The sequence below is a fragment of the Epinephelus fuscoguttatus genome, linkage group LG4 (assembly GCF_011397635.1).
Source record: "Epinephelus fuscoguttatus linkage group LG4, E.fuscoguttatus.final_Chr_v1".
NCBI classification, from domain to species: Eukaryota; Metazoa; Chordata; class Actinopteri; order Perciformes; family Serranidae; genus Epinephelus; species Epinephelus fuscoguttatus.
Genome location: NC_064755.1, coordinates 33167119 through 33453721, shown reverse-complemented (window position 1 = coordinate 33453721; position 286603 = coordinate 33167119). Strand labels below are relative to the sequence as shown.

Here is a 286603-nt window from a genome sequence, read left to right as displayed (position 1 = left end):
TTATTGTTTTTAATTTACGTACTTTACTTTGTTACTGCTAAATGCAAACGGCAAACAGTTTCTACTCCAGCTGCTTCACAGTAAAAATATTCAACTGACCAAACACAACGGTGGCTTTTACTGTCAAGGATTAAAAATGTGTCTACAAAACAAGACAATGGTCATTTTTGTCCTTTTCTCATCAGCATATCATTTTAATTGTTGCAAGAGAAACGTAACAAGAGCAAGCAGCCACAATGAGCTGTTAGATGAAGAGCTGCAGGCTGCACACCTCCAACTCCTCAGCAAGGTAACAACATTCACTGCTGCCCTGTTGTTGTTGTTGTTGTTGTTGAGAGGCAAATGGCTCATCATATCGCTGTGGCATTTATTCTAGATGGACTTCTTTATTAAAACAATGTGGATTTGGTTCGGCTGAGCTATAACCTGATTCACCAGTTGCTCTTATTTCTGACAAAGTGGCTGCTTAAACATTGCTGTAGTATCAAACCAGGCTTGTTGTTACCATGGTAACCACAAGTGTCGTCAGATCAACCAGGACCGAAACTTTCCCCCCCCCAATTATCAATGTTTTCCTAAATCTTTAAAAAGTTTCTACACAACCTGAGCCTTTATCTATACTCTCAGGAAGTTGATATAACAGCTTTTTACATTTAATTGAATTTAAACATTTATTTATGATACGTTTTATGTTAATTGCCTGTCTACATGACTTTAAAAAAAGATCTTTACCATCTAAATAAACGCACAGATTTGAGTTCATTTCTCTGAAGTCCAGCTCAAACATTTTTGAGCTCCAACTGTCATCATGACAATAGCATATACTGTACATAGGAATTCACAGAGGTGGGACCAGGTCAGCGTTTTTTAAGTCACAAATAAGTCTCAAGCCCAAATCAAGACAGGCAAGTCCCAAATCAAGTCCCACGTCCTAAACTTTGAGTTTCGTCACAGTGCACTCTTCATCACATGTATGTCATTTTAAGAACAGAGTAATAATACATTAAATCTACAAAAATCATGAATGCTTTTTACAATCTGTATTTAAATTTTAAAGGTCTAGTGTGCAGGTTTTATTGGCATCTAGTAGTGACGTTGCAGAACTGAAGCTTCTTCTGTGTGCCACAGTGGAAGACTATGGTGGCTGATGTGAAAACGTGAATGGCTTCATCTAGAGCCAGTGTTTGGTTTGTCTGTTCTGGGCTACTACAGAAACAACATGGTTGACTCTGTGAAAGGGGACCTGATCCATATATAGATATAAACAGGAAAACAATTCTAATAGACCCTTTTAGGGCCGACGTCACAATGCTGTCATTTTATTAGCTGGAGGCAAACCACGACTCTCTACCACAGGGCTGTAGGCTACATAGGAGTCTTAAAATGTCATCTTGTTGTGTTATTGGGAGCCAGAGTAGAAGGAGTCATGGCTCAAAACATAAATTTCACCACATACCAGCCGCCACTGTCCGTCAACAAAAACAAAGACAACTATGGTTAAATGTGATAAGATGAAAGGACTGGACAGAGGCCATCATCAAAAATGCTCACATGTGCAGCGCACACTTCATATCAGGTTAGGGAAAAAAATTTCCTGTTGTAGGGATGAATAATGTTATGTGTATTAAGAGTGAGAGCACACGGGTCGGCCAGTCTGGTCCCGTTGGTCAGTGTTTACTTATTCAAGTAATACACACGGTCTTGGAGAGTGAGTGACCCGATATGGTGTGTTCGTAAATTCAGTCTGGCCATCTACACTAAAATGAGAGCCTTGTTGGTTGAAGAAACCGAGCGTTATATTTTTTACGTGAAATAACAAACAGTTAAACTAATCACACATTCACTCCACTGCTCCATCTCAACAGACAGAGTGGTCAGAGAGCGCTCTGCTACTCCAAGAGTGTGGTGCTCTGGATAACTGAGAGGTACATTCAGACAGTGCTCCAAATTTACGAACGGTCCAGTTTGTGCCAGTAGTATTTCTGAATGCACCACTCTTATTATCATCCTCCAGTGTCTAAAACAAGACAACATAGCTTTCTAGCTAGCGCTAGCTAATGTCTGTGGAGAATTGTTTTGCCTCCAGCTAAGCCCCGCCCACCAAAAAACGTCATACCGTGTGCTAACAGTAAAAGAGCCTTTTTTCAGGTGATTATAGACTAATGAAGACATAGTTATGAATATTATATTCCATCTCTGCTAATATATCCCTCTTAATCTGACACACTGGACCTTTCAAACAAGTTTGAAGCTGTTGCGTCTCCATCTGTAATTTTTTAACCTGCACGCTTTGCATTCTGAAATGTTTTGTTAACCACCACATAGTTTTTGTACACACAAGAAATTACTTTTGATATAATTTTTGCCAACTGGTGCCGAGTAACGTAACATTAGTTCTTCATGGTTCTCTCCTGGAACATAACTGGATGCTGTCTTATTGGTTCAAACAAAGTGAATCTGGGAAATTAAGTATCGACTTTTTGGGTATGAAAAGTGTTAATGTTAGTTGTTTCAAGAAATGAAGTGATTTGTGACATGTCTGAAATAACATAGCCTACTTTTTAATCTTTAGGCTTGGGGTAAGGTATTCTATTTGTTCAGGATATGAGATATCACTGTTTATGATTTCTGCCTCCATGAACCCCAAAACAATGGAGGTGAATGGGAGTTTGTTTCTCGTGGTCACAGCACTGAAAAATTAAAATATGAAAATTCTGTCTTTTCAGTGTACAATGTTATATTTATCACACATTATCCAAAGAAGTTGATGTGAACATTTTTATAGTACTATTGACACTGACATCATTTTCAAATGTAATTTTTCAATGTTGTTTACGACATAAACACAACTCCATTTACCGTCATTGTATTGGGGTGGAGGCAGAATTGGAGACAAATATCAGGTTCTCTTATCAAACCCAACCAAAACTCACTAAACTAGATGAATAAAATAATAGAAAATCAACTTGACTGAATGCGAATGGCGTGACATCTCGGCAAGATAATTGCAAAGCTACAGACCACTGCTCGAGATGAACAAAAAACATCAGATGATTTTTAGCGAGACATGGCTGGCATTTCCAGGGGCAATTGTGCCACTAAAAGTGGGTTGTTTTGAGAAAGACATCACAGCATTTCCAGCAAGATAGTGTCACTTCAATTGTTTATTTTTTTCTTTTTAAGCAAGACACTGATGGCATTTTCAGCAGCAGTTGTGCAGCGAAAAGTGGGTGTGTTTTAGTGAGACATCAGTGTCGCTTGCAGGGACAATTGTGCCAGCAAAAGTGGGTTGTTTTCAGCAAGACATCGCATAAACGCTCACGTTCACAACTCAGGACATTTCAGAGTCACTAATTAACCTGCATGTCTTTGGACTGTGGGAGGAAGCTGGAGAACCCACAGAAAACCTGAGCTGACATGGGGAGAACATGCTTGCTTTCAACGACTGAAAACAGGTGCAAATCTGAACAAAACCCTTAAATGTGAGCTGATTAACAAAAAGAATAGTATGAACACAGCGTACAGCCCATCAAGGAATAATTTGGTGATTTACAGGTTAAACAATTTATAGAAGTCTACATCCCATATAACACTTGTTAAATGTCAGTATTACAATGTGAAGCAAACACATTTAGCACAGTCTTCTAACCTGCAAATCACCAAATTGATGCCTCCTGGAAATCTGTAACTACAATCCTAAAAGTGACTCTTCTAATGTGTTGTCTTCTAGTTTGTTCCTCGCTTGACGTCACGTATTAATTAATATAATTCACATCTTAGTGTCTTAAAATTCAACTCCAGCCAATGCAGCTCTTTGCATGTCGGGCCACAATAACTTAAAAAATAACTTTTAAGCAATACTGCAGAAATACAGTATATTCATCAACAAATATTATCCGATGTAACCAAACTCCAGTGTCTGTTCACATGCTGAAACAGTCGAAATAAGAGTCATTTGATCAAACAGCAAAGCTGTGTAAGAAACGTCTACTGTATCTGTTTTGACATCATCAGGCTCAGTTATCTGCAGACAATGCAAAGACAATGTAGGGATGGACTGCAGATGTACACACAAACACAGACACACACACAAATACATTGTGTCATATTAGAAATGTGAACTTGGGTGCGCATGACAGAAAGTCTATTTGACTGCAATGACTGACGAACACAAAGACAGAATCAAAGGAATAAGATTGTGTGGATGAATGGAAGTATGTTCTACATCATGTGTGTGTCCGTGTGTGTGTGTGTGAGATCTCGTGTGCAGGCCTACAGTTCAGGCGTATAAAACATTGCTCAGCTAAAAATAAATAAAGGGCTCGGGAGAGGAGCGAAAAGCATTGTGCGCTGTGAGTCACGACCAGGAGTGGTGGTGACGATACACTCCCCCCCCTACCGCACACACATACACACACACACTCACAATCACACCTTCTCCTCCCCATTCGAATGCTGACAGGGAGAGTACTGGTTCTCAACACCAAGAGATCAAGACCTCCAGAAACTCCAAAAAACTCACCTCAACACGCACACACACACACACACACACACACACACACACACACACACAACATAAAGCCGAGAAGGAAGCAGACTATAATATCCAGTCACATGACAAATAGTGAGCCAAAAAATATATATTTTAGACAACTGAATTTACAGAAAAGCATTCCTGTCTGTGTTTTCTCCAGAGAGTTTCTGATTAAAGTAAATCTCACACCACTTTTATGCCCTTAACACAATTTATGACATAATTTTTTACATTATACAGATACATATACCAGGCAAAAAGGAATTGATAAACCGAAGTTATTTTTGTGTGTCCTACAAATTTTGGTGGGTTTATTCTCCACAACATCACCGTGTTCTTCCTGTTTTTTAGACACAGACTTGACTCATGCCAAAAATTAATTGAAAATACAAATTATATTACTCCTACAAAAGGATGAGTCATATTCAGTGGGTCAAATGCAAGACGATGTATGCTTTCAAACTTTACAGAATTATTTGGCTATATGGCAATTCACTGTGTTATCAATGAAGAGATATTCTACCACATTTTTTTAAGTAATTATTCTGTTTTTAATTCAACTTGTCTGTACTGCCAGTCAACACCAGTTAAAGGTCCAGTGTGCAGGATTTAGAATGATGTAGTGACAGAAATGGAATATAATAAAATAAGTTTGTTTTCTTTAGTGTGTCAACACCTGAAAATAAGAATCCTTGTGTTTTCGTTATCTTAGAATGAGCCGTTTATATCTACATAGGGAGCAGGTTTTCATCTGCGGAGATCGCCATGTTGCACTGCCATGTTTCTACAGCAGCCCAAAACGGACAAACTAGACACTGCCCCTAGATAAGGCCATTTGCATTTTCACATCAGCCACCGTATTGTGCAGCCCCTCCAAATTAAGCATCATCAAAAAAACACAGATTTTTTTAACGTGAAACTGCTTTATTCAGTGTTCTTACCGGTTTAAATCACCTGGCTTGTTTGTTTTTTGGAGAGGAAGAGACCTCTGTGGATAATTCAGCTCCTGGTAAAAACCTCCTGCACTATAAACACTGAAGGAATTCTAATTGGGAGAAGTTTCAGCTGGTTACAATCTGCAATCCTCACTGCTAGATGCCTCTAAATCTCCCTAAATCTTACACATTAGACCTTTAATGAATGCTCTTACATTAACAGATGGACATGTGTAACAACATCACATGAAAAGGAACAAACAGCTTAAAAAGATTGTGTTCAATAGACAAGACCACCTGGGAGAAATTAACTGAATGCGTCACTTATTTATATGGCTGTCATGTGATAATCTCAGCGATAGTTTAGGTCTGGACAAGAATGACTGTTTAAGGTTTAGCAACTAAAACACTTTGGTTAAGGATACGATAACAATTTAGTCTTGACTGCAAAAGGAAAATGCTGGAAATAAATATGAAAATGTTTTGGGGATGTAAATGGACAGCCCAAACACCAGAGGAAAATGTACATTGTACGTTTCTGTACACCACAGATATGTTACATTTGTACGTCTTTTTCACTGGCCACTTTTACACTGCCTCTTCAAAGCGGGAATTTCACACTGTTATGCCACTTTGCTGTTCTGTATGAAAGGTACAAAGATAGAGGTGTCGCGCCTTTAAGGCGGCATCGGAGGTAGTAACAGTGCCTAAATGATGTCTGTATAAAGGCCCAGACACACCAAACCAACTTCAGATAACTAGCAGCGACAAAAGCCCCCTGTTGCATCACCTCACGTCGCCTGTGTCTCCATAAAGTTTGCACATGAACACACAGCAAAGACTTCAAACAATGGCCAACCAGCATGTGTATTCTGCGCTTGCGTGAGAGGAAATAACTCTCAACACCAACAGACAGTGTTCATCTGTAATCGTTGTGATGCTAGTTGGCCAGTAAGCACATTAACAACACAATCCAGTGTTAACAGAACGAAGCATATTCACCATGCACCAGGAAACAATAACACAAACCATCACAAAATATTTCTGCTAAAGAGCTCAATGGCCAAAGAAAAATAGTCTTACTGTATGTAACAAATTTGTTTTGGTCTCACTCCCTCTTGACTTTAGCTCTTTGTTTACTTTCCTCACTCCCATTTCTTTTCTCGTGCACTGAGCTGAACTGCCAATCAGAGTGATTTCATTCACTGACAGGCTCTGCAGTCGCCGATGCTGATTCAACATGTTGAACCAGCAGAAAAAAGGCAGACTAGCCCTGATAAGGGCCAACAGTATTGGACACACTGCAACGATAAGGACAGCAGATGCTCACAAATGGTGCAACATTAGCTAATGGTCAACTATTGGTTTGATGTGTCAGGGCCTTTAAAGGGACAGCCGGCAGGACAGGATAATTGGCGGCACCAGTGTGACATTTTAAAGACATGCTTTGCGTGCTGACCAACTGTGGGAGATTTAAAAAGCAACTGATAGCAGTTAGCAGCTGAAAACAACTGCAAATTAGGAAAACAATGAGGTCCAGTAGCTCCTTACTCTCCGAACAGAGGACGAGATCAGCCGCCATACTACAGGGATGGTAAATAATTGATATTGCCATGTTATGCTATTGTTCTTGTCCAGAAAGTGCTATTTCATGTGAAAGTATGCTACATGTCATACTAGAAGCTGATGCTGTTGTGTAATACCCATCATGCCTGTTTTGCCTCCACAATGCCGGTATGCTGTCTAAAATCACACAGTGGAGCAGTATAATGCTGCCGTTGTTTGGTTCTGTGTAAAAATACAAAGGCAACATAAAGAAGGGACTTCATAGCGGCCCTATGGTGAGATGCCTGTATATAAAGGGCAACGCAGTGTTTAAGCCATGGAACCTGGGTGTTATTAACCGACACATTGCAGCGTTTCCTAGTGGCGTTTGAGCCACCAAACCTGAGTGTTTTTCACCAGCTGGTCACTGCTTTTCCAGCAGCTTTAGTGCCACCAAACATGGTTTAAAGCCACATTTTAACCCCAACGTTGTAATGTTTCGCCCTAGAGAAAATAATGTACAAATTAAAACATATCCATGGTTTGCAGAAATATACAGTTCAAACATTTTTCTGGCAGCAATTGAGTTGAAATTGAATCTGGCAACCTGACTGGCAGAATAAATGTTGGCAATGTACGTTTCTGCAAACCATGGATATGATACATCTGTACCTTTCATATGTTGCAGTTATGTTTAAATTTGACCTGTCTTTATGTTTCAATTTTCATTTGTATGTTGTGACAACACTGTAGTTTATGTGTGGTTAGGCTTAGGTCCAGAAAACACTTGGTTGGGGTTAGAAAAACAACATGTTTGGGCTAAAATACTGTAGCTCAGTTTGACTGCTACAAACACAGCTGGACACCACTTTTTTTTGGTCTAGAACAGTGGTCTGCTGCTTAACAGCCAACTTACCCAGGCCACCATCCCCTCCTCCTGATGCAAAACTCAGCTCATATACAGCCTGTAATCTGAACTACTTCATACATATCTGTGGTGTGAAGAAACGTACAATACCAACATTTTATTTTGGCAAATGAGCTGAATCTAGACCCTCTATGTCCCTTACTTACTTTCCACAAAGTGCAACAGAGTTTTTTAAGGTTTGGGGCATTTGTGTATTTCTTAAACATATTGGGAGGAAAAGCAGGTGATGTTGTTTTGTTCTCTGGAGAAAAAAAAAAAGAAAACTCGTCAGTTATCTTGACTGACTAAAATCTCAATTCAGACCAGGTTTGGGTAATGTCAGACTCATGAAAAATGTCAAGCTCTGTGACTAAAACCCTCCACTCCAGAGCTTGTCCTCCTCCAGTTTTTTTTCAAAGTACTCATTCTCTGATTTAATAGGGAAATACCACTTACATGAAGAACTCATTTATTACTCGGTTATTGCTGTGCTCTTGGACAGATCAATCTATATTTGTCAGCATGCACATCTCAAAGCAGAAAGTAGAAATAAAACACCAGCTAGATCTGGGCTTTTTACTCATTCTTAAAAAAAAATCCATCCTTTTTGAGTCACGTATGGTCATTTCTGCTTGTGTGTAAATATTTTCAGTGCGTCAGTTTTGTAAGACCAGTTGAGACGAGTCTCCGTCTTCTGCAGTTTATGTCGTCAAAATTAAACCAAATGAAGCTTATTGAAAGTTCAACCAGGCAGACTCTCTTCACACTCTCATTTCATTCACGAATCTCTCTGCCTCACTTCAGCTTCTACACTATTAGCTGACTATGGGCATCACTCTAAATTAATCCAGTCAGATTTTACCACGATCTTCCTAGGCCAATCAGATCGTTGGGGTCAAATTTGAAACTGTTCTGCTGCTGTCAGTTGTCATTTCAGGACAAACCAACATGACCCACCTCCACCCCATTCACCCCCAGTCTTCATCACATTCACTGCACCATCCTGCTCCTCATCCCATCATCCTCATCCTTCGGCCATCCCTCTCCTCAACTCTACCACCAGTGTCTAGACTCCATCAGGGGGCATTTCCGAAACTAACCATGGCATCTCCACCCCCTAAATATACATGTCCAATGAGTTCTAATCGCCAAAGAACTTTTCGCTATTCAACTTCATTGTACAATATGGAATGAATTACTTTTCATTCTAAAAAATTAAGTTTCTCCTCAATGAACTTAAGAAAGATGCCTCCACCAGCTATGAATGCTTCATCTGTAACAAACATGGGTTAAATTTCGATCAAACATGAAACACAAACTTCTCCTTTAGAATATCTGTAGACATCAAGATCTGTCAAATTCAATATAGCACTGAATACAAAGCAAATACAGTGACTTTTACACCAACATAGAAAACTTGTTTCCTTCTCAAAGTTGCCAGTTTTCACTAGATTTTGCTCAAACGAATAATTGAATTCAAATAAATTCAGTAACATACTGAATTTAATTAGTTAAACTGAATGAATTTCGCGTTACTAGTGCTGACTAGACGACATTAGCACCCCATCTAATTCAAAGGACAAAAACCTGCTGAGTGGCAGATTTTGAGTCCAACAGCTCGGTGAGCGAGCCATTCAGCAGTAAGTCCAGGTGTGATGCATTCAGAACTGTCACAGCCCCAACACACAAAGCCAACCTCATAAAAGCTCTGCCAACAAATCCCAATGAAACGCCTCTCATTACTCCATTAATTTCTAAAAAAATTTGATCTCAAACCGACCAAAAAGACAACAACCAACAGACCACTGTCATGCACTTATGTTCAGCACCTGTGTGACCAAATCTAGTCAGTAGTTTTTGTTCTCAAGGCAAAAACAATGGGGAGAAGGCAACGTAAAGACTAACTAGGCAACTATTATCATTCACTTGTAAACCAGTTTTAAAGTTTAGAGTTCTATTCAATAATCAGATTGTATATGGATTTAGTGTTTGTCTGTACACAACTCTCAACATGGAAGTCGCTGAGCCAGCAACTAGCAGCTACAGGTGCTAAGAGCATGAACAGCGCTAACAAAAACAACAGTGCTGATATAGCTAATGGGGTTAACTGGAGAGGAACTGGAGGGTTAGCCATATGCTTCCGCTACACCCCTGTCCTGATAAAAATGTTAGCCTTGTATGTTTTGCAAACCATGGATTCATTACATTTGCACGTTAAATGTAGCAGCTACATTAAGACTTTGCATTTCAACAGTGCTGTGGTTAATGTGTAGTTATGTTTAGGCACAAAAACCACTTGGTTATGGTTGGCGTGTCCCAGTGATCCTGGGAGCTGTGTTGTCTGCTGCTAATAGCCCCCGGTAGCGCCTCCCAAGGCAAAGTGGTCTCAGGGGAGGGGCCAGACTAAGAACAATTCACGAAGACTTAAATGATTCGGCATATTCGCACCGGGATGGACCCTCACCTTTTCCAGAGTTGCCCAGATTGAGAGGCGCCGAGTGTGTGTAGGGATACTTACTAGTCCCCAACTGAGCAATGCTGCATTAGAGCTTTCCCCAGGAACAAGAGGGTCACTTTGATGTGACTGCAAGCCACTAAAAGGTCTCTCACTGTTGTTTGTAGATACACACCAAACAATAGTTCGGAGCACCCAGCCTTCTTGGAGTCTCTGGGTGGTGTCCTGGAAAGAGAGCTGAATGGGGACTCCATAGTTCTTTTGGGGGAACTCAACACTCAGATGGGCAACGATGGAGAAACCTGGAAGGGGGTGACTGGGAAGAACGGCCTGACTGACTTGAACCCAAGTGGTGTTTTGAAGCCTCAATCATGGAGGTGGCAGCTAAGAGCTGTGGCCAGAAGTTCGTCAGTGCCTGACATGGTGGCAACCTGGTGGAAACCAGCAGCGAAGGAGGCCATCACGCTGAAGAAGGAGGCCTTTCTGGCTTCATTGGCCCAGGAGTTTCCTGAAGCAGCAGATTAGTACAGTTTGGCCAACAGGGCTGCAGCTGTGGAGGTTGCTAAAGCAAAAACCCAGGTATGGGATAAATTTGGGGAGGCTATGGAGAAGGATTTTCAGTTGGCCTCAAGGAAGTTCTGGCAAACCGTTAGACGCCTCAGGAAGGTCAAGCAAGGCTTGTCTCAGGCTGTGCTCAGCAGGGGAGGAGAATTGCTAACCCAGACAGGGGATTTTGCTGAGCAGTGGAAGGAGCACTTTGAGGAACTTCTGAACCTGGCCATCAATTCCTCTGTGGAGCAGGCAGGGTTCAAAGACTCAGGGGAACTCTCAACCACATCCCTGGCAGAGGTTGCTAAGGCAAGGCACCAGGTGGGGATGAGATTCACCCTGAGAGGCTGAAGGCTGAAGGCCTTTTCAGTGCTCCATTGGGGGTTGGGTACAGTGCCTGTAGAGTGGCAGACCAGGGTGGTGGTTGCCACTTTCAAAAAAGGGAATGGAAGAATGGAAAGTGAGATGAACAGGAGTGGCATCTGCAACGATGCAGGCCCAGCACCAGACCATTGTGATGAAGAGGGAGCTGAGACGGAAGGCAATGCTTTTGATTTACCGGTCCACCTATATCCCAACCCTCACCTATGGTCATGAGCTCTGGGTAGTGACTGAAAGAATGAGATTGCAGCTACAAGAAGCCGAAATGAATTTCCTCCATGGGGTGTCTGGGCTCAGCCTTAGAGACAGGGTAAGGAGCTCGGACATCTGGAGGGAGCTCGGAATGGAATCGCTGCTCCTTTGCATCAAAAGGGGTCAGTTCAGGTGGTTCGGGCATCTGATCAGGATGCCTCCTGGATGCCTCCTGTTAGAGGTGTTCCAGGCACATCCAACTGGCAGGAGGCCCCAGGACAGACCCAGGACATGCTGGAGGGATTTCATATCTCATCTGGCCTGAGAACACCTTGGAGTCTCCCAGGAGGAGCTGGAAGGCGTCACTGGGGATAGGAATGTCTGGAGTACTTTCCCACTTAGCAAGCAACATCTGTGGACGTCCCTTGCTGCCCCCACAATCTGCCCCCAGATGAGCAGATGAAAATGGATGGATGGATGGTGGGACCACCCCAGCAGGAAAAACCGTAACAAGTTGCTAAATAACACCCACACTGGGGGACTAAAAAGCAGTTGGAAAAAGAGCTACAGGTCACTAAAAATCACTCACATATGAGGGTAAAGACACAGTTGGTAAAAAAGCCACAGGTCATTTAAAAAAAAAAACACACAATCAGGGGCTAAAAACCCACTGGAAAAAGACGCACAAGTCACAGAAAATGACCCATGTTTAGTGGCAAAAAACTGCTACAAAAAAAGCCACAGGTCACTAAAGATCATCCACGTGTGGGGACTAAAAGTGCACTGAAAGAAGAGCAACGGGTCAGTAAAAACACCTGCGTATGCCGCCGAAAAAAACACTAAAAAAGAGCCACAGGTCGCTAAAAATCACCTGCATATGTGGACAAAGAAGCTATTGATAAAGAAGCCACAGGTCACGTAAAATCACCAATGCTCAAGAGCTAAAAAGCCACTGGAAAAAAGCCATGTGACATTAAAAAACATCTATGTTTAGTATCTAAAAACCCACGAGAAAAACATCTGACAGGTTGCTAAATAACACGCACATTTAGTAGCAAAAACCTGCTGGAAAAAGAGCTACAGCTCGCAAAAAATCACCCACGTTTCGGGGCTAAAAATCCACAGGAAATACAGCGATGACTCACTAAAAAAACAACCAGTTTTGTTCTTTGAAACAGTGGCCGGCACACCATCCACCATCCTCTCTACATCCCAGTGACAAAGTCAGCTTATATACGACGTCACTTTAGTCGTACAATGCAAACATTTTCTTCTGGCAACTGGGCGATATTAGCAGTAACCGTACAGTATAAGCGCAGTATGAGTGCAGCACAGAGCAGCAGTGATTGGTTTGGACTCACACATACTAACATGCACAGGAAGCCGAACCAGCTACCACAACATAAAACAGAGAAGCTCAGATTACAACATACACAGAAGCAGTGTGACAGAGCTCCTTTAAACAGTACCACTGTACGCTTGGAGTATTTTAAGTGCAAGTGTAATTTCCACAAATAGGTTACTTAATATAATGCAGTACAATACAACACCACCCCTGAACCTGGCCCTAAAAATTACCCCCGAGTTAAATCAGCAGCTCTCTAACACAATGAGAATAAAACATTATGAACTTAACAAAGGTGTCGTTTGTTGCAGTGGTGTTGAATTAGAATTCAGTACATTGCACAGGTGTTGCTTTTATTGTGTCCAACCCCTACACATTATTATCACATCAGAAAAATTGATTGTAATACCATATAGGAAGATGGTTAATAGAGGACGAATTAATATAAGATTATATAAAATTTCCAACACTGTCTCCCAGAAATAAAGTTCTGATTTTACTTACTTATTTTGGTACAAGTGTGTTACCTTTGGCAGACAAGAAGTCAGACTGTGCACCAACATATATGTGGATAAGAGGGCTGATGAATGTATTGTCTTTAGAAAGGTTAGGCTTCAAATATTTGTCAAAATTTGTAGCCCTGTACTCGAGTATCTCAAGGGTAGTGAATTGTAATGGTCTAACTGAGCAGCAGTGTACCCTCTATCCCTGTGTGTATGTATTATGTTTTACTAGTAATGTTGAACTCCTAGGACTATTTTTTTTTTGTTTTTCTACCTGTGAAGATATTTGTGACAGAGTTGTTAAAATGATGTACAGAGCATTTGTTTTATACTGAAGATCCTAAAATAAAGGTTAAAAAAAATCTCATGTCCATAGAAGACGTTATACAGTCAGCATTTTGTTCCCTACAAAATATTTTTTTTGTTTTTGCAAATTAGTTATATATATGTGTAATTTCTAGGAGTCAGGGTTTGAAAATTTCTCCAGAACACATCAAGGTTTGCACATTTACAGGGACGGGTAGTGACAAGTTGCAAAGTGTGTGTTTTTTAAGGAACCAGTAGGTACTTTTTAGGTTGCATTTTTTTTTAAAATTGTACTTTACTCAAGTATATTTTTTGAGCCAGTAATCTACTTTTTACTGCACTACATTTGCCATTTTTCCTTCATTACAACCAGTCTGCCCTAAATGTGGGGACTGAGTGAAGAGGGAAGAACTTCTGCAGATGCCAAGTCTCCAGCTGCCCAGAAGAAAAGGAAGCACCACCTGTCTTTTGACCACGATACAATGATGACGGAGCAAAACCCAGAACAAGAGGCAGCTTCCAACGACAATTTCTGACCGTATCTGGCCACACCTTTTACACTAAAATCTAGAAGAGACAACAGTTGTATGATGACGTGCTGCTGAGGCAGACAGTACTGTAGGTGAAAATGCAGTCAGCTAGCTAACGTTAGTTACCTTAATTTTTCCATGTGTAATGTTATTTTGATGTCATGATAAGGAAGAGAGGAAGAGATGGAGAGAGAGAGATCATCTCAGCTGTATATATATATATATATATACTTAAATGGAAAGTAACTTGTACTTTGTGTAATTTGTGAAACAGCTACTTTTTACTTTTACTTGAGTAGGTTTCTCAAACAATAATTTTTACTTTTACTTGAGTCATTATTTATAGGAATGATTGTACTTTTACTCGAGTAGATTACAGATTTCCAATACTTTACCCATCCCTGCACATTTATAAGATACTTTATTGTCTCTGTAGGCAAATCTGCCTCACAGCAGTCACTGTATCTGACACCAACGTATATTAACAGATAAACAAATGTCCTGTACATTTGCTGCATACATTCTAACTAACAAAATACACAGCCTGCCACGATGGCAAATTGCTTGGACCTAAAATATATGCATGTGTGGGGGGTTTAAACTTATTTTGAAGCTTTTAGCTAACAATATAAGCTTCGATTCTAATGATTATTCGATGCATCACTACGATCAGGTTAAAGTGGATCATTTTGAGAGGGAGGAGCCGTTTTATATAGTTTTATAGTTTTATATCCATGATACATACAGTTACTACATTTGGATATCAGGATAGCTATTAAGACTTTGCCTTAAATTCAAACTCTTTTGATGTGATTAAAAAAAAAGTAATCAGTGTGTATCCATATCTGCATCAATGCTAGAGAATGTAACTGTTCAATGTTATATGGTGCAATTATTTTTGTATTTTTTTTAAAGCTATACACACATACACGAGTCAAGTTTTGGGGTGACGTGGAGGAAAAAGTCCTCGCTAAGTGTTCTAACAGCAGCAATGTTTCTGGCTTCTTCTGAAGCACGACTGACTGTGCTCACAAGTGGGAGGCCAGTGAGGGATCATGTTCTTGCTGCTGCACTAGTGACAAAATGAAAATGATTACTTCCTTAATGTTAGGGGACCTTCGTCATCATGGTAACCATAATGAAAACATGGTGAAAGGGTGGGAACGATTGTCATCATGCTTAAAAAAAGGTTGAGTGACGGTTGGAAACAGAAATAAAGAAAGCTAGAGTGCTTCATCACCTGAACGTGTTGTTTTGGAGTACTTGCTGAAACAGCTGATGCTGTTGTTCTTCTTGGGAGGACATTTTCTATATAACAACAAGAACCTTCGCATAAGTTACACCCTGCTGGTGAACCTTTGTCCTGTGAGAAGATGTTTCAGAGCACAGCCAAATTGCCAGGGAAAAAAAATGTTGGCATTGTATGGTTTTGCAAACTAAGAACACACCACATTTGCACATTATTATGTCGTGGATACGTTAAAACTTTACATTTCAACAATACTGTGGTTAACGTGTGGTTATGTTCAAGCACAAAAATCACTCGACTAGGAAAAGATTTTGTTTCAGCTAAAATACACAGTCTGGAGGGCACAATCACTGCTGGAAAAGCAACAGTGTTTTGGTAAAAAAAAAACCCAATTACTTTTTGTGGCACTAAACATCAATATTTAGGGGCTAAGAAGAGGCAGGAAAAACAGCGATGAGTCTCTGAAAGACACCTACTCTCGGGGGCTGAAGAGTTGCTGGAAAAACAGCCAGTTTTGTTTGTTGGTCTCAAACAGAGGTTTGCAGCTTGACAGGTGTCTCGTCTAAGTGTCATGCCATCCACCATTCCCTCCACCTCCCAGTGACAAAGTCAGCTCATTTACTACGTCACTTTAGAAACTTTGATATGATACACATGAAACGTACAATTGTAATGTATTAGTGATTTACATAAATGTAAAAAGCCAACATTTTCTTCTGGTGACTGGGCTGCAGAACAGACATACTGTAGTCTATGCTCAGACCAAGAGTAAAAGTTTGCAGCAAGGATAGCAGTGTGAGGGGAAGTGGCCCAGCAGTTGGCTGAAAAGCGGGGAAGTAGGGATTCTTTTCATTAGATGCAATTTATTATGTTCAAACAGATCCTCAACAGGTAATAACAAATGTGAAGTGCATGTTGTCATTTAAGTGTCAAATCCAGAACCAGACAAATCTCACAAAAATGGTTTAATCTCTTAAGACAAAACAACAAGGAAAAACTTGGTGTCACAAACAGAGCAAAAAGCCGCTTCTGGGATCACAATCACAAGCATTGTCTAGAGTGGCCACGATCAGCTCCAGCGGTGTATTCCATCTGCAGTGCTATGATTGGCTAGTAGACTACCTTTTGCTTCGCTGTCAGAGAATCCCTATCGTGCGTGTGAATGTTAATTTTTTTATAGCTAAATTCAGTAAAAGTAGCATGAAGTGTGCCGTCTACTGTAACGGAGTGGAAGTACATATATTTTATCGCAAATGTATCTAAGCAAAAATTAAAGTAGTCTGCAGAATAACTACTCTTAAAGGTACAATTCATGAAAAAAAATTACTCAAGTACATGTTACAAAGAATGCAACACATTACTACCCACCACCGGCAGCAATGTATGTAGGACTGACTCAAAAGAAACTACAGTAATCATGCTCATTGTAACAAAGGAACGTGTCATTCAGGGCAGCAGGGTGGCACGATCATGTGTTTTTAATGGTTCTTGGAGAATAATGGAGCTCTATGGCACAGAGGAAGAAGATGAATCAGGCTTTAGCTCCCCCGGACAGCTCAGTCGCCAGAATAAAACGTTGGCATCGTACATTTCTGCAAACCATGGATATGTTACAAGTGTTTATTTCGTGTGTTTCAAGTCATCATTAAACATTCAGATTACATATTTATGTATATTTCTCATGAAGGTAAAACGGCTGCCATGCAACAGACTAGAAGAGACCAACAAACAACAAAAGCAGGTGTATGTACGAAGGAGATGTTGGGACAGTTCCAGCTGTGTTAGTAGCAATCACACAGGGTATTTTTAGCCAAAACATGATGTGTCCCTAACCCTAACCAAGTGATTTTTGTGCTTAGACATAACCACACGTTAACCACGGTGTTGTCACAACATAAAACTGAAAATTGGAGCATATCTGCCACATGTCAAAAGCACAAATTTAACACATGAAACATTCAAATGTAAGATATACATGGTTGCAGAAATGTACAATGCCAACATTTATCCTGGTGACCGGGTTAACGCAACACTTGTTTGTACGATCAAGTCATTGTTGGTTTTCGTCTTGTCACTGTAGTTGTTAACAGTGAGAAAAATGTAGAATTTCGCCAGCTTCATCCTTTAAAATCACATTTTAAGCACTTACAAAAAAACTGAAAACATGCGTGTTTTGTGTTAAAGCCCAACATAACCCAGTCTCACTCCCAACTCGTCAAATACTGTACTGACACTTAGTCAGTGGCCCTCAGCATCAGATACTGACACAGGCACCATTTAGTGGTAGTATGAGACGCATTTTCGATGCACTGAGGAACTACCAGTATAGAGTGAGAAACTCCACATAGGGTGGGTTGGTCAAACAAACTCTAGACTTTCATCTGGAAGCCTGCTGTTCGTGTCCCGTGTGAAACCAAAGTCAATCGAGAAATTTTAATCACTACATTTTGTGCTAGTATGTGTAGCATGTAACGCTAGTGACATATGTCACATGACATTACATTATGTTAGTGACAAACATATTTATTTTAAACAAGCGGCAGCCTCTGGGGCTGAAAAATGACGCCATTGCAGAATTACCAAAAACTGCAGTAATTTGAACAGCCTCTTGAGGCTGACTCTAGAGGCCAAATGTCCATCTTTACAGCAGAAATAAACATGTTTACAGCCTGGTACAGAAAGACATTTTGATCTTGATAGCTAATTTCTTTGTTTATGACAACTGTACGGGGGGGGGAGTTTTATAGAACTCACCCATTTACATTTCATTAAGTCTTAAAGTTATACATAATTAAATGCGGGGACACCTTGGGTGACAAGTGTTTGGTCTGTGGATCTGATCCACCTCTCGCAGCTCCACAGCTCCATCTTTTCGTCCAAATATGGTCACTGCGTGCTCCCAAAACCAAAGTGGCGACAACCAAATTGCTAAACTCGGGTTTTAAAACAGCAGTCCACAAACCAATAGGTGACGTCACTGTGACTACGTCCATTATTTTATGCGTCTACTATTTAAACCTGAACCACTCAGGTTGTTCTCACAAACTGTTTGTATGTTTTCCTACGAAAAGTAATGCACCCAAATTCATAAATATATGTATTTTTGAAAGGCTGCAATCAGGTGACCAGTGCCTAGTGATGGGAGTAAACAAGGAAGCAGCCCTGAGCGGTCTTATAAGTAGGCAGGATGACGTGGTGGATGAGTCACAAAAACCTGGACTTTTACCCGTGACTTTCCCCCGGAGCCACGTTTTCGGGACGGTGTGGACTTTGAGTGAACTTTGAATCATTTTAAGGTATGTACTCACCATGTTTCTATTCCTAAACCTATTCCTATCCCTAGAACAGTTCGTATGATATCCTATGAATTAGCACCCTACGAATGAAGTTACATGCTTATCAAACAGTTACGTATTTAACGTAAAGTTATGGAGGCTAGGTTTAGGAATAGAAACATGGTGAGGACGTACCTTAAAATGACTCAATGTTCACTCAAAGTCCACATGGTTCCAAACACGTGACTCCAGGAGAAAGTCAGGGGTAAAAGTCTGTGTTTATGTGACTACGATTGAAGCATGTAACTTCATTCGTAGGGTGCTAATTCATAGGATATCATATGAACTGTTCTATGAGAATGCATTGAACCATGTGCTTTTGTTGCCTAAACGTAAGGAAGTTAACCTAAAAATGAAGTTTTCTATCTATGTTCTAAGTTTATTTGGAAAAGAGACTGTACACATTTAACAAGTGGAAACTGTACACCCTCCTGGAATTTATTTTTAGAAAGACAATGCATGATATTACCCTAAATTGACACGCCATCCCTGAGAATCCAAAACTGACGCAGCAGGGGTACTTAGAGTGTCGTATTCTGATGTGTGGGACTTCTAACAGGTCATCGGTCTTCGACGAGTTGGGAGAGAGAATGTGTTGCCCCATACTGTCTTACACACTGAGAACAAAATGGAAGGTGGAATGTAATGGAGGGCATCGTTATGACCCACCTACACACACCTACAATGCCTGTCTCCCTCTATAGCACAAAAACCAAATGCAAATAAATCAAACAACCTCGACCATTAACACACACGAACAATTAATGCTCAAAGGTGACATTAACTTCAATCCAGTTATAGAGACTAGTCTAACATGAGTTAGACACAATTTTGAAGATGAGTGTGGGCAAATCCCTCGCTAAGAAAAAAAAGTCATGAAAAAAACAAAAAACAAAATGAGGTAAAAATGGTCCATGATTGTCATTTGTATGTATATCTTAAATTGTCTATTGGTGACATTGGTCACTTTATTCCAGATGATACATTTAAGGAATAAGTCAACCATGTGAATTCTGGCTGCATCCACATGTGGTCTTCAACAGACTACAGATTGACGTTACTGAGCAAAAACAAATAGCTGCAGCTCTCCATGGGATAATCTGCAAAGATACATGCATAAATAAATATTGTCTATTTTTGATGACAAGTTTTAATGCAGCACATGCTGTATGTGAACGTGTGTGTGTGTGTGTGTGTGTGTGTGTGTGTATGTGTGTGTGTGTGTTGTGTCGATAGAATCCAGGTTTGCCTTTTTGTAGCCTACGTCTTCAAAGCCCCTTGGTCTCAGTTTTTACCATGACGTCATCTCCCCAAATATAGCTTTGCACTGGTAGCTCATTTTTAGGAAAACAAGATTGTCCGTGGATATTTAGGAACATGCCGTGATTTATCATACACAGGTGGGGTGACGTCAGGACAGGAGTGCTCTCTTTACAGACTTCATGATACATATAATGGTATAAAAAAAGTCCCATCACATTGTAATTGACAGTAATTATATGACAGTATATTTAGAGCTGTAGATCACATCATGAGTGATTACGGATACTTATGATTAGATTATGGGGAAATCCTCCAGCACAGTGTTACTGTATTTTGACCTGGAATCAGTTTGTTAGCAACATTTAAAATGTCCAAGTTCAAACAGCCAAACTAAGTATATTCTTCCACAACACTATGTGATGATTTGATGACTGTTAAGTGATGCCACGGTTTTACCCTGACATCAGTAGCTTGAATGGTAACATAGAAAATACACACCAAACTATTCCTACTCTTTGATGATATACCATTTTGCATCTTTACTTGAATCATTGTGATTTGGTGTCACACACCACGTCATATCACGTTTGAAGACGTGCAATTAAGTGATACAAGTACAGTCACCACAGCTGAATACGACACCACACTAGAAGCAAATAATTTCTATAACACACCAAACAGCTCATGGCCCAAATTACGTTAGTGTGTTAAAAAATTACAAAGCACACACGAGCTGGTTTTCACAAGAGAATTGTTTTTTACAGAAAGAAAATTTTCCTTATTCATATAATTGGTGCAAATGTGAGAACTGTGAGGACTCAGTCTGGTCAGTTTTTTTGTACAGTTAAAGGGTTAGTTTACCCAAATTTCAAACATTTTTTCTGCCACCACCCGACCCCTGCTGTAAAATTACATCTACAAATTTATCAGCAACATATCTTACTAGAGTCAGTGTCCATGTTACTCTGGATAATAAACAGACCTTGTTGTCTGTAAACAGTTTTTATTTTATTGTCCCAAAGACAACTGCTGACAGTGTGTATAGTGGATTATCCTGATAAGTGAGGACACTGGAAATATATTTTTTCAACACTGTGAGCAACACAAACACAATGCCATTTACCTCAATTGTTTTGGGTTGGAGGCGAGCAATAGCAGAGATTTGTATCTCAAAACCTGGTCGATAAAAACTAAATATTGGCATGGCTACAGAGGGAGTGGAAATCACCAGAGGCCCAACGTCACGATATTATCGCGATACTTACGTCACGATACAATATTATTGTGATTTTAAATGTGTTACGATATGCTTGCGATAACATATATTGCAATATATTGAGATTTATTACCATTTTTGAACTGAAAATTATGTCTTTGTCAGCATTTGCTTTATCTGATACAATTTTCACTCTGTTCGTCTCACTTCATCTATTTTTATTGCAGCAAAATGTATCGAGTGGACTGAAAAAGCAGCTGATTTCATTGTTCTTGCAAGCCAATTTGTATTTCTAATATTAATAATTTACTTAACAAAAAACTGATACTTGGCATCCATGTATCGATGCGATATAGCTCAGCAAAAATATTGCAACACCATGCTGTATCAGTTCCCCCCCACCCCTATGCTACAGCACATACCATTGGGGTACATGAGAAAATACATTTTTGGTAATTTGGTGGACGTTACCCTTTAAATCAATCTAAGACAACCTGATTTAACCCAAAATAATTTACACTGACGTAAGCCATGATCATTTTGAACACAGAGAAATGACCTAAACCCACTGCTGCTGCTGTTATGGTTGCAGTTTTATACTTACAGCAGGATATGTATTCAAAATACAAATCTGTAGTACTTAACAAAAAGCAATGCTTTACTAACCTACTTCAAAAATACCACTACTGCAAATTTTTTTTTATAGGATTCTAGGTGGTGTTTTAAGTCACACACTCATACACACATGCTAAAACATCTATAGCATCCATTTTGTTGCTTCTGTTGCAAGAGAATATGGTTAGAAGGACGGGCTTGTGAGGAGCACCTGAAGGCACCATCTAATGGGGACGCAAAATAGCTGCCATGACATGTATCCAAAAGTATCCAAAGACAGCAGCTCACTGACCTCCCCAATTAACACAACTTATACACATCAGCAAAATCATATTTGCCATAAATGTCTCACTCTTTCATAAACCTACAGTACAAATTGATCATTACTGCAATAATAAAACCTACTGCACAGAAACAGAGATGGACGTTGTGTTTTGTTACAATACAGACATTTTGGCCTCAACTGCTGCACCAGGTCACGACGCGCTTCCCCTCTGCTCGTGCTGATAACTACAGCGTTATTACAAGGGCAAGTAAATCTAAGGTGACGTCGAGGTGTTGCCTGAACTGTCGGCGATATGATGACTCACACTGGGAGGTGACATAGCAGGTATTTGGGAGGAGACTTCACTGCTGCTGGTGCCAAAAAAACACAAAGAAAGTAGACACAGTGGATGTTACACTCAGGCACAGCCTACACGCACGCTCACACCTGCTCAAACAGCATCAATTCATATTTATAATCACTGGGTAACTTTGGCCATCGCATAGTTACATCCAACACCGACGCTAAATACAGAAATACAGCTGCAGTGTGAACGGTGCACCAACAACACAAGTATCTCCCAAGTTAAACCAGATTTTAGACTTCACAGGCGTGTGCACGGGTTTCTCCCACACTATCCAAAATTATAATATCATATATCTACTCATATGATCCGTGAGAAAGTTATGTTTGAGATGCAGGACAACAGCAAAGCACGATTCCGGATGACAAAACGTGCAAAATGTCACCGAGGTCATCTCATATAACACAGCACTAACTAAAATCCTGATTAGGAAAAATATACTGACATGGCAGGACCTGCGTAATACCAGGCAAACTATCAAGTCACTAACGCACACTCCAAGACCCTCCTATGGATATATCAGGAATATTACAAGGCTTTTATTATTCAGGTATAAAATTCACAGACTGCTACTTTTACGCATCATTTTCAGACGTGTTTGACGACACACTGAGAGTCTCAAACCATCATGAGAACAAAATTACTCCACGTCTCAGACCGTAACTCAACATATAGGCGACACAGCACTTCTTGGCATGTATAATTTAAAGGCCTACAATGAATTGAAATAAGAGAAGGAAAAAGAAGAGAAGGGAATCCAGCAGCAGAAGCCCCTGCGCCGACACAACTCCTGCGCTCAAGCACCGAGCAGTCATAACGAGCCTCACGCAAAATGCAATTTAAAGGGTGATTTGGGTTTGACGTCATCCTCATCCTCTAACACATCTCAGGCCGTGCAATTACCTTTCTCGAATGTGGAAGAGGGGGAGGACAAGGAGGAGGAAGGTCGGTCGGTGTCTCTCCTCTCTTTCTCTCCCTCTCTGCGCGCTCATCGGTGAAAACATCCAAAACGCGGGTCCCCTTTTTTGTTTCCTCCTCCTGCGCACAGCTGGAGGCTCCCACAGCAGCGACAGGGTCCACCCGGGCACGCAAGTCACCTCATCTCCATCTTTTGCTCTTGTTGTCATTGTTCCCTCCTGCAAAACAGAGAGACAGACACGCACGGTGAGATTTCTGTAAAGTGAGTCTGCGGGTAGTGCGTGCGGGCCTACACGGGCAGAACACAGTTGTGGGGATGTGGGGAGAGGTGGGGAAACTTTATGACCTGCAGCCGGCTGATAGCAGATCGCACCACACAGCTACAAACATTAACTATTACAGCAAAGCCCCATTTTTACGCACCAGATTGATACAAATCCATACAGTAAAATCTAACACTCATGTCACCTTTAAGAGGTGCATGAGTAACTTTACCTTCAGTCACACCCTCACTCAGGCAACAAGACAACCAGCCTCACGCACACTGCACAAAACCGTGGCTTTTGTCACACGCACTACGGAGACGGAGGAAAAGAACCAATGCGACTCCACAGGTCAGAGGTCACGGTGTTTCCTTTTATAGAAAATAACGTCAGCTGTCTGTTTTGTCGTTTCCAGTTGTGTTTCCGTCTTGTCTAACTTTATTAAGAGCATGCGCCCAGCTCGAACACGCGCTTCAGGTCATACCTGCTAGAAGGTGTATCTCGGTTGGCCGGAGAGCGACGGATGTGACTACATCCTCATTTCGCAGCCTCGCATGAGCCTCAGCATCTCAGTGCTTTGCTCATGGGCTGGGTCACACGCCCATTTAGGTAATTGCAAAGGATTTTTTTTAACAAGGTGTGTTCGTGATACCTCCCGTTGTTAACTTTTTTCTACTTCTAGGTTTCCTTTTCTGGCGGCTCTACGTCATCGCCAAAAGCCACAGAGATCAGCCATCTAAACGGTTTAATTTTGATTTCAATTACGTCACTTTCTGCTCTCTGACGTGCGCTTTTTTTACGTCCTGGCAATATATTTTCTTGCCAAGCTGCAGGCCTGTAACTTGCAGGTCTTGCAGCCCAAAAGGGGCCTAATATATCATAGTGTACGTCACTTATGAGCAACCCTACACTCCCCCCATCCTCAGACTACACTTAACTACTATTTGTTTCTATATTGGAAACATATTTTAGCATGAATCAAGATTATTGACACTAATGCTCCCCTCAACTGAGACGGGACAGCAGAGAGCAAACTGAGCTCAAAGTTGCATGTGCTTTTCTTCTCGGGTCTAAATTGAATTGCATCTTGTTTTGCTCTTTTTACTCTGTCTTTTGAGAGAGGAAATACTCATCTCTGGCTTTTATTTTCATAGCTGTGATCACTTGGTGTGCACATATCAACTCATAATTCAGCCAGCACTGGAAGCCAGAGTTTTCCGATGTGCTGCAGAACTTTGTGAGCATAAAGATCGAGTCGTTAAGCTTGCAGAAAAATTCAGCTTGTTTTTGTTATGGATCTGGTGGGTCAGGCTGGAAAGGGATGTGGTCGTGTCCGGTTTGTCTGTGTGCTATTTGTAGGGGGAACGTTGACAGGGAACAGTGGTGGGCGATGCTTGAGGTGGATTAACTACTTTTCACAAAACTGGAAGGGAGACACGTGTGCGTTTCAACAATGTGTGTGTGCGTGTGTGTGTTAAAGGGGAGGCTGCGTGGATATTCGCACGGAGGCTACACACACACACACACTCACACACAGATAGAAAGAGTGAGAGTCGTTACACGGTCAGTCTATGAGGCAGCGATTGCAGATGTTCCTTATTCCTCTCCATCTGCCAATCTGGGCTTCTCCCTATGTTAGGATGGCCTTGTTGGGGAATCCCTTGCATATTTGCTTACAGGTGTGTGCGCGTGTGTGTGTGTGTGTGAGAGAGAATGTGAGAGAATGAGTGTGTGTGTGTGTGTGTGTGTGTGTGTGTGTGTGTGTGTGCGTGCGTGCGTGCGTGCATGTGCATGTTTCCCACACTATTTCATGGGAGGGGGTTTGGGGTTCAGTGATGTCCCATGAAAGTGGCACCCCACCCTCCACAAGAGACACACACACACACACACACACACACACACACACACGCACTCACACACACCCTCCACTGTTTTGCCCACGTGCAACTTGTTCATTGCAAGGGTCTCCCCGTGTTTACACTCTGCTCTGCTGGGGGCCACTGTCACTTGTTCAGTGTGGGACTGGGGGGGTGTTTGGGGGTGTGTGTTTGGCTGAAATGACTAAATCTTGCATGGGTCAAAGTTTTGGGTCCGACGAAATGTTTGTTGACATGAGCACCAGGATATTTTTTTTGTTCTGGACCCTGATGCACACAAGAGTTGGAGCAAAACTTGGGTGCGACGTGGCTGCAGAGCTTCGCCACAATTTCTAACAAAGAAGAAAACTGTTGACTAGGAGGGGGGAAAAAATGACACACGTATAAGGGGCTGAAAAGCAACCATGACAAAAACGCTACTGCTGTGGCAATGTGGGAAATAACAAGAGCAAATAAGGACAACAATAAAGCAAAAAGAAAATTCGAGCAGAAAAAAGGAAACAAGCCCTTTAAAAAAAATATAGGTTTTTAAGAATTCCACGAGTGGAGCCGTCTTCCGATGTCGATGTCTCGGCGCGGCGAATGCGCCCTCCGCAAATGCTTTTTGGGGTAAGGGCTTCCCAGATTAATAGTTATGAACAGCAAGCCCAGACCGCAAAAAGATTCGTGAAGGACATTATCTGCTGCTGCTGCCGTCCGACGGAGACTCCGTGACACCCAGGGAGTCTGCTCTCTTTTCGCTTCCGTGAATTTATCTCCCATCCCGGCTTGATTGTATCTCCAGCCATCGGCAACCCGAGGCGAGTGTGTCCCTCCAACACACACACACACACACACACACACACACACACACACACACACACACACACACGGATGGGGATAGGATGGATGGAGAGAAAGAGAGAAAAGAGAAAGAAAAAAGGGGGGTCTCCGGATGCCAAGGCTGCTGCTGCAACTGAGAGCTGTCCAAGGTCCTTTCGCTTTGATTCCCCACTCCTTCTCCAGTTTGAATTCTCCTCTATCTCCCCTCTCCTCCCTCATCCATTCCTTTCTCCTCTCCCCATTCCTCTCTCTCTGTCTCTCCCTCACATTTCGCTCTCCTCTCCTTCTCTTTTCTTTTTTTTTTTTTTTAATAATAATCATCCAAACGCTCGGATGTGCAAAGCCCGTGTGATCACTGGGAGCTGTGCATCGATGCGTTTTGTTGTCAGTGTGCTCGCTCTCTCTCTCTCTCTCTCTGTATTATATTCCCTGGTCCGTGGTTGTGTCTCCGTATAGTGAAGCGCTGGCTCTCTGCAGCCGCTCCAGAGCTCTGGGTGAGGAGAGAGCAAGGCTGTAAACTGCTGGCAATAAATAGAGAGCAGGGAGGGATCTTATTGGAGAAACCAAACCTCGTCATCAACCAATCGGTGTCTCGCTCATATAGGGACCCCCCTTTTTGAAAAAAATAGACAGGGCTAACCAAATTGTGATCTATACCAGAGAAAGTGTATACTTATATGCATTGATGTAGGGATATGAGCATTTGATGCGGCTATTTGTTAGTATGCATTTGCATTTTTTCTTTTTTTTTCTCCTCTCTGTGTTTTTTTTTTTTTTTTTTTTTTTTGCAGGGCGTTTGCGAGGCTGCGAAACTGACCGTCGCTCTTAAATGGGTTGTATCGTTATAAATAAATAAATAAAACTGAATTATAATAGCAATAATAATAAACAAGATTGCAAGGATGAGCTATTTTCATCTGATCACAAATAACGCCCCCCTTTTCCTTTTCTTACGCACGCTACAAGCGACATCACATGATTAGGAAAATGCAAAGATGCCGAGCAAATAAATATATAATAATAAAAAAATAACATGTCGACAAAAGTGTGGGAAGCTTCGCACAGCCCTCCACATCGCATCACAACATCAGCAAGAAGCATCTGAGGCGACTCATGGTCACCTATAGAGTTCACCGGAGGGTACCACTGCAAGAAACGACACGGGGGTCTCCGAACTGCAAATTCAGTCCGGAGCCGCGATGGTTCCGTCATTTACAGCGTTTTTTAAAGGTTGAAACCAAACAGAATGACACAATAACATCACCGCTACGGTAATACTGCAACAGTTTACAGCTTATACAGCAACTTAACAGAAAAAAAACACCAACACATTGCTGAGCATCACATCAAGAGTTAAAGGAGTTAATCACGACCGCACTCATTCTCACACACAATCTTTAATATTTTTTGTGTTTGGTTGTTGTCAAATTTAGCAAAGTAATAATCAAATAAATTAACTTACCTGTTTTTATTTTCTTGCAACAGTTCCATTTGTTTTTTTCAGAAGCCATTGTGATGGGCTATCTCACCCCCCCTCCCTTAAACATCCCTCAACTTCCCCTCCATGCAAGTTACTGTACCGAAGTAGAGGCCGGGTCACGATCTGGATCCGGACCCCCTCTCCTCGTTTCCCCCCTCCCCTTATTTGTACCAGGTTTGATCCCGAACCAAACATACACCCCCCCCCCCTCCTCCTCCTCTCCTCCCTCCATCCCTCCCTCCTCCTCCTCTCTCTCCATCCACACCGCCCCACTATCACTGATGAAAGTCGTCTGCATTCAAGTTGGCTGCCAGCAAGCAGCAGGGCTCACACTAAAAACAAGCTTTGGGGAGAAAGGAGATATTTGGGATTGAAGGGGGAGGGGGGAGGGGGGGTGTTAGGGAGATGGTTAGTGCATACCCAGTGTCTAAAGCCCACCCCAGACCCCCCAAGACCCCACCCTTTTCCCCTCCATGCCCCCTTCCTGGTGTGGGTATTTTTTATTGGGTGGTCTTTTCATTTGCAACCCAGTCAGTCACGATTCTCCCCCACCGTCTGCACTGCACAGCGACTGCCTCTCCTGACGCAGCCAACGCGCACATTACTCACTTTAGCAGTCACGACTCGGGAATCCGTGTTGTTTCCACCGAAATTACACGCTCGGTATTGAATTATTGAGCATGATCTGGCCCCTCGAGTCGGTATTTGCGCGTTTTGACCGACGAAGAATCACAGTTGTTTTTGTGTGTGTTTGGGGAGGTGGAGGAATGTATCGCAGGTGAAGTACAATCGGGATTTTGCATGACAAAGACAGGTGGTCGATGTGGGTTTTTCTCTCTCCTCGTGTCTGTGGCACGGTAGCCTCGTAGCCTGCATTCAAAATACTGGGAAAATTGGCCAAAGTCGTGCACAAACTGGGAACGGGGGCAGTGAGCGCGGCTCTCGTGTCCCAGTCGGGCTGCAGAGCTGTGCAGACGCCTGTAGCCTATTCATCATCTTGCCGGTCCGGGTCGCTAATTCAACACTGATACCTTAATTGAAAGGGTGATTCCTTCAAAACTCTTTCTTGGAGTAGCTATAGACGCGGTAACGGTGACGCTCCCTTCGCCTCCTGCGCACCCTCCTCGTCGCAAAGTTATTGTGATGAGACAACAGCACTGGAGTTAGTTTTTTTTTTTTTGTTGCTACTTTCTTAAACATTTCTACGCGCGCTGCAAACTTCACGTGGCTGCACATCTTCTGTTCATTATAAGGCAACGGCAAAAGTTCACTTCAAAAACAAAAAGGCTGGATTGGTGAAGAAATCTGATGAGTTGGTCAGGCACGGGAGGAAATGACGGGACTGACGTGAGCAGAAGAAGAGCTGATCCAAGTCGGTCCGGCTGCTGCCTCTCTCTCTCTCTCGCTCTCTTTCTCTCTCTCTCTCTTTCTGTCTGCCTGCCTATGGCATCCGATGAGTCCGTTCAAACTACACAGGCGGGAGAAAAAAAATCTCTGTTCTAACATATTTTCGAGCCAAATGTCTCCCCTCAGTTAGCGCAGGCGATTTAAAAGGAGGCGGGGGTTGCTTCAGTATTTCTCCTCCAACGTCGCTTCAGGAAAGAGGATTCGCCCAGAATAGCTGCTGTTGGTTTCCAAACAGGAGTAAATAAAGCTTTTGGCTGCCAGGAACAACACCAGCCACCCCCCTACACACAGACATGCATACAAACACACAGGCAACACCACCAGCAACAGCCCACTACCGCCACTTGGTGTAGTTTCAGCACCATTGCTGCTGGACAGCTCCCGGGTTTCCCCATGCGGTGCGCCTGGTCTCTGCTGCAGCAACAGCTCCTTCACTTCACTTCACTCCCTCCTCATCTCCTCCTCTTCTTCTTCTTCGTGCTCCTCCGCCGCCGCTTCTCTTCTCTGTCAACACGACTCCTCTTAAAAACAAGAATACGGAGGGGAAAAGGCGTCCTTAAGCGTTCATCAGAGAAGGGTTCCCCTCGCTTTCGCGGTTAAGCAGGGAGATGGGAGGGAAAAAAATAAATATGTGATAGAGACTCAACAGCGCCAACAGACAAAGGGAGTTTTTGCACTTGCTTATTTACCAAAAGGGGTGATTCCTACTCTGCAGGAAGGGTTGCTCTATGCCTCGGCTCTACAGTCAAACATGGCTCGTAAAGCATGCCAATAAAATCCATGCCTACGACCGGGAGTTGACTGTTTTTGCGTGCAAGAGGAAAAAATGTGAGAGGGGGGAGGGACAACATACTCGGGATCATGCACTAGCAAATACACAGAAGTACACGGAATTAAACACTGCATGTGCAAGGGTCTCACTCACCGTAGTGCAGCCACGTCCTTGTTCTAAACTGGAGAAAAGAGAAACACAGAAAGGTTGAGATTTTAGTGGAAAGCCGCAACAAGAGTGTGGAAGAAATGCAACAGATTAAGTCCTCCATTTGTTATTATGTAGGCTTACAGTGGCACGTCCAAGTTTGCTCAGGATCGCCTCCCTTTTTATACAAGTGATACCCGTCTGTCTATTTCTGGCGCACGATCAAAACTATGATGCTATTTTTAGGTCACAGTACGAGGAAGGAAAAAAAAACATTCACAAAAGGCATCGCTTAGGAACGTTACGTGAAGTGCATGTAATGTAAATTAATTTTGCCTCTCCAACTCTGCACAAGAGCCCCGATTCCCCTCCGTTGCATCATTGCAGTGATTTTTTTTTTTTTTAGGAACCCAATGTGCCTCCAACAGCACCACCACCACCTCATTCTCATCCTTAAAACACACTACTTTCACCTTCCACAACTAAAATCTAGAACTCGCCGTCGCTGCCAATATCATCGACAATATTTGATGTCTTGTCGCCCTCTTCAGAAGCTTCTCGTCCCAGTGTCACTTCAGCAGCTGAAACTCATGAACGCAAAATAGGTCCAAATACTGATGAAGGCGGATTTACCCGACGCTCCCTGCGGGATTTTCTTTTTTTCTTTTAGTCGACGGAGCACTGTAAAATTTAGTAATTAAGCTTTGCTGACGAGAAGAAGAAAAAAATAATAAATAAAAAGCCATTTTTTTGGTTGAAGGGCTGCGTCAGTTACTAGGCATTGACGTCACGTTTAGATTCTCTCACTTTACAGCCCGTAGAGCCTGATTAAAGACACTGCCGCTCTGTGATCAGCTCTTCGCAAATGTGCCATGGAAAAAACGAGTGACAAAATAGGAAAATATTACAGGTGGATAATGTGGTGTGGACTCGTGGAAACTGCAGCTTTGGAGAAGGTTATCTCCTGGTAAAAACCCTCCTCTAATGCTGGAGCATCTGGGTTTCCATCCAACCCCCTCCTCTCTGCCTCCTCCTTCTCTTGTCTCTATATATCCCCCCACCAAGCGTTGGTGCTGTTTTGGTCTTGGAGAATTTTTATCCCAGCATCCAGTGCATTTGGCGGGCAAAACACTGCATCTCTGAGCCGTAGGAGAGGAAAACACAGCGAGCCGAGCCGCTGCCTTCTCCATCTCCTATATTCACTAGCCGTGCCCACGCACCAGACCCCGTTCACCCACGGAATAGACCCACGGGGACCGCACACTTGTCCATGCAAAAGCGCACAACAAACCTCCCTCCACAGTATGTTCCGTCTCTCACCCCACCTCCCCTTCAATATCTATAACACCTTTACTGTAAGACCCTCTCTCCACATACACATACACATACACATGCAGACATTGCCGTCCATCTGCACTCGTGCCGCGTGGAGATTCACGAGACTTAACGGGATGGGATGGGGTGGGCTGGATAGTATTGGAGGTTTGGAAAAGGAGGTGGTGAGTATCCACTGAGTGGCAGCTACCTAGAAAAGTCGGTTCTGAGAAGGGAAAAGGGCTGCGCCCGTCGCATCGGTTTGTGCTATTTTTATCCCTGCCTGTAGGCCAACTGTATGTCCCTGACTGCTGGCGAGTGCATGTATAGGGACAGACACCCAGCGGATTTAGCATGTCCTCTACACTAAGAAACCAAGCATACGGAATCACAGAAGAGTAAAGAAAACGATAACACGGTCAGTTTTTATGCTCTGGATATTTTGGCATCTGTTACTGTCTGTCGTGGCTCTATTTTGTTTCCACAAAACCAAACACGAAACACGAAAATCAACCCCACACACAATCCACCACCACGAGCCACCCTGCACACACAGAAACACATGTACGCACACACACAATTCCCCGTAGTCCACAATCATTCAATCAAAGAGGGAGCAGTATCAATGGGAGTTGCAGCCGAGGTTCCTCAGTGCAGTGCGCCAAGATCCCCGCGTGGTGTCGACAAACTCGGCCAGAGATCCTCCTTAGTCTACTTCTACACCCCCCACACCTCCCACCGCACCCCCAAAAAAGTATGCACTCCTGACTCCTGCAAGTTGCAAACCGCAGCAGACTTTTTTTTTCTTTTGTGAAGCCTTTGTCCGACTGTATCTCACAGCAATAAGACACAGAACACGACGCAGCTCTCATTGCCACAACTAACTAGTTACAGAGGGTGCTTTCCCCGCTTTAAAACAACCATCGATGCAGTAATATATGGAGAGCTTTAACCACCTACACTCAAACTGCCCTCTTTAGGCTGATGCACATTTTCAGGACACGCATTATGAGGATATATCACGGTGTCAAACTAGTGCAACTCCAGAGGAAATCACGTCTCACTACTTTCTTCTTAAGTACAATTATTTTAGGTGATTCTCAACGTTATTCACCACTATTTATTGCCTTAAACCAACTTTGCCTCCTGTGGCGATACGTGGACGCAGCTTAAATCTGCAGAGGTGCTTTCCATGGTGCTGAACACCTCAGTCTGTCTGTCGTGTCTAACCACCACAGCAGCCCTCCTGCTCCACAAAGCAACTGGTGTAATTTACACAACACACTCCACAGTCACATGAAACTGATGCTGATATTTCAGAGCATGCAGGATTTTCCAGATGCAGTTACATCGGCTGCCATGACCAAGAACATGCAAGTCTGAGGTGGCTTGCAACACGTGTTGACTGACGCAAGTCCGCTGCGCAAAGTTGTTTACAAGTGGAGAACTAAAGGCGCATTACCTCTAAGCTGAGCTTTGTCTATGACAAATATACACGAATGAGGGGCTGTCACGCTCTCTGTCTCTCCAGACACTCACATTTGCTTTAGTGGCACGACAAGGAGGGAACCAGTGTTGCCAAACAGCAAAACATGCCACAGATACTAGGAACATGCAGAAAAATGATATTCCCCCAAACTTTTCTTCTCTCTGTCTCCCTCTTAGCTGTTACTAGGCATCACAGCAGAGCAGGCAGCCTAAAGCAGAGGATCCCCAACACGTGAATACTCCTACGCATTACCGCAGCCCGCTTTCTTTGAGTGTCTGCAAAATCCACTCCGTGTTCCCTATGCACACACAGAACCAAAAGAGCCTTCTTAAATATAGAGGCATTGCTGTGTTAATATCCTAACCTGGTCGCTCCCGGAGGCAGCAACGATTGCAAACACCGGCATGCCCTGCGATGAACCTCAGTAAAGTCGCCTTGGACGTCTCGAGTGCAGCAAATATGAAAGATGGTTAATTAAGAGCTTGAGTTTGATTTCTCCACGAGAATCCACAGACTGATCACTGAGGCGCACACACGCGTCCTCCCTTAACAGACAGACATCCTCACATGAATTAGATCATTGTGTCAAAAAGATGTACTCGGACTAGAAACGGCGGGTAACCTGACTTTGGATGGCGTTCCCCGCCACTACATCTCTGCTCGTGAGAGTGCTATTGCCCTCAACCGCTAATCACCGAGACTCTGAGTCCCAAAATATCTACGCATGGTCTGACTGCAAACTTCCCTTACTAGTACAGAACATTCCGGGTCGGGATTCGCGCCATCTACAAAAGAAAGCACTTACCTTTTTGATTTAGATTTTTGTGTCTCTTTTTAAACTCTTTTTAAAGAAGGACTGTGTGCAGGCTGAGACAGAAAGAGGAGACACAGAGAGGGTGAAAAGCAGGGCAGCCTATACAGCCTCCCCTCCTGCGTCAGGATGGAGAAAGCAGGTCAGTCCGATGTGCGTCGTCTCCCAGTTCTGTCGGAGACTAAAATATTTGGTGCTGCCATTCAGGATTCAGGGAGCCAGCTCAAAAGAAAGGTGGGTCGGATGGGTGGTGGTGGTGATGGTGTTGGGAGGGGTGAAGGGTTTGGGAGTGGAAAGGTGGCGGTGGTGGTTGGAGAGGAGGTGGGGGGAAAGTACACAGATTTACAAATGTGAGCCAGCTGATAGAAAGAGCCCGCCAAATCAGGGGGACTTTACGCAATTGGGGAGGCGCGCCGCACGCTTCACCTCACTGCATAGACACACTCTCCCTTTCTCTCTCTCGCTGTCTGTGCGCGCACGCGTGTGTGCGTGTGTGCATGTGTGTATGTGTGTGTGAATGACTTCCAGACAGAGACGGAAAGCATGAATGGGGCAGGAGAAGCGCGACTGAGAGTCCGCGCTATTATCGGCGCAAACCCGCCGGGATGAGAATTTAAAAAAGGCACCAAGGCAAAAGCAGCTCGCGGGAAGGGGCTGGGAATTCACAAAGAAAGACATAACCAGGAGGAGAGAAGCATTCATGTCACAACACAGGGAAAAGCTTTGGAAAAAAGTGTCTCGACGACGTGCAACCACCTCTCTCCATCTCTGTCTTTGGCTCTCTATCTGTCTCTCCCTCTCTCCCTGGTCCTCTTCTCCAGCAGTGTGCTATTGACCTGCATTGACGTCATTGCGTCATTAGGTTTCCCTTAGAAACACTGACTTTCAAAAATAGTATCAAATTAATTCAGCTGGCAAGGAGAGAGGGGTGGGGCTTATGAGTGTTTGGGGTGAAGGGGGGTGTGGGTGAGGAGTGTGTGTGTGGGGGAATCGTGTTTTATTCTGGGATTTTTTTTAATTTTTTTTTTACCCCCCCCCCCTCAAACAACCCCTTCACATCCTCCCCGCGCCACCATCATTTCCAAACCGACTGGGGTGGAGAGCTGGACCAGACACGTCGATATCTGAAGCCTAAAGACCCACTGCTCAATGTGGATCCCCGCTGGGAACAATGCAAAAATAACTCAAATTCTAATTAAATTTCACATATGCATATTAGTCATTGTTGCCAAAGCAAGTATATAAACACAGAGACTATGAAAAACGAGGGCATAAATAAATCAAACATTGATTCATCTCTCTGTCTCTCCCTCTCTCTCCAGTCTAAAAATATCCTCCAGCCTCCAGCTGACCACGTTGAAAACCTTTTTTCCCCATTTAACCTGCAGGTCTTAGAGCCAAGGGAGCCAGAACACCACGCAGACAGACAGACAGACAGACAGACAGACAGAGAGAGGTGTAATTCTACAGGTTGTTGGGACACTGGGTTCTTTAAGGATTTTCAGTTAGGATAGCAGACCTGTAATGAACCCCAAAAACCCTTTAACCCAAACAGACAAATCAGTAAACAGAACTCAGTGTTCTTTTCGATTAAAACGTGTGTTATCACTGCTGCCTTGGGACACGTTTCACAATTTAACTAGTTAAAGGGACAGTTCACCCCAAAATCAAAAATACATATTTTTCCTCTTACCTATAGTGCTATTTATCAGTCTAGATCATTTTGGTGTGAGTTGCTGAGTGTTGGAGATATCAGCCGTAGAGATGTCTGCCTTCTCTCCAGTATAATGGAACTAGATGGCACTCGGCTTGTGGTGCTTAAAACACCAAAAACATACATTTGGAAAAACTCAGCAGCAATGTCTTTCTCCAGAAATCATGACCTGGTTACTCAAGATAATCCACAGACCTTGTTGTGAGCATCACATAGGAACTATTTTCTGTCTACCAAACCACCCGCCAACAGTGACACCACGCAGAAGGAAGTGTGCATCTACTGTGACGACCCTCTCTGCCCTGCCTGCCTTGTTGTGTTCTCCCTTGCAAGTAGCAGTGGGCGTGGCTGCAGGTAATCAGGGAAGTGGCAGCACCTGAGCTCAGTGAGCTTTTAAAAGCTCTGGCTGCTCACTGCTCTTTCTCTTCTCCTTCCTGAGGCAGCATTTGGTTTTGGGTTTGGTTTTATCTTAGTTTCTGCACCCTACAACATCACATACATACGTTGTTTCACTCATGCCCTCACCTACACCACTGACTTTACTGATTGCAAATACCATGTTTAGTTAGGTTCTTTTTCTTATGTTTATTTTTTAGCAAATAAAATCCTTTAATTGGCTTTCCTTTTGTATGTGTCTCCCTCTTTGTCATGGCCGTGCGGCCTGGTTCGTGACACTACTCATGGATGAGAGGCATGCTCCTTGGCTGACCTGTAACCATAGACTGTATTAAATAATGGATGTAGCTACTGTGAAGTCACCCACTGGTTTGTGGACTCCCATTTTAAAGCCTCATGTTCAGCTTTTCAGACTTTGCCATCTTGTTTTTTTGGAGCCAGAAGGGACCATATCTGGATGAGAGGGTGTAGCTGTGAAGGAGCGAGGGGTGGATCTGACTTGTGACTGTAGTGACAACTCGTGGACAGCCTGTCACTCAAGCAGCCTCACTCTTAAATATGCATAAAATTAGGTGTCATCACATGTCAACATTTGGTCATGGACTTTCCATGTTGAGATACCCAAGGTACCCTGGGTGTGTTGGTTGTTGATGTTCTGGGACACCATGTCAAGTTATGCCTGTTAGGTGCATTGTCTTCTTTTAAAATACACTTCAGTTTTCACAAGAAATGCACAGTTTGCATACAGTCTCTTTCAAAATAAATGCATTACGTTGGTACAACACCGCCATTTTACTTTAAAAAACAAACACGTGGTCACGTTTTGCCAACACTACACACGGTTGGGTTTTGGAAAAAAAGAACAGGGTTTGGTTTTACAATCTTACAGGAAGCGAACACCGGCATCCCGGGTGAAAGTCGGTAGTTTTTGGACCAATCCACCACCGCTCCTGCCCACCCGCACAGACCTTAATTTACACTGTTGTCCTGCTGCATTTCCCCCAATGCCACCGGGTGACGTTAAACAATAATGTTGACCGGCCACTTATCATGCCAGCGTTAAAGGATGGCTTTTATCGTCAGTGTCTGATGCCAGAAGTCACTGGCCAAGCACTGGATTTCAATGACTTCGGAGTGAGACCAGGTTATGCTTCCAGAGCCAGCCCACAGTGGCTGTTCAAAGAACTCCAGTTTTTGCCCCCTCCACCTTGACTTCGTTTTGTAATCCCAGAGGATGCTGCTTAGCTGTAATGTTAGCTAGCTCCGTGTCACTAGGCAAGCTGGCAGTAGAGGCACACTTCCTTCTGCGTGGTGATAGGATTGGTGGGTGTGGTTCAGTTGAAAGAAAATGGCTCCTACATGAAACTGCTCACAACAAGGTCTGTGGATTATCTTGAGTAACCAGGTCATGATTTCTGGAAAGAGACATTGCTGTTGAGTTTTTCCAAATGTATTTTTTGGTTCCTTTGAGCACCACAAGCTGAGTGCCATCTAGTTCCATTATACTGGAGAAATGGCAGGCATCTCTACGGCTGATATCTCCAACACTCTGCAACTCACACCAAAATGATCTAGACTGATAAATAGCACTACAGGTAAGAGGAAAAATATGTATTTTTGATTTTTAGGTGAACTGTCCCTTTAAATAATCTTAGTAGTAAGCATCACACAATTTGCCGCCAGCATGGGAAGTAACACTGAAGCCAAAGTTGAGATTTAATCAGTTCAGGTGTCACTGTGTACAGGTTGAATATACAGGGAGGGGATGGTTTTAGTTTCATGTAATGCAGTGTCTGTCTTCATTGTTAATCTGTATCCTTTATTAAGTTTTATATTTTATAGCTCTGTAAGGCACTTTGAATAGTTCTGGTGTATGAAATGTGTTCTACAATACAGCTGCCTTGCCTTGGAAAGTTGTATTTGTATCTGGAGGAAGCGTTCACAGTCGTGTGTTGGGCTTTGCCTCTGGGAGCTGTCCATGGTGCTGAAATGTCACTACAAGCTAAAAACCCTCAAGATTTTACAGTTAAACTCTCAATTTATTGTCCACATTTTCACCAATTTATCCAGTGTTGTTGTAAAGCACCTTTTTTAAAAACTCTTCAGAAGAGTGGCCTCTATAAAATAGCGTTAGTGCTATTATTTTGACAGGCCTCTGACTCATCTGCAGTCCAGGAAAATATCGTGACTGGTAATTGGTAATGGGCTGATGAAGCAAAGTGGCATCATGCTCGCCAGTATCACTACAGAACTGCAATTCACATGTCTTTTTCACAAGCTATGGGAGATTATATGGAAAATATACACAATGAAAACAACATATCTCTAAATTAGGTGAAATTTTGAAGGGAATTTCCTCCTGACCTCATTTTTAAACTAGAAAAAAAGCAGTTTAAAACCCCTTTGGGTTATCAGGAAATCTCATTGTTGCAAATGCCAATTTACAATTCACGATCTTTGGGGTAAACAGCTAAACAAAAAAAAAAAAAAAAAACACGTAAAAACTATGGATAAATAAATACAGATTTTACAAAAGCTATTTAGTTATCTATTAAATCTAACTTCAACTTTCAAAATTAACTTTATTGTGGATTGCAGTAGAGAAGCTCAGTAGAAAAACTCATTGTCCGCAGTGTCTCAGTATCCATCAAAGTAAACAAAACTGATTTACATTACATAAAGAAATAAATGTACAAGTGTAAATTTATGTTTTTCATAAAGTATGACTTTGATTCTGATTTTTATGTGGACTCTGTCTGGAGGTTATAGTTAACTCACATGCATTACTGTATTTAAAGCTACAATATGTAACTTTTTTGTTTTTTAGCAAATATGACTTAAAGGTGCCATGTGTAAGAATGTGCCCAAAATGGTTACTGCACTCAAATTCAAAATACTGCCGCAAGTTGTGTCCGCCCCCCTTTCGAGCAAGTCCGGCTTCTCTGCTGCTAATGCTGCTGCCGGGATACAGTGGAGGAGGAGCCAGAGCCAGCTGCTAATGCTATGTACCGGGACACTGCTAATGCTGCTTGCCGTGCTGCTAACGTTTGTTTCTCAAAAAAATCAGTCGGGTCGATGACCCACCTGCACATGAGCTACAGTGTATGATTGAAAATGAATAACAGTTGAAAGTATTCGAAATGTCCATCCCCGTCTAGCTATGATGCTAGTTAGCCAACTTTGGCTAAAGCTTATCTGTCGAGGAGAAGAGCAGCCACTTCGACATCCAATTTCAAATTCTTCTCCGCTTTCAACCGTCTCCATCGTTCAAAAGCATCTCCTATATAGACCCCCGCTTTGCCTCAAGTTTTGTCTTGGCGTTTTTGGGAATCATAACAAGATCGTTTGGGTTTAGTCGCACCGTCAGCCATTGTAGCTCAGTCGTAACTACTGGCAACCTGGATGCTGAGACTCTACTGACTGAGTGACTGCGTGACTGGTGGTGGGTGGCGCAACAGGCCAAAACACAAATTCAAAATGTAAACATGATTTGTGTACCTTAAAAAAATGTTTTAAATGCGAATATTCTGGCTGTACTATTGTTGTCGGTGAGATCAGTGTGTTATATTAACATTATTCCTTAGTCTCTGTGACATATTTGGATGATTTTACGACTATTTGCTTTAGATTTCTTACATATAGCTCATTTAAGTTAATTTTTATAACTGTCACTATATCCTGACATTCGTACATGAGGCAGGTAATCTGTGAAAAGATCATGTTCCTCTGCCTCCTCATATAGCCCTCTTCCACCAACATGGAACAGGTTCGGTTCCGGTTCCCAAGCCTAATATTGAACTGCTCTGAACATTGTGACCAAAAATAAATTGGTTCAGAACCAGAAAAGTTGGTCCGCAGCTGGAACCAAGAAACAGCAGGTTTTCCTTGACCTGAGGTGCGACCTGTGATCCTATCAGTGGGCATGTCATATTCTACAGCAGTGGTTCCCAGCTGGTCCAGACATGGGGTCAGGATTTCTCCTTAGTCATTAGTTCAAGGTCCACACAGTTAGCGTATGACACATAGTCAGCGTCATACTTGTGTTTGGACATGTCATGGAGATAGTTCTCTGTATCTGTTAAGTAACTGTACGTTATCCACTCACTCTACAACAATAGCTCTGTGCCGTAAATTTCCTGTACTTAAAAAATAAAGTGTGTTTTTTACAATGCTGACACATTTGCCAGTCACTTGCGGTCCATTCAGAATGGACCTGCGTACTCCGGCTTCCTCCCGCAGTCCAAAGACATGCAGGTTAAGTGGTGAGCATGTCAGCACTATGATAGTCCAGGATGTATCCCGCCTCTCTCCCAATGTTAGCTGGGATAGGCTAAAAGACGTCATGAAGTTTGTGTTGGTTTGGATCATATAGGTTTTTGACTGTGTTATGCAGAGATGAAGTTAAAGTGATGAGAATATATAGAAATAAGACGTCGCGTCGGTAGTGGACCGCACTAGATGTAATTTTGAAAGGACTTGGCCTGCCGTTTTGTTTCTTTTTTCTTTTTTTTTTTTTTTTATTCTCAATAAACCTTGTTCAGCCTTTTCCCTGCCTCATGTGACTACTGTGGATCTCCACAGAAGAAACAGAAATGTGAGCCAAAACCGAGACACCTCACAGACTAAGTAGCCTGGGAACATTGGTATATTGAAACAGCCACTATGAATAGAGTTTCTAACGGCATTTGCAAGTATGGCAAAAAGGACCAATCCGAGCAGAGGAGCTTCTAACGCAGCTAGACATGTCATGTCATGCTATAGCTAGTGGGCGGTGCTTTGGCAGCCAAGTCACAAACTTTCTCATTTTACAGCTAAACAGTACACTAAAATAAGTTTCTGAGAACATTAGAGGTGAGAAATGGGCAATGCAATAACAAATTATTGAATTATATTTGATAAGCGCGGCCTATGGCCTGTGTCCTGCGATTGGCCGAAGTCTCCCGTCATGGGCTACATTTTCTACAGCCTGAAAAGAGAGCCAAGCGAAGGCGCAGAAGTGTTCTCTCAGACCAGTCGAATTACAATATGCTTAAAGTTTATTGTGGGATTTCTGCCCAGTGGCACCAAAATTAAAGAGCCTACCTGAGCTTTAAGTGATCACTGGTTTGATACCCACTGTCAGCCCTTACCTGACGGGTCAATGTGTTGCCATGTAAGAATCTGGAACTCTAGGAACTGTCCAGTCCTGACCTTTGACCTAGTTAAGAAAGCAAAGAACACAATGTCCAAATAAGCATCAGCAAAAAAAAAAAAATAATAATACACTTGCCTGTTGCCAGTTATTTTCCTAAAGAAACAATGTTTTGCAGAGTAATGGGCTGTCGCCTTTATATCCACAATGTATAAGTAAAGCAACATCAGTACTTTGAGTCTTTAATTCAGTATGACTAAGAGACATGTTGTTTTGGAAAATAGCTACCCACACCTTTCTCCAAGACACACATTGTCATTGATGCATGTATGACTACGAAACACACACACACACACACACACACACACACACACACACACACAGTACATACAGTTTTAGCTACTTATTTGGAACCTGCCCACTTGTTTATGAATTTTTAGACTGGCTCCTTTGAAAAGTTGCCCAACCTACTTTAGTCACTGTGTTTTTTTGCGGGAGTGCCGAACGAAACTGTGCTTCTATGTGTGATATATGAGAAAGAAAAGAGTGAAGAAAAGAGAAGGAGAGGGAGGGATAGAGGCAAGCAGAGAGACTGTGACAAAAATACTTCACCATTAGGACTGAATTAGGCCTTATGATTCATCCCCTTCAATTGAGACACACATTTCAAACGCTGTAGGTTGTTCCAGCTCACGTCTGGTAGCCATTTAGCACTACACCTTTCAGGGGTTTTTTTCTGTGAGACTTGTGCACCAAACACACTAAAAAAAAAAAGGGTGTGAGTGTTGTTTGGGAGGAGGAAGTGCAGAGTGTGACCAGCATCAGAGAAGACAGATGCTCGGTCTACGCCCAAATACATGAATGTACCACTAACCTGTTCCGATTACTGCGAGGAAACGGTGGTAGGGTGTCTATTCTGGGTTTGTGGCCCGCTGAAGTGCCGTTGAGGAAGTCCTGGTGCTTCATGGAGGCTCTGTAGCTGCCGCTGACCTCTGACCTCTCTGCGAATGAAGGCAAAAGACGAGTTTTCTCACAGGAATCAATCAGGGAATCACAATAAACGAGTAAATAAGAGTAAATAAGTGTTGCTGCAGATACAAGCTTTGCAGGACTCAGAATTGTGTGATCGCAGTACAAGGCGGGGGACCCACATGGGGAGCAATGTATCATAGAAGACGTCATCAGCACCAATGGAAGTCACGCAGCATTTAGGGGTCAGTGCCAAGGCTGACGACAGAGTTAGAGAGACAGAGAGAGATCCTGGGTGTGACTAAGACACTCCGACCATGGAAAAACAGTGTGCTGTTCTCCTCTCCTCCTCCATAATAACATAAACACACGAGTCAGTCAGCCTGTTTGAGCGGAAATGTTAGTCTTGATAACGAAATGAAAATGTCGCTCCCTCCATACGGCCTATTGAGCTTCAACCCTCCGCCTTTTCCTTTTTTTTCTTTAAGCATGTCAATACAACAATAATACCTTCCAAAACATTTGCCTTGGGTGTATGATGGCCCCCGTCTTTTCCACTTGGATCTCTGCTTGTATGTGTGTGTATGAGTCTGTTGTATACACACAGGTCCTTTTAATTTGTTTGATGTCCCCTCCCATCTGCCTTGTGGCTTTCCATTCCGACTCGTAGGCTGCTTCTTTCTAGGAAACAGTGGGTGTTTTGGTCTGATGTTTACTATTGGGCCCCAGTGGATGAGGGCGAGCATACACACAGAAAAGGAGGGATTCAAGGGACCCTTTGCCGGGGTAATGCTTCACATACTGAGCCATTATAACTGAAAAAAGAAACCTCAGAGAAGGGTGCAATATAACAGCTGTAATGCCATGTCTGTGGATTTTATTTGGTTTGATTTTTGAATTTTATTCAGGCCTAGTTAAATTGTTTCCTTACAAACTAAATAAACTAGTGACCTTCCATTCAGCTACACTTTGGTTTAAATGTTAATTTAAAGGAACATTTAGGGGGACTTAATGGCATCTGCAGATTGCAACCAGCTGACACTTCTCCTGCTTATAATTCCCTCAATGTTCATGGTTGAGGAGGTTTTTACCGGGAGCCGAATTATGCTCGGAGATCTCTTCCTATCTGAAACAAACAGACCAGGTGATTTAAACCGGTAAAAACACTGAATAAAGCAGTTTCACCTTACAAATAAGTGTTTCCCCTATGTTGTTTGGCACATCACAGATTGGCCACTAGCCATTTGCTAATGTGTGCTCAACTTTTTTTTTTTAAACCAGAGGTTCAGGAGGTTTTTACCAGAAGCTGAATTATGAGCAGAGGTCTCTTTCTCTCAAAAACAAACGGACCCGGTGGTTGAAACCAGTAAAAACGCTTAGGCTAATAAAGCAGTTTCACTTTTTCTGACACTCTTGTTGCAGAGGGGCTACTTACTACAGTGGCAAGGCAAAAACTCCAATGGCCCTCTCTAGAGCCAGTGTTTGGTTTGTCTGTTCTGGGCAACTGTAAAAACATGACGGTGCAACATGGGGATCTCCGTGGACGAAGAGCCACTCCCTGTGTACTGTACACGTGGCTCATTCTGATTTAACGATAACAACAACACAATGATTCCTTAAGATTATTCCTTTCATTTACTTTCTGTAACCAATTATCCTATTGGGGGTCCCAAGAGGCTGGAGCCTATCCCAGCTGACATTGGGCGAGAGGTGGGGTACACCCTGGACAGGTCACCAGACTATCACAGGGCTGACACATAGAGACAGACACACTCACATTCACATCTACGGCCAATTTAGAGTCACCAATTAACCTGCATGTCTTTGGACTGTGGGAGGAAGCTGGAGTACCCAGAGAAAACCCACACTGACACGGGGAGAACACGCAAACTCCGCACTGAAGGGCTCCCTCACCCCTAGTTTGAACCAGGAACCCTATATTATATTCAGTTTATGCCAATATATTCCCCTAAATCCTACACACTGAACCAAAATATAAAATAAAACTAAAAAATAACTAAAATAATGCTAAAAGGTTAAATTAGAAAAGAGATGAGCCCTTTAAAAAACCTTTAAAAGTAGTTGAATTGGAGCATTTCATACATTATTACTATCTGAGAAAATTAAAGACTATTTTTTGTCCAATTTGTTTTCTGTCTTAGTTTTATGATAATTCACAAAATAACTCAAACTTAAGCAAAATCAAAGAGAAGCTTAAAAAAGAAAGCTTTTAAGTCTAGAGGAACCATTGCCAGGTTTACTATGTAGGATCATTTTTGTTGAGAGTGTGTACAGAGGGATGGCTGGCCAGGTTTTGTTTGAATTTCAAGCCCAGATTAAGGAACCCTGCGCCCTCTCCTCCCTCCCCTCCCCTCCCCCTATTTATTTTTCCATCTCTCCTGCCTAAATGATGTCAATGGAAGCAGAGCTATAGTGCTATTTATAGAACACCCCCCCCCACACACCACACACACACACACACACACACACACACACACCACCACCACCACCGCTTACATACCCCCTACACCCAACACCAACCATCCTTAGCATCACATGCTTGGTTGCGAGCTCTGCTGCACACAATAAACCACCTCAAGAGAAGAATCCGCATGAATCGAGCCGCTGAATATTTATGAACGGCTTTGTCACATGTGCGCCACGCGCACACGCATGCGCGTACGCCCCCTGTCCCTTCACCCCTCCTCTGCCCCTCTTTAATGTGTGTGTGTGTGTGTGTGTGTGTGTGTGTGTACTGTATGTGTTTGCCCTCCATGCCTGGTTATTGCCCGTGCAGCCGTACTTCCCTCTGCAGGAGAAACAAAAAAACAAAGAAAAAGAAGAAGCCCATTGAGAGGGACAGAAGCGATGCGCGCCCCCTGCCTTCTTATTCCACTTCTGCTGCTGCTGCTACTCTTCATTCACTCATTTCGTGCAGTCATTCATTCATTCATCACTTTCCCACTCACTCATTCACACAAATCCTCCCGTGGAGTCTGTGAATGGGCGCACAAATGGGATGAACGCGGGGAGCCACCTGTTCAGTTAGTGCACTGTTTGCTGCTGTTATTATAGCTTGTTGGGGGGGGGGGGGAGGTACAGTTGGGATCACCATATCAGGCGCGTGTGCGTGCGCGTGTATGTATGGTGGGGGGGCATCTAACAACACGCCAAGTCTCAGGGGACACCAGAGTACACAGTGTTCCCTGGGTATGAGTTTTGGGAGCTCTAGCCTATGCATAGACCAAATAACCCCCCCTCCACGACTCGTTCTGTCTCTTGACATTCACATGCTAGATTACGTAACATAGTTGGGGGGGCTGGAGTTGAAAGCTGGAGGAGTGGTGGTGGAGGGAGGGAGGGAGGGAGGGGGGTGTTTAAAGTGTCCTTCTATCACAAATAAATGCACGGTTTGCTGCACAAGCGTCTTCGATTGAGAAGAACTCATGAGGTCTGTTTTTTTAGACTGCCTTCTATTTCTGAAAAGCGGCCGTGATAAAAATAAACTACACCTCCCCCCCCTCCCCTCCCAAAATCCATCATCCACCCCCATCCACTCTTAGATTTAGAAAAGCTGAATTTCAACCCTTCATCAACGGGATCGTGTAAATATCTGGCGGCTGATGATGCGCTTTATCGCTTTATCGGCAATATGCGTAATGGTGATATTGGGTGTCTACGCGCAAAGACACGTCCAAAAATCAAATTAATCACCGCTTTTTATTTCCTGAATATCTCACTTTAAAGATGATATAAATAATTTTTGCTCTATGTGTGTCTTTTAGTGGCAGAGAGGCTTTAAATCTTTAAATATTTCACATTATTCTTGATTAAAATGCTCATTATTTGTCTCCGCTGGCATCGTTTGGCCATTTTTGCGGTGCGACAGGCGGATTTTTTTTTTCTTAAATAGCCCAAACCAACCCCGGCTTGGTATGCATATAATACACAGCAGCAGATAGAAAGGCTGGTTGGTAATTATAGCGATACTGTGTGCATCCACAGCGGTCACACGTGCAGCAGCCGCTTCCCTGCACTCCTGCTGAAGTTGACATGTTAACACTCACTGGCTGCTATATTTAGCCCAGCCTCACAGTGCTGTTACTATTCCCAGCATTGTACATGAGGGGGCGGACGGTGCGTTTTTTTTTTTTTTTTATTATTATAAAAGGGAAGAAAAAGTTCCCTTTTCACAACTGATTTATTTTTCCGCGTACAGCACGGCCTGCTATCTGCAAATGATACCTCACTGGTTCAGGGACGCTGCAGTTAAAGAGCATCACGATTCATAGAGTGATTGGTGATAAATTATTGCCTGAGCAGAAACAGATGATGATGATGATGATGATGATGATGGGTGCAGAAGTCAGGTCATCAGTGCTTGATGGTGGATAGCTGACCTTGACCTCTGACCTCTGTATGGAGCAACAAGCCAGAAAAAGATTTTCCTCACATTATTATTAAACTCTATATCAATACTTTCTAAATGTCTAACCCTGCTTAAGTGATTGAAACGTGAATTCCCGACTAGGAAAATTCACGTGAACGCCTCATCAAGTCGAAAAACTATAAAAGTCGGCCAGAGTTTTGTGCTGCATTCACGTACTCCTCGGATAGTCCAATTTCAGAGTTGGTTAGTCGTTCTTCTTACAACTCCCGACACGGTGTGTTAATGAGCTTTAAGATGTAAAGTGGAAACAACATGGAAGCTGAAAAGAGATTTGTTGTTTTTTTATTGCTCAGAGCACATAAACACTTTGATATGGTTTACTGCAAAGTGTCCCAAACTTGTTTTTACACCAGTGGCCTGCGTCCCCTCAAAACTACTAAAATATTGCTTTCCCTGACTAATGCTAATAAAATGACTTCTCTTACTAATCTAGGTGACTCCACACTCTTCCTAATACCATATTACAAATTACACCTGAGCAAAAAATGACATGCTATATGAGAACTAATTGAAAGTTTTGCTGCAGTCAAACGGATTTCTTGAGCTCTTGTTTACGACACAAGAGGTCACCTACACAAAGTCATGAACTTGGAGTTCTCAGAAAATTTCCACTCACAAGGTCATAAATACCACAAGAGGGGTGTTCATGTGGCCTCTTCTCCTGAACATTGTAAACATGACCCCATCTGAACACCATAAATTACAATCAACCAAACATTTACTTCCACCCGTCATGTTCCTGCATATATGATGTCAACCCAGCAACTCGTATAGGTCTACCAAAATTCTTGCAGACTTTATAAAGTTGTTGTTTCGACTTAAGGGGACGTTTGCATGAGTTGTCCCAGTCAGTAATTCTTTGTTTCCAATTTTTCTGACACCACATATGTGCAGGGAGATATGTAGGACAATGGCAGAAGTAGGTTAATGTTCACATATTACATGCCAATTTTTTGCTCCCATGTAGGCAAAGCTTTTGATTTACTGGTCCATCTACGTCCCAATCCTCACCTATGGTCGAGAGCTATGCGTATTGACCGAATGAATGAGGTTGCAGATACAAGCAGCCGAAACGAGTTTCCTCAGAAGGGTGACTGGGCTCAGCCTTAGAGATAGAGTGAGGAGCTCAGACATCCAGAAGGAGCTCGGAGTAGAGCCGCTGCTCCTTCGCATCAAAAGGGGTCATTTGAGGTGGTTCGGACATCTGATCAGGACGTCCCATGCAAGGTGTTCCGGGAATGTCCAACTAGCAGGAGGCCCCTGGGTAGACCCAGAACATGCCAGAGGGATTATATATTTCGTCTGGCCTGGGGAAGCCTCGGAATCCCCCAATGGGAGCTGGAAAGTTTTGCTGCAGAGAGGGACATCTGGAATACTTTGCTTGGCCTGCTGCCCCTTGACTCAGCTTTGGATAAGCGTTGAAAATGTACAGTTGGATGTAGACTGATTTGTAATATGGCATTTGGTCATAACCCTTAGTAACTGTCCACATAGTGACGTAGACCCTAGATTTGTTAGAAAAGTTAACCTATGTATTATTAGTAGTTTTATGGGACTGGTGTACTGGTGCAGCAACAAGTGTGGGACCAGTTACTTTGTAGTGTAAAACAGTTATCAGCATGCTTTTAAAATGTTCTGAGCAACAAAATACAACACATCTTCTATGGAGCATGTTGCTTCCACATCATGACTTAAAGTTCATAAACACACAAAAGTCAGACCTCCAAACTCGGGGACCATCCGAGGAGCACATGAATGCAGCACATCTCATCTGGAAACAGTACTATTAAACTCACACCTTATACACCCGAATCTGGTAATAGTACTTTAACGTGTTAATCTGTGCTTCAATCAAATGCTGCTGTCACTCTCATGGAGTTAATTTGTTAAAAAGTTTGTCACGCAAAGCTCCCCTTGGATGTATTATGGGCAAACCCTGTCTCAGTTACACTGCCTGATCCATGTCAAGTGTGATTTCAGCACCAAGGACAGCTCCCATCAGGCCCTCCCACACACAGGTCCAGAGTCATGTAACATAGTGCTCTCTACATATGGTCCATATGTTGTCGTCCTTTCTCCTCTCCTGGCAAATTTTCCTGGACATTGATGGAAAACATCATGAGGTCGAGGACGGATGCAAAGCAAAATTCATAAGAAACTAGAAAAAAGAAAACAGCTTTCACTTTCACCGGACAAAACTTTAAAGGGGAACTACGCCCATTTTCAAAATTCCTACATGTTACATGTCAAACACAGTCAAAAATATTATTTAGCATGAACAACTGTCTTCCAAATACCACAAACTAGACTGCTAAAACTCAAATTTGTGTTGCCATCAAGTATATCATCTAAAACTGCTCCACAGAGAATCGTTGCATCCAAAATCATATACTGTACACTACATACTCCGTATGTGTACTATACTTTTGTGTGAATAAACAGCAGACTAATATGTTTTCTCACTGAGTTTAACACTCGGGGCTTAATTTCTCTTTAGCTGAGGTACTTACTTAAGAGTAGCCTATTGCACAGAGTCCCCTAGAAAGTTTCCTTAGTCTAAGGAAAAAAGTTTAGGCATTCAGTGCATTAAAAGACATTTTACAGCCATCAAATTCTACAGTTTCCATGATAACCATTTGTTTGTTTGCACTTACACTTTTGATACCTAGAGTCTTTTGTCATATGGTTTAACTAACTTAACAGGATTCTTTAAGTACAAGACCAAGCAAAGGAGAAAACCTTAAACACTTAAGTGAACATTTTAAGGAAATCTGGAGAAGACATGTTTTGTGCAGCTGATTTATTCTAGGAAAACCTTAACTCAGACTTAAAGGGAAATCTTAATTTATGGTGATTTGAGCAACCTACTCCTGGTGCACCATCCAATGAAAAACAGCTGAAACGCTAAACAAAGACACAACAGTATCTCCCTACCTTCATACACAATGGTTCTAGACAAAAGAAGACAGGAATGTATGCACACATATAGAGGTAACTTTATGTAGCATTTGGTATAGCTATTTGAGCAGCTCTTATCATGGATCCTACCTCCAAGTCATCTAACTTTACTAATCAAAAATACTCTTTAATGGTACCACTTGTTTTCTAATCCCAGCTGCTTTAATACAATTTGAGTCCCTTTTAAGCCTGTTGTTCCAACAAATGAATAACTTGTTGGGTGGTAAATAGAGCTCAGCTCAAAGTGTGACATATTCTATATATCAGTTAGAGGGGATCAATTGTTTCTCTCAGTCTATACATAAAGATATGCCTATCAATATAGATAATTTATAATCTGGATGATGTTCACACAGACCACAGAGAGACACAAAACAACCACAAGGAGGAGCAAAAGACTACAAAGTGACAAAAATGATCAAAAAAATATATAAAATTAGCTCACAAAGACATAACACTGCCTTAATAAGACCCCAAATTACCTCAAAGAGAACCAAACGACAAGAAAAGACACAAAACAACTACAAAGAGAAACTAAAAGACTACAAAGTGACAAAAATTACCACAAATTTACCTCAAAGGAAATTAAAATTACTATAAAAATACACAAAACAGCCAAAAGACACAAAATTAACCCACAGAGAAACAAAATTACCTTAATAAGACACAAAATTACCTCAAAGAACCCAAAGGACTACAAGAAGACACAGTACAACCACAAGGAGACACAAAACAACCAAAAAAGACACACAATTATCTCAAAGAGACACAAAACAACCATGAGGGAACACAAAATGACCAAGAAGACATAAAATTATCTCAAAGAGGCTCAAAACAACCATGAGGAGACACAAAATGACTACAAAAAGACACAAAACAACCACAAGGAGACATAAAATGACTAAAGAGACACACCATGACCAAACAAAGATATAAAATTATCTCAAAGAGACACAAAATGACCAAAAAAGACACAAAATTAGCTGACAGAGAAACAAAATTACCTCAATAAGACACAAAATTACCTCAAAGAACCCAAACAACTACAAAAAGACACAAAATGACTAAAAAGAGACACAAAATCATCTAAAAGAGAGTCAAAACAACCATGAGGAGACACAAAATGGCCACAAAGACAAATAAAACCATAGAAAGATGCATAATGACTTCAAAGAGACACAAAAACACCATAAAGTCTGTGTCCTGCTCCTATGTCGGAGAGATGGTGGGGCCCTTTGTGTATCTGTGCCCAGGGGCCCATTTCCTCATGTCCAGCCATGTATATAGGAGCTCTCTGATGCACCAGGAGATGACATTTCCCTAGGTATTTTCTTTGAACACCACTAAAAGCAGGGAACTTAAAATGAAGAATTCTGAATTTGACTTTTGCAGTCTGCTCTAAAAGTTGTGATGTAAAATCAAGTCGGTTTATTGTGTCAGAAAAACAGGAACTAGACGTTGAATATACAGCGCTGAATATTCTGCTCTGCAGGATGGCGGTAGTTTGGCATAAAATCACCAAACATATTTGCTTCAATTGTAACTATTAAATCAGCATGTTCGCCAAAGTTATATCACCTCATTCAGAACACAAACCTTGGGTTAATGTTGCTGGCACTGCTTTCTCCAACAGAATAGCAGCACTGAACGCAACACACAACAATAAGTAGAGTAGGCTAACAAGTGAGAACACAATGCACAAACACAGCAGTGTGGCCTGAGCTCAGATAACATTAAGATCATCTCTGAGACTTAAATCACCTCAACATTGGCAACAAGAGCATTAAAATCAAACTGTAGGAGCTTTAACTGTTGTAAATATGCAGGAAATATCCACCTATGCATGCTCAGTGTAGATTTTGCCTCATGTCTGTTGGGGTACAGTATGCAGGCCTGGTTTGATCACCACCACCACCACCCCCTCCCAAAGATTGGTAATAAAGTGAGGAAACCCATTGAGTTCCACCAAGTGCTTCAGGACTATTGATTTACCTTCACTTCTACTCTCACATGGACTCGTACAGTCGCTCCTTCCTTCTCTCTTTCTCTCTCTGAGGGTCGTCTTCGCTTCCTCTCCCGCTGCTGCCGCCCACTCCTCCTCCACCACTTGATTATTTTCAGCTCCGTGTGTGTGTGCGCGCGTGTGTGCAAACGCATGTGCCAGGCATTGGCTTGCTGGCTGCCTTGCTGACTGGCTGGCGGGCTGGTTTGGGAAATACCTGGTCACGATCAATGAGGAAAGGGTTTATCCCGGTTGCATACCGCCCCCTACTGTCCTGAAATGAGAACTTAAGCTTAGACCTTAAACGCACCATGATGCCTGTGCCAAAAGATGTACAGTATCTCTGCACACATAAATAAATAAAAAATACATCATCCGCCTGCAGATCAGTGAGGATGAAAGATCAAATCAGTAATTTAAAATGATTAATGCACTGCATCACAACATATTATGATTATCCACACACAAATATTGCCTCAAAACTCCCCAATTAATGATGCATTTTTGTTGCCTTCTCCCCGCTGCAGCCTCAGTTCATTTCAGCACTGACTGAGCAAAATGCTTGACCAGTAATTGAGAAAAAGGCCCACACACCAGCCTCTTAATCACTAAATATTCTCAAAAAGGAGGAGATGTGATTTTTCTCCTTCTCTGCATCGCTCGCCAGGATCGCACTGTTCCTCCATGCGCCTTAACCCGAGCAGAAATACAAAGAGAGACAAAAAGACATCATGAAAGCTTTAAGTGACTCGTTCGGTTTGGGGATAAAAATAGATCTCGGTTGCTCTGCGAGGAAAACCCTGGTCTGGATCGCCCTCTAGAGGGGAGACTCTGCCAGAGACGAGGGATAATTTATGGATGGACAAGCTGCTGCTTTTCTATTTTCTGCAATAAAAGGTGCTGAATTGGTCAACAGTCTTTTAAAGCAACAGTCGATGCAGGCAGCAATCTATATTTCCTATCAATCTTTAAAGAATAATCAGTTGTATCATTGCAAAGCCACATTTTTATACACTAAGACATGTTTATCCTATTTAAATGTTTCTTATAATGCATTAATTAACTTCATTTAGAGCGATGCACGTCGATTAAACACTGTTAAACCTTGTTGTACATGTGCAAGAGGACGATAAAGATGAGTTTGTGTGGTTTATCCTCATGCACATCCTTAGTTACATTCAGAAAAGCATGCATTTGTTGTTTAAATCACACTGATGCATGAAAATAACATTAATTCTGCACGATACAAGGTCTTGTATTTCGGGCATTACCTCTACAAATAATGCTGCATCTGTACCTTTTCATTAAAACTTTCATATAAACGCTTTGGAGGTTTTTACCCGAGTTAAAACTCTTCACAGTTGCCTCTCTGCAAAACGCTTCCACAGTCGATTCAGAAAATTGAGTTTGAGCGCCCCTCCTCCTCACAAGCATCCACCTACACACACCAGCACACACGTGTCTTCACATGCAGACCTGTAGCACCCACTGAGAGCTCTCTGTGTGTCTGTGTGCGGGTGTCTGCTATCTTTGTGAGAACCACTTTTGGACCTTTTCGAGCACATGTTTTTCATTGCTGCATATGGTTTCGACACAAGATTTGGCTTTGGTGCAAGCATTCGATTGGTTTTAGCCACGACTTGAGATTATGCAGACATTTTTGAGTTATATTAGGATTTGGGCAGGTATAGGGGAGATTTAGTTTAGTTGTAACTTGGATTTTGGGGTAAGACTAGAGTTAAGACTGGGTGAGCAATCTTTCACATTCAATTACTGTGTTTAAGACAGTTAATAATACAAACTACTGCACTTTAAGACAAAATTGGACGTGGGACTACTAACTTAACTTTTTTTAAATTGTAATTTAAGACCAGGTTAAGTACAGATCTATTGAAAATGACAGCAAATACTAAATAATGCAAACTCCAGAATTAGAATTTGATAGAGCTTAATGTTGTACATCTGATGAACAAAACTGTTTAGGAATATCATAAATCAAGATTGTGGCTTAAGAGCAAATTCCTGTCTATAGCACCACCATGTTGGAGAAGATGTGGGGCGATAATGTGGATCGTACTCATGTATTTTGGCTCTGTCTTGAAACTGTATAGTTTATTCTCGTATGGTTATTAAAATTTTGGGTTGTGATAAACCTAGATCATGCATGGTATTGTACTTAGGCAGTATGGCAAGAGGAACTGTGTTAAGAGAAGACAGATACCTTCAGAAAATCTTGTTGGCGGCCTGTAAAATGGCCACCCCGAAGAGATGGTACAAGGCAGAACCATCAACACAAGATGAATGGCTGAAAATTGTGAATGAAGCACACCGATCAGCCAAAACATTCAAACCACTGACAGGTAAAGTGAATAACTTCTATCATTTTGTTTCAATGCATTGTTCTGCTGGGAAACCTTTCGTTCTGGCATTCATGTGGATACCACGTGACATGCTCCACCCACTCAAACAGACCAAGTACCCCCCCTCATGGCAACGCTACTCCCCAACGGCGGAGGCCCCCCAGCAGGATAATGCACCATGCCACACTACATAAACTGTTTAGAAATGGCCTGTGGAGAAGAAGACAAAAAGCTCAAGATGTCAACCTAGAGTCTAAATTTCCCAGGTCCCAATCTGCTCAAGGATTCTTGTTATGTGACTCCAGATGTACCCCTAATCCAAGGTGGGGTCCCCTTGGATTGGACTTGGCTCTGACCTGTTGAGGTATGGACACAGGATCTCTGGGAGTGTCTTGTGGTGCGTTGGTGGCAGATCCATTTAGTCCAGTGGGCTGTGAGGTGGGTTAATGGCATGTGCCACAGATGCTCATTCAGATTGGGATCTGGGGAATTTAAGGCCAGGTTGACACTTTGACGTCTTTGTCACATTCCATGGGTCATTCCTGATCGATGTTTGCAGTGCGGCATGGTGCATTATCCTGCTGGGGGGGCCACTGCCAAAAAAGGGTTAGAAAAAGTAAAGATTGTGGCTTTGGTTGAGTTCAAGTTCACTTTACGTTAATGAGCGTAATGAATGGAAGGCAGTCACAACTATTGTAGCATGAAGTTGTTTGTGTGTAGAAAAATGTGCACAAAGCAAGCGGGAGCCTCCAACACCATCAGTGTGTGTAAAAAATAAAGTGTGTGTTCTCAACATGGCAGCAACTATTTATAGCCCGTTCAATTATTGAGAGCCTGATTCTACTCTTTTCTACTTCAAAGCTGACACACCCACTGCCAGCACCTCAACACACACACACAGGCACACACAGACACACACTCACGCACATGCTCATGCACACTTACTGGGCTGAGGGGAGGGAGGAGAGGGGGAGGCACAGTGTTGATGCAGACATGTAGACAGCCGAGAAGGCACGTTTGCGTATGTGTGTGTATTCTAAATGCGGATGCCAGATTGTGAGCTAAAATTACCCTCTGCTCACTCTGCTTTGGTACGGATATAGGTGAGTACAAATAGAAAGGAAGAGGGAAAAGGAAAGACGGGAGGGTGGAAAGGATAAATGGGATGAATGAGTGGGTGATGGAGTGAATGGATTGTCAGAGGACAGAATGGGAGGAGAAAAGGGAAGTTTGGAGAAGGTTTTGAACATGCAAGTAAAGTTCTGAATTGTGTGGAGTTGCAGCTTAACAACTGATAACTTCTACATAAAACAAGGACAAGAGTTCATACTTCCATACAAGTTTATGATAAAAACTCCAATGAAACATCATTGATTCATACAAAGTAGCATAGTCAGCCAATTCAACTTAAGCTCTAATAAAAAAAGAAAACAAGATTAAATAAAAAAGGTATAAAGAAATGCATTCATCAACATGTTCCAAGCAAGAGGATCTTCATCTTTTCCTACAACAATCCAACAAAAATATTTATCAGTTACAACTTGGCAGTCTTTTGTTCCACAAAAATACACAGAATAATATTTTAAAAATTAAGGGGGGAGAAAACATTTAGATTTACTTAGACTATCGCCTTGGCCAAGAGGATTATGGGGAGAAAATGTTGAAGTCTGAACCCATTGTCTGATATTCTGAGGACAGGAAACCAAACCCCCACCCCTCCAAAAATGACACAAAACTGGATGTGTGAGTTGGAAAGTGAAAAAGACAAGGAGACCAGTTTGAAAAAAAAAAAAAAAAGAGGAGAAGTTGACAAATAGTCCATCTTGGTGCGGAAAAGATCCTGATGTAATGCAGTTCAATGAGCAATATGTACTGTGTGTGTGTGTGTGTGTGTGTGTGTGTGTGTGTGTGTGTGTGTGTGTGTGTGTGAGAGAGAGAGAGAGGCCTCAGTAGATCCGGCCTCGACTCCTGTTGCCTCTGCCTCCGAAGCCTCGTCCTCGGCCGCCCCTGAAGCCACCGCGCTGCTCTGGAGTCAAAGAAGAAACAAACAGGTCAGTGTGGACGGATGCTTCGTGATATGGCTTCAAATTTATAACCCGATGTTTTTAAACGTTGCCTTTTTTTGTACATGCACTCATTTTGTGTTTGATTCCACAATTAGTGTCCAAAGTCCTCCAACACTTACGGAGTGTTGTTAAGAGAAAAGGTGATGCATGACATGCCTCTGTCTCAACTTTATTATAACGTGTTACAGGCATCAAATTCAGAAACTAGCCACTCTTGCCTTTATAACTAAAGGCTAACTAACTAATCAGAATTTAGAGGGAACAGCTCCTATATGACATTTTAATTTCAAGATTCTGCTTCTCACCCTCCATAATCAAGCCCCTTCCTGCCTGTGTGAACTCCTTTATATCTACACACCCTCCCATACTCTTAGATCCTCTTCTGCACTCGAACTCACATCTCCACCTGCCCGCTTGACTACATGGGCTCTAGAGTCTTCAGCTGTTCTGCCCCCCCCACCTCTGGAACTCTCTCCCCCATGACATTAGCAATACTGTCTACGTTTCCACTTTCAAATCCCATCTGAAAACACACCTTTACAAGTTGGCACATTCGGTCTGATTTAATGGAGACACATATATGGTGACGTGCACTAAAGATAACTTTATGATGATGATGATTTTATACCTAGTATTTATAATTAGGTTTTTCGTTTCGTTTTATTATGGATTGGATTTTATGGATATATTTCTGCTTGTTTTTCTAACTGTTTATTGTAAGGTGTCTTTGAGTGCTTTGAAAGGCACCTATATATAAAATGCATTATTATTATTATTATTATTATTATTATTATTATTATTATTATAATAGAGAGCTTCAATTCTGAAATTCCACATCACAGTGTCCTGATGCTGTTAGAGTGACACTCTGATGTGTCGTCTTAACGCTGCTAAGACCGAGGTAGTTATTATCGCCCCTGACTGTCCTGCTTCTAGGGTGGCGAGCTGTATTGGGTCCCTGAATTCAAATATCTGCTCTAACCTGAGAACTCGGGAGTTATTTTTGGCCAGGCCATGCACTTTGATAAACACATTCACATGTTGACCCGTACATGCTTTTTCCACCTTAAAAACATTGCAAAATTGAGATCTGTTGTATCACATGCTGAACTGGAAATGATCATTCACGCCTTTGTGTCATCACATCTGGATTACCGCAACTCTCTTTTCATGTGTCTCAGTAAAACTCATGTAGATCGCCTTCAACTGGTGCAGAATGCCGCTGCCAGGCTGTTCACCAAATCACCCAAAAACTGCCACATTACTCCCATCCTGGCCTCCCTACACTGGCATCCTGTCAGCTTTAGGATCCAGTTAAAATCCTTGTTTTAACATTCAGAGGCCTTCATGATCAGGCACCTGAGTATCTGTCTGACCTGCTGCATGTATATGTTCCTAGTAGGACACTTAGGTCGGCCGATCACGGCCTGTTGGCAGTTCCTTGCACTAGGCTTAGAACTAGAGGTGACCGGGCCTTTGAGTCCATTGCGCCCAGATTTGTGGAACGCCCTCCCACAGAATTTGAGAGCTGCAGCATCGGTTGATATCTTTAAGAAGCATCTTAAAACCTATCTGTATAGGCAGACATTCTTTAACTTGTCTTAAGTGATTTAGTTTTGCAACAACTGTTTAATTTTTGTGTCTCTGTATGTGACCTGTATGTTTGTATTTTAATCCTGTGAAGCACTTTGTGAGTCCTCTCTGTGAGAAGTGCTACACAAATAAATTTTACTTACTTACTTATGTACTGTCATTTTGAGGTCAGACTGCACTTTGGAAATGTATTCTTGACCAAGTTTGACTAATTATTTAAACAACTGAAATTAAATTTTTCGTTGAATAACAATTTGCAGAAAGTTATTTTCTATGTAATATTTATTCATTTTGTTATATTTATTTAGGTATTTATTAGGTATTATCATTTATTTATTACTTACAGTCTGAGAGATTGATGTAGTGAATACATGGTTGTTACACTGACTGGCTGAAAACTTTGTCTTTCAAGGTGTGTATTCCCGCCCACTGAACGTGTTTGGGGCAGCAGTAGGGCCAGACTGATACTGATGAGTGCAAAACAGAATGTTGAGCTCATGTTATCAGGATGGTCTTATCAGGCTAGTAACTGTGCTCTGGTGCTTAACTATGAGGTAGTTACACTATCTCGAAATGAGTTAAAACATAGCTTTGGCATGTCTATACTGCAATTTCTTGTTACTTATTGGCTGACATACTGTATATAGTGACAGTTATATATTGGCTGATTTATCTCTTGGCACGATTTGCCCATTTTTGTTTTTTGAACTTGAAAAACTGAAGTTTCTCATTAATAACTTATTTGTTTTTCCTGTCATCAGTTTTTGTGACAGGACTTCAGATGATAATTGGGAAAAATAGACTGTATACACAAAGGGATGTAACCTATTGACTGGTCAGTTGAAAAATCCTGACCGTGTTCTGTACCATTGTGTGACTGGTAGCAGCATATTGAACTATTCATAGGCAAAGCAATGATTTTAATATTTTTATAGTAGATCATACAGATCAACAATGGACAACATGGTTATGCTGCAGGTGTATTTTTATGTTGTTATTTTTGGCTGAGACTTAAAGCTGGTACTGGAGTCCATTCAACGCCTGGGAATGTAACTGTTGACTACAGCTGCTGTCCTCCACTATGGGACAATTTACAGACTTTTCAGAGCCACCTTTAAACCTAGAAAAGGTTAGTGTTTAAAACTTTTCAGATCTTTCAGGGGAATCTTCTCTTAGTGAGAATTTTGTTTCAACCATCCCTTTCAGCAAGTCCTTACAGACACAGATGTGATTAGAAAATGCAGACTGTAGCTCTAGACTGAATCAAAATTGAGTCAAATAGTTCAATGTGCAGTATAAAATTAAGTTCAAAAAGATGAATATGCTGCATAGCAGTGTCAAATGTAAATAGAAAAAAATAAAAGTGCAACAAGGTGCTCCTCACCATAGGTAAAATTGCCGATGGTGGCACTGTATTTGCCGCTGGGGGGATTATAGATTTGCCGTGCGTCCCTCCGGGGCTGAGGAGAGATCTGTTTCTTTGTGCTGCCACCGGAGCCCATCTCCTCAGCTGACGGGCGCTTGGGCCTAGGGGAAAAAAAAAAAAAAAGGAAAAGTGGATGAAGATCTAATGGGACAACGAGGACACTCAGCTGCTGTGTGTTTGGTTTGTGACTGCTAAATCAGTGGGAGCAGACTTACGCTACTGCTTCTGACTTCTGGACTGGTTTCCAGGACAGAGTGACTGTGCTCTTGAATGATGGAGGGTTGTGGAAGAGATCCTGGAATGAAAACAAAAAATTCAGACACATTTCAAAAATAGAGCTATTGGTTGCAATACAGAGTTTATATTTCATTCCCCTGATTCACTAAGCATGCTTTCAGGCCTAGAGCTGTCTTGCAAAGTTGTATAATTGCCTAGAGTTGGTTCATGTTCTCACGGCAGCATTTAAAAGCAGACCAGATCAAATGGCTTGTGTGAGAAAGCTGCTTTTGATTGATCAGAATTACAATGCAGTAAAAATCCAGGAAGTAAACAAAACGTTGAAGAAGAGTACACTTGCAAGATAAATGTAACGCTTTCTAATGTCACAATGGAGGGACAACTACGCAGGTTGATTTTAGGCTGCTTATCGTGGACTATATTGCGGTGATTGTTCATTGATATGAAAAAAAGTTTCAACATTTAAGGCTTGAAAACACTTTACCTTGATGAGGACGTTGATGTTGTTCGTGATCTTGAGGGCCACCACTTTGATCTTATTCTGAGTAAACAGAGCAGACAAGTTAGTCTGAGATATTTTACAGAGGAACTCAAAACATCTTAAACATCTTGTGTCCAGTTTATGCATTAAGTTTCTGCTTAAGCTAATAAGTAAGTTGACAGCAGTTATTACCTCTTCTGTCTTCAGAGCGTCTCCCGTCTTGCCTTGCAGCGCTACTCGCAGCTGTCTGATGTAAACCTGCAGGCCTCTGGCAAAATACTGTAACCTGTTGAAAAACAGTACATTTAACTATGACAAAATGACCAAGGTGAGCTAAACCATCAAATACTTCATACCTGTTCAAAACCACTCTTTGTTATAAGCTCATTTTAGTTTACTAATTGCACTCTAGGCAGTCCCTCCGGGATTTTGTGGGCTGGTTTTGTGATTGTGCGGCCTGAAATGCCTGACTTCATATCAGCTTTTCCAAAAAAATTCAATGCATGCTTTTATTTATTTATTGCAATATTTTTAGGTGTTTTTTTCTATAATGATAAGATGTTTTTAAGTTTATTTTTCATCATGAGATATAATTTCAGAGCCAATGTTGACCAGAAATAAAACAAATATTTAAAAAAAATCTTTGCTAGGCAAAAGTATTCAGTGTGATATACGTCAGAGCCAGTCAGGAAGATCTAGAAGGCAACAGCAAGGTCCAAGAGGATGAAACAAGCTCACATTACTGTAAAGACAGTAAACAACAGGAGGAATAGGCTACAATACAGATTTAATTTTATCATCAAATAGAGGGAGGTCATCATGCACCTTGTAGCTTCAAAGTTAAGTGAGAAGAGCGCGGGATCCCAACCCGATAGCTTCACCATCGGTTGAGACAGAGACACTGTACGACTCACAACTTCACCATCCTGTGAGGAAACACCAGGTGTGCCTCCATCAGCTTGGCAGCAGTTGTGTCTTTTTATAGTTTGTAAAGTTAAAAAGCTCTAACAGTTACTCAATACAATAATTTGTTTCCAGTGTTGTTAAGTGGTCTATTAAATTTTGTTTTGTGTTTGAAATGATGCGTGTCCTCACTATGCAAGATGTTAAAATTTGCCAGTTCTGTGCTGCAAGTAAGGGTTCCACTCGGGGTTAGCTGTGCGGAGGGGGCCCACGTGTTTGCATTATGGTGCTGCTCATGCGAACACAAAAATGGCTGAACTCAGTCATTAACCACATTGATAAATGTTTGGTAATGTTAGCCATGTGATGCTAACAGCAGTGATCTCATGGAGAATGGATAGAGAACATGGCAAGGAGGGGCTGAGTGAATCAATATGCTGCTCGCAACTCAACTGAAATGAGATGTTACCGATTTCAAATAGTAAAGCTGCAGTGACTGGATAAAATTGTGAGGTGGTGCAGATTTCATGAGGACTGGCTGAATACGCGTGAATTTTTGCAATCGCAACATCGCAAAATCCTGGAGTGGCTGCCTAGGAGGCTTTCTTCAGTGTTAATTTGACTGGCCTAGCAGATGGGTTGGCAGGTTGGGGGGTGTTGATACTCATTCTACCACCTACCAACCCACCAAAGTCCGTTCACCAGATTTGACACTTTAAATTTGCCTACATTTCCAAATATTCAAATCCACATGAACTACTCTTTACATCAATATAAATTAGATCCATGGCACAGCCCTTAAAAAGAAAATACATCTGATTCACCTGTGGTTCATTACATCACTTCCAGTAAACTTCACGAAGAACAATTAGGGCAAAACAGCATCACCGGTCTGTTGTACCCAAATAGTCTCTGGTCTAGCTCAGCTAAAAACACAAAAACACCAAACCTATAACACTAAGCATGTCAGTGCTGTTCACTACCGAGCCTGTTTGTAAATGGTAGCCTGCAGACAATATTATGTTTGCCTCACCTTTTCACTTTACTCTAGCAGTTCAGATTATGTACACTTGACTTTCCTGTTGTTATTACAGCCATGTGAACTAACCACACACGGTGGTGCGTCACTGCAGAGAGAATATGTAGGAAACACTGGAATGGATATTTGGAGGTATTCTGGCATTTAAAAAATGCCGCCCAAGCCAGGCCTGTACGATAACAGGAGGAAACTGTTCTTTGTGTACCACACCCTTACCTGATCTTGAAGTCTTTGAGGCGCTCAGCATCAACTTTGTCAAGAAGGAAGTCTGGCAGCTTCTTGCCCAGCTGGTGAAAGGCGAAGAGGAGACACTCCACGTAGCTGAACTGCAGTTTGGGCTCTTCACTCGCAGAGTTCTCTCCGTTCTCCACTTCTTCTGGTGGAAGAGGCATGAACTCCTACACACACACAAAAAAAAAAAAACAACCCACATGGGAACCTTTTTGTTAGCCGTACTTTATTGGCAAACAGCTTGGACCATTTGTGTTTACTGGATTAAAAGGATATAAACAATAGTTCATTATTCGACCAGTATTTATTCCAACTATTATTGTGGAGCCTGCACTGCACTGAAACTACCTCTGCAATAAATTATGACCTTTGGGATCACTTTTTTAAGTCCTATGAGAGTATTACTAAACCCTCACTGTATTTTATAAATAAACCTACGTGGACATGTTTCAATAAATTTTCCCCCACTTTAACAACACTGACAGGAGTAGTTGTAAAAATGTAGGCTCCTAAAAAAAAAAGTCCTCAGCTCAGATATTCAGACCAGATGGAAAAAATCTGATCAAGGAAAAGTGAATCAATCACATTCTTGAACGTTCCAACAGCTATTGAAGTATCCTTAGCAAGAAAATGATTCCTCAGTTGGCCAGGGGTCCACAGTAGACTGAGGGGATGTTCAAATTATACATGTAAAGCAAGGAAATGTTAAAAAAAAGGCAGCAAATTCTCAGAATAGATTTTTATTTTTAAGAGTGTTTCCACTTGTATTCCTCTGCGTCCAACAACAACAACAAAAGGACAATCCGTTCTCACCAGCAGCTTGGTAAACAGCATGTTGAGGTTGGCCTCCAGCTTCTCCATATCTCCGCAGAACGGACTCATCTCAGCCAGCAGCTTCAGCACCTACACACACACACACACACACACACACACACACACACACACACACACACACACACACACACACACACACACACACAGCTTAGCAGATCCCTTCACACAGTGTAATGTGGATTGCTAATGAGAAACAGTGTTGCGTGGTGCAGACTAATGACCCATTAACAACATGCAGTTGGCTGACACCTCTGACAGGTGGCTGCCACGCTGACTTTGTTTACTACTACAACCGCTCACCAAATGTCAGACATTAGGAGTATCGACCTCACACCAGTGGCCATATTCGTCAGGCCTCTCAGGAATGGAAGTGCTGATTCAGTCTGAATAAAAACCCAGGTTGGAAATCTAGTCTTTTTGTTTAATGGCCACAAGGATTGGGACAAATTGATACAGCAATATATGAAATTATGTCCTCTTGCGATGTAATTGATACATTGACACCAGATAGATTTTTTTTAAGGGTTACCCCCAAAAGTGGGAGATTTGAATCATGAATCCATGACCCCTCAGTCGACTGAGACTCCTTCGAGTCAAGCAGTCAGGATTTTTTTTTGGTCAGTCATTTTGCAGTGTACTTTGGGGACATTTCAGTCCCCCGACTTAGCTTGGAACAAGCAGCTGCAGACACGGAGGCAGCAGGCTAGAAGACGAGCCTGGTCAGCCTCCAAGATGCTATCCTATGCCTTCTGCTTAAAAGTGGTGCATTTACAACTCACAGCAACTTAATACAATACAGCCTCTGGCTTTATTTTGATATCTAGTGTCTGCAAAAGATGTTGTTGCACATTTCCAGTTAGTTATTAGTGTAGTTAGCTTGTTCACTATATTATGTGAATGTCACTGTCAGACTGAACATCCTGCTAAACCTCATTTAGACTCTCAAACTCTATATGGAGAAAAGAAATGAATAGTTGAGTATTTGTATTAAATAGCCAAATCTGATTCAGCTATCTAATATTGTTTTTAAAACATGCAGATGCTCAGAACACATTCCATTGCCAATTGCTAACCAGAGTCGTCATTTCTAGGGATGTCCTGATCCGATATTCGGATCGGTATCGGCCGCCGATATTGGCAAAAAACGGACAGATCGGACTGCATGGAAAAATGCTGATCCATGAACTCCGATCCAGTTTTTCAGAGAGTCCGTGCCAGGTGCTTCCGGCCAGCCCAGCGCTCCGCGATTCAAGCAGTCCATTCCAGTGATCCGCTACAGCTCTTACTATCAATCCACCAGGCCAGCGTGCAGACAGCAGATACACAGAGGGTAGGAAGAGTAGCGGTCAATTTAGTTAACTGACTATTTGTTTTCTGCTCTGGTTTTTTGAAAGTGATATTTTTATTTGGTTTACACTCTTACTGTTTAAGTAAAGAGCACTGATGGCATTGTTTTGGGCACAATTAGTGAAACTGGAGCCATGGATGGACTACAAAAACACTACTAAAATAACTGAAAAAGAAAGGCTGCATTGTTTGTTAAATGTCAACAATGTCTTGTGGTGTTAATCTTTTTTTATTTATTAGGGGGCCAAAGCACAAGTGTGTGGAGTCTTGCTGCTATTTTAATTTCAGTGTTAGACATTTTAAAGATTTCTTGTGTTGATTCATTTTCTATTTATTAAGGGGCCAAAGCAGCCAAAGCAAACCAGCTATATTTGTTATTTAATGTTAATGTTCAAGTTTAAAGTTTGTTTATTTAACCCTGTTAACAATAAACAGGTCAGTTTCTCATACCAACTGTTGTGTCATATCATGTTCAACATTCTCTGTTCCCATTTGAATTATTTCTTTAAACAATATCCTTAATGTTGTTTAACACAGACATACATTCTCCAGGATAATGTAACAACACTATAGGTTAATGTTATGACCACCAGTTTTAATAATTTCAGCTTTGAGTCTAAATACTACCATACCTATACACTTCGCTACTGTTGGCATCAAGTAGAGGCCAGTCAGGGAACATGTCAGAACAGTAGCGAATTCAAAATACATTGTTGTTGTTATAGTTGAGAACAAAACATGACACCATAGCTGCTGAATGTGTCCACAATTGAACCATAAAGTATAAGTGAATTGATTTAAGCCGCAGATTTAAACAACACTCAACAGTTGTAACGTTACCTTTCTGCAGCTACATCCAACATAAAGCCAGTGCCTCAAGGTTATGATTGGTATAGACATGACATTTTAAACTCACTTAATGACCAAAGGAATTTACAAGTCTACTTTTAGATTTGGTTTAGGATGTGGTAAGGGTGTGACAGATAAATATAAAAAGCAAGAACTCACCTCCAGCTGAATGTCTAGCTCTGCCACAGGACTTGTCAGGGCGCTGAGGTTGGGCAGGACGTGTTCACAAAAGTAGGTTACAAAACGTGTGGAATGGACATTTTTCTACAAGACAGGAGAAAACTATGATTAATTCACACTTTATTTACAGTAAACCATGAATTCTCTTCTTAAATATATGCCTATGAGATAAATACCTGTAAAAACAGACAATATGCACTGTGCGTAGAGCTGCTTGTTTTTTAGACCAAAAATGAAAATGGTTAGTTATAGCCTTATCTGTGCATAATGTGTTTCAGTGAACTCGGTTGGTGTTAAGTACGTTGGTTGTACTCACAGAGAAGAGGGGCAAGGCCTGGCGTGTGCACTGCAGCAGGCGGTCAACAGTGTCTGGGTCGGCTGGGTTGAGGGCTTGCTCCAGGAAAGCCTGCTCCACCACCAGCTCCACCAGCTGCTGTCGCCCGTTCACTGTCTGCAGCACCCGCAGGCCCGACACAACACGCATCAACAGCACAAACTCCTCTCCCGTCACATCCTCCAGCACCTGAGGAAACAAGAAACTATTTATCAACATGTGTTTTTGTCTGTTTTACTCAGGCTAACGTCCAGCAAATACTACATCATTGTTTGAACTCCATTCAATATAGTGTCAATATAAAAACTAGACATGTTTGTTTGCCATGAGGTGGCAATAAATGAGCACGTTCGAGCCAAAGTAGCATATATGGCAAAGTTCATCTCCACTTTTTATACGTTAACTAACCTCTTGGCTTTTATTTTGGATCATTATGCCACCAATTCACAAGTTAGTTTAACTAACTGACAAAGTAAAGTTTTAGAACAAAAGTTTTACACTACACCTACACAGGTAGAAGTCAAAAAAATTACCAGCCACATCCAAGCAGAAGTTTTAACACACCCCGAATCAAGTTCATCACATGGTGTGCTGTAGTTTGATGTCAATTACCTTTCTTACGTTCAGACTGACACAGAAAAGGATCACACGCATCTATGATCAATATGCAAATATATGCAAACCTTCTTTGTCTCTGCAAAGACGTATTCCTCCACCTCCTTTGTCATGACGTCCTCTGTCAGGGTCTTCAGTTTGGTTGACAGAAACTTTATGGCTCTTTCCCGCACTATGTCCTCTCCCTGCAGGATCTGTGAGAAGAGGCCCCCGAGAGTACCTGAACAACAAAAGACAGGAGTAGATAGGATTATATCAATGCAAATGAATAACTACAAACTCCAGCAAGTTGACTGATTTCAATGTCATGCTTACAAAACAGTACAATTGGCTGTGATAGATAATGATAATGATGTCAGAAAGGGCATTTCCACAATCATCTGTATAAAGGAATGGACTGCAAACAGTTACTTTTAACAGGCCTGGGGACATTTTTAGTTTCACATGGCCCATGAAACAGCCCTTAACAAAAGGTTCCAACACATGATCTCAATAAACAGAAAAAATCTCACTCTTGGATAAAAGTATGCCAAAGGAGTAAAAAATAATAATGTCATTTTTTACACTGTCTTTTATCAGCACAGCTCTGAACTGAGATGAATAATTGACAAACATACAAGAGCATTTTTTGCCACAACAGTGGGGGAAAGAAACACTCACCCTTAGCATCTATCTTGAAGATAGAAATAAGTGCTCCATTCACTTGGTTGAACTCTGCTGTATCATCTGAAAGCACAAAAAATACAGATTCCTCAGTAGCCATTCTTGAAAAAGTTTCTATTTAACATTGGCAAAACCAACAGACCAATGTCCTGTTCGGACAGACGAGCAAATCCAATTTCCAGGATGTCCAGGAAATTATTTGGATATTCACAATGGTTTATAGCTCTGACTGAACTAAACAACATCAACAACCCCTGTCAGAAAGGTTGATTTTAAAACAAATTCAATACCCTAAAAGGATATAAAAGTCTTTGAAGTGTTTAGTGTGCAGCATCCAATACCTGTCTGAAGGAGCTGGGTGAGAATATCTGCAACTCTGAGGATGTTCTCGCCAGTTGCAAACCGTGGGAGCTCCTTGATGGCTTGCCGTCGGATCTTGACAAAGACAGACAGATGGGATTGTTACGATGGACTAAAAATGACCATTGTGAATCCATACAGTCAACCAAGTCAACCTAGGAACATACAGAACCTGAAATCTGAACCCCAAGTTTATTAGGTACTCACTGACACCAGCATCATTTGATACTCACCGACACGTCCTCATCTTCACAAAGATCGAGCTGAGCATTAATAGCTGCATCGGCCAGATCTGGAAAGCTGCTGAAGAACTTGGGAATAAACTGTGCTGCCAGGCGCTTCTCTTTTGGGCCACCCTTCACACCATCCAGGATTACCTGGTATGCATCTTTGTGCTGCAGAATGAAAGAGAGTACATCAATAAACATGCACAAATATACAACATATATAACAGTGCAACAACTTTACGATTCCCACTGAACCTATCATTATAATATGATGTTAGTTCACTCAGTTTATAGCACTCACTGGAACAGTGATGCATACAGCTGAACCTTAACAGCAGGTGAAGATCGGGACCTTCAGTGCACTTAGGTGTTAAAAGGTCACATGGTTATGTAAAAACCCATGTGTGTATGTATGTTAATTTAAGTGGGGCAGGAATGCTCTGAAATGAACCTGTTTGAGGGAGGAGTTTGGGACATTCTGTCCTAGTAAATGATCATCACTTCATGCATCACGCTATGCATGTAGGGCTGTAGGGATATTACATCAGTATTGTGATGAGACATGATATTTTCTTACATTTGGGTATTGTGATACATATGTGTTGTGTTTTCCTGGCTTTAAAGACTGCTTTACATTAAAGTGATGTAATTTTCCAAACTTACCAGACTGTTCTAACTGTTCCATTATTTGCCTTTTCTAATTCAATCAGTATATCCACATTAATAATGATCATTTATCAAAAATAATATCTTGTGTAAATATTTTGCCAAAGCACCAATAGTCAATCCCACAATACTGATAAAGGCATTTGGGCAAAAATATTGTGATATTTGATATTCTCCATGTCGCTCCGATCTATTTGCATATTAAGATTTGACTTGCAATAGTCATAGCAGTTGTATGAAGTCCCATGTGATTCTGGAAGTACGGATACACAATATTGGAATTTTTGCTGATATGACAACTTATTTGGCTGATAAGTGATACCGATGTATCCACTTTTTTCCCTAGCTAATTTCAAGTCTCTGCTGCAGTGGAATTGACATCATACCATGCATGCATTCTTTTACCGTGATGGCCACCAGCAGATGACGACATAAAATACAATACTTTTCAATGTATATAAGATTCATTCATTGTAGAAAATAAGAAAAAGCACAGGCGACTTTGAATAGTAAATTTTAAGGCCAATAAGGCCAAGCTTCAACTGGGATACTCAAACTTTGAAACAGACAACCTGCATTACAAACTTGGGGAGAAAAGTTTGAAAGAGGAGAAGGGCAATACCAGAGACCTGGGTATAATAAGTAACTACGCTGCATTGTGAGCAACACTTTCTATGCCAGGCTTCAAGTCAGTAAACCTCAAACTATGCTCCAATGATTGAATTATCAGTTCAGATCAGTCTCTTGTAGTTTTTCTATTGTTATGGAAAAGCAACACTAGAATACCCTCTTTACCTGGCAGCCTAAGACGTGTGTCTTTCATTCATGTACTGGAACATATTTCAAGAGGGCAATGGATGAGGTGCCTTTCAGTTTCTAATACATGTGCAGACTGGTGAGTTTCGGATTCATTTCACTTACACAACAATTAAACCGGCGTGCTTGTCACTGAATGGAGGGCGTAACCACTTGCAGAACCAGCAAAATCCTACATGCACACCTGTTATTACTTATGTGCTCTGTGTGCTATAAATTGAAATTCACCGTTGAGGTGAAGTTAATGATGTTCCAAATGTGCTTGGACCTAGCAAATCGTTGACAACAGTCAAAAAGTTCCTATCAACATGCAGAGACACATTCCTTTGAATGAGATGTTTGCCCTGATTTTAAGTTAGCTAATTTAGCTAAATGGAGATGTCAGATATCCGTTTGACTGAAAACGGGGTCGCTGATAAGTAAATCACAATTAATTTGACTTAAGAAATAATGACTGTGGAATTAGTACCGCCTTTCATAAGGGTCGCTATGGCGAGGCCATTACTATTAGCACGGTCACTACGTTAGCTAGCTCCAGTTAGCCTAGCATGCACACAACAATTATACGTAGCTCACAACAAAGTTAACAATAGTGAAAGTAAAATAAGGCGCTGCAGCGCAGCGACAAAACTCTCGGGTCAGCGGTGTTTTAAAGTGAACTAGAAGGGCTTTGTTTACCTGACTGAGGTTGTCCTTAGCATCAGCAAGGACCCCGTAGCTCCGATAGAGATCCTCGATAGTGACCGCCATCAGCGTGCCGCTCACAGATCAGACCGCCGATGAAACCAAGGAAGAAAACCCTCTCTGCCGCTCGTCGCTTTTGCTCCGTTCCAGACCACTGGACCACAAACAATGCCCTACTACCGGGATGTTTGTTTTTCGGAAAGGGGACGGGGAGATGAAAATTCGAGAAACCCGTGAATGAACACCCCCCCACGGTCTGTCTTCCCGCAATCTCTGGTGTGCAGGCTAAAATGCTACGGAACAACAAGACGAGCGCTTGCGCGAGATCAGCGAATAGCGTGGGGAGTCGCAACACACGTGACCGTTAGTGTGCGCAGAACTGGTGCGCAGTAAAAAAAATTTGATGCTACCACTACGTTCATATGACATGATGATATAAAAAGATCACAAACAAACGGAACATGTTATATTTTATTTTTTGAAGCAATGGTATTGGTCCTACTGAGTAAATTTCATATATGCAAATCTAAAATTGTAAAATCATTCCCTTGTTAAAAAGTATGTTTTAATATATATATATTTTATTGAATTCTCCTGAACATGTAAATAACAAGAAAAGTATATCGACCACACATCGCTGTAACTTGATTTTTGTGTAATTTGTCTACTATTTTATTTGAAACGCTGTCTCTTTTTCTGTTTTTTTTTTCTTCTTCTTTCTTTTCTTATTGGTCATTTCCTGTCTGGAACTAGTTTGTTTTTTTTGTTTGTTTTTTGACATTTTTAAGATGTCTGACTTGTCTGTATACCTGACCTGTATAAATCACCGTTTTCAATAAAGTTAGGGGGGGAAAAATCACAAACAGATGAATCAGTAAGGCTTATATTGACAGAAGTCCCATTATTTTATTAATGGATTATATTTAAATTATTTGTATTCTACTTTTTATTTTTACAGTGCGGCTACCATATCTTTAAACACATTTTTTTTAATAATAAGATAACAAATGTTTATACTTTTCTGAAATGTATAATAGCCATAATTTGTTCATATATGTAACTTTAATCAAGTCTAAAAAAATTGAGTTTATGTCTTCTGACTTTTGCACTGTATGGTTATACACCAACACCAAAACAAATTCCTTTTAAGTGCAAACCTACTTGGCAATAAAAACAGTTTCTGATTCTGATTTTTGTCTGCATGATAAATAAACAGGTATTGACTTTATGTTTTAAAGTTTTGGTCTTTGAAACTTGGTTGTGAAAAAATTCAACAGCAGTGAGATCATTCTTTAAGCTTAGAGGTGTCCTCATCAAGCAATACAGGTTTTTGCTAATTGTATAATACTGATAACAATATATTCATCTTGTCTTATCTTATCTTATTTGACCTCTGATCACATATGATAAAAGAAAAAAAAAGATGCATTAAAACAGAAAGTCAGTGCAAACACTTTAATTGAACTAATGAGTCGCAACAACAATTCTGTACAAGCAATTTCCTCTTCCAATAAAATGTTTCTGACATAACATTTATGTTGAAACACAAGAAGGTTCCAGACCCAAGAAATGTGGCTTCACAGGAATCTGATTCCTGCTCCAAACTGGATGCCGTCACATATCCTGCAAGGAACAGAGAAACTTTAATGAAATCAAAGCAAACCAAGAATCAGATTATTTCCTGTGCATTTTAAGGACACTAGACATGGAACATGTTTAGAGTTGTCTTACCATGTCTGTGCAATGTTACAATGTGCATCTGCTTTACTGTACAGAAAATGCTTTTGTTTATTCTGTATGGATCTGCTTCTTAACTTTGAAGGAGCAAAGTTTTGACATTGCTGAATATATACTACATTTGGTTTGATAAGCCTGTAAGTATGTTTCACAAATGTAAGCAGATATGAGAGTTACACTGCCTAAGAGGAAGACATGCACCTGTGCAGGCAGTCTTCTCAAACTACATCATTAATTGTCTGTTTGCAGGGGGCAACTGTACATCGAGTATACCAATTGCACCTTAAAGGCATACTATGCAGGATTTTCCTTTAAATGAATAGAATCACGCAAAAGTTATCCCTCTCAGTCATTGTTTACCACCCACTAGCAGTGTGTGGTGGTGTCTGTATCTGCAGAGAACCTGCCTTTTGCCTGTATTGTCTTATTTTCGTCTTATCTTGGTTTGTTCGTGACATTTTGGTAGAGGTGTGTAGGCCCTTAGCCAATAGCAGCGCAAGGGCGGGGGACTCTATAAAACACATAGTGACCAGCTGTCTTCCTTCTCTGCTCTGTGGATGCGAGCAGCAGATCTGTCTGTCTGATTGAAAGCGAGGTTGAGCCACACACACACAAGCATGCCCTCAAGCTGAATTCACACAAAAATCTAGACATGCAGCACCTTCCAGCAGGGTTGTGCAGAGGTGTGGGTGTGTGTGTGTGTTTGTGCTTTAAAACATAACCGATGAGAACCAATCAGAAAATAATGTTTTATTTCTCTGTTTCACTGCTTTGTTCTCAGCCACACCGCTCCCTCTTTTCATTCACTCTCTAGCTTGCCTGACTATTCTCTCATTGGTGGGTCCAAGTTTTAATGTTGTATTTACAAACAGACATTTACAAATCCTGTATTGTATGCCTTAAAGTGCTTTTAAAGTAAATCAAATAGGTGAAATTACAAATCCCACCTAAAACTAAACTAACCACCCTTACCTGTCTCCACTCTGGACTCCCATGGGAATGCAGTAATTCAGCTCCAGTCTGGCAATGTTCCCCAAACGCAGCACAATGCCCAGTCCATAAGACCAACGGATGCATTCTGCCAGCTTCTTCAAATGTGCTTGTGGACCCTCACCTGAGTAAAAACAAACATAGAACCTCAGTCAGACAAAGAACAAGGGTATCTGCAAAATCCTGCTCAACAGTTGGAGCTCTGCTTCACCCAATCAAGACGCACCTCTGTCCAAACCTGAACTAAATAAGAGCAAGATTCAGCCCAATCATTCCTATAGAATTCAGTCATCAATATCAAAGTCAGGTCCATAAAACATCGGTGCTTATTCTGTTTGCAGCTACTCACCATAGTTGAGGTTGCAAAGGTTTCCGGCATTGAGGAAGAAGTGTGTTCTGAAGAGGTCACCAAAGCCCCCCCTGCCTGGTCTGAAGGGTAGAGGGGTGTAGAGGTGGAGGCCTCCAGCCCAGTAGCCCTCTCCTCCCAGGTAGTCGCCTGCCATATCAGTAATTCCAGCAAAAGAAACTTTCAATTAACTATCAAACTTTAGTCTGGTGACCGAGAAGTCAAGCCAAGTTAATGTCTCACCTTCACTCTGTGGGCCCATACTGTACATACTGAATCCCCTGATACTGGTGGGGCCACCTAGATAGAACCTAGGAGGTCGACAACGACACATAAAACATACAAATGATTTTTAGAATCAGTGCCACTTACACTTTTCAAGGATATTTATAATTTCTGCAATGTCTATTGCAAATGAACATCCATAACTTCAGAAATCATAGAAAAAATAAAAACAAAATTTAGGGAAAAAAGGGGGCGTCAAGATTTTACCCCTTGTCTTGGAGATAATGTCAATAGGATGGTGCACTGTGTTTCTGTACCTGTCTGCTATGCTTGTTGGCTTGTCACCAATGGGTAGGAGCAAACCGCCCCACAATGAGGCAGAAAGGACCTGAAGGAGAAAGTCGGAGGGTTTAAGGAGCTTGACTCGTGCACAGAATGACAGAAACATCAAACTAACCAACAAAGTATTTATGTTTTTTGTTTCTTAACTTAAAAATGTATGCCCGATTCGAGAAGGACTACACCAGTGGTTTTCGAAATTAGTCTGTTGGTCATTTAGGTAATTTTTTTGCTATCAGACCATTCTCACAAAAGCCTGAATATATTACTTGTATTCTTTACTGGGACTGTGGCCCAGTAATGCCCCAATCACACAGAAAGCGTTTTAGCAGCTGGTGGCGGCTTTTTGTATTTGTTCTAAATGAAAACAAAGCTTTTTGCTCGCTGTTTTTATGTTGCTATGCACCTTGCGTTTCTGTGCTCTAGATGCCAGAGAGTTCTGAACTCCTGGAGTTAAAAAAAAATTCAACGCACAGAGGAAAAGCGCCCTATGTCATCTCTGCTTTTTTCCCCCCATTGTCCACTTGGATGATTTTGTGGTCACGCCAACAAGTTCACAGTTGGTAAACAATGGAGGAGAAACTGATGGTGCTCATTGGCTCGGCAGGACTAATGGACTCCCTGTAGTTAGTATTCATTTTTGTTACGCTAGGCCCAACGATAGACAGCAGGTTGTCAAACTGCCCTTGAGTCATCCTAAAATATGCCTGGAAACAGCCATCATGGAGGTGAAGCTCCTGGACCAACTGGTGGTACTCCCCATGATCCACCCTCTTTTTTAGGGTCTCATGTACCCACACAGATCTCTGTTTATCTGCTGACAGCCTCTCACCCACAACCAGAGCTACAGCAAGTACCCTCTGCCTCAACATTTTAGCATGCGTTTTTTCACTAGTGGCATTCATTGAAAGAAAAAATGCAGTACAGTGCGCCTCACGTTTTGGAACCTGCAAAACCCTTTTCGTGTAATCAGGGCCTTAAACTGCCTAATGCTGAACTGTATTTTGTGCCTTTAGATGAAATAATTTGCTATAGGCTGAAATGGAAAATCTCACCGAGTCCCAGAAGAGTGTTTTGTTGAGCTGGATCTCAAAGTCCTCCTTCAGGAAACTGGCGTCTCCCCCAGTGTAACCAGCAAGTTCCTACAGAACCACAACACAAAAAGTGTCACCCAGATGTACAACATTAAGTAACATTGTTTTTACATAATGCTTGAAAAAAGCTCTGACTTTAAGGCTAACTTAGGTATTTTTCAATTTGGACCCTATTTTCTCATGTTTTTGTGTTTAAGTGAATAATGGGAACAAGAAAAAATAGGCAAAATAGGCTATAAAGTAACCACTTGCAGCATTTGGCACTGTCAATTAATGTCTACTAAAAGGGCTTGTTATGCCACTGACAGGCTCAGATTAATATTCTGTCTGACACCATTATGGAAAGGATCCCTTCCACAACTGGTGGGTTTGGCTATGACGATTTCGGGGCTGTTTCTGGTTATACAAAAAGGAACGTAGTACCAAATGTTGACCTCTGCAAAGATCTTTGCATAATATTGTCAGACACTTAAAATAACAATCTGAGCCTATCAGTGGCAAAAACAAGCACGTAACTTGATGGTGCAAAATGACCTGAGTGTTTACATTGCTGCCAGTTATAGCCATCTCACTTAATACTGGACCACTTTCAAAACTGTTGTTCCCATTTGTCACTTTTTGAGGTTAAATCATCAAAGAGTTACCCTTTAATGTTAAACAACAAACCTGATGGATCTTCAACAGTCCACCTTTCCTGGGAAGGATGGAGGAGTTTCTGGTGTCGATGACCATTGAATGCTGAAAAACAAAACAGCATCGTTCACAAAACTGCTGCTAAATACTGGCTTATTATGACAGTGTGTCCTTTCCCACTACTAACCATAAATCAAATCAACCATTCACTATCCCCCTCACAATGTTACAGGAATGAGTTGTACATGAACACTGAAAACGCTAACTTAAGCACTGAGTAACAGTTTTGCCATTAACTCTTTGACAGCAGACTTCATGAATCTCTTTTGCTATTTCAAAGCCCACAATGAAATCTTCAAAGTAAAGTAAGCAAGAAATACCGAAAGAGACGACTTGAGGGAATGGCCACTCTCCTCTCGGACGGCAAATGAGGCAGTGCGAGCCAGACAGCCCAGCTCTCTCCACACTCCCTCCCACTTCAGGGTTTGACTGGTCTTCCATAGAGGGAACTGTAGAGACACCAGTTTATTACTTTTGTTAATGCAGATCTCATGCAGTAAATGAGCAAACAGCATACTTTATTTGTACCGTAGCAACAATTGTCTCCTTAAAACACAGAAAAAATAATGGCTCTGTAAAAGGCTTCTGTTGGTAGGCCTCTTTCATTGTCCATTTATAAACAATATATAAATATTTGTGAAAATGGTCAAAAGCAAAATCTAAAATCTTTGTTTCTAAGGAACAAAACTCCAGTGGGGAAACTGGACTTTATGGACCATAACACAACATTTTGATGCCTTATATTATGATTCTTTTTAGCTCATTTTTTCAGACACATTAAAATCTAAATGTGCATGGTAGCGTGAGAATTAAAGCAACATTTTTTATGTCAAAACATTTTTTAACTGCACAAAATGTGGAGGAAAAAAGGCACTTTGATAGAAACAAATACTTACGCTCAGTTCTGCGGAGATGCCTCGATCTGTCTCCCTCAGTGAGCTCCATGGAAACTGACCTGTTACTTTGTACATGTTGAGTGAGATACTGAAAATGAAGATAGAAAAGAAGAGATATCAACACCCTGCTAGGATTCCTTTGTGATTACAAAATATAACCATCTATAGTTAATTGCTCAGCCATATAATTCCTCACTAAAGCTCAGGTACCAGCAGAGTCACTACATCTGCCTAATGTCACACCACAACGATAAAAAGGGCAGTAATATGAACTGCAGAACTTATAGCAAAACAATAAGTATAGTATATAGTATATATATATGCAGATACAGAAGACACGCTTGCACGCCATGCATCAAGGGGATTAGCCCGAAAAACACATTTATTGTATGAAGTTGTTTATATCTTACTTGCGTTCAAAGTTTCCTGGTTGGGGTTTAAAGAAGGACAGGCCGTAGGATGTTTCTTTGGTGCCGTAGGAGAACTGGAAGGTCATTTTCTCTGCCCGACCAAGTAAATTGGGTAACTTCAGGCCGAGTACCTGGAATTAAAGCAGGTGAGGTGATCAACGTTTCCATTCTGTATTTAGAGACAATCAAACTAATGAAAACATCAGACAAAAAAAGGAATCTGTCTGAAAAAATAAATGGATAAAAAGACAAAGCTACAAACTAAAGCTGAGGTCAACATTGGAAATTATCTTAACAGAGAGAAAGTGGTGAACAAGTGTATTATGATTAGATCTAAAACAGTATGCAATCTATCAGAAAGCAGACGGTGACGTGAGCCATCACAGTGCTTACCATGCTTCCTTCATTGTTTCCAACCATGGTGTTGTAGCTGCCTGTCATCCGTCTCAGCTCTGTGACTTCAAAAGTCACGTCGAGGCCGTTGGGAAGAGCATCCTCACCTGAGGAGAAGAGTAAACAAACAGAATATCACGATTATGTCTGGTTTGAAATAATGATCGATATCTCATGTGATGATGTATGTAACAGACAATTCTCATTAACCCGTTTTCAATGTTCAACCAAAAAAATAATAATTATAATTTTTACACGTGTTTGCCAAGTGTCTGTATGTAATTGTATAAGACATTGTACAAGACTGTGCAGTGACAGTACCTCGTGAGGTGTCAATAACAACTTCAACTTTTCTGAAGATACCAAGACGCAGCAGCTTCTGACGGGCTTCATGGGACTTTCGCATCACCTGCACAACAAATTGAACCGTGTGTTGATGCCAGTATCAGCTACTCACAACCATAAATCAAACAAGCATTAATTAATACAGCTGTATTGACATGTACGTACATCAATCAAGTTCTTTGCCCGGAAAACTTCTGCGATTTCATAAGTCAACAGGTCCTCCTTCGTTCTTCCGAGCCCATCTATGTGCACTCGTTGAACTACAACCTGAAGAAAAAAGAACCCTTATTAGCCAACTGGATGCTGTTTCTTCCATTTGTACATGGTTTTAAGTCCAGTATTATTGTTTCAATGATAAAATATACAGCCAGTAAAAAAATTTTCAGACGGCTATTTCATATTAAAAGTCCAATGTGAAGGATTTGGGGGACATATTGGCAGAAATGGAATATAATACAACCATGTTTTAATTAGTTTATAATCATCTGAAACTAAGGATCATTGTTTTCGTTACATTATAGCCCATTTCCACCGGGCAGTGCGGTACGGTTCAGTTTGATGTGCTTTTTTTCAGTTTCCACTGTGAAAAGTCGTGAATGGCACTAATGCAACCGTTTCGTACCGTGCCCATTTTTGGTCCCCCCTCTGTTGGGGTACCTAGCACACAGATTGGAGCTGTGAACACTGCAGTCTGTTGATTGGTCAATAGAGGACAGTCACTCTGCTCAGGGCTGAGTTGTGGCTGGTTTTGAGGCTCATGTAACCACTGTTCATACTGTGGAGAGTTTTGCTGCCTCTCACAGGAGCTGGAGTCTAAGAAAAATAACGTAATTCACTGGGCCGACTGCCAGCGAAATTTAAGGTGGAAGGTTAACTTGTAATGTTACTCAATACATGAGTTGACGACGTGGATCCATCAACACACCTTAAATTTCAATATGACAACTTTGACCATTCCATTAGTTTTTATATGACATACACTTTTAGTAATGAGTGGATGTTCAAGCGTTTAAAAATATATATTAATTTCAACCAACTTTAGTGAACTGTATATATTCTAATTGTCACTTGGAGAAAAAAAACAGTGTTGCGAAGTGTCGTTCCTGTGGGATCCAGCAACACTAAACCCCTGAGCTTGCCTGAGAAGGACTAAATGCACAAACCTGCTATTTTTAAATATCCCATGGAGAGAGACTCTCACTGCAGCCTGTTCTATTTTGTCCTGAAGATGTCGGTGTGCAACCTCGTTCTGTGGACGATAAACGAGGTGCAGACTGATAAAGGAGGAAATACAGTCAGTGCTGGGCGGAGCAGTGAGTGACAACAACCTGCCCACATTTAAGAGGACTGTTTGTGATGGAAACGCTACACAGACCAAGGGTTACTTTTGGTTCCAAAGCTACTATACCCAAAGTGTTTGGTGTAAACGAGACCATATCTACATACAGACTGGGGTGTCCTACACAGAGCCTGCCATGTTGTTTCTACTATAGCCCAGACTCTAAATAGGGCCATTCGCATTTTCACATTGGCCACCGTTGTTCTCCTACACGCTTGGCACACGGGAGAAGTTTCAGTTGGATGCAATCTGCAACGCCACTGCTAGATGCCTCTAAATCCTACACACTAGACCTCTGAAATGTGTTGTGGATACGAGACAGCAGGGAATTCCCATTTCATGTGCTGGCAGAGCAAACACAGTGTGGAGACAGGTCTGGTAATGTGAGAATCATAGTGTAAGAGTCTGGTGTAATTATTGCCTGGAACAAAACAAAGCTTACATCCTTGTTTTCAAGAACTTCTTGCTTCGGCTCCTGATCAATATCTGGTGCCTCGATGTCATCAGGATGAATTCCTAGCTCTGGCCCTCGCATGGGCAGAGGGTCCAGGCTCTGCAACACAAAATATGAGGAAAGAAATAAGAATCACAATCAAGAGCATGTTAAATGAATTAATATAAGTCAAATGAGATACAACAAGATTTCAAGGGCTGTAGATAAAACGGAAGACACTGAGGTTATGTCACTTTTCTGGAAATATCGGGGGTTAATAATGACACAAAGACATTACATTCGCACATTACATAGATACTATACATGTTGGGTGTTCTTATGCTGGACCTAATCAAGCCTACTCCTCCCGAATTTAGTATTCTCAAGAACAGTTAAGTTCCCAGAATCAGAGTAGGGTTGCAAATAATGATTATTCTTTGCTATTGCTTAATCTGCAGCTATTTATCTCAATTAACAGATCAGTATGTCGGTCTATAAAATATCAGAAAAAATGTTCAGTCCAACATGACATCTTGAAATGTCTTTGTTCATTGTCTGACAAACAGACAAAAACCAAAAGATATTCAGTTAGCAACAAATAAATAAGAGAAAAGCATCAAATCATCTCACTGGAGAAACTGGAACCAGAGAATGATCGACATATTAGCTTGTAAAGATGATTGATAAGGTGAAAAAGATTCATTAGTTAGAAGCTGTTTATATCAACCATGAAAGTAGCAAATAAACAAAATAATCATACAGGTAATAATCATCATCATATAGGTTACTAAAGGAAGCATAAAAACTGAAAACAACATATTATGATTTGATTCACATGTCCTAAAAGGAGTGAGAGGAAGTACAAACCAATTTATTCCCGCCCCTTCTCCAATTATTAATCATAGTCATTTATGTAGCTCCCCATTATTATAACGCAGTACAATAATTGATTCTCCGAGACCTATTCTAATATATTAAATTAATTACCAATAATATTTGTCTTGCAGCAAGAAATAAAATAATTACAAAACTACTTGGCAAATAAAACTTATTCAATACTTCATTCAAAAAATAATCTCATCTTTATATCCTTATCCGATCATGACAAATGTGTTTTTTTCTTTGTCAAACTATGCACATATACACAAGCTATGTATATACACACAAACTGTGCATATATACACAAACATCATCATCATCAATAATCACAATAGCTGCTGACAAGTTGACTTATCCATAAATTAATGTATTGGTTCAGTTCTATGCAGGGAGATACAACTGATAGAAAATATAGTAAAATATTATTCGTTGGGATAATGGGAAATATAGTGAGAAAAATGGAAACTGCTTCATGGGGACAGGAATTAAACGTATGATTAAATGTGCACCAAGAGCAAAACTAAGAGATTGGAGGTTAAAGGAAAAGTACACAGCTTTTAATTTCCTGTACAGTAACATGCACAGTTGGAGTTTTTTAACTTTGCAGTGTGGATGCAGAGGATATATCCCCCTACATATTAATACAAAAATAAAAACATGACAGTAACAGAGGATTTATTTTGACAAAATTACATTATTTAAGCCACAAACTGATGCAGAAAGGCACAAATTGGTCTAGAAAAATTCACCAAAGGGCAGAAAAGTACGTGTTTGACGTTAAAATTTCCTGGCAGAGATCCCCAAACCACCACTTTCATTTTCCCCTCCTTCCTGAAAAGTTAGGCCCTTGGACCTCAGTATTTCTTAAACCCTTGCTACAGCCCTGTAAAAGATGAATGGATATGAATAAGGAGTAAGCACTGGTGTAAACAACACTAAGAGAGTACAGTAGTAAGCACGAGCTGTTATCCAACAGCATGCTGACTGCAGCAGGACTACAATGAGTGGAGGAGCCTCTAGCATCTGTCACTACTCTCCTTACTGTCAGTTTCCGTCTATAACACACAGCAGACAGTGAGTTTACATTAAACTGAAGTTATAACTAACTAACAGGTTTATTATCAGTGTCTCGTCACAGAGCTGCCAGCCTGTGCCCTGTTGGACCTTGTTGAATGTACAGTCTGGCCTTTTCTTGCAGCACACTGGCCGCTCTGTCTGTAACTCACTGAGCACACGGAGAGGTCATAATCGCAGCTAACACGGTCACCGGACTTTTCCTTACCCGGGCGTGGACGGTGCCCATGCTGAGCTCCGCAGGGCGCTGTCCCGGTGAATATGGACCAAACTTCACGTGGAAAAAGACTCACTAATTTAACCTACAAGTAACCGGAGAAAGGCGACGAGGCTCCGTATAAGGAGTCCGCCATGTCACTTCCTGACCACGCCTTCTGCTCGTGCGCGTTTAACACACCAACGCTGCAAAATGTTCAACAATAAAATAAAATAAGAGCGAGAAAAAATAAAAATATATAAGAAATGTATGCTACCACAATTTCTACTAACACTGTTATAAATATATTGTATTAAATTATACATTATATCGGATTATTATTGAATTTGTTGCTTGAATTTGTTACCAATAAGTACAACTGATTATGATGATGATAACACCGTGTTTCTGTAAAAAAAATAATAAAAATAAATAAATACGTTTAATAAAATTAAGAGTTTCTTCATTTTAAATTCAGATTGCAATCACATTTTTAAAAGTCTTTTGTGTTAATTTAATTAAAAAAATAATAATAATGAATACGAAAGAGAAAAAATATTTCTGTAAAAGAAATGTATACTTCCACAATTTTTACTGACACTGTATCTTATAATTATATTAAACTATATGACATCATATCATATTTATTACCAATAAGTACAACTGATGATGATGATGACAACACCATGTTTCTGTAAAAAAAAAAAAAAAATTAAGAGCTTCGTCATTTAAAGTCATATTTTAAAGAGTCTTTTGAGTTAATTTGATAAAAAAATAATAATAAATACAAAAATGAGAGAGAAATAAATACATTTTGTAAAAAGAAATGTATACTATTACAATTCCTACTGACAGTTTTTCTGTTATATTTATATATTAAATTAAACGGCATCATATTATTTTTGAATTTGTCACCAATAAGTACAACTGATGATAATGATAATACCATGTTTCTGTTAAAAAAAAAAAAATTGAGTAATTTGAGTTAATTGAATAATAATAATAATAATAATAATAATAACAGGCTGTTTTTATCTTTTTTTCCAATAGGCACTAATACGTACAAACAAAAACAAAATAACACTTGTGCTGTTTGTTTGGCTTTCATATAATGGAAGATACAGACCCAAAACCCCTCCAACTTTCTAATTACATCTATGCAGGTTAGATGGCAAGATGGATTTATTACAATATAGAGTACCCTAAAAAGGAGAATATGTATACAAGAGTATCATTATCATTATTATCATTATCATTATTGTACACTGTGTTCATAATCATGTTTTAGGCAAGGTGATGCTAAGGAATAAACGAAAGTATTGTCGTTATGTGAAAACTGGATACAGTTTCATATTGCATTTTCTATGTGAGACATTGTTTAACTCACCAGTTGTGTGAGTTTAAACAACTGGGGGATTATTTTATTTCAGTATAAGAGTAGGAAAGGAAAACAATCGTTCAGAAGTAGCAGAGCTGGGACGCAGACTTAGGATCAGGGTTAAAAATTAACTTTTTGTCAGTCTGCCACCATGGCTGGTGGATTCCAAACTGTACGAGCCACCAAATAGATTACTGTTTGTTGTTTGGTTTTTTTTTTTGTTTTTGGCTGGCTGGTGATTGAAGCAAATCTAGCAGCCACTTGCAAATTTTACCAGCATTTGGCTGGTGGCTGGTGCCAATGTCCAACCCTGCTTAGGATGTACAATACCTGTAGCAGGCTCACTCTGTTATCCTGTTCAGATACAGTTGTATCTCATTTCATATTGCACCTTGACATGGCGCTGTTTCTTAACACAAAGCAACCTCCTCTTTTATGAAGAAATTTCACAATATAATTTAACAATTTTGATTTTAGTGTAAAAAGCCTAGCAAATACTTAAAAGAAAACTACCTGAATCAGAATACGTATTAACAGTTTAATAATAATAATTATATAAAATTTGCTCATTTTACAAAACACAATCCCATGTAAGGAAGAAAACGTCAAAGTTTACACTTGTTCATATGTTGCTGAGCATCTCCGCAGGCCTTGAATCCTGTAACAACAAGACAGTAGGAAAATTATCTTCATTATAGTGGTGAATTTAAAATGCTTGTGAATATTGTCATTGTCGTGCTGTTTGGATTTTAAAAGCTGCTCTTACGCTTCTGTTTTGAAGGTCTCATGGGATATTTTGTCTTCGTTTACACCTTCGGGACATTCATTAATGTCTTTTATGCCCAGTGTGGTCAGAGCTGTGGGGGGAAAAGGCTCTGTGAGTATTTCTTTTAATTCGACCCACTTTTGGACCGCGACCCACCAGTTGGCAACCACTGATCTACAGTAAATGACAATTATGTGTTAAATCGTATTGAAAAGTGTGTGGAGTGTTAGTCTCTTTGCACAAGAGAGCCTAATGTAGTGACCACACCCTGTGCTCACCATGCTTGTATTGTGCAAAGGTGATGTAATTTTGATTAGTGGGGTCCAGTATCCCGAAAACTGCATCCAGGTTGGCACTGCTGAACAGATGTGGGCCTTTGACACCACTCTGACGAGAAAGCTTCAGCTGCTCCAGCTGTTCAACAAGAAATTCTCTGGGATTCTCTGAGTGAAGAAGAAATCACAGTTAATCAGAGCTGCACCAGTCATGTTTCTGGTGATGACGGTTAAATTATTCAACACTTTTGGACAAGTTTGCAGCAACCAAAATATTTAGGCTACAGTATCAAAAAACTAATATGAACAATAGGCTAAGTAGGCAAATATAGCAATGCAAAACTGGTGTTGTATTTAAATACAGAAATAGAATAGATAGAATGTAATCCTAATCCAGCACAGATATAGTTACATAATAGGTTTAATTAATGCCTTGTTAGCATGTGTGTCATAATTAGAGCTAGCTAACGTAAACACGCAGAGTTTTTCAGCACCGGATGTTCATGTTGTTCAATCTGTAACACACACACAGATTAAAATCATCCCTGACCAGGTCTGTAGAAGAAGAGCATGCTGGTCAGGTTGTCCATCAGCTCGATAATCTTGTGTTTCTTGAGATAATTTTCAGCGTCTTTCTCCCTCTGCGTCGCCATCTTTTCACTTCACGGCTGTTTACAATTGTTGCTATGATACGCCAGCATCCAACGGTTAGAGCGCGCGCACTCAAAACAGAACAGATCTCTAATCAGCTCTTGGTTAAATAATCATGTATTCTTCATTGCGGCTGCAATTAACTATTATTTTAATTTTTTGAATAATGGATATGAGGATTTTATACTACAACATGTCAAAGAAAAAAAAAAATATTCATAAGCCCCTAAACCCAAAGACGATGCTTGTCAGAATGAGTGAAAAGCAACACACAACTTGCTTTGTCTTCTTTGTGTTGCAGGTAATCTGTTCCCCAGAAGAAAAAAGGCGAATTATTACCTCTGCATTGATGTATTAAAAAGTGTTGTTTCAAGGACCTTTCTTAAGACATATTTAAAGATCATAAAGTGACACAGTGCTTAAATACAGCCCATAATTTCGTCATAGTCCACGCCTGCACCTCTGTGAGTCTATATTTACAAGAAGGAAGTGTGGTGGTGTGAAAATAAGACTGAGTCACCTTTTGAGCCCACTGTTCTCAATCTTCACATTTATTATGAAGTAGGCCTACTGTAGACACAAAGCAATGTGTGTTTAGGTCAAGGGCATAAATATGGACAGTAAAGACTATGCAGTTGCATCAGTGTCCCTGAGGTGGGGGACCCAGAGAGAGTGGGCCCTCCAATAATATGCTGGGTGGAGAATGGGCCTTTATGAGTGATTGCCAACTTTGAAATATGCCTGTGTTCAAAGAAGAACTCTTTGAAAAAGACAAAACCATCTTCATTGGGTTTTTTTGTTTGTTTTTGTAAAATAGTCAATAGCATCTATAACAAAATGATATGCTTATTCCAAATAAACCATAATAAACTATTACAATTGTTAAATTAAACTAATAATCTCTTATTTTCTTTGATGTTTTTGTCATTTACAGATATGGAGTGATGACTGTTAGGTGATGTGTATGTTGATGTATCCAATGTCAAGACTCTGATCATGTGACAATATGTGCACAATAGCATGCACTGGGGCGTGTCGCAACTACCTTACGCCACTGGTTTAGGTGTATATATGTTTATATATTTATATGGACGATTTTAGGGTCATGAGATGGGCATTTGTGTATTGTATATTTGAGCCATGGGTGCAGATCCTGGGGGGGATGGGGGGGACATGTCCCCCCCCAAATTCTGAAAAACACAAATTGTCCCCCACAATTCTAAATAGCTTAAATGATTGAAATTGAACAAATGTATACAGTAGTCCTATATACTGGGAGAAAGGGAAGATGATGAGGAGAAATGGGAATCCGTGAGAGGCGAGAGATGAGAAGTGAGTGGACATAACATGCCTGAGACCCTGAAACTAGAAGTAGCATTAACTAACAGCGAAGCAGTGAAAAGGAGGGTGATGCCTGGCTCCATGTACTACTGGCTGTTTAAGAGAAATAAACAGTAAAGGTAAGCATATGATTCTCTTTGTAGTGCTTTTGAATGACTTGGTGATGGTGATGAGCCTCTATGAAATTGTGAAATATGCTGGCAATCTCAAGCGCTCTGTGGGCATGATTTGCATGTGTGCAATTAAAAAAAAAATCACAACTGATTGTGTCCCCCCCAAACTTGTCATCAGATCTGCACCCATGATTTGAGCTGTGTCATATGCTTGCCATTAACTCAAACACATTTTCTTTGATGGTGTTAGAGGGATTTTGAACGTGCATCAACCTATTTTGCATGCTTAAATAGTAGAAGGGATCTTGAGGGGCGTTTCTTTGGTGTGTAATCATGGTGATACCACCAACACAGATTATCATGCAAGTATAGTCTGTATTTAAGCACTGTGTTACTTTATCATCTTTGAATATGTCTTGAGAAAAGGTCCTTGTGACTGAAACATTGACACGTTTTTGATAAATCAAAGCAAAGGTGATAAGTATGTGCAGGAATTCACTTTTTTTCTTTGAAATTTGACCAGCAGAATCCAAAATTTACAACTTTTAAAAAGATTTACAATCGTACAGTAGAGAGAGAGAAGCATTAAATCTTCACATTTTTAGGCTGGAAACAGAATGTGACATTTTTCCTTGACTTTAAATGATTAGTCAATTATCAATATTTTGATGTACAGAAAACTAACATGTGCCACAAAATAATGACTCAGGTTTAGTTTGATATTTTTTATTTCTAACACATTTTGTCTGCTATTGGAAAAACAATCCAAGTATTCACTTTTGAATGGAACAAATATTACTTAATGATTTCAGCAGTTACAGTGTGTCCATGTCCTCTTACTCTCATATATATGTCATCACATGGTCTAAAAATGCAAACACAATCAAAAAGGAGGACAACACATGGGTATGCATGGTTGTATAAACCAAATAATCTTGCTCCAGATAAGAACCTTATCCTGAACAGGCAGAAGCCAACAGTGTGGCATTGAATTCCACCTGTGTTTGCTCCATCAGTAGAAAACAGCAGCACAGAAAATATTCATTTGCAGATGTCCCAGCAATGACTTAACTCCCAGGCACATGGCAACCTCTAAGTGTTGGCACAATATTGGACATAGTGTGCTTGATTAAGAGTCCGTCACACAAAGGAGGTGCAATCCTACATCAGTCCACCTTCTCTTCTGTTTTTAGCCGCTGTAACGTCGCAGCAGCTTCTTCTCTGACTTTGTAGCCTCGCAGTTCTGTCTGCAGCTCCCCGGGCTTTGGTGGAACCTCTGGTATAGTCTGAAAGGTTAAAAGACAGGAAACACTGGTAAACACATCCTGAGAGATCGGGCCTGTTCGGTTGGGTGGTGTTGTATTTTTTATATTCCCATGCATGACTAGTCAATTATCAGTATGACATCACATTAACATATTTCAGCAGCTTCAACAAATTTTGATAGCAACCTTGAGCACATGAGTTTGTTTGGAGCTGATTCTCACCCAGTAGTGCTGGAGTAGATAAATTATAGCAAACTGATTTAAAAACCTTGGGCTGGTTAATTCCTTCTGTATATACCAGGCATGTCCAAAGTCTGGCCTGGGGGCCATTTGTGGCACACAGACCGATTTTAAATGGCCCGTGGCTTGACTTTCAAAGATACATGTGACCCAGCTCCCAATATTTGTTTATCAAACAAGATTACTTTGCATTCTTTCCATTAACATCACAATGGAAGCACTATCATACAGTTTGTAGACATGCACCAAATAAAAACTACGCAGGTGGAACAAAAGAGTTTTCATAAACAGTGAATAGGCAAATGAACACTGACCCAGTGGTTTTCAAACCTTTTGTGCCCAAGGCACACCAGTATTTATACCTGTGCACAATAGCTTCTCTAACGTGTGTTGTCACAACAGAAGACAATAAACACATGTAAAAAAAAAAAATCACTGACGTTTTTTTTTTCTTTTTTCTTTCAGTAGTAGGTCGTCTTAGCTGGTGCTTGTTTTAATTTGCTCCGTACAATAAAGCGATTCATTGTCCCACTAACTGCTTTCTCCTTTTAAATGTTATCATCCTTCACACTGGCTGCCAATGAGGGCTTTTGATGTGTCACACACTAATAATTCTCACGTGCTAACGCCGACAAATTGGTTCCCCATGTATGTTTTCTAAATTAAATTCAATTAAATTACACTTTTTAGCTAGAGTTCGCCTCTTTATTAGGAAATAGGGGGCAAATAATACTGATAAAAAAATTAATTCAAAACTTATTGTATAGGTCCAGTTGAATATTGCCACAATGTGTGGTTATCACAAAATCCCACAGCACACTTGGATTGGCATCACAGCACACCAGTGTGCCACGGCACATTATTTGAGAGAACCACAACAGCAAACATTTCCTGCTAGGCAGCAGACATGGCCACAGCAAACAGGCGCTAGTTGACAGCGAAGGCTGCTGCTTACGGGAACGGCTAAAAATTAAATACTTTTTCACTGAAAGATAAAATTGTGCGTTCTTCTCATTTTTATGTGATTTTTTTTTTTTTTTAAATAACATATACGATATGAGAGGCAGCTGCCCACCAGATATTTTTACATTATCTATCTGGCCTCCTTTCAAAAAAGTTTGGACAACCCTCATATATACAGTATTTTCATATGTCCATAAACAAATCTATGAGTAAAAGCAACAGTTTTACACCTGTGTTGCGGTAGCCATCAAATTACATAATGGGAGACGTAGGAAAATAATTTGGCTATATAAGAACACATACTATACCATGGATAATAACAGTGGCACTACAGAGTGACAGTCAGCTGCACAGTATGTACATCCGTTTCCAAACTTTTCAAAAACCAAGGCAATAGAAAAAAAACAACAACAAAGAATCAACTAACTCACAGTTTGGCAAAACAAAAAACAAAAAAAAACCCCGAAAAACATTAAATCATGGCAACAGGAGCATCCACATCAAAAAAATACAAACAGAAAATAAAAATACACAGAAAGAAACAGATGCCAGCTTTGGCCAAATTCACAATTAAATCAGTAAAGCTTTGGTAATCTAAGACAAGTAATAATAGGAGCCCACAAATGAAAAAAAAAACCTGTCTGTCTTTATATGGGGTTTTATCATTTTTTTCCCATTACGTACACTTTGACAAACACGTCTTGCCATCGATGTAGGTTGGGTGGCAGTGATTGGAGCCAAGTTCTGAAAAGAACGGTTAATTTTGTCCCTCACCAGGTCAGGTAGGTAGTATTGGTGGACGACCTGTGCTCCTGCAAACATCGCCAATATACTTGCACCAAACATCCTCAGGTACCGAGGCCAAGACACACCAGCTGGCATCTTCACACACACACGTCCTCAACCTTGAAAACAGAGACATTAGTAAACAAAACCATGTGCCAGAAAAGAAGCATCATCTTTAGTTTTAAGTCAAATATGATGTCAGATCCCTTTCTTGATAAATAAGCACTGCTATTGTCTGTTAAAATAATAAAACAATGCCTCACAATCAGGGCTATGCATCACATAAGTGGACAGTATAATGAGTCACGTGTTAATACACACATACATAATCACAACAGCACTGTGATCCTGTATAGCTACTATGGGCATGTGTACGCGTTAATACATGGTTTTCCAGCTAAGTTAAGTTCACCATTTTATTATCATATTTACATGTATGTTGCACATAATCATACATGTACTGTGTATGACTACCAACCACCTGTACAGTAAATCCACTGACTATGAAGCTAACTGTCAATGTTTGTTAGCCCTATGGTGAATAATGCTAGCAGTTTCCAGGACTAAAACTTTGAAAAACATAAAAAGGCAACAGAGCAACAGACATAAAGTGACATGCAGTAAAGCTAATAGGACCGTACCTTGTTTATTCCACAGTAACTTGAGTAAAAAGCCGCAATGCGAAGCTAATTTTCACCATCTTAGACCCCTGTGCTTGTTGCTGTCATTGGGACACACAGGTCATGCTGTTTAGCTAACACGGAGATGATTAAAAACGAGGAGGAGCTCTCACTCTGCCTTATTTACCGGTACCGCAAATATTTTGTTTCCCGTCGCCTGGTTATGCATTTGCATTAGTTTATTGAACGAGCTGGATTGTAATTGCATTATAGGATTGAATTAACTTCATATTCTGCCATTTAGAAACTCCTTGGTTATGTAGGCTAGCTATCTTACAACCACCTTTTTTTTGTTAAACAGCCAACCTAGCTAACCACATACTGTGTGCTAATATCCTTTCAACTTAACCTCTACGTCGTTGTGCCAATTTAAGATACGTACGTTAAGGAATCTGGGGGGGTCAGATCATAGAAATGAAAAAATAAAATCTTATTAATATGATTTAGATATGGACTTTTCAGCATGTGTGTGTATTTATAAATGGTCCCGCTTTCCCTATGGAGTGAAGCGCTTTACAAATATACACTATCTTTGGCTGCTACGTTCGTCTACAGTGTAAATTCGTGCTGGTGCTTCCACATCTACGGTATCTGCTGCCATCTAGCGGTCGTATGTACAAACTCATACACTCTGTGTACCATACACTGTAATTCTGTCTAAATGTTATAATATTTAAACCAACAAATTATCTGTAAAATTGTTATAGTATAATTGTGTAATAAGACTGAACATCCTAAATAATTAAATTTAATTCGACTCATGCAGTACACCTCCTAACCACGAGGGGGCGATGAGCCTTCACTCAAGCTGCGCACACGGAAATGATGAGTGTTTAAATGGTCTTTGTTTTGGGAGGATTCCCAGCCCCCGTCTCCTTATCTGAAAACTAAAGAACAAAAATGTATGACAGGTATGTTAGTTTGCTCACACACCTTTATGTGTCGTTGATGTAACGGTCACTGACGGTTCAAAGACCGCTGTTGGGACTGCGTAATGTTGTTAGCTTACGGTTAGCTAAACCTTCCATCTTCCTGTAGCAGCGTCCATCCGTCTTCTTTGTGCCAACAGTATGTGCTGTAGCTCACATCTCCAGTGTCTGCCGATGCTTTTGGCAGCAGAATGAATGTTAATGTATTCAAATAAGTCAACAGTTAAGATGGAAGAAAACCAGTATACATCATTGACGGTTCCTACGGATTATTTTCAGCAGTGGTGAGTTGGTGTCGGAGGTGGTGGTGGCAAGTCATGGGAAACTTCTCATTTTATTACCCTGACGTCTTCATTTTCATGCATGAGATGGAGAAAAAAATTAAATAGCATTTGACACAAGCCATCACACATACCTGTATACTTTATACTTAGGCTTGAAGCAAGTGATAGCCATTGCCATCACCATTGCACTATTGTCTCACCATTGCACTATTGTCTATAAATGCCATTGTGTTAATGTTGTTGTATAAATACAGATACACTTCTATACATATTTATATCTGTACATAGCAGTCAGTATTTTTGTTTACCCTGTGCAGCTTTGTTGTCCTTGTTGTTAGCTGTTATGTCTATTCTGTGCAAGCACATAGAGAGTAGCAAAAACCTTAAATTCCTTATGTGCACACACGACCAACATTAAAGCTTATCAGATTCTTATAGATAATAACCATGTGAGAAAAAATGGGAAGTTGACAAATACAAGGTGTCTACAGGTATCAGACAGTTGAATTTAATGCTTCTTAAGACCCTGTCGAGACACCTTTTAATCAAATATAGGACTGATTTTTGGGCAAATTATGTTTCACTTATTTAAGCATCGCAGGGAGGCATTGGAGATAGAATATATGTGGTCTTGTGCAAGTATAAAGTAAAATGACAGTATTATATTATTATATTTTTTTATAAGATTACTAACATTAGAAATGTGGACTTTTACATAAAAAAAGCTTCACTCATTTCCACAAAAAGAAATTAAAAGATTTGTGATTAAAATTAAATAAAATGTTCCTCACAAATTCAGGTTGAAGACTATTTGACAACTTTTAAGGCCTTATTGTTATAACATTTATTTTAAGACGTTGTAAGGACCTGCAGACTCCCTGTAATATCTTAAATCAGAAGTACCCTGAGTTATAATTCAGGTAAGCTATATAACAAGACATCTAATTAAGTGGCAAATATAACTGTTGTTAATTCTGCAATGTGATGATATTGCATCATGTGTTCTGTTTCTGGTTTGACCAATTTGAAAGGATATTTTTTGCAATTTAAAAAGGAGCAGTGTGCAGGATTTAGTGGCATCTAGCGATGAGGAGTGCAGATTGCAACCAGCCAAAACGTCTCCCATGTGCCAAGTGTGAACTCCCGGTTGGAATTCCTTGAGCATTTATTGTTCAGAAGGTTTTTAGCGGGAGCCAAATTGTCTGCAGAGGTCTCTTCCTCTCTAAAACAAACAAACGTGGTAATAAAGCTGTTTCACGGGAAACTGCTAATTGCTAATGTGTGTTCGCCTTTTTTCTCAGATAACTTAAGATCCAGATGTTTTACTGGAAGCCGAGTTATCCACAGAGGTCTCTTCCTCCATGAAACAAACAGACCAGGGGTCTCATTTTATTAAACAATGAGTAGGATCCATACTAAAAATGTACGTGCAGACAAAACCTAAAAATGATGTGTGCCAAAAAATATTTAACAGTTTCTACAATCAGGCTTCCACCTCACCATCTGCGTCGCCAATTTCCTGTCTCCAAAATGTTTATTAGCATGCTTCAAAGTTTCTCCCATCAAGTCTGTTTTTATAGATCACCACTTTTTCGTGGGAAGTGGCATACACCTCTTGTCAGGCCTCATTTTGTGCGTAAGCAATGTTTATAAATGAGAGCCCAGGTGATTTCAATTGGTAGAAACACTGAGTAAAGCAGTTTGACGTTTAAAACAAAAAAAAAAAGTTTTTTTACACCACTTTTCGGCTCGTAGCAGAGGGGCTGCTAATTATAGTTGTTGATTAGATAGATAGATGAGGACCTGCTCCCTACATAGATAAAAACGGCTCATACTAAGGAATAAAAACACAATGATTCTTATTTACAGCTGATTACATGCTAAAGAAAACACACTTGTTATATTCCATTTCTGTCAGTATATGCCCCTAAATCCTGCACACTGCACCTTTAACGTGCTGCTACATTATCCAGCAGTTATTACTCCTTCACCTGCTACAGTCATAATAAATGCACCTGCAGTGGGTCTTAACCTATACTTGCCAGCTGTAGATTGGACATGGCCATAACAGAAATTCTTCACATGTTTGACCTGTTGTCAAATTCATATCAGTCACAATGATTTTGCAAGTCCTATCAATTGTTTGTATATCTTCATTCCATTCTGGTCAGCCTCACCTGAGCGCACAACAAAGTTGGTGTTAAAAGACCTGTTTGTGGGCGCCGTGAGTGAGAGCTCTAGATTATGCACTCAAAACAGCTGCAGTAAAACAAGGAAAAATACACACGGCACACTGAATGAAATGCAGAGAATACAAACAGGTGTATATCAGCGCATGTGTGTTTGTAAGTATTGTGTCTTGTAAGTTTGCCTCACTCACTTCTTCACGCACCCCATTGAGCACCAGACGTAATTTGTCCTTTCATGCTGTGTCTGGGTCCTGTTTTGTTTTCTTATCCCTCCTTTTCCCTCTCTTTAACCTTCCTCTTCCTCATCCTCTCTTCTTCTCTCATGCACCCTCTCTTTTCTAGGTACCAGTCCAGCCAGCAGCACCCCGAGGCGCAGTATGTGATGCAGTATCACAACATGGGCCACTACACAGAAGGTTCCAGAGATGAGCCTGTCATGGCCGAGCTGTCTGTCCACCGGGAACCACCTGTTAACCAGGAACCTTTTTACCAGAACTATGAGGCCCAAAATCACTACCAGGACCTGACCTACCAGCCGATGGTCAGGAACGAGCAGCAGCAGCAGCAGCAGCAGCAGCAGCATCATCATCCTGCACAGCTGCACCACCCTCAGCATCAGCATACACTACAGCAGCAGCAGGAGCCGATTGTTCAACACCAACCTCAGCCTGTTGGTCCACCTCAAGGTTGAGGTTATTGTTCAAAGTAATCCTCCCCCACACACCACAAGAGTTTTTCGACATATCTATAACACCTTCATCCACTTTGTCTTAGTTGTGACGCCGGTGAAGAAGAAGAGAGGCCGGCCTCCTAAGCAGCAGTCAGAGGAGGGCAAGATGCAGGAGGAGGACAATGAGATTGAGGCTGCCAAAAAAGCCAAGAGGGCTCTCAACCGCTTCAACGGCATGTCAGTGGAGGAGGTTATGGCCAAAACCCTGCCAGACGTTATCACCTACAACCTCGACATATTGATAGTGAGTTACTTACTGGAGACCTTTTAAGAATTTCTGTATTTCATTTGAATAACTTGTGAATTGGTGCCAATTGTACATTAAAAAAAGAAATGTGTCAGCTGAAGGGTTTCAGTCACAAAGAAACCTGTAATTTTGAGGTCTGTTGCCATGGTAACGCCTTCATGTTTCTCCTCAGATTGGAATTAACCCAGGACTATTGTCAGCCTTCAAAGGACACCATTACCCAAACCCAGGAAACCATTTCTGTATGTTGAAATTCAATTTCATTACTGACTGCAGTGAACACACATCATCTTTCACCTTTATATGTTCCTACCCTGCCGACCCGCAACAAACCGTTGTCACACAGCTCAGATTTGTTCAAACGCCTAATTTCAAATGCACATAGAGATCCCAAAACATCCAGAGATACTGAATCACAAAAACATTTAATGAAATGATGTAACCTTTGTTTTGATGTGTAACACTGTTATACCACTTTGAAACAGATTTAAATCTCTTTAAGGGGTCAGTTAAGGAGAATATCATCATTTACAGTGGTGGTTCCCAAATGGTGGGTTGCAGGTCCAGACTGAATGGACCGCAAGTGACTTGTTAATGTGTCAAGTTTGTAAAAAAAAACACTTTATTTTGAAGTACGATAAATTTCTGGCGCAGAGGTGCCGTCTCCAGCTGTAGAGTGAGTGACTAAAGAACAGCTACTTAACAGAGACAGCAAACTAGCTCTTTGACATGTCCAAACTCAAGTATGACTCTGAATATATTAGACCATATGGACCTTGAACTAATGACAACGGAGAAATCTGGCCCCTGTTGCTGGACCAGTTGGGAACCAATGATTTGATACTGGTGCTGTTATTAACAGCACCAGTATCGCAGCACAGCAGATCATTTTACAATGAAAAGATTTTTGCTGTCATGTTAATCATCAGCTCACTAAATAAACTAAATACTAGAAAACAAACCTGCACACTGTCCAGCTGTGTGTGCTGATGTAGTCCAGTAAACAGTAACTGATCCTGTGTCCTTTGTCTAAAACAAAAAAAAAAAAAAACTAGTATGGGTTTTATGTTTTGAATTGTATTTTGTTTGTCTCAGTCACCCATTTGTTAATTAAATGTCTACCTCTTCTCTCCTATCCAGGGAAATGTCTGTTTCTTTCTGGTCTAACTGAGGAGCAGCTCAACTACATGCACGACCAGAGCCTGCCGGAGAGATACAGCATTGGCTTCACCAACATGGTAGAGAGGACCACACCTGGCAGCAAGGACCTGTCCAGGTGAATAAAAGAAACTGTTCTATTAAGTTTGTACAAATGCAGTTTCACTGATTACAAAATAGTCACTTTGGTTAATGCTTATATATAAAATGATACACAGTTTGTCCAACAGTAGACTGAATTCTAAGATCTAACGAGCGAGGACTTCGGGGGGGGGGGGGGTCACCTAATCCAGTTTGTTGCTTGAAACACCCATAGATAATTTTCTGTTTTTCTGTTTCTGTCCTAGTAAGGAGATTCGTGAAGGAGGTCGACAGTTACTCGACAAACTGCAGAAGTACAAGCCATTAATAGCAGCATTTAATGGAAAAGGTAAATTATTTAAACACTGAAACTACTTAGCTATGAAAGGATAGTTCACCCCAAATCAAAATACACATTTTTCCTCTTACTTGTAGTGGTATTTATCAGTCTAGATTGTTTTTGTGCGAGATGTTGAGTGTTAGAGATGTCTGCCTTCTCTTCAGTATTATGGAACTAGATGTCACTCAGCTTGTGGTGCCCAAAGCACCAAAAAAATACATTTGAAAATGTCTCTTTCCAGAAATCATGACTTTGTTGCTCAAGATAATCCACAGACCTTGTTGTGAGCAGTTTAATGTAGGAACTATTTTCCTTTTACCAAACTTCACCCGCCAACTGTGTCACTGCGCAGAAGGAAGTGTTCATCTACGCATGGACAAGAGGCTCGTGCCTGTGACAGTGTCAGATGTAAACAATAATGGCATAGCCCTCAGTTACATTAGCTAGCTCAGTGGTGCTACATGAGTTAGCAATAGATGCATGCTATCTTCTGCACTGTGATGTGGTTCGGAGCTGTAGTTGGGTAGAAAGAAAATAGTCCCCACGTGAAACTGCTCACAACAATGTCTGTGGATTATTTTGAGTAACCAGGTCTCAATTTCTGTAAAGAGATATTGCTGCTGAGTTTTTCAAATGTATTTTTTTGGCACTTTAAGCACCACAAGCTAAGTGCCATCTAGTTCCATTATATATATTATATATATATATATATATATTAGAGAATGCAGACATCTCTACAGCTGATATCTCATTTGACTGTTTACATTGTAGATTCTCACTGAAGGCATCAAAACTATGAATGGACACATGTGGAGTTATGTACTTAACAAAAAAAGGTGAAATAACTGAAAACATGTTTTATATTCTAGTTTCTTCAAAATAGCCACCCTTTGCTCTGATTACTGCTTTGCACACTCTTGGCATTCTCTCCATGAGCTTCAAGAGGTAGTCACCTGAAATGGTTTTCCAACAGTCTTGAAGGACTTCCCAGAGGTGTTTAGCACTTGTTGGCCCCTTTGCCTTCACTCTGCGGTCCAGCTCACCCCAAACCATCTCGATTGGGTTCAGGTCCGGTGACTGTGGAGGCCATGTCATCTGCCGCAGCACTCCATCACTCTCCTTCTTGGTCAAATAGCCCTTACGCAGCCTGGAGGTGTGTCTGGGGTCATTGTCCTGTTGAAAAATAAATGATCGTCCAACTCTGCAGGATGCTGTGGTAGCCATGCTGGTTCAGTGTGCCTTCAATTTTGAATAAATCCCCAACAGTGTCACCAGCAAAACACCCCCACACCATCACACCTCCTCCTCCATGCTTCACAGTGGGAACCAGGCATGTGGAATCCATCCGTTCACCTTTTCTCTCACAAAGACACGGCGGTTGGAACCAAAGATCTCAAATTTGGACTCATCAGACCAAAGCACAGATTTCCACTGGTCTAATGTCCATTCCTTGTGTTTCTTGGCCCAAACAAATCTCTTCTGCTTGTTGCCTCTCCTTAGCAGTGGTTTCCTAGCAGCTATTTGACCATGAAGGCCTGATTCCTCCTCTCTGCTCTCTGATCTGAGCTGCTGTTAACTTGCGATTTCTGAGGCTGGTGGACTCGGATGAACTTATCCTCAGAAGCAGAGGTGACTCTTGGTCTTCCTTTCCTGGGTCGGTCCTCATGTGTGCCGGTTTAGTTGTAGCGCTTGATGGTTTTTGCGACTCCACTTGGGGACACATTTAAAGTTTTTGCAATGTTACAGACTTACTGACCTTCATTTCTTAAAGTAATGATGGCCACTCGTTTTTCTTCAGTTGGCTGATTGGTTCTTGCCATAATATGAATTTTAACAGTTGTCCAATAGGGCTGTCGGCTGTGTATTAACCTGACTTCTGCACAACACAACTGATGGTCCCAACCCCATTGATAAAGCAAGAAATTCCACTAATTAACCCTGATAAGGCACACCTGTGAAGTGGAAACCATTTCAGGTGACTACCTCTTGAAGCTCATGGAGAGAATGCCAAGAGTGTGCAAAGCAGTAATCAGAGCAAAGGGTGGCTATTTTGAAGAAACTAGAATATAAAACATGTTTTCAGTTATTTCACCTTTTTTTGTTAAGCACATAACTCCACATGTGTTCATTCATAGTTTTGATGCCTTCAGTGAGAATCTACAATGTAAATAGTCATGAAAATAAAGAAAACGCATTGAATGAGAAGGTGTGTCCAAACTTTTGGCCTGTACTGTATATATATTAGAGAATGCAGACATCTCTACAGCTGATATCTCCAACACTCGGCAACTCACACAAAAACAATTTAGACTGAGACATAGCACCACAGATAAGAGGGAAAATGTGTGTTTTTTATTTTGGGGTAAACCGTCCCTTTAAGTGTTTAGATGGCTCATTCATAAATCCATTTGGATAAGTTTAACAGTGTTTTCGCGTTTGTTCGTTTTGGCAGGTATTTATGAAATCTTCTGCAAGGAGACCTTTGGTGTGAAGGCAAAGAATCTCGACTTCGGTCTGCAGCCCTACAAAATCCCTGAAACTGAAACGGTGTGTTAAAACACTAAATGGATTACTCTTAAACTATAATCAACTGCACAAACAACAAAAGTCATTGTATATTTCCTTTTACCCAGGTGTGCTACTTGATGCCATCATCAAGCCCTCGCTGTGCCCAGTTCCCCCGTGCACAGGATAAGGTACATTTCTACCTCAAACTGAAGGAACTGCGAGACCAGTTAAAAGGCCTGGCAACGAGCCACGAGGTGCAAGAGACGGAGTACTCATTTGATCTGCAGCTTGCTAAAGGTAAACCGCTGTACGGCTGAAACATCAGGATTGCAGTTCATTTTGTCACTCGCTTGGATACAAATATTTACCTGCTTTTTGGGATTTAGACCACTTACTGTCATTTTATAGTCACGTTCATGTGAATGTTTACTGACATTTATGTCTAAGATGATGATCTAACTCCTTGATGTTGCATTTGTTCTGCAGAGGATGCTAAGAGGATGGCAATCAAAGAAGAACAGGTGGACCCAGAGTATGAAAGTTGTAGTGGGCTGCATGATGACACGAGGCAAAGCTGCAACTCCTCCAACTGAAGGAGCCCGAGGAGAGGAGAAAAAAAACAGGCCTGTCTGCTGTAGCACAAAGGTAGTGTAGTTAATTACTGTGTAGTTCTAATTATATTTAGGTGGAGCTACATGCAATTCAGCTTAGTTTACAGTGTATATACTGTAACTGTAAATTATGCCTGTGACTGATTACCCGTCGAAAGCAAATTAGAAGTCTGTTGATATTCATACAACACTGATATGAAGTGAACCAATATCCTGAAGCCATCCTGGAAGTAAAAATGGATTTGTCAGTACAAATAAAATGTAGGCCTCAAAGACACTACATACTACACACTACATTTTGGGAAAAACTAAAATGCAAAGATGCCTTTTGTTTGTGTACAAGAATACTGCACAGGACTCCTTTAAAAAGGATAGATCAGATTTTTTGAAGTGGGGTTGTAATAGACTTCTCCATCATCAGTATTTTACCAACAGTAGGCGTCAGTTGCAACGGCCCTAGTTTAGAGAAGCAGGCAGAATTTCTGACATAGAAGCAAAGCAATTAACTGCTGTGGATGGGGGCAGCGGTAAAATGTATTTTAACCACCAAAAATTTAATTAAATCACTAAAAGTGTACACTAAGTGACTTTGATGAATCCAAATTTACCCTTTGAAACTTCAGTGACACAATGACACAAACAGACTAACTGATGGAGGCAGCAGTAGACCAGCAGCTCCTGTGTTCAGCGATGTTAAATCACTGTTTTCCCCAGTGGAGCCTAGCTTTGAAGAGAGCTGTATAATACTTTCATTATCCCCTCAGAAATCCCTGTCTGATGAAAGTGAAGGAGTTAACATATTCTTAATACACTTAAACTGATACTGATTTTTTTTTACATTGGATATTTTTCCATTTATCCATCCATTTTCACCCGCTAATCCGAAGCTGGGTCGCAGGAGCAGCAGGCTGAGCAAAGTATTCTAGGTATCCCTCTCCTCAGCAATGCTTTCCAGCTCCTCCTGGGGGACCCCAAGGTGTTCCCAGGCCAGATGAGATATGTAATCCCTCCAGTGTGTTCTGGGTCTGCCCCGGGGCCTCCGATCAGTGGAATGTCCCTGGAACACCTCTAATGGGAGGCACCCAGGAAGATCCTGATCAGATGCCTTAACCACCTCAACTGACCCCTTACGACATGAAGGAGCAGCGGTTCTGCTCCGAGCTCCCTCCAGATGTCCGAGCTCCTTACTCAATCTCTAAGGATGAGCCCAGCCACCCCATGGAGGAAACTCATTTCGGCCGCTTGTATCTGCGACCTCATTCTTTCGGTCACTACCCAGAGCTCATGACCATAGGTGAGAGTTGGGATGTAGATGGACCAGTAAATCGAAAGCTTTGCCTAATGGCTCAGCTCCCTCTTCACCACAGCTCTTGCATCTCTGCAGATGCCTCACCAAACCGTTAATCCATCTCACACTTCATTCTACCCTCAAGACCCCCAAGATACTTGACCTCCCTTGACTGGGGCAGTAACTCACTCCCAACCACGAGGGGGCAATTCAACACGGTGGACGGATTTTCTAGGTGGCTTAAATACGTTTTGCTACTGCCCCTGTCTACAGCAGTGCATTGCTGAGCTTCTGTATCAGTACTCAAGCCTACTTCTCCAAAACTGGAGCGTGCTGACTGACATCTACTGTATGTAATACACTGACTTTGCATAACTATCTCATACAACCCCACTTCAAAAGACCTGAGCTATCCCTTGAAGTTTACGTACTTTGCATTAAATGGCAGAAAGCACATAAAACGTTGCCATGGTGCTTTAAAGTGTCTTTTGGTTGCTTCCCAGAAACAAAACAAATTGCTGAACTATTACCAATGTGTTGGTTAATAACTTATAAATACCTCATGCAAACAGCACAATCTATCTTTTTGAGTCGTATGGGGGTTTTTTTTGGCTTGGTTTTATCTTGCAGAAATGGACATCGTAGGCCAGTCAGCGGACAACATGACACAGAACCACTGCAGCTGGAGAGATTTTCTCAACAGATACCAGATATCAGCTGTACTGTACTAGTAGCACCATACATCAGCGAGGGCGAGGAACCCTCTGATGATGACACCTCAAGAAGAGTGAAGTCCTGCAGTTTCACAATGCCTCACAGTGTAACGCACAGGGGAGAAAGTGCCCACTACGGTTACATTTTCTATCTCTCAAACAGACTGTGCATGTTTTTGGTGTTATTTTTTTCACTATTTATTGCATTTTGTATGGTACGTGCGTCCAGTGACTTATTTTTGTATTTTTAAAAGAATGACATTTTATGATTTATCAGCTGTATAAATAAGTAATTGTACTCTTGAATTTCTAACCTGTAATTACAGAGTTACTAAATCTCTTCTAAAGCTGGCGTGTTTATTGTCTCATTGTTTAAAGCATTCATGTGAGGTTGTGTTATGTAACTTATAATGTAAGGAAACTCACACGAGCCATCAGAAAGCTGATTAATGCTTTCTGTTGAGGGGAAAGTCATATTTCCAAAGCTCCAAGACGAGAGCAGGAAGATTTGATTACTTTGATGATTCACTTATACACTGGTGCACAGTATAGATTAACCATATACCTGCAGACTAACACCAACATTTATGAGGCTAGAAAGAAAAACTGGCATGAAAACCTCAACCACACAGGTTTAAATAGTTTTAGAAATAATTTCATATTACAAATTTCTGGCTACAATATGTACAATGCAACTGCTTTGTTGAATAGAATTTCAAAGGACTGATTATTTTTGAACCAAGGCTACATTAAAGTGTATGTAATTGTTTTTATGAGAGTGTGCTTTGCACAAATCTCCTTTGCGCTGGGCTTAAAAACAGCACTCTATGAACATTCTTTAGGCCTTCATAACAGCTGTGAATCTAATTTTCGAACATGGGAAACCAGTAAGGAATGGCCTTGTTTTCTGCTGTAAAAACATCAAAACACAAACTATGTCTTATCAGGTTGTAGTGATGTGTTTAGCACAACCCTCTGTTTGTATGGGTATGGTGTCCAGTTTAGGACATCCTCAGGTGTCAGACCTTAGATGAAAAAGCATCAGGTCTCAGAAAAACCTCTGTCAGACTTCAGATGGAATAACCTCAGACAAAATGGCCTCAGAAAAAAAACTCTGAGGATGAGGAACCTGAGGATGTCCTTAAGTGGACACCGCACATGAGTGTTAAAAGAGAAATACAGGTCAATAAAATCACCCCATTGGAACTTTTAGGCTTTAAGATGTGACAAAAACTGTTAAAAGTCTGAAATCAAAGCCTTAAGTGGAGCTCTGTTATTGTTTTCATTTTAATTAATACCATGTTCAAAACAAAAAACTGAAACTATTCTTTAACCTATTATATTTTGTATTATTGGTGTAGTAGTTATACTTGTACCAGTTGCAGTACTTTAAAATTGCACCAAGTTGCAAACATCACCCTTTAAAGAGCACAGACTTCATCAGCCAATAGGAAACAAGTCTAACAGAGTTTAAAAGTCGAGCGGCTCATACCAATGTGAAAATAGGGACGTACCGTTTTGTTACCTTTCGATTTTGTCGCGAAGTTTACAGTACAAACACCATATTCAAACAGATTTGTTTAATAAGACTATAATATTCAATGGTTACAAATACTTCTCCTTGGAGCCACTTTCTAATTAAAACCATAAGATATTTTTCTTTGTACACCCCTACGTGTTAGACTTGAGATCTTCCGGTGTCAAAGTTGACCGGCAGTGCTGTCATGTCTTTGTTGCCTCTGTTGTTCCTCATATGTTGTGAATAGAAGAGCAGTAGATGGAAAAATAACAGTTATTTGTACACGAGAAACTAATCAAAACCTTACCCACAACAGGTACGTGTAAGTTTTTAAATACTGGTAACTTGTGTACGGTTTCTCTGCGAGGATTCTCAGTGGAAGCGAAACCATTCATCCATGCTAAGCTAGCCGAGCAGCTAGCTGTTGGCTAATGCTAGCTGCACTTGTGGCACTGCTACTGTTATAGCTTTTGACAATAGCTTTTATATTATCACCCGGAACACGAAACATTTACGAGTGAAATAAGACAGCTACAAACTTGAATCTCTATGTATGAGCAGTGTATTTTAAAACTGGTTTAAAATGGACATATGGTTTTCATCCGGGTTTAGCTTGTGAGTTAGCATAGCCATAGAATAAGGTGCAGGTACAGTCATTGATGTGCAGTCGCAGAATTTGGTGTGTACGATACTTTTTTCTTTAAAATGGTCATGCATCTAAATGGTTTAACTTTGTTGTGTTATGTATCACCATTTAAATTATCCTTTTGTTAATGTTATCTTTTGTTAAATCCTCAGTTTGTCTACAATGCCCTATTGGCACATGCATTCAGTTTCATACACTGCCAGACTCTTAACATGCTAAACCACATGTGCATCACCTAGACATGTTTCCTCAATATGCATATTGATTTATTTAATAAAGTCAAACCACCCAAAAGATGGAAGACAAGCTGAATGGATTCCCTGTTGTCTCCCCGGAGTATCTTCAACAGTGGTGAGTCTTCCTCCTCACCAGCAATGTGGCCACACAGGATCATATCTGCAAAACTCTGAATGGCAAAAGTGTGGCGAAAATGAAATGAAAGCATGTGTGCCCCTTTTGATTTTGTTTTACCATTGTTTATGATATGCCATTTGGGCTGTGCACCATGAATTATGTTTTAGTGCTGTATATATTGTTTTCTCATAGCTGGATGGCATTTAACGTTGGTTTAACACAGGGAGAACTAAAAAGCATCTTGTTGGTGGAATGATTTCTTCCCTTTATATAATGTAAAGCTTTTCTACAGTCTCTGATTCACTAACAGTTGTTGAATGGGAACTAACAGTGTGGGTTTTCCATGTGGTTTGAATATAAGCTGCACAACTCTACAGAATGATCTGTATGTTCTCCTCTTTTTTAACTATAGACATGTACACATGCCACATTTTCATGACTGATATGCACTCCATAGGGTTGCAGCGATATACTGGTTTACCGTGGTATACCGTGATATAAAAGGTGACGGTCATAATACTATCTACATTTGCTTATTTATATATTTGGGGGTTTTTTTGTTGTTGTTTTTTTATAAAGAAATGCAGCTGATTGTTGAATCTGGGCTTTATTTTATTTATTTTCTATGGGTAGACTTCTTACACATACTTCCATTAACAAAGTGATTCAAATTTTTAGTTATAGTTATAGAGGTTCAGTGGGAGAGGTCTACTATCATGGGCATTGGTCAGAATGCATCAGCCACTGAAACTTTCCTTCTGCATGCAATGGTTTATTTCCAAACTCAAATTGCAATTAAACATAAAGTGGGAGCAAACACACATGGGTTCGAATCCAAAATAAACAAATACACAATTAAAACTTAAGTCAAATTAAACAAATGTCCATCTTAGTAAGAGTAAATAATGCTCAGATAAACTAATCATACACAGGATAAACTAAAGAGAAAGAAACTGCTTACCAGGACTGCCGCTCTCTATGCCGATGAAGAAAAGATGAGTGAAATGGTGTTCAGGGTTTAAATAGGGGTGAACAGGTGACCTCAATCAGGTTAATGAGTGAACTAAGAGTGAAAGGAACCAGTCAGTGCTGAGGAAATGGAGTGAGGTAAAGGAAGAGTCAAAATAAGGAAAAATAGAAATCTTTACTTCAATAGTACTAAAACGTTTGATTAACAACCCTTCTATTTTCATTTTTTAAGGGTCACTCTGACAGATAATAAGATAAATTCTGTAAAATACTGTGACAACGTGAAACTGCAATATTTTCTGAGACAGTTTTAGTACCATGAAAATCTCATACAGTTAAAACCCTAGCACATCAGTGTATTAGGTTCATCTCGCTAAAACAAATGCAAACATACAATAGACCTTCAACAGTGCCAAGGTCATTAAGGTTATGATGTTCAGTTTTTGTTGAAACTGTTTTTAAGAGGTGTTGATCAACTTTATGGTTATTTTGAAGGTTGTAGTAGTTCACTCTCAAACATAAAGCTCCACAAGAGTGTCTCTAACTACACTGGCAAACTAAACCTACCATTCATGAGGAGTAACTGACTCTTAACAGTTGTAGGAGGGTGCATCAGTTATGTGTATTCATTTATCACAGTGAATTATGCATCATTACTCTGTAACACTCAATCAACTACAGAAAAAAGCGCATACAGTAAGTTACATAACACACTGATCTAACTCAGCTTTAACGCTGCAGCAAATCCAGTTGCCCTCTCACTTGATGTATACTTCCCTTCTGTCTTTTCGAAATTCTTCCTCTTCACAGGGTTCATTCTGCACAGCAATTTCAAGCTCTCCAGGCCCAATATTCAGGCTTCAACCACAACCATCAGCCTCATTACCCCGAGGAGCAGACAGGAGAGACAGCCATGGCACACATGGCGAATCCAGAACCCATGATGGAACAGCAGGAACCTGCCAACCTGGCAAAACGTACTATGATCTCTTTTGACTAAGACATCCTGTCTCCACTGTATATGTGCATCAGCTGGCTCTGTGTCAGGTCCTAGATTTATTTTTATGCCATAAAGTATTGAAAAATTACACCTAAATATCTGATGAAAGTTTTGTAATACTGCATGGCATTCGCATGCTTGCTAGAAAAAGACAAGCTTTGTGTAAGTTATTGAGAGCCTTGTCACATATATTTGGCTTACTGAAATAAATTGTACTCTTGTGGTTTGCATTGATGTTTGATGTGCTTTAAGAAACTCCAAAAATTTAATTAAATGGAGTTATATTTAAGTGTACTAAGATGCAAATTGTATCTGCCCACAGTTTTAACAAAATGCAGGCGCTTCTTCGTTTTGATGTCACCTCTCTGAAATTTTCCTGTAGCCCCGCCAAAAAAGAGAGGCCGACAAGCTCAACCCAAGGAGCCCAAAGAGCCCAAACCACCAAAAGTCCCCAAGGTACCAAAGCCACCAAAGGACCCAAATGCACCTAAAGGCAAACCTGGTCCCAAGCCCAAGAAGGCTGCTGAGGGTCAGGTGGACGGCAAGCAAGAGAAGATTGACGAGAGCTTCAAGAAGGTGAAAAGGAAAATTGACCGCTTCAAGGGAATGTCAGAGGAGGAAGTCATGAAAAAGACTCTACCAGACCTGCTGGATTACAACCTGGATTATGTCATTGTAAGATCCCCCGTTCAACTGTTTCAAAGCTAAACACAGTGCTATCAGGAATGAATTTGGGTTTGTACGCTTCAAAACCATGCACTGTTTCTTTTCCAGATTGGCATCAATCCAGGACTGATGGCAGCTTTTATTGGACGGTGGTTTCCAGGTCCTGGAAATCATTTCTGTAAGTTGTCTCATAAAAAAGATTTTGAGATGTGTAATAGTAAAAATGACTCCTGTCCTGCCAAAATTGTCAGAGAAGTTTTATAGAAATTTTATAGAAAAGAGTGTGAGGGAAGGGCAAGTGTGTGATCCTGGATCTTTTTTTGCAAGACCCAGTTTGAGTGTCAGATGTCTAGAACAGCGGTTCCAACCTTTTCTTTAAGACGTACCCCTGCATTCCATTAGATGAACTCAAGCACCTCTTTCTCAACACCACAGATCAGGTTCCAGATATGTTCCTTTGACGGGGTATTTTTTAAATTTTCAGGGAAGTGCCTTTTTCTGTCTGGATTCACTGAAGAGCAGCTCAACCACATGCATGACACCACCCTGCCTGTCAAGTACAAAATGGGCTTCACCAACATGGTGGCCAGGGCGACACCAGGAAGCAAAGACCTCTCAAGGTAGGCCTAAAAATGATGGAAAAAAATGTGTAAGATACCAGTGGCATTGCTCATAGATTTTAAGTTGCTCAGTCACCATGACATAACACTGTATTTTAACCGTTTTTCTTTTGTTTTCATCTCAACAGTAAAGAGTTACGTGAAGGAGGCAAAATTCTTGTAGAGAAGCTGAAGAAATTCAAGCCTCTAATTGCTGTTTTTAATGGAAAATGTAAGCACTCTCCTACCATAGAGCTACAGTTGCAATAAAATTACCTGATAAAATGAATTAAAGTATTAATTTTCTGTTTTTTTCCCCTCAAGGCATCTATGAAATGTTCTGCAGAGAGATGTTTGGTAAAAAACCAAAGAAACTTGATTTTGGTTTGCAGCCACACAAGATCCCCGACTGTGAAGTGGTGAGCACCCGACTGCTTCATTACCATCAAATATTGATGAACTTTAGCCTCATTTTTCAAATTAGCCTCTTAAAATGGATTCACTCTCTCCTCCTTTAACCACACCACAGCCATTTTTAAACCATACAGTATTACTTTTTTTGAAAGATTGATCTGACAGTCATTTCCCCTCCACAGGCATTGTATCTAATGCCTTCATCCAGCGCTCGATGTGCTCAGTTCCCTCGTGCTCAGGACAAAGTCCACTTCTACATCAAACTGAGGGAGCTCAGAGATCAGCTGAAGGGCGTCCAAAAGAGCAGAGAGATTGAGGAGATTCAGTACACGTTTGACTTGAAATTGGCCAAGGGTAAGCACCGTCTGTGTGGATCAATGTATGTGTGGTTTGTTATCCAACCTGTTAGTGGCATGGCAGTGAAAAATCTGTTTTCTTATAGTGAAACTGGAAGCAGCATTGTGACATAAAGAAAAAAGCTATGATTATCATTTAAAAATAGGTAATAGTGTTGTAAAATACTGTATGAAGGCTTAACGAGTTTTTTAAGTGATAATATGCAAAGTAGTGTCATCATTGGCTTGTTACTTTGTGAGTTTAAGTACATGCTGATAGTAGAATCCTGCCTTTAGTTTCATATCTGGATCTAATTTAGATCGTGTTTGGCATTTTCTCTCCCTTTTTATACATCAACAGAGGATGCCAAGAGGATGGCGATTAAGGAGGAGCAGTACGATCCTGGTTATGAAGACGCCTACGGTGGAGCGTATGTAGAGAGGGGACCTGGAGAGGGTCAAGGCCAAAGCCAGACCAACGGTCACTGCACATTCTCAACTACAGAAAACACAGGTAACACACACACACACACACACACACACACACACACACACACACAGAGTCAAGTGTATTTCACTCCTCACATTTTATTACAGCTATTCTAATGCCCAGTTCAGACCAAAGATCCACGACGTGGCGAGTTGAAACATGCAACTACTTGCAACGCATCGTTCTGCAACGTTCTAAAAACCTGCTGGTTCACACCAATGCAACTAAATGAGATGGTGTATCATCTCTATGCAACAACTCTCCGTACTTGTGTTCTGATTTGCAGCTTTTCAGACTTATTTTGTGGCTGAATATAATTTGTAGCTTCTTAAAATATGAATGAGGATCATGATGGTGAGATACTGGCTACAGTTGCATTTGTGGTAGTGATGAAACGGCGCAAAACAGAAACAAAACCAGATGGACTGTATTCATAATAAATACACCACAATAATATAAATAACCAGCACCAATTAATCAGTCAGTGAGAGTGTGTGTGTGTGTGTGTGTGTGTGTGTGTGTGTGTGTGTGTGTGTGTGTGAGGAGGCACATACAGCAAGCCGCAGCAGTGACCCACCATCTGACACCAGCACACGGTGAGGACAGAAACATAGCACCTGACCTGCCGTCTGTGGTCATTCTGACTTGACCAGCAGGCTTCACTACAAGCTGATTAGTTGTTGTAGTGAAGCCTGCTGACTTGACCAGTAGGCTTCACTACAAGCTGATTAGTTGTTGAAACAGGTGATGTGATTTCCTTCCTCAAACCAGCTGCCAGCGAGTTGATCAGCTGAGTTGCAGGTGACAGAGCTCAGACTGGCCAGTTCACACCGCTGCAACTTTTCTCTGCAATGTTCTTTGATCAGAACTGGGCTTTAGAGTGTTGAAATTGAACACCCTTTGTAATGATCAGAGTGAAGCTTAATGTTGTTTGTCCAGATACATTTTTAACTGTTTTTTAAGGCTTACTCAGGTTTGTTTGGAGCATTCAGAGTGTTTACATGAACTTCAGTAACTGTATTACAGCCGACTTTCTGCTGTGAGCTGACTTCATATATGAGGGCATAACTGACATTCTGTAATCTGGGGAGGAGTTCAGGGAAACCTGATTTCCCCAGCTAGATTTCTCCAGATTTTCTAGCCATGTAACCAACTTTTAATCAGCTTTTTGCAAGTGTGTGACAAGCCTGAGCTGCTGCATGTATACATACATATGTGGATTTACAGTAACAAGGTTGTCAGTATCCTGTGTAACATAATTTCTCTGAGTAACCTGATTTCTTGTGACCATGTGAACATACTCATAGCTCATAACTCATATCCTCCACAAGGGATTTGTTGTCTTAAAAATAATATTGTGTCTATTATGTTGACAGATTTACCAGATTAAACATAATGGAGTGCTGCAGGGATAGCGTCTTTTGTCGGCTTACCTGAAAGTTAGCATTGCCCTGGTTTGCTCAACAAAAAGCAAATGTAATTTTGGATTATTGTAGAAAATAAGCTCTGTGGCAAAAAAAAGTTTGACACTCAAATGTTTTGTTCAGCACTTTTTCGATTTGTGAAGTGTAACTACAATTGTCATAGTAAAAAGCTCACATTAGGCTATAAATGAACTACACCATGGTCGCATGACTTCAACGTTGCCACCACAACGAGGCTGTAGAGCAGTGTTCAGTGTGATGACGCTTTGTTGTCTTATTTAGCTACTTGTTAGTGACTGCCTTTTTTAAGACATAAAATTCGCCAGTATATTTTGTGTTGTAGAAAAAATATGAAACAGTCTTCAGCTTGTGTTGACCTTATTTCAGGTATCTAACGAAAAACATATTCAAAAATCCATTGACTTCAAGACGAGGGCGCCAAAGTGCAGAAATACTAACTCATTTCCAGGTTTAAGGACTCATTCCTGCACCACTCTATAGATATCAGTTGTGTCCTGTTATCCTCAGCACAGGGTTTGAGTCTGTGTCGTCTTGTCTTCAGAAGGAGCACAGGAGGCGGCCACGTCACAAATACCAGAGGGCCAGCTCCCAGACGGACAGTGGATGACCCAGTCTTTTGCAGATCAGATCCCAGACATCAGCGGTGGACCGAAGGACGGCAGCGTATAAGGACTCATGACGACTTTTAGATGGTTTTAATAGTGTCCGAGTGAAATATACACACATAGATGGACTTTTTTTAGATGTTTTGCAGAATATTCTTTCTGCACTTTTTAATTTTGTTTGTGGTCTTGTGTACATGTATGACCATCTTCACGGCAGTCTTTTTAATGATGTGAAATCAGGGACTTGATAATGATGCTCGACTGTCCTTGGAGAAGGTCGCGTATTTAAACATTTGTTTTTACCTTCGTACTGTACTGTACCTTACTGCACTGTGATGCAGTATGTGTGAACATTCAACTTCTACTGTTTTCACAGTAGATAAAACTCCAGGAGGTTATTTTATAAGCTTGACTACATGATCCTCTGTGAATTCAGGATTTAGCTAGCATTAATGTTTAACACTCATGGTGCTATGAACTGACCACGATGCAAAGTGATCTCTCGGTGACACCAGGCTCATCACGTCTGTTAGAGATCCCTCACAGGGAATAATGGGCAAGCCTTTCAATATAATGTTACAAAACTCAAAACAGGTTCTATTTTAATCTTTTATCATCATTTTTTTGCTTTAGGAAATTTAGAGTTATGTTTTGTATGTTTATGAAAATGTCATTCACAAGGAATTTTATGAAACACTTGTCCATTAAAATGTCCTGATGATGCTTTTTCTATATTATTGGATTCCCTTTCAGTCATTTTAAGTGTCATACAACCTTGTGAGTTAATTTAGAGTATAGAGAAGAGTAGATAGAATATATAAGAAAAGAAAACAACAGTAGAAAGTGGAGCCCAACACATAAGAGAAGCGCTGACATGCAACAAACGTGCTCTAGATCCTGAAACAGGATTTCACAGTAATATGGTTTGGACCTCTGACCACAGAGCCCCCAAAAATGCTTCAGCTGAGGCAAATGTGCATATTTGACAATATTTGGGGCAGCATAGTGGTGCGGAGGTTAGCGTTGTCGCCTGGGATGGGAGAGCCCTTCTGTGAGGAGTTTGTATAGTCTCCTCATGTCAGCGTGGGTTTTCTCTGGATACTCCAGCTTCCTCCCACAGTCCAGAGACATGCAGGGTAATTGGTGACTCTAAATTGGCCGACCTGGCGACCTGTCCAAGGTATACCCCACCTCTCACCCAATGTCAAGCTAGGATAGGCTCCAGCCCCCTAGTGACCCCCAACAGGATAAGCAGTTACGGAAAATGAATGAATGACAATGTTAGACAAAACATCACCATCTTATCTTATGACCACACTACCTGACTTACATATCTTTAGTAGATATAGTACTTTTTTCTTTAATTGGTCATTAATTAAAGTCCGTTATGATATGCTCCACTGTCATGGGTCCGAAGTGCTTTTAAACACTCTTAAAGCTACAGTTGGTAACTTTTGTAAACAACAAAAAAAAAAAAAAACGTCATATTTGCTGAAACTGTCACCACACAGTAGTACATGAGACAGACGATCTGTGAAAGAAATCACTTTCTCCTGCTTCCACTTGTGCATCTCATGGCCTTTGCCAGAATGTGCCGCTTCTCATGGAAAGCAACTAATCAGAGCTGAGGCGTTTCTAACGCAGCTGTCAATCACTGATCGTGAAACTAGGCAGTGTTGATCAAATATAAATCAAGACACTGTTACTGCATCACCTGTTTCACACCTGAAATGTTTTCAGAAACACATTCTAACCATAGACTGTTTCTAACGCACTGTTTAGCTGTAAAAAATGAGAACGTTTGCTCCGGCTTCCAGCTCCACTGTTTTCAAAATGGTGGTCGGGTCACAAACTTCTTTTTACAGCTGAAGAGTGCACTTAAAATATGCCTCTGAAAACATTTTAGGTGAGAAATAGGCAATACAGTAACAGAATCTTGATCCATATTTGATTAGTGCTGCCTCTTCTGACAGTTTGACCACAGTTAACAAGCAGCCGTTGACATGTTTGATTTTGATTGGTTGTTTTCATCATGTGCGGTAAGGCCGGTAAGGCTAACGCGCAGTAAGAATAGGCAGGGGGTGTAGCATGAATTTCTTTGGACACAGTGACAGTTTTCATGTAACAAAAATGTTGTTATAAAAGTTACCAACTACAGTTTCAAAGGGGATGAAACAAACTTTTCTGCTTCTTTTCCTTCTCAGTGAGGTCAGAGGTGAAAATCAGCTGCAGAAACAGGCCTGCAAATGAAGATTTGAACGCCTCAAGACCTCCAGCAGCAGAACGTAGGGGCTTGTTACTACCCTGCTTTACAACATACAAAAAATAAGTACCATACACTCCAAGTCACATACTTGGAAATAAAAGCCAAAAAAAAAAAGTCATATAAACATAAAAAATTCATGTAGGGGATTGTATGATATCCTACGAAACTCACATCATCTAATGAAAATGTTTCAGCATATAACATTTGCTTTTTGTTTACAGAACCTCGAAAAAACAAATAGCAAATAACCCTGGATACAAACATTGCATCACTTTCCTTGTCAACTCTTGACCAAGTTAAGTCTGGAATGATTTTATGCCTTACTTTAAAGTAGCTGGTCATTCAACAACATGCTCGTTTGCTTGTTAACTTTGACTGGGTAAACAGGGTAAATAATTGTTAATTGGGGAAAGTTAGGATAAGCTTTTGGTCACCAGCTAAGGCGGTTTTTGAGCCTTGTTGAACCGATACATGAGTCAGACGAAGCAAGTTTATTTATGTAGCACATATCAGCAACAAGGCAATTCAAAGTGCTCTACATGAAACATTAAAAACATCAAAACAGTGCGAAAGAAACACCTTATAAAAGGACATTTCAAACAGTCATTAAAGAGCACAGAGAATAGAAAATAAAAAAGAGCTTGAATAGAATAAAAGGTATAAAGCACCAGAGTAAAAGTTACATTACGGTGTAAACAATGAATAAACTTAATAAAAGGCAGCAGCAAACAAAAATCTTCAGCCTTTATTTAAAAGAAGTGAGGGTTGAACCAGACCGGCAGGTTTTGGGGAGATTGTTTAAGACGTGGTGCATAAAATCTGAACTTTTCTTCTCCATGATTAGTTTTGACTCTAGACACACAAAGCAGACCTGAACCAGACGACCTGAGAGATGTGGATGGTTCATAACGTAGCAGAAGATCCGAAACACAAATCTAAACATGCATTTCTTCTCCTACACAGAGATTATAAATACATATCAATTAAGCTATTCTATTTCTAGGTATTCTATTTCACATTTGCAGTTCTAAACAGGCTTTTTTCTGCCCGGTTGATGTTTGATGAAGAGTCCGTTTACTCCTGTGGTTTAAAGTCACCTTGCTGTATGCAGGTGTGTTGGGGGAGGGGAAGCTGGATGGACCTGTGCAGGTGGATGTGAGGGAGAGGAGGGCCAGGTTACCATTGTTGTCCCAGTGAAGAGTTCTCTTAGAATTTCTGGTGATTGTCGAGGTCAGAGGTTTAATGTTGATGTTTTCCCCTGTCTGGCTTCTAAGATCTGAGTGAGACGACCTGGAAAATGTACTGGAGAATACAAAGATTGTCAAAGACCATGTGTAACCTTGACCCAATAACTGAGATTAAAATAGATAAACTCAAGGTTAAAAAAAACCTTCAAATTATATATTTCCAAGTGCACACACCTGTTGAGGTCCTTGCCTCCGCTTTTCCATGTCTGCCTGCAGAGATCTGCAGTCAGCGTCAACAGTGATAATATTATGCTGCCACAATAAAAGACATACAAAGCATTAAGTGTAAATACGTGATGCTAGTAATAATGAGAGAAGCAGGATATGAAATAAGTGTGATTCTCTTGCTGCATTGCATCATCAAACCACTTTACCTTTTTATGAGTAAGAAGCTCAGCTCAATGGGCAGCATGAGGAGCGTCAGTAGACACAAAACCACCTTCACTGGAGGGAACTTGGTGAGCTGAGACCACCGAGTGTTGCCACCATGACTGTCCCTGCAGGCCTCACACAGCACTAACACACACACACAAGCATATGCACACACACGATGTCTTCATTGCAGCAACTTTAATGTCAGTGTTATAGTCTGTAACCAAAATAAATCTGACAGTCCTTAACTTGAACAATAAAACATTTCAAAATTATTTTTATCCTGTAATTTTGAGGTGAGTTAATTTTGTGAGTGTGACAAACTGGCTCAGTGAGGTACAGAAATGAGGAAGGGGAATGTCAAGTTTCTCAAACACCATGTGGTGCAGCTTGGACACATCTTCAGTGATGTCCAAGATGCTTGAAACTTGGTACTGGTTGTGAATCGTTAAAATTGTGGTTACTGTACTTGGTGTTATTGTAATTTGCAGCATTCTCTGGCACAAGAACTTCCTTCATGGTAAATAAAGTTCTGTTTAATTTAATTGAATTAAACCCCCTCTCAGACCTACAAACCTGTGACCTGCTGACACCGGCCGTCCTTACCTTTCTTGAAGCTAACTGGCAGGTTCTCTATGACTTCCGGGCTTAGCCAACAATGATCTTCCTGATGAGAGTTTTGTCCGTTCAACCCCGTGTTCTGGGACTTAACTTTCTTCGCCAGCTCACAACAAGCAGGTTTGACTATGTCCATCTCCGCCGTCACACTGGGAGGAAGACACTGTGTTCCAAGCAGGTCTGTAAGACACAAATGACTGATAGCATGTATTAGTTGTCACTACATGGTGTGAACCAGTAAAATCAAAGACTCAGTCATGAGGAGGAGGATGAAGGTGGAGGAACTCACCTCTTTCTTTCAGGAAATGAAGAGCATCCATGTAACCGTTGTGGCAGATCTCAGCCAGCTTCTGTCAAACACAAAAGTGGAGGTTTGTTTGCTCTTCCTTTACATTACAGAGAACTGTGTCAACATTTCAAAATTCTTTTGTCATTTGTATAAACACTGTTTTAAAGAAAAATCACCCACCTCAAGTGTGGGAGGGAGGAAGGATGTGCAGACCCGATGCACATTGCCGGTGTTGACCTGGATGCTCACGTTGCCATAGTGCACCTCGAAGAAGTTGAATGTCCCCTCTCTGGGGCAGATGTCACTCTCGCCGGAGAACGGGGCCATAGTGATGGTGTTTCTGTGCTCAAACAAAGGCATGTTGTTGCTCAGGGCTCCATCCATATACAGCTGAGGAGACAGGAAGAGAAATCAAACTCAGCTCCCTGCTGAATGCATGTATGTACTGCGTGAGCTGTATCTTTGTCTCTAAGAGGCATGTGGAGTGTTACAAATTAAATGTATTACCACTCAGGCATAGTGAAGACATTTGTTTAGTGCATATGACAATTTTTTTGGTGTGCTTTCCCCCCTATCTCTATCTATCCCTCTAACTTATTGTACCACTGCATTTCCCCCTAATGTTAAACAATAATGGTGCCCAGCAGCGTATAATGCCAACGTGAAAGGACAGCTTTTTATCGTCGGTGTCTGACGCCGGACATTGCTGCCCATGCACCGATATTTGACGACTTTTGAGTGAGACTGGGTTTAAGAAACTGGTTTGTACCCTTCTATGTTGGTGGTCTCCCTGCAGGGTTGTTGAGCACAGATGCAGAATGGCAGCTCTAAAAAAATGCCTAGTTCTTTCATCCTGTGTGATCCAAGAAAGTTGTATTAAAAATTATGTTTTAAGGTCCAGTTTGTAGGATTTGGAGGCATCTATTGACAGACATGAAATATATTCATTCATATTTATCATTTCATTGGTTTGGAATCCCCTAAAACTAAGAATCGTTGTGTATTATTACCTTAGATTGAGCCATTTATAGCTACATACAGAGCAGATCCTCTTCTACCGTGTCTGCCATGTTGTTCTACAGTAGCTGAGAATGGACAAATCCAACACTGGATCTGAACTGGGCTATTTGCGTTTTTGCGTTTTCACATCGGCCACCGTAGTTTTTGTACATGCTTGACACATGGCAGAAGTTTCAGTTCTGCAACCTCATCACGAGATGCCACTAAGTCCTGCATACTGGACCTTTAAAATGAAAAAAATGTCATACTCCACCGTAGCTACGTTACAGAACTAAAATAACCAAAACAAAATGGGCCCAGGAGTACCTTTTTTATATTCTCCATTCACCATGAAATAGATCAAGTTGTGCCTGAAATTCCTACTCTGATTTATTACTTAAAGCCCCTATTTATAAGATTTTAAAAAATTCGGATTAAAGGGGCTTTAAAGTAAATAACACAGGAAAACCATATTGTATAACCATTTCTTTCTAATCCTCTCACAAACACTTAACTTAAGAAATGTACAGTATATCTACTCACCACTCCACGGTACGAAGGTGGGACAAAACCACAGTAAACAGGGAAAAAACAGCTGCACATCAGAACCTGCAGCAGTAAACAATGAAGAACAAAACTTCAGAATACAGCAAACTATCAAAACAGACTCATGAGATCAGACCAGTTTGTATAACACCTCAGTCCCCATCTCTCCTCCATTCTACCTGAATGAGCTCCTCTCTGCTGTCAAACTCTGACACCAAAACATTCCTCCCATCAGACAGCCTGGTGAGGGACACGCAGAGCTTTCCAGAGGCCCGGAGGTGAGCGTCTGCTGGGAGCCTCTCCAGCAGGGAGTCCCTTACTGTCCGCAGCAGACTGAAGGTCGGGTGGAAAACTCCCAGAGTGTGTTTCCTGGCCTCTTTCGCCACAGCCAAAACATCAACACAGAACTCCTCTGAGGAGGAAAATTAAGCAAAATCACATATTGATGTATTCATGATGCAGCAAAGGTGAATAAGTGAGTTAGAGAATCATTGACATGTGGGTAAGCTGAACCCCTGACTCACTGAGCTCTATCGCTTCTGCAAAATGTATTCTGGGTATTGTAGATTGATTTGTATCTTATACAGCATCCACCCATCGATCCATTTTCATCCCCTTATCCAGGGCTAGGTCGTGGGGGCAGCAGGCCGAGCAAAGCACCCTAGACGTCCCTCTCCCCAGCAACGCTCTTCAGGTCAGATGAGATATGTAATCCCTCCAGCATGTTCTGGGTCTGCCCCACTGCCTCCTACAAGTTGGACGTGCACGTAACACCTCTAACAGGAGGAGCCCAGGAGGATCCTGATCAGACGTCTGAACCACCTCAACTGACCTCTTACGACGAGAAAGGGTTCCGACCTCCCTCCAGATGTCTGAGCTCCTTACCCTATCTGGCTGAGCCAAACCACCCCACAGAGGAAACTCATTTTGGCCGCTTTAATCCGTGATCTCATTCTTTCGGTCACTACCCAGAGCTCATGACCATAGGTGAGGGTTGGGATTATTAATTATTTGTGGGTATTTTTAAGCATTTTTAAGTTGGAAATCTTAAATTATTTTAAACTGCACTGTGTGTCATTTGTTCAGTTATGTGTTGTGTATGCACTGACATTTTTATGCCTCTGCGCTGGTGATGGCCTTGGCTGGAGGCATTATGTTTTCAGGTTGTTCATCCATCTGTCCCATCCTTGTGAACGAAATATCTCAAGAACGCCTCAACGGAATTTCTTCAAATTTGGCACAAACATTCACTTGGACTAAATGATAAACTGATTAGATTTTGGTGGTCATAGGTCAAAGATCAATGTCTATGTGACCTTGTTTGTCTCATTCTTGTGAACACGTATCTCAAGAACGCCAAGAGGGAATTTCTTGTACTTTGGCACAAACCCTCACTTGGACTGAAGAATAAACTGATCAGAATTTTGTGGTCAAAGGTCAAAGTCTATGCCAGCTAGGTCAGCTTCACTGTGACATCATAATGTTCTGCTTAAAACACTTTTCTTGCCATGGGGTGCTGGTGGCTTAGTGGTAGAGCAGGCGCCCCATGTACAAGGCTGTTGCCACAGCGGCCTGGGTTTGAATCCAGCCTGTGGCCCTTTGCTGCATGTCATCCCCCCCCCCTCTCTCTCTTCCCCTTCATGCTTACCTGTCCTGTCCAATAAAGGCAAAATAGCCAAAAAAAAATCTTAAAAAATAATAAAAAAACACTTTTCTGGCTATTACTTAACCTTATATCTCAGGAAGAGAAGGGGAGACATTTTGTCAGATACTGAATTGGTGACACTGATTTTGGGTGTCCACCTTAAGACTATGCTGCTTGTACAGATCTTCTGTGCTGTCGTAGGAAGATGTGTGTGAAGCATCCATGTTTTCACACACATGGATGTAAACTGTAAGAGAAACTTAATTTCTGTGCGGAGGCATACAATTGTGGGGCGGTAATTTTAATTACAAAAATAAAGTTTCTACTTACATTCAGGGTTGTTGTTACATTATAAGAATACCTGGAAAATAAAATATGCTTTTTGTTGTGATGTTTTTTTATTATCATTTTTTATTTTTGTGTTTAAGTGAATGACAGAAGAAAGCAGAAACAGTGAGTATTGGATGATTTTCCTCATCTGGCCTCCCTTTGCTTTGAACTCCATGTCACCTCTGGAATTTGCTCTCACTATTGCATGGACTCTGTGTGGGTCAGTGAACCTGCCAAGAACAGTGTTTACTTCAAGTATCAATAACAGTAAATGCTCTGAGATAACACATCCCTGACCTTTCTGAATAGCCAGGCACTTCAGTTGCTATGAAATGAAAACTTGTAGTATCACGTGAGACATATGTGGAGTACAACAAAACATATATTGCCTTTGTTTAATTAAAAAACGCACAGCTTTTAATTGATCTGTAATATAATCATTGTCCATTAACTTGACTCATACTCCATACTGTCTGTAAGCAGCAAATAAATAACATAAGAAATTACTTATTTACTTGCAAAGTTAGCTTCACATTTAGTTTATTTTAGACATAAATATTAAGGGAAGAAAAAACTGATTTCATAACATGACAGTTGTGTAATGGGAAATGAACTATAACCTCAAAGCATTATTTGACCATCATGAGACATACAATAATGATGTCAGCCAACAGATCCTGATATAAAATACCCAATAAAACTGATAAACCATGACGATATCACTCAGCTTTTAGTCTGCAATGTATAGTAAACTCACCGATGGGAATCCCAACAGTCAAAGCTGCAGCCACGAGACAACCAGATGAAGCTCCACAGATCTTAGACGCTCCATGAACCAGCCGTGGGGCCCGCTCCAGGATACAGCTCAAAGCCCCCAGGTAGTAAATACTCCTAAATCCACAGCCTGCAAACGAGATGTTCCACTCCTCGTCCCAGTTAGACATCTTCTCTGAGGTTTCCATCGACTCAAAACCACACCTCTGTAAGTCTCCTCATCCATCTATAAGAGTTCACCTAGTGTATTTGGATCCCCTTCAATATTCTTTGGGTTGTAAACAGTCTTAAACAACTTACTAGCCTCAAACGTCACATGTGGGAAAAAAAAAGAAAACACGCTGGGGCCCACTTCAGGTACTGGGGGTAATTAGGACAGCTGCATGACATGTGATACGGTTTCCATAACTGACTTTCATAACCAACAACACGTGTGCAGTACTGGAGGGAAAGAAGAGGGGCAGGGGGACAACAGTCTCACTCAGAGGGATTTCTCCACTTAGCTTCCTGTTTTTGACCCATCAGTTAAAGAAAAAAAAATACAGGTTTGAAAAAATACATGAAGCAACTCAGGGACTGTTCTTTTTTTTTTTTTTTTTTAATTACATGCAAATAATAAAACATAAAGCACAGAAGAAAACATGACATGACAAATATGGTCTCACAGAGAAAAACAAAACAAAACAACCTGTTGACCCTGTCTGAAGCTACATGTATTTTCCTTGAACCCCACAAGTGACTGGAGGAAAATGCATGACCCTCCCTCCACCATAAATTAGTTATTAGATTTTTAAAACTTTCCCTTTGATGTTTAAAAGCTGAATGTTGAAGACAAAATCCTGGAGTGTATGTATTGTCGTGCATGCTGGTCAGTTAGTGCAAATGATTTATTTTGAAAGGGTTATAGAATAAAGTGACTTTGATGAAATATCACTACTTAAAGCTCAGATTTGGCTGTTTATTTTTCTGACCTGAAGCAATGGGTGCACGATATGTCCAAGGACTGTCGTACATTTGAAAATTCAACAACTGCTTTATTCAGTGTTTTTACCAGTTTAAATCACCTGGGGTCTCATTTATAAACACTGTGCACGTGCAAAACGAGGTTTGAAAGAGGTGTACACCACTCCCCACGCAAAAGTTGTGATTTCTAAATACAGACTTGATGGGAGAAGCTTTGACCCATGCTTACGAACATTTTAGAGAGAGGAAATTGGCGACAGAGATGGTGAGGTGGAAGCCTGATTGTAGATATTGTCTAATATTGCCATTTTTGGCTTTTGTTCATACGTACAGATTTAGTATGGATCCTACGCATTGTTTTATAAATGAGACCCCAGGTCTGTTTGTCTTGGAGAGGAGGAGACCTTGTGGATACTTCAGCTCCCGGCAAAAACCTCCTGAAGGTCAGAATCAGAAATACAGTGGTGGAAAAAAGTTTTCGGACACCCTTAAAATTTTACACAATCTCAAATATTATCATGAAATATTTGTGGAAAAATCTTTTTTGTGTTTCAAAAGGTGTGGCTGCATTAGACAGATACAAACAAATACAAATTATATTTTTTTGTTTATTGTTTACAAGAAAAACTAACAAAACTAAATTCTTGACAGACCTTTTGATAATCCACCACAGATTTTCAATGGGGCTCATGTCCGGGGATTGAGCTGGCCACTCGAAGACCTGGATACTGTGCTCCTGCAGCCAAGTTCTACTGGCCTTGGATGTGTGGCAAGGGGCATTATCTTGTTGAAACATCCAGTTTTTACCTCGACGGAACAGTGCACGTGCAGAAGGGAGCATGTGGATTTCGAGAATGGTACAATACTTGGTAGAGTTCAATGTGCCATCACAGACAGTGAGATGACCAACACCAGCAGCACTCATGCATCCCCAAACCATGATACTGCCTCCACCATGCCTGACAGTAGGTACTGTACATGCTGGAGATAATGCTTCGCCTGGCCTTCTGCGTACCCTCACATTAGTAGGAGGAAGATAAAGCTGGAAACTGGACTCATCTGACCACAAAATCTTCTTCCAATTCCTGGCTGTCCAGTTCTTGTGTGCCTGGGCCCAACGACACCGGGCTAACCTCTGTCTCTCATTGATCAGGGGCTTCTTGATAGCCTTGTAGGACCTTAAGCCATGATCTAAAGTCGGCCACGTACAGTGCGGGTGGAACACTGGACACCAGTTTGGTTTGACCACTGCTGCCGAAGCTCCTGTGATGTCATTCGGCGGTTTTGCCTGCACATGTGGATCAGGATGCGGTCATTTCTTGCTGAAGAAACCCTTGGACACCCAGATCTTGGTTTGTCTTCCAAGCTGTTGGTTCGTCTGTATTTCTGCAAAGTGTAAACCACAATAAGTTTCAGCTGGTTGTAATCTGCAATCTTTACCACTAGATGGCACTAAATCCCTCTAAATCTTACACACTTTTTTTTTTTTAATGGAGACATACAACCCCAGGAAGTTTTTAACTTTCCCAAAAGACTAACTGAATGAGGCAAAGCTGGAAGAGAGGGAGGACATAGATGTGAAGTTACTTCAATAACAGTAGTACAGTCAGTGGGCTACTACTGGACAGCTGCTTTCTGTATCTGATAAAAATGTATAAGAACCCACAGATATTTTCTTCGATACTGACACCACAAAACACAGAATATTTTTGCATTTATTTATTTAACATTTTTGTTTCCTTCTCTTTTGGTGCAACATTAAATAAATGTACTTGAATGCAGGAGTATTAATCGTCCGTTTTCTTGAGGTCTGGAGTTTGCTCGGATGCAATATTTCGGATCCACCCCACAGCTCTGCCCAAACCCCAGCCTCCGACTCCGCCTGCTCCTTTAGGTGACTTTGTGGTGGCTTCACCAAACCCAGAGGTGGGGCTGACAGTGGGTGTGAGGGGTGGAGTCAGAGGCATGTGGTCCCAGAGTGTGTTCCCGTTGAGGGTAAGACTGGAGGTGGGAGCAGCTCCCGGGGTCACTGGGAGAGCGTTCACGTCCTCTTCTCTCAGATCCAACAGGTTCAGGTCTGATGGCAGACTGGTAGATCTGCGCAGTGACGACTCGCTGGAAGAAGCACAGGGTGGAGACAAGGATTCATCTTAAGGGCAGGAATGGCAGGTGCTGATGTGTCAGTTCACCACTTTGCTACACCAAAAGGTCCACTTGTATAAATCTCAAGTTCACCACAATGTTAGCATTCAGCTGAAATCACAGCTGAGCATAAGTGCAGCCAAGAGTGATGGTTTAAGTCACTGAAATTTGCTTTGTCTGCACATTTATGAAGCTTTAGACAAGAGAAATTATTATTTAACTTCATACCGGTCATAGTCCTTCTCCTTGTCCTTCCAAGCTTGTTGGTAAATGTCTCCAGCCATGTCGTAGAGCCAGCTCATGTCCTTTGGTACATCTGGGATCCAGTTCACAAATCTAAATAGGAACATTCAAAATCAGACGATATGACTAAGTCAAAAACAAACAAACAAACAAAAAAAAAAAAACTTTTAAAACTTTTACAAATCCTACATTAAAATCTGACCCAAGTGAAAGCTGCAAACATTAGTAATGAATCGAAGTTGAAAGTTCTCATTGTGAACAGACAAAACATAGACAAAAATCTTCTATTTGGAGGATTTTCTTGCTTTTACATCAGTAGTAAATGGAAAAGAAGCCTCAATGTGCATAATGGTATCATTCAAGTAACAAAAAAAATCATGTAGCAGGTTTATTTCGTTTGGAGGCTGCAAATCAAACTAGACTGAACTCACTAGATGCTGCAGCAGACTATTATCATCCCCCAAATATTTACCTGTGGTTCACAGTCATTAAATATAGTCATCTAGGTCAAAGAGGATTTGCAGAAATCATGTGCAGCACTTGTAGTATCCTGTTTGGACTTCAGTACCAGACAGGTGGAGCCTTTGTATGGGGCCATAATTATTTACAAATGTGTGTGGAGAGTTGAGTCAATCTGTGTGTGCGTAATCAGATTTGTAAATGTGTAAAAGACTCTCAGTCATCCAACTGAAGAAGCTTCTTGAATGAGAGGCGAAACATTAAAGTAAACGCAAGCAAGTCCAGTTGCCTACGATATAGCACTTATAATCTCTAAATGTGTGCTGAGATTTGTTCATGTGTACAGGAATCTGCGAATGTGTATTCAGAATCAATGTGTGTGTAATCAATCACTTGTAAATGTGTTAAAAAAAAGTGGACAGCTATAAGTACAGGTGTGAATGCCTCTGTAGATAGACAGCCTTCATACCACCAGGCGGCAGTGGCCACACTTTTGGAAACAAGATGACATAGATAAGCTTCTGATGATCCGACAGTCACAGAGGAGAAAGAATTTGCATGTGGTATTGTAGCAAGTTGAACACAGTCATGGTACCTCTTGGCCAGAGAGTAGGCTGACGTCACGGGCAGAGTGCGGGGGAGCTGCAAGTAGGAAGTCACTTTCTTTGGCAGGTACTCGGTCACTTGGGACAACAGTCCACCAGCTGCATGCGTCTCTTTACAGGCTTCACACAAAGCTAACATGAATACAGTGAAGAACAAACATTATTTAGGTTCACAGCATAACATTTACAGTACTGGCAGAGTGGTTCTGAATTGTTCTGCTGGATGATTTCCCTGCTGATGACAAGCAATGTCAGCTGCCCCTCAGTGTCCTCTCCTTACCCTTTTTGATGTTAACTGGGAGGTTTTCTATGAGCTGTGGATCCAGCCACCCGTGCTCTTCTTGATGTGGTTTCACTCCATCGTGTTGTGTGTTCTCACTGGACTTCTCAGCTTCAGTTGACTCCTTCACCTTCAGCTCACAACAAGCAAGTTTGGGTGCGTCCATCTCCAAACTCCTTAGGGGACACTCGGTGCTAATCAGATCTGTAATGGACATTTAAATTGAGATGATTTCTACAATAAGAAGCAGAGTTAGTACAAGAAATAAAAAAATAAATCTTCCCCACCTTCTGTTTACATGAATATTCAACAGTCATTATGTCCTTACTGTTTTCTTGTAGGAAGCGGAGTGCGTCTGTGTAGCCATTGTGGCAGATTTCAGCCATTGCCTGTAGAATCCAAAACATGATTGGTAGGGATGCAAGAGAAATCTGCAGGTGTTCACAGTCCATCACTATCAAATGAAATTGTTTTTGTGTGCTGTATATGTGAGGTTGCAATAATTAATTTCTGGCCTGCAGAGGGCAAAAAGTAGAAAACAAAAGACATTTCTAAGTCATTACAGAGCCGTGACCTCTCAGCCGAGATTTGGTTCAGCGAGGACTTTAACCACAAACTTTAGAAACACATTTTCATCTCCTTTACAAAGGACAAGAAGCAACAGTAGGTTGTCCTTATGTGTGTTCCCAGCTGGTGGGTTCCAGTACAAAAGTGGGTCATGGGTCCATTCTGAATGTCCACCTCTGTCAGGGTTTCAGCTTTGCCTCTCCCTTGTGTTTCCTGTTTCCCTTTCCTAGTGTTGCATGTTTGTTTTCAGTCTGTCTCTGTGTGTTTGCTGGGCATGGCCTCCTGATCCCTGCCTCCTGACGATCCTCCTGAGTGCCAGCAGCTGGGACCTGCACACCTGAACCACATCTACAATCAATCCACTGCAGCAGAAAACCCCTGCTCAGACATCCAGACTCTGCCAGATCTGTCAGTCTCCTCTGCGGTACAGACGTCAAGGCCAACTTCTAGTTTTTTGACACTGTCTTTTTGTACTTTCAGGCATCAATTCACGCTCTGTTCTATGTCTCAGGTTCACCACACCAGCCCCAACCATAACCTGCCACGTCCAGCCTTGTTCTTGTCTTCTGCTTCCGTATTTGGTGTGCTCTGCCTTCAGCTAATCTGCCTGCTCTGCTTCACCAGTCCCTGCCCATCTCAGCCATCATTTTATTCAAGCCTTCAGCTGCGCTTCTTCAAACTACAATAAACTGCCTTTAACCACTCCCCATTTCCTGATTGTGTTTGCATTTGGGTCCTAAGTCATACTGCCACAACACTTCTCTGCATCATCTGCTGAACTTTCATAGCTTTTTTACGCACAGAGATGCCCCATATAAAACAAAACAATTTTTTTGCATGCATAAAGCAAAAATCTGTCTTTGGTTTGCAAATGCAAATGCAAACATAAAAACATGATACACAGACGCAACATTAAAAGGAGCACCACATACTCACAGTGAGGACCAAACCAAAGTTAAATAGTGCTAAGGTGTCAACCTGTTTTCAAAAAGTGGCTTTCCTTACTGTTTAATACATTTTATGGCAACAAGAACAAAATTTATAGTTTATTGTCAGCAGTCACATCATCAATAAATACAAGAGAACCAGCTCCACTGGCAGCCATACATGGCCATGACATAACAGTACCTCCACCATGCTTCACTGATGAGGTGGTGTGCTTTGGATCATGAGCAGTTCCTTCCCTTCTTCCTTCTCTTCTCTTCCCATCATTCTGGTAGTTGATCTTTGTCTTATCTGTCCATAGTATGCTATTCCACAACTGTACAGGCTTTTTAGATGGTTTTGTGACAAACTCTAACCTGGCCTTCCATTTTTAAGGCTAACCAATGGTTTGCATCTTGTGATAAACCCTCTGTATTTATTCTAGTGAAGTCTTCTCGTGCTGACAAGAGCAGCAGGATGAAAGCTGAAGTGTTTGGGGCTACATTATCTGCTCAGATTCAACCAAATGCTTCAAAACTCATTGGACGATGCTTCACAGTGCAGATGGACATTGACCTGAAGCAGACTGCAAAAGCAACCAAAGACATTTTTAAGGCAAAGAAGTGGAATGTTCTGCAATGGCCAAGTCATATCATCTGACCTGAATCCAACTGAGCATGCGTTTCTCTTGCTGAAGCCAAAACTGAGGGCAAAACACCCAAAACACAAGCAGGAAGTGCAGACGGCTGCAGTAAAGGGCTGGCAGAGCATCACCAGGGAAGAAACCCAGCATCTGGTGATATCTATGTGTCCAACACTTCAGGCAGTCATTGACTGTAAAGGATTTGCAACCAAGTATTAAAACTGACTGTTTAATTGATGATTATGTTAGTTTGTCCAAATACTTATGAGCCCTTAGAGTTGGGGGACTGTGTGAAGAAATGGTTGTAATTCCTACACGGTTCATATTACATTTTTGAAAAAAGCCTTAAATGAGAGCTGAGAGTCTGCACTTTAAGCAGGTATTCATTGTTTCATTTAAAACCCATTGTGGTGGTGTACAGAGCCAAAATGACGACAACCATATCATCGTCCAAATAATTATGGACCTGACTGTATATAATTCTATACTTAATCAAAACTTTTCAAATCTCTGTTATAAATGAAATAAACTGCTTCTCACTGCTGTTCAGAGTCAGTAGCTTCTGAAACATGGATGCTGTGTGTCTCACCTTAGGCTGCGGGGGGAAGAAGGTGCTCTTCACTCTGTACATGTTCTCCGAGTTGACCTGGATGCTGACGTTGTTGAAGCGCACCTCGTGGAAGTTGAGCACGGCCCCTCGAGGGCACAGATCGCTCTCACCGGCGTAAGCGGAGAACGTGATCGTGTTTGTCAGGTGACACTGGGGCAGGTTGTCACTGACAGCACCGTCCACGTAATGCTGAGTGGAAAAAGAGGGTGGTCATCAGTGGGACAGAAAACTGTCCGAGATACTGTAGGCTACACTGTTTTCACGAAGATGCAATAATTATAGGACCAGCCCATGTATATTACAATGCAATCACTTTTGTCTTGTACAGCCTTTTTACACCGGCTCCCAGTATGTTTACCTCCGCCAAGGAGGTTATGATTTTGCCGGTGTTGGTCTGTTTGTCTGCAAAATAACTCGAAAAGTTCTGAACGGATTTTGATGACATTTTCAGGAAAGGTTGATAATGGGACAAGGAACAGATGATAAAATTTTGGTGGTGATCGGCTGAAGCGAAGTAAAATAATAAAATGGCGGGAAATCCGAGCTGCTTGGCGGAGGTCTGCGCTCTCCGAGTGCTCGAGTTTAGAATAGATTTTAAGATTTTACTGATTACTTTTAAGGCTCTCCATGGTCTCTCTCCCAGGTATATCTCTGACCTCCTAGTGCTGTACACGACAGGATGTACTTTGAGGTCCTTGGGCAGAGGTCTTTTGTTTGTTCCAGACATCTGGCTGTGAACTAAAGGGGACAGGGCATTTGCTGTCAGGGCCCCAAGGCTCTGGAACAGTCTGCCCAAGGAAATCAGGTCGGCCAAGTCAGTGATCTCTTTTAAGTTCCTTCTTAAAACATACTTTTATTGGAGAGCCTTTCCTGACTTTACTTGAGTTTTAAGTTCATTTAGACTGTCTTTTATTTCCTCAGTTTTTATACACTTAAGTGATTTTATCAGTTCTTTTAAAAGTTATTGACATGTAAAGCACTTTATAACTTTTGAAAAGTGCTTTATGAATAAAGATTATTATTATTATTATTATTATTATTATTGTTGTTGTTGTTGTTGTTGTTGTTGTATCAAAAGTTACAACATGTTGAAACTTAATTAATTATGTGTTACAATATTATAACATATCAGTCCAGTAATGTGCATATGTGCCTAAACCTAAAACTGCGACTGAGTGAAGCTCACCTCAAATGCTCTGGCTTAAGAGAAAACTTGTCCTAGTCCTAACTTGTCCTAGCTCCCTGGTTTACTCACCACTCCGCGGTAAGTTGGTGGAATAACACCACAGTAGAAAGGCACAAAGCAGCTGCATATGAGGGCCTGGAAGAAGGCACACATGACTGCAAATTATTAACAGAAACACAGACTGCTTATACAGACACTTCAGATATGACGAAACTTCTGGAGAATCACTTCTTCAGTTCTGGTCAAGGATGACATAGCCTCCACATATAGCTCCTACACTTCCTCAATTTAAAATTATATATATTCAGCCTTTTACGATCTAACACATGGTAGACATTACACTGAAGAAATAATATAATGATGACTGTATCACTGTAGATCCTAGCTACTCTTTTTCTTTTGGCAACTCATCATGTTGGCATGTAACACACTGTACTGTCTCCTCACCTCATAACATTTGAGTATTAACACACAAACTGTAAAATATACCTCAATGAGCTCCTCTCTGCTGTCAAACTCTGACACCAGTACGTTCTTCCCATCAGACACTCTGGTCAGGGACACACAGAGCTTCCCCGACGCTCGAACGTGGGCGTCTTCTGGGAGGCTCCTCTGCAGAGAGTCCTGTACTATCTGCAGCAGATTGTAGGCCGGGTGCAGGGGCCCCAGTTTGTGCTTCCTGCCCTCTTTTGCCATGAACATCAAGTCAGCACAGCATTTCTCTGTACAGAGGGACAAAGTGATTACAGTGAGTGTATGCATGACAGAAATGCTGAATTGTAAATATTAAGGATCGCTTCAATTTTAGGAAGCTCACAAGCTACAAAGGGTCTTTCGTAAAAGATCACACATGCACTTTGAAACAGAAATCCTGATTAATTTGTGACTTTAAGTTGAATTATCGCCCCATGCTTGTATGCCTCTGTGCACCAGTCAAGTTGAACTTATAGTTTACATCCATGTCTATGAAATCACAGATGCTTCACACACATCTCCCTCCTGGCAGATCAGAAGATCTATACAATCAGCTGTTTCAAGGAGGGCACCCAAGATCAGTGTCACGCTAATCTTGTAAATTGTAAATGTAAAATTGTTGCACATATCAGTGTAGATATTTCACAGTTAGTATATACAGAAACAAGCTTTCTCGCCTTTAAGCCAAAATGGTGTCTGCATAAACAGGACATCGAGCCGGACGGGACCATGGGCGTGGGCATGATAGGTGATGTGTTATGTGTGTGACCACACCGCGGGGGATTTAAAAGGTAGCTCTTAGCAGTTAGCAGCTAACTCGAAGAAGAAAAAGCAGCCATGAATGTTGGAAATTGGGAAAAAAATTAAGTGACGGAGCTCCTTACCCTCTGAGCAAAGGATGAGATCAGCTGTCACATAACAGAGACGGTAAATGACTGTTACTGCTATGTTATGTCATTGTTGTTGCTTAGAAAGTGCTACCAACACGTACATTTTATGTCACACTAAAGGCCAACTCTGTTGTGCAACTGACCCCTCTGACACAAAGGAGCAGCGGCTCTACTCCGAGCTCCCTTCAGATGTCCGAGCTCCTCACCCTATCTCTAAGACTGAGCCCAGCCACCCTTCGGAGGAAGCTCATTTCGGCTGCTTGTATCCGCGATCTCATTCTTTTGGTCGCTAGCCAGAGATCATGACCATAGGTGAGGGTCGGGATATAGATGTACCAGTAAATCAAAAACTTTGCCTTCCAGCTCAGCTCCCTCTTCACCACGACAGTGCAGCACAGCACCCACATCATTGCAGATGCTGCGCCAAACCGCCAGGCCATCCCACGCTCAATTCTACCCTCACTCGTGAACAACACCCTGAGATACTTTAACTCCCTCACTTGGGGCAGAAACTTACTCCCAACCCAGAGCTTCTCCCTCTCATCCAAATTTGGTAAATTCTGGCTCCAAAAACAGGAAGGGCAACACTTGAAACGCCAAATTCAAGGCTTCAAAATGGCAGTCCACAAACCAATATGTGACATTACGGTTGCTACATACATGATCTTATACAGCCCATGTTATAAACAGATAAACAGACTTTGTACAAGGTGCAGTTAAGATCACAATGAAGGCAAAGTTCGGAATTCGAAGTTGGGTGTGGTCCAAGCAAAGTCTGCGGAAGCAGCGAGTAGGAAGTAGCCTGGAAGGGGGCTTTGCCCCCTGCCACAACACACACGTGACGGCCCTGTCCCAGATACTGGAGTGATCCCACCAAAAGCTGGTCTGTAGTTGGTTTTGTATTTTGAGATGTCCAAATGAGATGAAACCACAGCTGCAAATCCAAAGGTCAAAATGTCAGCAGAGGCTTTCTGATATGTATGACCATGAGGAGGCTAATGAAGTTAATGTGGGTACAAGCAGTGATGCCTTTTAGATACTAATCTGTCATGGAAGAGACAGAAGAATTACACACACAAAAGAAGAAGCAGAATGAATGTCAAAACTTCATACATGGTGTTGACAGTGGCACTGCAATTTGGGATTTACCAAACTACAAAGCTGCCTGGTGCATAAGATCATTGCCGAATTACACAATAAAATGTGTTGATTGATATGACATCATGAATATTGTTTCATAATATAATCCGGCATGTTTGCTAGTTACAAGACAGCCTTAAAACAGCAGATTTTTGAATGAAGTCTGGTCATGAAGCTCACCTAAGGGGATTCCCAGAGTGAGAACAGCAGCCATCAAAGCACCTGCAGACGCTCCATAGATTTTAGACGCATCTTGTATGAAGCGAGGGAAACGTTCAAGGATGCAGCTGCTGGCTCCAACATAATAAATCCCCATAAAACCACATCCTGCAAAGGAGATGCTCCACTCTTTCATCAGATCAATCATCCTCTCGGGTTCAACTCCACCGCACACACTAACAAGTAAAAGTCTCAACTAGTTGACATGTAAAATCAAAATGATGTTGATCACCGTTGAGCGCCACCTCCACATCACCTGCAGATAACATCCAAAGGTGAGATGATAACCAACTGTTGCGTAATTGTGTTAATCAAGAACTCTTCTCCTATTGGCTGGGGGCGGTCACGTGACAACAGAATGGGGTCGCAGCCCATAGACATATGTCTATGGTCGCAGCCATAGATATCTGCAGAAGCCACTGTCATCAACTTTTTAAAACTCCTGTGTTGCGCAGGGTTTGTTATTATATCCCCCAGCACCATATCCAGACTCTGTCGAATACATCTTTTTGTTTTTAAAATGAGCATCCCAGTGGTGGACTTCGGCGCATACAGCCTGAGCAAAGAAGATGTTACAGAGGAGCAGATGCACAAGTTGAGCCAAGAGCTGAAAACAGCTTTTACGCAAGTTGGTTTTGTGTATCTGAAGAACACTGGGATCACTGAGGAGGAGGTGAGGATTACTTTGTTGAGGTATTCAGATCATTTACTTAATTAAAAGTAGTGCCACACCTTGAAAATACTCCATTACAGGTAAAAGGCGTGCCTGCAAAAGTGCTACCAGCAAAAGTGACTTCAAGTATCAGAAGTAAAAATACTCATTGTGCAGTAAAACGTTCCCTGTCAGTGATGTACTATACTATCTGACGATTTTGGATTAGTATGCATTAACTGCATGTGTCATTTTACTGCTGTAGATGTTTTAGGTTGTGCTTATTTGACCTCTTTTATATTTTGTACGGTAGTTTAATCTGCAGCAGTGTGTTATATTCTGTTAGCTGTCCTGTGAGGACTATGTATTTCTAAAAAAGTTCATGGTGTCAGAAAAACAACCTGTTTTCAGCTTTGTGACGATGCATTTCCCAGCTGATCCAAGAGGGTTTCAATGCTTTATTTAGCTCAAGGAGAAGGAAAATGTTCTCAACACATACAGGAACATTTAATCTTGCAGTTTATCAGAAAAAATGGGATGAAAAGATGTGATCTGAAAAGTAACTAAAGCTGTAATCATCATGTATTCATCTACAAATTCATGTAAATAAAGTCACAGCCTCTCACCGAAAATGGCAGATACTTGAATACTACAGTGCAAAATATTACAATTAAGTAATTTAACATAACGTAGACACTACAGTCAGAAAAAGGTTCAGGCTGAAGCTACAGCTTGTAACACCGACCCTTTTGATAGCACATCATATTCAGCACCAATAAAACAAATCAAAACAGGCAAACAAGGTGAAATACAACACACAAAAAAAAAAAACAATTTATAAAAGGCAACTTACACACTTTTAAGTTCCTGTACCCTGTTCTTGTAAGTCAGTATCGCAGTCTGATCATTAACAGTTATAGTTGATCAATACGTTATATTTTAACTTTTGTTTAGTTTTCTATATGTTCAGTGCAATGGTTTTTTCACACATGAATTACTGTCTGATAAGCTGGACTCAAACAGGCAAACTGAACACTAAAACCAGTAGACAGACTGTACACACAGGTGTTAAAAACATTGGGTAAACAGTCAAATACATATCATTGAAAATTTTTAACAAAATATGATTTTTTTAATTGGGAAAATATGATCAAATTTGCCGATATTTTTCTTGTATATGAAATTCTTCATGGCCTGGCAGACCCTCCACTCAGTGAATTCATTAAACAAAATCAGAACTCATCTACCAGATCTATCTTCAGGGGGGATTGTAAAATACCGCACAGAAAGAGCAGCTTTGGTCAGTCAGCCTTTTCCAATGGAACAGCGCACACCTTGAACACTGAACCCACATTCTCCAAATCAAAATGGTGGCTACTGGACAATCAAACATGTTGTCATGATCTGAATTAATGGTTAAGTCCTCATTTCATTACTGTATGTTAGGACTATGTGCTTTTGTATAGTATGTTTTCCTAAATGTCAGTCTTGCTATTTGTGCTTGTGTGCTGTTGTTCTTGCTTATTTGCTTTGTTTTGTGCTCTTGTGTGTTTGTTTGTGGCTACATGCTTTGGTCTATGTTGTGTTTTATGCTGTACTTTTGTGTAGTACGTTCTTCATGTTTTAAGTTATATGGTTATGCATTGTTTTATTAATAGTGCTTATGTCTTGTTGTTCTTTCCTATGTGCCTTGTTATGTGCTTTTGTCTATGGTTATGTGTTTGCTCTGTGCTTATGTGCCCTTCTATGGAGATGCCATCAATCTGATTTTAACTGTGCTTATGTGTTTCTGTGCTTTTGCATGTTATTTTGTCTTTTTCTTACATGCACTTACACCATCAACCTGCCAGGGACTGCAGATGAAAATTAGCCTGTATGGCTAAATCTGGCACATTTACATGGCTTAAGTGATCGTGTTCATTAATGTCCACTGTCCCTTTTGAAATAAAATTAACATAAACATGTTTTCAGTTCCTCATTACAACTTTTCCATAAACTCACTCCTTTAACTGAGGTACAGTGTAGTTTGGCATTGGTCCTCACCAATGGTTTTTTGAACATAAAAACGCCTCTCAGATCATGTTGACTTTTCTTCTGAAATGACCTTTGGATACTTTTCAGATAATTGTTTTGTTTTTTTGTTTTTTTTTGCTCTGCACATAATGAGAGCTGTTTTAAAGCTGACCAAATTCTTAAATTTCAGAGCATAAAATGGCCATACTTGAGTACAGTCCAAGTACTTTGAATTTGTATTTGAGTACAGTACTCAGGTGGAATGTGTCCTTTCTCCTGGTTCCTTTGGATAGGTGGATCGTGTTATGGCTGTATCGAAGACATTCTTCCTGCAGGCAGATGAATCGAAACGACCCTTCAGGAGGACAAACTTTGCAGTCAGTCCTAACCACGGCTGGGTGTCTGTGGAGACTGAGAGGTAGGAATCAGAAAATGAACACAACACACTTATTATCTACACAGTTTGCTCATTTTCAATTTAAATAACTTTTTTTTTCAGGTTGAATCCACGTCGACCTGGAGACCTAAAGGAGGCATTCAACATTTCTTCGTTTCACCCTGACATTGTAAAGATTCTCTGTCAATCTTTGACAGACTGTTATTACATAACAGAGATTAGTGCTTATTTATTTGTAGTTGTTTAGAGTTCAAAGTACAAGTTACACTATAAATGTTTTATTTTACCAGATAAAGTTCTGTTACAGCGCAATTCATAAATTTGTCTGCTAATGTTTTTGGCAGATAATGATTTATCAGTGATATATTAGTAGGCTTATTGCTGCATAAAGAAAACAGGAAATTACAGGACAGAAATGACATATGTTGGAAGTATGTTTCCCAATTACATATCGACCAGAGAGTAGAATTAAGTCCGTCATATTCATGTAGCCCATATCACAAATCATAATTTTGGTGCTCCTAAGGTCCAGTGTGTAGGATTGTGGGGGATATATTGGCAGAAATTGAATATAATATGATGATTATATTTTCTTTATTGTATAATCACCTGCAGATAAGAATGGTAGTGTTTTTCGTAGCCCAGAACAGGCAAACCAAACATTGGCTCTAGATAGGGCCATTCTAGCAGCCCTTCCTTGATGAGAGCTTCAGAAAAACACAGATTTTCAAACACAAAACTGCATTATTAAGTGTTTTTACCGGTTTTAATCACTGGGTGTGTTTGTTTTGGAGAGGAACAGACCTCTGCAGATAATTCAGTTCCCAGTAAAAACCTCCTTAATGTCTGGATCTTAGCCATCAGGGGAAAAAAGGTGACACACATTAGCAGGTGCTGGGCAAGCAACCCATCCCTGAAAAGCCAAACAGCACTGGGGAACACTGATTTTCAATTTGAAACTGCTTTATTCAGTGTTTTTACTGTTTTTAATCATCTAAATTGCCTCAATTTAGCTCCTGGTAAAAACTTCCTGGACAATGATCTTTAAGGCATCCTAACCTGGGGGAGTTTCAGATGGTTGCAATTAGCGATCCTCACCACTAGAGGCCAGTAAATCCCCCTAAATCCTACTCACTGTTTCTTTAAAATCTGCAAAGCATTCCATTTCCTTCTCAGTTTTTAGAATGTGCCTTGTTTCCCCCAATAAGACCATGAAAGTAGCAGAAGACTTTTATTTTGACAAAATAAAAGACACTTTCAACATAAATTGATGCATTAAAGGTGCAAATTGCTGCATAGAAATTCACTAGAATGCAGAAAATCAGGTGTTTGACACTCAAAATTTCTTGGTTGAGGACCCATAGACTGTGTACCATATGGGAAGTAGTCACCATGACATCACCCATTGGTTTATGGACTTCCGTTTTAAAGCCTCAAATTTGACAGTCTGCTGTTGCCATCTTTTCCATAACTTCCAAATTTGGATAAGAGGGTGGAGATTCCTCTGACTCATAGACTGCAGTGACGCCTTGCAGACAGCGTGTAACTCAAGTGGACCCACCTTTAAGTATGCGTAACTTAAAGCCTTAATTAAATGTAAACAGGCGAGTTATATAAAAATTCAACCCCTGTACAGTTGTCATGAATGTTAACATTAGCTATAGAGACAAAAACTGTTTTTTTGTACCAGGCTGTAACATGTTTATTTAGCTGTGAAGTTGGGCATTTTAACATGGGGGGTCTATGGGGATTGACTCGCTCTTGGAGCCAGCTTCAAGTGGCCATTAGGGGAACTGCAGTTTTTTGCACTTTTGCTTCAGCCTTGGAGGTTACCCTCGGTTGAAAACAATTAGAAACAAGGTTATTTTTCAAGTTTCTTGCACAGCCAATATTATCTGTCCTGGTCTTAACTCTTTGGTTATGTTATGTAAAAATAAAAAATAAAAAGAAAGGCTTATAAAGATTTTCTAACTTTCAAATATTAATGTCAGCTCCATAAATCCAGTATCAGTCTGGCTCGAAATAAGTTTTAAATTCAGATATCAAAAGATAAAACCCAACCCAGCAACAGCCTGTTCGCCCTGCTGCGATACAGACCTATCTTCTGTACTACCACCAGTCCTCCTCGCTCATCCTCCGTACTCCACCATAAAAAACAGTTTGGTTTAGTTTTTCTCTCTATAACCTAAAGGGACCACAACCTGTATGTCCTTGTATGACCCTGTGATGTAGATCGCCAATAAACAAACTTTGCACCTTCTGCTGTAGAAATGGCCGCCAGCTATAAAAGGATTCCAGGAGATCCAGACGTCTTTCTTCCACCGCTGTAAAGAGCTGAGTCTTCGTGTGCTGAGGGTCATGGCCCACAGCCTGGGTCTGGACTCGGAGGTGTTCCTGAATGCACACCGATTCATAGGAAGTATGTACACTTTACATTACATTACATTTATTTAGCTGATGCTTTTATTCAAAGTGACTTAAAATAAAAACATGCAATCATGTGAACCCAAAAAGTGTACATGAACCTCATCAAATATGCTGATTGAGTGCAACATTTAGAGACAGTTTGAGACAAATACAGAGGTGGGTTTCTTTACACTCACTGCTCTCACTACAGAATGTGCTGTTGTAGCTAGGGCTCAAGCTAACGACAGTCAGTGAGTCTCTATCAGCTGATATGTGGCAACACTGATCCCGTTGTTTATCTGCATGGAGTTTATCTGAGCATGTGAGGACCTTTTCAGGCACATGTCACATTCACGAAATTGTATTCTGCTGAGCATGTCAAATTAAGGAGACCTGCTCATGGGCACGGTGATGACAGCTTCTCAGCTAGTCTTGTGATTAAAACCTTTGTTGGTCTAAAAAAATTCACACAACACTCTGAATTAACATTGTCAACCCTCAGGTAACTCTAGTTATTCAGAAAAAATCAATATTCCTACTAGGCTGTTTACATGGCTAATGAAAACGAGTAATTAATATTCCTGTCTACATGCATACATTACAACTAACATTCCCCAACACATCGCTTATTATTTCAAAATATGGAGAAGTTAAACATCTAGAACCGCTTGTGCCATTTTGCGTCTTTGCATCAAAATGCAGTTCAAGTTCAACAAAGGTGGACTTGTTCAACTGTGGAACACAGCCTTAGTCTGTCGCTTGGGGTTGCAATATTTGCACATATCCAAAAACCTGTTAATATCCAAGTCTTTCGTAATGTTTAAAAGTAGGTGTATTTCTTCTTCCGGCCAGAAATGTGGCCTTCACTTTCATGCATGTATTTTTACAACGGCCTTGCAAACTGTTGGCAATTTGGTTTGTGTATGATGCAACCATCCACACACAGAGCCAGTTGTAAACAGACGAGAGGTGGTGTGTTGCAAACTGCAGTAAAAATCCAGAATCCGCTTGTACTTGTCGAAAGAATGCGCCTAAAACCCAAATAATACTGGCATATACCACATGTTTTAATCGGAAAATACTAAACCCAGAGTTGGTTTATTCTTAGACTTGTCAAAGGTGTTTGACACTGTTGATCACAACATCCTTATTGCAAATTACAGAAATATGGCTTTCATGATGTTGCTTTAAAATGGCTGCTTGATATTTAATAGAAAGAGAACAGTCTCTATTAATAGGTATGATTCAAATAGAGCCAAGCTACTTTGTGGAGTACGTCAGGGCTCCATTCTTGGACCTCTTTTGTTCTTGATTTACATAAATGACCTACATAGGGTCTTCCATCTCTACTATCATCATCTACATTGTGTATGGACACTGTCAAGGAAACAATAGAAAAGACCCTCTGTATACCCCACACAAGCTCATATTTACATGAACAGTACCACTATAAAGTAAATCCTCAGACAGCCAAGCCTTGGTCTTGTTGTTACACCTCAACCACGAACACCATGACCCCCAGTATAGTACCGAATCCCCACTGTGAACTCTTGTGATACTACCACCGTACGTAACGTACCAGGCAGGTTTTTTAACAGTGTCATCGTGTGTCCTCTAGCTGGTGAGAATGGCACAACTCTGCGGTCTCTGTACTACCCACCAATAAACCATGAGACAGTGAAGGAGGGTCAGCTGCGATGTGGTGAACATTCAGACTATGGCAGCATCACCCTGTTGTTTCAGTCTTCTGGGGGTCTGCAGGTAAAACTATTCACATCTCTACCAGTGGCACCTCCAGAAAGGCCACTCTTTTCAGTGGCCACATGGGGCTACTGAAAAGCTTGGGGTGGCACGACGAAACCAAAACTCATAACTGAATTAAAGTCAAGGATTACCAAACTGGAAATGTGTTTTTTTAAATACTTGTTATAGTTAAAGAAATCTTTAGGCAATGTAATCCTCCTGACACTTGTTAACCTTCAGGTGCGCACACGTTCAGGGGAATTCATCACTCCTTCCAAGGTCCCCGGAGCCGTCCTCATCAATATTGCTGACTTGATGCAGCGCTGGACCAGTGATGAGTTTGTCTCCGTGGTGAGTTCAGACGAACTCTTTGCAGATATGTTTCACAGCTTTTGTTGAATTAAGTGTTTGTATTACAACGATATAAGATTAATGACCAGACTGGGCATGTTTTAGCTTCCCCTCCCAGCCCCTCAGGCACTTCAGCCAAAATCTGGGGTTTAGTTACTCTGTAATCAGGGGGGGGCCAGGGGGTGGCTTCTACACTTGCCCAGGCCTCCTCTGATATCAGCAGCTCCCTCATAATGAGTGCAATATGAGCGCAGTGCAAAGCAGTGGTGATGAGCTAGCCAGTTGGATATGAACACGCACTAACATGCACATGCAGCTGGTCCAGCTTAGCACAACAAAACACAGAAGCTTGAACTGGTGACTGAATTCACTGCTCAGGATGCCGTCATCACGCCACTGTATTTTTACATAGCAAATAGTGGTTTCCTGCTATATTAATGCTCTAAATGCCACATACAGAACTTTTAACTTCAGAATAAATTCAAAAAGTTACACCATTTATATTATTTAGATTTATACAATGACAGTTGTCCCCTTTTCCTCAGCTCCACAGAGTTTTGCTGCCCCCTGCTGGAGACTCCAGCGGACGTCAGTCTCTGGCTTTCTTTGTCCAGCCAGATGATGAGGCTCTGATCACCTGCTGCGATGGCTCCAACAAATACCCTCCAGTTACAGGAGGTGGATACCTCAACCAGCGCCTCAAAGCCTCATACGAACAAAACTGAATCTCTGCCCATCACTTCATCTGGACACAACTGTCAATTACAGACTTGGAAAGTCTTTTATGTTTTATTATAAAGTCACTTTTATCAAACTGATCAATGTGTCACTTTGGATCCCATGTTGCTTTTTAAATTGTGAATATGATTGAGAGTATGATGTTGTTTTTTAGATAATCAGTGAACCAGTGTGTATGATTAAAAAAAAAAGACACACAAACCTCAAACTTGCAAGCTCATTCACTTTATTGTCCACATTCAAACCTTGTATGCCATAACAGGTTCATGAATTCCTCACACAGGACTTTGGGCGGTGGATTGATTTAAATGTTTCTTAAAAGCGACATAAGAAATAATATCAACTAATTTATTATACCTCAATTGCTCAACACATTGACCATCTTAGAGTCCTTAAATTTGACCCTTTGACTCTTTTTGGTAGTTTATTTAAAGTTTCTCATCTCCTATGACAGACACCAGGGCAAATTCAACCTGCTGCAGTACCATTTACAGTGGTGTGGAGAATTAATAAACATTATTCTATCATGAAAAAATGACAAATTCACAGTCACACAGTACACACACACAACCACTTCAGAATCCACACAATCATCACTCTAACACCAGCACAATTAAATTAAATTAAAAGATTTAAATAAATGTAACTTTATCTGTAAACTAAATATGTTCTTCAATCATCTGGTCCAAAGGATGTTTGCATTTTTTGTAGAAAATAACGTTCAGAGGAAATTTTCAGCTCTGTGTACATGAATAAGTTTCAAAAGATCTTAAAAAACAAAATGATCACTGGAGAGAACTGTGGGTGACGTTTGCAGCCTGCAGTCCTCGTAAGAGCTTATATAAAACAGTTAAGAGGTATCAGAGAACTAAATCACCTGTGATCCTAAGTGCTATATCGTAGGCAACTGGACTTGCTTGAGTTTCTTGAAGACGTTTAACCTCTCATCACGTGATTCCAACGACTCTGTAAGAGTTCACACCCACACAGTGTAAAGCCTGCAACTCCGCACTGTCCGTTCGAACTGAATGAAAGGTCAAATGTCTTCAAGGAACTCAAGCAAGTCCAGTTGCTTATGATATAGCATTTCAGATTACCATGACCTGGATGACTGAGAATATTCACCAACAAAATCACCTGTGATTTTTTTAAATAGTGATGAATAGCATACGTTTCAGCCCAGAGGAAAGTGCAATTAAAACATAAGATCTCTTATTGATCCAGACATAACTGAGTTCAATATAACATAAATATGAGATTTGGACTAATTTCTCATGCTTCTTAAATTCAGCTCCTGAAAAATAGTCTTCCTCTAATCTTTATCTGTCTGAAATAATCAGCTCTTGAGGTAACAGTAAGATCCAAAAAAACTCGATTGCCTCATAAATGAGCGTGTACAATCTCAGAAATTTGTCTCAGTGATTAAATTCAAGTCTCAACTCTGTGTATCTGTTCTCAGATTTAAGAAACCTCTGAGACGCCTATGAGCTTAGCAAAAGAACTCCTGCCGATTTATTCTTTGCTCCTCATTTCTCCTGAGAGGAGGTTCAGAATTTAGTCATCTCCAAATAAGAAGCTGATTTATTTCTGATGACACAAAGAAAAGACTACAGACTACAAAGCTGCAAAATTTTCCTCTGGGAAACCATCATACATACACATGGTCACATTTTAAAAGGAAACCAGTGTGAAAATAGACATGGTGATATGCAAGTTATTAAAGAAATTTTATAGATCCAGAATGTGTGTAAGTAAACATGCAGAAAATATTTCTCATATATTACTACATGGAAAAAAAGCAAATAGGACCATTTTCTTCTCGAGCCAGCAGCGCTACATAAACTCTAAAGTTTCTGATATTCATTTCTATGACATAATCTGCCCTATTTAATAGAATAAATAAATCATTTTCAAAGTATTTCCTCTAGGAGACAATATCAGTGACAATGAACTACAGTGTGTGCACTAAACAAAACATTCACTTTTCAGCCCCCCCCCAAAGCACTTCCCATGGAGAACAAAGTCCTTGCTGTGATAAAAGATCAAAATGACAAAAACAAAAGGGCCGATTGTTCACGAAGAAAACTGGAGCAGATACACATTTCTGATTCATGCGGCCCAATCGGGCATAATGGGCACTGGCACCGTATCGGAAGCCTGAAATCAGATTTTCTTATGTGCTCTTAATATTTAGGCAGATTGTTTTTTATCAAGTGGTGTTTTGAAAATCCTAAACACAAATGTAAAATTGGATTCATTACAAGAGAAACACACACAAACACACACGCTCACTGGCATCCATACAGCACACAGAGGATTTAGGCCTGCTAAGAGTGTCCTGGCACTGGTACATCTTGCTGCTGGTGACCAGGGGGCAGTGGTTGACTGTTGGCTGGTACGACTGGTGCTGGTTCACCTTCAGCTACAGGAGCGACCGGCTCTGCAACACAGAGTCATATTGGTACAAGATGATGACTTGTGTTCAGTGCTGTCCACTTGTGATCAGATCACCCAAGACGCATGTTATTAACAGATGTAAACAGGGTCTTTTTGATAATACTGCTGGAGGCGCACAATTTGAGCACTCCACTGATTTTACAAATAAAACTCAGTTTACTTGTCACAACTGTGACTTATCAGCCTGTGAAAACAGTTGCATAATCTCTTCTGTGGCTCTATCTCTCAACTTTAAACAACTGTAAAAATCTGTGTTCTGCATCAACACTCCTTGGTCAAATTAAGTTCAGACAATAATCATTGCAATTTTATACTTACGTTTGACCTCAGCTTTTAGCCTTTCCATTTCTTCTACTGCCTGAGAAAACAAGATAGAAAATGTTTGAGCATCACAAACTTCGTGGGAACCTCTGCTCAGTTTAATGTAAATATTTTGTAAGAACACAGCAGCACTATAACTGAACCGTAAGTTACAGTTTTAGATGCCAATATATCCCCTGAGTCATGATAAAAAAATAGCTGAATCCTGTTTGCTTTAACCTGCCCACTGCATCTCAAACTTGGCAGCAGTAAGTGCTGAACATGCAAAGAACCTACAGAATAACGTTTGAGTGCAGCTCAACAGTGCTGCTTCACCTATATAGAAGTTTCACATATAAACAAATCATGCATATCATTCATTACAACTTATTTAAAGGAATATTTCATCCCCTAATTGATCATTTGGATATCAGTTACTCACCCTGTGTTACGTTGAATGCATTAAGAAAATTTAGTGATTCTCACAAGCCTCCACGGTGAACGAAGAATCCACAAAAGGAGTCAATTTATGAACTATTTGCTGTTTAACAACTGCAAAACTATATAACAACATCAGTGCAGCATAATCCAAGTCTCATTTATCCAGTTTTATGTTCAGTACTTCACAAACATGTATTTTCACTAAAACCTCAAATTTGTAACTATACTGAAAGTGAAACTTATCCATGCTCTCTTCAAGGCCAGATTCCATTGACAAAAACAGTAATTTTACCTCGCTAAACACAGGAGCTGCTGATCTACAGCTGCCAAAGTCACACAATAACACAAAATAACTAACCGATCGAGGCAGCAGTAGACCAGCAGCTCCCGTGTTTTGCAAAGTAAAATTACTGTTTTTGCCAATGAAGTCTGGATTTAACGGCAGCATAGATAAGTGTCACTTTTAGAAACAGTATATAAATAATAAATAGTCCGGTTTTAGTGAAAATGCATGTGTTTAGGATGTACTGAGCACACCACTGGATAAATTAGACTTGGATAATACTGCAGGACTTCTAATGTTATTAAACACAGACACAAAAATGTTCTCAATTTTTGGATTCTTCATCAAAGTTCTCTTCCTGAATTCAAAGTAACACAAAATGAGTAACTGATATACAAATGATCATTTGGGGCATGACATATTCCTTTAAAATAACTATGAGTTACTGTGTGAGTATTACTCCACCTGATTGCACCTGTAAATAATTTGTTTTTTTTGTTCACCTGCTGTAGCTCCATCTTCTGAGCATTAAGTTCTTCCTGTTTCCTTTCGAGCTCCTCCCTCTGTTTCTGCAGCTCGGCTGACTTCTGGTTGATATCGTTCTCTTCGTTGACCAGATGCTGTTCATACTCTTTCAGCTCCTCCTCGGTGTAAAGGGGGCTTTTATCTAAAGTCTGAGGAGGGCAGGGAATTATAGGATGTAATGAATTTAATATGGAATAGGATGATTGACAGTCCCAACTGTGTCACATGGTTTTAAATTAGGCAATCTGCAAAAGGACTGTTTACTACCTTGCATTTGTACGACTTTAATCAGTTCAGAGAAGCTTGATAAAATACACTAACATGACAGCTAAGTCAACCAAACTTTGACTCAACTCAGTAAACACCATCTTCTCAAGAGAAACTTAGCATTTTTTTCCTATAAAATCTAGCTCTTACCTCCCACTCGTCTTTCTCCACGAACTCCTCCTTCTTCGTGGCCGCCATGAACTCGTTCAGTGACACGAGTCTGTCTTTATCAGTGTCCACCTGAAGATCAACACACAAAGCTGCTTTAATCAACATCAGGGTCAATAAATGGTCTTTAACATTGATTGTAAGCCATAGGAAAGCTTCAACTTTTAAACTCTGTGCTAAAACACTGCCTGTTACTGTTAAGCATAACTAGTTCTTTTCCATCTTGCAGCACTGATAATGTCTGCACAAGTTTGTGTACAGTTTGTCTCTGAAGTTTGCCACTTCTCCATCAATGACAATTCGAGTGATATCTGATGCACTACTGTTCTGATTTCGACACTGCTCAGATGGATAATGAATTTTTGCACTGTATTTTAGTGCTTTCATTATGCTTTTTACTGACTGTATTAAAATGATGCTGTATCATTTGTAGGACCTGGTCAGGGCTGATCATCACTGTATCAACAATTATTGGCTCACCTCATTCATAACGTGCTCTCTCATTCGCAGTCTCTCTTCCTCCATCTCAACCATGTCGTCTTCTTCATTTTCGGGGTTGTACACCTTCTCAAGCTTGGAGACACACACAGATGCAAATTTTACCTTGAAAGTTTCTTCATTTATGTTACAATATATCATAAAGCATGCAGAGCGAGGGCAGTTAGACATAAATCCATGAACATAAATACCTCTTTAGTGAAGAGAGCTTCAAGCTCGCTCTCATCAAAGAAGCCGTCTCCGTTGGTGTCTGCCACACAAAACAAATTACTGGAATGAACACATAATTTTACCCATAGATTGTTTCATCACAGACATATCAGATTAGTATTATGTCAACAGTGTGAGGCTATATGGTGCTCACTGGATCATTGGTCTATGCACAACACATTCGGCCACAAAGATCCTTTTTGGACGAGGTCGTTAGCCATCCTTGGCTCTTTAGACACATATAGGGTCTCTGGTTACCGTGCATTTTGAAGAAGGTCTTGGGATCAAAGTTATCTGGGTCCAAACCGTCTGACTCCTGCCACACCTCCTTCAGCTGGTCCTCACTGCCCTGCACACACCATACACCACAGCAGGTGTCAGTTTATCTTCGAACACATCACCTCATAGTTTCCTTCGGGGTGTCTTCTATGCTTTTTTTTTTTAATCAACCCTCCCATGATCATTTATATCAAACCTCAGTAATCTGCAATCTTCTTTTTAATGCTAAACTAAATGAGTTATAATCTCTATTTGCATATATTAATTTCATTACAGCAGGAGTCTTACCGGGTGGTTGATTTTCGGATGGTCGGCATGTTTCTTTCTCATCTCCTCGTAGTGCTGCTCCTCCTTTTTTCGGTCCTCCTCATTCATGGCCTTCAGACGTTCCCTCCTCTCGTGCTCCTTCATCATTTCATACCTCTTGAACTCATCATGGCGGTCCTTGTCAAAGTTCTCCAGGTCTTTGGTCGCCTATAAAAAAAAACAAAAAGAGGAGAAGGGGAAATTCGCACCTGGATTTTACTGCTTATACTGGTACACTTGCTTTTCTGGAGTTGAACAGAAGTGGTGTAATCGGACTTGCCGTGGTAACGCTAGAGCAAATTGCCTGGCTGAATGAATTTCAGTTCCATAGCTCACACAAGGTACATGGCATTTAGTGAAGTGATGTCCCAGGTAGGATCAATCAAACATGGTCCTTGTGTTTAGCTCATGCAGTGCAAATCACACTAATTGTTAAGTGCTTATATATGCAGTATCTAATGGGTGCTGATGATGTACTAATGCACCTCTGTTCTGCCCTACAAAGCCACTCAGCAGCAGCAGTAACAGCATGGATAGTAAAACTGAGAGTCCTTTATGTCTTTAATATTATACATTTGATCCCAGTGAATCTGATACTATTGTTTTGGACTGATTTGTGTGAGAGGAACTTGCAGATGAGTCTTTATTCTACAGCCCTGCCTGGTTTTGCCTGGCACATACAGTTCCCACACATTTTTACCGATGAATTTTCCAAACCTTTCAATAATATTTTACCCCATTTCCGTGACTTTATTCAAGTTGTTTAAAATGGGTATGCCTATTTAGTGATACAGCTATGCATTATTAAACATGCATGTCCTAGCAAACTGCTAGCACTTGCCAACTTTACTCGCTCAGACATTCCAGCTGCCACCATCCAGATGCATATGCCAATATACCAGATCTGCGCATATGGGTGCTTTACAAAACGTAAAGTTAGGGTGATATTAAAACCAAAGATGCTGTAGATGTCAATGCAATTTGAGTTGTGTTTGCATTGTAATTTTGACATGTGTGCATGCATTTATTGCTTGTTAAACAAACGTTTGTTTTATGGGCATATCTAATAATTCTTCTGTGACCTTGGCCTGAACTTGGGCTTAAGCGATACCTTAATAAATTAAGGTTTGTCACCATCATGTCCCTTCAAGTCCTCCCCCCACCAAGTGGGCCTATTCAGCCTAGCCGAATATTGCTTATCGAGACATCTACCTACATGTATAGATGTCCGGATCATAATGACACCTGGTGATTTAATCAAATACATTTGATTGTTTGCATTTCACAAAGCACCCCCAGGGCATACACAGTAAATAATGACATGCAGTGAACTGTACACTCTACTGTAAAACCAGAATGATGTGCAAACCCTGTGAACTGACTTCCCCTTTGTTTTTTTTTTAGTTAACAGGAAACATGTTGTTCTTTCAAACTCTCAACACAAAGCTGTGACTGCCTCAAAGTTATTACTTCTACAATCTAAAAATGCCGGAGAGGTCAATACAGGTAACATGTGAGTGATCGAGAGACACGGCTCACAGTGTGACACCTGTAATCCTCTCCAGGCTCTTCCATACTAATTATGGATATAATATGAGGCAGGGTGTTCTTTACTGTGATTACAGGTTTGACTGTGGTAAACAGCAGTACAGTGTAGAAGTACCGGGCTCAGAAAAAGGTAGAAACTCTAAGGGTCTAAGACAAAAAGCAGGAACAATCCCAATCTCCAACAAAATGTAGAAATCTGTATCTAAGATAACCTGCGTGTGTGTGTGTGGCCACAACGTGTCGAGTGTATGTGGGAGGAAGTCTGACAACAAATTTTTTGATACTTGTGCTACTTGAGCAGTCAAGGCTTCAACAGTTATTCCTCTGAAATAAGTCTTTATTTAATATTTTAACTGTACCGATTGGATGAGGCGGTCCAGGTCCTCCACCTCAAAAGTGTTGGGGTTCATATGGCTGAGGTGGTCAAACTGTTTGAGCAGGGCCTGGTGGTCCACTGTCCGGCCTGCAAGGGAGGGAATGATGATACATTTTATTTAACTGTAAAGCAGTTAGATCAAGTGTTTTGCAGTTATAGAAACAAAATATGAAACAGATATTGTACTTATCTCAGACTGCATTCACTAAAAACTATGGTGATGTCATTTACATGCATACATCTTCAGGTGTTTCCACATATAGTCCTTTTAAAACAAACCAAACTCAGTCCTCTTAAAGTGCACCAAAAAGTGGACCAACAGAAAAGGGACTCAGTTCTTTTACTCCTCGTCTTGCGTCCTTGCAAGCATTACAGGATGACATGGTTTTGCCTGTTTTTTCCAGCGTACCTGTGCAACAGTATGTGATCTAGAGGGCTGAATACAATGGCAAAAAGCAAAAAGAACCTTTGTGTTCACAGTGCACAGGTTAAGCAAACCTCACGGTGGACTTGAAGCGAACTGTACTCAGACCACCTCCTGATGTAGTCTATCATGCTGCCTTGGGGTTTGAAACTGGTGCAAGCTTCCATACACATCATTGTAAATCAATTTTTAGAATATAACAATTTTTACTGCAGAAATTTTTATTCTAATCTTAATCATAGAACAATGTTATTGCTTGTTAGTGCCATTATTTGCCAAGATTCTTTGTAGCCTCGGGTTCCTGTATGTTTTATGTCTGTTGTTGTGTTTTGATTTGTCACTGTCCCTGTTTGTACTTGTATTTAAGATAATTTAATGTTGCTGGTCATTTTGATCAGGACTCTCTGGCTGATCAATGCATCTTAATTGGACTTTTCTGGTTAAATAAAGGAGTAATAAAATAAAAAAGAGAAAGAGAGACTGTGTCATTCAACCCATTGGTTACGCTCTGCCATGTGTTTACCAAAGACATTTTGTGCTTCAGTAGGTCCTCAGTACATAACTGACACACAGCCTGGCAGCACCGGCTTTGTTTGCTCAAGCTTCAGCTTAAATTTACTCTGGAACAGAGTTAAGTAAGATTAATGTATTCAGGGTGTCGTCATGTATCAGACACTTAAATTTAATGCTTTTTAAAACCTTTTCAGGATCATTTTAATCAAATTTAAGACTCATTTTTAGACAAATCATCATTTTCTTATTCAAACATTGCAGTTTAGCATAAAGGTAAGTTCACACTGGCCACTTTCAGCCACTGTTAACTGAGGTAGGCGCAGTATTACATCATGTTCCTCTATCTAAGAGCCACATCCTATATTTAATGACCCGTCTGCTGATGTGTGTTACAACACTTCTTGTGAAACTTCAAGAAGCAGAAGTTTGTAACTGACACATCAGCAAGACATGCAGGAACACTCACCATTCCCTCCCTGAATGTCAAGTTTGGCTTTGATGAGCATGCGCAGCCTGTTCATCTCCTCCCTCTTTAGCTCGTCCAGCTTGGTCCGAAAGTTGTGGTGGACAAAGTTCAGCTCTTTGGAAAGTTTGCCTTGCTGCAAGCGGGAAAATACACAGTCCGATACAAGGTGTTCATGTCAACAAAGAGCTTGCAAAATATTGGCATGTTTAGTGAGTGTGCAGATGTACCTTGATGTCATCCATGTTTGCATTTTTGAGCTTTTCTTTAAAGTGGGGGTCTTTCTCGAGGTACTCGATGACTTCCCTGAGGTAGCGGTCGTAGTGTAGCCCAGTCTCCTGAAGCACAAACCGAAGCAGACATGACTGCTTGTTAATGGAGGACCAAAATCTATATTTAACTTGATAATATCAAACTTGACTTGGGGCCATTATGTAAAACTGTGACTCGCAACTCGTGCTAATGAACAGTGGCACTTTATTTAACCTGATATTGCTGTTGTTTGTTTTAAGCAAATACTCTGAAATTCACTGAATGAAATTTTCCTGTCAACCATTGACCCAGCCCTGTCTAACACACTGTTAGCAAATGATTCCCTCCTTTGGATGACTGAGAGGTATTTGGTGTATTTAGCTGTGAGTGTGATTTAAACGTGTCATTGCTGTATATATGACCCTGCCCATCCCACTTACAGCACTCTGTGGTGGCCCGAGTTCCTCCTCTTGGGGCTTTGCTTTGGTCTTGTCCACACTGATAGGCACTGACTGGATACACAGCCACAAACTCAGCAGAACCAGCCCACAGTGGACCAAGGCTTTACCCCTCACCATCTGGTTAGGTACATAAGAAGAAGAAAAATGATAATGTTATTAGGCCAAAGTGTCAGTATCAAAGCAGTACAGTGTGGGCAGGTGTTTCACCTTTAGGGGAGACCGGAGTTAGTTGTCACAAGGGTTGGTTGTCACAGTGCTGATTACAGCCGCACTAGAGGGCGCTGTGACATTATGTTGATAGCAAACAGTTAGCCTGACATCCTGCTCATTTTGCACTGGTCATTTTGTGGAACACACACAAAATATTAAAGGTGAGAAGATATTTTGTAATTTTTATGGGTCAGAGTTGCCTCATTTTTCATGTTGGTGTTGTTTTTGTATTAAAAGCTTGCAGGTTATTAGTCGTTTAAAAATCAAACACTCATGAAAAAGTTGAAGGTAAGAACTTTGATTTGAGTCGACTTTTAGCTAGCAGGCTAAAGCTATGTGGTAGCTAACTTAAAATTTTTGTCAAGAGATCAGTTGGGGACGGTTGTCTCACTGCTCTGAGGGCTGGTTGTCACACGTGTGACAGTTCAGAAAGACAGTCAGCATGGCAAACATGTTATAGTACATAGTATGTTCTCAGGTGTTTTCGATGGCGGCGACAGTGGTGCAGTCGTTAGCAGTGGTTAACATTGTCGCCTCACAGCAAGAGGGTCCCTGGTTCAAACCCAGGGTGGGGGTTTGGAACCCTAGGGTGTGGGAGCCCTTCTGTGGGGAGTTTGCATGTTCTCCCCGTGTCATCGTGAGTTTCTTCCAGGTACTCCAGCTTCCTCCCACAGTCCAAAGACATGCAGGTTAATTGGTGACTCTAAATTGTCCGTAGGTGTGAATGTGAGTGTGAATGGTTGTCTGTCTCTATGTGTCAGCCCTGTGATAGTCTGGTGACCTGTCCAGGGTGTACCCTGCCTCTCACCCAATGTCAGCTGGGATAGGCTCCAGCCCCCCGCGACCCTCAAGAGGATAGGCGGTTACAAAAAATGAATGAATGAATGACTGCTTTTGATTACACACACAAATGCACACATTGTTACTTTAATTCCTCATTAGAAAACAACCTTGTATCTAAACAGATACATACTTCAACCTAGGTCATTTGACATTTTAACAGAAGTTCCTGGTCATATTTATTCCAATCTCACTGTTTGATTTAATGTTATATTCATAATGAATTGTTATGAACAATGGCTTTAATAAAAGCTAGATTTTTTTTAGCACTGTAGATTCCTTCATTTTACCTCTCATTTCACCTGGTTCAAATTCGGGGAGTACTATTATAGAGGTGGTATTCATTTCAAAACATATGTGGTCTTTCTATTTTAAAATAACTTAAAAGTTATACATGTTTTTTGAATCTTTTTTCTTCCTGAAACCCCACTGATAACTGCGGGGACAACCAACTCTGTGATGGGGTTTTCAGTGTGTCTTTGATGGTTAACTACTTCTTGTTACAGTGAGTTGTAAAAATTAAAGGTATGCCCATTTTAAGCCAAGACCTTAAGCTTTCATTTAATGTAGGAATGACTATTGAAAGATGTTTTGGTGATGAACAGTTCACACAAGAGTAAAAAGGTGCAACAACCAACCCTTGTCTCCCCTTCAACACTCAACACCTTAATTTCTCAAGCATTGCAAAAAGGTTACAAGCCACAACTCCACCTGCAGACGGTATGAGCTGAGGTTATGCAAGTTAGTCTTAATCTCAAAAGCAACTCTCCACCACAAGCACAGCCCTGTGCAACACACGTGTTTGGTGGATAAAGACACAGTGAAATTCCTCCACCACAGCCTCATAACTTAAAACCTGTAACTCATAATTCATGATGAACACACAAGCTAACTATCGTTTAAAGAACAGGTTGTTTTCGTGAGGATGGCTAGTTAATTCATTATCCCACAGCTCTAGAAAAGCTACGAACTAGCCTCAGTTTATGTAGTAAATTACGATAATAAATCACATTTCATGTAAATTAACATCTACTCATAAACCGACACTTACTTTAAGCTCCTCTTCTTTATTACCGCGCTTTGAGTTTTCCTCCTCCGGAGCTTCCCTGGAGCTTGTTTACAGCTGTCATCCACCACCAATCCACCACCAATAATACAAGCCTCCTATGGCCACAACCTACACAAAAAAGATTGTGCTCTCCATGGCAACGCCCCGCCCCCGGCGCCTCTGATTGGGCAGAAAAGTCTACTTTCTTTGTAAAATAGTCGCGTTGAGAGCTGATTGGACGGCGGACATGTCAGTCAAAGTGTATCACGGTGTCAACCCTTGGCTTAAGGTGCGTTGAGCCAAACTGTACGTGGCGTTCAGTCAACCTCCGACGAGGGCGGGGTTAGTGTTTGGTGTAGGAAAGAGCAGCATTATAATAGTTTAAAACTGGATTAGACATACTCAAATAAATACACACATATTATATATTTATAATATATAATATATAATATATGATGTAATATATAATAAAGTAAATACATAAAAATACATAATATTAAAATAAAATATAAAAATGAACATTTATATTGAAGAATATTGAAAATTAAAGAATGTGATGTTAGAGACATGTGCTTGATTTTCTCGAGAGGCCACTATGTTTGAATAGTTGTTGTTTTATTGTGGATTTTTGTATTATATGTTCCATTTGCTGCATTTTAAATGTGTTTTGACTGGACAGGTCTCTCTTGTAAAAGTGATTTTCATTCTTAATGGGACTTCCTGCTTAAACAATAATCAAATAAATAAATAAATCAGGATAATTAAACAATGAACAAAAATGCAACAACAACAAAAACAAAATAATAAATATCAAGTAACAAGACACAGGAATTCATACTCCTAACAGAACCTGAAAGTGATCATTCAATTATAGATTACAGAAAAATGTTTGTGTGTATTGCCCCATAGGCCATATAAGTAAAGAACTATATTTAAAAATGCATAATTTGTGTGTCATGTGCATGTGTATTTAGTCTTGATTTTTGCATCATTATGGTACTTTTCATTCAAATGTCAAACAAATAATGCTTATGCAGTCTTGCTGTACGTAGTCATAGCATGCCGGTGCAAAACTTAGGCCTACATAAAGTCCGAACAGTGGTGGGAGAAGTATTAAGATCTTTTATTGAAGTAAAAGTACTCAGTACTTTGTGATATGTATTACACTGTGCAACAGTACAATATAAAAAATACTTCATTAAAGTAAAAGTATAATTGCTACAAGGTAGCCATTTTATGTTTATTATAATTACAATGGAAGCATTACTGTGTAAGAGCATGAAAGCATGACTGGACAGGTCTACTGGACACAGGTTCGGGGGCCCAAAGTGTCAGGTGCCCGATCTGCAAAATGTCTCTCAGATTACTATGAGACTCAAAATGGCCACAAAGAGATGCAAAGAAACTGCAGAGAGAGACACAAAACCACAAAAAGATGCACAATGACTACAAAGAGATGCAAACAACAACAAAAGAGGCAAAACCACAAAGTCTGTGTGTCTTGCCTCTGTGAGAGCCTTTTCTATATCTGTGCTACAGCTATCTGTGCTATACATTGCTTGTGTAAATGTCTTATGTACATGAAATCTGTGAGAAAGTTGTCTTTATCATGTTAGGCGAAATACACAAAGAAAAAGGATGTGGCCTCTGTCATTGTTATTTCATTACATATTAGTCTATGTTTGGGTTTTCATCACTGACAACATAAACTGCATTTTAATGTGGTATCATGGGTTGAATGTAACTAAATACATTTACTCAAATACTGAATTTTTGAGATACTTGTACTTTACTAGAGTATTTCCTTTCATGCTACTTTACAGTGGTGTAACAGAAGGTATATGCAGATACATGTGGTATACCCACCTCTTTTCTCTGAATGTTTACAGTATATCCACCTATCAGCCAAAAGGCCACTGGAATATACAGACGAGTCTACCCAGAGTCGTAGAATATAACATCAGACAGACACACAATAGAACATCTATTTAAGGGCTCTGAGAATACCTACTTCCTCCTCAGTAGTCTACCCATCTGCCTAGTCGTACACTGACCTCATCAACTACTACCACACCACTGACCTTCTACTTCTACTCCACTACAGTATGAAGGCCAATATTGTACTCTTCACTCCACTACATTTATCTTAAAGCTGTACTTGCATTACAGACTCAGATCATTGACACAAAATATAAATCAACTAATAATGTATGACATATTATTCTGGGTTGAGATACCCACCAGTTTGTAAAGCAGCTGCCAATACTTATGTGCTTTTTTCTAAAGAGGAGAACCACCTAAATGACGTGTTTCATAAGCTTATTTTTAAGGTCTAGGAAAGTTCAGTCGACATTTGTGAACATGAGCGACTCTCTCTCAAAGCCAGAAACCAGGAAAGTCTCAAACTTGTGATGTCACAGGGCAGTGGTCCTTAAATGGTGTGCTGCGGCAAAATGATGTGCTGTGATGCAAATCTAGGTGTGCCGTGGGATTTGGTCATAAACACACATTATTATTGCAACATTCAACTGAGCCTATACAAACAGTTATGAATGAATTTTAAATGGACCGTATCAATATGTTGTGCATTCCCATTTCCTAATAAAGAGGCAAACTCTACCTAAATAGAATTTAATTTAAAAAAGCATTACATTATTTCCCATTTTAGTTGATGTGTTATTAGTGCTTTGAAGTAATTTAAAAAGGTTTAATAGGAATTTTTAAATCATTTTGTTAATGAATATTTAATTAGTAATAGTTGGATGTCAATTGTTTTTTGATAGAAGTAAATAAAAACAAACATTTATGTCATGATAAAAGTAATACCACATGTTAGCTGCACCATAGATAATGAATGAGAGCCTGGTTTTATGGACCCACACAGAAATTTCAATGCATTTGACTCTGAATAAAATATAGGGGAAAAACATACATCAGCAGCAAATAATGTAATAGTGTAAGTGCAAATAATAAGTATAAAATTAAATATAAAAATGTACATTTGCACACTGTGGTATTGCTACTTCCTTTTAAATATCTGAGCACCTCTTCCACCACTGGTAGTTTTGTAATTTTATTTAGAATATACACAACAAGACAGGAACAGTTTCACAAAACTCTAACACAGGAATCAAACAACAATGGCGGAAATGATACTGCAGGAACCAAATATAAGCATAAAGAAAGAAAGGGACACATTTCAAATTTCCATTTACAAGCATGAATATGATATTTACCCATAATAATCACAGGACTGACAGTATCAGAAATGTTTGTATCCATGTTGTCCATAAGATAAATAATATCATTGTAGGTAAATGGAGGTATGTCGTCCATTTTCAAAGATGATCAGTTATGGATTTCAGACCAGAACAAAGTGACATGTGAACATTTGAAAAATAGATGTTCAGCAGTTTCGGCCTCTGAAGAGCAAAAGACACAAGGATCAACAGCCAATTTAAATCTTCTGTGCAGAAAGTCACTGACAGGGTATATTGCTGATACTATTTTAAAATGTGGTTCTTTGACTTCAGGAGCAACAGGGCAAGATAAATAAAAAGAGAATGCCTCTACAAGGCTTTTGGCAGGGGATCTGTGATGTCCTATTCACAATCCATGGAGTCACTTTCCCAGTGGATCGGGAAGTATGTCTTTTGGGCAACCTCTTGAATTCTACTATCAGACGTAGCCAGATCAGAGTCAGAACCTGATTATCAGATGATCCAGTTTACTCAGACTTAGAAAACTTTATTGTCCATTCAGTTTACATGAGATGGAAAATCTTTTTTGGTACTGGCAAGAAGACAAACACCTCACACAAAACAGTGACAGGCAGACAACAAGTTCATAAATGAATAGCAGTATCAGTACTCTAAAATACACTGTACACACAACCTTAAAGGAGTGGGTTAAAAGTAATTAAAAGCATTTATGTATTAAAAGCATATGTGTTGTGTGAGCCTGGGACAGGTCCCATGGGATCTATTTAAACAGTTCCTTATGAAGAAGGGCCACGGCTGATGGTATAATGACTTTTTATAGCCGTTCGTCTTGGCCATTGGTAGGGTCAGTCTGCGGCCTGAAGGCAGCTGCTGAAATGCTGAATGGAGGGGATGAGTGGGATCATGATAAATCTGGATTGTCTTTTTTATTGTTGCCTGGGTGTATAAGTCCTAGAGAGTAAACAAATAGACGGACAAACGCCAACGGCCGAGGGTCAGCACTCATGCATGTGCCCCACACTCATTACCAGTTGGATTGTGGCTCTCAGAAGCGAAGTTGCATACCTCTAGAGAAATCAACTTACTCACTAAAGAATAAGATACACTCTTTCTATAGAATATGGCAACCTATTATTAATTATTTGGAAAATCTCCCATCCCACAAGACTGAATGTCTGCATGTTCTGTCTGTTTTCACCACGCAAGTATTATAAGAGACCATGCAATTGTGGATAAGACTACTACTATCATTCCAAACCCACATCAATAACATCACCTGGATTGCATATGTCCATCAACTGAATTCGTCCCTCCCTCACACCCAGCAGCACCGCCATACTGGTCCACTCCCACGTCACCTCTCATCTGCAACACCCTTCTCACTGGTCTCCCCCTCAAATCCATCCATAAACTTCAACTGGTCCAAAATGCTGCCGCCCGGATCATCACCAGAACATCATCCATCCAGCACATCACTCCTTTCCTCCATCAACTCCACTGGCTTCCCATACAATACCCTACTGCTCACATTCAAGGCCATCCATAACCTCGCTCCTCCATACCTCACTGACCTCCTCCACATCCACACCCCGCCTCTGGATCTCCCTCCCACCTGATATCTGAAATATTCAATCCCTGGACACTTTCAAATCCAACCTCAAAACATATCTGTTTAAACAAGCCAATCACTGCTAAATGTCATTGCCTGCTGCTAACTTCTTAATGTTTTATTATTGCTGCTGTATTGTTTTTATTTATTTATTCTCTATGTACAGTGACCTTGAGAGCCTTGAAAGGCACTGATAAATAAAATGCATTATTATTATTATTATTATTATTATTATCATTATTATTATTATTATTATTATAACATTGCCTCTCAAACCCTCCACCCCACAATTTTTGTAGTGTAGTATTTAATTCTATTAGTTACATTTTTGTTTGCATTGTTACAAGACAATTTATGATATTGTCTGTTATATGTTTGAAACGTTCGTAATGTAAAGCTGGTGTTTGTGTGTTGTCAATTTGTGATTGTGTGATTTGTGTATTTTCAAAAGCTAAAATTAAATATACAGAAAAAAAGACAGAAGGCCTGGTAATGTTGTAATGCTGCATAAAACATGCTGAACTCATCCTGAACTCTTCCACACGTCCCTCCTGAATTTTAAAACGCGACACTACCTACTTTTGTCCACACGATGGCGCTGCGTCCCCATGTTACCCCCCATTGAAGCGAGCCAGCCAAGCAGAAACGCTTTCCAACTGTGTCCAACCAAAACTCCATCCAACCACCTCAACAGGAACTGACGTCTCTTCAGTGCAAGTGGATGGAAAAAATGCAGCTGCAGGAAAAATGGCTCCAAACACCGCACCGCTAAAAGGTGAGGATTTAACCTTTGTTACTGTAAATGTCTGCCGGTTAAAGTTGTAGCTTGTTGTCGGCAGAAGTCGGCGGCTGCGGCTCCGTAGTGCCCGGCCGTTTGCCGTGTGACCAAACCTGCATTTCTTCCTTGTTGTGGACAGTTGGCAGGACTAAAGCAGTTGCCTGGGTACTTTTAAATTAATAAATCAGTGTCCCTCAAAGTGCGGAGCAGTCATGTAAGTTATCGCTGTGTGGCTATATCCACATTAGCTTTGTGTTACTGTGAACAACACGTTTGGCTTGTACCGTTTTGTGAGGGTTAGCGGCTAACTTAGCATCCAACAAAGTCAGAAGTTAAAGTTCCAACCGCTATCAAAAGTATCCAGAAGTGTCTTTTAGTCGTGCTAGCCGGGTCACTTAGCTTGTTTACTTTCTTCTTATCTGTTAAAAGTCACCGTTATCTTATATTAACAAGTAGCTAGGTCATATTTTAAGATGTTAAATGTGAGTAAAACAAACGTTCACGACTTACTGACAATTCACAACGCATCATTTGGTGTCAGGTGAGCATCAGCCGACAGGTTAGCTAGCTAGCCGAGATGTATACAGATGTGTTAGCCAACCTCTTATCATACATTTTAAAGCCTAAAACTGATAATGTAATTGTTCTGTAGCTTTACCTACTAACAGGTTGTGTCACCAAGACATGAATTTCTATTGAATGTCCCCCAAAATGTGATTATACAATACCCCAGTGCGAACCATTAACACTTGGGATCAGATGAAACCTAACCTTTTCCCTAAGGTCATCCGAGGGATAATTTAGATTTTTAGCTAATTAAAATGCAAGGATGAGCATGATATAGTTTGAGTAACTACAAGTCCTCTTTTAGAAAGGTAATTCACACACTGCATCAATTCAAACTGATTAGGAGCTGCTTGTGTGTGTAATTATTGCATGTAACTCAACTTGTGACAATCTCCAAATGTGCAATTCTGTGTTTAATAGTAATAATAATGACTTTAAGGACACAGAAGAAGGTCCATAGCATACCACATAAAAACAGACAATAGCCTATGTACAGAAATGTGATAAATACAAAGTATATAAAGGTAAGAAATATCCAACACTACATTGTGCAAGTTCATATAGAAAAGACAAAATTCAGTAAACTGCACCCACAAACATGCTGGAGAGCCAAAATCTGACTGAGGTCACCTCAAGAGTTGGCCAAGGCCTGGATGATACAATTTTCTGAGACAGAGAGCCTGCACATAATATATCAAGATTTATTTTATTAGGACAAAGCCCTTGAGATGTTTCATCTCGTTTTCGAGGGGGTCCCAACATATATCACAACATAGGAGTGCAAAATACAAGTACAGTTATCAAAATATTGACTTACAGATAGACAACAGGCAAGCTAAACAAAAAAAAAACTAGCATCAACCAAAAAACCCCACAACATCACAAGTATACAACAGTGACAGCATCAATGACAACAGGAGCATACTATCTCAAAAGTAATAAGACCTTGACCTTTATGTGGCCCAGGCAGTCATAACACAAGGAATGTTTTTATACTAAAAGGACTGTATCTTTGGAAGATGTCCCATCAATTTAACTTTTGCTTTAACAAATTTAATGATGAAATGGATCTTATTTCAGCAGGTAAATTATGCCAATCTGCAGGGGCTTTAAACATGAACGCTCTTTTGCCAACTGACTTTTTAACACAAGGGACAGAGAAATAGAGTTGAGCAGCATGTCTAACCCGCTATATAAGATATATAAGATTTTGTTGTAGGGCAGAGCAGGTAGGCACACCAACATTTGCAAACATTTGGTTGGCACTGCACCATCGTGGAAGTTTAAGGAGTAGGTTAGCTTGGAGGTGTCGCATGCATTTGTAAATTCAACTATAGGACAATAGTTATGAGAATACACCACAGCTGGCCAAGTGAACAACATTTGGGATTTCACTCCCCCAGGGGTCCTTTGTTTCTTTTTATAGACTTAATGTCCTACACAGGCGAGCCTTAGCACTAGGAAAGCCAGTAGAGAAGAAAGAGGAGAAGTTCAAGTGTATTGTAATCTTTCCCAACAACCACAGAATGTATCTTAGAAATCTATAAACTTGACCTGGTTACTTATTTTCCTTTTTAAAGATGTTGTCCTGTACTTTGGTCAGCTGTGCAGTGTATTGCTAACATCTGCTCTTTTGCATAACTATTGGAAGGAAAAACTCTGTTTCAGTCCCATTAGGTCAAGACAGCTTCACAGTGTTTTAAATCTGTCTAAAATAGTAGGCAAGTGCCCGTATGAACACTGAGACAGGTCTTGCTTGCTTTAATATTCCTCCAGCCATTTAGAGATCATACTCTCCTAATGACCTGTAAATGAAAGAAATGGGGACAAAATCCACAGTCCACATTCTGTAAAAAATGTATTACACTGTTTATCTGAAGCAGTCAAACAAGTGGATATGTTATAGACTTTTTGGTACACAAGGACCCCTATATGTTCCCCAGGCAGTCATAACACAAAGAAGGCTTTTTATACTAAAATGACTGTATCTTTGGAAGATATCCCCTCAATTTGACTGTGCATCTGATATACTTTGGATTTTATTTTTGCACAGAACAAGGACTGTGTATTTTGTTACCCATTACTTACACTGATATTGCTATAAGAACAGATTTTTAAGGGTTACAATGAACAGGAGGGATGACTACAGCAAGAAAAACCTGTTGCAATGTTAATACAGGCACCTAACTGTTGTTTTATAACAGACTTGAATATTTGGAAACTATTATTTAATCTCTAATTTAAGTGGAAATCCCCAATTTTCAGAAGATACTAAATATGTCTGAATTTTGGCACAATGTTTTTTAATGTTATGCTAAAACATGTAGAATTTTTACATTTGATAGAATGATGCCATCATAAAAAAAATGGAATATATTGTCTGAATATATATAAACAATTTAGCTTAATTTAAAAACTAAAACAAGCTGATAAAGAATATCAAAAGCTCAAAGCCACCTAAAGGGCATATTAGGGTAAACTGTATGTTAAAGGTTTGAAACACATGATGGTGGCTTTGTCAAACAACCAAGGAAATGATTTGGGAATTGTCCACTCTCCAGTCCAGTTTTTCTTATACTTAAATCTTTTCACTCAATCAAACATTTTCACTAGAGGCTTATGGCTCGGGTAGCTGTTGTCTTCAGAATACTTTACCAGTAGTAATGTCGTGTTGAATCAAGTTCTTGCAGGACCTGGGGTTCGCCATCCTTTGTCATGGTGCAGTGCAACAGAGTATTTGTCTTGGCTGCCGTTGGCTTTTCTACATAAGTAGGACTTTCCTCCTTTGTATGTGTCCTTTTGCCATATATGGGTGTTATGCATATGGCTATCTTGATTTAGGATCGTCTGTGTTTAGCCATGGTTTAACTTGAGTCTTGTTGAATCTCCTTTGTTAAAACAGCATAACATACTTTCCTATTCTCAGTCTTTCTTGAATTTGAGCTGTAGTGGATTGATCTGCCCAATCTGCAATGATCTACTGTGCAAAACAGTTAAAAAAACACAAGACTGATGTTTATGAACTCTAATCACATTATGTGGTTTCTCAGATTGCACCGGTGTTTACATTCAGAATCAGGAAGTAGCTGCTGTTTAGTGTCTAGCTCAGTGTTTTAACTTTGGACACTTGGCAGTTAAGAGGCTCTGATCTTTTGGTTATGGAACAGTGACTTCAACCACTGAGCTTCGATCTGTCAGAGCATGCATTCTGACTGAGTGCAAAATCAATAATATACGGATGAACTACTTTGGTGAGAGCATGTTACATTTCTGCACAGAATTAAGCCATCAGTGACAGCAGGCGCCAAAAGACAATGACCCTTCCTTTAATGCATTTAGTGTCTCAAAGCAATGTTCTTGGGAAAGTTGGCACTAGGCTCTCCTAGTCAAATGCTTAATGAATGCAGCCACATTGTCACTGCCCGCTGGTGTTAGCACAGCTGATAAGACAATCTTGGGCCATGGTGCTAACATAATGCTAACAGAGTGAGAGAAAGCCAGAGGAAGAGAGAGAGACCCGTTGGGCTGCTTAGCATGCCAAATTCCTCAGCTGCACAATAGTGCTAGGCTAGCCTGAGCCCCAGCACAGCCAGCCCTCTCCACCACAATGGGAGGGGAAGCTCAGGAGAGGCCGGTGACGCCTGGGGAGGGAAGGAACTCACTCAACCCTGGGGCTGTGATCGGTCGATGAATGGTCGCTTTGAGAAGGCGCTGTGTCATTTTAGGACCACAAGACACTCTTTGCAGCAATGTTTTTCTCATCTTATAGACGTGGGATGCTCTTGGCTCCTTCCTGTTGTAGGCTCACCATAAATAGTTGGCATCAACTTTGGGTTTTTGAGGGTCAGTTGGAAAAAACACAGTTGGATGTCATCATCTTTAGATGGGAGAAAATAATCAGCAGATTAATCAGTAATGAAAATAAATTGTTAGCTGCTGTCCAGCACAGAAGCACACACGTTAACTGCATGCCAACAAGTTGTGCGAGTCATGTCACCTCCTTGTTGTAAAGCACTTGTTTGATTAAGTCTTTTTGGTATGTGAGCAGCCGGGCTGCCTGTGTAAACAATTGCAATGTGCAGCTTGCAATGTCAAGGTGAACAACAGAGAGGCACACAAATAGAGGAGAGCTTGTTGTGAGTGAGCTGACCAATTTACATGTCATGAACATGCTGGTAATGTAGCCCATGCTGTGACCTGATTGATGCCCTTGATTCCACAACAAGTGCAAGTAATTATTGGCTGTGCATATGTGACAAATGGCAGCAAATCAATAAGCATTCGAAGCCTGGTTCAACAAATGAAGCTGGCATGAGTATTACACAATAAACACTATTTGATATAGATTCTGTCTACATGTAGCTAATAAAAATATTTGTATGACTGACAGCTAATTTTTTTTCTAAATGATATTGTGACTGTTTTGAATCTGTTTGACCACCTCTTGATGTCATTTACCCAAATGTTTTTTCTCCCCCCTTCTTTTTTAGGTGTTTAAAGACTTGCTACACAACCCTTTGAGCCACACTAACTTAAAAGCCTTCACACTCATGGCACCTTCCAGTTGACAAAATGGCCCAGATATCAAGTGGTAATGGGTTCAAGGTGGATGTCCCCCAGCCAAAGGGGGTTGTGGATAAAGAGGAAGCCCTCCGCATGGAGGAAGAGGCTTTAGCAAAATTGCAAAGGGACAAGAGACACACTCATTCAGCTTCAGCATCCCCATCTTCCTCTGCAGCATCCTCGTCCTCCTCAAAACCAAAACCACCTAAATCTACCACTACTGCTCCTCTACCTTTACCCTGTACTACCAGACCTGAAAAAGACCTCATTGTCTTCCCAGAGACCAAGAAGCAGGCAGAGCAGGACAAGTTCAGGGGTATTGATGTGGACAAGCTGACCAATGAGGAACTTGAAAAGCTCCTCCTGGATGAGAACTTTGGGGTTAACAGCAAAGCGTCCCGCCCTTCACTGCTGGGGTTTAACCTCAGTGCCTCCTACCCTGGAGGCCATGCCTGTAGCTCCTCTCCTTTCCAGAGCAGCCAGTGGACACCTGTTTTGTCCAACCCGTCTAACTCCAGTGTGTCCACTCCCACCCATCAGCCTTCCCCAATGTTCCCATCTGCTCCATTCCCCAAACCTGGCACATTTCAAAATGGCTTCACTCCAACCATTTCGCCTTTCATGGCCCTGACGGCGCAGCAGCCGTCTTTCATGACCTTTACTCCCATCCAGCCTGCTGCTGCCATGGTCTTCCCACAGCCAACAGTGGACCCAGAGATGGCCAAACTGTTCGACAAGATTGCCAGCACCTCAGAATACTTGAAGAATGGCAAATCAACCAGCACTGAACTGGATTCCTCTCAAGCGGGCACAGCTTCTTTGGCACCCAACCCACCGCCCCAGCAGCCAGCAGTGATGGAATCTTCTAGCATCAGCCGCATTGACTGGCTGGATCTGGACCCACTTACAAAGCGTAAAGCTGAGAATGAAGAAGCATCCCTGGCATCGGGAGGCACTGCACAGACAGTACCAGGAGTTGCAGGGGATCCTTGGGATGCAGTGCTCGAGACTGAAGGGAACAGTAGTGGCCACAGCCCACCGCAGGAGGTGAAGGCATCACTGACAGTCCGCTCACAGCACAGGAGAGCATCAACAGGAGCGGCTGTCACTAGGAGTCACTCGCTCAACATCCCAGGGACCTCCTCCCAGCACAAACCAAACAATCAGGTACGATCGTAGTAAAATGTTAATGTTTTAAAACTAAATTGCTTTGCCTTTTCACTGCACAAATTTAGCATGTCATAGCAGGAAAGCTATGAACATGACATGATCAGAAATGACTATCTGTGCTGTTCTGTCTCACTGGTTTGAAGGAGGCAGGGCTCAGTCAGAAAAAGGTGATGTCACATACTTCTGTACATCACATCAGGATTAAGTAACATTGGAATCAAAAATGTAATGACAGTTGTGGGGTTGTGCTGATGTTGTCAAACAAGTGTGAATCAAATCCGATCAAACCACACCCACATAGTTCTGATGAAGCGGATTAACTGAGTTTTCAGTTGGCTCACTCTGAAAGCTGGGTTAGGCAGAATCTGGAAAAGGCAAAAAAACCCAGCTGAATTTAAAAAATATACTCTCCTCCTATAGCTCCTTCCTCTCCCCTCTCTGTCCTAAGCATCTCCCACCAGATGACCACTGGCATATGCACACATTACATATAGTAACCCAGTGTTTCTTATACATTTATTCATTTAATCTTATTTTATTTTTGAGTCGCACATATCTCATTCTCTCAGCCTCTCCCAGCCCTGCTCTTTTTCTCTTTCTGTTTATCAGACCACAAACGAGACAAGAATTAGCTAGCTTACCAGCCCACGGTCCCTCTGCCTCACTCCCTGCCACTGTGGAGTGTGTCCTGTGGAAGAGACTGTGTCACAGCGGGTTTGTTGCTAGCAGCTTCGTGGGGTCTAACCTGTGTAGCAACAGCAACAGAAAATTTGCTGATCCAGCGGGGAGTTGGGTGTGTCCGATCTCCTGGAGCTGGGGTTTGTGCTGCCTAGGTTCATGTTGCTGAGGCTGGTGACTAGGGGCCCGTCTCCTGAACAGGTGCCTGCTCTCCTCTCGGGGAAGTGATCTGTAGCGGTAGGGAATGAAGCGGAGGACACACTTAGAGTCAAGGCTCTAGCTAACATTAGCTACATAAACATGAAATTGAAGCCACCGCTTTTAGCTTTTGGCTCCAGTTAGCAGCATTTTTTCTCACTCTCTGAAATGCTTCACTGATAGTGACACGTTTTATACTCTTTCTGATAAGTCCATCTTCCTTGTCTGGGCAGTTTTGCAGTGTAAGCAGTTGTTACCAGTGTTGAAATAGCAACTTGCTCTGCAGGATTCTCCGCCATTGAATCAGACTGTCACTGATGGGACATGCACATGCATTTGTAGGACAGCCGGTTGGAACACCTTCTCACTGAAATGACCTGTAATTGGCCAGACTCTCCTGTTATGGGCTAGATTTTTTAAACCCTGAAAACAGAGCCAAGAGGAAGTGCAGAAGTCTAGTTTTCTCTCACTGCGATTGAATAACAAAATCCTCAAAGAGAGAGAGTCTTTAATAGTTGCTGCATTGCATTGACGTGTACCAGTCTCAGGACGTTGGTATTACGGATGCAGACTCAATGGCGTGGCTACAGGGTTCCTTAAACGAAACAGAGCAGTGATTAATATTTTTAGTTTCACCTGTGTCCTGTTCTTTTGAGCTTTCTGTTTCACATTCACATCTTCACACCTCATGACTGCACTGTTATCAACTTATTACTGTTTTCCACTTAGCAGTTTGGCTGAACCAGTGGGCTAACTACTTCGCCACTTGGTCAGTGTCAGTCATGTGTTATCCCCAACCATGTTTTGCTATCCAGACCAGAGATTTACCTGCTAGTCCAGCGTCACCCTGAAAAGTCCATTTACTACCAACAACTGTCTTTTCTCAGTATTGACAGCATTTCATGTTGCAGAATAAATGACTGAATGAAACCACAGCTCTTGCAACATTGGCTTGTGGGAGTACAGTTTAATCAGAACAGATGCTGGTTGATCTTCTCCTTCACCCAAAACACCCATCAAAGTCTTACTTACAACTGCATGTATACTCCTCATTCACTCACTAGCGCAAGCAAAACATCCTCCATACTCCTGCTCCCTGTAATTAAGTTTTTCACTGTGGTGAGCTACCCACTGTTTCACCCCACAATTTCCTCTCAACCACATTTTGTGATTAATTTTGCCATGCAAACTACACCAGTGATCTAATTTCTTGTGATGAATATTTAGAACATTCATTTGGGACAGTGCTGTGGGCAAGTGGCATGGGATATTGTTGCCTCTAAATCTTTTTCTTCCCCCCTAAAACTAAACAACCATCTGTCATTTGGCTGGAAGCTCTGAGCATCTTAGTCAGCAGTACAACCGTACTGAGACCTACCAGCCAAACATGAATTTCTCTTCATTTAGTATTTGAGAGTCAAATCAACCAGAAGGTGTAAATCATCTGTGTGGAAATGATTTAGTGCATTTACATGGACATGAATAACCAGTTTATGAGGGTTGTGTCAGTTGTGATCATATTGGAGATATGGTGTGTACATGAGCACAGAGAAATTGGGCTATTCATATTCCTTATTACTACAGTCTGTTAGCGCAGGTGCCTGTGATTTTTACAAAAACAAACCAACAATGGGAGACCAGAGCGACAGATAATGTTACGCACTACACTGTGCATTTACTCCCACTACAATTAAACTGCTAATTTCTTCTCTGCTTTCGATTGCCAACAGCTGTATGCTCTGAGCGCCGAATACCGGCTCTCTTTCTTAACCACACATACTAAGTACTGTGCTACTGTTATTCCTAAATGGAGCTAAAATTACGCTTTCTATTGCACTGTCCTCCACTCCACTGCCAGCCTGTCACTGTCACTACCACCACGTAGGGTGGGGGAGCAACGGATGAAGATACGCAGCATTTTTGAGTAATCTTACATCGCTTGGCTGAAGCTGCTTGCACAGATAGGGCTCATTTATGCCCAACGTTAGATATGTATACGGACATGGATGGAGCCTTCTGTCCATACTCTGCGTTTATAGTTTAAGCGAGATACAACCGTAGGAGGCAACAAAGACATTTAAGAATTCTTCGTCCAGATGTCGTAATGTATTTCATGACCTCACAGACCACCACGGTCTACAACACTGCCTCCATTAAAAGGTCCATTATTACTACCTCCTCCACCATCACCTCATTTGTTGCTGTCTGAATTATTTGACTCTACCCCCTAGTGCTATGGGCTAGGGCTTTAACTTCACCATCATAAAGGACGCTTGGAAGTATGAGGGCAATGACGTTAACAACTTTTGAAATGGGTGTATCTGTTTATGTACATAAAGGTAGTATAAATGAGCCCATAGTCAGCGGGGCTCAATAATACATGCACCAGTATTCATGATGGGTTTCTTTTGGAGTACTCCATCTAGAATATTTGGGTTTCTCTTAAACGGAAGCTCTTACTAGGGTTTCTGAAGCAGGATATGGTGTTAACATGCTCAGACACGTAAACCTGATCATAATAGGGTTATTCAAGTCCCTGTAAGTGCACTCAATGAGTATTACAAACTTCTTCAAAACTGATTATAAGATACTTTGACAGAAGTAAAAAGGTCCTGAATAATCAGAGGTGATAAGTCTTGTTGTCAGTATGTACCACTTTCTGCAGTTGGTAGAAATGTGCATAGTTACCTGTGTACTTGAGACATGCATGTCCCTCCCCACACATGTCCTGGTGAGTACAAGATACAAACATTGCTTTACATTCTCACCAGTGGTCAAAAAGTCCACATATTACTTTTAAGGTCAGGACAGGCTATTCTGTTGGACATTGTGCCTTTTTTTTGGCAGTTTTTAAGACGCCCACTTCCTGCTTATTGTGTTTCTCTGTGTCATGACCAAACAACTGGTTTCTGTGGTATGTTTCTTACACCAGGGTGATAATTAACTTTACAGCACCACAGGGCCCTTTTGTCCAAAATTCCCCATGAATGCAGAAAACGAGGAAATTCGCCACAATTTGAACACATTGTTTGGAAGGATGATGGTACAGTACAGTCAAAAAGTGGAACATTGTGGATCAGGACATAGACATGACCAGCCATTTGCAGTTTCAGTACACTTTTCCAGGAGCTCTTTCAAGTCCATGTACATGACTCTACAGACATACTTTGCCACTCATCAAAGGCAACATGTCCAGTCTGTACACTCCAGACATGTCTTCCAGGGTTGAGGAATGTCTCTTCCCCTGAAAGGATGAAACAGTGTTTGTTTACACATGCCTATATGTTATGTCTAGGCTCAGGCCTGCGTTCGTTGGTCAGACAGCCGTGTTGTGTAACTTGAGCCTGTTTAGCTCAGCGTTCTTCACATATGTCCTTCAACACTCTCACTTTTTTAATCTGCATCCATAATGCCTGTGATCTTGGTGTATGTGATTTTGAGATGGTATGTGTGTTTACCTTCTTCCCTTGTTTCATCTGCTTGCCTGGCAGTCGGCGCAGATGTTGTTATAAACAAGAACAAGCCCGTACAGCTCCCCTATGCCCCACAGCAGCACTAGAATGACCTAAGATATCACCCTCATACGTTGCTGTGCCAACTCCTCTCTCATTCAGACCTCAGGGGGAGAGATGCTATATTTCCATGAAGTTTGGAAGGATAGTTGTGGCATGCTGTACTTTGAGCAACTGTGATTAGATCCTGTGATGCGGGCAAATAAGCCTCCTATGTCTGGTTCGCAATGAAAGACTTCCAGTAGCTTGTATGTGGAAAGTTTTTGAAATGAAGCGGTAGCTTAAAAATATCGTTTTTAGTACCAGTAGCTTAAGACAGGAACTCAAGCTTCAACAGCATGACAAAAAAGAACAATCAGAGGATTGTGAGACTGATAAGAGGGGTAAGAACAGGAACATGAGAGTGAAACTAGATTTTCAACCACAGACAGTAAAAGCAGGAGCTACAGTACTAGACCACAAATCAATTCTTTTTTTTAAAAAAAACAAGGTGCTTTCTCTTAGTTGCTTGCATGGACCACACGTATTGAGCCAATCAGTTTACAGACACAGCTATGTTGAGGGCACAGCTTTGTCGAGGCTTGGCCTTGCTTTCAAAGAAAGTATTGCAGTCCCCTGAAAATAGATTTTGTCTCGCTTCCCTTAAAATACCAAACCAATGTTTTGCATGGTTTTTGCCTACACATGCATTTACATCGCTGCAAAAACATCTTTCAAAGCATGCAGTTATGTTGTAGATTGTTGAGGGGTTTTCCTACTATTTCAGACAGCCTCAGGTTTCAATTCACTTCACAGCGGAGTAAAAAACATCAGCTTACAGTACAAAGAGTTGAAACTTGCTCGAGCTAGTTAAACCTTAAAATGTATCTTGTTTAATTGCTGTCAAAGTCTATCATTGTGTTGTAGTATTGTTAAAACTGTAGACTCATTTGAAAAGTCTATTGATGACTCGTGGTGCATTAACCCGGCATGCTTGTAGAGATTCCAGAAACATAAGATCCATTACAAGAGTTACCAAGGAGCATTGCCTTTATGAGCTGTGTGAGAAAATCAAACCCAGAGGACATACAAAAAGCCATCATGGATATTAGGATAATGTGAATCTGACAAGTTAACAGGAACTTCCGTGAAAACTGTGCTGTTAAGAAGCCAAGTGTTGTTATACTGTTATACTGTAGTTATTGTAATAGCTGATTGTAGAGCAATGATTTAATCGCACAAACTTCCTGTCAATCAGTGTCAGCGATGACCGTGAACACCCACCTCTGTTTTTACGACAGATACAAACACTGCTGTTTCCACAAATACAGTCAAAGTGTAGGCTGATCAGTTTGAGACGCTGGTGTTGAGTTACAGAACAGATCCAGACATCAGACACCTCCTAACCCTTGCTCTGAAAGCTTAATGAAATTCTCCACAGCTCTGCAACACATTCTCACACTCTGAAATATGGGTTTGAGTCATATTGTGGTTGCAAGTGTTAACTGATGTGTTTACATTTTATCTCCACTTAGTATAACTGGCAAGAAAACAATACATTTTTTCATTTGGGTCTAACAAATGCTTGTTTACTGGCCATAACCTTGACAAATCTTGTCTCATATAATGTCACATGTAAAGGGGTCAGACTTGTCATCTATAACTAAACTTGGCTTAGCATGTAGCCTAACAGAAGCACAGCACATATTAAAGCTGGGGTAGGCAGAGATCTGGAAAAGTCAAAAAAAAGGCAGAATTTGGAAATACACCTTGCTGCAGCAGCTCTCCCTTCTTCCCTCTGTGTCCCAAGCCCCTCCCAATAGATGACCACAGGTATATGCACAGGCTTCATACAATAACCCACTGTTTCTCATGCATTGTTTTATTTAATCTTATTTCATTTTACAGTTGCACACAGCTCATGTTTCTTATTCTCAGATCACAAATGATACAAGAATGATTTACCTATCCATCCTCCCACCTCACTCCCTGCTGCTGTGGACTGCTTCCCCGGGAAGAGAGCAGGCAGCAGCTTGAGAGTTGGACCTTTAGCCAGCAGCTGTAGCAACTCAATTTCGGCCAGCTCAAACCCCCCAGCACTGGGTGTCACAGCAGGCTAGTGGCCAGTGGCAGTGCTGGGTCTAACCTGTGTAATGGCAGCAACAGAAAGTTTGCTGATCCAGCAGGGAGAGGGCAGGCAGAGGGTACACTGTGATTTGAAGATCTAGCTAACATTAGCTACATAAATGGGAACTTGAAGCTGCAGCCATGAGCCCTTAGCTCTGGTTAGCAGGAGGCTAAACTATTAGTAACATTTTCTGTCCATCTCCGAAACACATCGCCGATAATGACACATTTTATTGCGTTTATTGTCAGACTCTCTTTTCAGCTCTCTTGTTGAGAAGTCCATCTTCCTTTTTTAGGTTGATTTGCAGTGTAGACAGTTGTTGCCAATGCTGGAATAGCAACTTTCTCTGCAGGATTCTCTGCAATTGAATCAGGCTTTCACCAAAGAAAAATGCATGCGCACCTTCTTACTGAAATGACCTGTGATTGGTCTCCTGTCACAGCCGAGATTTTCTAAAGCCTGAAAACAGAGCCAAGAGGAGGTGCAGAAGTCTAGTTTCCTCTCAGTCCACTTGAATTACAACATGCTCAGAGTTTATTGTGGGTTTCTTGCCCAATGAATCCAAAACAAACTGCCCACCCCAGCTTTAAAGGAATCAGTTTTCTTCAATCTACCCATGAACATGAGTTTAACTTTTACTGCACAGAAAAGTAGATGTAAAAGTGGACAAACTTTACCAGCATTAGTCAGAGTTCACCTTGCATTCCCCTCGGCGTGATTGTAATTTCTTGCCTCATTCTTTCACTCGCAGTCATGTGCCCCAAGAAGTTTTTTTCAACAGTTATTTCCGAGATGAGTCTTTGGATGGCAGTAAGTCAGCCTGATGCTGCCAAGCCTTGTTGTGGTTGGCAAGAGTCTAGTGTAAGATGTGGTAGTGTGGGCAGAGGGGTGTAAAATGGAACAAATGAACTTGAACTTGGAGACTTAGTCAGAACTGGGCTATCTACTATTGAGTCACTCCACGTCTACTGTACTGTCTCATTCTGTGTCTCTTCTTTCAGTCTTAAGTCTGTCTCGTACTTTCTTTCAGTTTCACACCTTTCTTTCTGTCTTTTCCTGTATTTACTATCGCTTCACAATCTCTGTCACTGGTTTATGTCTACCTTTCCTCTCCCCTCCATCAGTGCCTGCGGTGCCTGGCTACTTACCCCTTGCTTTGGCCTTTGGATATAAAGCTGTAGGTTAGTGATAATCAGCAGTCAAACAAATAGCTCTATCTGCAGTTCAGCCGTCACGCCTCATAGCACCAACGCCTGCTCAGACCCAGCTCTTACTGTTTGCAAAGCAACACTGAAAGTTAATGCGTCATTTACCACACGTTGCCATGTCTTACTTATCTTCACAATTGTTTCAAGAGGTGTTGTTCCACTTGATTAAGTGTTACTTGTATTTTGCTGTGTGCAGCAGATCGACAGATCCAGAGAAGAAATGGTAAGGATTTTAGTTAGTTGTAAATGTGAACTGAATCCAGCTACTAAAGTAGAGATGAAAGGTGCAGGAAAATGGGATACAGATTTATTTGACTAACTGATGTGTTTAATTTAAAAGTGCTAGTTTTTCAGTCACAAAATATAGATGATGTACATTATGACTGTTAATTGAGATTATGATTATGTAATGAGCCAGATAAAACAATCAGCCAGATTAAATATTGAGTGGTAGTGTGAAACACACCTTGAAGTACTTGGCTCTCCCTTTCATGGCAGATTGAGTGAACATGTCTGTGCCTGTTTGTTCTTGCAATGTTCCTTCAAAATGACCTGCAGGCTGATTTTTGTCAGAACTGGCAATTATTATCTAAACATGTGCTGCGATTCAAGATCACAGTGTGTATGTGTGAAACATACAGTACACCAGCATGCAATGTACATTTTTGCCAACAGAACACACATGAAATCTCTCCTGCCCCCGCAAACCCAAAGACCTCCAGCAGCTCTTTTACATCTCTCACACCTCCATACCATCCCACTCCAGACTCTGCCCCGTTTTCATTTATTATAGTCTAATTACACCTTAAGCATAAGTATGAGAATTTCATTGCACCAGGCAGATTGCAGTGTTAGAAGATGTTGTAGTGCAGGGATGTAGCATGGATTCCAGTTAACCGTGACTCACTGGGCAAACAGCTCTGTGTCTCCTAACCTTTGACCCTGTTTACTGGCAGAAAACAGGAGACACATTGTGGAAGATGGAAAGGAAGCAGATAGAAACCAGAAGCCAATGCATGTTATAATAACCTTGCCAACAAGTGTTTAAGGAATAAGTTTAAGTATGCATGTTTCAGACATGTCAGTAATTTTCTCCAATCAAAAAAAAAAATCTAGACAGGGTTCATCCACACTAGTGGTGTTTTTGGTTTTAAAATGTGTTTACGCCTAGCATCCACACTACTCCTGCATTTTGGAATCCTTAAAACAGAGACCTTTGAAGACACTGCAGACTCTATTTCAGTTTGGTCCTGTGCTTTGGTCTGGACGGGCAGAAAAGGAAACATTTGAAAACGATGATGCAGACACCCACATTTCCCAATTGTGCCTTATCAGTCATGATGTATCAGGCCAAAACTTTATGGCTAGGTGTACAGACTTTTTGTTATTCAGGTCTCCTTGTGTGGTTAATCCCTCCCATCGCCATGGCTTTCTTCAGTGATTAATAATGCTTCCAGTACTGCTTTAATATTTTTTCCAAATTTGCTTTGTAACAATCTGTTTAACGCCACCTTGATTGCCTTATACTGATATTTTCATTAACAGTTCCACCTTGTCGTCGGTCCAAGCAAAGAAATCTCTGGTCTTAAGTGGCATTTATACTTGTGCGTCAGCTCTATGCAGAGCCTACGCCGTAGCCTACGCGCATGGCTTACGCCAACGTGAGCATTTATACTTGTGCAGAGGTGTGTCTGTGTCATTCTGCAGTTACACCTCCAAAACACTAGTCAGTGGTGAAGTTTCTCTGAAGTGCTGTGAAGTGTAGATGATTCACAACACACCCAAAACACACATTAAACATGGTGACAATTTCAAACACCATAGCCTCCATAGTATTTTCTGTAACTAAGCAACCAACCATAAACTACAGTCTGCTTCCGGTTTACATCTGTACACACGTGCCCAGTGTACATGATTGATCATAAACTATGTGTTTGCAGGCAAGTTAGCATGGACAGAGATTAATTTTGCAACCTGTCCTCATACAATGGTTTGTATGATATCCTAGAAAAATGCACACTCAGTGGTTTATTAGCACTCCATGATTGAAGCTTCGTAGTTAACGTAAAGTTATGTAATTAGTGTAGTGTTACTAAGGCTAGGTTTAGGCAAGTAAAGTTACTGTGGTTAGGTTTAGGAAAAGAAACATGGTGACGATGTCCCTTAAAATTACTCAAAGTTCACCTGATTCTGAACACTTGTCTCCTGGGGAAAGCCCTGTGTTTTGTGACCTATCCACCGCCCCATCCTGCCTACTTGACGGACCATTTAGGATCGCTTCCTTCTTTTCTCCTGTCAGTGCACAGGTCACCTAATTGCAGCTTTCATAATAAGCGAGTTATACATGAATTACTGGGATATGTACGAATTTTGGTGCAAAATGTACCAACAGTGCATGAGAAATGCCTGAATTCTGAAACGGTGCTAAAATGCTCATATGCACAACGTTTTAAAATAAAAACTCATTAGTGTGGATGTGGCCTCATTGTCTATTCGAAAGTCAGTCTGTCCCACGAGCCACATTGTTCTTCAGCCTTGGATTTCAGTTTATCACAGGAAGTGTGAGTTAGGTAGCCACCAGTCACTTCCTGATCGAAAGAAGAAGTAGATTTGTGTTTTGTGAGCAGCTGGTTCCTCTGATGTGAAAACCACGGAGCTTCTCACAGACACTAAGTCTCATCTGATCTCATTAAGCTGTATCCACACAGAAGTGTTTAGAAAATGTTCTTCATGCATAAAGCCAAAAATGTTCTAGCTGACAGTTATGGGTTGCTGAGTATTCACAATCCATTAAAATCAATCTTCATCTCTTCAGTAAGTGCTGGATCAGCATGACAGCATCACTCAGCATTTCCCACACACAGTTATATTGGAAAAGGAAGCCTGAAGCAACTGTAATACATGTTACTTGTACTGTTTTGAGACTTGCAGGTCATGGCAGGATGAGTATCAGTTAAATGCCTCAATTAGATGAAAACACTGATAAAAGCTACTGATTTATCTCACTGTATTTTTTTTCTCAGAGGTTGAAAGTTTGAGCACTGGAGAGCTAAAATATTTTACAGTGAACAAACGGTCACATGTTGCTGCACAGCTTCTCGATTTAAACCTTGTCGGCTGGTGAAATACTGACAGTGGCTGTCCGGTGAATATTTGAGTGCAGGTTTCTTGTGGACAGTCTGGTGTAATTTAATTAGGTTGGCATAGAGACGCATCGAGGTGTCTAATGTCTAGATGTCTTGTGTAACTCAATATTGATGGTGGGCTTGGAATTACTATCATCAGCCGCCAGTCATGGCTGTGGTTGGTTGAACCTTTCAGTTCTGCACTGCACTCAGTCAGGTTTCCTGTGTGGCTCTGTCCCATGAGAGACGCCAGAAAGTTCCCCAAGCTAACCGTGTTCTCGTCTGTTAAACTTAAGGTAGAACACAACAGTGTTTGCTAAGACCTTTTATATCTGACCTTGTTTATCAGCAGCAAGCACAAAAAGCCTTTGTGAGATGTTTGGGTAGACGCCAGCAGGCCTGATCCAGATAAAAACCTTGATAACACAAGCATAACGAAGTAGCTGATTTATTTAAAGCTACTTCATGTCAAGAGTGATAAATGCAAAAACATCTAGAAGATTGATAAACAAGAATTCTTATCAATGTTTTATTGTTTATTTGCACTATATTTTATAGGGGAACACTACCCGAAATTAAGAATTCCAATATGTTATGTGCATTATTTCCTTGTACAGTTCATTCAGAATTTTTTGAACATTAGCTACTGTCTCTCCAAGCCTTTATACTATTGTAGTGTTCTCAGATCTGAAGCAGAACATGTACCCATATACTCTAAACCCCAATTACTGCCCTGAGGAGTTTTCTTGTAAACAATCACATCTATTAACAGTCAGTGTTACTCACTTATGAGCCGTGTGTGTACCCTTGAGGTCTAATGAAAGTACTGTATACATTTCCTTCCACATGAGACGTTATCAAAGATGTTTTGGTTTTTTTTTAGCATTTTGACACCTGCATTGTTTACGTGAGGGATGTATTAAGGAGAGTTGGATACCATGTTCAAACATGGTGCCTCAGTTAGTCCTATGAAAGTTGCTCACTTGCCACATGAAATCCATCTGCCAAATCCATGGGGTTCCTGATGGCTTTGCATGTTCATACCATAGACTGCACATAAAGATAGACAACACGTTTCCACTTCCCCCTACCGTACAAAAATGAAGTTTGTTTCTCTGATAAAATGAAACTTATCAGAGAAACAAACACTTGAGGACACATAACCATGATAAGAGCTACCTTAAATGCCAGAAACCATCTTTGGGAAAAATTTATTTGACGTGTACTTTGAGTTTTTTGTTTGGCCCATTCGCAAACAGGGAGGGGGCGGGGTTTATGACCTGTACTGCAGCCAGCCGCCAGGGGGCAAACAAAATGTTTTTGCCTCACTTTTGGGGATCTGTCATGCCATCCATCTTTATATACAGTCACTGGTTTATATCTGTTCGGAACAGCCTCACTTGAGGCAGGACAAAGTGCTCTGACAAGCACTGGAGCATACTGACATCTTTAAACTCTGTCTCCAACACGCTGAAGTGCAGAGTTCTAAAATGTTGTATGTCTATTTAAAAAATCATCAAAACATCATTCAATATGTCTTAAACATTTTGTTACAATTCTCTGCAGGCAACCATGAGGTTAAGTTACCTTAAGAAAAATAGCATGAATAGTTTTAGGTCTGTGTCCTTTTGTGGAAGCAGGAGTCGCATGTTTCATAATTGATTATGTCTCACGCTGAGGAATGTGACCAACTGCGTGATGTAGGACACCCAGGACAAAAACCCTTCTTTTTCAGACTTGAGTCCTGCCAATATAGACATTTATCAGAATGGTTAGCGCTCTCAGCAGGTTTGGAAAGTCTGGAAAAATAACTTTTGACAAGTTCCACATCTTGTCTGTGTAATAGTCTGGAAATATCCATCAAGGAAATCCATCATGAGAAAGTTAAAAAACTGAGCAGGCCAAGCATCACATATTCTGCAGCTGACTTTTGTGGATTAAAGTCATCTTTGTTTAGATTTCTGTCATTTACCAGCTCAAAGCACTGGTCACATACCACAGTGCGCTCTGCATGACCAGCCATCGTCAGGGCTGTAATCTTCCTGTATTTTGTACAGTGTGTTCCTGGTACTACAGTCAGTACTGTGACACATTGCAGTACAAGCAGAGAAAGGGTGAAGGATTAGTCAACGTGTGAATCATATGAAGCCGTTCCCATGACTTCAGACACCAGGAGCTCTCCATCCGGGTCCAACAAAATCGATAAAGTGAAACAAAGACAGGCCTGTCCCACTGTACAGCCTGCTGAGTGTGTGTGTGTGTGTGTGTGTGTGTGTGTGTGTGTGTGTGTGTGTGTGTGTGTGTGTGTGTGTGTTGTAGTGTGACCATCAGCTAACACGGCCTCATTGGATTATCTGTCCATGTTTGTTTTTGCTGAAGCAATCCTCACTCCAAACATAAACACAGCTAATATGCTCTGTTAGTCTCTATTTTTTTTAATCTCTCTATCATCCTTTCTTTCTCTCTCATGCTTTGACCCTCTGTTGTTTAATCTCTCACCCTCTTTTCTCTGTATTACATTCCCTCTATCTCTATGTGTCCTCACTGTTCAAATCTTCAAATTCAGGACAAAATGTGTCATATATGTGTATATGTATCAACAGTCATATTGAATCAGCAAGAGCATTTTTTATGGCTAGTCTGCAAAAATATGAAAACTCTCAGACAGTGATTTTGCAGGCAGGAACCCAGTCTGCTCTCTCCCTTGCTGGGAGACGCAGGTGGTTTGGTCTCAGGCTTGGCCTCCTTTCCAAGCTCCACATGCTGACTTAGAGATTTCTATCTCCTGGTGTTATGTCAGGTCAGTCAGCACTTTGAACAAAGCTCTCGGGGCTGCACAGTTATGGTTGAAATGATATCTTGGATTAAGCTGCTGGATGTTGTGATCTCAGTAATTAGGCTTAGCGGCCTTTTATTTTTTTATTTTGAGTTGCCCTTCCTTGACAGGAAACGAGGAAGAAAAGGCGATTTGACATGCAACAGAGATCCCTGTCAGGAATCAACCCAGGGTCATATCACTCAGGGTAACCAGGGTCAGGGTTATGGGGTATGTCTTAATCATTCAGCCACTAGGTCACCCCAAGGTTGGTTAGTTAATGAGGAGCGGGATTATTTGACTGGATATGTTATGAAGCATGAAACATTTGTCATTCAGTCCATCAACACACTTTGAATTGGCAACTATATAAGTACCTGATTGATTGTTGAAATGTTTTTTAAGCAGAAATGTCAAACATTGTGTGGTTCTCGCTTCTTTAAAGTGTTGCTACTTTTCTTTCTTTTTTATAGTAGTCAGTTGAATGTTTTTAAGTTTCAGTTTGTTGATCAGACAAAAGAAAATTCACCCTGGGCTCTGGGAAAACTGCAGTTGCGATTTTAATGCCTCCTCACCGGCGATAGCTGTGACTGGAAGCATTATGTTTTCAAGTTGTCCTTCTGTCCCATTTTTTTGTGAAAGCAATATCTCAAAAAATAGTCTCGAAGGAATTTCTGAAACATCCACTTGGACTCAACGATGAATTAATAAGATTTTGGTGGTCAAAGGTCAAGTTCATCTCCCAAAACATGTTTTTGGCCATAACTGTTTGTTTTTGGCCATGACAAAATTTCGCACGTGTAATAGGATAAGATGATGAAGTTATGACATTATATATCTAAAAGGTCAAAGGTCACTGTGACATCATATTGTTCTGCAAAAACACTTCTCTGTTCCACTAACATCATAACTCAGGAACAGAAGGGGAGACATTTGGTCAGATACTGAAGTGATGACACTAACCTTGGGTGGCTCTAAGACTGTGCTGATGTGTGTGAAGTATCCATCTTTTAGAATATGGAGCTTCTTTGCAGCAATTTTAAGCTCTGTTAACTGTCAGGCTACATATGAATCTAGACAGACATGGATATAATCTGTACCTGCAACTTGACTGGTTTGCAAAGGCACACAACGGCAAGGTGGTAAGTCTAGGTCACTATTTTCTGACTTTTAATACACCAGAAAAATACTGGATTAATCAAATAAATACTGGTCAAAATAATCAACAGTGAATATTACTGTTAGTTGCAGCCCTCATTTTGGTCTCTAACAAGAATTAGTGTGATCTTCTTCACTGTTTGGTGCTACATATTTTAGGCTGGTGCCTGTTGAATGTTTAAAATTTATAACATAAAATAATTTGACATATCTTTAATGGCCCAGACATGAACAATAAATTAATGTGAGGATAGATAAAGATCTACAAATTGTACTCAAAGTCCCCATGGGTCCTTGAAATCCTTGACAGTTTGTTAATGTGAAGGGAAAAATATGAAGGCTTTGAAAGTTTTTTTAAAATAGACTGTGCTTGAATTGATTTGTTTTGTGCAAAAATAGGAATTGAAGTTCTTTTTATTTATTTATTTTTTTTTATGTTCATAAGTAGGCTGATTGTATCTCCCACAATTGCATCATTGTTGTTTAATTGTTGTCTGTGAGCTTCTGTAGCAAGTTTTCATTATAAAGAATCTCAGTGTTGTAGCCGTGTCCCAAAAAATGCAGTGTTGGGTTTTTGAATTTGAGGGTACTGGGTCAGGAAAGTCCTTAAAAAGGTCCTTGAGTTTGATGTTAAAGAAGGTGAGGGAGCCCTGTCTCCTGGGTTCTTTATACACCGGATGATCATCAGCAAAACCCCTCACAGAAGTTAAGTTGACCTGACCCTAAACAAGCTGTGGCAAAACAACCTTTAGGAAGTTTTTGTAGTTGTCCTGTATCATTGTCACTGCACATGAAAAATAAGCTGTACATCCCCCTGAGCTTTTTAAAAAACTCCCAGAGGTCTTTGAAGTGAGGAATAAAGTATTATTATGACATTCCAAACGTTTCCTTTTCCCCCATCTCCCCTCTCTTCCCGGAGTGATGTCAGAGTCACAGATTTCCAAGCCATGACAGAGCACTTTTGCAGATAGCCCAGAGCCTGGTGCAGGAAGGGGCGGGGTCCTTTCACTTCTCATTTCCTGTGCCACAGGAAGCGCATTCCTCAGCCACTGGCAATAGGCAGCAGTAAAAGAGCCGAGTGTTACTGAGAGTTCCCGGCAACAGGCCAGCCTCCAGGAATCTCTCAGAGTAATTCCTATGGGAGTTGTCTCAAGATGTGTGTGTGTGTGTGTGTGAGTGAGAGAGAGAGAGAGAGAGAGAGAGAGAGAGAGAGAGAGTAAGAGCAACTCTTTCAACGCTGTTCTTAAAATATTTATGAGTATAAAATAGATTTGATGAAAGCTTTTCCTCCGTGTCAAGCTTTTTCCAATTTTTGAGAAAGCCAGCTCAGCCTCTGGAGTGTATAGTCGTTATTTTAATTCAAAATTACACTTAAAAACCTAGACCTTAATTAAATGTTAACTCATGTTCTTTTTCACAATTTAAGAGATTAAGGCATGAAAGAGCTGGATACCTCTGTGTGTGTTTCTTTTGCCAAGCCTTTGCCCCCACTGACGTGTGTATTCACTTCCTAGGATTCATAGCTCTGAGGTGTTCTTAATTAAACTGCCCTTGTTCTCCACAGTCAGTCCTGTTAAACTGATATAATGAGCTCATATGTGTTGGGCACACTATAAATGTCACACAGTCACTCATTGTCTTTGTGTCCTGTCTGGCCTGCTTCTGTTTGACGAATGTACCGGTAAGCATGTTACTCATATGTATTCTTCTAGTTCCCTGACACTATGTGTATGTGTGTTTGTTCCTGTAGGACAAGGGAAAAGGAAAAGGTTTGGTGAAGAATGCCGCCTTGGAAGAACCGGACGCTCAAAACCTGGAGGTTGTCGCCTTCTGTGAAGACGTAGCAACGTAAGATTTTGACTATTCTTGATCTTCTTTGCTTGTTTAAGTGATTTATAACATTATTGATATTAACGATGGCGATTTAGAGATGCATTAACTCACAGTGAGCAAGCAGCTGTTGTACACCTGCCAACCTGTGCCACCTGTAGGCAAGGAAAGTAATACCAGAGGTGGCGGTTTAGATCTTCAGATGATGATGTTGCCATCCACAGGCAAGGGAAGTAATAGCTGCAACTGTAACACTCAGGCCACCTGGGTCCAGTGGTGGACATGCCACACCTTATTGCCCTCCCTCTCCATACGATCCTCCCCCGGTAATACTCTACTACTTGTCGTCGTGTCTCACCACATCTCCTCTCGGCCTTCTTTCTCTCTAGTGTTAACCAATTGCTTCATGGTCGTGCAATGGGTGGCTGTGTTAACATTATAAAAACAGTGCCGTTGTGGCTAGCCAACATTAGCTGAGATGCCAGTAGAGGCAAGTTTTTTTCACTAGGATGGCAAAGATATGACCTGCCCTTAACCAGTCTAACTCATCCAACCCGCTAGCTAATGTTAGCTGAGATGCTAGCAAAGATTTGGGCTGTAAAACTGAAGTCCACTGTGGCTGGCTAACATCAGCTAAGAGTTGTAAACTGTAATTCACAGTGCTAATGTTAGCTGAGGTGCTAGCAGAGATGAGTTGGGGGTGGAGGGCCATGACAAGAGTCAGAGGGCAGTGAGATATTCTTTCAGTACTGTGTATTCACATAAGTGTCTGTTGACTGCTGGCAATGAGTGTTCTCTCTTATTGGCAGGAAATTGACTAACCAGCCCTCAGACCTTCCAGATGTAGGTGTTTTTAAACTAAAATAATGATGACAAGACATGGGATCCTTCAACTGACTTGAACTGATAATGTTGTCGCCATAATGACAGTGCTTTGTGTTTTGGGTGATATTAGTTTATTATATATGTGTATGGCCCCAGATTTTATGTTGGGGGAAAAAAAAATCAAAGTCACACTATTGAAAAATTATGTAAATATATTTGACAGTTCCTACCCTGCTGCTTGAAAACTCTGTAAAAGAAAATGCCCACATGTGCTACAGTAGGCAACAGATGCATTTAACAACAAGACTCAAGAGTCTGCAGTCATGCTAGCAGCTCGGTGAGGCTGCACTGAGATGCATTGGTGCTGTGAGTTAAGTGCTGACATCAGCATGTTAACATGAGCACAATGATAATGTTAACATGCAATGTTCAGCAAGTATAATGTTAACATTGTTCACCATTTTAGTTCAGCATTTTAGCATGCTAACAAGTGCTAATTGGCGATAAGCACGCGGTATATCTGAGCCTGATGAGAACGTAATTTGTTTTGCTGCAAATATTGTACAAATTGGAATTTTTACTTCATGGTGGCGCTGGATGAAAAGTCAGGGGATCATCAAAGTCATTCAGATTCTTCCTCTGGGGATCCTGAATGTGTGAACAAAAGGCCATGGCAATACATCTTATAGTTACTGAGATATTTCAGTTTGAACCAAAGCAGTGGACCGTCATCCCCAGAGCCATGACACAAGCATTGATAAAAATAGCATTTTTGCTCTTGTTTGTATGTGAGTGTAAATGCATACTTGTACATTTTCATGCATGATATATATATATATATATATATATATATATAAACATAATTGCATGTTTTGTAGCTCTGTTCGTTTTCTGAGCCTGCACAGATTCTCTCACTCCAGTAGTTAGTTCTGGGTGGAGCGATGATGAAGCTGCGCTAGGGGAATCCACTTCCATTACGATAACAGGGTCAACGCCCGCTCTCTGCCTGCCTGTTGGTCAACACTCGCTCTGCACAGTTTGTAATTATAATTAACTTCTCATAAGAGTCTAAAGGAGGAAAATGTAAAAATAATTTTGTAGGTTTTTCATCATCTTATACCCTCCCAGCTACCCTGCCAACAATATCACAGGGACAACATCAGAGGCTGAGTGATGACTTATTGTACATGAAGGCTTTTTTCAGTTTAAATGATGCATTTCAATTTATTTTATATAACATTATCAAAGTATGTACAATATAAACACAATTTTTATTCAGATTTGCCTTTCCTCTTCTCTCCCTCCTCTCCTGTTTCCTGTTATACTGGTCATGATGCATCCAAGCAATCAGATCCATATGCCAGGCTGGCTCTGGCTGCCCCTCATATGTTTTCACTGTGCTGGCCAAGTAGGCAAAAATACTGAAAAGAGAAAAAAAAAGTGTTAACTCTTCTCTGTTGTGCTTCTTTTATTTTTTCCTACCAGCCTGCGCTCCACATTCCCTCACAGCGACATGTCCACCAACCCTGGCTACGTCCTGAGCCCTGTCATTGCCCAGAGAAACAGCGGAGGTGACAACAGCTCCTCTGTCAAGGTTTCTATTGAAATCTCAGAATCTCAGCAGCCTGTAACCTTCACCTGTGACGGTAAGCATCCAGTGACGATAACCATTTTTGAACCAACTCTTAACAGTGTATGGTAGATGTAACACTTAGTTCAACTGACTGTTGATACCAGAACATACTGAGCATGAATCTGAAGCTATTTCTGACGGACTTTTTAAAGGGATTGCTTTTTTTGATCATGAAAATAACGCCATTTTAGCAGCCTTCTTACTTTGTATATAAGAGATACTGAATTTTTTTTCTAGAATGGACCTACAGTTAATGGCAAGAATGCCCCAGTGATAAGAAGTGTAGAAAATCCTCTGAAGTCAACCAAAAAAAAAACCTTGTACCCCCTTTTGCCTTTAAGAGTACGCAGCTCAGATTGCAGATATGAGAGCTCTAAAGGAGGAAACGACATTCACAGCTGCCAAACTCTCTACCCCCTCCCCACCTCTTTTTTTTTTTTTTTCCCTTTTCGTTTTTTTCTGTCGTGGGAAGTACACTACGTTCCTTTTCCGCACAAATAAAGGTTTGTCCCTTCACCATGAAGTAGCCATGTTGGGCAAAAGGGACTGGAGTCTTTCTTTCTTTCTTTTTTTCAAGGGCCCACTAATATCTTTGGTTTCCTTCCCTGGGTCTTTGGGGAGCTGTTATTGGCTAACCCGTCGTTAAACGCACACAAAACTACAACCACTGTGATTGACATGTCTTCTGGTATCTGAAGCCAAGCACGCTGGAGGCCGTCAGCCAATTCAATGGGCTTTTTTTGTCAGACATATTATCCCGACTGTGTGACCAAGTTCACTGCTGTCTGTGTGGGTCCCTGAGGAGCATTGAGCCACTTAGTGTATGTGTTGTGTGTGTGTTGTATGTCTGCTTTATGTGTTCCATTGCCTGTATATACATATCTGACCTCACTGACAGTTGTTTCTCGTATGACGGCCAACCCACATATTTACACATGAGCAGTCTCAAGAGCTCTGGAGTGCGTGTGTGTACCAAACTGTCCCACTGACCGAGACACCACTCCTCAAAGCCCAGTTCATGTCAAACAACCTATAGGAAATATATTTACTGCTTTCCTCGTCCTAATTGTGCTTTCCTTGTTTCCTGCATTGACTCCTGGTTTACCTCGTCATCCTGCTTCTGCTGAGGTCACCTCCCTAAATCCCACAGCCCTGGGTCACTTCCTAGATGCGTTTCCTTCTTTCCTAGTATGATGTCTTGTTCGTTATTTCCTGGTTGACTTCCTATTTGGTCAGTAGCGTGTTGACTCACATTGTTGGAGTTTGGACACTGCTGGAATCTGCTCTCTGGAACAAAAGGCCTCAGTTTGACTCAGAGCTCGGATAGACAGATTGAGAGAAAGAGAGATAGGGGATAAGAAGGGTACTTCACATTCTTCATTTCTTTCTCTCTGTGTCTTGCTTGTTCTCAAGCCCTCATCTTGTTGTTTCTTTCCATTTTACTTTCTGTTTGTCTTTTTTTCTCAATTTGTTTCCCCTCCCTTGTCTTGCTTTACAGTATTTTCCTCCACCCTTGTTTCCTAGCAGCATCACCTCATCTGTCCTCCCCTCCTCTCCCTCTGTCTAGCTCTGTTGTCCTCTTGAACCTGTCATCACATCAGAGACAGATTAACATGAGACATTATACATTCATCACTCTTCATTTTATCCTTGTCGGTTTTTCTCTCTCTCCTCCCTCTACTGTCATCCTCATTATTTTCTCATCTTGTCACCCACAAATTTTTTATTCTGCCTCTGTCTTTTTTGTTCTCTTAAAGGAATACTTCACCCACAAAATGATCATTTGTATATCAGTTGCTCACCATGTGTTACGTTGAATTCGTAAAGAAAACTTTGTTTTTCTCAAATGCTTCCACGGTGAATGGAGAATCCAAAAAAGGCAGGCAGTCGTAATGAATAAAAAGTCAAAGGGGACCATGTTTAACGCAGCAAAAACTATATCAAAACATCCATTTGCAAACTGTCACACAACTGTTGCAGTATAACCAACTATTAATTATCCAATCGTATGCTCACTGCTTCCCAAACACATGCAGTTTTGCTAAAACCTTGCACATGCATTCAAGCAGAGCTCATAGGCACGCACATGAGCACGCTCAGGTGAAGTGTTGTATACTGTAACGTTTTAGCAAAAATGCATGTGCTTGTCAAGTACTTAGCATACGACCGGATAAGTGAGACATGAATTATACTGCACAAGTTGTGTGAGATTTTGTAAACGGATGTTTCGATATAGTTTTCAGTGTTTCCCACAAAATGAGAATCTATGTGTGGCGACAGCTGACAGGGGAGTCTGATCTGATCAGAGCTGACCAGATCGATGGATGAGAAGAGCAGTTATTTGTGAGTGAAAGCAAACCTTTAGGAGGTTGAATTTCACTTTCATGTGCCTGCTGTCTGCTGCTCGGTCTGTGACCAGAGTACGCTCTGTGGTCCGAGAGTGTGTGTGTGGAGAAATTAATAACCAAACAGCATGCATATTTCAACACCTAATAAACAGTCCAGCTTCAAAAATAGCAAATCTAAATGTGGCAGCAGATGTTTTAGTCGTGGCAGGGCGCCATAAATTAATGAATGTGTGTGAAACCCTGGTTTTGCTGATGTTAGACGTGGTCCCCGATGACTTCAGTTCATGAAGAATGCTCTCCTTTTTCTCCATTCACTGGAGGCATGTGAGAAAAACGATTTCTAAACAAAATCAAGGTGAGTAATTGATGTACAAGTGGTTATTTTATGGGTGAAGTATTCTGTTAAATCGTCATCTTTCTTTTCTGTGTCTTTCTGATTTTTATCTGCTGTTGAAATGGCTAAATTGTGCAACTTATACTCAATATTGCAAAAGATTACTGCGTTTACTTGTGACTGATAGTCTGGTGTAATTATGTAAGAAGTGGAAAAAAAATCTGTTGAGTAAAGAATGATGCAGGTTTACAGGATTAGCTTTGTAAATAAATATATTGCCCAACAGTTCCAAAAAGAGATCAGGATGTTCTGTCATCTCTGCTTGTTTCATTCTGTTGCCTCTTTACCCGTTTTTCTAGAGAGCAGTCGAAAGGAAAGACAGTCGGTTCTTCCAGGGCTTGGCTGTGAACAACTTGGATTCTGGGGATTCCTAACATACTGTGGCTCGAGATGGATGGAGTGAGAAAGGGAGAAGAGAGAGAAGTGTGAAAAGAAATCCAAAAGAGGGACAGAACGCAGAGAGATGGAGGAAGGGAGAGTAGGAGCAGAGAGGAATACAGAGGGAGAAAGTCAGGGGAAAAATTGAGATGAAAGAAAAGGGGAAGTACATGAAAGAAAGAGAAATTAAAGATAGAGGTTCAGAGAGAAAGGTGCAGAGAAAAATTTAAATGAGACAGATGTGATGTATTGTAAAACTGATGATAGAGGGAAGAAATGCTGGGAGCTGGGCTCAGGTTACTGTCTGCGGCTTAGAGGGTGTAGGAGAGGAGGGAACACACACACAGTCGTGTTCCTCATTTCAGACGTGAAGAGAGGAATTCACTGACTGCATTAGTTTTAGTTTGGTGAACCTAATGAACTGGCAACTGTCTGGGTGTAAACTGAAGTATTATAAAGGGCTGTAGCAGCGAATCCACCAAGATAAAACTTGATGCATCTTGTTACAGTTTGTCTCAAGATTTTCCCACATCATTTGTCGAGGACAACATACTGATTTGTTTGTGTTCACGTGGCGTGACATGCAAAAGATTTCAACTGTAGGTTAAAGTTCAGCAGTAAAAAGGTTACATACATGAGATACCATCCTAACATCGTGGAGTCATTGAAGCTATTACAGTATGTCCTAATCCTGAATTCATATCCATTTCACCATTAAACTCTTACTTTTTCTGCTGCACTGTAACATTTTGCTTTTACTTCTGATTATTGTGTTCCTTTGTCTCTGAGTCTGACAGTTGGACAGAAATCTCTGTTTCCTCTGAGTCATGTAGGAATTACATCATTTCTCTTTTACATCTGAAATGTGTTGGTCCTCTGGATTTAACAAGTGCTCAGTGACTTCTAGCTTTGCTCTGCCATCTCGCCAGCCCTCTCATTGTGGATCCTACAAGACAATGATTGGACCTTAAACCTGTTCACATAAGTTATTATGCTGGTTGTTGAAGAGCTATCGTGGTACATTTATCTAGATTTTATTTACTCCTTAGCAAGGTTATTATAGTCAATCAAAGCTAAACTAAAAACTAAAACTAGGTGTAAAAAAAATTTGTAGTTAAGGTATACTGTGCAGGATTGTCAGTCACTGTTTGCAAACAAGCTCGCCAGCAAAAGTGAACATAAAAGCCAACCCCTGATTCACTCGTTTGGTGTTTCGCCCTGGCTATATTTGCTTTTTTTTTAAGTGCTGTCTCTCTTGGATTCCTGCCACTTACGGTCTGGCATCTGGTTGCTACCTGTTTATAAAGCCCCGACCTCACCTGAGCACTGTGGAGGTACACGCCTATCAATGTCCTGAGCAGAGAAAATAACAAGAAACTAAGAAAATACAGGTAGAGGAGTAGATAGAAAAATAAACCTTCACACATTTTAGTGGATCATAAGTGATGATTGAGAGGACTTACTTCTATATGAGTCTATACATTGTTTTTTAGGAAACTCCTACATAATATTTTGATTTGATTTCATTTGATTGGATTAATTTTTTTATTTTAAATTTGAAAAAAAATAAAATAAAATAGAATATATTGTAGAAAAAAACCCCTCCAAAACAGAGACAAACAGTAAATCATGAACAGACTTACAATAAGAAATGTAAATTAATATTTCACTAGTCCATACTCATTGAGTGCACAGTTGCCCACGTACAGTTTCACATGGTGTGTGTTTGGGATACAAGTCATAGGAAATTGCAGATTGAATAGTCAACTGAACCCATTAAGAAGAGCAATGTCTTCAGACAGAGTTTTTGTGAATTTGATAGTAGGGTTGCTTTATCTTACTATATAATGACGAAAACTCTGTCTACCAAGTTTAGTAAAAATCGATATGGCGGTTAGGCCTAGATAAGAAATTAGCTCTCTAGCACCCCCATTTTGTTTGATGGGGTCAATAATGGAGGGGTCCCCTCGGATTATGTGTGGTCATATGCCTACAAAGTTGCGTGGTGATCGGTGAAACCCTTGAGATGTTATACACCTTTATGTGATGAGCCACGCCCTCCACAATATTTATTGCCTTATAGAAGCTCAGTTTTAGTAAGTTTTCCAACTTTTGCCAAGAGGGAACTTTAGATATTGGTCCCTAGATTATGTTCACCCAGTTTCATGCAGATCGCTCAAACTTCCTAGGAAGAGATTGATTTCAGGTGTTTTTCAAAAAATTCAAAATGGCGGAAAATCTGTATAATTGGAAGTTATGGGTTCTTCGGGCAAATTTGTTCCTCATGAAGAGAGGCATCTCTGTGCAAAGTTTCATGTCTCTACGACATACGGGGCATGAGATATGCCCATTCAAAGTTTGCAATTTCAGTTGGTTGCTATAGCGCCCCCCTTTGGCCAGTTGATGTAATATTGCTTCATTCGCATCCTCCCATGACCCTCTACCACTGTGCCAAATTTCACATGGATTGACCAAGTCAGCGAGGAGAAAAATGTGGAAAAGACACACATACACACAGACAGACAGAGTTTAGTAAGATGTCCAAAAAGGAGCAGGAAGAAGCAAAATGCTTTTCTACCCCTAACTCCAAACTATACTAATCCACCACTTATCAAACTATTTATTACATAAATACACCACACATTTACACCACTGCACTTCTCAATACCTGATAACCAACATTACACCATGTATACAACAAATACGAAAATACGAATTGAGAATACTGACAACAGTTTTACATTGCCTGAACTGAACTTGCTAAATCTTGCCCCTGACAAATACCCTCCATACAAAATAAAAACAAATAAATAGAAATAAACTAAAACTTAACATTTTTAAACAGTTCAAACCAAACCAAACCAAACCAAAGGTAAAAACAAAACAAAAACTATAATTTATCTAGGCAGTCCTTAGTTTATAGGTGTGTGTGTGTTTGTGTCAAATCGAACCTCATTATGTTTGCGTGTGCCCATATGTGACCCCGCCAACTCCATTCCCCAACCATGTGTGAAACCATGAACGGCATACGACAGAGGAATTTCCTCCTCCTTTTAACTGGTGCCTCCAAAAATGCCCTGCTGGGAATTCCCTCACCACCTCAGAGTGCTCACAAAATGAGGCGTGGCCTATCTAATTGCTTTGTGACAAAACACCGCAGCCCATGTGTAACCTCAGCGACCACCGCCGCGGCCCATCAAGCGGACAGAACCACAAAGCTAAAGCTACTGGTTTCAGCTGTAAGAAAAGACGCACCATTCCTCTGAAGGGTGGAGGTCTGTTGTTGCCGTAGCCGGGGTGGTCTCCCTCCCTGTGTGTCTAAGTGAACGCCTGTTAAGTAACCTGAGTGTGTGTGCTTAGTCCAAAGCTGAGATGTGTCTGTGTATGAAGTGTTTGTATCTGTCTGCCTGTGTTTGTGTGTCTTCAAGGTTAAGAGTGTGCTAAAACCTCCTTAGAAGTAGCTAATCTGCCACATATCAGGTTACGCTCTCCACCCAGTCTTCCCTTGGCCACACACATCAGATATCGGAGCGTACACAAACAACTTGAGCTGACCCCAAATCCCCCCCAATTTAATATCGTTCCACAACACACCGCTGTAGTTCCTTTGATTCAAGGACAGGTTTGATACATGAGCTGTTCAAACATGGCAGGATGGTTTGCAGTTAGAGATAAATGTAAGTTCCAGAGTTCAGTTCCCACAGCAGGAAATGGGTGTCTGTTTTTAGCAAGTCTCTCTCCATGTATGACATGATGGGCACTTGAGCTCTGATCCCTCTGATAAAACTTGTACATGTGGTGAGATACTTTTTTTTTGGGTGCTCCAAATTCCTCAGATCCTTTAAATGAATCACAACAAAGCCACCTCTTGTTGATGCACCTTGTATCGTGTTCCCACTTGTTTTTAGTTTCCTGTAACTGAGGTATAATCTTTTTTGTTTTTTGAAGCATTTTATGTCATTCTCATTACGTCTTTTCTCTTTTTCGCTCTCTTCCATCATTCCCTTTCCTCTTGTCTCTTCATCCTCTTGTTTTCACCAACGCCTTATCCCTCCCTTCTCTCTGGATTTTCCATTTCACTGCCCCTCCCTCACATTGGTTTCATGTTGTTTCCCTTTCCCCTCCATCACTGTTTCTTTCACCATCCATCCCTCCATCCTCTCCACCTTCCACAGTGAGTTCTCCAGTGGAGCTGCTGATCAGTCAGACTCTCTGCTGGGTCCATGATGACCTGGACCAGGTCGACTTCTCCAGCTACCTGCTCAAAGTCTGCGGCCAGGAGGAGGTACTGCAGAAGTGAGTAACACAGACAGAGAAGTGAAGTAACTCCTGTTGACAAAGACATGTTAAAGGTCCCATATTTTAAGACTCATATTCAGGTTCATACTTGTATTTTGGGTTTCTACCAGAACATGTTTACATGCTTTCATGTTGAAAACACAAATTATTTTCTCATACTGTGCCTGAGTATACCTGAAATCGCCTTCTGTCCGCATCGCTCTGTTTTTCTATCTTTATAGGGACCTTACAAATGCAGCGGTTTTTGCGAGCGCCTATTTTTCAAGGCAGGTCGCCAAACTATCGCAGGGCTGACACATAGAGACAAACAACCATTCACGCTCACATTCACACCTATGGACAGTTTAGAGTTACCAATTAACCTAGTCCCCAATCTGCATGTCTTTGGAGTGTGGGAGGAAGCCGGAGTGCCCGGAGAGAACCCACGCTGACACGGGGAGAACATGCAAACTCCGCACAGAAGGGCTCCCACGCCCGGGGTCGAACCGGCAACCCTCTTGCTGTGAGGCGAGAGTGCTAACCACCACACCACCGTGCCGTCCCGTAAATATTAGTCTGTGGTAAATATGAGAAAGTTGATCATTTTGGTGCAGAGCTGCCAAAGCTTTTCATCTGTCTGAGGGACGATAGGCCTACACATATATAAACAGCCTCTGGAGGAAGATCAGCTTCTAACTCCGGATTTCAGGTACCGTAAATTGGCTATGATTCGGTGCTTGTTAACGTTACTTAGCAACCTGCCACTGCGCTCTCGAAAGCTGTCTCAAAAAAAGCACTACAGTAGCACCCAGTGCTTGACCCTGCATTTTCCCGGCAGTTAAAGACACAGCATGTGTACGCCCCCATAGGCTGTTTCACTGAAATTAACATTGCTAGGCAACAGCTTGGGTCGATTTTTACTTCCTGTCAGCTGATGTCATTCACATACACTGCAAAACACTCCAACAGGACATATCTAAGGACCCATTAAGAGTGTTTATGTTTCAAACGGTCTACATAATTTGCTTGTGACATCACAAATTCACAGAAATCCCGATGGCTTGTTTGAAAGTGCAGTTTCTGAATACAAATTGTGTGCATTTATCTGTGAACTTTTTGATACTTTCACAGTATTTATATAGCACCTATACCTGCTTTATTTTTTTTTTTTTAAAGACACTGAAATCTGACTTTTCACAATATGGGACCTTTAACATTTTGGGGACTGGAAGGAACAACATTTCCTTGGTTAACTTGGCAGCTTTTTTATTTATGCACAGGCTTTTGAATAGTTCTCATTTGTTTTCTTATGCCCTCAACTCTGTCCTCAGTCTCTCCCTCTCTGCCTCTCTCTATCACTCTTATCTTGGCATCCCCTCAACATCTTGTACAAAGGAGACTGGCGGATGTTTCTATATCTTGCCCCACGCCCTCCTCGACCATGGAAATTCTCTTCTCCCTCTAATCTGGGATACGTGGGAATGGTTACTCCCGTACCCAGACTTAAAGGCCCAGCACATCCAAATGTTCAGAGTTGCATAATAATCTGTCATGATTACAACTGCAGAACAGATTGAAGTGTGTATGCTGTGTGATCACATACTGTCACTTATCTTTACAACCTTGAATTAGTCATGCTGAGAATGCTTAGCAATCATTATACGACCATAAAAACGTGTTAATAAATATGTGTTAAATGGTTATTGTGCTCAACATGGAGAAAGTTAGAGATTTCTTTTGCTTTTTGCTGCTTTGAGGAAAACTTTCAAACACACTGAGAGCCACTGTATAAATTCCTGTAAGTCATGATTATCAGGGATGCGTTGTTGCGTTTGACAGTTACACCATTGCGTCATCTGTAATCATAGTCATCCAGCCCTCTTACTATGGGGCCTGAAGCTACATATCATCTGCACACTCCCAAATGTAGGTAATTTAGTGAGCTAGCCACACCAGTGATAACTTGTTTGACAGTATCAACTAAATGACTTGCATACAGGCTGTTGTCTCCAAATTTTGTCCCTAAAGTAGCCTCTCTTAGGGGACAAAGATTGACGTTACAGAAAATATGTTGAATAATCATGGACAGACAGAACATCTCCAAAGTATTAGGAGTGTTAGGAATATTCTTCGCAGAAAGTGTTTTCAAGCCTCTGCGCCGGCGACAGCCTTGGCTGTATGCGTCATGTTTCCCGTCCGTCTGTCCCATTCTCAGGAACACGATATCTCAAGAATGCCTCGAGGGAATTTCCTCAAATTTGGCACAAATGTCCGCTCGGACTCAAGGATGAATTGATTATGTTTTGGTGGTCGAAGGTCAAGGTCACTGTGACATCACAAAACATGTTTTTGGCCATAACTCAAGAATTTACATGCTAACTATGGCAAAACTTCACAACAATCTCTAAGAGGATAAAATGATGACATTTTATATCCAAAACATCAAATGTCAACTTCACTGTGACGTCATAATGTTCGGCAAAAACACTTTTCTAGCCATTATTCAACATTATAACTCAGGGACAGAAGAGGGGACATTTAGTTGGATAGGGGGAAGATGTGTGTGAAGCATCTACATTTTTTAATTTCTTTGCAGAAGCATTTATATTCAAAGTATCGTCTACCATCATAGCTACAGCTTTGTGTTCCACCCTGTTCCTCTGATAGTCCACCACAAGCTCAGTGGTTTTCCTGATATTGTGCTTCAGGTGACTGTCGTTACACCATGTGACAAAGCTCTGTATCAGTCCTCTGTGCTCCTCTGCAAGAATAGTCTCAAAGTGAGGACAGCATTTTTTTCACTGGAAATTATTCAGTGGTATCATACGTGTCGATGTAGTCACCAAAAAACACATACTTCAAGGTCTTCATGACATATATTATGAGTCTGGTCAGACATGGATGTAAACTGCAACTTTACTGGTTAGTGGACACATACAACCGCCTGAGGTGGGTCTTTTGATTCTGATTGGATGCTGGGTGTGCATTATTTTTCAAATTATCAGGCAGCTCTAACAAGTGGCCTCAACACCTCAGTGACAAAAACAACAAATCAGATAATACGAACAAAGTGTAAATGGTGTGTTCAAAACATAGATTTAACCAACATTATTTTACATTTCTGAGAAGTGTCTGTGGTATAAGAGAGATAATCCGCTCTGACTTGAGTTATGAAAAATAACACAGTTCATTTAACTGAAGGAGTTCTCAGTCACTGTGTTGTTCCTTTCTGTTGTTATCTTCAGCATGGTTTCCTTAACCTTGCCTCCCTGTTGCCCTGTGCCACAGTAAACACAGCCTAGGCAGCCATGAGTACGTCCAGAACTGCAGGAAGTGGGAGAATGAGATCACATTACAGCTCCTCTCTCACTCCACCATGAGAAGAGACTTGGCACGCAGTGTAAGTCGCTCCATCACACTGACACATGAGACCTTTTAAACTTCACACGAGATTTTTACTGAACTGTGATATAATACGTTTCATGCTGTGCCACTAAGGTTAATGTTTCACTTTTGTCCCACTGCTACAAACCTCCAACATGTATTCGGTGAACTGATGCTTACATGTCATCTGATATGCCTGATTGGTAAATCTTTGCTGCTTTTGTTCAGGCGGAGGATGACAACTCTCTGATAGATTTAGAGAAGCACCTGGGCCAAGTGGAGAGGCCATTCAAGGAGAACGCCACCAGGTATGAGGGTCCTGCACTGGGTGGGAAAATGTCAGAACATGTAGTTAAAGATTTTGTTTTCTAGTTAACAAATAATGCTATGAAGGAACATGATAGACTGGCCTTTCTTTAGTTGCATCTTTTGTCTGGTCTTCAAATTGGTTACATAGTTTGACTTAAATGTGTAGTTTCAGTTAAGATTGCTGGGTTGATGCAGATGCCTTATGTTTCTCTCTGTGCTGCCTTTGAATGACATTACATTTTAATTCTTTTATACAGAAACATTTTTAAGACCAAATGATGGTGTTAAAGGAATACTTTACCCCCCAAATGATCATGTATCTATCAATCACTCACTCCGTGCTGAGTTGGGAAAAAAACCTTTTTCTTGCGTGCCTCTGTTGATCGAAGAATCCAAAAGCTGAGAAAATTCTTGATGAATTGAAGTCATAGGGGCCCATGTTTAACAACAGCAAAACTATATCCAAATATCTGTTAACAAACTCTCACACATCATGTGCAGTGCAATCCAAGTCTCATTTATTGAGTCGTATGCTCAGTACTTCCCAAACACATGCAATTTTGCTAAAACCCTTATATATAAAATACTTCCACATAAACAGCACAGGCGCACAACTCCTCTGTGTGTGAGAAGTTCACCATGAAGAGATGCAAGAAAAATTAAAATTAAACGTTAAAAAGGGTGAGTAACTGATACATGAATGATCATTGGGAGAATTAAGTATTCTTTTAAGCTAGCTTCAGATAACTTAATTAAACTTTATACATTCTGTCCTCATGTCATTTGTCATCATCTCTCTTTGTCCATCTTCTTGCAGACAAGGCCTGGCTGATTATCTAGAGGGCTATCACAATCAAGTCAACATCTGCCTACAAAATGAGGTACATGTCGTCCCTGTGCAGGACTTTAAAGTAAAGTAAAAAGATGGAAAATTGTTTTGATGATTTTCAGGTCTTCAGTTTGAAAAACATAAAACAATCAATTGCACTACCCGCCACTGTGCTGTGAACTATTTTCCTGTCTCTCAGCAAGTTTTTATATACTTTATTAGGGGTGTGGGGAAAAATCGATACAGCGTAGTATCGCAATATTTTTGTGTGGTAATATGATCGAATCATCGCACAGTGCCAAGTATCAATTTTTTTTATTATTTAAAATATTAATATTATAAATACAAATTAAACTCTAGGTAGCCTACTTGAATAATATCATCACTACATACATTTTGCTGCTGCTGCTGCAAAAAGAGACTGAAGTGAGATGAACAGACTGAAAACTTTTTTTCTTATGAGATAAAACAGATGTTGACATAGTTTTCCTTTTGGGATATAATTTGCAGTTGAAAACAGGTAATAAATCACAATATATCACAATATATTTTATTGCAATACATCATACAGCATATCATAACTCTAATAATATTGTATCATGACTAAAATATCGTGATAATATCATATCGTGGAGCCTCTGGTGATTCCCACCCCTATTTATCTGCAGAGACTCTGCCCTCTACCTATATTTTTTTTATTTTTGTTTGTGCTCAGGACCTTCCCTTAGATGTGTAGAACAGCTATTAAAGTTACATGTCCACAGTATTTGTTGCACCGTTCTCTGTAGAAAGGTACTGATTTGTAAAATTGAGTTTTGTGTAGCTGTTTGTATAATGAGACTTATTCAGCTTCTGGTTCAGCCTCTGATGCTTCATCTAAGTACAGCATTTTTTCACTGAATAGTATGATAGAGGGTCTCAAACATTGTTTTCAAAGTTCTTTGTTTCAAATCAGATACTTAAATAAATGGTTATGTACTGGGACATCCCTGGAATGCAGGCTTTCTAGAAATGGCACATCTGGTTCTCAGCCAGTGTGGGTTATAGTGGAGTAATTGAAGGCAGACTGGACGGTTGGTAAGCTCCACCTTGCCCTCAACCCAACTTAAACCTGTTGATGGCATCAAGATTTATTTGAGTGCACCTTGACAAAATCATGCCATCTGAAGTAATGAATGTACTCTAGCATGCAAACGTGTGTTTATAGCCTTGTTTGTTCTAAGGTCCACACACAGTAGGCTGGTTTGAGTTTGAAATACTGTTTAGATGAGAGTCCATTTGATGAGTTGTTGGTGGTTGTTCTCTCACTGAGACCTCCTGATGTGTTGCTCTTGCATTAAACAAAGGGGTTTTACTGTTTAGAGACAATCTGGAAACAAAAATACACATCATGCGGATATCCCTTTCACGACAGGCTGGTGTGAGCGTGTGAAGACTGATGCAGTTATAACACACATGCTATACCAACCTGCTCTGTATCTCTGTGTTCAGAGCACACAGTACAAGACTGTGGACCGGGTGGTGCAGACTATGAAGAACCTGTGCTGTGCTCTGGATGAGGTGGAGACCCAAGCCATTACAGAGGCCATCAAAAGGCTGCGACACTCCGTCAATTTACCCAGGACACGCTCACCCAAGGTGGGTTCTCGACTCACACATTCATACTTAGTGTTGTTTAGAGGTAAGGATGTCTTTCTAACACCAGCATGTTTTGCTTTGTAGTTGGGAGCCACATCATCTGGTCAGTCATCAAATGGTAAGTTCTGTACACACACACACACACACACACACACACACACACACACACACACACACACACACACACACTCAACCTCATTCAAATAAACTTTGTTTGTTGCCACTTACAATCAGAAATGAACACACAATTGTTTGTCATTTTGGCAATATTCCTTGGTGTCCAAAGGAAAAAAAAGGCACTGTCAGTACTGAAATGCACCATCTATGCTTATAAAACCAACATGAAATGGCAGCATGAACAGTATGCCTGTCACTGGTGTTAAGACACATTACAGTCTAGAAGAATTGTCTTTGATATGTCAGACACATCTTTAATAAAGTCAAAAGTTACTTTTCTTCAGTGATGAAAAGATAAGTAAAACCTATGTGGTTTATTCCACTGCTGGTATAACTCCTCTAAAAACTGTGTTTGCAGTCCCAACAATTATCGAATCTCTGTGACCTCATACTGGGTACGTTTACATGGAACCTAATATTCAGAATAAAGCCCGGTCAGAATAAAAATGTCTCATGTAACCATCTCATTTGGAAGAGACTTGTTGGAATGGAGGGAATTCTCAATCATGATGAACGCTGATCAAATATGAATCAAGATTCTGTCACTGTATTGCCTGTTTCCCAGCTTGGAAGTTTTCAGAAAAATATTTTAGTATACTGTTAAGCTGTAAAATGAGAGTTTGTGATCGGGCTGCCATGTTGAAAATATTCAACCAAAGTACTAAACACTGCCCACTGGCCGGACCAGCCTTCCCATTTCACAGCTAAACAGTACACTAAAATACGTTTCTGAATCAGTGCTGCCCAGTTTGACAGTCTGGCTGTGGTTCATGAGCAGTGATTGGTATGATTGACAGCTGCACTGGAGGCTCCTTGTCTCTGATTGGTTGTTTTCATTTTAGTGTGGTAATGCAATTATTTAGGGACAGAGGAGTATGCTTTTTATCACAGATTATCTCTCTCATTTAGTGCTGAGTGAGTAAAGTGAAAGTTGAAACAAATATGAAAATAGTTTTTTTAATAAGGTTACTAACTACAGCTTGAATATATGTATTTTATTTTGAAACAGTAGCCTCATGTAACATTGTTGTTACAGGCTAAATAGTGAAGTTGCAGGACACAATAATTGTTTATTGCTACCAGCAGCTGTAGCCTGCATATGAGACATTTAGGGAACATCAGTAAATTGTAGCTTTTGCTGATAATCTGGGTGTAAGGTTTTTAGGGGACATTTGTAATTTGTAGCCACAGAAAGTAATCTGGATTACACTTGTGTTACTTTCTTCTAAATTTAATTAATGGGGGGAACCATTTCCTCTCCCTATATTATATTTTATGTATTATTAAATAAAATAAAAAACTTCTGTTATATTTCTGGTAGATTAGTTGCTTCACAGCAGGTGGAACCACTTTGCATAAGTCAAAAAAAGTTGTATTCTGATTAAATGCTTTGGGGCATGTAAACACATCTTATCAGATCACTTTATTTAGCATCCATGTAAACAGCTAAGGTGGAATCTCTTATCAGGATGATTTCAATCAAGTTGAAGAAATATTGTAACTGCAGCGTCTGATCCTTACCTGACTCTGACAGGTCACAGCGGCCCTGTGGAGGAGGGCATGGCCTTACTGACGCAGGCTGTCTATGACCTGGCCAAGCTCTATCTGCGCTCCTTCTGCCCCCCATCTGCCTCCTTCAGCTCGCCGCCATTGCCCCCGCCTGCAGACGGGGAAGGCGTAGAGGGGAGGAGCAGCAAAGAAGCTTCTGGCACCACAGACCACCTCCAATTCACTCTGTTCGCCCTGCATGGCATCCCAGGCAACTGGGTCAGCAGGTAAGCAGTCAGAGGATGAACATTATTTAATGCTATTATCGGGGGCACTAGATGCTCCTAAAGTGACAGAGATAAATGTCTCAGAAATATCAGTGGTGTGAATGTGTAGCTAATGATGCTACTTCACAGCATAAATCACTGCATAAAAACAGGAGGGTGCACAATCACTTGAAGCATGTAGTTGGAAATATTTTGCAGACTTAATGTGAAAATGTAAGGGTTAATAGTTGAAGTGCTTCGTCCTTTGCTGTGAGATAATTAAAGCCTTTATTCATGCATATGTTCTTGCATGATCACCCACTTGCTGTATTATTAGTGCCACCCACATTTCACTTAATTGTACTAATGCACAGCAGGGTCAAAGATGGAGACAGATGGCAGAGGAAGGCAGCTCAGAATTCTAATCACCTTATTTGCCAAGTGCATACAATTAGAGCAACAGCAGAGTATGATGATAAACAAATGTGGTTTTGCTTCTAGAGGTTGTGCGATAATTTCCTGTTGAGCTGCTGCGACCAATGAGAGTATTTTGTGACAACATTGCAGCACAGTCTTGCGGACTGTGTTGTCACAGCACATAGTCTTGTTTTCTTCTGCTAAACAAACAGCTCCGGTGTTGCTCCCCACGTCTTATTTTTCCATGCCAGTGTCCAGTTTCACCCTGACTTTATCTCCTGCGTGTGTCTGGGCCGCAGAGCTGATCCAAATTTTCCACTCTCGGCTCTGTCACGCATCAGTGACCAGGATCAGTATGTTTCTGACAAGCCCTTACACAGTTGCATAGGTTTGTAAAGTCTAGACACGTATGAGAAGTGATTTAATACTTCTACTGTCTGGGGAAAAAAAGAGAGTTTAGTGAAATTGCACAGGAAGTCTGAGTGAATATGGGAATATTTATTTACTGCCACAATCATTTCATCTATGTCATCATGAAGAATAGTCCTCCGTTATACATTTATAAGACTTTGCTTTAATGCTGCGGCACAATCAGTTTATAGATGTTGTTGAATGCCAGCAGCAGTTAAAAATAAAAAGAAACCGTAACCATGACTGTGAGAGGGAGGCTGTTTTAAATCTGCCTTAAGAACTGCTGCAGGCTCTTCTTCCATGGTAATTTTCTGGTTGGCCAGTGAGGCTTTCATAAAGAGAGGAACTGCTTAATAACAGGCCTATTTACTCCAGCTCAGCCTCTTCCAACTGCTATTTTAAGCCAGCACCAAACATTGCTGCAGTGACGGTCATTCCAAAGACACCTCCAAAAATATTTAGCTCCTCACAACCCCAAGGCCAGAGGGACACAGCGAGTACAGTATTTTCCAGCCCCCAGACAAGCAGCTAGGCCGTTCTGTTGTGTTGTGGTGTCAATATAATGCTGCCTTACTGAGGTCTGAGTGTTTGGCGTTGTTGTGGCTGGTGTGTCATCCATCTGGAGCCTCAGTAGATGACACGACATTGCCAGCATATTGAGACAGTGACTAGTGGTGGAGCTGCCAGCACAGATGGCACTGAGCAGTGGATCAAGCCTGTAGTAGTGAAAATGTGTAACTGATGTGATTCTATTTTCACTTTCCGCTCACATATGTATCTCAAATTGAAACATGGAGGTTATTTCTGGATGTGTGGTTGAGTTGTGTAACGAAACTAAATGTTAGATGTGACTGACTTTATTGTAACGTGTCAGCGTATAGGTACATTACATAGACGTCTTGCTTATATTAACCCTTTGAGATCCGTAGGGCCGTATATGAACATTGGCCAACATTCCTGTTTTTAAGTGGCTATACTGGGCTGAGCTTGAAAACTATATGGTACTTGATGAAACTAGAGGACCTAAGGAATCCAGCATTACCAACCATGTCATGCTAGCTTGTCATGACGGGGCTAAATAACGCTCCAAAGTTAGGCTAAATTTAATTTCATGGGGGTCCCTTGACCTCTCACCTCAACATATCTGAATGAAAATTGGTTCTGTGGATACCCACAAGTCTCTCCTTTACAGACATGCTTATTTTATACAAGTCCCATGCAGTTTTGGGCAAAAACATGCAGTACATATGTGTTGTTTTTGCCTATTGTATTTGAATCCTTGTGCATACTGGCGTCCCTAAGCAGCCCTGGAAATGCACACATTTTATAAAACTGAAAGCTGAGACTCTTGTGGATTCAATTAACCTAATGTTATTCTTGTGTGATGATGTTAGTCCCCATTGTAGCTATTTCACTTTAGCGAGACAATTTTGTTTAAGTGGACATCACTGTATAAAATTACCTATTGTGACGTGTGGGATAATCACAGCCTCATGAAACGTTACAGCTACAATCTAGAGACCTTTGGTATTCAGAGGATGTATGGCTTTCATGGGTATATTGACAATAAGAGGGTTTCCGAACAGTTTCCAGAACAGAAATGTTTTCCACCAAGTCGTAGCAAAATGCAGTTATTCTAGAAATCTCTAAATGTCAAATGTTTTTGATTCCAAATTACAGCATGGATTTTTTGGTTGTGTTCCCCAAGGTCTTGATGTGTTAATTCGGTATTTTGGAGGGATATTTGACCATTTTATTAATTCTCAAGTGGTCAAAAATGCCCAAATTTAGCACCAAATCTGTGTAACAAATGGTGTCAACCCAAAAAATACTGCAACAATGAGACATAGTTGAGCATTGGAGTGGTTATCATACTTCTATCATAATGTTCTAAGCCCCTATACACTCTAAACTAACCACAACATAACATTTATTACAGATTTGTGACTAGAAAAACTTGACAGTCAGTGTTGAGCTGCATCTCAAATTAATCTTTAGGTTCCCAGCTTTCAGATGATGTATACTACCTCTATTTGGCACAAACTGCTGACCTGCTATCTCCTCATAAAGATCCCCTGTACCCCCACAAAAATTCAAAAATTGGTCCATGGTAGGTCACGAAGGGTTAAAGTTATAGTACTGTGTAGACATGCAGCATATAGAGGTTTGGTAATGAATAGTTGTTTTACTGTATAGTTTTAAAGCCTCTCCACAGCCACGGTCCACCCACACAGGTGTTTTCACTTATGCTGCCTGATTAAACCTCTTCTGAGGTCTGTGTTGGAGCGTACGCACTCCCACACTGTCCTGTATGTTACTCTGTTATATAACACGTTTAGACCTTTTTTACAGTAGAATTTTTTACATATCAGATCGTAAGTGCACAAGTCTTAATAACATTACTAATGTCCTTTTGAATAGGCCAGATCCAGGATCATAGTGTTCTGTGTGATGGCTCATATATTAATATGACTCACTGGAACTGGTGATAATGTAGTTAGCTCTACCTGTGATTTTTCTGATATAACAAGTCCAAATGTTTTCTGTAAAAAAAGGTCTTTTCGTACACAGAGTTGGTGACGGCTCCAGTAGAGCTACAGATCAATCTGTGGTTATACTGGATAGTTTCAGGTGTGAAATTGCGCAGCTGTATGAGTTGTAGTACTCTGCACAGTTGTGGTCCACTTACACAGGTGTTTTGACTTTTGTTGCCTGATTAATGCTCTTTTCTGGTCTCTGTAGGCAGGTGTGGAGTAGCTTCACTGGATAAATAAGGCCTAGTCCTTACAGACATGGGTATTTTTCTAAATGTAGCCTTTTCTATGTATTTTAGTCTTCTGTCCACACACAAACTGCGTTTTAGGTCACTGAAAATAGACCTCCATCTAGGCTGAAGATTTTCAGAAACTTCATTTTTAGTTTTGCTGTGTAAACAGGGAAGTGTGCACTTTTATCTCCTCTGTGAAGCATCACAAAGGAGGCAAGATGTCGTGCAACAGTGGACATGACCAGAATAGTGCTGGTTCTAATCTTGCTAACAGCACTTTCTATATTAATTTTATTTTTATTCGAAATGTCACACCCTTGAAACACGTTGATTGTAATGAGTGTTTTTGCGTTTTCTTTTTGAGATTTTTTTAATATCGTGTGTGGACAGAAATTTTTTGAGAACAAGGGGAAAACCCTATTTGCAAAAATACCTGTTTGCGTGTGGCCTAGGTCCAAATGTTAAAGAGGTTTTAATAAAACTGTCCGGAGAATCACTCATGTCTGATCAGAATAACCTGTGCAGGTGTTCAGGACCAAATATTACTAGTACTAAAGTCAGTGTTATCAGGGGTGTGATTCAGACCAGTGGGTTGCTGGTTTAAGTTCCAAACTGTTGGGTCAGTCTGGTTGGAGAACATGAACAAGATGGTTTCTTACAAGGCACTCAGCCCCTGGTATGATTAACTGCAGATCTGTGACACAGGACACTGCTGAAAATGGGCAAACATGCTCAGAGTGTCTTAGATTGTAAACAAACAATATGAAAATTATACATATCCACATACACGCACCGACATGGCACTGCTGAAGTATCACTGTCATGTACAGTACCTTTTAATGGCTGTATCCTAGCAACCACTGAACATTCACGTAACAAGCATTGTCACATTTGTACTGTACAGTAATTAGTCAGTGGTCTTTGTCAGATGTACTTTCTGTATGAATATCTGCCCATTCCTCTGACCAGCCACACAGTGCTTACTCAAAGACATGTGGGCCCAGTAGCAAAACTCATTGTGTTGTTTTGTTTCAGTTATGAGAAGTACTTCCTGATGTGTTCCCTCACCCACAATGGCAAGAACCTGTTTAAACCAGTCCAGTCCAAGAGAGTGGGCACATACAAAAGCTTCTTCTACCACATCAAATGGGACGAACTGTGAGTGATTACCTTGGCCTGTTTCCTCTCCTCTCCTCTCCTCTCCTCTCCTCTCCTCTCCTCTCCTCTTCTCTCCTCTCCTCTCCGCTCCAATATGTCCTTAACAACAACATGTTTGCACTGTCCTTCCATGCAGCTAACACTGTCCTTGTCTCTCCCAGGATCAACTTCCCCATAGCAGTAGCTGTTCTCCCTCTGGAGTCCATTCTGAGCCTGACTTTGTTCGGGGTGCTGAACCAGAATGCCAGCGGCTCCCCAGACTCCAACAAACAGAGGAAAGCTCCAGAGATGCTCGGCAAAGTCTCTATGCCGCTCTTTGACTTCAGACGGTGAGGACAGGGGAACAGCTGACAGTGGCTCATCATGTTTTTGCATGTCATTTGAGTGGATGTCCCACTTATTATGAAATATTTTGAATATCACACAGTTGTGAAAGATGTATTTGAAACATTTTACACATCAGTCAATCAGCACAATTTAAGTACTTGTTTTAAACACCCTTGTAATTTGATGGGCCTCCAGCGATACAGAGTTAATCATATAAGTTAACATTCTTGCCACAATATAAAGATAACTGTTGATAAGATTCATTACCATGATTGTTTTGGGTTTTTTAATTTTGTTGTTAATGTTATTGTTTATTGCTGTCTGTATTTGACAGGGTGCTTGCAAGGGGCAGCAGGTTGTTGTGTCTGTGGACATCTGCCCAGGGAGCTGCTGCTGCTGCCGGATCTACAGGTGGTCGCAAGAGGATGCCCACAGAGCGAATAGTACTGCAGGTTAGTGGTGGTGCTGGTAGCATCTATAGTACAAGTATTAGTGTTTTAGTGGTTTTACCTTTGTGAGTAGTCGTGAGTAGTATTGTTAGATTTTATTGTAACACTCTCAACAGAAGTAGAAGACAGAAACCATGGATGTATAAACAGAACTGGATACAGCATTGGAGGTTGGGCCCCATTCATTCCTATGAAGGATTCTCAGTGGTGCATGAAGCCAAAAATGTTCAACTGCTAGGTATAAAGTTACCCGGATCATCAGCACTGCTTCTGCACTGTGTGGCCCATAGAGGAGGTGAATGAGAGACTTTCCTTGACTAGGCTGGCTACTTCCAGTTCATGATAACTTGATTGAATGTTCAGCTCTGTCATATTTTCCAAATTACATCGGACCGAATGTATCGTCATTTTTCAGAGGTTGTGACACTCAAAAAATGTATCCACTGATTTACAGACATCTATTCTGCCATGTAAGTCAATGGCAGAAAGTCTTAACGGGCCACATGGTATCGTGACGGAAGTAATCGCACTATTTGGCCACTACAAAAGTTGGCTTTAAATCAAAGCATACTTCCTGGGGGCCTGTTAGTAACCATGACAGTCGTAGTGGCACGATACTAGTAGTGGTGTAGTCTTGTGCCTTTCTTTCAGCTACAGTACTACTGCTACTGCACTACTTTAATTTCTGTGATCACTAGAACCAATGCACTATGACTCCCTGTACATCTAAGACTTCTCAAACTGGATGTAGTAGAAGTAGCAGTACTGGTAGGTTTTGTCGTGGAAATAACGTAACTGTGTAATATCAACAACCTTGCAGTTTGTTTTGGACCTAGTTTTTGTTCTCAGTCATGTCCTTACAAATAAGATAGATCATAGGGTATTTGTGAATGTATCCTCTTGAATTAAAACTACTTCAGAGAAATAAACTGATCCTGACTTTGGTGTTTGTGTTACCATCAGGTGGACTTTCCCAACTCACCATTGGACGTTTTATATGTGGGACCCAAAGAAGAGCCCAGCCCAGAGCAACCACCGGAAGAGTTGGACCCTGATCTGCGACGCAAACTGGAGAAAATCTGCAGCCGAGCTTCCAATTTCGGGTAGGAGAATCTCTCCTGTGTTTTCACAACTGTAAAAGGAGAATTACAATCTGAGACTCAATATCATTAACATTTCTAACAATCAGTGAGTCAGCATGTCTGCTGTTCCTGTCACTTCACTTCTAAGAGTTTATAGGGGAAGTGTGGTTTGCAGGATCTGAAATAAAAGCACTGACATCAGTTAATGCCACTGGAGAGGAGGTCTTAATGTTGCTCAGCTTGATGTGCAAAACAGACGTGCTTCTTGTACAAACACAAGAGGCTTAAAGCAACTGCTGGATACTGTAAGAACTTCTCATATTGCAATTAAATGTCCCTCTGCATGAGTCAAAGACAACAAAATATGATACTGAATCTTTCTGTGCAACTTACACCATGTGGATAAATGAGTCTGAGGCTGTGTGGGCAAGACAACATCACTACTGTAAATTAGATGTCACAGTAGGGCTGCATGGTATGCAGAAAATCATATTGCTATTAATATGACAGTTATTGGCATTGCTTTGTGAGTGGCAGTATTGATATTATTTTCATTAACTGTGCAGCCCCATGTTGATGTTTGTGATTGAATCAATTGAATGGAAACCACGTTTTTGAAACGTGTGAAGGTTAATGTTGAGTCTGCTGTATGTGCTGCAAAATCATCGTTGTAATCCACTGACTGCTGGTTGAGCTTTACATGCTCAGTGTTACGAGAGTTCCAGAAACATGCACAGAAACAGTATTTCTGGTGAGATTTATCCCCTTCAGCAGACAGTTTTTGGCCATCTCTCAGACCACCCAAAATCCGTTGGACTTACTAGATTTAAGAAGAGATTTTAAAAGATGCCGCGGACATTGCCAGCCGCAGCTCCCCATAAACGCCTGTATGTTGTCTGCTCCAGTGTGTCTGTTCTCTTCCAGCTGCTCCAGGCCCAGCTAAATGCTCTCTTATGCCTGCTGCCAGCCAAATCTCCTCCACTCTGCCAACATCCATGAGACTCAACTGGCACTTTAGCACAGAGCGCTCTCTCACTGGGCTCTCACCGCCTGCTTTCTGTCCTGCCCATTCATCTCTCCAGCCTCTGCGGGCACTAGACTCGTGGGCTGCAGTTTCACTGATGTGTCGTGTGTTATTTTAGCGTGTGTGATATTCTGTTAATCCCTGAAGGAGAAATGTTTGCTGTTATTAGCACAGGGAGGTCAGGGTCCAAGTACAGACAACAACTTCGGAAAGGCAAATGCTTGCTGACAGAGGAATTTAAGTGCAGCCTTTCTGCTTCAAGGGACCACTACCCCCAAATCAAAGATACATATTTTTCCTCTTACTTATTGTTGTAGTGTGAGTTGCTGAATGTTGGAGATATCTGACGTAGAGATGTCTGCCTTCTCTCCGATATAATGGAACTCGAAAAAGTGTGCATCTACTATTGACTAAAGGCTTGTGTGAGATGTAAACAATAATGGCGTCCTTCTTGGCTGAGCTGTAACACCAGCTAACTCAGTGGAAGTATGCACGCTTCCCTCTGCATTGTGATGTGGTTGAGGGGTGTAGTTCGGTAGAAACAAAATAGTTCCTACATGAAACTGCTCACAACAATTGTCTGTGGGTTATTTTGAGTAACCAGGTCATGATCTCATGCATTTTTTGGAACTTTCTGCACCACAAGCTGAGTGCCATCTACAGCAGATATCTCCAACACTCAGCATCTCACACCAAAGCCATCTAGTTGATAAATACCACGGGTAAGAGGAGGAATATACATTTTCAATTTGGGGGTGAACTGTCCCTTTCACGCACTGCTTTCAAAAGTGACATAGAAGTGTCCACGGTCAGTCAGGGGGAAACATCATGGAGCATGCCACAGACATACCTTAAATTTCACAGAGCACACTCTCACAGCACTTGTAGACAGGACACCAGCCAAGAAATTTCACACTTGGTCAGTAGTTTTAAAAAATGTGTTTCCTTGGGTGGCAAAATGTCATGTGACTCTCATGTCTCATGATGTGATTGTATTCTTGTACCTTATTTGTCCAGTAAAGGTTATCTGAACACTTTCATTTTCAGTGCACATTTACAAACTCACACACACACTTTCAAGCCATCCAGAACAACTAGTCTAACGCCTATGACCACTGAGGATTTTCACTGATGGTAGATTTTCCTTCAGCGGAGGTTATATTTCTTGCTTAAATGCACATTGAGTTGTTGTTCTTGAGGAAGTGCAGAGAATTTATCGCTCACTTAACCTCCACAGATTTTCTCAGATGTTCTGAGTTCTTGTGTGATTCTGTTTAAATGCTCTTTCTCTGTCGTCTGCTTTAAACATTATTGTTGATCCTGCCAAGAAAACTCCTCATTTGGAGTCGCTTAATGTTTTCTTTTAGTTTTGATTTTCACATTATTTAACAGTAGAGATGATTTTCTATTAGTGAAAGATAAAATATGGCAGTTTTAGTTGGTTATATATGAAGAATAAATCTGATAAAAAAGGATGCATAACACAAAAATCCAGGTGAAAATTTGTCATGACATTTGTCATGGCAATGTATTTACATGCTTATTTATTTTTTTTAAATACCATCCCATCCATCTTCCCTCTCCGTCTGTTTTTGCTCTTGCTCCAGGCTGAAGCGGGCGGATCACCAGCTCCTATGGGACCATCGGCTCCACTGTCGGAAGGACCACCCCAGCAGCCTCCCCAAGGTGCTGGCCAGTGCGCCCAGCTGGGACTGGGCCAGCATGGCTCACGTCCACTCCCTGCTGCACCACTGGCCCCCTCTGCCCCCCGTCACTGCGCTGGAGCTGCTTGACTCAAAGTATGCATTGTGCTCAATACCTACACAAACATTTGGTCTATGGCACCGCAGGTCCTTAAGAAATTTGAAATTATTTCAATATTATGTTTTTTCAAAGGAGATATTTGACCAGGCAAAAACTGGTGATAGTGCTCTTTCATTACTGTATACTGTGAACTTAATGTTTCTTAACATTAAGGAGCTTAATTTCCACTGTCATTAAATGTGACCTTTGTTTAACTGAGTTTGTCAAACTGATGCTGTCAGATGTGTTGGGGTGAGTGATGAGTATTTATGTAAATGTGGTTTGTGGTGAAGCCAAAGTCAAGTTTAAAGTGTTTAATTCTGCAGATCTTTGTTGTATATTTCATGTCTAATTCTGTGTACCGTATGTGTGTGTGCAGGTTTGCAGATACAGAAGTGAGAAGTGTGGCTGTTAGTTGGATTGAGAAGAGCAGCGATGATGAGCTGGCTGACTATCTGCCACAGCTTGTACAGGTACAGCTAAAAATATACGCACAAATACACACTTTACATGCAGTTTTAAAACATTAGCCACTGAAACTCACTCTCACATTCACTCATTCATTCTTTTATGACTAAACCTGTCTCTCTCACCCATTCACACCCTTTCACTCACAATTCTCCCATCTATTAATAAAGTCACTTTCTTCTTTTGTGTCGTACCAGGCATTAAAGTTTGAGTGTCACCTTAAGAATGCCCTCGTCATGTTCCTGCTGTCCAGAGCTCTCGGCAACATCAACATCGCCCACTACCTCTACTGGTGAGTCTGCAGCAGCACTGAAACAACAACTAAACAAACACCTTTAAGGAAAAGTTGCCAAAAAAAAGAGCTATAATACCCATCAGAAAAAGTGGTATTTCAAGATGCGAGGCACTCAGTAATGTGTTAATGTTGCTGTTTGTAGTGTTGTTAATTAAACCTACATGACCACAAGTTTGCCTCATTTCCTGAGTTGTTCAGTGGTCTGTGTAAATGTTAATACAGCTACAGTTAGAGTCTCTGCTGATCACATAAAAACTAAGGGAAAACTGGTGTCCACGATGATCGTGCCCCTTAAAGTTTGGCTGTTGTGGTGTGTGTGTAATGGCTGCAGGCTGCTGAGGGATGCTGTGCAGGATCCTGCCCATGGGCGACGCTATGAGCGGGTGCTGGGCGCCCTGCTGTGTCTGTGTGGAGTAAAATTGAGGGCGGAGCTGGAGAAGCAGACTCAGCTGGTCACACTACTGGGAGCTGTGGCCGAGAGGGTTCGACAGGCCGGGGGGTCTACACGACAGGTCAGTGTGTGTGTGTGTGTGGCTGTAATCTGTGTGTGTTTTATAACATTTCTATAGTTCCTTTCCCACTGCACAAATAACCCACCAACACCCGCTGCTTGCTTTTGTCTTTAATGGAAAAGGTTACAATCAACATTCTCCTGGGACAATTGACTCTACAGTAGTCACAGGGATTTATCGGCTCCAATCGGCTTCGATCAGCAGTAATAAAAACATAACACCTGGGTGGACATGCAAGTTTTCGCCCCTTTTCCAGCGTGATGCAAAGACACAGCGCCACTTATTCTGTCTGTCTTTTTCCATCGAACATCGTTCCAGATTGGTCAACACCAAGTTTAAAAGAAAGACTGAATAAATAGAAGAGTAGAATAAAAAAAGAGTACCACAGTTACATTTTCACTGCCCTCCATGCTGCCTTTAACTGTTTACTAACCTAATTTCCAGAGCAGTCTTGACATCAAATGTGACAAACCAGACATACTGGTGAACTGCAGAACTCTGGTCTGATGGGAATATGAAAGAGTCTGTTGCATATTTTTTAGCGGGTTTTACTTTATTTTAAAAACCTACATATATGCAGTAATTTTGGTAGAAAAAGGGTATGGACTGTTTCACTGCAACAGCTTTAGTCTATGTTTACTTCCAGTCAGCTGATGTCTTTCACATGCACAGCAAAACATTTGCAACAGGAAATACAAAAGGACCCAATTAGACTGTTTATATGTGTGTTACATGTGTGTTTTTGTACTTTTGTGTGTGTTCAGGTGGCGCTGCAGGAGGGCCTTGAAAACGTTCAGAACTTCTTCCAGAGGAACAGCTGCCGGCTACCCCTCAGCCCCAGTCTGGTGGCCAAGGAACTGAACATCAAGGTAACACACACACACACACACACACACACACACACAGACACACACACACACACACACAGGCCAAGGGTTGAAAGACGGTGTTAATTTAGCATTTAGCATTCTGACTATTAAGCAAGTTTTTATAACTGCATTCAGGTCAGTACATCTTCCTCACCAGGCTGGATTTTCCTTATCCTCAAAGAATTAGCAGCAGTGAATTCATAACTGTAACACTCAATAGAAAAACACAGAGCAGGAGACTGAGAAAACCTGATCTGAACACTTTGTCAGGAAACTGAAGAACAGCCACATACCCATTTATAGATCCTCTGTAGTTCAAACTTTAGATGAAATGAGCTCATTAAGCTACAGCATCACCATAATATAAAAAACATGCATGTCTATATATGCATAGAAATATTCATCACAGATAACAAGATGTCACATTTCTAATACCTGCATGTACCCTCCTATGAAAGAGGAAGATCAGAAGTTGCCACAAAAGGAATTGTGGGAGATTAATTAGCTTCTGATCAGGTATCTGTGGATATGATCCAGACGCATTCAGTCATTGGATGGTAACATTTTTGGAGAAGCATAATGATGACATACAGTGGTGGAGACAAAACAACGAGGGGCTCTAAAAACATGTCACAAAATAAATGAAAGATACAAAGAAAGAAAGAAGCAGACACGATTAGATGTTGTTTTAAAGCTGAATCTTAAAAACAACAGAACAGCAAAGTGCAGTGCAGAAGATAAAGATCTTACTGTTTGTGTGTAGGCCTGCTCCTTCTTCAACTCCAACGCAGTTCCCCTCAAGCTGGCCCTGGTCAACGCCGACCCACTGGGAGAAGAGATCAATGTTATGTTTAAGGTACTGTACCCACACACAGAGTTTTGAACTGTGTGCTGACAATGGACACACACAATGGAGAGTGCCTTAAATGAACCTTATGAACAATCATCATCATACGGTAAATATACCTGAGAACTGGTTCTTGTGTGTCTTTCACACACTCCTCTAGTTTAAACTGTGGACGTGACATCAGGTACATCAAAAGTTGTAACAAACTGTTGTTTACGTGCTTCTTATTTCAACACTGCGCCCCCTGGTGGCAGAAGAGAAATCTAACTAATATTAATATAAGTGCAGAGTGTTGGTGTCATTTGTCTTTCTGTTTGTCTGTGTTTGTGTCAGGTTGGAGAGGACCTGAGGCAGGACATGTTAGCTCTTCAGATGATCCGCATCATGGACCGCATCTGGCTGCAGGAGGGGCTGGACCTGCGCATTGTCAACTTCAAATGCATCTCCACTGGCAAGGACAAAGGTAACAGTCATACACAAACAAAGAAACACATACAGACGCCACATTTACACTTTTAAGTGTCCCATATCCAGATAAATACTTGGATTTATACTTAGCCACATAAGTGTGTCTTTGTTGGCCAGATGGAAATGCACCTGTTTGGTGATTGCCAGCTGTTAAAAGAAGAGTAACTTTGGTCCTTTAGAGGTTTCATTACTACAATGTTCAAAAAGGAAATTACCTTAAAGATACTGTTGCCACCAGGAAGAAAAGATAAGCTCTTAACTGATGTGTTTTACGAGAAGGAAGTTTTTAGTGTTTTGTCAGATGACACAGGCAGAAATTATGAATATAGTCCTGTCATTTCAGACTTATTTTAAACTTCTAACAGCTGTTTATGATCCATGAGCAGACATGCAATACAATGGCATCATCATAACTGCAATACAATATTATTTTTAAAGTAACTAGTGGAGTGCCTGTTCAAAACATGCCATCGTTGCTGCTTTCAGCTTTCCCGAGAACCACTCATCCAAACAACTTCACTCTTGACACTGCACTTCTTTGGGTCCTGCAGTACACCGGCCATGATTTAGCTGCGTCCCCTAGCAATCATAGAGTGTAGAGAGCATAATTTGGGTGCAAACGTTCAGGAGAACATTTCAAATTTGTTTTGGACTCTTTTGTCCATGGGGGGTGGGTTTGTTGGGACCAGGCTATTCCTTGGAACAAAAGTGTTAATTATCAAAGTTACATCGCTGATACTTTCTCTCCAGTCTCTCTTTCTTCATACAGTACAGGCCAAAAGTTTGGACACACCTTCTCATTCAATGCGTTTTCTTTATTTTCATGACTATTTACATTGTAGATTCTCACTGAAGGCATCAAAACTATGAATGAACACACGTGGAGTTATGTACTTAACAAAAAAGGTGAAATAACTGAAAACATGTTTTATATTCTAGTTTCTTCAAAATAGCCACCCTTTGCTCTGATTACTGCTTTGCACACTCTTGGCATTCTCTCCATGAGCTTCAAGAGGTAGTCACCTGAAATGGTTTTCCAACAGTCTTGAAGGAGTTCCCAGAGGTGTTTAGCACTTGTTGGCCCCTTTGCCTTCACTCTGCGGTCCAGCTCACCCCAAACCATCTCGATTGGGTTCATGTCCGGTGACTGTGGAGGCCAGGTCATCTGCCGCAGCACTCCATCACTCTCCTTCTTGGTCAAATAGCCCTTACACAGCCTGGAGGTGTGTTTGGGGTCATTGTCCTGTTGAAAAATAAATGATCGTCCAACTAAACGCAAACCGGATGGGATGGCATGTCGCTGCAGGATGCTGTGGTAGCCATGCTGGTTCAGTGTGCCTTCAATTTTGAATAAATCCCCAACAGTATCACCAGCAAAACACCCCCACACCATCACACCTCCTCCTCCATGCTTCACAGTGGGAACCAGGCATGTGGAATCCATCCGTTCACCTTTTCTGCGTCTCACAAAGACACGGCGGTTGGAACCAAAGATCTCAAATTTGGACTCATCAGACCAAAGCACAGATTTCCACTGGTCTAATGTCCATTCCTTGTGTTTCTTGGCCCAAACAAATCTCTTCTGCTTGTTGCCTCTCCTTAGCAGTGGTTTCCTAGCAGCTATTTGACCATGAAGGCCTGATTTGCGCAGTCTCCTCTTAACAGTTGTTCTAGAGATGGGTCTGCTGCTAGAACTCTGTGTGGCATTCATCTGGTCTCTGATCTGAGCTGCTGTTAACTTGCGATTTCTGAGGCTGGTGACTCGGATGAACTTATCCTCAGAAGCAGAGGTGACTCTTGGTCTTCCTTTCCTGGGTCGGTGCTCATGTGTGCCAGTTTCGTTGTAGCGCTTGATGGTTTTTGCGACTCCACTTGGGGACACACACTTTTTGCAATTTTCCAGACTGACTGACCTTCATTTCTTAAAGTAATGATGGCCACTCGTTTTTCTTTAGTTAGCTGATTGGTTCTTGCCATAATATGAATTTTAACAGTTGTCCAATAGGGCTGTCGGCTGTGTATTAACCTGACTTCTGCACAACACGACTGATGGTCCCAACCCCATTGATAAAGCAAGAAATTCCACTAATTAACCCTGATAAGGCACACCTGTGAAGTGGAAACCATTTCAGGTGACTACCTCTTGAAGCTCATGGAGAGAATGCCAAGAGTGTGCAAAGCAGTAATCAGAGCAAAGGGTGGCTATTTTGAAGAAACTAGAATATAAAACATGTTTTCAGTTGTTTCACCTTTTTTTGTTAAGTACATAACTCCACATGTGTTCATCCATAGTTTTGATGCCTTCAGTGAGAATCTACAATGTAAATAATCATGAAAATAAAGAAAACGCATTGAATGAAAAGGTGTGTCCAAACTTTTGGCCTGTACTGTATGTTCTTTAATGTACTGTAGCAAACAACTGAGAACAATCTGTACCCAGAATGCCGTTAGTTAATACAGGTCCTCGCTCAATACACAACTCCATGTGTACAAAACGCACTACTAGTAAATATGTCCGGTAGAACTCAAGAGCTCGCACAGACTCTGCCCATTTAAGTTAGATACTGAGCTGACTATTGTGTGCTTGCATCGTGTTAATAAAAGTTGTGATGTGTTATTTAGGCATGGTAGAGCTGGTGCCATTCTCCGACACACTCAGAAAGATCCAGGTGGAGTACGGCGTCACTGGATCCTTCAAGGACAAACCGCTGGCAGAGTGGCTCCGCAAATACAACCCTGCTGAGGATGAGTATGAGAAGGTAAAAACACATAAAGCATAAGTGTGCATAGTTACTTGTAAAGCCAAAAAAACTGTGAATCACACTAAGCCCAAAGTAACTGTTGATGTGTGTTGCACAAAGTGAAGCGTGCTGGCAACTGTCTGGCACATTAGTCCACTCACTGCACCACTACCTTTAACATTCACCATTAAGTTGACACAAAGTAATGATTTCACATATATCATGACTCTCAGTTACACCACTGAGCTGCTTTTTAATGTCTCATGGTGTAAACTAGTGAGGAAAATGGCTCAAATATTAAAACCATAATTTTCCCGTTGACACAGTAAACTGTCTCGTGAAGTTTACAGCAGTCGTAGAACTTTGACACCTGTAAATGTGAAACCTTACTCCGCACTCACAACCTCTGACCCCAAAATTCTACTGCACATAATTTGACCCTGAACTTCAGCAGCATGCAGAAATAAACTTGTCATCAGATACATGCTTAAACAGAGCTCTGATGTTTTTTAGGCTGGTGACTAAACTCTGGAAAGTCCACAGAACAATTTTATAATTTCTGGGTTCGCTTGAAACATCTGGAAAAGTAGAGAATGCATTTAGACTCTCAAAATCAGGCACTACATCAAGGCTGTACTTGCTGTGTAGCCAGGCGAAAAATACCTAAAACCTGTGCCTCACACTGAGTATTCATATTTCTTCCTCTCTTCTCTGTGTGTGTGTGTCACTCTCACTCTCTTCTTTCTCTTTTTAGGCATCAGAAAACTTCATCTACTCGTGTGCAGGATGCTGTGTGGCAACCTACGTACTGGGTATCTGCGATCGCCATAATGACAATATCATGCTGCGCTCCACTGGTCACATGTTCCACATCGACTTTGGCAAGTTCCTGGGCCACGCCCAGATGTTTGGCAGCTTCAAAAGGTGAAAATCAGATATGCTCTTTAGCACATGTTCATCAGATAAAACATGCTTTGGTGCACTGTCAGGGTGTAAAGGTCTTTTCATAAGGGTATGTCAGGATGTTTGCTGTTTTTATTACCAGGTATTTATCAGATGAAAGGTGAAAGGTCAGGTAGCACTTAATTTTTGTGGGAAATGCTGACACTGAGTAGAAAAGAAATAAATGAAGTTTTTGGAACACTGGCCTAAATAATTTAACACATGTACCGTTCTGATATTATAGTTTATTCTCATCATAAGGTAAGTTTCTAAGAAATTATGTGACCCACAACTTCTTTTTGGATGACTAAATTTCAGGTGCAGGATCTACTGTATCCCGACTCAGCAAGATTAATGTGTATTTTCATGCATGACCTGGTTCAAAGCTCACACACTGCACTCATTCCCAGCTGGTGGGCTGCCCTACAACCACACTCATCTATTTTTAGCCTCTGAGCATCTCCACTGAAATATTTAGAGGCTTTGTAGTAACTTGCTTAAGGGTGCCCCTGGTGTAGTTTAACTGTTCTGCATTCACTCTCCTGATCCAGATTTTCCCATTTTATTAGTAACTTCTTGGCTGACCCGTGTCAGAAGTTGACTTTAAATCTTCTGTCCTCCCCCTCCTTCTTTCCCATCAGGGACCGCGCTCCATTTGTTCTGACCTCTGACATGGCGTACGTCATCAACGGAGGCGAGCGTCCCACAAGTCGCTTCCAGCTGTTTGTAGACTTGTGCTGCCAGGCCTACAACCTCATCCGCAAGCACTCCGGGCTTTTCCTCAACCTGTTGTCACTGGTGAGACAGAACACACCATGTAAACCATATACACACAAATGACTGCACATGTAGAGCACATAAACACACCACCTATTTATACAAACACGCACCAGTCAGCCACATCATTAAAACCACTGGACTGTAACAAGATGATTGATGTTGTTCACATCATCTTTCAATGTTCTGCTGGGAAACCATGGGTCCTGGCATTCATGTGGATGTCACCTGACATGCTTCACCCACCCAAACACTGCTGCAGACCAAACATCCCCAGCCTCATGGGAACAGCTCTCTGATGGCAGTAGCCCCCCAGCAAGACAGCGCTCCATGCTACAATTCAAAAACTGTTCAGGAATGGTTCGAGGAACTTGACAAAGAGCTCAATTTATCGAACTGGCCTCCAAATTCCCCATAGCCCACTCTGATTGTGCATCTGTGGCACGTGTTGGTACCCCATGTCACAACCCACAGGACTCAAAGGATCTGCTGCCAGTATTCTGGTGCTGGACACCCCAAGACAGTTCTCAGAGGTCCTGTGCCCATGCCTCGACAGGTCAGAGCCAAGTCTGAGCCAAGGAGGCCCCAACATGGAGTGTACCTCTAGGGTACCGGCACGTCCCATGAATGCTCTATCAGATTGGGATCTGGGAAATTTGGAGGCCAGGTCGATGCCTTGAGCTCCTTGCCACATTCCTTGAGCCATTCCTGAGCAGTTTTTGCGATGCAGCATGGTGCATTGTCCTGCTGGGGGTGCCACTAAGGAGTGCTGAAACCTTGAGGGGGGTACTTGGTTTGTAATGGTGGGTGGAGCAGGTCAAGTGGCATCCACATGAATGCCAGGACCCTAGGTTTCCCAGCAGAACAATGCATTGGAACAAGATGATCAATGATTTGTCACTTCATCTGTCATCTGTGGTTTTAATGTTTTAGCTGATTGGTGCATATGGCAAAAAGGGGTACAGCACAGAGGTGTTGGCATGAAGTTAACATTTCGTCATGGTTTTTACTGTGGTTGTAAGAGTGGTTGTAATTAGAGCTGCAACCAACAGTTATCTTCATAACTGACTAAACTGCAGATTATTTTCTTGATTCACTGATTCATTTGCTGTCAAAGTGTCAGAAAATAGTGACAAGTATCCATCACAGTGTCTCAGAGTCGATGATAACATCCTCACATGTCCTGGTTTGTCTAGCCAACAGTTCAAACTCCAAAGATATTCACATTAAAATAATACAAAACAGAGAAAAGCAGAAAATCTTCACATCACAGAAGCTGTAAGCAGGGACTCTGGGGCATGTGTTCTGTGGAAAAATTACTAATGCAATTAATCAATTAACAAAATAACTGCAGATTAAATGACTTTATTTCCCCTATGGAAATAAGTCACGTGACTTTACTGTTTTATGCTAACAAATTTTAGTACTGCATGCACATTTGTGTGCTGCATTTTATTTTATCAGATAAAATCAGTTCTGTTTATTGACTGATCAGTTAGTTGACCAATTGATCAGCTCTAGTTTTAGTGCAGGTGTTCCAGATTCTTGTCCTTGCATCTTGTAGTTGCATTTTTTCTCCTATCAGCTTCTTTTTCCTTTATGTCAGTCTTTTTAGTAGTGTTGGCCTCCTTTTTGTAAGTGTCCTCATTATTTAGCCAATCTCTCTGATTTTGCACCTGCAGGAGCCAAAATAAGGAGCAGTCGTGCCCTCATAATAAATTAGTGCTTCACTGTTGTCCTGGAAATTAATATGCTGTAGTTTATGGCTACTTGATGCTAGTTCTCAAAATAATTTCTGCTGTTTGTTATATTTTTAAATGGACAGGTGTGTTTGTTTTATTTTTTATTTATTTGCCCCATATTTAACCAGGTAAGTCCTGTTGAGATCAACAGTCTCTTTTCCAAGGGAGACCTGGCCAAGACAGCAGCATACAAAAAGTTACAGCCAAACAACCGCACAATAAAAACATAAAAGATATACACTAACATGTAGAAATATTAGAACACCTACGCACAATGATAATGTATTAAAGCAGCATTTAAAAGGCAATGATGCAGAGTGAAGTAAATGTAGTTGTGAGAGGAGCTAATTGTTACATGGTCTTTTACAACTGGCTGGTGTTACTCTTGAATAATAGATCAATTATGCAAAATGATTGACGACAATTAAATTGTAGGGCTTTTATGGCATTATTGGACTGTTGTTATATTATTTATGTAGTTCCTAATTCACTAAATAGTCAATATTGATGCACATTCTTATGAAGATTAAGTCCTAATTCTGTTGTATTTTATAAGCACTGTAATATTTATAGATTTTTGTAATAATGTTACTGTAGAATGATGGGTAATACTTGAATAAATCTGCTAAAGCATTTAATAACCCAGAACCTGTGTGTGCGTCTTTTCTCGACGTCATAGATGACGTCCTCCGGCCTCCCTGAGCTGACCGGCCCTCAGGATCTAAAGTACGTGTACGATGCCCTGCAGCCCCACAACACAGACGCTGAGGCAACAATCTTCTTCACCAGGTAAATGCATCAACTTCTATTCTCCAAGCGCTGATCCAAACTAATCTCTCCCACTCACGTTTCAGCTAAAACAGACAAAAACATGAATTGGCAGCTCGGATAAAGTTTTAAATGTAATTTCCCCAAACCCTTGGACAACCTCAAGACTGGAAACATCTCAAGAAAGTGTGAAATCAATCACCCCTTAAGTTTTTCTCTCTGTTCTGAAGTGACCCTCTGTGCACAGCTGCTATTTTCCAAGAGCTGTTATTGTGAGAAATGAGTTCAAGGACATTTTTGTTTTTTGCTACAAACTGAGAATCCACCAGGTGGTGATAGAGGCACAGGAAGGAAAAGAATAGCTCTCACATTACAGAAACAAAATTCCTGACAGCTGAGGGGAAGTATCAGGTGGACTTTGTCTTTGTAAAACCAGTCAGGTGAGATTGTAACTCAGTTTGTTGACAAAAAATGTGCCTGATGAAAACTTTGTGTAACAGCTTTAGGTCAAAGAGAAAACAGTATACTGATAATTATTTCACCTTCACTCATCTCTCTCTCAGATTTCCCCTCATACTTCTTTCTTTTCCTCCACCTCCTCTCCAGGCTGATAGAGTCCAGTCTCGGCAGCGTGGCCACCAAATTCAACTTCTTCATCCACAACCTCGCCCAGCTACGATTCTCTGGTCTGCCAGCCAACGATGAGCCCATCCTGTCTTTTTCCCCCAAGACGTACACTCTGAAACAGGAGGGCCGCATCCTGCACGCCTCCATCTTCTCCTTCCAGAAGAGATACAACCCAGACAAGCACTATGTAAGTGTCATTGTGTCACATCCATGTTCCCTCATGTGTCTGGATGTAAAGTTCTGACACCTGACTCGCTCCTCGTCCTCTCTGTGCAGACGTACGTGGTGAGGATCCTGAGGGAAGGTCAGAATGAGCCCCAGTTTGTCTTCCGCACTTTTGATGAGTTTCAGGAGCTGCACAACAAACTCACCATCCTCTTCCCCCTCTGGAAGCTCCCGAGGTGAGTGCACATCACCGTTGTTGTGACCCTCAGCCTTTTCATGTCTCAGTTACTGATAATGATGTCCTTAAAAGTTAACTTTGACATTTCAACCTGGACCCTATTTGTCTAGTTCGTTTGCCCCCTAAATGTGGTTCATTTGAGCAGGTGTGAACACAGCAATCACACTCAGGTGTGCACCAAAACAACCGGACCTTCTTGAAGAGGTGGTCTCATTCAATATTGGACCAGTTTAAAAAATTGTTGCTCTAATTAGTCACTTACAAATAAAAGCATGGGAAAATAGGGTCCAGGCTGGAAAATGCCCAAGTCACCCTTTAATATCCCCATACTACAAGCCCACTGTCACCTTCCTAACCCTTCCCTCTGTGATCCTGTTGCTGTGCAGACTCAACCTCAGGACCTGTTGCTCAGAGTACAGTAACAACAGATTCTGTGGCACAGTAAACGTACCTCATCTCTCCTTATCTCTAGTTTCCCTAACAAAATGGTGCTCGGTCGCACCCACATCAAAGAAGTGGCTGCCAAGAGGAAGCTGGAGCTCAACAACTATGTCCACAACCTGATGAGGAGCTCCACAGAGGTCACCCAGGTAACACATGCAAATACTCAGTCATCAGTAACCTCAGCAGGACATTGTTAGCGTTCTGTACCATTTAAATAAATGTCATGTTCTCTGTTTCTAGTGTGACCTGATCTACACCTTCTTTCATCCAATCGCACGGGACGACAAAACAGAAGGCTTGGATGCTACACCCAAAGCACCAGGTATGCACCTTCACTTCTCATCCCCATTCTTCAGGTGTTTGTCACACTCACTGTTTGACAAGTACAGTAAATGTGACACAGGTAGATTACAACTGAAGCTGTTTTGCTGTTATTTGAATAAGCAATCAATAATGTTAGTTATTTATTGGGTAACAAAGAGTGTGTCTGTCTGAAGCCCGGGTATGACTAAAGATTTATGATGAGACGCATTGAAACCTGCATTGCACCAATCTGCAACGTTCTGACAACCTGCCAATTTACACCACTTTGACTATACCATACAATGTATCATCTCCATAGCAACAACTCTCTGTACTCAGTTCTAACCAATATTAATTTATCAAAACACATCATTTCTGAATATTTGAAAAGATTTCAGTTATCAGTTTCCACAGTATCGTTACATTAAATACCAGTTCCACTTTCTTGCTCTCTATTATCATAATGTTTACTACAGACATCCTGCTGCTCCTGCTGCTACCAACCAAGAGTCATCGCTGTCATATTATAGTCATGTTATATTTTCATAAAAAAAATTTATTTTGCATGCCCTCAATTTTCCCCATGGTATCAAATATTGTATTGAATATATGTAGATATATTTTCCAAAGTATTGCACCGAAATAGAAAACTCTAGTATCATGACACTAAATAATACTTCAGCCAGGACCACTTAAGTCAGACAAAATTTTATTTCCATTTGCAGTCAGCTGATCCATCAGTTGATTGGACTGAGATCAGATGATGTAGCTGGGATGTGAGCTGAGCTTGACATCCTGTCCTATCTGAGCTCACGCTATGCTCAATTTTGTTTTTTTGAGCAAGCAGCAGCAACCCACTGTCCAACACACTGTGGGGACAGGGGCCGACATGTCAACAGCCGCAGTAAGGTATATAAGACGGACTCGGGCTATTGTCATAAAATGCCACAGCAAACAAACACGACGTCTGATAACTGACTTGAGAAGCTCACGTCCCTACAAGCTGATTGGCTGTTGAAACAGGTGACACACCCCTGTGTTCTATAACCAGCCACCGAAGAGTTGACAGGCTTCGTTGCAGCCAGCTTGAGTCAAGCTGAGATGAGCCACTTCACAGCTCTGCAGTTTTTCTCTTCAGTGCTTCAGTGCATAAATCCTTGGTTTGAACTGGGCTTTAAAGAAATAATAATTTCAGAATGTGTGTGTTCTTGTGTTAACAACTCCATGAATGTGATGAGTGGTGTCTGACTGTTGCAGAGCCTCCATTGAGTCCCACCTCTGGTCGGGTGGAAGGAGAAGTGAAGCTTTCCATTTCCTACAGGAACAGCAATCTGTATATCATGGTCATGCACATCAGAGATCTGGTAAACAAAGCAATGATGTAATACATGTCCTAAAATGCTGCTTTGACAGATAGTTAGGCTTTTTTAAATTTTTGTTTTGTTGTAGTCATTCTAATAATCCTTCTGCTCACCTGCAGGTTTCTGAAGATGGAACAGATCCCAACCCATATGTGAAAACCTACCTGCTTCCAGATCCACACAAGACTTCCAAACGCAAGACAAAGATCTCGAGGAAAACCAGGAACCCTACTTTTAATGAGATGGTTAGGAAATACAGTTTTTTGCATTTATATATTTTGATATTTATATTCCTAAACACATTAACCATGGCTTTGGTTTGACGACTGTAAACATAAACCACTTTTTCACTTTCCCCTCCTCTTCCTCCACAGTTGGTGTACAGTGGCTACAGCAAGGAGACACTGGGCCTACGGGAGCTTCAACTGAGCGTGCTCAGCGCCGAGTCGCTGCGTGAGAACTACTTTCTGGGCGGCATCACGCTCAGACTCAAAGACTTTGACCTCAGCAAGGAGACGGTCAAGTGGTACAAACTCACGGCCGTCCCCTACTTCTAACCCCCACCTGCCTCGCCTGAAGCCGGGAACGACTCCGCTTCTCCAGACAAAAGCTGCGTTCTCATCGTATGGGAAAGAAGGCAGACGTGGCCTTACTTGAAAAAACTGGTCACTGCAGTTTTCAGTTCAGAGCTTGAGGGTCTGGAGATGCATCAAGGATATCATCAGATTTAAAGTATAAGCAGTGATATTTTCATTTCAGATCTAACAAACCAAATGGACCGTTTCTTTCACATGAATCAGGTTGTATTAAGTTTTCTTAAAGGGACAGTTCACCACAAAAACAAAAATTCATATTATTCCTCTTAACTGTGGTGCTCTTTATCAAACTAGATTGTTTTGGTGTGAGTTGCATCTGCTTACAGAGAAGAAGCTCGTGTAAACATGAATGGCGCCCTCCTAGGTTGAGCTGTGACATAAGCTAGTGCAGTGGTGCTAGGTGAGCTATAAGTAGCTGCTTCCTTCGGTGCAGTGATTTGGTTGGCGGGTGTATTGTGGTGGAAAGAAAATAGTTCCTTAATGAAACTGCTCACAACGAGGTCTGTGGATTATCTAGAGTAACCAGGAGTCTCGTTTGTAAAACAATGCGTATGATCCAAACTAAAAATGTACGTACAGACAAAAGCAAAAAACGGTTTCTGCAATCAGGCTTCCACCTCACCATCTGTGTCGCCAATTTCTCATCTCAAAAATGTTCGTAAGAATGGGTCAAAGTTTCTCCCATCAAGTCTGTTTTTATAGATCACAAATTTTGCGTGGGAAGTGGCATATACACTTCTTTCAGGCTTTGTTTTATAAATGAGACCCCAGGTCATGATTTCTGTAAAGAGACATAGCTGTTGAGTTTTTCGAATGCATTTTTTTTTTTGGCACTTTAAGCGCCACAAGCCGAGCGCCATGTAGTTGCATTTTGTTCGAGAGATTGCAAACATCTCTACAACCAAAACCTCAAACAATCTAAAGTGATAAATAGCACTACAGGTAAGAGGAACAATATGTATTTCTGATTTGGGGTGAACTGTCCCTTTAAGACGTCATGGCAGGATACAGCTGTGAAACATCACTAAGTACATATGTGATCAGTAACAATCTGATTCTGCAAAGTTTCATCGTGGTATCCTTAGAGCCTCAGATAAGGTCGACCACCACTTAGTCGTTGCTTATAATAACAATAATGAGGATGTTGCTTCAGTGGTTGTTCCCGTATGACCAGAATGCAGACTTAAAAACTTCTAGTTCGACCTCAGAGGGCGACCAAACAGGCCGATTCACATTTTTCTCTCCTTCTTCAACTAATCAAGATTGTTTCTGTGACAAACAATCTCCACTTATTTTGTCTCTCTCTTTCTTTTCCTAAACTATAACGAAGAGCTGTAATGTTTTGTACATTTTGATATTAGAGGACCAAAATGGCTTACTTTCAGAAGAGTATATATAGATTGACACATTTATTTTTTAAGGAATAGAAAAAGGGGGCTCATTTTTACATTTTTCCTTGTTTATTTTCTATATAGACGAATAGGAGACATCAGGGTTTCCTGCTTTGCAGCAGACACTTCTGGGTTAGAGTAGTCCAACACGCCAGATTCCAGGAAATCAACAGTGATCTTACGATTCCCCGAGAATGTGCCAAACGTAACGAGAAGGACGGCAAATCAAACCACTCTCCCGAGTTGGGAGCTGAACAGGGTGCCTTTGTTTGTGCTCACAATCCCTTTTTAATGCTAAACTTGGCCTTATTGCTATATATATTTTATTAACAATGTGATATGTCCTTATTAAAGAAAAATCTATATTCTTGAAAGCTATATCAGTAGTTCTGCCAGAGCAGGTCTGTTGCCAGGCTGGCACCATAAAGGTTTTTTGTAACAATGTGCCGCCACTAAATGCACACTACCAGGTCTCTCTCTCATGTTATTACTTGACTGTTTTCACACAGCACACCTTAAAGGGGAATTTGTATCATAAGCTTTGGAACACGCTCTTATCTGCGCTCTGGATGAAGAGATTACGGTCGCTCAATAACGCTGATCATAAGTCAGTTCGGCGTTTCCTTCAAGTGGTTCAAAACCATAATTCAGACTTTTCAAAATGCAGTTTAAGGACATGAGGACATGAGGCTGTCTGAGGCAGCAATACCACGCTCACTCCCCAGTGCCTAACATTGGTGCAATGACGCCGTGACCTTGGTGAAATGTTAGCAATAACTTAAACTGCCGGTGAAGTCCAGACCCAGTCAGGTTTTATTATATTTAAGTGAATGAATTTGAATGAATCTGAATTTTGAGGAAACGTCAGGCAAACTGAACACGATGAGCGCCGACTTTACCTTAAGACATCTTCACAAAAAGGGAACAAGATTCTGAGCATGAGCTGCTTTCCTCTCCACTCGCTAACTATAAATCTGAAGGTGTTATTAATGTTTAATAAAGAAATTGAATTTATCTGAAAGGCTTTTTTTTTAAAGAGATCTACAAGACAATTATGATCTAAGAGCATCACTCACACTATGAATATTAGTGACTTGATCCACTCTTTTAGTGACTGTACAAAGGAAGCGAGCAGAGTTTGTATTAACATGGCCAGTTATTTATTCTTAATTGGTGACCTGTAACCCGAATGGATCAGTGTGTACTGTAATCCCTCTTTCCTCAAGCAAATTAAATGTTTTTGGAACAAATACGATGTTTCTGTTGTATAAGATGTGTCGGATGCAGGTGAATTGCATGAATTACAGACACACAGCACATTGTGTTAGTGTAACATATGAGGTTTGTATTCAGTCATTATTACAGGTTTAAGTGGGGCTAGTTCAAGGCTACTTTGATTCTATTTTGCATTTCAGCATTTAGCTGGCTGGTCCAAGAATGAAACACGACTCCAGGTCCCAGGACACATATCTAAATACCCACTTGTCACTTCCATTCATCACATTACATTCAATTGACACTTGTGTCCAATGCCACTTCCATTTTTTTCCCATTTACACATGTTGGGAGTTCAGTTTTCGGGTTCAATATCGTACCCGAGGACACTTTGACATGTGGGCAGATGGAGCTGAAGATGGAACAACCAACCTCTCTCTACCTCCTCAGCTGCAGCTGCCCCCCATAAATGCTTACAATGAAACAATGCTGTTCTAAGTAGGTATTATATTATCTGAGACTGACTCAGTAAAGAAAATACATGAAATGTATGTTAACCTAGAGCCACAGACACCATGCAGCAGTAGAGTGGAACACTACCTACACACAGGTTCCTCAGCTGTTAGGTTATAGTCTCATTAAATTCAAGGGTCAAGGAATATACATAAGTAAGTGCTGGATAATTGACAGGCCTCAAAGGGGAACTACAGCCATTTGCAGAACTTACTCATGTTATTCTTATTGTCTAAGGCAGTCAAAAATATCAGAAAAAATTACCAATTCTCTCCTGTATCAAAAACTAGGGTGTGAAAAGTCAAATTTGTGATGTCACAGGTTGTTAAGTCTGGAGCTGCTCCACAGACAGTGAACTGGGAGAGATGTTACAACTGACACTTAAAGCAGAGACTTAAGATCATTGGGGTATAAAAAATAAACATTATGAAGGTCCATAAAATCAGTCTTCCACTCATTGTCTGTAGAGCAGCTCCAGACTTTACACTCCATGACATCACAAGTTTGACTCTTCTCTGGTTTTTGGGTTTGGCAGAGTGTCGCTCATGTTCACAAATATTGATTTAACTTTCCAAGATCATGGAAATAACAAATTGGAATTCCTCATTTAGGTGGTGCTCTTCTTTAAGAATAGTTTTTGACCCCTCCAGGAGACAGCCTCAAGTCAAGACCAAGCAAAGAGACCCTCTTAAACCCAGACACTTTAAGTTAATAGAAGAGGAAGATGTGCTTTATGAATCCCTGAAGGGGACATTTAATTTTTGTCACTCTGTTACTATATACACACAGGCCCGAAATACACACACATGCACAAACAGGACCTGTGCATGCATTAAATGGAGAGATGTCAGAGAGAGGGGGCTGCCTTGGATGGGCACGCGTGGCAATTGGGGGTTCAGTGCCTTGCTCAAGGGCACCTCAACAGTGCCCAGGAGGTGAACTGGCACCTCTCCAGCTACCAGTCCACGCGCAATACTTGTTCCATATGGGTACTTAAACCAGCGACCTTCCAGTTCCCAAGCCAAGTCCCCATGGGCTGAGCTACTGCCGCCCAATATTGTGCCTACACAATATTGTAAAGTTCTGCATCCTCAAACAAAATCTGTTACACACAGCAACCTTGAGGCTGATCAGTGGTTAAAGAAGACATTCTGTACTCTGAGGTCTCTCCTGGGATGAGACAGCTTTGCATCGAAGGCCTTTTGACCTCTGTGACAATGAATGTAATAACAGTATTATTCGAATCTTTCTGTTTCCCTAACCCAGCAAGGAGGAATTACATTCTTACGGGATCTGATGTTGAAGAGGTTAAGAATATTAGGAAAAGATATATATTTATTTATCCAGTGAACAAATTCTTAAGATTGAGATGTGATTTTGATGCAAATAACTACATTTTGTGACATGGAAATGAAAGTTTGGAACATGTGTTTTTTTATTGTGAATTTATTTGGGATAGCCCTGTTCTTGTGTTATTTGTATGTACTTTATGTTTAGTTATTTTCTTTTATTGTTTGATTTCTGTCATTTTGTATGTGGCTAACTTGTCTTGGCTCAGCCTAAGGCAGAAGATGCCTCGTACAAAGAGTTGCTCCTAGTGACGAAATTCTAAGAGCACTCGTAGAGTTGTGCCTTATTCTTAGAATTTCCCCTTAAAGTTAAGTCTAGGTCCTTGTAAAGATAAAAGTTATTCACAAAGCATCTTTGACCTCAAAAGAGCTCCTAAGGTGAAAAACTGTTAGGAGCAGGGAGGAGGACTTTTAAGAGTTTTTTAATCAGAGGGGAAAATGGTGGAAACACAAAGAGGTCGGAGAAATATTCTCCTAACTCTGGATGACAGTAGTAGATGAAATACTACAGATTAGATTGTGCAGGGAGAATGTTTGTAGTTGATGTCATTAGGGATACACACACATTTCCCTTCTAACGCAGTAATGGTATAACTCCAGAGACAAAATGATCACAACACTAAGATATTTGTAAAACTGTAAAAACCCAGCAGTGCAGCATCGATGACTTGAGTCTGTCTCAACCTTCCATCAGCAGAGTGATCACACTAACAATGACAACACTTTCACAGTCAGCAGTCCATTTCATTTCCACTGGGTGTCCACACCTTGCAGGCTCACAGATGGGTGTGTCGCTGACAACATATCACATCTATTAAAAAAATGCATCACACCTAGCAACGGGGTCAACCACACCTCCTCACTAAGGTAAAGGTTTCCGTCCTTTCCTTGCTCAGAGTTGCTCTGAGAGCTCTTCTAAGTCACTCCCAAGCTAGGACTTCTTACTAAAAATGTTTAGACCAAGTTGGGAGCTCTCTGAAAGTATTCTCAGAATGTTCATGAATTTGGCCCCTTGGCTATAGCACCTGAAAATGTCCCTTGTTTGTTTGTATCTGCTAACCTCAATAAAGAATTATTAAAAAGAACAACAACCTTGAGGCCTCAGGCAGTTTGAGGGTCTCAGAGCCTTGCAGACTGCTTTTCTTGGTCAGTAATCTCACCTATTCAGTTCAGCTAAATTTAACTTTGTTTCAGACACATAGATCTAGTTTTCAGAAATAATAATACGATAGTTGTTTTTTGTTGTTACTGTAGAAACACATTGTTTCGGAGTTTAAACAAGATTCATAATAACATATAATATGTTCTGTTGAACACAGACTCAGGAGGGACATTTAGTGAATACTAGTGCCAACAGTAAACAGTGGCAACGACCGGAGAAAAAAACAAAAATGATCTACAATAAAATTTGTGACATAAAATCTGTTTGCCCGACTTTCTGATATTTCGCTGATATTCTAAATTATTCCTAAATGACCAAATGAAATAATCAATTTAATCAGTTACGTCTTTCCTAGTTTTTCTCAGCACATTATGAATATGTCTCTTGAATGCGTTCAGGAGCGTCAAATGAGCTCCTCTCTGCGTCATTGCGTCACTTCCGACGCAGGCGCAAAATACCGTTTTCTGTCGCGTGTGCGGCCTCTCTTCCTCTACCGCCATCATGGGTCGCATGCACGCTCCCGGGTGAGCTGTCTTTTTATCATTTTAAGTGAAAATATAATGTCGATAGATCGTTTTTGATGGCTCGACATAGCTTTTAAACATGTTATGGATGTACTGGGACCGAATTGAGTGATTTAATCCGGCAGAGAATCGAGAAATTAACTTAAACACACGCACCCTCTACCGACATCCATCTCCGGCTAGTTAGCTAGCATAGCTAACCGCACTGGCAGCTCACCACGATTGTGCTGCTTGACTTTAGCATCACTTACACAGAAATATATTTCCCACATTCACAGCCCAAATGCATTAATTTTCCATGCTGATAACCAAGCAATTAAACACCTGTATCAAAAGCACTTTTAGTTAAGCTTGTAATAGATAACATTAGCGCTAACACGAGTGTGAAGCTAGCGTTAGCCGGGCCAAAAACCTACATTGACTGCCCAGGGTCTCTGATGGCTACTAGATATTGGTTTCTTTCATAGCTGTTAACTTAGACATGTCTATAGTATGTGTTTTCGTGTTTCTGTCAAACTGACAGTGTGTCTAACTGCTCGCATGTCTTTGTTTCCTACAGAAAGGGCTTGTCCCAGTCAGCTCTGCCTTACAGGCGCAGTGTTCCCACTGTGAGTATAAAATACACACGGTTTGAGTAGCACACTGTGACATTATCAAAATATTTCTGAAGCGACGGGATCAGTTGGTAATCATTTAATCATTATTTGCAGTGGCTGAAGCTCACATCAGATGATGTCAAAGAGCAGATCTTCAAGCTGGCCAAAAAGGGCCTGACCCCCTCTCAGATTGGTAAGTGTTCCTATGAGAGACGTTTAGTTCAGACATTTATGCTCTATATATGATTGCATGGGTGTGCAGCAAAATAAACATGTAGATATAGTGTCTTGCTGACTGAGCGTAAGCTCCATCAGTACTTGGCATGCAGGATACAGTCATCCTCAGCAGTTAATCAGTATGGTTGTATTAAATCAAATTTGTGTAGCAGTGGCTGAGCAGACTGCTGACTACAGAACTGGCATATTTGCCATCTTTCTTTTATATAAAGTGTCTCAACACAGTTGTTAAACTGGTGACAGAATTACACCATAATGGCTGATTTTTTTAATTTTTTTTTTTTACAGTCCTAAAGCATAAAATCTATCATGTTTTAACACTTAAGCGAGTTTGTGAAAAGGCTTTTCAAAAAGTTAATAGCTACAGGCCAATATAAGCAGGGAATGTTTAGATTCATGGGTGTACTACCTCACAGGTGTTGTAGATCAAATGTGACCACTGTCACATTGTCCAGTCAGCACAAATTTTACATCTCTCTTCTGTTATCCACTTTAACATATCAGTTGTCTCTGTTGGAGACCCAGTCTATATCTAAATAGGGCAAACTTTGTGTTTCACTAATTCAGCAGTCAGATTCAATGAGACTGGACAAAGCCATAAATGATAACGTGTGCTTATGTATTTTGGGTATCTAGTTTGCTTGTTATTGTGTTAATCTACTATAGAGTGCAGGTACTCTCTGGGGGACAATATGTGGCCTCAGCAGTTCTATGAACTTGCTCCTGTATGCTAACTGTAGGACTACGGGACAGGTCACAGTAAGGCACAGTTCAAAAACAACAGTCAGTCTGGTCAGCAATCTGTCCACACGTAATAACAGGAAAAGAATAGATATCTTGCATTAAAATAAGGGAGGTTTTAAGCACAATGTGGCTGGTTTTTGGTGAAATCTCTCTCTATTAATTACATACATTAGTGGACTTACTAAGGCCTTTGCACCCCAAATCTGTATTTTTTGTCAAATTGTTGCATGTTTAAAAATTGATACTGTTTCACATTGTGACACACTAGTTTACACACTGATTCCGAAACTTATGTCTGCCGTTTAAGTTTTCGGAACAGGTTCTGTTTTCTGTGGTTTTTCGTATACGCCAAACTCTAGACAGTTGTTTAACCAAGAGGTTCTGAAGAAAATTTGGCCTAACCCACAGGACACATACATCGACAACAAGAGTGTAACGGGGCGCATAATCATTTGCACGGTTTCTGTGCATAACAATTTTTATCTGCTGACTGATTAAAAAAAAACAACCGACTTGGTCTTGGGCTGGGCCTCTATTGCGACATTTCAAGGGCACAGAGTAAAGTTTGGAATTTTTCTGCCACATACTGCACAAGTTGTCATGGATTTTTCTAAGAAATAAGAGACATCATTGTCCATCTGTACACAGGGCCGTACAGTACACAGAATAACGAAACCGTTTGTCCCGGTTGTCGGTGCAAAACAAAAAAAGATGCAACATTCAGTGGGAGTAAATCAAACATTTAGACCACACAACATAGAAACAAGATACAACTTGTTGCAATAATAGAAAAATATAAGTAGATAAATAAGTGTAAAGACATGAATTTTCTTCATGTGTCTGAACTTCTGTTTGCTGTTGTGGAGTTGCAGACATTTGAAGCTGGTAAAAAGCTAAACATCTTTTTGGAAGGGAGAATTTTTGGATCTGATGCCGCACTTTTAACTTGGCACCAGATCACTATCATTGATATAAGCTGTTTTGCAAATCTGTTTTGTTGCCACACCACGACAAACCTTTGAGTGGTTTCCCTTATATTTCTGAAACGGTATCAGTTACTAGTTTAGATGATGCTCTGTTTAGCTGTTGACTCTGACATTTATTAAATGTTATGCGTTTTTTGACAGTTGAATAAAGCATGCAGCTTGTTTGTGACCTACATACAGTGCATAACTAATAAACCTGTTTGTCACCTTGTCTAGGTGTGATTCTGAGGGACTCCCATGGTGTGGCTCAAGTACGTTTTGTCACTGGCAACAAGATCCTGAGGATCCTGAAGTCCAAGGGTCTGGCCCCTGACCTGCCCGAGGATCTCTACCACCTCATCAAGAAGGCCGTGGCAGTCAGGAAGCATCTGGAGAGAAACAGAAAGGTATAACAAGACATGGGTCAGATATTGAGACCATTTATAGTAATTTTCAACATGATTTAGAGCGGCATCTGGTGTAGTTTGCTACTGTAACATTGTGGCTCATAAACTCAGCTTTATGTCTTAGTAAGATTGTCTGAGTTGTTCGTAGATACATTTCCAACCATATTATGCTCTGAGTGAGCACGTTACAAAAAAGTAATGATTTAAAAGTGCCACCTAATGGTCAGTCAATCAGTTTTAACAATTTGCCTCAGAGGGTTTTACAGCATACGACATTCCTCCGTTCCTGCACACCCTAACTTGGATAAACAAGCCGGTTTCCATTTATTTAAATTGGGTATACAGTTGCAATTTGAGTTTCAGCAGAATTGCATATTTTCACATAAAATTTGGCTTTTTCTTCCATGAAATTAGGTGCTTGTTTTTAAAATTGTATTAAAACCAATATGGTCACGGATAAAGATACCAAGGAAATGACAGCAGTAGTGATTGTGCTGTTGGCAGAGGCAGGTATTCGGGATTACATAGGTGGATGCATATGTTCAGTAATCCAAAACATGTTACATTTACCTAAAACATGTTACTTTACTTGCAGGACAAGGATGCCAAGTTCCGCCTGATTCTCATTGAGAGCAGGATCCACAGGCTGGCCCGTTACTACAAGACCAAGAGAGTACTGGCCCCCAACTGGAAGTAGTACGTATTGGTTCTGCTTTGGAAAACTTCCTTTTTATATTTAGTTAGAAAAAGAAAATTGGATACCAGCCAAAGGTGGTTTGGTTTTGTATATACCTGGGTACTTTCCTGCCTGATCAGTTGAACACTCCTTTTCTTTTCCACAGTTTGGATTTGAAAAGTTTTTTTCTACTGATTTCAGCAGGGTCATAGAATTACACCTGATCGTTGTGGGCTATATTGCATGAAAAAATGCACAATTCATTGTCCTGCTCTTCCTTTTATTGAGAGTAGTGATATTTCTGTTGTGCTAGATAAAAAACTGGAGGTAAATTAGCAGAGTGGCTACTTGGTGCCACCTCTGCCAGTCCCCTTCATACAATGGGTACACTTACATGCACATTAGTATTCCTCTTATTTAGAATATGACAATGTTCCAAATTCGGTATGGCACATTTAAAGGTTATGTTTAGATGTTCCAAATCAGGCCTTATACTGATCATAGCACTTTCCAATGAAGTTTTAATGGCAGTCTTTGGTCATATACAAGGCGCTTTCAGAATGTGTCTCAACTGGGCTTTTTACCAGTTTGCAAACAGCATCTTGCCTGTTTACAGTCAGCTCTGTGCCTTGTAAACAACTAAACTCCCAAGGAGTTTACAAGGCTGGGGTAAAGATTCATGCCAAAAAGAGAAGCCCACATTTTTGGTCAGAAGGAGAAACAGAGGTATTGAAGACTTGAATATTAGAAGAAAAAAAATCCTGGCACACACGACAGCCATTCACGTCTCCATATTTTAGGGTGATAAACAACATATTATGGCATGTTAAAGTATGCAGCTGCATGTTAACAGGAATATCAATGGAATATTTCCTTAGCCATGTCAACTTAGTAGGAATATTATTTTTATCAGTAAGGGCAAAAAAATGAATATTTTGTGCGTGTAACTGTCGTCACTGAAATTCTACATTGCATTTGTATTGTTTAATGTATTCATTTACATGTCATTCATTGGACTAACCACCATAGTGGAGTTATTTTTTCTGGATCATCATAACCGAACTAATGGACTGTTATTGGTCACAAGTTATAATTATACATGTAGTATTTGCACATTATTTTCCTCACAATGCAAATTAATCCTGCATTGTTTACCTTAGTATGGGACTTTCTGTGCATGTGATTTTTGTGAAGTGCTCCCTCTAACAGTATGTTTTCTCCTTTCTGTTTACAGCGAGTCTTCTACAGCTTCTGCTCTGGTGGCATAAAGGCTACACTTTTTTGGATTAATAAAAAGATTTAAATTGGAATTTGCTCAGTTGTCTTTTATTTGTTTCAAAGTGTTTTACAGATGGTGTGTAAAATGGATTATTGAGTCTGAAAAGAGCATGAGTGATTAAATCATTAGTTTGGGCTTAATTACAATAAGTAAGTAAAACATTAAAACAGGTTACGAAGTGCTTGCCAATACCACAGAGAAATAAATAGATATTTCCTGTAAATGAGAAATAAGAACTGTAAACAAATGTGAGAGTGAAACTGAAGCTGCACCCTTTTGAAAGTAATTTTGTTTGGTGTGTTTGTTTGGAGATTTTTTTTTTTTTTTAAACTTCCTATCATGCACAATATCTCCCTAATTTCACTTTCATGTCATTTTGTATTAAATGAACATGAGGCTTAAAAAAAAGGGTTTTCCTGGTGGTGGGGAAATTACTGGCAGTTTCCGTGCGTCATATGTCACATGATCTGGGAATGGGCCACGTTACGTAAGGGGCGGGGCGTTTGGCAAGTGACAGCCGCGGCGTCCAATCACAGCGCCACTCGACGTCACGCTCGTTTCCTTAAAAGCAATGGTGTTGCAATCTTGAGACATTTCCACTCTACTACAAACAACGAAGACAACGCCGAGACTGAGAAACATGGAGCAAATACATGAGGACATTTGACGAAGGAGACCCAAAAATGGCACGTACTTGCCAGAAAATGAAGCGACACCACATCGACGCCTATCTGTCACTGACAAATACGCGAAATCTGTTGGTTTTCGACGAGGAATACCAGAATACGTGAGGATTTCTGTCAACATCACCGCCGTAATCCGAGAAGAAGTGAGAAAAAATGGCCACGGTTGTTGGTTCCGAGAAGGGTTCTTCTGAACGGACGGCGATGGAGAGGTTCGGTAGCGGAGGGATGGCGCTTCTGCCTTGGACCAAACAGATGCTCACCGTACTGTGGGAACAGCTTCGGCTGCTGGTTCAAGTCATTTACTACACCTTCATGTCGGGTAAGAAAAAAAAGTCATATTAAAACTTGTTACTCTGCTCTGGCTACTTGATTTAAACGCCCGCCATTACTGTTACTGTGCTGTAACCGTTGGTACTTGTTCACTGAGACGTTAATTTCAAAGTCCATTCACCGTTGAGTCGTTACCCTCCATTTTATTATTGATACAGCCATGACCGTTAACGATACAACGTAAATTCACTATACAACTCCACCACAGCAATAACGTTACTTATAAATAATATTTGGATATTATCTTAAAAAGTTAAAGTAGGAACATGTTGTACCCACTTATCTATTTTCAGAGACATGTTTACGTCCTAATCCAGCTGCCTTTACGTCATTTCCCATCTTCGCAATAATATTAATCCTCTGTAAAGTCCTTGTTGTACTTCCTTTTACATTTTATATTGTAGGATTGCTGTGTTATAAATCGTTAAATACAGATGTGCTGTCAGAATTAACAGGTCAAAACAAGTATGTCAGATTTGACTGTTATCCCCTTTGAAAACACCATCTGTGACAAAATGGCATAACCAGATGTGCTTCTGACAACAAAAATATACATGGATATTGTATTTATAACGTCACATATAAAAATATACTTCTGATGACCTTTTTCTTAAATTAAAACAAGGTGTCTGCAGGTCCTTAAATGTTTTAAAGTAAGTATTCTTAAGGCCTGAAGAGTCTTACATTGCTTTAAATTAAAATGTAATGGGCCTTGAATATTTTTGATCACATTACCGTGAAAATTCCTCCAGCCTGACAGACCCAGTGACTGTTTACAATCACTGGACAGGCCATAGCATTTATTATGACAGCGATGAGTTTTCTTTTTACATTAAACACATTAATCTTAAACTCACCCAGTTGTTGTCATTTTTCCTTACTGTTTATTTTGAACGGACATCAATGTGCTTACTTGGAAAGAGTGTTTACACATGTATGTCACACACAAACACACATTTACATATAATGTATATTTCCATTGCAAGTGTGGTCTTGCATTTCATATCGGGTGGTAGTAAAAAGGTCTTTAAAGTCTGAAATCTATCTTGATTATATCTGTAGACACCCCGTAAGGGCTATTCTTTAAAGCAGGAAACAAAAAGGCAGAAGAATTTTTGATTTTTAATTGTGTTTTTATGTCATGGTGATCTAAGGGTGGTCGTACTTCAACAGAATGTAGTGTTTACTTTTATGGATTTTAGTTGGCTCTAATATTTCTTTTCCTGATATTCTAGTTTTCCAGATGTTCCGGTTTGAGGTTCACGTGAGAATCACAGACGAGACGGGTCAGCACATCCAGCACATGACCAACGCCACAAACCCGACTGAATCCTTCCTGTTTTCCTCACTGTTTGACGGAGACAACGGAGTGATGGTTGGAGGTTCAAATCCCCTCTCAAACTTCTGTGCTGACGTGGGCGACTCCTTCGCTGGGAAATCCACTGCTGAGGCCCTGCTGTCCAGTCTGCGTGCCGACGACCTGTGCTGTGGACTGGTGGATGATTTTGTGTCCAGAACAGCTGGCAAAGAAGAGAGCATCTTTCTGGGACACCAATCAAGCTGGAAAATGGGCTTCCCTGGCGACTGGAAAGTTTTTGTATCAAGCAGCGATAGCTCCAGTTCTAACGACGGCTGTCATAGAAGTAGTGAGAAAGTCTTCAAACAGGATATTTCAAAGGAGAAAGTTTTTAAACAGGACACTTCAGAAGAGGAGAGAAGTTTTCACTGGAGTAGCGAAGAAGACCAGAACGTAGTTGAATTTGACAGTGAGGAAAGTAAGGCGCTTTGGGAGTCCCTGTCAAAATCCAGTGATCCGTACAACCCCTTCTTTTTCTCTGCGTGTATTTCAACAAACACCAACATGGGGAAAAGTAAAGGCAAAGCGATGGACAGTGAGGCTGACCTCATGTCAGTGAGCAAGGCCAGCGAGGAGATGTTGGGGCCTAGAGGCCTCAACATCTGGGTCAGCCGCTCTGACAGCGAGAGCAGTTGGAGCAGCTGGGCCAGTTCGGACGGTTCAAGCCCCGACATTGACGAAGAGAGCGAGAGGCTCTTGGAGTTCTTTAGCTGTCCCGATGACCCCTACAATCCCATGTGCTTCACCGCCTGCACTGTCACCAGCGCAACACCTCAAACCACCACAGTCACTAAACAACAGGCCTCACTTCCTGCCCCTCCCACCAAGTCGGACACAGACACAGAGGAGAAGGAAAGCAGCGTCCCTCCTTCATCAGAGGATGACGAAGAAGAACAGCTATGGAAAGCTCTCTGCCAAAAGGATGACCCGTACCACCCTCTTAACTTTCAGGCCTGCCTGCAGAGCTCCCCAACAACTACACTCCAGTGTGGAGAAGATCCAGATGCCCTCTATGTCCACCACACAAAAAATCCACCCACAAAGGGCAAGAAATGTGAAAAAGAGACAAAAACAAATCGAAAATCCAGAGTCACCAAGCCCTCCCGGCCAGAGAGGCAGTTAAAGCATCACTCCCATCCAGACAAAACACTGGTGCCCTGGAAAAGACCTGGACAAACACCTCAGTCGCTGCCAGAGGAGACGAAGGACAGCAAAGTCAGCACAAGCCAGAAAAGGGTCAGTATCTAATAACAAGTTACAGACAGGATTAGATGAAGCATTAGATGAAACCCATGTGGGACGTGATGTTAGGTTAACTAAACTTCTTCTCCATTTTATTCTGGTGTAGACTAAAGATAGCCAGCTTTTTGGATATCAAGTGACAACCAAATGTTTCTAAAACTAAGCACCACAGCTTTGGCTTTATGTAGATGACTCTTTTCCCCTCCTCAGTTTCATTAGCCTACATAGATACAGAAGCAAATGTGATCAGTTATTTTAAGCTGGTACACTAATGACTAAGGAGTGTCTGTTGCAACCTCTTGTGGTAAGATAAAGGTTTATTTCTGCCTCAGCTGACATACTTATCTGCACAGCGCATTAAGCTGAGTTGTTGTTTGTCGTCGGTTAGCAACGCTGCGGGTCGTCATGACTAAGCCAGTCATGTGACTCCAGCGAGTCAGCAGAGAGTTCCACATCTGACTAAATGTAAAGTTGCTGCCGTATTGCAAAGGCATTTTTAGTATCTCATCAGAAAACACCCTGTTACATCAGACTCCAGGAAAAACAAGCTTGAGCATTGTTCTGATGACTCACCTGTCAGTGATCAGAATTTACATGATGTGTCTGTCTGTCTAATTTTTTACGGTATTTCCACATACGTTTTGATCTACATAAAATGAGTGGAAATAACCATCTGTTTAGTGGCTTTTATTTGAAGTTTAAATATCTCTTTACTTCCATCAGTAGCAGATGATAAACCTAAAAAAAGCACACATAAACATCACACAACTGTCAGTATTTATTTATTTATTTAACAAAATGTATTAAATTTTTCTCTTCATTTCTTCTGAATCTCAGAAGGTGCGATTTTCTCCTCTGGTCCAAGTCCACGTCATGCGGACCTGGCAGTTTGCCCGCCAGGCCTCTCGTAAAGGACACTGGGAAGAGATGGCGCGAGACCGGGACCGCTTCCGGAGGCGTGTCCAGGAAACGGAGCAGGCCATCGGTCACTGCTTCACCCAGCAACACAGAGAGAGGATGCGGGCGTATCTGGATGGTGCCTTGAAATAAGTCAAATTCCTGAACACTGAATGTTTTATTTCCTTTTCGGATGAGAACTTGTGATTGGTTGCAATGCAACAGTGATTTTGATTTAGGCCAATTAGAAATTTGATGTTAGGCCAACTTTTAATGTTCGGTGTCAAGTTGAACAACTTTGTACCTCAAAAGGTTTTATACATTTTGTGACTGTTGCACTGACTGACACTTTCTCATATTAACCTCAGCATTAACGTGTGGAATGTTGTTTTTGTATGCCTTATATACTGACCTAGTAATGTAACTTATTTATGCCCTATGGAGCTTGTTGTTTATTTTTTACTGGTGATTTTAACTGTTTGTGTTTTGATATGTGTGAAGAAACCACAGTGGTAAATCTAGAAGTTCAAAGTAGATGATGATGATATCGTCAGAAAGCAGAGCTTTACAGTGCAAAGTGTTTTGAAAAGTGTTTTGTTGAAGCATGATGTATAAATATGATGTTCTGGCGTGATTCTTGTCTTGGTCAAATATTATGTTCTTGATATTTAAGTTTTGTCTTGTGTTTGCTTATTTAATGGCACATACGTCCAGTGTGGAGATGGATGTCTTTATTGTTTTACCGACTGGAAAGATTCAAACACTTTGTCTCATTGTAACTCATTCAGCTTCTCATGGTAACATCATGTAGCCAGAAATGTGTCCAAAAAAACATCTGTAGCAAATTTTGTTATTAGGTGCTTTGCAAAATCAATAAAAAATTTGTTACACTAAATCATCGTTTTCTGTTTTAAGAGTTTCACAAGGTTTGAAAAACAGTGGGAGACACATGAGTTGTAACATATTCTAATTAACTAAGACAGACGACACACAGGCATTTCAGACCCCTCAAATGTGTCACTAGTAATGATTTTTCTTTAAAGTTTTATGTGTGGAAAAGTGTTGGAAAATACATGAAAACACTGCAGTGTTAGCTTTCTATATGTTGTCACTTTCTTTAAATCCCTCCAACATTACAATTTTTATGGGTATTTTTTTGGCATTTATTTTAATTTTATTTTACTGTCCAAACAAAAAAAGCATCTTACAACTGATGAAGCTCCTATTTAGTAGCCATGCATGTTGCGTTATGTGACAGAGAACCCCGAGGCATGCAGCTGCTTACAGTAGCATGTCTTTGTCATTTTTTAAAAACCAAAATCGCTTCCTGTTCACAAGTCATGCTCGTGAATGTGCTTTGAATAACTTCTCCATTTGCCGTTTCCTGCTTAGAGCATAACAGTGAAGTGGAGACAGAACACGAGGTCCCAGAGCTGTGTAAACAACACACTGGGTCATTCATGAGTGCACGTATCAGCTGTGACCGCTGGCCGTTTGTCCTCACAAAAGGCTGAAAAGGTCCGATAAATTCAACTGTTTGAAAAAATCATATCTTCAGTTGTTAGAAAAAGTTGCATGTGTGTTACTGATACTTATAAAGTTCTGCACACCACAGAGACAACAAGCACAGTGTGTACCCTCAGCAGACAAAACATGCAGAGAAGCAGGAAGTGTTCCAGGAACAAAGTCCAGAGATTTAGTAACACAGCACCTTTAGCCTCACTGTGGTTAAACAAATCAGTTTAACCTCTCACCTAGTTTTGACACACCTAGTGTGCTCAGTAAGGGTACACCTGAGTGTGACAGCCAGCTGTGGTGAAACTAAGGGTGTTTTCACATATAGTCCTTTTTAAACTAACCGAACTCAGTCCTCTTAAAGTGCACCAAAATGTGGACCAAAAACAGAAAAATGACTCAGTTCTCTTTCTGGTCAACTTCAGCTCTGATGGGGCTCAATCCTCTTTCTGTTCACACTATATATGATATATATTGATGTAGTTTTGTTTTACTTTGACATGGCACTGCCGTGTGGTTATGACGCCCTCACTTCCAGATCAACGTAAAATTGGAGAAAACAACACATTCTCACTCCGACCTCGTCACATATTGATGTTTGGTCATGGACTTTCCATGTCCAGATACAACGTGACAGGTACCCTGGGTGTGTTGGTTTTCGATGTTCTGGAACACCGTGTCAGGTTCTGACTGTTACATGCACCGTCTTCTTCAAAATACACTTCTGTTTTCACAGTAAATTTAATGTTTACATACAGTCTCTTTCAAAATAAACACACTACGTCGGATGATGACAACAAACACACGTGGTTAGGTTTAGAAAAAAGAACAGGGTTTGGCTTTATAATCTTATGGGACACAAACACTGCTCTCTTGGGTGAAAGTCTTGGACCCATCCACCTCCCCTCCTGCCTGCCCCAGTCAGACTTTTACCACCTTAACTTTGTCCTTGTCCCACTGCGTTTCCCCCTGACGCCGCAGGTCACCATTAAACTAAAACCGGTTGTGTCTTATGCCAACGTTGAAGGACGCTTTTTGTCGTTGGTTTCTGATGCCGCAAGTCACTGCCCAAGCACCAGACTTCAATGACTTTGGAGTGAGACGGGGCTTGAGAAAATCTTAGTGTTTCTGTGCTGTGGACTCTTGTCTATTCAGGTATCCCAGTGCAACAGCATGTGAGCTAGAGGGCTAAATACAATGACAAAGAGCAAAGCAAACCTGGAGCACTTTGTGTTCACAAGGCACAGGTTAAGTGAACCGCGCTAAGGACTTGAAATGAACCTCCTGAGGTGGTCTGAGTTTGGTTCGCTTCAGAGGGGTCTGAGTTCTGTTGGAGTGTTCACATAGGCGCAAAAAAATGCTGAGTCACCGCTCTGAGTCCGCTTAGAGGGCTGAAAGGTACCGAGGTTTGTTTGGTTATAGCTTTTTACACATTGTGCCGTACCTTAAACATAGTCGCTGATTTTGTAAGTTGTAAAATAAAAGGCGTCACATGAAAACCTGGCAGACTTTGGATTTCAAAGTATAAATATTTGCCTGTGTCACACATAGCCATTAAGGGCCTGTAGTTAAGACCTGCTCGACCTTAGATACTGATAAAACAACAGTTAAATGTAACCTAGATGTAGAAAGGTTTCACATGTCAACAAAATTCTGCTCAGTTTTAACGTAAATATCAAGACCTGCAAAAAACAAATAAGTATGTCCTGGGTTTTACATAACGTATGCAGACTTTCCCTCTTGTGTGTGTCAAATATTTAAAGTCCTAATTCAGTGGATTAAGCCCAGACCTCCTACTATCAACCAGTGGCATGGAGAAATCTTTAAAATTTTGTGATTGGAGCGCCTGAGCTCAGTTTTAAAGGGGCACGAGAGAGGGGATGTGGCACTATAGACTGGCACCCTTTGAGTACCCCTGTGAACTTCTAAAGCTCTCTCCTGTGTATGTTGGTACTCTGAATTAGTTGTGTTCCCCCTGAACTATGATGCTCTAGGCTCTGTGATCTTTATACAATGATTTCCCGTGTAATGTGTCTGCCTTTATGTGACGCTGATGTCGTCTGATTGCTTCCTTTTGCCAATCCTGTAAGGTCTGTGATGTGCTCTTTTCTATCTCTGCTGTCATGTGTGGGGTTTTTTGGGTCATGTTTTGTCATTAAAATGGAAAACTGAATAAAATATCTTGGAAAAAAAATATTGAAGATCCAGTGAGATGACTGCAGAATGTAGAAATAATTCAGTATACACATGCTTCATCCCTCCTAACTCATCCCTGCCTCATTCTTTAGGGCTCCCTCATCATGTACGTCCTCCTCATGTACGTCTCTATCTGTCTCCGTCTCTCTACCACACACACACACACACACACACACACACACTCACACTCAGGAGCTTATAATTTCCCAGAGGGCTGCGAGTCTCCGTGCAGACTAACTGCTGTAAGGCTGTCGTAAGACAAGGGTTAAAAACACCAAGTATGATGAAATGACTTTCCAGAGAGATGAAATCAATTAGCAGTTCTCCGACGCTCTCCCCACCCGACCCCTCCCTCACACACTCACACACACAAACACAGAGCATGGTGTAAAGGTGAGCAATTGCTGACACTGTTGCTGTGTCAACCCAGCGGTGGGTCTTCTGCTGATGTTGTCACCCCTACCCCTCCCTCCTTCCCTGCCTCGCACATGTTGTGCATGTAATTGATCTCATGTTGCTCCTGCACACAGAAAAATGACGGTTCTTTGGTGAGGTTAGTGTTTCCAAATGAAGCCAAAGAAAAAAAATCTCAAAGGTTCCTTTAATATTTAAAAATGAAAGAAAACTGAAAGGACTTTAATTTAATATTAATTACCTGAACCATTTGCAGCATCAGGGAGAGTGAATCTGGAATCACTGGAGCATGTCACTTTAAGAAACCTTCCAACAGAGGATCCGGGCTCTGGGGTGAAGCATAAAAACCATTTTTAAGGAAATTCTTTCACTGAATTTAAAGCCTGAATCCTATTTAATAAAACTGGGAATGTCCAGTGACACCCAGCCCAATGTCCAGGATATAAAATTTAAGCCAGAATGAACAAAGTAAAAGAAAGTAAAAAGTAAAGTCATGTATTTAAACAAAACACAACTTTTAAAATATATTCATCGTTAAAGGCTACCCAGGTGGGAAAAATGACCTGGGCCTGCATCGACCTATGCTGGAAGAAATAAAACAGACCGTGCTCAGTTGCCAGACACGGCTAAGACTCAGAATCGGGCCAACGGGTTGCAGACTGCCATCACTTAGCCTTTGTCAAGAATGACCTGGCCCAACACTGGCACAAATTCGCTACACCAGAAGAAATAATAGGGCCGGTGTCCTGTTGCCCCAGAATCAGGCCAGATAAACTGGGTAGATTGTGGCTGCCAACACTGCCATCACTGGGCCATTGTCAAAAATGACCTGGCCCAGAATTGGCCCAAACTAGCTACACCAGAAGTACAAATCAGGCTGGTGTCTGGTTACCCTAATCGGCTGAGACTCGACATGAATGACGCTCCAGAATTGGGCCAAATAAAGTGGCCTGATTCTGGCTGCCAACACTGCTATCACTGTCAAAAATGACCTGGCCCAGCAATGGCTCAAACTTGCTATGCCAGAAGAAATAATTGGGCTAGTTGATTTGGCCCGATTCTGGCTGCTGGTGCTAACATCACTGGGAGGAGTTTTTACGTCATTCAAACTTAGGGTATTAGGATAGAGGGTGTGGTATGCTGCACAGTTTGTAAAACCCTTTGAGGTAAGTTTGTGATTTTGGATTGACTTTACTTTTTCCAGAACTATACACCTGTAAGTGACCTTATCAAACCCTCTTTTTTGTTAAGAACCTACAGAAGTTCTTTCCCTGCTGGTGTTTTCAGAGCTTTTCTTGCATCGCAAGTCATTTGCAGCCAGCACAACATGGGTTTACCATGGTGCAAGACCAGAGAACCATTTTTGTCAAGAGTGTACATTTTCTAGATGCCGTGCTTTCTTCCTGAGGCGTTCGAGGCTGACCTGATGACATTAGCTGTGAGCTGAGATGTGAAACACAAACTCTAGTATCTAGTATTCTTTGGTGTGTGAGGACACAGTGACGGGTGGTTACACTCATATGCCTGCCATCTCTGTTTCTGATTTTGTTGTTAAGAAAAACACCACCTGCTGCTTTCATCCAGAGTTGGCTGAGGGTTCAGCGTCCTGCTCAAGGGCACTACAACAATACGCAAATGTCCATCAGAGGTGACTGAGCATGTGATCATCAGTTACAGGATGAACACACCACCTTCTCCTCCACTGTCGCTCCCACTTTCCCTTCTCCCTTTTCGAACCCACTCTTCTCTTTGCATCTCCATCTTTGTCTTCCTCATCCTTTCCTGGTATCATTATAGCTTTGTGGCCTAGGCGACCCTGTCTCCAGGCAACCGGCAGGAGTGGCGAGGCATTGAAAGGATTGCAGGTGATTGCAGCAGCGGCAGAATCAGCAGCAGCAGCAGAGGCAGTGGGTTTTCAATTGCACACACACACACACACACACACACACACACACACACACACACACACACACATGTGGTTGCCCCTCTCACTCGCCTGCCAGAGGAGGGTATCTCCTGGGTCACAATTAGCTGATGATGCAATCTACCAGCAGCTATTGTGTCTGACACCAACTCACACAGACAGACTGCATGAAATGCAAAAGGCAACAAAGCTTATCTTCCTGCGTATTGTTCAGGTCGCTTTATGTGCAAAATGCCAAGAATAACCACCTGATACTTCTGCAAAACCCCCACGCCTCATCTCTCCTTCACCTGTGTTGTTCTGTTAGTTTATATTTTCTCTTTGTGACTTATGTGCATTTGACGTTTAGGCTCCATGGTTTCGAGTTATTTATTTGTCAAATGCGGTCCAAAATAGTGCAAGTTTAGATATAAGGATAAAACATAACAAATATAGTAAAAAAAAAAAGACAGTTATTGCACAAGAATAAGCAGAATGTAAACAGGACTGTAACTGTAGGAAAATCAAATGTATGTGCATAATCAGAAGCATTAATACAGCGGTGTAAGCTGCTTAGTATATAAAGGGTAAAGAGACACAGGGATTAATGCTTTCACTTGCATTCTCCTGGTCTGACTCAGTGAATAAAGTGGACTTTAAAGTCCCATGTGGGGCCTTCAGTGGCTCTGGGAGCCTGCAGCAAAACAGGGAATGATTCACTCTGAGAGAATGACTGAAAAGATCAACTAAACGAATAATCACTATCATTCTGAGCACCATAAATGTCCCAAAATATGCAGCTCATACCAGTAATTATGAAGTCAACAGTATGAGTAGAGTATGATAAACCCATATGTGGTAAACACTTATCTATTCCAACATGTGCTCATGAGGATTAGTGTGTCTGACCAACACCCAGACTGGCTGAGTCCAGTGTCTGTATATTTATGTCAGTGGCTTTGAATAGGTGTAGTGTTTCATTTGAGCCACTGGGGGGACACACGTCTCCTGACTGGTACGTGACAGAACACACACAGTGTTGACTCAAGAGTGGCAGACAGAGAAAAGGTCACAAAAAGAGGAAGAAGATATACTTTACCAGTCCCAGAGGGGGAATTCATACACACAGGCCTGAAATACACACACATGCACAAACAGGATTTATTCATGCATTAAATGGAAAGATGTCAGAGTGAGGGGGCTGCCCATGAATGGGGGGCTTGCTGGCCTGCTCAAGGGTGCCTCAGCAGTGCTTAGGAGGCAACCTGGCATCTCTCCAGCTACCAGTCCACACTCTATGCTTGGTCTGGAAGAGGACTTGAGCGGCAACCCTCTGGTTCCCAAGCCAAGCCCACATGGACTGTGCTATTGCTGCCTCTAAAATAGGGCAATAATCAAAGTACAGGTAATTATATCACAGTCAGAATTATTGTATGCTAATTAAAATCCAAGTAAATGTCACAGTCTAAAATTTAAACCTTTATTATGTCAAAAAAAAAACCCTGCTTCATGTTTTTAAAAACCTTTCATGACAAGGAGTGTATGTAGAAGTACTGCAAACTTTTACTCAAGGAAAAGTGATAATACCACAGTGTAGAAATATTAGTATACAAATAAAAGTTCTGCATTCAAAATGTTATTTAAATAAAAGTAGATAGTACTGGCATCAAATGCACTTTAAGTACCAAAAGTAAAAGTACAAAGAATAGTTCATTTAAGAATCACATATATTATTTGATCATCGCAGTTGATGCATCAGTGTGCACGTTACTAATGTTGCAGCTGGTAAAGGTGGAGCTTATTTTAGTTACTTTAAACACTAGCTTGTGAATCTGCTCCTGCAAATCAATAAAGTTTTATTTTAACCCATGGGTGGATTATAAGACACCCCTGAGCACAGATATGCAAAGGGCCCCACCATCCTGGGCCTGTGCCCAGTAGGCCCGTTCAGTTATTCACCCATGTCTTGACATATACCAAATAAAAAAATGTTTTAACATTTCAACAACTAAAATATGTGTAACACATCGACTGCCTGGCATCTTTTTCTTGAAATTTTGCCAAACCTCGATAGCAGTGGCTTGTCTTGACTCTCCCTAGCTGGTTAGCTATGGATGCCAAATCCAAAAAAGGAAAAGTCTTATGGAGTTTAGTAGTGCATGAACAGATTTGTCTGCTTTTACTGGCAGCTCTGCAAAATTAAAATACCCAATAATCAATAATAATAATAAATAGTGCCCGGCAGAGAAGCCATCCTGCGGTAAAACATGAATGAATACTCATATAGACTAATAGTGTAGGCTAATTTAGATTTAATACACCGTTAAATCCTCATATATGTTTTGCGGCTGCACATTTTTTGGCCAAAAATGGCTCTTTGGATAGTAAAGGTTGCTAAACCCTGACCTATAATGGTACAACATGATTTATTGGTTGAATATATTTTGTATTATTTATGTGAACATGTAGCCTAAAGTAACTAGTAACTGAAGTTATCATGATTAAGTAAAAAAATACAATATTTGCTGGTATATTGAGGTGAAGTAGAAGTATTAAGGAGCAGAAAATGGAAATAAGTACAAATGCACTGAGTTACTTTCTAACAATGATTACAAGTAGTATCAAAACCAGAAATTAGTTTCCTGCTTTGTCAGTGAAGATTCTCAGTCATCCATTTCCTGCTTTATCAAAATGTTCATCAGTAACAGATGACTCATAAATATATGTAGAGCTTTACCACCTTTGTTGGCACTACAGTTGGACTTTGCTGAGGTTACCATGGCATCAAAATAATCAGTTTACTGTAACAGGATATGTGAAGTATTTACAGCTTTCCACCACACCCAGATGACCATATTTGGACATCATGTGTCATACATGTATCCAGACAAGTTAAAAAAAAAAATCCTGTCTAGCAGCTAAATAACAGTGTTACTCTGCTGCCCTCATGTGGTGAAACTGAAAATTACAAGGGTGAAATATTTTTAGACAGGCTTGTTTACTGCTCATTTGTACATTAGACTCAGACCTTAGTCTGTATTATAATGAATAAGCCTCAGTGGCATAGATGGATTTACTGAAATTAGGAGTTGGATATTATGTAAAAACAGTAATGTGAGGTTGTTACGATGGGCCCCAGTGCACACTATTATGATGAGTACTAGTGCACGCCATCATGCATGTATTGTCTCGACACAAATAAAAACTTGACATTGGGCAACATCAACACACATATTACCCAGTAATCATCATTGCATATGACAAAAATATTAAAGGAAGTTTAAGTTTATATCCTCAAAAATAATCACTCAGTAATTCTGTAACCCACCCCACAATCCTCAACACGTGCAATATTTATTTATTACTTATTTATATATTTTATACATCGGGTCTGTGCAATGACTGTCATGCATCAATGCAATTTCATATATATTTTATTTTATTTGATCTTGTGTTAGTTGTTGTATGAGTGGGGGTGTGTGTATGAATTCACATAATGTACAGTGCCCTCCAAAAGTATTGGAACAGTGAGGCCAATTCCTTTATTTTTTGTTGTGAACTGAAAATATTTGGGTTTGACATCAAAAGATGAATATGGGACAAGAGATCAACATTTCAGCTTTTATTTCCAGGTATTTACATCTGGATCTGATACACAACTTAGAAGATAGCACCTTTTGTTTGAACCCACCCATTTTTCATGAGAGCAAAAGTATTGGAACATGTCACTGACAGGTGTGTTTTGTTGCCCAGGTGTCTCCCAATTACATTGATTATTCAAACAATAAATAGCACTGAATGTCTGAGCTCAGTTTCAGATTGGGTACGATAGATTTTGCCTGTGCAGACTGCATTTAGAGGTGGAACCAACATGAAAACCAGAGAGCTGTCTATGGGTGAAAAAGAAGCAATTGTGAATCTGAGAGAAGATGGACAATCAATCAGAGCCATTGCACAAACATTGGCCATAGCCAGTACAACCATTTGGAATGTCCTGAAGAAGAAAGAAACCACTGGTGTACTAAGCAACAGACGTCGAACAGCTAGACCAAGGAAAACATCAGCAGTTGTTGACAGAAACATTGTGAGAGCTGTAAAGAAAATCCCTAAAACAACTGTTAGTGACATCAGCAACAACCTCCAGAGGGCAGGAGTGAAGGTATCACAATCTACTGTTCGCAGAAGACTTCATGAACAAAAGTACAGAGGCTACACCAGAAGATGCAAACCACTCATTAGCAAGAAGAATAGGAAGGCCAGGCTGGAATTTGCCAAAAGGTACAGAGATGAGCCTCAAAAATTCTGGGAAAAAGTTTTATGGACTGATGAGACAAAGATTAACTTTTTCCAAAGTGACGGAAAGGTTAAAGTTTGGAGAAAGAAAGGATCTGCTTATGATCCCAAACATACAAGCTCATCTGTGAAACACGGTGGAGGTAATGTCATGGCTTGGGCTTGCATGGCTTCTTCTGGGACAGGCTCTTTCATCTTCATTGATGATGTGACACATGATGGCAGCAGCAAAATGAACTCAGAAGTCTACAGAAACATTTTGTTTGCTAATTTAAAGAAAGATGCAACCAAACTGATTGGGAGATCCTTCATCATGCAGCAAGATAACGACCCAAAACACACTGCCAAAACAACAAAGGAGTTCATCGGGGCAAGAAGTGGAAGGTTTTAGACTGGCCAAGTCAGTCTCCAGACTTAAACCCAATAGAGCATGCATTTTACCTGCTGAAGAGGAGACTGAAGGGAGTAACCCCCCAAAACAAACAACAACTGAAAGAGGCTGCGGTGAAAGCCTGGAAAAGCATCACAAAAGAAGAATGCAAAAGTTTGGTGATGTCAGTGGGTCACAGGCTTGATGCAGTTATTGAAAGCAAAGGATTTGCAACTAAATATTAAGTCTCATTCACTTTAATCTATTTTATGTTTATATGTTCCAATACTTTTGCTCACCTAAAAATGTTGTGTTCCATTACAAATAATGCTATCTTCTAAGTTGTGTATCAGATCCAGATGTAAATACCTGGAAATAAAAGCTGAAATGTTGATCTCTTGTCTCATATTCATCTTTTGATGTCAAACCCAAATGTTTTCAGTCTACAACAAAAGTAAACGAATTGGACTCACTGTTCCAATACTTTTGGAGGGCACTGTAAGTCAAGTTTTAAATGTCACTGTGAAGGCACTTTTCACTGTATCACTATATATAGTGACAATAAAGGCATCTTATCTTATCTTAATGGTTAATCTGTTGGTTAACTGATTAGGTTTATCTACAAAATGTGAGGTTATAATTTCCCAAAGCCCAAGATGATGCATTCAAATTGCTTGCTTTAACAACAGTCTAAACCCCAAAGTATCCAGCAGCAATATCACATCTGAGCTTTAACCAGTAATTGTTTGATATTTTTGCTTGAAAAATTACTAAAAAGATGAATCGATTGTCAAATGAGTTGCTGACTCATTGTCAATCAACCGCTGGACTAATCATTGCAGCTCCACTGTAATTCACTGTGTCAAAACAGGCAAACATTCACTGACAAAGAGGAGCAGCATTAAAAAGTCTGACCTAAAGAGGCAGCATTACAAATTCTGAAATAGAAATAAGGAACGCTAGAGATATATGATAGGTCACAAGATAGTTGATATACGTGTTGCAGTGCTCCAGCTTTATGGCAGGGATGTCAAACTCAATTCAGTTCATGGGCCACATACAGCCTGGTTTGATCTCAGATGGGCCAGACCAATAAAACCATTACATAATAAACTCTCAGCTCGTATGTTTTCCCTTTTTTGTGTGTAAAGAATTACAAGTACCTTTTACAAAACAGATGAACAGCCTATCTTAAGAAATATAAGTGCAATTTCAACAGTATGTCTCAGTTTACTCCACATTCAGTCAGTCTACTTCTCACTGTCATTACATGTGCATTTATCCATACATTTCCTAATACAGATTCTTTTGGACTAGAGCTGCTGATTGACAATATTTTGCAAAATGTTTAATATCCTTTAACATGGTCACAGTAAGTATTCATTGTTTCAGCAGAGAACTGTATTCTGGTCAGTGTGGAAAAGCCTCTGACGCAGCATTTTACACAGAATATGCAACAAATTGTATAAGTTGCTCCTGAAATCAGTTTACCTTGTGTGCTGGATGGGTTCCTTTGGCGGGTAGTTCTGGACCAACAGGCTGTATGTTTGATGCTTTTGCCCCATTGTCACAGTCATGAAGAACTGTTTATACAACTTCCCTTTGCATAGGTGTCATGTATTAATTTTTACCCGATATGCACCACTGTCCTCTCCTCTCTCAACAGTGTATGCATTACAGGGCAGCCTTAGTGAAAAGGCACCGCTGGGATTCGAACCCAGGATCTCCTGTTTACTAGACAGGCGCTTTAACCAACTAAGCCACGGCGCCGGTGGTAGTTCTTATTATTGCTAATATTCAGTACCGCATGAGACCTAAATGGCTTCACCATGATAGCTGGTTTTCAAATAGTTTTCTTTTTCTTCTTTTTTTTTTTTTTTCAATTTTTAATCACGCAAACTAAATCCTACCCACCTGTTTTCTGGTCTGGTAATGTTATTATCGTGTGAAGATAGCCGCCATGTTCAGTAACGTAGCTCCTTGTGTCTCCATATTATAAATAACATTACTGTAACTGTTAAACTGAGGTTCTATCTATGTGAGTTGCCATGACAACGGCAGGTTTGCAGTAGACGAGCGCGCGAGTGGTTTTCAACGTTTAACATGTTTAGTTAACCGTTTTTAGCCGTTAAGTTTTTTTTTACTACTTTTATTTAACTTGTTTTATTATTCTGCTGTCGCGTTAAGAACATTACGTTTTTTTTATTTTTTAATTTATTATTTTGCTGTCGAGTTGTGATCATAACTGTTGTGAATCTGTGAGTCAAACTAACTCTACGATTGACAGGTCCCTAAACCAATCGTTTGAAGTGGGCGGGCTTTAAGGGACGATCTGTTTCCGGAACTAGCCACACACACAAACACACACGTGTGAAAAGCTGGCTTCCAATGCTGCCCGTACTCTTCTGAATATCATCAGACGCCGGTAAGTTATGTAACACTTTTAGCTAGGAGCTCAAGCGTTTTCGCTTTATTCACCCCAACCCCTTAGCGTAGCTTTGCTGCTAGAAATGCTAACCTTAGCCGGTGATGTTAGCTAATTAGTTGATGACAATGCGTATGTGCTAGCGGCTTTGCTAACTTTAGAGTGGTCAGCAGTGTGTTCATTATGTCTTTACAGTGCCTGCGTCAAACTCGGGTCCGTTAAGCAGTCACTGCAAGTGTTTGGCAGCTGGGAGACGAGACGTGTTTCCCAGACTCACATCTGCTTTCTGCCACCTCAGCTCCACAACCAGTAAGTCAGTAGCATCGTTTTCTAGGCCACTGAAATACAATATTAACGGTATTGTTCTGTATTGTGAACTGACTCTGGTGCAGCAATTTAGATTACTGCTTGGATAGTATAGCCGCTGTAACATGTTACTATGGTGTGTTACACTAGATGCTTTATACCGAAATGACATTCATGGGTAATGTTAACTTTACAGGAGTGTTTTAGTGCTCCAGTGATTTAGGGTTGCACCTTCACAAGGTTGAGAGGCTTGCAAAAGGCTGATGCAGCTGAAGCTGAGGTATCATGTGTTGTAGTCCCTAGTTGAGTGTATTAAAATATGTACCATTGAAATATGTTTTGTAGACCTTAATTGAAATGAATGAGCTGTGCAGTTTTGAAAGGTGGTACTTTGTGCAGAAATGTATAAAAATAAACAGTAAGAAGTACCATATGAGTATAAAAAGTGTGCAGTGTAAATTATACAGAGATGTACATTGTGTATATTGTGGGTCTCAGCCCAGAGTGCTCAGACTACCACTGGCACCACTGTTGCCTTTACTCCCCACATATTTCTTAGCTCCTCTTTCAGCCCTTGGTATTTTTCCAGCTTCTCGTGTTCCTTCTTCCTGATACTGCTGTCGCTCGGGATTGCTACATCCCTCACCCCTGCCACCTTCTGTTGTTTGTCGTTCAACATGATATCCAGTTGGTTAGCTATCACCAGTTTGTCAGTCTGGATCCGGAAGTCCCACAGAATCTTGGCTTGTTCATTCTCAACCACTGACCTTGAGACTTCCAGCCCATACTCAGTGCAGATGTTCCTGTACACTATGCCAGCCACCTGGTTATAGCATTCCACGTACGCGGTTCTTGCCTGCATCTTACACCCTGCTATAGTCTCAAAGATGTGCATCAAGGTAATGCATATAGAGAGATATTAAGACGTGATGAAACATGTAGTGTCTATGGGGAGGACTGGTCCATGGGGCCAGCTGCAGTCAGGGAAAAAAACTGTTATGTGCGGTTTTGGTCCTAATGGAATGCAGCCTCCTGCTGAAGGGGAGTATTTACATTGTGGCCCTTGGTATAAAGATAACAAGGATGCAGGAGTCTTGGTGACATCATACATACTAAAATAACTGCAAGTGAGACATTTAAGAAACTCCATACAGATTTTACCAAGGATGGTAAGCTTACATTTCTGAGTTTGAGCCTCTTTTTTGTGTTTACTTAAAATTGTAATGTGCAAATGTGACTTGTTCCTATTCATGGCATGGCACCACACAATCTTTAAGTAGCAGGTACCCATGTTGGTATTGAACCTTGGCAAATACAAGATGGATACTCTATTTCCTGCAGTGCGACTCAGTAGTAACTTTTGTTATGCTTCCCCCGTGCCTGTAGAGATTTGTTGTGTCAGGGTATCCTGATGGATGAGTGGTTTAAAATGTTGACCATGTAACTCTAATGTTGTATTTTAATGTAATGTTTTGTGTTCATCTGGATGCCCCAGTTAATTCTCATACTCTCCCCAGTAAAATACGTATTATTTAAAAAAGAAAAGGTTGTCTCTGAGCCCAGTCTGAAGGTTATTTTCTTGCAAGACATTATACAGAGTGAACAATGTTGGAATACCAATGGTTGTATCTTCTGGCTCTGTTTGAACTCCAACACAGTTCTTCTTCCTCTGTTGTCACAGCTTGGCTCTGATGGCAGAGTCTGAGCCTGTCCCTGTCCAGGTTGGAGAAAAGAGAGGCTGTCCAGAGGAGGAAGAGGAAGACACGCCATCAAAGAAACCCCGAGTCGAGAAAGATCACAAGAATGGAGGCCCTCCCCAACAAGCTGAGGAGGAAGAGCCTGAGGGCGAGGCCAGTGATGGAGAGGAGGAAAGTGACACCTTTGCTGATATGATGAAGCATGGCCTCACTGAGTTGGATGTGGGCATCCTGAAGTATGTCAGTGACCACGAGGGCTTCTCAGGGATCCTTAAGGAAAGGTTTGTCCGCCAGAGTTATCTAATAGTTTGCAGAACTTGTTTTAGTTTGGTTTGTTTAAGATATATTGTGGTTTGTTTTCAGATATTCTGATTTTGTGGTACATGAAATCAACAAACAAGGAAAGATAGTGCATTTAGATGACCTCTCTATCCCTGCAGAGGCTGAGGTAAGATATTGGATTAAATTTCAGTCACCAGTTTTACTTCTCTATCATACTATTACTAAGATTTTACTAATATGGCTAGCTCTACATGGTAACTGTAAGGGTGTACCAGTCAGTATTTAAAATGTGCTATTATTTCTTGTTGAACTAAGCCAGAGATTAATCTAAGCGAGTCTTAAATTCAGTATACACGCTAGGGCTGCCACGATTAGTTGACTAATCGACGACTAATCGACTATTAAAATAATCGGTGACTATTTTAGTAGTCGACTAATCGGTTTGAGTCATTTTTCATAGTAAAGTACTATAAAAGTATCCCAAAATACTCTTATTGCAGCTTCTTAAGTTCAGATATTGGCAGCTTTACACTCTCTCCCGTGACAGTGAACTAAAACCCTTCGGCATGAGTACGGAACAAGACATTAGATGACGTAATTTTGAGGTTTGGGCGAGACAGACCAACATTTTTCATCATTTTAACACATTTTTCGATGAAATGATTAGTCGACTAATCTAAGAAATAATCGACAGATCAGTCGACAATGAAAATAATCGTTCGTGGCAGCCCTAATACACGCACACATGGGGATAAAAATGACTGTAACTGCGATACTGATACTGTAAGCAAAACAGATATTAAAGGAGCAATTTGTAGAAAAGCAGCTGTCACATTAAGTTACACATGTTTTGTGTTTTCTTCTAATTTAGGAAGCCCCAGAGGCTCAACCGCAGCCAGAGGAATCTGAAGTGCTGACTGAAGAGCAGAAAAAGCAGCTTGGAGAGCTGCAGCTCTTCAAGAACAAAGAGGACAACGTCTCTATTGAGGTGAGTTTATACTTCTTGGATCACTTTATGATGTAATTTAAAACTCTTTCTGGAGTTTTACTCGGTGTCCTTGAGGGTTCGGACAGTGTAGAAATTTTCAGACTGTTTGATATTGAGCCAGGTGCCGCACCTGACTCAGCAGCTGCTCACAAGTGGAACATAATCACTCTGGCAACATGGAATCCTTTAAATGTGCACTTCTGTTATGTCATGTAAACAAACTACATATAGCATTGTGATACCGTTGGCACAGTTTAATGATGTAGGCTACTTTTAGTTTGCCAAAAAGTTTTATCAACACAAATGTCAGTTCAGCTGGTTTGCATAAAATCAAACCAGTTTAAGCCTGTAGACTGAACCAGGCGGACAAAACTGGAAATTGAGCCAACTCTACTGACCTTACTCCTCTTTTAACATCTGCAGGTGATGGATGATACAAAAGAGAAGAGGACGCTGGTCCACAAAGCCATCAAGACTCAATTTCCTGGCCTGGAGACAAAGACGGAAGAAAAGGAAGGACGCAAGTTCATTGTGGCGTACCATGCTGCTGGGAAGAAAGCTCTAGCAGGTGTGTGGAGAGGAGACAGAACCAGATGTCAGTGTATAATCAGTCTGGACAGAAATCATGACCAGTAAATCACTTAGTGATCAGAGGAAGGATTTATTGCATGTTTACCTTCAGTTTGTCTGCAGCAGTGCATGTGAATTTTGCATTAAATATGTTGCATGCAATCATGTGTGTGCATGATCAAGACACCTGCATGATTCTGCTCCGATCTTCAGTCACAGTGGTTATTAAACAAGCAGATATTTGGTTCAATGGAATGCTGATTTCTAGATTTTAAGACAGTTTGGTCAGAATGAACGCTTTAAAAGACCATAAGGAAAGTGCAGGAGATTCAGCATAGTGGTGCCCTGAACAGAAAATTAAAAGTTCTGCACCCTCGTTGCATAAACCATTTTAATACCACGCTCCACTCTCAGGCCCATGCATGAGATCTCATCCCTGACAACTCGCCCCACAGTCGTTAAACATCTCTTTCTTAGTAACATTATTCTATCCTCCTTTTGCTCTTCTCTGGTGGATAGAGGTCAAAGCAGCTTCAGGTAAGAACCTATTCTCCATACAGCACAGAGGAAGTGGTTAAACCCACATGGAGTTAGGTTTCGGTTACTAAATGTGGTTGAAATGCCTTTTGGTTTTGTAATAATATTTTAAAGATCCAGTGTGTAGGATTTAGGGGGACATACTGGCAGAAATGTAATATAATAAGTATATTTGTCAGTAGAAACACTGATATGTGGCGTGAAACTGCTTCATTCACTGTTTTAATCGGTTTAAATCACCTGGGACCTCATTTATAAAAGAGTGCTTAGGATTCATACTAAAAGTTGACGTGCGCCCAAAAGCTGAAAATGGCGTGCGCCAAAAAATAATCTGATTGATAAAACCGTGTGCACGCACACTTGCACGCAGTGTTCGCTTTATAAATCACAGACCTCCTGGAGTTGTGTGCACCCAGATCCGCCTCATATTCTGCCCTCTACACGCCCTAGTTCAACCATAAATGGTCATGCAAATCACCTCATGAATGCGATCTGCATATAAATAAGCCGGCATGCGAGTGTTCTCTCGTTGAACTGAACCGAAAAACGGAATTTTTCCAAGACTGAGCTCGAGACTCTTTAACGGGAGGTGGAGGACTGAAGAAAGATTTTATTTGGTGGCCACAGCAGCGGGATCACTAATAAAAGAAAGCGAAAAAAAGTGGCAACACATCAGTGCTGCTGATGCTGTCAGCTGTGTCTGTGGGACTGCACGGACAGTGACAGAACAAAAAAAGTGGTCTGATCTAAAGGTAGACCAAGTATTTCTACTCCTTTACCAACATGTAGTTAATGTGTCACTTTTAAATTTGAGGATGTTTGACATTGATGTGCGACATAAAGAATCACATTTATTAAAGGTGGAGACAAAAAGGAGGATGTGCAAGTGCCATCTTGCGCAATTACACACGAGGGTCACCGCAGTGTTTATATGTTTATGGCAATTAGTCTGATCAGACACCCGGCCTGAATTACAGCATGAACCAGTGGTATCCCTGTCCCAAAATACAACGTGTAATTTGAAATACAATTCAAAGATGAAAGTGTAATAGGCGAACACGTTTCTTCATGCCGGTTTTGTCATGAACAACACATGTCTAAGTAGGGCTGATGAAATGAGTGTAACGGTTGTGCTTAATGGCTGTATTTCGAGACATGATAAATGCACTGGAAATATTCAGAAAAATAAATAAATATATTCCATGCAGTCGCGCCATCCTCTGCCCCTCCTGCGCTCACAGAGTGGACAATGAGATGTTAGAGGCAGTGCAGATTAAATACGTATTTAGAAAGAATTTCAATTCAGGATTTGAGTTGGATTTTACAACGTTTTTATGAAACAATTATCACTCACTCCAAGCGCAAAATAAGGCTGCTGGATTTAATTTCAATGATAACGTGGATCTAAGGTGGATATAGTGTGACATTAAATTTGTGTGAGACATCAATAAAAATCTGACTCCACTTCTCCACCTCGCCGTCTGTGTCGCCACTTCCCAGTGTCTTCCTAAATGTGCGCATGCATGACTCAGAGTTTGCTCACAGGTGCGCGCATTCTCCCAGCAAGTTTATTTTTATAAATCACAACCTTTGTGTGGTAAATGGCGTACACCACTTTCAAGCCCCGTTTTGTGCGTAAGCAAGCTTTATAAATGAGGCCCCTGGTCCGTTTGTTTGGAGAGGAAGAGACCTCTCCGGATAATTCGGCTCCTTGAACAATGAACACTGAATGAAATCTAACCAGGAAGAGTTTCAGCCGCTTGCAATGTGCAGTCCACACCTCTAGGTGCCACTAAATTCCCCTTAATCTTACACACTGTTCCTTTAAATTTGTAGCCAATTTTTTTCTTGCAATCACAAAGTAGTTTTTTTTTTACAGGCAACCAGGTAGAAGTAAAACTCTTTTAACTCTTGACTGAAATCTTTAAAGTGATTTGTATTTTTGAATTTATAAATGAATTAGCTCAACATCTCCTATTCTGTATTTCAGTACAACCCTTTTTTCTGTGTCCATAAAAGCTCCAAGGAAACACTTCTGGCCCAAAAACCGTGGCAGTTTCTGCCACTTTGTGCTCTACAAGGAGAACAAGGACACCATGGACGCTATCAATGTGCTTTCAAAGTTCCTCAGGTCTGAGTGCAGCACTTTAAAAATGATCATCATTTAATACCAGACACTGTCTGTTTGCACAATGAAATATCATTACAATATTGATGTTTTTCCAGGCTTAGACCCAACATGTTTTCCTACATGGGAACCAAGGACAAGAGAGCCATCACTGTGCAGGAGATCGCAGTGCACAAGTGAGTGTGTAACGCCTTAACAATCAAAACATTAATTGCTCTGCATTTATTTTTAATTGGCTGTGAATGATTTTGAAGTGGTGGTACATATTGCATCTTGTCAGTGCTGGAGGTGTTTCTGATGTTTCGAGGCAGATGATCTCTGGCGGATCGGCTTGTTGTACAGGATTAGCAAATAAGGAAACCTTTTCCCTGTCCCCCTCAGGATCACGGCAGAGAGGTTGGCTCACCTCAACAAGTGCCTCATGAACCTCAAGCTGGGAAACTTTTGCTACAAAAACCACCCGCTGAAGCTGGGAGAGCTGCAGGGAAACCACTTCACTGTGGTCATCAGGTCAGCAGATGTTAGGGATGTGGACCTTTCAATTACTGTTGTTATTTATACATTATAGCCCCAGTCTTGCGCTTTGTCATACATTTCATCTAATATATTTTACATTTTCCCAGATTAAGTCCAGAAAAGAATGTTGCAGCTTTCCATCCCGTCCTCACACCTTATCTTTTGTAGTGCAAACCTTCATTTTAACTGCATATTAGCAGGATATTTGCAGGATCATGTTCAGATTTGTCCATAGTCTAGTCCTCAAAAATCATCTTTTATAATCATGAAAGGTCTACAATACTACGACTCACCATTTGATAAAAAACTGGTCCCTCAGTTTGAGTCTTCTAGCATGTTACACTTCACATTCCTTTTATCTAGTGCTTCTTTTGTTTTTATGTTTTAGCCTTCATTTTTTGGAAAACAGTGCTAAAGTTGTTCAGGCATTCTGTGTCTGGTCTTGCCACCAGTGCTACATGACACAGTACTTCTCATTACTGTTTATTTTCTTGATTTATTTGTACATCAGGAACATCTCAGGGACAGATGAACAGGTCCATCAGGCCATGACTTCCCTCAGGCAGACAGGTTTCATCAACTACTATGGCATGCAGCGCTTTGGCACCACAGCTGTGCCTACACAACAAGTTGGCAGGTAAGGTCATGACATGGAGGTATCGACATGAATAATGTTTATGACATCACATAATTTATGTCTTGTGTGTATGGCGCAGGGCTATTTTGAAAAATGACTGGAAAGAGGTGGTGGATTTAATTCTGAAGCCCCGGCCTGGAGGTAGGTCACACTTTTTCCCTCCACATTTAAAGTGGTGGCAAAAGTATTTCAAACCTTCTTACAAATTTACTGCCTTTCTTCAGCGGAGAAAGAATTCCTGGTTCGCTGCAGGGAGGAGTGGGCAAAGACTCAGGACCCAGAGGCAGCCCTGAAGAAGCTGCCCAACAAGCGCTGTGTGGAAGGGCAGCTGCTGCGAGGCCTGTCCATGTACGGCAAGAAGGACATCGTCACCGCCTTTGGACTGGTTGGTTTTTATGAATGATGCAAATGATTAGGGATCTAACAGTACACAAAGATCATGGTTCGATGTCAGTTCGGGACCGAGGTAACATTATACCCAGTTGCAACTTTTGTAAATTATTTTAATTATAGAAATAAGAAACATTTTAAACTCTGCTGTATTACACTGTATGTATCTGTAGTATGTAGCTGTAGCTGTAGCTTATCAGAAACCCGCAGACTGATTTTTCCAGAGCCAGCATTTCATTTGCGCTTGCCAGAGAGTGACTGCACACCAGACTACACACCAGTACGCTTCATGTGCCAGCCCCAGTGTATGTTGCTAATGATATATGGCTTCAAGTTTCCAGGCAGAACTCGTGCTTGTAAAATAAGTTCCACATTATGTGCATTAGTCTACATACCATGTCATCTGCATACGGCTGAGTGCACCCTCTGTGGATGAACGTCATGTTTACTGACAATTCATTTACATCTGCTCTTTCTGATTCCTGTTGTTTGTTTTTTTTCCAGATCCCTCGTAACAACCGTCTGATGTACATCCACAGCTACCAGAGCGTGGTGTGGAACACCATGGTGAGCCGGAGAATTGAGGCCTTCGGCTTGAAGGCTGTGGAGGGCGACCTGGTGCTCAGAGGAAGTAAGAAGTTCACTTTGTAATCAGCTAGCTAATGATGAATATTAGAGACATACTTTGACATTTTAGGAAATATGTTTATTTGCTTTCTCACCTGAAAAATGCCAAATATTTATTTTTACGCTTCATATTGAGAGTGGTATCTGTCATTTTATCTAACTCAGGCAAGAAAGCAGATAAGTGTTTCCCAAAAAGTCAAACTATGGCTATAAGTGTAGCTTTAAAGAACAGGAAATTACAATGCACATTAATATAGTAAGTCCTGTGTCACCAGAAGTTAAAGCGACCAAATCACAGCATTTCCAAATAGTCAATTTATAGATAAAGATAAAAAAATATAGAAAAAAACAACAACTTTCTAACCAATAACTTACTCATATGGGTCATGGGAAATGTACTTGAACTGTAATATTATGAGATTCAAGGAAAATGCTGCCAACTGATGTTGTCTCTGATGTGTTCATGAAGCCACAGCACACGTGTTGTCTGCTGAGGAGGCTGAGAGCTGCCCCATCCATGACATCGTGATGCCACTTCCTGGGTTCGATGTCATCTACCCCTCTCATCACGGTAAGAAGTGGCTCTGTGTGATTTAGAGTTCATTCATCAGCACATTACATGAAAAAATAGCTGTGAAAAATAACATTGGGTGGTTTTAACACTAACCTGTGACAACAACACCCTTTAACACACACACACACACACACACACACACACACACACACACACACACACAGCAGGGCTTTTAAACTACATCACCTTAAATGGATAATAGAATTAAACTAAGCTTAATGCATAAAAAATATAAGGTAAGTTTGTTCTGAGTGTGTAATTGACTTTGACTAATGCTTGTGTCTTTGTGTCAGTGGGTAAAGGTTACAGGGAGCTGCTCACTGCAGACGGATTGGACATCGACAACATGAGACACAAAGTGAAGGACTACTCTCTGGCTGGAGCCTACAGACGCATCATCATCAGACCCAGTGATGTCAGCTGGTCAGCAGCAGATTAAATACCAATATATTATTTATTAACACTGCTGTACGAACCCATTTATGCTGTAATATGAACCATATCGTATTACAGAAGCTGTGATTGTGTACTGCAGTTATTTGAATGCCTTACTCTAATTATCCTGTAATATTACAATTCCTCTAACTGCCTCTAACTCAGTGTGTGTTGTTGTATTTCTGTCTGTTTCTTGCAGGGAGGTGATTCAGTATGATGACCCCAGGGTCTCCCTGGTGCACAGTGACTTTGAGAAACTGGAGAACAAACCTGCTCCTGTCTTCAACAAAGGTAAGTTCCTGTTAGGATTGTTTGGTGTGTGAAAGGTGGGAATACACTGGACAAATCTTTGGACCTGCTCTGTGGATATTTTGCATCCAGGAGATTACAGGTGAAGAAGAACCGTATATTAAGTCTCATATTGATTAGATTTGTTAATTAGCAGGATTGTAGCAGTGCTCTGTTGATTTAATTATTATTATTTAATTTAATAATTAATTTAAGTTTTGGTACAATTTTATTTAGCCCTATTTTTTTTTCTAGGACAGGGTTGGCCAGACTTTTTGGATTGTGGGCCATTTACAGAAAAATATTGGGATTCAGAGGCCAAACAATAGTAAATGCATTGTTTTCAACCAGTTAAATGACAAGAAAATCAGTGTTTCTACACAGGAAAAGCCCACTTGCCATAGAAAATTGATTTCAAATATATGTCAAAACTACAACAAAACACTACTAAACAGTTTGACGATAGACAGTATAGTAGAGAATTGATGTGTCCACTTATAACAAAAAGTTTATCTACGTCTACGTCTGGGCCCTTTTAAAACAGGCAGCAGGCCGCAGTTGGTCTATGGGCCATAGTTTGGTCATTCCTGTTCCAGGAGATGTACTGTGAAAAAGGACCAGTCTTATTTTAATGCAAAGATTTGTCTTTTGACATCCATCTTTGTATGCGCTCTTATACAGTATGTTTCTCCTTCCTCCGACAGAGGGGAAGTATCGGGCTCTGCGGCTGGAGTTCTCGCTGCCTCCCTCGACCTACGCTACCATGGCAATCCGAGAGGTCCTCAAGCTGGACACGAGCATCAAGAAACAGACGCAGCTCAACACCACCTGGTTCAACTGAGACCAAAACACACTCTAGCACAAACTGGACTGCTGCTGCTGCAGGCTGCGAAGCTCCTGTCTACTGTGGCTACTTACTGTTGTGAGTGTTTTTAAGTGTAATATGTGTGTGTGAGAGAGAGAGAGCGAGTGGGTTCTGTGTGTAGCCAAAAGGTTATTTCTTTGAAGTACAAAGCGCAACGATTTATCATTATTCAACTTTTTTTTTTTTTTTTTTTTTTTAAGAAGGTTTTTACTTGCTCTAAAGTTTTTCTGTGCTGCAATGATTCAGCAAACTTTGACAATGATTAAAATAGACTGTGCATTCAGGGTGCTGCTGTGTCATGCACAGGGTGCTCAGCATGACCTCTTTGCACAGAAATATGAATTTTTTTTTAACTTTGACCTGAATGAGTGAATTAAGGAAAAAAAAACACTTGGAGAAATTAAAAATGTTGAGTTTATAGTCCCTCTGTGATTGTCTTTTATTACGACACAGGTATTGTCAATATCCTGCTGTTTTATTTGCATAAGGGTTTTTTGATGAATGAAATGAAGACACCTCTTTCCATCTTTATGTTAATCAAAACAGAAGATTGTTCCAGTTTTGTCTTTTCTACATAAACATTACATAAACACTGTCTCCCTCTGCTGGCCGTCAAAGCGAGGAGTGCATCCAATTAAGGATGTGAAATGTATTTTGGGCTCTTTTCAGTCTGCTGCTGTTCAAAACAGTGGAGCTGACCATCTGGCTCTGTGGCCTCAGCCAGCTGGCAGGATGCAGCTCTCCTCTCACACTAAATGCGGTTACTAATCACATCAGTCACCCTGGGGCTGTGTCTGCCCTCCCAGTTTTGGATCATTTTCCTGTTTTTTTATGTTTTGATGCTGTTTATAGCAGCTGTGACCAGCTGAACCAAAGAGGTCGACCAGAGTCTGACAGATAATACTTATGCACAAAGTCACAAAAGGGAAGAAAGATTATCATTTTTATTTATATATTCCACTTTATTTAATCTTAATTTTGGTTTTGTAGTTCACATTTAATAGCACAGTTTGAGCATTATTACAAAAAATTCAGAGATGACACTGAAAGAAATGCAAGTTATTTATGTTTTCTATGATGATTAGCAGGGAAACACAAATTCATATTATTCATTGACAAGTTAAAACTCTCTACTTGTATGTGTGAATATTCTTTATATATTATGTATAGCATAGGTGTAGATTTTGGAGGGGGATGCATGGCACATGTTCCCACTCAATATTTAGAACATGCATTTGTCATCCATTGAAAATGCAGAGGACTTTAATTTTTGATTAAATTAAATACATTTCCATCTTAATTTGGTGTAGAAAAAAATACCAGAATGCAGGAAATTAAGTGTTTGATGCTCAAAATTTCCTGTGGGCCGACCCAAAACCTTCCGGTTTCATATTTGTCCCTTCAAATGTTGAAATTAATCTTCACACTTGATGTATACGATCAAAAAACTAAAATGCAAAATAAGAATTTGGCTCAGTTTGTCCTGAATTTGTCCTGGGTGTCTCTTCATAAGTGCTCAGTAGTGGAGGCTGTGTGTGAAAATGTAAAACTGTTGGTCTAATCAGTCTGTGCTGAACAAAAGGCCTGCAGAGGCAGGTGTAGCTCACAGTCATTAAGTGGATAAGTTAACATGAGATAAAGTGGAAGGAGAGTACAACCATGTAGGGTTATGGGTTTTTCATCGTGAGTTTATGCAAAGCAAAAGCTGGTTAATGACTCATCAAATACAACATAATTAAAGTTGTAATTAATATTGGGGAATTTGTAAAGTTTTAAAATGTACTTAAGTTACAAAGTGCTGATTTTTCTAACTAACAATATAATATCTCAAAATATCGATATTTATTACCATTTGTGATATCACAGGAAAGAATTGACATTGAGGGTAAAAAAATTAAAAGATAAATATAACAAGGGTATAACATGACAACAACATCTTGTAGGTCAGCAGAATGACTGCAGTAAACATTAACAATAAAAAAAGATTGGCGAAGTACAACTAGTACTGATGTTTTGATACTGCGGGTAATGAATATTGAAATCGTTTCAAATATTCCGAATCGATGTGTATTAATAAATATGTATTTTTGACAACACTATAAGGGATCAGTCTTTACCATTTCGGACAGTATATGTAATAAAATGAATGCTTAAGGCTTCAAATATTTTTTTTTTTAGCTTTCAACTACATCTTCAGATCATGGATGGATTACTGAATGGGCCTACATGGCACAGGCTGAGGGACTTAATGTGGCCTTATCTTGCAAAATGTCACCCAAATCAACACATATCAACCAAGAAGATTCTCAAAATGACCACAAAGAGATGTAGAGGAGCTCCAAAGAGACACCAAATAACTACAAAACAGGCAAAACAACCAAAAAAAAGGCACAAACCAAACACAAGGAGAAACAAAATTACATCAAAAAGGCCCAAACAGCTACAAAAAGACATGAAACTACCACAAGGAGACACAAAATGACCACCAAGGAAGGCAAAATCACCAAAAATAGGCATAATGACTACAAAAAGACACAAAACCACCACAAAGTCTGAGTGTCTAGTTAGCTGCTAACTGCTAGCAGCTACCTTTTAAATATCCTGGCAATGGGTGGCACGCATAAAATGTTGTCAGAACATCACACCTATCCTGCCCAGGGTCACTTCCTGCTGGCTGCTGTTATACAGACACTGTTTTGGTGCTGTTACGACCTCCCTTTGCAGCTTAAAGCCGAGACAATTCTGTCACCCCATTCCACTATCAAACCTACATCATACGTACATCACTGTGAGACGACATAACGGCATGATATTCCAACCTTGAACAGGCAGTGTAAAAGAGGCTAAAGAGACAAAATACAACAACAACAACAACGTAAGAGGCAAAAGCACCACAAAGCCTGTGTGTCTTGCTTATATGTAGGAAAGGTGGTGGAGCCCTTTTTCATCTGTGCCTAGAGGCCCGTTGTCTCATAATCCACCCATGCCTCAGATATTCTTTGGTGACCGGAGCTCAGAAAAGCTTGTAAATTGACCTTTTAACTGAGATTATTTTGCTACACTGAGTTAATACTGGGTAAAATAAGTAAAGATCAGTCCAATCATAACAAAAGTCGGAGTAGTAGTTGTGTGACTAACATTTTAATCCGCAAACATGGTGCCATAGAGCAATTCTATGCAAAACTGTAAATTGGATAATGTAAATCAAGTTGAAACATGTGAGCAACAAGTTTTATGTACCCCAGAAAACTGCAAAATTCAGAATAAATTAAAGTATATGTTAATTAAAATGATTCTTTTTTTTAGCTGTTAATTGTTAAATATTATTGACACTAGTGTAAATATCAATCTATACTAAATCAGAAGGACCAATCTCCATCTTCTCAAGGTAGGTGTAGGGCACTATTAGCACTATTAGGAGGCACGCAATTGTCATAGAAGATCTGGAAAGAGCTGCTGACATAAGTTACCCTCTTCAGGAAGTCCTCCAGCTGCTGCACCGTCATCTCCTGAACCTTGTTATCCTCCCTGTCGTTGAGCCCATGAGCTGCAAATGCAGGAAACTTTGAGCGCTCAGAATACGGTGCATTGTGGTCAAAATCGGTGCAGCAGTAGGCCGACCAGAGGTAGGTGGGGATGCCCAGGCGGTTGATGTTGTGGCGTCGGATTGTGTGCCCGGAGGTGGTGATCCCAGTGACCACATAGGCGGTGCCACGGCAGTAGTTGTTGAGCCTCCTGCGGATGGTGTGCTCGTGGTGTTTCCAGGGACCGATGTTGAACTCTCGGACCTGGGGGACCACGTTCGTCAGGGTGTAAGTGGATGCTTTGTCGTCAGGGTCGGCCTGGTGCTCGTCTGGGTTCAGCTGACCACGTTCAAACATTACACTGTCAGAGTAGTCATCAAGCACGGCCTGAGCATCCTCAAAGCTCTTGTGGACATTTTCTGAAGGGAACTGTTGCATCTCGCCTGACTCAGACACTGTAGACAGCTGTCAGGATGAACACGGTCATTATTAAAATAAATTAAGACTGGTTGCCAAAGAATGTTTCCAGATTTTCCTCTGTAAACATCCAACCTACCTGTGGCTCATACATCCACGGCACATCGACCTTCTTGAAGCCGTCCGAACGCTTGAAGGTGTACGCAGAATAAACCGGGATGTGGCTGGTGGTGTCGTACAGGGTGACAAATCGTGGGCTGCCCCTATAGACCTGGCAGATCTTTTTTAAAGGCTGCTCCTCGAGCCCTCGAGGCAGTGTGCCCATGTACAGGAACTGTTTACACTCGGGTGAGAGTTTTTCCTGCACCTCTGCTGCCGCCATCACGATGACAAGAACCCAGATGAGCATTTGATCCATTCTGTAGAAGATCATGACGAATCATGCGGTCTCCACAGTGCATTTAATCCCTTTGAAACGTCGTCCTGCTGTGAGGACTTTGTCTCATGTGTGCCTCATTTCATCCCAGGCGTATTATGCAAATTCTTATCTTCTTCCCTTTACAAGCAGGCAAACTATTGCTGTGTGTGAAAAGCCATCACAGGCCTGTCATGCACACCCACAAAGATGAGTAATTCTGACTGAGCTGACCTCTTTTCAGGTTGACGTTATGCAGGGATGATGTGATCATATTATGCCGCCAAACTGTGAGCACTGAAAACAAAACTGAACTGAAGAGTGAGGGAAATATAAATCAACAAGAGTTTATACACACACACACACACACACACACATACACAGAAGGTCTTTCTCACAGCAGACATTTGACTAATATCTGATAACATGAGAGATGACTCTTGTTCCATTTACACTAAGTGTTCCTGTAAGACATTAATAAATAACACGTAATTTCCCTACAACGACAAGTCAGCTGTGGAAAAAGGCAACATCAAGGCCATTACAATCATTTAATATGTTTAATATTTCAGATCTTTCATTCAAGCCTCATTGCACGGATGTCAGATGAACTCAGAGGTTACAGCTTCTCACCTGTGCCACACACTCTTCATAGGTGTAGAAGAAAGGTTCGCTAAACATATCACAATAGAAATAAACTGTCTTTTAGTTAATAAATTATTGGCAGGATACTCTTTGCCAAATTTTATACTTGTATGACTATTAATGCCATTGCAGTGCCCTGATATTTGCATTTACATCATTTCCCCAGCAACTTGTCCCAGAAAAAGGGGTTTTGGGCCCCCTGAGATCAAACAGCCCTAAGTTGGGGGTGCTCGTTATCAACTTGTGATGGCCCAAGGTAAAGGCTAACAGGAAATAATAATGAAATAAATGGCTCCCGGCCTTACACACCTTCTTCAGTCTCCTGCCTTCTGGCAGCAGGCTCCAGCTGGGACTGTGACGCAGCTTCATACACCAGCCTGTCAGGATGCTGAACTCCTCCCTCTCTCCAACTCCAAATAACTCAGACTGTTACTGCGACCAACCTCTTGCATATTTGTACATTCCTCCACATCCACTAAGCTGTTTTGCATTACATTTGCACTCTTTATTCTTTTTGCACTGTAATCATTCATTACATTTTATACTTGATGCTGCTGCTTGTGTTTTTTAATGTGTGTGCTGTCTTTAACTGTAATTGTATTACTTAAATTTAGTACTTACTTTTTGTACTTCTTTCTATTCTTTTGTTCGTGCATTTGTATGTTCACACTGGGGTCTGGAAGAATGGGCATTTTAATCCTGTTTATGTCCTGTACTGTTGTATAGTATAGAGAGAACATGACCCAAAAGCATGACTCAGACAGCTGTTCAGTTTATAGTTGATTTTTTTCCAATAAAGCAAGAAGGGGTGTCTTGGGTTGATCCAGGGCACTGGGGAAACAGGGCAGGCAGGCAGGCTGAGCAGGGCTGGAAACAGGTTGGCAGGCTGGAGTGCCAAATAAATGGGTGACCACTGAGTGTGAAAGAAACAAGGTTTAGGCAAAAAAATCCAAGAGGAAAAAAACAATAAGCAACAAACAGGCCATAGCTAGTACCGCAAGGTAGACTGGATTGCAGAGCTGGTGTATTTGCACTGCTGGGGCTGATTAGTGATTTCAGGTGAGCAGGCAGACTGGCACAAGCACTTTCATGGCAATTATGGAAATAGTTGTTGGGACATTTCACTCAAAATCCAAACATGTTAACTTCATGGTGGAGCTGGAGGAAAAAACAGGGGATCAATGAGATTTATCTTTACATGGTATTTCAAAGTCTGTCCTGTCGTACAGCTCCTGTAGTCAAACCCTGTTGTGCCACACTGCAGTGACTCACTCTTCCATTGTTTCCCGCTGTGATGTTCAGCCTACAGTTTTCTTCTCAATGAAAAAGTTGTATTTACTCTGCCTTTCTTTGCTTCCCGGTGAATAAAGCTTTGTGTGTGTGTTCACCGCCATGTTTCTGAGAGAGAAAAGACTGGAATGTTTTTGAAACATCTGTTTCCATGACAACATGTTGATGACAGCGTGACCCCTGCCCCTGGGGAAACAACAAACACTTCCTGTTTACCACTGTGAAAATTTTCACTGATTACGCTGTAACCCCAGGCCGACCTACAGTATCCATCCATCCATCCATCCATCCAATAAATAAGATTAGATATAACAGCTTGAAATAGCTTTAAAATTACAAAAATAAAATCTGAAACTGCTCTTATTATTTTTCCTTGCAGATGTAGCTCATTTTATAAGAACTGAGATTAAGTTTTTATAGAAATACTGTTATTTATTATATGTAGTAACATAACATTATCTCATTGGGGCTTGTGGGATAAAACTTCAGTGTCTCTGGTTTGAATTTCCACCATTGCTCTCAAAAATATACTATTATACGTAACGCTGTAAAAGACCAACGTTTTTTTCGGGAATGAAAAGACTCCAATGTCTAGAGACTTTACTAACAACATCAAATTTGTTCAAATTCAAATCTGGATTTGCATATGGATGTAAGATCAATGCAAAACATTTTTTCTGCTTTAAAATTTTTAAAGAGAGAGACTTGTCACAGTTGACATGTAAGGAGCCGCTGATGGGGACAAGACTGTTGTGAGACAGTTAGCCAGACATCAGTGGGGTCTCCATACACAGCTAACAGCTTACATCTAATATGAATATTTACAGGGATATTTCTGGTAGTTACTTCTGGGATCACAGTGTGTCCGGCTGCCTCTGAATATTTTAATCATGAGAAAAAGTATGTGTTTAAAACAAGTGCTTTTAAAGGTCCCATGTTGTATTAAATCAGATTTGTGTGTCTTTCTTGAATTATAAAGCAGGTCTAGGTGTGAAAACTAAAGTGTATTCTGCGAACACATAGTGCATGTCACAGGCTGAAGTTGACATGCTGTCCCAGAATGTCAACAACCAACGCACACAGGGTACCTTGCACGTCATATGTTGACGTGGAAAGTCCATGACCAAGCAATGATATGTGACAAGGTTGGAATTGGAATGTGTTGTGTTTAAACGTTCAAGTATGTAATGAGTGAAGCTCTAATAGAATATTGCTGCTAGAGCTTTAACTATGACCAATGACACAAAGGTTATGACATATACAGTTCAATAATCTCCCTTTAAAATGTACTGGAGTGGAAGTATAAAGAAGCATAAATGGAAATACACAAGTAAAGTACCTCAAAATTGTACTTAAGTACAGTACTGAAGTCAATGGTCTGATTGTCATTAATAGATGTCTTCACTGTGAGCCGGCAGCATCCTCACAAGCAGAGATAACACAGCTGTGAGTGTCTGTATTTTTCTTATTTACAGTACAGCAGTTCTACACAGAATAAAGGTTTAAAGGTCCTTTTGAATGTATTCATGAAGGCTCCCTCACATACATTGACCCCTCTGTTCTGATGATGCGGTCTGACAGTGAGTTTGGGGGCTGCTGGTTGTTTGTGCTCTGTGTGGGTTGTTACATTTGACCACTGTATACACTGTGTGTGTTTGAACATGTGAGACACAACAAAAGAGCGTGTTAGTGTTTGCACACATTTGTGCTCTGTATGTGCATAGAGAATATGAGCAGCCCAGGGGATTGTGGGGGATCTGTTTGTGTATCTGTTTGTGTGTCTCGGGTTTGTGTGTTTGCAGGGGAGAGGATGGGTGGTGTTATTGTGTCTCTCGGGAGGTGTGTGTGTTTGCGTTGCAGGGGGGGTGTTTGCAGGTCTCGTAACTGTCTGCTGGGGTGGTCTGGTCCCACAACAAGAGAAAGGAGGGTTCTGGGTGTGTGTAGAGGACATATATATTCAGACTTTAGAGGGAGACACACTTTCCACAGCCGGCTCAGTACAGATGTAGAGATAAAGAGAGAAGTTACAGAGAGAAAGTGAGATGAGAGAAGACAGAATATTGCTTCACAAGGATCATCATCATCACAGCATCTCAGAAAGGATTTCATCCAAACTGAAGAAGTAGCCTGAGGTAAGTGTCTGTTGTGAACTTCATATTAATTTCTCTAAAGACCAGGCCCTGCTGTAGGGTAGCTACGATGCAACGTTTAATTGCAAAACATACAGTTTGATAGAATAATGTGATCCAGATTCACTGAATGAATTTAAGGGGACACTGCAGGTGAACAGGGTAAAACTTTTAACCAATAGAGAAACTTCTCTAATGGATTACTCATATTAAAACCTTTTTTTTTATTGTATGATGTCTGAAATTCTATGTTAGCATATGCAAATGTTGTGTTAATTAAATGTAAATTACACAAATCACAGAAATCTAAACATTGTATAAAGCCATGTTCAATATTGTTTCATTTTGACCCATAGAGTAAAAGGCTTTTACAGAAGGAATTTTGAATATCACTTTTTATCACTATAAATTTAGAAAATACTCTCAACAGCCTTAAAAAAAAAATCACCATGTTTTTAGAGATAAAATCAGGCTATGAATGATTTATGAATAAACCACGCTGTGAAAACATTTAGAATATAGACAGGAATAAAACTGTAGAGTTTAAGAGCTACTGAAGTGGAGATTTCTTTGGCTCAGACTATAAGAAGAAAAATATATTATGGGAAAACAACCTGTATTGTGAAGCTCCATACATTTTGAGACAAAATATGACACTACAAGTGAATAGGATAAAATTTGGATTGAATATCACCGTAAACTTCCCCAGTGGATTACTCACATTAATACAGTCATTTTTTGTATTAAAAGTTTTCTGAAATTTTACATTTAAATACCCAAATGAGGCATTATCTTATTAAGTATGTACTTTTTGCATGAATTACCACAGAAAAATGAACTAAAATTTTTGCGTTTTCTGTCCACTAGTCTGAAAGAAGACACGTTTTAGAAGCAAAATAGGCCAACATCTGAAACAGGCTGGTGCATGAAAAAACTGGATGGCATGGTGGTGTAGTGGTTAGCTTTGTCGCCTCACAGTAAAAGGAAAGAAGAAGAGTAGAATGTCCTTTTCAACAACACCTGTGCATAGGAGACCGGTACAATATGAACATGGACAAAAACATGGACAAAAACATACATGTTACAAATACTGGTGACATTAAGTTGTTTGTGTGTTAAATAAAGTCTGTTTACAGCATTCTTGGGCGGATTAGTTCAAAATTCCTGGACTCCTAAAGCAAGAAGTGTAAAGCTAATCTTTGCCTTGTTGTTACAAGCTGTGCATGTATGGTGTTAACAGTATTTGTGCCTGCTGCAGAAGTTTGAGAATCTCTTTGTGTTTTATTTTCAGATCATTGGAGTCAGTAGACGAAGAAAGAAGTGGAGGTGATAAGGACGCTGGAAACACTGTTGGAATCTGGGCCCAGAAACACCTGCACCAGGAGTTTGGACTTATTGTTTCTAGACATTGTTCTGACAAAACTACACTGGGACCTCCAATGATTTTAATGGCACATGATTTTATATGAAAACCAAGGAGATGGATGCACAGATGTCAGATGCAGACTTCCTCACGCCCCCCTCTCAGTCTCCCCGTCCCCTCTTCCACTGCGACTACAGTGACTGGTCTCCCTCCTTCTCCATCATCCCATCAGTCTACCTCTTGGCCTTCCTGGTTGGTTGCCTCGGCAACAGCTTGGTGCTGTGGGCCTACCTGGACCGAGCTGACGGGAGAGGAATGAGGACTGGAGGACAGCTGTGTTGCGCTGGTAGATTTCACCACGGGTCGTTTCCACAGAAGAAGACAGAAACCTGTGGCTCCTCCTCAGGACAAAGAGCCTCCTCTCACTCCTCCACCTCCTCCTCTTACCCTCCCACCATCCCACGTCCCTCTCGTTCACTGACAGACTCTCTCATAGCCAGTTTAGCGTTAGCTGACCTCTGCTTCCTTGTGACTCTCCCTCTGTGGGCCGTCTACACAGCGATGGGCTACCACTGGCCTTTTGGGCAAACGCTGTGCCAGATCAGCAGCTTCCTCACTGCACTCAACATGTACGCCAGTGTCTTCAGCCTGAGCATGCTCAGTGTGGAGCGGTACTGGGTTCTGACTGGGCGTCGGCACTCCAGCCACCACACTCCTCAGAGGTGCCCCAGCAGGGCTTTGTGGGTACTCGGAGGGGTGTGGGTGCTGGCGGGTGTGCTGGCACTTCCTGGTCTGCTGCTGCGCTCTGTCAGAGAGGTGGACCCTGAATCTGATTATGACTGGGAGCTGGAGACAATTCATCCAACCACTGACTCTGGATCAGTCTTCCTGTCCTGTCAGATGGATTACTCCATGCTGACTGGCGCAGAGCTGGAGGAGACGGATCGAGAGAGGGCAGAGATGTGGTGGGCGGCTGCCTTGAGTCTTAAATCAACTCTTATTGGCTTCCTGCTTCCTCTTGTCATCCTCTTGGTCTGCTACTGCTCACTGGCCCAGCTCCTCAGCAGACATTTTGGACGGGGCCCTCGTCCTGACCGCAGGCGCCAGCGAAGACTCCTAAGGGTCATCGTCACCTTAGTGATGGCCTTCTTCCTGTGCTGGCTGCCTCTGCATGTTAATAAGACTGTTTCCTTTCTGCTGGAGTTTGGTTTTGTCCCTTACTCCTGCTCTTTGGATCAGATTTTACTGGCCGCTCAGCCGTACGTCACCTGTTTAGCTTATCTCAACTCCTGCCTCAACCCTCTCCTGTACGCTGCCTGTGACCCCTCATTCAGGAAGAGATGCAGAGGAGCTCTCCTGGTGTTGTGCACGACCTGTAGAAGAGGAGGAGAGGGAAGGGAGGGGAAGAAAGATGAAGGACAGGAAGAGAAAGAGGAAAGGAGTTCAGCTTTTCCCACAGGAACACAAGAGGAAACAGCAGATAGGACGGAGGGAGAAGGAGAGGAGAGGGGATGATTGTTCAGATAACTGCTTGAAATAAGAAAACCATATGTAATTTCACAGCGAGGAACAAGGAGATCAAGTTTGCCCACAATAAAGCAGCATTTTGTTGAAGGGAACTGACATAAACCTGAGTGAGGTGGCCTAAATTCAGACTCTGGGAGAAACTGTGTCAGAGGTCAATATTTTCAAAATAAACATCCTCATCAAAAAAACATTAATGAGTTCATGTATGTAATTCTCTTCTACCAATCTGCACATTTCCCACAGGAAAGATGCCACCATCTCCTAAAACACTGCTGCGCTCAGAGACGATGCCAGACCAAATGTTCTCATGTCATCTGATCTGTCTCTATATTTTGTAAGGAGTCATATTCTCCGAGTTGTTTATTGACTTGTCTTGCACTGTTGTTGTTTTTTTTTATTAAAATAAGAATCATGTAAACTCACGGTTGTCTTTCAGTTATTAAACAAATTACAGTGCACATACAAACGTTCCTACGTGAGAACTCTGGTTGAAATTAAGAGTCACAAATCCAGTCATTCTTGGTTATATTTGGTAAGCTATTTACATTCAGTACCTATTTTAATTGTCATTCAAACAGTAAACAAAAAAAATGCAGGAAAAAGAGAGAGATGACTGGTTGCTCTGAATATAAAAACGCAGATCAAAATGTCATTGTGTCAGCTGCTCATAGCGATTAATTTAATTTCTATCAACTACAGGTTTCTGCAGACGTAAGTAGGTGGCGCTAATGCACCATTAAATAGTTTGACAACCTGCATAAAACCAATAGAAGATTTCTTTGACTTGACTTGTGCTCCTGATCATAGACATATAAACATAAATATAAGCATAAATATAAGCACGAGAGCCTAAGAGGCAACATCTGTCTCATTAAATCCATCCCCCATATCCACAAACCCTGACATTGTTTGAGTTTGGGGATTGTATTGCACATGTTTTTTATGGCCATGGCATGGTCTTCCTCGCATCTTCTTCCCAGCATGTCCAGCATCATCTTATTTAGGCCAGGCTTAGCAGTGACCGAAGTCAGCCACCTTTGTAAAAATAAAAAGTAGTAATTTAACCACTTTAACCCTTATAGAGAGAAAATAGCATATCTGAAAACTCAAAATGTATCAGACTGCGCTATGTGATGTGATGATTTGATGTGAGCTTTTAGATTGGTAATTTTCACTGTTTGTCACAAAGCAGAGTATGTAGGACTAAAGTGGTTAATGTATTTAACAATTAGGCAACATGAAGAATACCGTTGCAATGTATGGGGATGCGGGAGAGGAAGATGTTGAGACTCTCTCAGGTAACTATATGCCTTCAGACCATGAAAGTGTAGCGTGAGGGCAAATTCCCTCTGCTCTCTGGTATACTCATGGCCCTTTTTGGCCAAGAGGTCTACCCAAAGATCTGAAATTAAGTTAGCACAAACTAATTAGTAAGACCCCTTTAAATAATAAGGAAAGAGGAGTCTAACACAGAGTGTAAACATTAAGTAGGCTACCAATATAAAATATTCAAATTAGTATTTCCGTTTTACCTGAATAGAATTCCAGTCTGTCTTTCAGCTCTTCATTTATGAGGTTCTTCTCCCTCAAATCCTCAAGAAGAGCATCCACATTTTTCTTAGCCCTTCGCTCCCGGATCATGCTGTTCCTATTCTCGCGCTCCAGACTCTCCACTCTAGCCAGAGCTTCACTAAGTCTGGCCTTTAGAGCAGTGGGAGAAGCAGGCAAAGCATAACTGTGGTCCTAGTGGAAAGAGGGATGAAAATATTGAGTGATGTTTTGAACTCATCACTCACAGATGTAGCTGGCCCACATTATCAATCTCATCCCCCCCTGGGGTATGAGCATCTTAGTGTCAGGGACACATATTCAACAACTACAGTATGTTTTATTGTATGCCCATGTGTATTTGAGCGTGAGAAATATTACAATCAAATACTTACAACATTAGACTGAGGTTCAGCTTCATGGAAATGCCGAGGCAAGTCCACTGGCAGGCTCTCTTCAGCTTTCCTCGAGGCTTCTGTGGTCCTTGGTGGTACTTTCTAAAATGTAAGAAACATAATAAAAAAAAAGTTTTAAGCATCAGAAAGTGTACTGTATTTTATTCCTTAACATGCAGACAGAAAAAGAAAAGTGTGGCATTAAGTTGTTATCAAATGCTTACACAGACATATGAATCATAGACATGAATGAATGAATGAATGAATTCTTTAGCCAAATGGCACACATACCTTTTTTGGACGAGATGGGAAGTTAAAGACAGATGGTTTGACTCCATGTCTAAGACGGACAGTCTGCCCTGTCCTGTCAAAATCATCTGCCTTAAAGTGCTCACTGCAGAGCATGGACCTCCCAGTTGCCACAAAACATTTCCGTCTCACTGCTAGTTCCCATTCTCTCTTTAGACTACTGTCTTTGGGAAACCTTAAAAATGTGAGTAAAGTAGCCAGAGCTGTAAAGAATTGTCTACAACAAAAAAGAATTGTCATCCTTCACATTAAGGTTAAGTACATAATACATATACCTATTAAATACATCCAATATCTTACTATATAATGACGAAACCTCTGTCTGTGTGTGTGTCTATTCCACGTTTTTCTCCTCACTGACTTGGTCGATCCATGTGAAATTTGGCACAGTGGTAGAGGGTCATGTGAGGATGCAAATGAAGCATTATTACATGAGTTGGCCAAAGGGGGGCGCTATAGCAACCGATTGAAATTGCAAACTTTGAATGGGCATATCTCATGCCCCGTATGTCGTAGAGACATGAAACTTTGCACAGAGATGCCTCTCCTCATGAGGAACAAATTTGCCTCAAGAACACAAAACTTCCAGTTATATAGATTTTCCGCCATTTTGAATTTTTTGAAAAACACTTCAAAACGATCTCTTCCTAGGAAGTTTGAGCGATCTGCATGAAACTTGGCGAACATAATCTAGGGACCAGTATCTAAAGTTCCCTCTTGGCAAAAGTTGGAAAACTTGCTAAAACTGAGCTTCTATAAGGCAATGAATATTGCGGAGGGCGTGGCTCATCACATAAAGGTGTATAACATCTCAAGGGTTTCACCCATCACCACGCAACTTTGTAGGCATATGACCACACATAATCTGAGGGGACCCCTCCATTATTGACCCCATCAAACAAAATGGGGGCGCTAGAGAGCTAATTTCTTATCTAGGCCTAACTACCATATTGATTTTTACTAAACTTGGTAGATATGTAGAACAGGACGCCTCAAGGTGACTGGAGAAATTTAACTCTAATTGGCAACTGGGTGGCGCTATAACAACAGAAAAATGCTTCAAAATGGCTAGAATGCAACCGATTGCTGTGGCTCCCCCTGTGGCTGAATGTTTTGGGGGGGATTTCTAATTTTTGGTATGACTATATGGTATGCTGTACATAATCACGGAAACTGTCAGTCATTCTGTCTGTCCCACGTTTTTCAAAAACTCTGTCTGAATAGCCTACATTGCTCTTCATAACGGGTTCACTTGACTATTTAATCTGCAATTTCCTATGACCTGTATCCCAAACTCACAACATGTGAAACTGTACGTGGGCAACTGTGCACTCAATGGCTATGTAACGTTACTAGTCTATCATTTATTTGATAATTTGAATTGTGTCTCAAATTAGTTATTTCACTGGTAACAGCTGTGTAATACGTATTATTACGTATTATCCCTTACGTACACCTTACCTGTGAAAGGTGATTCCACGGGATCTGGTTTCTATGCTCCGCTCATTGGAACATGCATAAGCGGCACAAAAGTCCGGCATCTTTTTCAGTTATGTCAGAAGATTGTCTGCTGAAAACATTAAATAGAATTTGTATTTGGGTAGTAAAACCGGCATTTTTAAAATATCCAAGCAGGCTGTGTCATAGCTACATGTGTGACGTTTTTAACAAATCAAACCGTTTGGAAATCGGTCGAAAATTCAGTGAATAATCCTACTTTGAGATTAAGGAGTACCTTTTACTTACCGCCTCTGATAGCCCTGTACCAAGATGGCGGCGCTTAAGGCACGCCCCTCCACAGTTAATGCGGCGTCTATGTAACGTTATATGTGTGTCTACGCTCCCGATAGTTTACATGGCTAATGCAGAAGGAAGGACTTCTCTTGTTGTCTGTTTATGGTGTGCACTTGTCGGTGAAAGTCAAAGCTCACTCATTGACTCGTTGCACATTTGCTCCGTGCACGGTTTGTGTTAGAAACATTTCGCTAACTTATTGGAAGAAACCGTTGCCCTGCAGAAACGTTGCTATATGTGTTGCAGTCCAAGATCTGGTCAGAGGATTACTGAAGATGGGGACAGCTTTGATTTATGATGAGGAGATGACCAAATACAAACTCCTCTGGGTCGAGTAAGTACATGACCAGTGTACCGATACACTTTGGTGACGTTACCGCACATATAGCGATTTAATCAAGTAACGCTGAGCCTGAATGAATTACGCTTCATTTACTGTGATTGTAATTCAAGTTACCGCGACTGTTAGCCCTTAAAGCTAACGTTAGCATAAATGTCACTTATTTTCATTCCTAAATTAACGTTATGCTCATTACTTGATAACGTATGTTGGTAATTACAACTAACGTAACAATAAAGTAACCGTTAACGTTGCCTCAGCTAACCTTGTATATTTCATGTCTTAAGGACATAAGTGGTTAATTATCTGTTAAATTTACAGCACTAGTTAGTAAATCGTTAACGTTAGCCTACTTCAGATTAGTCATCAGTGCCATAAAATAATGGTAGGAACTGAAGTTGCGGTTTGTTGTACCAGCCCGGTCGGTTAGCGAGGAGCACCCACAGCGTTAGCGCCTCCAAGCAAACGGCTAGTGTGTCTGTGGTCCCTAGATATTTAGTCAGTTAACCCACAAATTAAAAGCGTAAAGTTTTCACATTCGCTCGCTGAGTCTTTTTTATTACGACAGTGTTTTTCTCAAATAGTCCAGTTGTTATTTTGCCCACTGTTTAAGCACTTTTTATTTACACTTTACTGGTTAGCTCCAAGCTAGCTCCTACTGCTGAGTTAATGTAGTTCAAAATGAACAGTGCAAGTCTGTGGATACTATAACCGTTTTGAAGAGATAGGTTTATGCTCTTATTACAACTTCATATAATTTTTGGCATACTTTTATATATTATTGGAACTTTTTTTTTATTATTTTAACTTATTTTTTTATTTTATATTATGATTTTGTACTTTAGTGTATTTTAGGTAACCTTGTGTAACATCTTGGTCAAAGGACTACAGATGAGAAATAGCCTTTTTGCTAATTCTGGCATTATAATACAATGTGTATTTATTAATTTGCACTGTTCCTTCTTAAATAACCTAAACTAAAATCAAAAAACACAAACAAAACCAACTAAACTTCAACCATTAGATCACTGTTGAATTTGGTCAATAGCAACTATTAGAGCTTTGAATGTTATGTACTCAGTGTGTATGTGTATTTGCACTTCTTTCATTTTTTTTCTGTTCAATTAAAAGTGATTTTTTGGGGGAAAAAAATAGTCATTATATTGCATTAATGGTGTCAAATTAATTTAGATGTTGTCCAATTAGTCAGTTTTGTCATTTTCTTCTCTTTTCAATAAGATAATTGTCAGGTACTGCATTGCAGCTTTTCTTTGGTTGTGTCTCTTATATTTCATTACATCGTTCCTATATTTTTTAAACACAAATTTAGCCTTATCAAGTCGTGCTATTTGTATCTTTTTAGGGAAAGGTCCACTGCTTGTTGACATATAAAAAAGTATCACACACCAGGGGTTGTAGCAAAGTGCCTAACACTGATCAATTTGAAAGTAGAGGGCAGTATGGGTCCATATGCAGTTCTCTTTTCTTTAGGTGACGTTTCAGCCCTCTGGCCTTTTTCAAAATCAACAATCCTGCTGGTCCTAAAGAAAGCCTGAGTGCCGACTTGTCATTTAAATGAATAAAAGAGAAATGCTTATGGAGTCAGAGTGTGTGACACTTGTTCACCACTGCTTTTTGACTTACTTTTCACCACTGTGGGTTTTTTTAGGTTCTTTGTAAGCAAAATGCAAAAGTGAAATTACTGAACTACCAATGAAAATAAACCCATGAATTTCAAATGATCGAACACAAATTCAGTTGTGCTGAATTAAGATACACATCCACTAATCTTGAACTAAAATTCAACTTTATGGAACATCATTCTAATCTTTTTTTTCCCCTCCAGCCCAGCATGTAAAGTCGAGGTACCGGAGCGTCTGACAGTGAGTCATGAAGCTTTGATAAAGACCGGTCTTGCTGATCGCTGTGTCTCTGTGCCTGTCCGTGAGGCGACGGATGAAGACATCCTCCTGGTTCACAGGTCAGTCCTCATGTTGACAAAAAGCCACTACCTTGTTTAGTTAATGTTTTTTTTTACCTCTGTGTGAGGCTGGAAAAAACACCTACATGCACTTTGTTGCTCTCAACAGTGAGGAGTACTTGGAGGCGGTGAAGAAGACCCCCTATATGACTCTGGAGGACCTAAAGGAGTTCACCCTGCAGTACGGTGACGTCTACTTCCACCCAGTTAGTCCTGTGCTTAGTATTCTGATGAGCTGAGTTGCAGCTGTTGTCATTTATCAGCATTGATAGGTGAGCTTCATTCCTGGCTAACTGTTCCTCTTTCTCATTTACCAGAACATCTATCACTGTGCCAAGCTGGCTGCAGGCGCCGCACTGCAACTAGTGGACAGTGTTATGACGGGGAAGGTGAGGAACGGCATGGCCCTCGTCAGGTGAGATAACCCGACACAGCAGGCCCGATACGTACTGTGATGTTACAGTGAGTGTGTACGAGTTTCTCTTTTGTGAGGAAGATTGCTTTTGAATGTGTTCTGCTTTAGCACTGTAAGATTTAATCCATTTTAGGACTGCAGTGATCAATTGATTAATTGATTAGCTGATCAACAGGAAATTATTCTGCAACTATTTTGATCATTGATTAATTGTTTTAGTCATTTTTTAAAGCAAGAAATGTCACATTATTCTCTGGTTGCAACTTCTCCAGTGTGAGACTTTGCTGTTTTTATTTGTTTTATGTGATACAAAGGTTAATATGTTTAGAATTTATATAGTTATACACTGAATACTAAGTATTTTTCTGAAAGCTGCAAGGCATCAGTAAAACTCCCCTGTGATTGTTGATAGACCACCAGGACACCACAGTATGCACAGCGCTGCCAATGGATTCTGCGTCTTCAATAATGTGGCCATAGCTGCTCGATATGCCAAGCAGAAATATGGAGTTAAAAGGTGACTTTATATATTTTTTTTGTTAGTTCTTGCAAGACCTGCTGTATTGTTTCTGCCAGTTTTATTATCGTCTTTATGTATTTCCAGGGTGCTGATAGTGGACTGGGATATACATCATGGTCAAGGGGTGCAGTACTGTTTTGAAGATGATCCAAGGTCAGTCTTATCTAACTGAAGGATCCTGAATAGTTTAAGTGGCTGTTGTCTTCAGTCATAACACACTCTGCCTACTATATTTTTTTCCCCCTCAGTGTGCTCTACTTCTCATGGCACCGCTACGAGCATCAGAAATTCTGGCCCAATCTCAGAGAATCAGACTACGACAGTGTTGGCAAAGAGAAAGGCGCAGGATTCAATGTAAATGTACCGTGGAACAAAGTAAGTAACGACAGGAACACTTGGAGTTATTAGGAATACCTTTTTAATTTGTGAGGCTTTCTTTGTGAAAATGTTACTGGTTTTATTTTAGATTCTATTTCTGTATTGACTGAATGAATAGAGGTGAAAGGGAGTTACAGTTCTGCTTTGATGATAATGTAAATGGTCTTTTTATTTTAAGAATTAAAGGAAAACATGCCAAAGTGATCATTTTAAAAAATAATAATCAAAGCTGCAACCTATGTTCATTATTCTCCTCCTTTATTGATTAATCAAAGAATCATTTAACATATTAAAAATTATCTAATTATTATAATGTCCCTGCATCAGTTAACAGTGAACACAGTGGTATTTTTTAAATTGCTTTCTTAGTCTGACCATCAAGTAAAATATACGCAGTCTGAACGATTGGAAAACAAGTAACTTTACAGATTTTTGAAGCTGAAACCAGAAAATGCTCTTGTTTTTTGTGCTCATTATGTGAAATATTCCAAGAATCCATTTGCTCGATGGCTGTGGGCACTCATTCGTATGTATATACATTTTTTTATCAATGCGGTCTGAATCTGATATTTCAGGTGGGAATGAAGAACAGTGATTATCTTTCAGTCTTCTGTCACGTCCTTTTGCCAGTCGCATACGAGGTGAGCCATTTTGGAAACTCACATTTTGCTAACAGGTAGTAATGTGTTGGGGATCATTTATCTGCATATGTGATTAATTATGTGATTCTCTGTCAGTTTAGCCCAGACCTGGTCCTGGTGTGTGCAGGCTTTGACTCAGCCATTGGTGACCCAGAGGTAACGAATTAAACTTATCACACTGAACTGTGTTTGCAGTTTAGCTGTAGATTGTTGTTTATTTTTGAGGCCTATTTTTTTAGGTACACCTGTAAAATCTATTGAAATTCAATCCAACAGCTGTGCCATTGTTGGAAACATATAAATAAAAATTATATGTTTACTACAGACGTCATAGTTATAGGTGGTGTGGTTCTCAACTTCGACCTCAGTGCCAAACATATAGTTACATTAACATTATAAATATCATCATGAAAATAGACTTTATGGCAGAAAAGTTCTGTTGAATTGCATTAGATTGTTCAAGTGTGCCTAACAAAGTTGACAATGTAGCATATGCATGTGCACCCCTTGCCCATATGTTAGCCTCCCCAGTCGTGTCTGTTTGCCATCATTAGGACATCATCTTGTAAACTGACTTTAGAGGATCTTTATGCTTTTGTTTTCAGGGTCAAATGTGTGCCAGTCCAGACGTCTTTGCCCACCTCACCCACCTCCTGATGAACCTTGCAGGAGGGAAACTGTGTGCTGTGCTGGAGGTCAGGCAACACAACACATACTTACCATCAACACAAACATGTGAAACACTAACTTCTTTTCTCTGCCGTGCCGTTTATCCACTGGATTATTCTAGTTTAAATCTTTTTTGATGAGAAAGAAGTGGTTTAAAGCATCACAAATGTGTTCTCACTTTAGAGTTAGAGATAAAGCAAGCAAATATACCAGCACAGAAAAAAAGACATGTTCACAACCATCTCCTTATCCCACCTTTTATGTGGGACTTTACATCATGTCACTCCAAATGGGGCTGTCAGTATTAACAACAACAAAGTTTGAATTGTAAATCTGTAGGAGAGGGGGAAGCCAAATCTTGTTGAGCTGTCGGATTATTCCTACGTTAAGAATGACCACAATGGCTGAGCGTCAATCTGTTAATATGTAAATATATTACATGTGCATATCTATGTTACTTTAGCCATCTGTGAAAGCTCTACACATTGCTCCCATCACATTGGAATATTTGGCAGTAAAAGGTTTTACTGTGCACATGTTTTCCAGGGTGGATACAACCTGACTTCCCTCCCCCAGTCTGTGTGTCAAACAGTGCAGACGTTGCTCGGAGATCCTGCGCCTCGACCTGCAAACCTCGATGGTCCCTGTACGAGGTCGGTCTCAACAACATTTAGATTCCTGTGTCAGATCTTATCTGCTGTGTGTTTGATAACTGTAATGAATTTATTTTTCTATTTCCAGTACACTTGAGTCTCTTCACTGTGTCCGATCAGCTCACAGGAAGTACTGGTCCTGCCTCAAACATGCAGGTAAAACATCTACTTTATTCTTTTGGAGCTTTTTGAGACATTTTTTTAAAATAGCATTCCACTGATTTAGCATTGCACTCCTTTTAAAATGGTCGGACTCCTGATGGAAAGTATAAAAAAGGATCAAAATCGATGCAACAGAACCAGAGATGTCATCTTTTTTACTCCATGTGTTCTTCATCCTTATCCAAATCTGGTGCCTACATTACCCACAATGCAACTTAATTCAGTCTGAGATTCAGGTGAGCCTCATGCCTAAATCAGAGATTACTTTCATGCCCACTGCCTCATAAATTATCTCATATCTGTCTCCAGCTGAGCTACCTGCCTCTGAAATCAGCACGAAGCGCATGAAATTAGCAGAAGAAGAAGAAGAAAAGGTGGAGACAAGAGAAGAGGAGAAACACACAGAGGAAAAGGTCTGGCCAGCGCCTCCAAAATGTGTCGCTCCTCCTGTCCGCACTGCTTTAATCCTTCCTGATGGCGTGGCTTGCCCTGATGGATGTGAACGCTTCAGCTCATCAGAGGACCCGGTCATAGTCAGCAAACTCAGGTATGGAGCTGCGGCTGCTGATTTCATGTCACAGGAAAAAATGATCATAGGAGAAGCTGAATTAATTCATAGTCATGATTTCATATTTATTTTTCCACAATAAGGGAGAATTTCCTCAAAGAAGATGACAGCAATGCTCTTAAAACCCTCTCCAGTCTTACCACCCTCGTAGAGAAGATGCAGAAGAACAAGGTACAGTCTGGATATTATTTGTGTCTTCTCATTTCGAGTGCTGTGTTGTGATCTGCTTTGTTTTGCTGACCTGCCTACATGAGCTGCAAGCTAATGTCATTACATTTAATCACTGTTCTCAGATCCGCAACGGCTTGGCCCTGGTCCGTGATGTCTCCATGGCGATGATGTGTGTTACCCAGCATGCTGCAGCTGCTCTCAGTAACCGGTACTGCAACGTGGATCTAATACATATGCACAGTGACTATATGTTTTAATATTACTAAGATAGAAGAGTGATGTCGTGATAAAACAATCCACCTTATTTTGGGAAATACACTGACTTGGTTACTTGCTGAAGGTTAGATGACAAGATTGATACTGTGAGTATAAAGGTACAGCCAGGAGGCAGTGAGCCAAGCTTAGCATAAAGACTGGAAATGAGGAAAGGCTGGGTCTGTCCAGGGGAAAGTAAATCTGCCCACCAAGGCTGAGAGTAGCAGACACCAGCAGACTCAATAAACTGATTTGCAGTGCCAGTAACATCGTGGGTGTGGAGCTGGACTTTCTGGTGGCAGTGTCAGAGAGGAGGATGCTGTCTAAGATAAGTGTCATCTTGGACAATGTCTCACACCCATTCCATGATATGCTGGTCAAACACAGGAGCAGGTCCAGTGATAGACTCATTCCCCCAAGATGCACCACAGAGCACCACAGGAAGTCATTCGTGCTGGTTGCCATCAGCTCTCAGCTGCTCTGAGTCAATAGACTGGCATTTGGACTTTTTAACCAACTGCATTTATTATTCATAATTATCTATTGGGTGCAATAATTCAACTGTGCAATATTTTCACCTCTTGAATGTATATTTATTCAACATACAGTGCACATAACTATACATATTTCTTATGTTTACTCTTATTCTATTCTCATTTTATTCTATTGATGTATATATTGTAGTTAAATTTTCACACTTACAGCCTCAGCGCAGTGATGATATATATATATATATATATATTATTTTTAATATTTTAAGTTCTTGTGTTAAACACTGTAGCAGAATGCACATTTTATTTTAATGCACATTTTCATTTTTATTTTATTTTATTTTATTGCTTTATATTTACATCTATTTCATACTCTTATTTTTTTTTTTTTTTTTTTTTTACTTTTTTACTTTTTATTTCTGATTCTGCTGACTCCTAAATCTCATTTATTAACATGTTGTGTGTCTTTGTTCAATTTGTATAAAAACTATTACTACTACTATTTCTTGGCCTGGAGCAATGCCTTACTCATTGCTGCCCATTTCTGAAGTAAACATCTGTGAAACTGCACATAATCATAACCCCCCCCCCTCCCCTATATAAGTATAACATGTTAATTTACACTTTTTGTACGGATTAAACAAATGAGATAAAACATGTTGATCAGTGAGCTTTAGGGATGCTGGTAAGTTGATTTTGTTGTTACCTTCTGACAGAGCCAGGCTAGCTGTTTCCCCCTGTTTGCAGTCTTTATGCTAAGCTAAGCTAACTAACAACTGGCTGTAATTTTAGATGCTGGTGGCTGGGCCTTGGGCTGGTTGTTGAGGTGGTTCGGGTATCTGATCAGGATGCCTCCTGTTAGAGGTGTTCCATGCACGTCCCACTAGTAGGAGGGCCCAGGAGACCCAGAACACGCTAGAGGGATTACATATCTCATCTGGCCTGGGAACACCTTGGGGTCCCCCAGGAGGCGCTGGAAAGCGTTGCTAGGAAGAGGGACACCTCGAATACTTTGCTAGCCTGCTGTCCCCATGACCCGACTTCGGATAAGCAGTTATAAATGGAAGGATGGACAGATATGAGAGTGGTATTGATCTTTTATCCAAAGCTGCTTTGTATTTGTGGGATTTTTGGGGTCAATTTTTTTGGTTCTCTCATTTGTGGTGCTGCCAAATGAAGGGATGTCCATTGTTGATGCAGTTTTCCAGAGGTTTTGTTTAAAGAACAAACTGACCTCACTGAGTGTGATTAAATCAGACTGATCTGATACCGCTTTTCTCCTTATGCAGGGTTCTGATCGTGTGTGTTGGAGATGCAGAGGTCCCGCGTCACGGCACAGAGGATGGGTGAATATCTTTTGTGTGTCCCTGAATAAGACTTTGTGATAAAACTTGGTAAAACAACACTAACAGAAATCTTTTCCATCTTTAGGAAAACACTTCTGGTGCAATTCAGCAACAAGGAGTCAGAGAAACAGACGTGCAAATATCACATTCCTGTGTGTCTGAAGAAGGTATGTTGGTAGAGGACTTTTCATTTTCTGTGTGCAGGTAGTGCTGTAGTAGATGCTAAATCAGTATTACTGTTTTGTTGTTTATATGATCGTATTATGACTTCTCATATTAAGATATTGGTCCCAAGGATATCTAAGTAAGTTATCTGTAGTTTTGGTTTTGGCCACTTAAACACACAAAAAAGTTTCTTCAATGTACTTTTTGGTATTTCAGTAAATATTGTTCAACAGCATATTCAAAAATGCTGTGGTGATTTGTGCATGAGTGTTTTATGTGCAGGGTATGTGTGTGTTTGTTTAAAGACAGCCTGTCCACATCCCACAGGGCTGCAGTGATGTGTCGGGGTTCACACAGGCAGTGTTGGGTCTCCTTCTGCCTCTGGGATATGAGTATGACCCCAGTCTGGTTCTGTTGGTTCGGACGCCAGATAGCGGGCTGTGTGACGGTGTGTGGCAACAACTAACAGGCCTGCTGCAGGGCCTCGCACAAGGACACACACTGGTGCTCCTGCAGGTAAGAAGGTTTAATGACAGTACAGTAAATGCCATCTCAGTCCTTGATAGCGTGGAAGTACAAGTGTTAAATGCCACTCTAATTTTGTCATCTCAGGAAGGTGAGATGGCATGTGTCAGCCCCACAGCCTCTTCTCTCCTCGGTGATGCTGCCCGCTCTCTGGGGCAGCTTCATTCTCCTCTAGCAGAGGACGTGGAGGTGCTGGAGAGACTGAGACACAAACTGCAGATGGACTGGAAGCTACTGCAGACGACAGGTGAATTCATATAAACATTACAGATAAAATGTGGCATCCACAGAATTTAAAATGACCTGCACTATATTAATAGGAACTTTTGTCTCCTGAAAACAGCACCAGAAGGAGGAGGTGATCAGCACTGAAGCAGATGCTGCTTTTTTTTGTAAAGAACATCAAACAAACGTCATGATAGAGTTTTGTATTTTTATGCCAGGTTTTATTGTCCAAATGACGCCTTTATCATTCACACTGTGTCCTAAAATAAACAGTATTTTTCAAAATGCATGATCATAATGAATCAAAATGATTTTAAAATTAATTTACAGGGATTTTGATGCCTACATTAACAATTCAACCTTAGTTATTAATATTTCCTGATCTTCTTCAAGATTATTGTACCTCCATAACGTCTGTCAATGCTGGGCAAATACAGGTTTGTGTTATGGATTGATACATGAACTCAAACTCTGATTTCTGTGTGAATTTACCTCTTATCTATGCTGTCAAAAGTTAACATATTCTCATTTATTTGTTGGTATTCTATGATGATTACTGTTGGTAATTTATTAAATTATAATAGTACAATTTTGAGGTACTACATTCATTTCATAGCTAACGTTACTAATGACTTTTCATACTTAGCTGTCACACACAAAACATGATCAGTTGCACTGTTGAAGAATAAACTACTTTAACAACAGTAAATTCTTCAACCATCTACAGGGTTTAAATACCGCTTAGATTAATAATGCATTGTTTATAATGTTTTAAAATTATTAGTGACCATTCTGCACAATGGATACTTTATTTTTGACAGTTAAACTGCATGTTGCTGTTAATATTCAGGTGCACTGACTTATGGTGAAAAGTACTATCAGGTAGATTGGTAGGTTCCAGAGGAGGAAGTGGGTACAGGCATACTATCCTGTATATTCCAATGGTTTGGGGCTGATAGGTGGGTATACTGTAAATGGCCAGAAAAGAGGTTGTAAAGTAAAAGTAAATACCCAGTCTCAAAGGCCTGTCTCAATTAGACGCCTGGTGTGGTTGCCAAGCAGTTTATTTTTTATAGAAGCTCTTTGTATGTCTTTGAATGTATAAAACTGGGTGTTGATTACCCACTTGAGCTAATGTTAGAAAGCTGTTTAGACCGCATATACCAGTGTAACTGTTTAGACTTTTGTCAGTATGGAGATGCTACACATTGTTAGCTCAGTCCATTTCATTTTACTAAAACCATGAGCACCAGAGAAGACTGTAATTCATTCAAATTTGCGGCATGACAAAAAAAACAAGTGGTGACTCCTTTCCTCTGAAGCTGTTAAAAAGTCTGAGTATGTGTCCATTCCTTGATTACCTGGTAAATTATTTATATTTCTTTAGTCAGTATGGGTCCACTGATCAAAAGAATCAAAAGGGTTTTTCATAAAAATTAATCCAAGTTATGAATATTGTTTTAACAGGATAAAATTGTGTTGTGTCAGTATGCCGAGTGCTGTGGGACAAGTTTTTTTTTTTTTATGCAAGTAATATTCACACTGGTTCAAATAAACATTTGGATCCTATTTCCATATCTTTGCTGAGCAACAGTTTGTGCAAAAGGAATTAAAGGCCTGTCCCAAATATAGACCCGTTGAGTTCAGTGGTTTAAGCAAATAATTGCCCAGGTTACTAATTGAAGTTTTACAGTACCTGCGTTTATCCTCCACTACACCACTGTTGCTACTGAGGGTGAGATGGTGAGAGATTCCCCCCTTACGCAGATTAGTAAAAATGTAAAGTTAGACCCTCGGAACAAGAAGCCCCCTCAGGGTATCCTGCCTCAAAATATTTTTTTAGATTAGAGTGCAATTATATAGTACATATCTACTTATAATAGTAGTATAACATTTTAGATTTACAACGAGTCCCTTCGGTTGTTTGTCTCTATGTGTCAGCCCTGTGATAGTCTGGCGACCTGTCCAGGGTGTACCCTGCCTCTCGCCCAATGTCAGCTGGGATAGGTTCCAGCCCCCCCGCGACCCTCAAGAGGATGAAGCGGTTAGAAGATGAATGAATGAATGAATGAATGAAGGTGTCCCTTCTTGAGGGGTACATTGTGTGTGGCTCTCGGTTCTTCTCTGTTTATTCATTTGTCTTTCTGAAGTTACTGTAAGTATTGGTTATTAACTTTAACTGACAGACCATCTATTTCTTCTGGTTCGAGTTTTGAGAGGGGCCAGGTAAAATGAGATTGTT

At 40.8% G+C, this 286603-nt stretch overlaps 18 protein-coding genes, 1 long non-coding RNA gene and 2 other non-coding genes across 26 annotated transcripts; 11 read left to right on the top strand and 10 right to left on the bottom strand.

Moving 5' to 3' along the window:
* Window positions 1–55092: 55092 nt before the first annotated feature.
* On the bottom strand, window positions 55093–69611 carry api5 (apoptosis inhibitor 5). The gene is made up of 14 exons (XM_049574916.1): window positions 69315–69611; window positions 67161–67322; window positions 66909–67002; window positions 66565–66630; window positions 65973–66124; window positions 65272–65478; window positions 64935–65039; window positions 62559–62648; window positions 61731–61912; window positions 59765–59858; window positions 59576–59632; window positions 59070–59149; window positions 58813–58955; window positions 55093–55795 (listed from the first exon to the last, which is right to left on the bottom strand). Exons 1-14 carry the CDS (start codon window positions 69384–69386, stop codon window positions 55716–55718), a joined length of 1584 nt encoding a protein of 527 aa, XP_049430873.1. The 5' UTR covers window positions 69387–69611; the 3' UTR covers window positions 55093–55715.
* Window positions 69612–70760: 1149 nt separating this feature from the next.
* On the bottom strand, window positions 70761–80879 carry samm50 (SAMM50 sorting and assembly machinery component). Of its 2 annotated transcripts, none has more exons than XM_049575249.1 (15): window positions 80722–80879; window positions 78570–78680; window positions 76954–77055; window positions 76765–76852; window positions 76444–76550; window positions 76051–76181; window positions 75641–75728; window positions 75065–75193; window positions 74718–74789; window positions 74013–74099; window positions 72936–73006; window positions 72637–72704; window positions 72397–72543; window positions 72030–72171; window positions 70761–70943 (listed from the first exon to the last, which is right to left on the bottom strand). In XM_049575249.1, the coding sequence occupies exons 1-15, from the start codon at window positions 80740–80742 to the stop codon at window positions 70898–70900; spliced, it is 1410 nt and encodes a 469-aa protein (XP_049431206.1). In that variant the 5' UTR covers window positions 80743–80879; the 3' UTR covers window positions 70761–70897. The 2 variants fall into 2 exon arrangements, with proteins under 2 accessions (XP_049431206.1, XP_049431205.1); XM_049575248.1 differs by having other exon boundaries at window positions 72397–72553; window positions 72638–72704.
* A 1713-nt stretch (window positions 80880–82592) lies between these two features.
* On the bottom strand, window positions 82593–83802 carry si:dkey-42p14.3 (EF-hand calcium-binding domain-containing protein 10). Its single transcript, XM_049574585.1, has 4 exons — window positions 83679–83802; window positions 83132–83296; window positions 82854–82944; window positions 82593–82745 (listed from the first exon to the last, which is right to left on the bottom strand). Exons 1-4 carry the CDS (start codon window positions 83779–83781, stop codon window positions 82700–82702), a joined length of 405 nt encoding a protein of 134 aa, XP_049430542.1. The 5' UTR covers window positions 83782–83802; the 3' UTR covers window positions 82593–82699.
* Window positions 83803–85943: 2141 nt separating this feature from the next.
* On the bottom strand, window positions 85944–89251 carry lg4h12orf73 (linkage group 4 C12orf73 homolog). Its single transcript, XM_049575281.1, has 3 exons — window positions 89129–89251; window positions 88476–88606; window positions 85944–86519 (listed from the first exon to the last, which is right to left on the bottom strand). The coding sequence occupies exons 2-3, from the start codon at window positions 88581–88583 to the stop codon at window positions 86400–86402; spliced, it is 228 nt and encodes a 75-aa protein (XP_049431238.1). The 5' UTR covers window positions 88584–88606; window positions 89129–89251; the 3' UTR covers window positions 85944–86399.
* Window positions 89252–89956: 705 nt separating this feature from the next.
* tdg.2 (thymine DNA glycosylase, tandem duplicate 2) lies at window positions 89957–100575 on the top strand. 2 transcript variants are annotated; one of them, XM_049575047.1, is made up of 10 exons: window positions 89957–90078; window positions 92912–93255; window positions 93344–93543; window positions 93719–93788; window positions 94687–94822; window positions 95052–95134; window positions 97578–97672; window positions 97759–97930; window positions 98120–98278; window positions 100163–100575. In XM_049575047.1, exons 1-9 carry the CDS (start codon window positions 90068–90070, stop codon window positions 98224–98226), a joined length of 1218 nt encoding a protein of 405 aa, XP_049431004.1. In that variant the 5' UTR covers window positions 89957–90067; the 3' UTR covers window positions 98227–98278; window positions 100163–100575. The 2 variants fall into 2 exon arrangements, with proteins under 2 accessions (XP_049431004.1, XP_049431003.1); XM_049575046.1 differs by lacking the exon at window positions 89957–90078 and adding an exon at window positions 90115–90380.
* A 1372-nt stretch (window positions 100576–101947) lies between these two features.
* On the top strand, window positions 101948–110021 carry tdg.1 (thymine DNA glycosylase, tandem duplicate 1). 2 transcript variants are annotated; one of them, XM_049574963.1, is made up of 11 exons: window positions 101948–102080; window positions 102690–102761; window positions 104544–104710; window positions 105116–105408; window positions 105508–105577; window positions 105884–106019; window positions 106148–106230; window positions 106323–106417; window positions 106595–106766; window positions 107109–107261; window positions 109224–110021. In XM_049574963.1, the coding sequence occupies exons 2-11, from the start codon at window positions 102706–102708 to the stop codon at window positions 109349–109351; spliced, it is 1353 nt and encodes a 450-aa protein (XP_049430920.1). In that variant the 5' UTR covers window positions 101948–102080; window positions 102690–102705; the 3' UTR covers window positions 109352–110021. The 2 variants fall into 2 exon arrangements, with proteins under 2 accessions (XP_049430920.1, XP_049430921.1); XM_049574964.1 differs by lacking the exon at window positions 102690–102761 and having other exon boundaries at window positions 101957–102080.
* A 2008-nt stretch (window positions 110022–112029) lies between these two features.
* Window positions 112030–118710, bottom strand: LOC125887442 (patatin-like phospholipase domain-containing protein 2). 2 transcript variants are annotated; one of them, XM_049574247.1, is made up of 9 exons: window positions 118357–118710; window positions 115804–116036; window positions 115622–115687; window positions 114260–114469; window positions 114080–114140; window positions 113779–113970; window positions 113175–113316; window positions 112975–113052; window positions 112030–112855 (listed from the first exon to the last, which is right to left on the bottom strand). In XM_049574247.1, the coding sequence occupies exons 1-9, from the start codon at window positions 118559–118561 to the stop codon at window positions 112567–112569; spliced, it is 1476 nt and encodes a 491-aa protein (XP_049430204.1). In that variant the 5' UTR covers window positions 118562–118710; the 3' UTR covers window positions 112030–112566. The 2 variants fall into 2 exon arrangements, with proteins under 2 accessions (XP_049430204.1, XP_049430205.1); XM_049574248.1 differs by having other exon boundaries at window positions 114080–114137.
* Window positions 118711–121059: 2349 nt separating this feature from the next.
* On the bottom strand, window positions 121060–129963 carry LOC125886905 (patatin-like phospholipase domain-containing protein 2). Its single transcript, XM_049573275.1, has 9 exons — window positions 129680–129963; window positions 127485–127717; window positions 127065–127130; window positions 125789–125998; window positions 123394–123454; window positions 123066–123269; window positions 122776–122917; window positions 121707–121814; window positions 121060–121451 (listed from the first exon to the last, which is right to left on the bottom strand). The coding sequence occupies exons 1-9, from the start codon at window positions 129864–129866 to the stop codon at window positions 121124–121126; spliced, it is 1539 nt and encodes a 512-aa protein (XP_049429232.1). The 5' UTR covers window positions 129867–129963; the 3' UTR covers window positions 121060–121123.
* LOC125886925 (uncharacterized) lies at window positions 122694–125728 on the top strand. Its single transcript, XR_007449106.1, has 3 exons — window positions 122694–122828; window positions 123883–124056; window positions 124144–125728. It is a non-coding gene; the product is annotated as an uncharacterized LOC125886925 (long non-coding RNA).
* Window positions 129964–130107: 144 nt separating the features above from the next.
* Window positions 130108–138205, top strand: si:dkey-10o6.2 (uncharacterized protein LOC100124608 homolog). The gene is made up of 7 exons (XM_049573288.1): window positions 130108–130391; window positions 132677–132801; window positions 132883–132949; window positions 135049–135199; window positions 136805–136947; window positions 137170–137280; window positions 137826–138205. Exons 1-7 carry the CDS (start codon window positions 130239–130241, stop codon window positions 138003–138005), a joined length of 930 nt encoding a protein of 309 aa, XP_049429245.1. The 5' UTR covers window positions 130108–130238; the 3' UTR covers window positions 138006–138205.
* Window positions 138206–138227: 22 nt separating this feature from the next.
* LOC125886907 (nucleobindin-2-like) lies at window positions 138228–150034 on the bottom strand. Its single transcript, XM_049573280.1, has 13 exons — window positions 149891–150034; window positions 147769–147906; window positions 147307–147414; window positions 147080–147212; window positions 145660–145763; window positions 143735–143920; window positions 143426–143516; window positions 143149–143207; window positions 142940–143032; window positions 142442–142531; window positions 142003–142173; window positions 140794–140833; window positions 138228–140458 (listed from the first exon to the last, which is right to left on the bottom strand). The coding sequence occupies exons 2-13, from the start codon at window positions 147904–147906 to the stop codon at window positions 140346–140348; spliced, it is 1326 nt and encodes a 441-aa protein (XP_049429237.1). The 5' UTR covers window positions 149891–150034; the 3' UTR covers window positions 138228–140345.
* Window positions 150035–155343: 5309 nt separating this feature from the next.
* On the top strand, window positions 155344–222609 carry pik3c2a (phosphatidylinositol-4-phosphate 3-kinase, catalytic subunit type 2 alpha). The gene is made up of 33 exons (XM_049573259.1): window positions 155344–155492; window positions 160553–161792; window positions 178347–178444; window positions 180737–180897; window positions 188180–188300; window positions 191571–191682; window positions 191895–191974; window positions 192793–192856; window positions 194296–194442; window positions 194527–194560; window positions 196154–196394; window positions 201004–201126; window positions 201288–201455; window positions 201788–201905; window positions 202866–203005; window positions 205616–205807; window positions 206191–206284; window positions 206477–206571; window positions 206906–207086; window positions 207851–207955; window positions 208719–208811; window positions 209136–209265; window positions 211893–212029; window positions 212766–212935; window positions 213595–213751; window positions 216152–216261; window positions 216847–217054; window positions 217144–217268; window positions 217743–217860; window positions 217955–218036; window positions 219275–219381; window positions 219498–219623; window positions 219753–222609. The coding sequence occupies exons 2-33, from the start codon at window positions 160635–160637 to the stop codon at window positions 219933–219935; spliced, it is 5178 nt and encodes a 1725-aa protein (XP_049429216.1). The 5' UTR covers window positions 155344–155492; window positions 160553–160634; the 3' UTR covers window positions 219936–222609.
* Window positions 222610–226048: 3439 nt separating this feature from the next.
* On the top strand, window positions 226049–231063 carry rps13 (ribosomal protein S13). Its single transcript, XM_049573295.1, has 6 exons — window positions 226049–226128; window positions 226688–226736; window positions 226839–226917; window positions 228908–229077; window positions 229673–229773; window positions 230988–231063. Exons 1-6 carry the CDS (start codon window positions 226106–226108, stop codon window positions 231019–231021), a joined length of 456 nt encoding a protein of 151 aa, XP_049429252.1. The 5' UTR covers window positions 226049–226105; the 3' UTR covers window positions 231022–231063.
* On the top strand, window positions 230005–230136 carry LOC125888167 (small nucleolar RNA SNORA19). Its single transcript, XR_007449300.1, has one exon. It is a non-coding gene; the product is annotated as a small nucleolar RNA SNORA19 (small nucleolar RNA).
* Window positions 231064–231618: 555 nt separating the features above from the next.
* ppp1r15b (protein phosphatase 1, regulatory subunit 15B) lies at window positions 231619–236439 on the top strand. Its single transcript, XM_049573270.1, has 3 exons — window positions 231619–232037; window positions 233284–234641; window positions 235485–236439. Exons 1-3 carry the CDS (start codon window positions 231872–231874, stop codon window positions 235695–235697), a joined length of 1737 nt encoding a protein of 578 aa, XP_049429227.1. The 5' UTR covers window positions 231619–231871; the 3' UTR covers window positions 235698–236439.
* An 11492-nt stretch (window positions 236440–247931) lies between these two features.
* trnat-agu (transfer RNA threonine (anticodon AGU)) lies at window positions 247932–248005 on the bottom strand. The gene has a single exon. It is a non-coding gene; the product is annotated as a tRNA-Thr (tRNA).
* A 504-nt stretch (window positions 248006–248509) lies between these two features.
* pus7 (pseudouridine synthase 7) lies at window positions 248510–259877 on the top strand. Of its 2 annotated transcripts, XM_049573267.1 has the most exons (17): window positions 248510–248660; window positions 248856–248969; window positions 250648–250944; window positions 251027–251111; window positions 251817–251933; window positions 252357–252501; window positions 255060–255171; window positions 255267–255344; window positions 255550–255678; window positions 256196–256321; window positions 256401–256462; window positions 256546–256706; window positions 257216–257342; window positions 257808–257909; window positions 258206–258335; window positions 258547–258638; window positions 259340–259877. In XM_049573267.1, exons 3-17 carry the CDS (start codon window positions 250658–250660, stop codon window positions 259474–259476), a joined length of 1890 nt encoding a protein of 629 aa, XP_049429224.1. In that variant the 5' UTR covers window positions 248510–248660; window positions 248856–248969; window positions 250648–250657; the 3' UTR covers window positions 259477–259877. The 2 variants fall into 2 exon arrangements, with proteins under 2 accessions (XP_049429224.1, XP_049429226.1); XM_049573269.1 differs by lacking the exon at window positions 248856–248969 and having other exon boundaries at window positions 248571–248660.
* Window positions 259672–264078, bottom strand: LOC125886916 (endonuclease domain-containing 1 protein-like). The gene is made up of 2 exons (XM_049573289.1): window positions 263581–264078; window positions 259672–263489 (listed from the first exon to the last, which is right to left on the bottom strand). The coding sequence occupies exons 1-2, from the start codon at window positions 263872–263874 to the stop codon at window positions 262884–262886; spliced, it is 900 nt and encodes a 299-aa protein (XP_049429246.1). The 5' UTR covers window positions 263875–264078; the 3' UTR covers window positions 259672–262883.
* Window positions 264079–267656: 3578 nt separating this feature from the next.
* aplnr2 (apelin receptor 2) lies at window positions 267657–270771 on the top strand (the record flags this gene model as incomplete). The annotated part of the gene is made up of 2 exons (XM_049574929.1): window positions 267657–267923; window positions 269212–270771. A coding segment is annotated over exon 2 (1386 nt), but the record flags the coding sequence as incomplete, so codon positions are not given.
* A 732-nt stretch (window positions 270772–271503) lies between these two features.
* On the bottom strand, window positions 271504–274822 carry LOC125887841 (THAP domain-containing protein 6-like). Its single transcript, XM_049574928.1, has 8 exons — window positions 274809–274822; window positions 274524–274632; window positions 273045–273237; window positions 272754–272855; window positions 272343–272553; window positions 272059–272212; window positions 271709–271845; window positions 271504–271607 (listed from the first exon to the last, which is right to left on the bottom strand). Exons 2-8 carry the CDS (start codon window positions 274601–274603, stop codon window positions 271504–271506), a joined length of 981 nt encoding a protein of 326 aa, XP_049430885.1. The 5' UTR covers window positions 274604–274632; window positions 274809–274822.
* A 10-nt stretch (window positions 274823–274832) lies between these two features.
* Window positions 274833–284824, top strand: hdac10 (histone deacetylase 10). The gene is made up of 20 exons (XM_049573262.1): window positions 274833–275190; window positions 277043–277177; window positions 277287–277383; window positions 277495–277592; window positions 278005–278109; window positions 278197–278265; window positions 278361–278487; window positions 279066–279131; window positions 279228–279287; window positions 279737–279826; window positions 280347–280453; window positions 280542–280609; window positions 280925–281162; window positions 281267–281354; window positions 281477–281562; window positions 283390–283446; window positions 283532–283613; window positions 283939–284127; window positions 284224–284383; window positions 284480–284824. The coding sequence occupies exons 1-20, from the start codon at window positions 274925–274927 to the stop codon at window positions 284506–284508; spliced, it is 2217 nt and encodes a 738-aa protein (XP_049429219.1). The 5' UTR covers window positions 274833–274924; the 3' UTR covers window positions 284509–284824.
* The last annotated feature ends 1779 nt before the right edge of the window (window positions 284825–286603 follow it).

What these genes read in the sequence shown, in the direction of transcription:
- hdac10 (XM_049573262.1), top strand. Translation starts at nt 274,925, where the DNA reads ATGCAGAAGGAAGGACTTCTCTTGTTGTCTGTTTATGGTGTGCACTTG. An exon ending in TAAATGTACCGTGGAACAAA is followed by an intron (nt 278,488 to 279,065) that starts GTAAGTAACGAC and finishes CTGATATTTCAG; the next exon opens with GTGGGAATGAAGAACAGTGA. An exon ending in GAAGCTACTGCAGACGACAG is followed by an intron (nt 284,384 to 284,479) that starts GTGAATTCATAT and finishes TCCTGAAAACAG; the next exon opens with CACCAGAAGGAGGAGGTGAT.
- samm50 (XM_049575248.1), bottom strand. Translation starts at nt 80,742, where the DNA reads ATGGGCACCGTCCACGCCCGG. An exon ending in GAAACAATGAAGGAAGCATG is followed by an intron (nt 76,182 to 76,443) that starts GTAAGCACTGTG and finishes CTTTAATTCCAG; the next exon opens with GTACTCGGCCTGAAGTTACC. An exon ending in GCATCTCCGCAGAACTGAGC is followed by an intron (nt 75,194 to 75,640) that starts GTAAGTATTTGT and finishes GTGTCTCTACAG; the next exon opens with TTCCCTCTATGGAAGACCAG.
- pik3c2a (XM_049573259.1), top strand. Translation starts at nt 160,635, where the DNA reads ATGGCCCAGATATCAAGTGGTAATGGGTTCAAGGTGGATGTCCCCCAG. An exon ending in AGCACAAACCAAACAATCAG is followed by an intron (nt 161,793 to 178,346) that starts GTACGATCGTAG and finishes TTGTTCCTGTAG; the next exon opens with GACAAGGGAAAAGGAAAAGG. An exon ending in ACATCTGCCTACAAAATGAG is followed by an intron (nt 192,857 to 194,295) that starts GTACATGTCGTC and finishes CTCTGTGTTCAG; the next exon opens with AGCACACAGTACAAGACTGT.
- ppp1r15b (XM_049573270.1), top strand. Translation starts at nt 231,872, where the DNA reads ATGGCCACGGTTGTTGGTTCCGAGAAGGGTTCTTCTGAACGGACGGCG. An exon ending in TTACTACACCTTCATGTCGG is followed by an intron (nt 232,038 to 233,283) that starts GTAAGAAAAAAA and finishes CTGATATTCTAG; the next exon opens with TTTTCCAGATGTTCCGGTTT. An exon ending in TCAGCACAAGCCAGAAAAGG is followed by an intron (nt 234,642 to 235,484) that starts GTCAGTATCTAA and finishes TCTGAATCTCAG; the next exon opens with AAGGTGCGATTTTCTCCTCT.
- LOC125887442 (XM_049574247.1), bottom strand. Translation starts at nt 118,561, where the DNA reads ATGGAAACCTCAGAGAAGATGTCTAACTGGGACGAGGAGTGGAACATC. An exon ending in GCAGAGAGGAGCTCATTCAG is followed by an intron (nt 115,688 to 115,803) that starts GTAGAATGGAGG and finishes TTACTGCTGCAG; the next exon opens with GTTCTGATGTGCAGCTGTTT. An exon ending in TCATTTCCTGAAAGAAAGAG is followed by an intron (nt 113,971 to 114,079) that starts GTGAGTTCCTCC and finishes TGTGTCTTACAG; the next exon opens with ACCTGCTTGGAACACAGTGT.
- rps13 (XM_049573295.1), top strand. Translation starts at nt 226,106, where the DNA reads ATGGGTCGCATGCACGCTCCCGG. An exon ending in ATCTGGAGAGAAACAGAAAG is followed by an intron (nt 229,078 to 229,672) that starts GTATAACAAGAC and finishes CTTTACTTGCAG; the next exon opens with GACAAGGATGCCAAGTTCCG. An exon ending in CTGGCCCCCAACTGGAAGTA is followed by an intron (nt 229,774 to 230,987) that starts GTACGTATTGGT and finishes TTCTGTTTACAG; the next exon opens with CGAGTCTTCTACAGCTTCTG.
- si:dkey-42p14.3 (XM_049574585.1), bottom strand. Translation starts at nt 83,781, where the DNA reads ATGGCGACGCAGAGGGAGAAAGACGCTGAAAATTATCTCAAGAAACAC. An exon ending in GCTCTTCTTCTACAGACCTG is followed by an intron (nt 83,297 to 83,678) that starts GTCAGGGATGAT and finishes TTCTTCACTCAG; the next exon opens with AGAATCCCAGAGAATTTCTT. An exon ending in CTTTGCACAATACAAGCATG is followed by an intron (nt 82,945 to 83,131) that starts GTGAGCACAGGG and finishes TTCCCCCCACAG; the next exon opens with CTCTGACCACACTGGGCATA.
- LOC125886905 (XM_049573275.1), bottom strand. Translation starts at nt 129,866, where the DNA reads ATGATTGATCTGATGAAAGAGTGGAGCATCTCCTTTGCAGGATGTGGT. An exon ending in GCAGAGAGGAGCTCATTGAG is followed by an intron (nt 127,131 to 127,484) that starts GTATATTTTACA and finishes GCCTTCTTCCAG; the next exon opens with GCCCTCATATGCAGCTGCTT. An exon ending in CACCAACTTACCGCGGAGTG is followed by an intron (nt 125,999 to 127,064) that starts GTGAGTAAACCA and finishes TTTTCCACTCAG; the next exon opens with CATTACGTGGACGGTGCTGT.
- LOC125886907 (XM_049573280.1), bottom strand. Translation starts at nt 147,906, where the DNA reads ATGGTGAGGGGTAAAGCCTTGGTCCACTGTGGGCTGGTTCTGCTGAGT. An exon ending in AAGCTCTCTTCACTAAAGAG is followed by an intron (nt 143,033 to 143,148) that starts GTATTTATGTTC and finishes TGTGTCTCCAAG; the next exon opens with CTTGAGAAGGTGTACAACCC. An exon ending in AGAAGATGGAGCTACAGCAG is followed by an intron (nt 140,834 to 142,002) that starts GTGAACAAAAAA and finishes TTGTTTTCTCAG; the next exon opens with GCAGTAGAAGAAATGGAAAG.
- LOC125887841 (XM_049574928.1), bottom strand. Translation starts at nt 274,603, where the DNA reads ATGCCGGACTTTTGTGCCGCTTATGCATGTTCCAATGAGCGGAGCATA. An exon ending in CGTGGAATCACCTTTCACAG is followed by an intron (nt 273,238 to 274,523) that starts GTAAGGTGTACG and finishes CACATTTTTAAG; the next exon opens with GTTTCCCAAAGACAGTAGTC. An exon ending in TCCCATCTCGTCCAAAAAAG is followed by an intron (nt 272,856 to 273,044) that starts GTATGTGTGCCA and finishes CTTACATTTTAG; the next exon opens with AAAGTACCACCAAGGACCAC.
- lg4h12orf73 (XM_049575281.1), bottom strand. Translation starts at nt 88,583, where the DNA reads ATGCCAGCTGGTGTGTCTTGGCCTCGGTACCTGAGGATGTTTGGTGCA. An exon ending in AATACTACCTACCTGACCTG is followed by an intron (nt 86,520 to 88,475) that starts GTGAGGGACAAA and finishes TTAACCTTTCAG; the next exon opens with ACTATACCAGAGGTTCCACC.
- si:dkey-10o6.2 (XM_049573288.1), top strand. Translation starts at nt 130,239, where the DNA reads ATGAGCATCCCAGTGGTGGACTTCGGCGCATACAGCCTGAGCAAAGAA. An exon ending in CTTCGTTTCACCCTGACATT is followed by an intron (nt 132,950 to 135,048) that starts GTAAAGATTCTC and finishes CTTCTGCTGTAG; the next exon opens with AAATGGCCGCCAGCTATAAA. An exon ending in TGCACACCGATTCATAGGAA is followed by an intron (nt 135,200 to 136,804) that starts GTATGTACACTT and finishes TGTGTCCTCTAG; the next exon opens with CTGGTGAGAATGGCACAACT.
- tdg.1 (XM_049574963.1), top strand. Translation starts at nt 102,706, where the DNA reads ATGGAAGACAAGCTGAATGGATTCCCTGTTGTCTCCCCGGAGTATCTT. An exon ending in ACCTGCCAACCTGGCAAAAC is followed by an intron (nt 104,711 to 105,115) that starts GTACTATGATCT and finishes ATTTTCCTGTAG; the next exon opens with CCCCGCCAAAAAAGAGAGGC. An exon ending in ACAACCTGGATTATGTCATT is followed by an intron (nt 105,409 to 105,507) that starts GTAAGATCCCCC and finishes TTTCTTTTCCAG; the next exon opens with ATTGGCATCAATCCAGGACT.
- api5 (XM_049574916.1), bottom strand. Translation starts at nt 69,386, where the DNA reads ATGGCGGTCACTATCGAGGATCTCTATCGGAGCTACGGGGTCCTTGCT. An exon ending in ACGCTCTGAAGACAGAAGAG is followed by an intron (nt 59,633 to 59,764) that starts GTAATAACTGCT and finishes CTGTTTACTCAG; the next exon opens with AATAAGATCAAAGTGGTGGC. An exon ending in ACATCAACGTCCTCATCAAG is followed by an intron (nt 59,150 to 59,575) that starts GTAAAGTGTTTT and finishes TTTTCATTCCAG; the next exon opens with GATCTCTTCCACAACCCTCC.
- tdg.2 (XM_049575046.1), top strand. Translation starts at nt 90,292, where the DNA reads ATGTTAATGTATTCAAATAAGTCAACAGTTAAGATGGAAGAAAACCAG. An exon ending in GCCTGTTGGTCCACCTCAAG is followed by an intron (nt 93,256 to 93,343) that starts GTTGAGGTTATT and finishes ACTTTGTCTTAG; the next exon opens with TTGTGACGCCGGTGAAGAAG. An exon ending in AGCAGCATTTAATGGAAAAG is followed by an intron (nt 95,135 to 97,577) that starts GTAAATTATTTA and finishes TCGTTTTGGCAG; the next exon opens with GTATTTATGAAATCTTCTGC.
- LOC125886916 (XM_049573289.1), bottom strand. Translation starts at nt 263,874, where the DNA reads ATGATCTTCTACAGAATGGATCAAATGCTCATCTGGGTTCTTGTCATC. An exon ending in CGTGGATGTATGAGCCACAG is followed by an intron (nt 263,490 to 263,580) that starts GTAGGTTGGATG and finishes TCATCCTGACAG; the next exon opens with CTGTCTACAGTGTCTGAGTC.
- pus7 (XM_049573267.1), top strand. Translation starts at nt 250,658, where the DNA reads ATGGCAGAGTCTGAGCCTGTCCCTGTCCAGGTTGGAGAAAAGAGAGGC. An exon ending in CTATCCCTGCAGAGGCTGAG is followed by an intron (nt 251,112 to 251,816) that starts GTAAGATATTGG and finishes CTTCTAATTTAG; the next exon opens with GAAGCCCCAGAGGCTCAACC. An exon ending in CATCTACCCCTCTCATCACG is followed by an intron (nt 257,910 to 258,205) that starts GTAAGAAGTGGC and finishes TCTTTGTGTCAG; the next exon opens with TGGGTAAAGGTTACAGGGAG.